This window comes from Esox lucius, chromosome 20 (genome assembly GCF_011004845.1).
Source record: "Esox lucius isolate fEsoLuc1 chromosome 20, fEsoLuc1.pri, whole genome shotgun sequence".
Classification (NCBI taxonomy): domain Eukaryota; kingdom Metazoa; phylum Chordata; class Actinopteri; order Esociformes; family Esocidae; genus Esox; species Esox lucius.
The window spans coordinates 11,840,167-12,092,812 of NC_047588.1; the positions used below are offsets into that span (position 1 = coordinate 11,840,167).

A 252,646-nucleotide genomic window follows, 5' to 3' on the forward strand; every position below is an offset into this window, starting at 1 on the left:
TATTCGAGTCATGTAGTTCAAATGCGTTTTCACCCCATGTAAAAGTCTTCCACATATTCCACAAATTTTGTGATATAGCTTGAACTCGTATTGTTTGGATAGACATGTCCCCGATTATTTTCAGTAATTCCTGTTCATAAAAGGTCCCAACTATCACATCACCATTGTAATATTTTATTCTATATACAGGAGGTACCCGAGGAATGCGTTCAGTTATTGTAAAATATTCATCTGTGTACCCTTTTTCACAGCCTTTTGTAAACGCTCCTCTCATTTTATGCTGTACCATACAGGTTCTTGAGAACTAGTCAACATTTTCTTCACAAATATCAGCAGGCTTCATCTTAATAGACCGATGGTAACTATGGTTGTAACTAAATCTTGAATAACCTCAACATAGCGATGAGTGTTGGCAGCTGTGAGATACCTCCACATTTGTGATTTAATTCCATCCATCCATCATCTTCCGCTTATCTGGGGCCGGGTCGTGGGGGCAGCAGTCTAAGTAGGGATGCCCAGACTTCCCTCTCCCAGACACTTCCTCCAGGTCTTCCGGGGGGACACCGAGGCGTTCCCAGGCCAGCCGGGAGACATAGTCCCTCCAGCGTGTCCTAGGTCTTCCCGAAACAGATGCCCAAGCCACCTCAGCTGACCCCTCTCGATGTGGAGGAGCAGCGGCTCTACTCTGAGCTCCTCCCGGGTGACCGAGCTTCTCACCCTATCTCTAAGGGATAGCCCAGTCACCCTGCGGACAAAGCTCATTTCGGCCGCCTGTATCCGGGATCTTGTCCTTTCGGTCATGACGCAAAGCTCATGACCATAGGTGAGAGTAGGAACGTAGATTGACCTTTCATCGCCACGACAGACCGATACATCGACCGCATTACTGCAGAAGCTGCACCGATCCGTCTGTCAATATCCCGTTCCATCCTTCCCTCACTCGTGAACAAGACCCCTAGATACTTAAACTCTTCCACTTGAGGCAGGCACTCTCCACCAACCTGAAGTGGGCAAGCCACCCTTTTCCGACTGAGGACCATGGCCTCGGATTTGGAGGTACTGATTTTCATCCCCACCACTTCACACTTGAACAAGTCTGACTTACTGCCGGCAATGCGGACCAAGCTCCTACTTTGGTCGTACAGGGACCTGACAGCCCTTAGCAAAGGACCCAGGACACCATATTCCCGAAGCACCCTCCACAGGATGCCACGAGGGACACAGTCGAATGCCTTCTCCAAATCCACAAAACACATGTGGATTGGTTGGGCAAACTCCCATGAACCCTCCATCACCCTGTCGAGGGTATAGAGCTGGTCCAGTGTTCCACGGCCCGGACGAAAACCACACTGTTCCTCCTGAATCCGAGGTTCTACCATCGGCCGTATTCTCCTCTCCAGAACCCTGGCATAGACTTTCCCGGGGAGGCTGAGAAGTGTGATCCCCCTATAGTTGGAACACACCCTCCGGTCCCCCTTCTTAAAAAGAGGGACCACCACCCCGGTCTGCCATCCCAGATATATAAATATATATACACACACACACACAGGGGTTTTCCTGGCTCAAAATTAGGCAAAGATGGTACCCCAACCCTCGCACTCTACCAAAATACTTTATATAATATGTGGCTACAAACTTGAAAAAGACAACTGTTAAATCTGCCTTGTGTAAATTGCATATATAGCCCAATGTTTTTGGTTACAGTAAACACCCTATCTGATTATCAAATTTTCAATCAAATTTATTTATAAAGCCCTTTGTACAACAACAGTTTACAGAGACACCCAGCCTTAAACCCCAAGGAGCAAACAACAGAAGTGTTGAATTTCAGTGGCTAGGAAAAACTCCCTAAGAAGGCCGAATTTTAGGAAGAATCCTAGAGAGGACCCAGGCTCAGAGGGGTGACCAGTCCTCTTCCGGCTGTGCCGGGTGAGATATTAAGAATAATAAATAAATGTATCTGGGCTAAATCCAGAGTCTATTTGATTCTAGACTATGTCAAAAGTATGACCAGGTGGACAAGGTCAGGGACAGCAACGGGCCCCCCAAACCAGGTACTCCGACAGGCAGGAAATCAATCCACCCACATTGCCAGGCATCAACCAAAGGGATACCCACAAACCGCAACCCCCCTGATTATCTTTTCACCAGTCACCTTCATTTGTCTCACAATATCTCTTTAAATAAATCTGTAATTTTAGGCTATACTAGAAGTCACCAGAAAAAATGTATGGGGCTTGGATGTAGTTTGAAGTTATTACGTTTTATTGAAATATTTTGACATGATTGGGTGCAAAAGAAAACTAAGATCCACTTGTATTTCTGACGTTACTCATCTCTGCGATGTCCGGACCGGTGTGGTCCTGTATGCCTGGTTGCCAGATTTCATTGACACTATGTCTAATCTCCCGTACAAAATCATGTTTTACCATACCAACACACAGAGACGGTGCAAGATTTTGGTTTGAGTTTTGAAAGCAGGAAAAACCCTGTGTATATATATAGAATGCCACCCGCCAAAGTGGCTAGTAAGAGTGACTGCGTTACCCGCCACAGCCGAATTACACCCGCATTTGGCGGGTGGGCGGTGCCAATGTCAAGCCCTGGTTGCAACATAATATGCTTCCTTTATGCTACTATATTCAGTACTGCAATTGGTGTTAATGAAATAGGATTCATTGGACCAAAATTGTTTTCCACTCCTCTGTTGTTCGGTGATCCAGTTCCCAGTGTGGCCAATTCTTCTGGTTTTATCTGATCGGAGTGGAACACAGCGGGGTTGTCTGCTGTAATACTGTAGCCCATCCTTGACAATGACTTAGGTTACTCATTTAGCCCATTCTTAATTTCAACTACATGCCTCTTATCTGTCTGCCTACTTTTTATAGCCAAGACAACTTGGTTCACTGTCTTAAGGAGCGATCCCTTTATGTGAACATTGTGGTGTAATAATAATATATCAGTAAAATAATACATTTACATAACATTTTGGGTGTATATTCTTACTTTTTTGGAGGTGAGTATAAATAACAAACTCAGCTGGTCAGATTTTCTTTTGTTTATTTATTTGTGTTTGGAATTGAAGTAGGCTTTGCTTGAGGCAGGATAGACTTGTAAAATAAAAGAGATTGAGCAAACAACATGGTAGAGTTCTAATTGTCATTAAGTACTAAGAGCGCTAATTTGCAGAAGATTGCAGAATTCTGATCTAAATTATTGTGTCAATGGTGTATATATATATATATATATATATATATATATATATATATATATATATATAAATCATCACAATAATAATTATAATCACCACTAAGTAAAGAAAGTACAAATCCGCTTAACAGCAAACTAGCTAAATGACAAAAATAATGTTGGTAAGACATGAAAAACACTTCTCCCTTTTGTTTCCAGGTTTGCAAATAAATAAGAGAACGAACAGTAAGTTTAACTAACCGGATGTCCATTTTGTTGGGTTACATGTTTTGAAACCGAGTGACAAAACAAGGTTGTTTGTAACAGTCATGACCACTGACACAGGCTTGACAACTGACACAGGCTTGACAACTGACACAGGCTTGACCACTGACTTGACACTAATGGCACAAATCTTTGTGTCAGCTTATTTTCATCATCATAGTGCAGGCCAACTAGGTCACATAAATAGAAGATTGTGACTAAATTCAGTGGTTAGTATATCGACATAGAGTGGTCATGACCAGAAACGACAGCCGTTATGGCAGCATTTTGTGAAACTCGTGACACTGTGGTCAGTTGTTACCCAAAATGCATCCAGCTTTAAACCATTGTTGGAATACTGAGCATTTCCGCACGGTGGTGTATTCACACATAATAGTCATGCAGGCTATTTATATACAACATGTATCCCATTGCCATTCATGTGCAGCATATTAATATAATTTTAACATTTAGTAAATGTTATGTAGTTATACCATTAGTTAGAATGGGGATTACATTACATGAGTTCATCAAGTATATTTGAATGACACAACAAGCTGGTTTCAGCTTTAGTTTGATGTCGTTCAAGCATCTGATGCAACCCTTAAGATCAGGCATCGGTTTCACTATTCACAAGCATCGAAAGAACACATTTTGTGAGGTACTGTCTCAGTTGTGATACTTCGACAGAACCACAGTGATCAGTGTCTTCTGATCTTCAGCACTGTTTACATACGTACGTACGCACACACACACACACACACACACACTCACATTGTCTCAACGAGATACACTTTGGCCTGCCATGCACGTGCTGCAGTGGAGTCATATATGCCAGATCAATCAAATAATTGAAGACAAAAAAATACAAAGTCTAAGGCAACAGCACAAACACAACATTCTGCGTTACCCTGGCACATTTCCCCCAAAACACAACGCAGTGTTTATAATCACTAAGGACAGAACAAATCAGGCCACCTCTTGTGATGAAAGCTGAACCTTGTGATGAAAACTTGACAAGCCTATAATAGTATCCACCTTCTCTCTTTTAATGAAATCAAATACATACAAAAGTATCATATCTTCTTCATCAAAACCTATTAAGTCACAGCACACGGGACTTCAGAACTCTGACTGGTAACAGAAATTGCAAGATGAAGATGACTGGTTTGGACTTGTTGTTTATCTAACATTTGTTTAAGACCGGTCAGTGTTGACAACACCAGGATCTGGAGGAGAGAGGAGGTGACTCATTCTCTAGATCCAATGTCAGAAATAATGGCCGCAAAAGAAAATGCACAAAACACACTCCTTTCCCTGACACTTTGACTGGCAGCGGACACAGCGGAGAAGGACCATGACTGGCCAAACTAGGAGGAGGAATCAGTAAGCCGTAAACTAACTGATCGGCAGAGCAGGCTCTAACATTTTGGGGGCCCTAAGCAAAATCAGTCAGTGGCTCTCTAGCCGTTGGAGGCCCCCTTGCGGTCTGGGGGCCATAAGCAACCGTTTATTTTGCTTATGCCTGGAGCCGGCCCTGCTGATCTGAATACATTTCACGGTGAAACAATGGTGAGCGCTGCATTCAGTCTGGTTTAACCAGTCTACGTCTGATTAAGACATGCTACGTAGGCTGACATACAGAGGGGAAGCCCTTGGAAATGTGGTACTGTAACCCAAACATGAAGGCAATGCCACCAATGAATGGTGAGGACATGGATGAGCAACAGAGAATGGAGATGATAGAGCAGGATGTACAACACAGTAGCTAACTTACTTTCCACATTTTGAGGGACATGAAGTCATACCCCAAAAAGTGCTGGGGTAAAAACAGCCCAATTGAGATTATTTGGTAACCCACTTAAACGGTGGAATGAAAACCTAGACAGTTGGCTTGAGTTTGAGTGAATGACATGATATATTTATGTTTATTTGGAATACCTAAACATGGGTTTGTTTAAGTATCAGATGGGTTGAAACATCTGGTGGGTTTTTTTTCAGGGAATGTGGTTTTCACTTTTTCGGGGCACATTCGATAGTATGTTTAAGTGTATACACTGCAATTTCAATTGTCCCATAAATATAATGACAATAAAATGCATTAGGTTAATATTTACATGTACCAACATTGAGATACAATGTTCAAAGCCATGGAATGTGCATAAGCTCTTAGGGAGCTCATACATTTAGTTTCTGTCAAAGCTAAAGGAGTGTCAGTGTCCAATCATTGCATGTGATGACATAAGACCAGATGAACCAGAATTATATTTACTATTATGGATGGTCAAAGTGGGTAAATGAAACAACCCAACTAAGTAACCCAACGCCTGCCAATCAGCATTGTTTAGAGTGAATGCACTGTAATGATTAGTATAAGAGCTGGGAGACAGACAGACAGCTGCTGATAATACAGAGAGCTTTTTACATTGTCCACTGGGCCTTGTTTCGGCCCTGCAAGTAGCTACCAGCAGTCCTGGGTGGTGAGATGTGACTGGGGCTCCCCCTGGAGGCCGGGGGGTTGACAAGGTCAGGGACGGGGGGAGGTGACGTGGGACCTTGGTGAAAAATGGGATGTCTGGGAGAGAGGGGGGAAGATGTTTGAAGAGGGGGCGTACGACGTGAGGCTGCCGCTGTGTCCCGCGGTGACGAGGGGTCAGGGAAGGATGGCGGTTCATTTGGCCTTGATCTCGGAGTAGTCGCTGCGCTCATCGCCTCTGCCCGAGGCCCCCCCATCCCTGGAGCGCCCCCCCAGGAACTCCAGGGCTGCGTAGTTCAGCTCTTGCCTCTCCAGGTCTGCCAAAGAGCCCACAGACTGATAATCCCCCTCTTCTCCCTGTTGGAGGTACGGAAAGAGAAAAAGGCTCATTCAGAAACGACGCCATCCCATCGCAGTGCCACCAATACCACTGACACCTCACAACGTAGAGCGTGTAAAGAATGAACATGAGAGCCTTTGAGGAGAAAGGAGGTTAATGGGTGTTGGCGAGCAGAGGCGCCGGAAAGGGAGATGGGGGCGGTTTAGACTGTTAGCGTCCAGTCAACCATGCTGCAGCGGTAGTGTAGAATAAAGCTAGTGCAGGAGGAGGAAGCGGATCCCAGACAGCAGACGACGGCACGTCAGGGCAGGTTATTTGGTAACACGGTGTGGCCCAGATCCGGTCCCAATGTGAACAAGGCTCAAGGAGGGAGTTTTGGCACTTCTGGCCTCATGGGCAAACACCAGCCTTAGGTTTGTGGCCCTAACAAGTTCCCATAGTCGGTTAGAACATTGCCATTTTGGTTAGAATGTTGTCCGCATTGGTTTTCCAGGTCTGTACCAGATCGCTTTCAACTAAGAGGTCCAAAACATCCGGTGATGAAAGGAAGGAGAACTGATTGGTAACATTGTACATGTGGACCCGTTGTGGGCCGGATGTGGACCCGTTGTGGACCGGATGTGGACCCGTTGTGGGCCGGATGTGGACCCATTGTGGGCCGGATGTGGGCCATACTAATGTTGCTGTCTGGGATGTGGATGGGACCATTGAGACTGAGTTGAGGTTGGGGCATGGCGGTGTTTAGGAACCTTACCGTGCTCTCCTCTAGAATGGAGTTAAACTTTGAGCCCAGAAGCTCTGTCTTAAGCTGTGCAAGAGTTAGGGAAGAAAAAGAGACAGAAGAACGCAGAGAAGCAATGAAGCAGGAGAAAACAGTGGTTGGGAAAGGCTATGGCCGCAGCTACTCCAGTGGTACTGGGATAGGTAGCTCTAGTGGAGCTGGGACTAAAAGACTTGCCCTGTAGTTGGCTGAGGAGGTTTAAAAAAGTATGAAACATCATATATTTGGTTTCATAATTATGATTATATTGATGCCAAGGAACGGACGTTACAAATACAGTACATCAACGAAAAGACGAAGAGATCAATCAAAAGGCCTCTTGACACCGACCGGGCTTCAATATCAGACTCAGCTGTTATTCTGCCGTTTAAGACAGATCTGAGAATGCTTATTATTTATCATTATCATCATTATAGACATCATCATCAACAACATGTCTCACCACTTTCTTCCTCAGATTTTGTTTGTCCTTCTTGACTGCGCTGTAGTACAACGCTGGGTTCTCCAGTTTAGAGACCAGGTCCTGCCCAGGGTTGCCATTCTCTCTGGGGGACGGAGTCACAAGATCAGACTCGGTCTCATGGCCTCTAGCTAACTCAGGGCGACACTCCAAGCCTGGGCATCCATTTTAAAACAAGGGCCTGTTTCCCAACCAGATTAATAATCACCAGGACTAAGGCTCACGGTTGCGCTCTACGTTCTTGGTTGCGGTTATTATTTCATGGGTTTAGTTGCGGTCAAGCTGACACCCTCTCCTGGGGTGTTCTTGATACTTACAGTTTACAGCTTTTGTCTCAATAGGACATATCGCTAATGCTGAAGCTCCTTAGTTAAGTAAGGCTGTATTTTTTGCATAGCAGGTCAAGGATACAAAGCAGTGTGGAAGCAGGGAATTTTGCCTGCAAACTATAGGCTACGGTTAGTCTGGCTCGTTAACAGCACTTTCATCCGGCAGCCATTTTGGATCTTCATCTCCAGGGAGTTCAGAAAAGGGACTAGCAATGGCAAATCAACTGAACTCGTTCTGGCGTTAGCATCACTTATGACCATGGTTCTCACGTCCGTCCGACCATCGATCAATCATTCACTCATTAATACACAGAGGTGTTTTAGAATGGATGGCTAGGCTGAAGTGTTTCCGTAACGTCAATTTAAACAGGAAATGACTGCCTGTGACTCGCGTGGACCCCTGTCACAGTGAATGGAGGATGGATACTCACTTCTTGTTGTTGTGTCCCACGTATCTCACCGCTGCGATGATGAAGGCGATAACAGCTACACCGCCGATGGTGCCAACGATCACTGCCATCATGTACTTCTCTGAAACAGGACATTTACACTGAAGGGGACAACAAGATCTAGCACTAGCAAAGCTTTCGTTCAATTTAGGTGGTTGTAATTTCAAGGCCTAAACCTTCCAAATAGAAAGCCTATATGAATAATAACATTACGATATAAACTGAATGTATTTCTGCTAGTTTATGATCGTCGTCCAAATGTAGGCTCAAGCTAGAGAGCATATGGTTCCCGATGTGGTGTTCTCCTGTACTCACTCTCCTGCTGCAGTTCCAGGTGAACACTCTCGGAGCCATACATGTTGCTTATGCTGCAGTGCACATTGACAGCGCCATTGCCCAGGCGCTCGCCCTTCTCCCGCAGCTTGATCATGCCTGTGGATGTGTGGCCGTCCGTATGTGTGTAGTAGTTGTAACGTCCGTCCGTGTCATTGATGGTGATGTTCTTGTCAGGCAAGAAGAACTCAATGGTAGGCTCGGGGTTGCCCGTAGCGATGCAGACACACTGTACACCCTCCCTCACCACCGTGCACTTGGACTCTTCCAGGAAGACAGGGGCATCTGAAGAATCACAATCACAATATTAACCAATAATGTGACCTGGTGAAATGGTGCCAACCACAGTAGATACAATACAAAACGTGGGCAGGAAGTGATATGTCTTTATGCATAGTGAGGTATGGGTTGGTTTGTATTAGCATACGCTAATGCTATATGCTAATACATGCTAAGACCTATAAAATCAAGCTGCATGCTAACAAAATGTATTAAATATTTCAGCATGCTAATACATGCTACAATACTCTACAGCAGTGTTTCGCAACCCTGCTCCTGGATGTCCCCCTGCCCTGCATATTTTAGATCTCTCCCTGCCCTAACATACCTGATGTAGTTCATGAAGGACTTAATAATGAGCTGATCATTGTAATCAGGTGTGACAGAGCAGGGAGAGATCTAAAGCATGCAGGGCAGGGGGGGCGCCCAGGAGCAGGGTTGAGAAACACAGCTTTACACAATAGTAATGAACGCCATGTCATGTGTTTTCGTAAACATTACAGTACGACCAGTGACCCGCTCACATTCCACGGTGATGTTGAGGGAACTGCTGGCACGACCGTGCTCGTTCTCGGCAAGGCAGCGGTACAGGCCGTCGTCCTGCGGGGTGATCTCCAGCAACTCCAGCACAGAGAGCTGCTCCGCTGTGATGGTGCCCACCAGCTCGCCGTTCTTCAGCCAGGTGAGGGTGGGTGCCGGGCCGCCCTGGGTGCTGCAGTGGAGGGAGACAGAGGAACCCTCAAGGACGGTCAGGGAGCCATTCACCACAGGCTCACGGGGAGGATCTGCAGAGAGAGACCAGAACCAGGTTGGAGAGAGACCAGGGCAGTGATGAGAGGTGGAGGAATATTCAGAGAAAGAGAAACATCATTATCCACCCGGTGGTTTGGTCCTGAATGCTCATTGTCAACTTAGTGCGTTATCCAACGTTTTGTACCAAGAGTGTGACAAATAATTGCTTTTAACTGTTCTAATTGCTTTGGCATCAATAAAGCATCTCAGGGGTTTGTGGTATATCACTAATGTCACGGCTATGGAATGTGTCCAAGCACATATACCTAAAAAACCCAGAGGAGCCTTATAGCATCAGCATAGCGCCAGTGACATTCTACAGGTTATGGGTCAGCTTGGTTCACGTGATGAAATATCCCTTCTTGACAAATCACGCAACCACTCCATGTTGCATTCGGACACTCACAGGAGACGGCCAGGTACATGGAGGTGTTCATGGCACCGTAGCCGTTGTCCCCTACGCAGGTGTAGATGCCCTCTTGGGCTGGTCTCACATCGTCCAGGGAGAGGGAGACGTTGGAGGCTGTGTCCCACAGCAGCTCCTCCTCCCCAAACAGCCAGGAGATCCTAGGTGGAGGGTTGCTGTCCACCTCGCAGTGCAGCGTCACCGAGGTGCCCTCCATCACCTCCGCCGACACGTTCACCCACACGGAGCGAGGGGCGTCTGGGGGAGAGGACAGGGGAAGGGAATCTACTCAGTGTTTCGACATCAGCATCATCATGTATGCTAGGCTAAAATATGTTGTTACTAGGCCAGTCCATGTCATTTCAACCATGCCACCACACCATCAGATTACAAACAGATGTGACTGGAATCATTTAGTTGAAATTTGATTTGATCAGTCAGCAATTACATAATATTCTATATCTGATTTGCACCAAACGTCCTCTGGCAAGTAGACATGAGGAATACAATAAAATGGCAATCAGTTAGCATGATCAGTTCCATATGTTTGGCAAGTGTTACAAAGCTGAAGCTTGGATTATTGCTCATTCAAACATTCAAACGTATTCTCAGCAAAGTTAGGGATGGGGACTTATCTATGTTCAAAGACGTGTCACTGAAAAAAAAAATGTTCAATGTGATTTTGGGCTTTGACCACTAGATGGTGATGTACCCATTGTTAGGTGAAAATTGTGATAATGCCACTGCTCCAAAGAACACAGAACAGACAGCATACTGTCTGCTGGGGCGGGCTTGGACGGGCTTGGTATGGGGTCCCTGGGTGGCACCTCACCATTTATTTGGAATTCTCATGTCCTAATGTGCAATCAATTAGCTTAATTTAACAAAATAATGTTTCATAAACGCCAATGAACTGCAGAAATATCAGACGGAGGGGACTCTTCTTGCACTATTTGAAGTGGAACGGCTGGTACTATTACATTTGCCAGAGTTGGCAGGATTCAGTATTACATATTGGTATAATCCCCTTGGTTACTTAATGGGTCCCCTGTTGTGTCTCAACTACAAGGTTAATGGGTACATGTGATGGTCAGTCAGTCACTTACACTTGATGTCCAAAGAGATGAGTCTTTCATAGACCAGGGTGGTGTTTGGGTAAAACACCCTGCAGCCCAGCAGCTGACCGTTGTGCATGGGCCTGGGGATGAAGGAGAGTGTGTTGGACAGCACGGCCGTGTTGCTCTCTTCCACGTAGTCTGTGGTGTACTCTGGTTCGGGCAAGTAGTCTGTGTACATCCACTGGATCTCCGGGCTGTTTTCTGGACAGTTATCGGGAGCGTAGCAGGTCAACTCCAGATTCTCGTCAGCCACTATCTCCTCAGGGATGTCAATGTTGGGCTGGTCTAAGGAGGACATACTAAGTGTTAATAAAGATTCTCAACATGTTACACGATTAAAAATGCATTTCAAACAAAACCCTACTCCTTAAAGCTCGACTCATTCAACTCGTAACAGCAGCTAGTGCCTTTCCCTTAGCCAGGTCGTAGACCAATCCGTGCTTGACTTATAGAGTCAATTATATGCTGTGCCATTCCCAAAGACGTTGGCAAGACAGACGCAACAGTTATTGGACCAGGCTTGGCCAATCCAGCCCCTCAATGGTTGTTTTACGATTCTAAACGCAGCTTTCCTAAAACAGCCCCTCAGGGTCACCTCAGCAGGCTTACCCAGCACCTTGAGCTCCGAGAAGTCTGGGTAGGTATAGATGTTGGCTCCGCCCAGGTCGGCGCGGAAGTAGTACCTCCCAGAATGCTCAGTGCCGATGTTACTGATGAGCAGGGTACAGTTCTTCTGGTGCAGATCCCCCAGGAGCTTGGTGCGGCCCTTGTAGCTTTCGTGCACAATGTCCGTTCGGGACTTGAACACCACGGGTGGGAAGAGCTGTGGGTAGGGCTGGCCGAAGTACCAGATGCCGTGGATGCCGCGGTACGGCCGGATGCCCGACGGGTACATGAACGTACAGGGGATGACCACGCAGGAGTTAGTCATGGCCGAGATGTCCCGCGGTACCCACACGTTCCACTGGCCACTGACATCTACCAGGGCGGAGAGAGGGAGGAACGATTGGAAATGGAAACCATGAGAAACTGTTCCACAACACATCTAAGGTCCTAAAGGGAAACACGGTGACAAGGTTAACAGGGGGACATTGGGAGTGGTGAGGTGGTAAAGACTCAAGGCCTGCCGAGGAAGCATGTTTCCGTTACCACTGCCACCACTGTGAGGTTGAGAGGGACGGTGGAAAGATGGAAGGCAACCAGCCATCCCACAGGACTGGAAAAGCAGGATAATCTGAGGCCTGTGCCAGCCAGAGACACCCTGTGCCTGTTCTGTTGCCTTTTGTTTGAGTGTTCACACCCATTAAAAACAGGTCAAGGCAGTAAAAACACGGATTCAGCTGCAACGCTTTTCTACAGTAGATCACTGCATTTACTGTGGTGATGGAGACTGATTCCCATTGAACACTGGGATGGGGGAACGTACCTTTGATGATCAGCAGCAGAGGTATTAGCAGCTCCAAACCCCACATGGTCTCCGTAACCGTGGACCAGAGACCTCTGGAACAAAACACACACTGGAATTACCCGGCAAAAACGTCCCTAAGTGACATACATCCTTGTCCCTATGGGCTTCCAATCATAATAACCGATAATGTAAGACAGGTGAATAACCTTTCATTGTAAATTGCGGTGACGAACTGTGTGGCTTAAATGGTTAAATGTTTTGACATATTAGGATGGTACCTGGTCGATTTCAGCAGAACTCAGCTAACATTAACTCTGGTCAAAATGTATGTGAATAGGTTATAGAACGTACTGACAATCACCTTGATTTGCGTAAGGATGAAAAAGTAGAAAATGTCAGACTCCAGAGCTTGGTGGTCGTAGTAGTAGCAGTGTTCACTAGAGGGCGCCCAATCACATCCAGACAGCTCAACAGCCAGCTCCTTAGCTTCTGTAAAAATTCACACAACAAGTGACATCAGCATCAGGCGATGACTTCAGCTCTGCTCCCCGAGATGGACAAAAGGCTGGTGACACATACGGACGCACACACACACACACACACACACACACCACACACACACAGTATTCACACGCACTTCTCAGACGGCACCTGTTTGTGGCCTCCCGCAGTGTGAGAGCTATTATCGTCACCCATTAGGCCATAGACATACGTAAGACATAGAAAGTCACTGTTGGGCTCGGCCCAGAACCATGATCAAACCTTATTCACTACATCACATCGTGCCGTCACCCATCGTTCCTTCATTTGTCAATTGTTCGCCAATTTAGACTCTCTATCAAACGGTTTCCCCCACTTCTTGTCATGCATGATGCAATGGACGGCGCCAACGTGCCCCCCCCCTCCCCCCTACCGGAGCAGCAGGCGGCTGCAGATGGTAGGCCTAAGAGTGGATTGTGTTAAAGATCTCCATGATTAAAACCACCATGCATCAACCATGTCCCCAGATAGGCTATAGGCTGATAAGCTGTGTTCCCACTGAAAATAAGGGCAGATTCAGTTGGTTTCACACAAATCAACATCAACAGGGAGAGGTTATTCCAGGCTGAGGCATGCGCTACGTCACGTTCTCATGCGTACACACACAAACGGCGCGCTCCCTATAGTGTTAGCCAACCGGGTCATACCCCTCACGGAACACACCAGCACACGCACTTGAAATCCATATTAGACAAGGCACGGCACATATGCTGGTGGCCTAAACACTTGGACCCCTTTAAACCAAACCTCTGTATCCTAGCACAATCCTAACTGATGCCAGTGTAAAACATCTTAAACATTGCGTCAAGCTGCGCCATCTGTACTAGACAAAACCCCAAGATGTAATGTATCACCCAGGAGGAACAGAACAGCCAGAAGGCCAAGGCACTGTCACCACCAGCAACAACAAGAGAGCCATTGATTGGCAGACAAATGGCCAGTCCAAAGACCAGCCACACACCACTTGCCTGATACTAGCTTCAGCACCAGGCTCCAGTTCCCTCTTGGTTCCTTTTCTCGGGTTCTACCGGCGCCTGGTTCCCTCGTGGCTCTCCACTGTTAGAAAAATCCCCGGCTGTCCTGTTCTATGGGTTCTGGGACAGGGGGACGGGGAGAGATGAGGGACAGACAGAAAGAGAGTGGGGAAGAGACAGACTTTGAGCTGCAGGCTGTGGTGGGCAGTTCTGAATATGCATTCAGACATTTCTCTGCCTGTTCTTAGGCCCACTCCATGCATTCCTCTGCTCCATCGCCCTTTGCATTATGGTCTGACACGCCTCTCAGTCTCAGACCATAGACCAGGCTACTGACTCTCACAACCAGGTCAAATGGACCAGGCTACTGACTCTCACAACCAGGTCAAATGGACCAGGCTGCTGACTCACAACCAGGTCAAATGGACCGGGCTACTGACTCTCACAACCAGGTCAAATGGACCAGGCTGCTGACTCACAACCAGGTCAAATGGACCGGGCTACTGACTCTCACAACAAGGTCAAATGGACCAGGCTGCTGACTCACATAACCAGGTCAAATGGACAAGGCTACTGACTCTCAACCCAGGTCAAATGGAAAAGACAGAATCAGACAACCTTCAAGCTAGTTCTCCTATATGCAAAAAGAAGCAATTGAGCCCATAATGACCAAGTTGAGTCATATCACTATAGCTGCCATTAACACGTCGGTGAGCACGCCCCGGGTGAATACAGATCCAAAAATTCTTCCTTTTTGAACCATTCTGAATCTACCATCCCCACACTTGGAACCTTCCACTTGTATCCTGTCTCACGACTGACTAAATGTTTTAAAACATGATTTAAAAGACAAAATGCTTAAATGCAATGAAACAAAGAGAGAGAAACCATAAATGGTATTTGAATGATAAGTCTGAGCTGTGATTAAACCTTTAAAACGGTGATATTCTTTCTAGGAGATAAGTATCTATGGTTGTTATAAGTAGTGCTATGGGCATTTGCATACACACACCCCATGTTTTTCCTAGTTGAGGCATGTTCGTGGGAGTCAAATGACGATGGGGTCAAACAGGCAACAAAGAGGACCTCCTACTTTACACATCAGCCCAACAAAGAATACGTTCATCTCACGGCGGTATTAAGGCTCGAGTGGCGTGAGTCACTGTCTCCAAGAGCCTTTAAACCCAGGGCCAAATGATGGCATCCACCCTGTGTGTTTCAAGGGAATCCCTGGACAAACACACTTGAGGAGGGACTGAGTGGGCCAGGGTGGGGCGAGTTAGTACGTTGAGTCAATACCTCCTTCATAGTCTGGAGCCCCAACAAACGAATGTGTAGCATACCACAGCCCCCTACACACACGCACGCACACACACACACACGCGCATGCAGACTGGACACGGCGAGACGACACACCACGCACCGCGGTCCTTTACGTTAACACAGCTGCTATGTGACCTTCCTCCTCCGCCTCCTCTCCAGTCCCACCTCCTCCTCCCCCACCCTCACTGTTCACGCTGTTGATAAAGGCAGCGTGTACGGCAGCATGAACGTCGATGTTCCGTTTCTGACTCATGATTGACTGTGTATTGGAAAAATTACAGCAAATAACTTACTCAGGTATGAGTTCGGCGGGCATAATGTAGTTTGAAACGCAGCCCTCTTCTAAAAACAGCAGCACACATTCAGTATTAGGCTAGGCTAGGAACGTCAGTCCTGGAGAAGCTAGTCTGAAAGGAGTGCTCGCTTTACCTCCTCCAGTAAACACAATGGTCATACCGCTTCTGTATTTTGGCCAAGTGAGCAAAAGACAGACGCGCTATCTTTTGTTGTCAATGTTCATAGTAAAGCACAGTGTCATTTCAATCTTCCTCCTCTACATTCAATGAATCATTTTTTTAGTCAATGAGCAGGGCGTGTTGAACAGTTGACAAACAGGTGTAAACCATGTAGTGTATTTACATGACACTTATACTTGATTCTTTTTACTGCCCTCTGACTCCCCATCACCACAAGATGTGTCCTTAAGGCCCGATACTGGAACATCATTGTGTGTGTATTTGACAGAACTGTAAATTGTAGTATTGCTTGTGGAGATGAGTTGTCAATTCTCCCTGAAAAAATTAGCTGACATGCAACATACCCTCTATTTCCAGACCTCCAGGCCTGTTTAATGTCTTCTGTTCAGTTATTACTCAGAGAGAAAACACATTTCCATGACGTGCATCAGGGCAACAACGTGATTACCACTATCTATACAGATTCAGGAGAACAGAAACAGGTCAAGACACCTTTGGTGTCCATATTAACCTGACCCATGTCGCAGATTTCAAATGATCAACCAATCACAAAAGGCCCAAAAGCATCCCGAGAGAACAAACCAACTCCGCCAAGAACATTAGTATTCTTAGTATCATATACAGTATGTGTGTGAGCGCTCTGCCGTTTTCAGAAGAATAAAGGAAACCCTATATGCGGAACACTGCCCATTGTGTGATGCAGAAACTGGAGGAATTTTCCGGAACAGGCCCTCTCACAGCTTGCATTGCTGTTTGCCTGTGACGCTCGCTGGTCCACAAGCTCTGGCCCCCACCTAAAATACTCCAAGGAGCAGATGGTCTTAAAACACACCCGCTCCCCCATCCCACACACAAGGCACTCCGAGCTCCCAGTTAGAAGCTCTCTTCAGCACCGTAATCATGAATGTCCAAGCTAGACAAGCACACAGTTACAGTCCAACTGACATGTACAGTGTCGGTCCAGAATATATATCTGCATGTATTTGAGGAGGCAGACGAGAGTGTTTGTAGTGTGTGTTTGCGTTCACTAATGTGTGCATCCTCTACCTGGCAGCCATGTGTCTCTGGACCAGTATCCTGAACAGCGCTGCCCAACACACTCCCGGCACAGTGGGCAGATGGTGAGCCACAGGACCCCTCTGTCATTAAAGCGCTCTCTCTTCCGGCCCGCCCAGTAGGTGGCGACAAACAGCAGTCGCCAGCATAGGCTCACAGGCAGGAGGCCAAGCCCACTACTTCAGAGAGTAAAGCCGTTTCCAAGCCCAAACTAGCAACACGTATAGATGAGAGTGGTTCGGTTCCCACTGTGTTCCTCGCTCCTATTAGGTCTTTTACCGAATAATATTGTTTTTCAGAAGGACACTACAGACTGAATTTGGATTTAGAATCTTAATCTGCTGTTGTAGCTGGCTTAATAACTCTGAGTCACTGCGGTTGGACTCTGGCAAAAACAGGAACCCATTTCTGACTGGAAAATCTGTCCTGTGCTTATTGTATGGCTTTTACTAGCCTCCGCTCAGAGAAACACACATTACCACCCCACATTCATTACTCACTTGCCTATTTGACCCTTCCATCACCCACTCAACATAAAAGAATGAAATCAATTATAATATACAGTACATATTCACGTTTTCGGCAAAGGAAAATCAAGACCTGGAAGACCTGGATGAGGAGGAACAATTCCTTACCATTTTCAATACATTTGGATTACTGAAACCTCACACAGACATACTGGCCATTAGACATTCACCGCAGAAAACCACGTCCAGGCGCGACACCGGCAATCCGTCTAAACTCAACCCCAAAACGTTAGTGGCCGAGAAGCTGTTAGCGACCAGGTCAACAAACTCCAATCAGTCTAAGTCAGCCATCAGTGTCGGCCGATAGGACCGCCTGACTCCATCAGACTGGTCGTCCACTGCGGTCACTCACCTGTGAAGGTAGGCCAGTGCTGCCACACGTCTCTCTCTCTCTCCCGGGTTTCTAGCAATAGTGGCGACCAACTTGTCCCTGACAACGCGCACTGCTACACGCTGACCGTCACGCCACCGCTCTCGCTGCCACCAAGAGACCTCTCGCCACGCTCTGTACCATGCCCCATCGACATGGGGGGGGGGGGGGGGGGGGGGGGTAAACTACCACCCCCTCCCCCTTCCATATGGAAATCAGTCTTCTCAGTGTACCAGCATTGTTCTAGACCTTTGCCCCGAGGACCGTCCATTCATAAATCCACACCCCGCTCCGGTCCTAGCCACAATAGACAGCACTGTTCCCAACTCGAACCAACAAGCACGGGTGAAGAGCCCCAAGACCCTCTCCATCTAACACGGCTATTAGTCTAACACCACAACTATCCCAGCATATCGTTTATTTTGGTTTGATGGAGTGGCGAATTCCTGATCGGTAGCGCTTGTTACTGTGCCAAACGGGGATGAGGGACGTTGTGTGGGCCCCGGGGGAAGGGGGAAGCATGAAGATAGATTTTGGAGATAGGAACAATGCCGTCGTACGGAAACATTTCTCATTTTGTGATGAAGACCCACACCCACCTCTCGGAGGCTAACGCCCTTATGTAACACCAGCTACATGACTTGGTGCTGCAACCTGAGCAACATGTCAGAATGCATCGACTACCAACATCTTGTAAACACCTGGATATCAAAAACATTCAAACATTGACTTGAAACCAAATCACCCTGATCTGTTGTTTGAGGGCACAGTGACCGGCCTATACATCCTGACCAAAGGGCAGACTGCACAAACAGATCTGTTGAGGCTATTTACATCACTTTAAGATACACCCAGTAATCACCATATCTTAGTGTGTACTTTTAAGAATGCAATGTCAGCATTTCTTACTGGTTACAACAACGTAGAAAGGGTTGGAGTGTAAAAGATGTTCCTATCCGAAAATGTATGTTCCCACTGGGAGCAGTCTCACGTGGCACCTGGTCCACAGCTGAGGTAACTGGCTGCATTATAAACATATTCAGTGGTGTTTGAGGGCCTGAGGATAAGTCAAAAATACTGTTAGAAACCAAAAACCAACAATTATCATATTTTATCTATCCATATTGTGATAGCCATCTCATGATGTCTCAATATAATATTTTCATATGTCTGACAGTGAGACGCATGCAGTTGAAGGTTGGTCTCTAAAGAAAACAAGCATTAAGTTAGCCAGTTATTTAGAGACTTAAACAATACAAAGGAACTGGACAGCTTATGGATAACATCAGGCCGCACAACCAATAGCAAGGCACAACCTCACAATGCAGTGAAAACACAATGGCATGAGAATCTGCTCCTCTGTCCTGAACCTCCCCAACCAAGACTCCTCCACCCACCCACTCACCCCTCTGCCCGCCCTCCCTCCCACCCCCCACCCCCCGCCGACACAGTAGCCATTGTCTCCCAGGTCCTGCTGGGGCAGGAGAACAGTACAGCTCGAGCCTGACACAACACAACACTGGGAAGTCCATGTGCACATATAATTCTCTTTTAATCACAACAATCCCCTTTTCTCTCGCTCCTCTCTCGCTCCTCTCTCGCTCCGGTCAGATTTTCTCATTCCTGGTGGCATTAGCTTATTCCACCCATCGCCTTACTGGCTTTTAGTCTCGCATTTGTCACCCATTGTTTGTCCATGGCGACACTCAAGTGAATAGCCCACTACCATCGCCAAACAGAGACACACACACGAGCACCATCCTCCTATGCATAGTGTACAGTGAGGGCCAGGCCTGAGAGGAAGGGTGGGACAGAAGAATATACACCAAGAAAGGGTCTGTTGTGTTCCATGTGTCATCGATGGATGCCTCTCCTTTGTTAAGGAATAGAGAGCTGTAAGAACATCGGCACAGGCTGGAGTAAGTAACAGGTTTCAGAACAGTAACAGAGTATCTGAAATGCCTCAGATCAAAAGGGTCCTCTCACTTCTCTAAACAAAATAAATACCACCCACTGACTAACGTTTATTGCAATTTATGTTCGTTTTTGGTTTTAATTAGTATATTTTCTGGAATGTATGCTTTCATTGATAGAGAAAGCAGGGAAAGATAGAGGTTTTACTAAAACAGCCATGGGGGGGGGGGGTTCGAACCCACGCTGCAGCAGTACATATGTACCAGAGACAGGTGCCCAGAATGGAGAAAAACCCTAGACTTCTAAGCCCATTTTTTAAATGTTATAAAAAAAAAAATTATAAACGTACAATAACCTGGTTGCATAAGTGTGCACACCCTTTTATAACTGGGGAGGTGGCTGTGTTCAGAATTAACCAATCACATTCAAACATGTTAAATAGAAATCATTACCTGCCATCATTTAAAGTGACTCTGATTAATCACAAATAAAGATTAGCTGTTATAGTAGGATTTTCCTGACATTTTCTTGCATCTCAGAGCATAAGCCCACCGTGAACCCACAGTGAAGCATGGTGGTTGCAGCATCATGCTTTGGGGCTGTTTCTCTTCAGCTTCTCATAAGCACACATTCAAATCCACAAAAGCATGGCTTCACCAGAAGAAGATTAAAATTTTGTAATGGCCCAGCCAGAGCCCAGACCTGAATCCAACTGAACATCTGTGGGGTGATCTGAAGAGGGCAGTGCACAGAAGATGACCTCGCAATCTGACAGATTTGGAGCGCTTTTGGAAAGAAGAGGGGGCAAATATTGCCTCGTCAAGATGTGCCATGCTAATTAGACTCCTACCCAAAAAGACTGAGTGCTGTAATAAAATCAAAAGTTGCTTCAACAAAGTATTAGTTTAAGGGTGTGCACACTTATGCAACCAGGTTATTGTTTTGTATTTTTCCACCTCAAAGATTTCAGTTTGTTTTTCAATTGAATTGTTCACATTACAGGTCACATTAAAGGTGGAAAAAGTTCTGACATGATTTATCTTTGTCTCATTCTTTTACATCACAAGAACCTGACAGAAGGGTGTGTGGATTTTTTATATCCACTGTATATTCAGAACACAGGTCTGGTAAGGTCCCTTCTGAACCCAGGATTGGCCTGTACATTCAGAACCATCTGGTTTAGGCATGACAGCAAACATAGGATCCTGTCCATGTGGTCCAGCTATTGTTGGGTCCAAATCTGATCACTGGACTGTTGGATGTGACAGTACTGTTCTGTTAGCCGAACAGGGGATTTACTCCCCAATCTGTGACCTACTTGGCCTCATCCCCAACTCTCCCTCTATCTTGTGAATTAGTCAACTTTTGGCTCGAGCTCCAGGTCCTCTCATCCTAATATCAAAAAGCTAAAATGGGTTCATCCTTTCAAGCATTCAAAGAAGTTAGTTTTGTTCACAGTATCCACAAAATATATCTGGTAGATTGACACAAGCATAATTGTTTTTGTTACACTTCTGAATATAGACACATTACAAATAACACCCGTTCACACTACTCAGTGTGAGTCATGATGTCATGAACTTCCACCAGCTATACCAAAATAGCAGATACGTGTTGGTTGTTATCAGCCTGATATGTACACACCATGGATGAGGGAAGGAAAGACTCCTGCCGTCAGAAAGCTGCTGAACCCTTACTGGGTACCAAACCCTGACAGCTTTCACACCTCAGAGTCACCCAAACATACCAACAAACTCTCATCACATCTCCTTCATACACAGCCTAAGCCTGTGTGAGACAGCCAGAACAGAGGCTAAAACACATGAAAGACACCGGGCTAACATAACAAATGTAACGTGTCAACTTTCATGTAAAAACTGCAAGAGCTAATGGTCCCCAAATACAGAGGATTTGATACAGAGGTATGGAAGGCAAATACAATGGAAAGAGCGACAGCTAATCAGCACACCACCAAACCAGTAACACACCACATGAAGCTGATTGCATTAAGGACAATGTTGTTCTTAAGAATTTACAGTGTAGGAAAGTAAGAGTCGTGGTAAATTGCAATTAATGGAGGTTAATTGAAAATCAATGAAATGTAAGTATTAGTTTGGAAGCTTAAGGCTAACATTGCAATGACTCCAGAGAATAGATAGCAGCTCTTACCTTATCAGTGGATCAGCACCCAGTCAGAAGCTTAACTCTAATGCCCAGCAGCAGACAGGAACCAGCTAGTCTTCCACAGGCATCTCCTCCTCCTTCCCTCTCTCCTCTCTCTACTGGTGAAGCAATCCAAGAAAACTAACGAAAAGCCCAAATGCTTAATACATTAGTGAGTGAATTTGCGTTAAATTGCATTTATACTACAAGGACTGAAATCCTAACCAGTGTCCTGTAAGGAGGTTGTAGGGCGGGAATAGCATTAGTTATTAGAGGACTGGCTGTCACTTCTTCCCTTAAGAAACATAAATATAAAGGAACACAAGGTACGTTTGTATTCCATTGACAGAAACATTATATTTGTCTCTCGTGGACATTAGCCTGTATTGTCCAAAGTCAACAGAAGCAGGTTGAGACCGAAGAATCCGGAGAGCTGGAGGTGCTGGTTTATCAGGCAGGTGACAACCCAGCTCAAACACTGGACGATACCAATCCTCATGACTGGACATAACCCGCAACTAACAGTTTGATGTAGGAATATATTTAGAGAGCAGGTGAGAAGAGAGGGCACCATTCACATAACAGTATTACACCACAATCATCTGCTCCATCTACGTGCCGGCAAACATTGAACATGGGTAGTAAAACAAAAGCAAAGGGAAAGGCCTTTAGAGTACAAACTGCAAAAACATGCAGCAATGATCATGTGATCAAAAAGCAGGTACACTTGCAGTCAAATAGTGAGGTTGACTATTGTGTCCTCTGGATGTCACCTCATGAGTAATTGTTGAAAAACAGGGCTCATCCGTAAAAGTCCTCAGTTGCTGATTTCTCTGTATAAATACAGGTAAATAAATGATAATACTAATTTCATGATATCTACTATATGCCAGATTTCTACATTCCACAGAAACAAGACAGTGACATCCAGTGGTACCTCCTAGAAGTCAGGTGGCCTGTTACTCAAATTTCACTTAGTTTCTCATCAATAACATCCGACTTATGACTAAATGAAAGTACAACTTTGTTTTATTGAGGGGGGGACAAAGCAGCATTTAAAAAAAATTTTTATTGTAAAATGTTGTTGTACATCACAGTAAACACAGTTAGAGACAGCAGTTACGACAAGCGTACAATACAACGATGTAGTAAGGCAATATCTTCATAGCTAAAATACACAGCCTATGACTGACGGTGACAAATAATACAGTCAGTTAAAACCACTGTAAAACTTTTAACACAATGATAAACAATATAGCTAACATCACAGCTAATAAAATCTCTTACATTTAAAATGTACAGCATGGAAAGAAATCATTGATATCTCACAGCAAATCATTAAAGTTCAAAGTAATACTTGATTCAGAATCTTAAACCTTGAGCTTACGCTACAGTCACTCACACTTTGACTGTAGGATGACAAGGGTGGAAATTAACAGCTAAAAAGTGAGTGATTGAAAAACATTTTTATTGACTTCAGCAACTGCTATTCTCGAGTAGTTAGTTCTTGGTTAGGTCTTTGCATGTTCAATCACACAAAGCATTATCTCACTGGTAATAAAACTAAAACAGCAATAAGACAAAGGCAACTGCAAAATTCAGAGTAATATCCGTTACCCCGATACATTTCTTTGTACATAACTATTCAGTGTCAAGCTTCGACATCTGAGTGAATGCATTGAATATTAAATCACTGTAGCTGGCAATATCAGTGGTATTTACATAAAGTACTGCTTATTGTGTTTCCGGACACTGGAGTCTTGAACGACTCACACCACCAGACTCTCCCGACTCACGGCTCCATTCTGTCAGAAAACAAAGGGTTGAAACAGAGTGATGAGTTGGCATGCTCATACTATATAATTACTTTAACAATGACAAGCAAGCATACACATGACAAACACATGAATGTCACTATTGCAAAATGGGAGTCTTAAGTAGTATAATTGTGTCAGAAAGCGGTTCTATCAATGAAGCAATCAAGGGGATTTTGCCTTGTATGAAATGAGTCTCTGAATGTCTCCCTGAGGGCCCAGAACCAGAACAAAGCCTGGTGCTGACTAACCTTGCGCAGGTTGCTTTTCTTGGAGGACGACACGCTGTCGTCTTCGCTAATGTAGGGAGGCGGGGGAGGGGGTTGGTGGACATCGTCGTAGCGGCGGTCGGGGTAGGCTGAAGGCGGGGACACGGGGAGCGGTGGGGGTCCACGGGGGCCTCGGCTTCGTTCTGAGCGCTCACTGTCGCTATCCAGACGCTCGCGGCTCCTCGCTCTCTGCTGTTCGCCAAGGCGCTTCTTCTCCATGGCCTCGCGCAGGAAGCTGTCGTCGTAGGCATCCCGCCCACTGCCACGCTCCCGGTCGCGCTCAAGGGCTATCAAATCGTCGCGGCTACGGCTGCGACGGCCCTGGAGCGCACTAACTGGGCTGCCCCCGCGGCGCGGGTCATCGGGGGAGGGGTCACGGCGGCGCCGGTCATCAAAGTCACGGTCGTACCCGCCGCGGCTGCTCAAGTCATCAGAGCTGAGGAGAGGAAATGGAAGCTTTAGCTAATCTTGCCAATCTACCAGATATAAGCCTGCATGTGGTTTCCCGTCAACGCTACAACATACAACCTTTACAACAACTGCACAGTTTCAGGTGGGACAACTTGTTTATCAGGCACACCTACTCTGATTAAGACAGAGTTACAGTGGAATATTAACACAATTAAAATTCTCTAAAAATGATTACACACAAAAACAATTGCCTGATCATTGCTCCCCTTTCCTGATTTTGAATTGCTTCAAAGCATTCAGACTGAAGTTTCTATTTCATTTGGCATTTTATTTGTGAAAGGTCAAACTGAAAAGCTTCATCTAGTCATTTTAAAACATTCATTACTCTAATCTAGAGTAATGAATCCTTTTAACACCAAGCCAAGACATTCTCAAGGACAAAAGTTGGCCTATTGTAAATAAAAAAAAATGTAAAAAATTGCGCTAATACCAAATATAAAGATTATGGCCTCATCTGCATAATTTTTTAAAGAAGCTAAATTCCCATTGGTTAAAGGATCTCCCAGAATGGTCTTGGGTACCGTTTAACCAACTACTACCAGGTCATGGCCCTACCACGCCTCGCCAATATCAACAAGGAGACACCGGCACAAGTTTTAAGACCTTGGAGAATGTGTGCCGGGTGAGCACACCAGAGGAGGGCGTGAGAGGCAGTTGGGGGGGCCAAGCCCCACCCCACCACACCTGCCTCTCAAAGATGGCAATGCAGTCAGATACAAAAGGGACAGAAAGAAGGGAACTGATGTGGTGTTTTAAGTTGTCTCATTCAGACTGCTAACATGCATGTGTGTGTGATCGTCACCTGCCCATCATCAGCTCATCGCCATGTTCACGTTCAGGCACCATTCTTTTTTTGGAGTTTCCAGTGCGTTTGATTGATTTTTGTTATTCCACTTGTTTGCGTTTTCCTTTAATAAAATGGCCTCGGGCCTACGCACTCCCTCCCTGTCCTGCGTCCTTGCGGTGCTCTCGTAACACAGGCTAACCCCCTCACAGGTATGAGTTCACTGTTCAGAATTAGAAGTGTGTGGGAACTGGGTGAACATTGTAAAAAAGACACTTATTGAAATGCCGGCTTTGAATTAATTTAAATGTAGAGCCTGTTTGGTCTGTGATGCTAAATAAAATGTCAAATAGGTTTTTCTGCCAGATTAAGTAGGCCTACAGTCAATTGTCAACTAACCATTCAATCAATGTATTTTATAAAGATCTTTGTACATAATCAGCTGTCACAAAGCACATTTACCATTAGGCAGGAGAGGGGACTCTTAGGCCTCACATCTAGGCCATTGTACTGGGCTCTCTAAATACAGCTCCTGGAAAAATGGAGACCTCACCCAAAACATTCCTTCTCAACTTTTTTGGAAAGGAAAGAAAAAGCGATCTCTTAAATTTTTTTCAAAATGGGTATACATTTTCTTCAAAAACATTTCTCAGTTTCAACATTTGACATATTGTCTTTGTACTATTCAATATAGGGATTAAATGATTTGCACATCATGGCATTCTGTTTTTATTAAAATTTTACACAACATCCCAATTTTTGGGAAACAGGGTTGCATTTAAAAGAATCCCTAACCACCATTTGCAACTGGCAGGAAACTTATTTTTGTGTTGTTGCTAGTAAAGCCTACACCTCAACTGCGTGTTATTGTATCATAATAGTTTATTATATATCATAATGTATTACAGTTTAAGAGATCATGTTAATAAAAAAACCCTATGAAATGCCAAAACACTTATACAATGTGTTATTTTATCTTTTAACATTCTGTAATTGGGAAAAAGATTTAGAAATAATAGAATCCAAGCATAAGCTGACATCTGGCTTATTAAATGCCAGGGCTTTAATTTCAGCCCATCCTCAGTTATATGAAGCATGCCATTTGCTGGGTCATTACATGCTATGCTAGCAAATTCATTAACCAACTTCAGGTGGCTGAGGTAAATAGTGGTACTGGTCACTGTCAATAAAGCATTTCCTTTCTTGGTTTATTTCTCTTGAGGAATTAGCCAGTGTACATTTGTACATTCTGTACTGTATTTCCTTGTATGGCATTGTCATACCGTATGTTATAACAGCTTTATTGATGTGTAACATCGCCATACTGTGTTATTACAGCCTTGTTGATGTGTAACATTTTCATACCGTATGTTATTACAGCCATATTAATGTGTAATATCACCACATGGTGTGTTATTACAACACTAGATCTGTAACATCGTCATAAGGTGTTATTGCACCCTTATTGAAGTGTAACATCATATGGTTTGTTATTACACCTTTATTTATGTTTAACTTTGTCAGGTAGTGTAATTACTCCCTTGTTAATGTGTAACATTGTCATAGAGTGTGTTATTACACCCTTATTGATAATGAAACTAGCTGTTTGAAATAGCCATTTGAGTGTTTTTTTAAGTAGTTTTGCCCATGAGTATATACTGCCACCTAGCGTGGAACCTTGTAATTATTTGCTTGAGTTCATTGCCCATAAACACACACGCATAGTCACACACATATGCTAACCTACAGATATAATAAACACCATGTGGAAAAATAACTGACAGTTAAATAGAACCTTCTGGACTTTCCTTTTAACAGGAAGAACATATGTAGTATTCATATGCCAACCAACTCAAGGACACCGGTTTTACCAACGGTTCATGTGATGGAATTCTGCAGGAAAGTAAACTCTTCACAAAGACAAAAGACGGCCACCTCACCCTCGTCTTCCCCTGCCTCCTCTTTCATCGCGGCGGGGAGGGTAGTCGTCACGGGGGTCCCTGGGGTCCCTGGGGTAACGGTCTCGGTGGGAGATGTCGTCCAGGTTGTCCATGGAGCGGGCGCGTCCCCGGGCCCCCATGTCGCCTCCTCGCCGCGGGTAGTCGTCCCGCCCCCGCTGGCCGTGCGTCGACACGCTGCTGATGGTGCTCATGGCCTCGTCCTGGTCGTACAAGGTGGCGAGGGCCGGGGCCTGAGCACGGCCGACACCGCGGCCCCGGGGGTCATCGTGTAGGGAGCTCACCTCGCTCATCCCCCCATCCACTGAAAGGCAGAGAGGGGGAGAAACGGAAGAGGGGGAGATGCAGAGTTCAGAAAGGACATTGTAGTTAAGGAAGTCAGATGAATGCTACATATGCAAGGAGCAAACACAAGAACCAAACACTGAACTAATGGAGGAGCCTATCGGCAAATCTCAGAGGTCTGCCTGGACATAATGACCTTAAAGGTCAACTGATCTTCCTCTGAGACGGTTGGTGGAGGCAGGCTGTGAACTGGCGTTGTGGAAATCACTAGTACATTGGGGGTGTTTCTGGGTAGGTTTCAGACTCACAGCGGTTGTACTTCCCAGCCACGTCAGCAGGTCGTGTCGGGTCCAGGTTGGCCAGCTCCCGCTCCAAGTAGTAGATGGCCCGCGTGGCGTTACCATCCGGGTCAACCTGGATACGGTAGCCGCTCCGGGCTACAGACGTCGAGAGGTCAACCGTGAGACATTGTGAAAAGCAGGATGGGGCTCTATTCCATTTTAATGAACCACACTTCAAGGGGGCACTGCTCCCCGAAAGGTTAGCCTATTCAACTGAAAAGACGCATTGACCTAGAGACCGCAAACACTCCATTTCACAGAACTGAAATATAATTGAAAAATAATGAGCCAAACTGGACTTTCAGAGTATTTAGTGAATGACACTGAGCCCAACCCTGCTGACAAGATGAAACCTGCTTCCATTTCTGCGCCCTCAGGCTACAGGTCATGTTCTGACTAGTAAAGGTGGTTTTGTAATTATTTTGTAATAATGCTGCTAATCACTCACTGTGGTCTCCGGTGTTGCTCTCCTGGTCATGCAGCAAAGGCACCTGGGAACCGTGGCCAACTGAAAAACACAAGAGGAGCGTCTAAAACTGCATTCTGAAAAGGCGCTTGGTACCTCCGAAACAGAGTATCTAACAACCTTCTGATGGGCACCACTCGACACCCAAACGAGAAACCGTTTGGGGTTCTCTCTAGCGGACCAGTGTGTTGGAAGCGGAGAGAGGCCGTAGTCACCTGAGCTGGCTCCGTCGTACTCCCGGCCGTAGCCGTTGGGGTACTGCTGAGGTCCGCCGGCCCCCTGGGGATAGGGCAGCATGGGCATGCCGGGCTGCTGCTGCATCACTCCTCCGTACGCAGGATGGGCGTACATGCTGGGGGCGTAGACCGTGGGCGCATACTGGCTGGGGATGCCCGACTTCACCGCCTTGCCCGCTTCGTACACTGTGGGATAAGAGGCTGGCGTGAGTGGGGTGCGTGGAGGGGGATGTGGGGGCGGCCCAGACGCAGGGGTACTTACACGCCCGGGGACAACAGCATTTCTCTGGGCAGCAGGGGCATCTGATGTAGCAGCAGCAGGTGTGAGGGCAACACTGGCACCAGCAGACACCAATGAGGATCAGCAGCAGCAGGAAACCCAACACCACCAGCACCACCAACAACCAGTCTGGGAAGACACACACAAAAGGTTCAATGTGGTGGCGCTCGCTAGCTTGATTTCAAATAGGAATGGATTTGAAATAAGGGCTGGTGTCTCTAGCTCGACCGCTTCAATGGTTACTGTTTATAGGTTCATTTATGCTAATTATTTCAATGTGGCACAGTACTTTGTTGCCAAAGGTTTTTAGGATTTTTAAGGGATGACCTGAACTTGTAAAAGGAAGGAGATGAGGTCCTGGTCCACACCTGCGGATTACCTGGTTTGGGGGGACCGTTGCTGTTCCTGTCCTTGTCCACCTGGTCATACTTCTGACCTAGTCTAAAATCAAATATACTCTGGATTTAGCCAAGAGAAATTTATTTATTATTCCAATTGGACTCTTAATATCTCACCCGGCACAGCCAGAAGAGGACTGGTCACCCCTCTGAGCCTGGGTCCTCTCTAGGTTTCTTCCTAAAATTCGACCTTCTTAGGGAGTTTTTCCTAGCCACTGAAATTCAACACTACTGTTGTTTGCTCCTTGGGGTTTAAGGCCGGGTGTCTCTGTAAAGCACTTTGTGACAACTGCTGTTGTAAAAAGCGCTTTATAAATAAATTTTGATTGATTGATTGATTGAAGTTGTTTTTTTGTCTGGAGCTTAGAAGGGCCAATATCTCCTGTTAATAGGTTCATGTATGCTACTTAAGCAAATAAATGATCATTTAAATTATTTAAAATTTTTAAGAATTTGACTTTATGGCATATGGCATATGGCATTTAAAAAATGAAACAACTTCTCCATTGTATTCTCTGGATGACTGTCAGTGTGGTTATTTATTAACCATCATGTATTCATAGCACATGTTAATGCAGGGCTAGGTTGCCCTTGGCCCTATATAAATGGAAAAATCTAATCTGAAATTATGATTACTGTTCAAAAACAACTTGATATTTTGTTATTCGTTATTTTAAAGAGTAGTATGAGAAACAAACAATGATCAAATCTATCAAAAGCACTGAAGAACAGAGCCCTAGTATTGGAAAAAAAATAACTTTGTTTTATAACGTTTAGCTTGGCTAGTCCAAAGAGAAGATCATTAAGTGGGGATAAAATGTGTTTTCATGCAGTCATACAGGAAGTATTAACCAGAGTGTATACCCACAGGACCATTTGTAACCGCATGAAAACCAGTCGGACAGGTTTCTGTTTTTCACACAGTTTCAGTGAGTCAGTGTCAGAGCACAGAGCTGGATAAGGGGAATAAAGAATTGTGTCACACAGTCAACAGCTCCAACTTAGGCTGCCAAATGACTGGAATAGGAAACCAGTGGCCTCATACTGCAACAATGTCACATCCTTTAGGCCTATCAGGTCCACTACATTTTACTGGATGTTTTGAAGAGGGAGTATGAACGCAAAATGTGACTTCATGCAAAATGTACAGTCCAGGTTGTTGTAGGGAATGTACATGTCAGGACTGATGAAACATATCAGTTGAGCACTAACTCTAGATGGGAAGATAATATGTTTTATTATTGTAAATGCAAAGGTTGGACGTGTTGTAATGTTCACAAACACACTAAGTCAAAACCATTTACCAAGTTAAAAAACAAAACTACAAGCGTGTTATGGTCGGTAAGGAACTAATTTGAGTAACAAAACCTGTGTGTCATCATATGTTGAAACCACACTAAACATACTGTATGTTCTCCCATACAAAGTTGCAATGGATTACCAAGATTACCCACACTTGACAGCTTCACTGAGTAGCCTTTAAAAGTTTGTTATGTAAATTTGACACTGGGTATTGTAAAGTAGTATAATAATAATAATATGAAGAACATAATTTAAAAATGCACTCCAAAAGGCTCTTCAAATAATTATTTCAGGATCGATTAAAATTGATTTCTTTCAAGTGTTCTTAAAATAACTTCTGTGTGTCCCCACAGTTTCAAAGTGAAGTGCCCCTAAAAAACTCTCTTTTCAGAGTGCCTAAAACAACCTTTATTATATATGAACAACCAACCTATTATCATGTAGATGTTCAACATATAAATATCTGGGAGTTAGCCAATGACAGAGCACAACAGAACACAGTAGGTGCTTATGTAGAGGAAATGCAGAAATAATTTAATTTTACTTCTACACATTAAGCACACTACTGCTATTGTCCAACTGTTTAATTATATTGTTGAATTGTGCAATGGGCATGAACTCCCACACGGAGCACACTAAACACCTGGGAATGAAAGATGACATTCAACAAACATATTCCCGAATAGAAATGATTAAGGCCATGAAATTCTTAATAACATTGGCTTGCACTAAAAACAAACACACTTATCATAAAAGTACTTTTAGTCTACAGTTAAAAAGTGGAATTTTCTTGCCTATGCCTAATTTATTAGGACAAATGTACTTCTACTTTGATTGAGTCTGTATCTGAATAGGGTTGAGTCATCTCCACTGATTGGCAATATATGACTACCATGAAGGGAAGGCTAATATAACAGACCTAAACATTTTATGAAGGCTACAAGAAAATACAATTCAATAATATAAACATACTAGTATGCACCATCAAAAAGAATAAACAGAACACTACACTGTCTATTAACAATGTCTGGCCAGGTCAAAGAAACCACATGTACTCCAGACATTACCCAACCCTAACCTCAGGATGCAGCATTTAACAGCCAACAAATTGTTTCACCAGCAGGTGTTTTTGTACAAAAGACAAAGACAGAAAGTCAGTGCTTCCAGTGTCATGGACAGGACATTGGTTTTGAGTAGCTGAACCTACGTTTTGATATCTGATCATTTAAATTATCCCAAAAATCATTGAGACTTAATGAAACCGATCAGCAAGAGAAAAGATTCCACTGCCCATTGCGCCAAATGGAATTAAGAGTGTTGTTAAACAAGTGTTGAACGGGTGTGATGAGAGCATCTATATAACGCTAATGTGGTCAAAATAACCACCATTATGACAGGACGTATTCCTGCCCCAGAAGAACCAAAACCACGTTGACGCTGTAGTCCAGAATTTCAAGAAAGCCTTTAAAAAAAAAAAAATCTGTGAGAACCGGGACAAATGTTATTCTACTGAAACCGAACAAAAGACAGACATAAAAACCAAGAAACTAGAGATGTTGCACTAGGGTTGGGCTCTACTCATAAGGGACAAACTGGTAAGTACCTTCCATAACCAGTAAGTCAATCTCAGGCAGGAGGTCAGTGGTATTTGACTTTCTCTCTGTGAAAGAAAGATAAAGCCACAATTACTTAAAATGGCCCACCTATATCTTGTATGACTACACCGATGCCCTATTGAGTCTCCCTCACAACCACTAGTGTCTTTAAAATGGTTCCCGATTCTCTTCAAAACAGAAGTCATGCTTCCAGAAAAACGTCAGGGACAGCAGCTCATTAAAGAGAAATCTGTCTTTTGGGTTGGAGGCTAAACATGTGCCCTGATTTTCAGTGGCCACTAAAGATCCAACGATGGGGAACTCATACTAGTTTAGGGATGTTAACCCTGGTGACCAAGCAAAGATTCAAATCTGGCCAACAAATCATTATGGCCACAAAATCATAAGCAACTACACAACACTCTTTACATGCATGCAATGAATAATGTATGAAAGCCACTCTGGGTGTGAGGGTAAGCAGAAGGTCTAAAGTGTAACTCCAAATTGTGTCTGGATCTCAGAATCCAGAATAACCTCTTCTCACAGCTGTCTACAGTGGGCACATGACAGAGCAATGTCAGCAGAGCTGCACTGGAAGATGTAACTTCCACAACAAATACAAGTTAAAGTTTGGCACAGATTATATTTACAAAGAACCTGCCTATGTTTTCTTTACCCAGAGAATTATATTAATGAAATTCTAAATTAGGTCCAACGCTCTGAAACTTTCAGTTTTTATGACAAATCAGGAAAGTGAGCCACTTCGAAGTGCCTACATGAGGAAATAGTTGCAGTTCTGAGTAACTAAACAGCAACTGTCAACTGATTTTACAATTAACCCAAAGAAAAAATTTATAAAAACACAAACTAACAGTCAGAAGAAAGTCTAGGGCTTGACAACCGCCCATAAACATCACCAGTCTAGAAATCTGTTCGCAATAAATCACCTGAACTTACTAAATTACTATTATTCATAAATACATATATTTGCGGTGAAGTTGCAGAGTACAAGCAATATTTCACAACTATCATAACCTATAGTTAACTTATGCCCCTAGAAAATCTGCTCTTCCAGAATTCTTCCCACGGCTGAACCTAGTTGCCTAGCCTAGTGGAAGAGGTCAGAGGAGGAGGGCTAGATGCATTTCCACTGGGATGTAACACCGTGGTGTGGTCAGTGTTTAACATTCATCTTAGCTCGGCTGTTATTGGGTTTCCATCAGGAGTGTGAAACAAAGGTCCTGAGGTGAGCAGAAACAACAATCCCTGAATCGTCAAGACTGTGTCTTTGTCAGAAGGTGTTTGAGTTCACAGTTAGCCGTTGATATGGAAACGCACCGGTGGACAGAGCCACGAACAAGCGAGCCATGGGTGCAGGCCCAACGAACGAGGAAAGCCTGAGTCTTAAAGCTGGAGTAAACAAACCGACGGGAAACGTGCCATGATCTGAACGGTCTGAGACGGTAACAGCCACTCACCCAACACTATGAGCTCAGTGTAGTCCTCGCTGTTCCCCGTCAGATCTGTAGCGGACACAACCGAGCAGACATACACGCCACTGTCTCCCCACGCCGTCTGGGCAATGTTCAGGTCAGCATCTAAACAACAGGGAGGAGGTTTGAGGAGGGAAGCCTGGGCAGACCGAGGTGCAGCATTGTACAAAAGTTACACGCACACTGAGAAAGACACACACACACACACGTTAACTCACTGAACACCAGACTTACTATTAATGATGCTGACTTTGCGCCCCTGGTATTCTTCGCCAAGGGTGACGGCACTTCCCTGCTTCGAAGCGACAATGCGTATCGTCCGCTGGTTGTCGGAGCACTCGATGTTGGGGTTGTAGTTGGGGTTGTTCTGGGACAAGGCGCTGGTAGCGCTGCTGGGGTTCAGGGCCGCGGCGATGGGGTCCTGGCAGTAGGACTTGTACCTCCAGGTGATGACGGGCGGCTGCGTGGACGACGTCTGGAAGTTGCAGCTGAGCGTGACCGGCTGGAACAGGATGACCACATACCTCTTGACAGGACACTGGACTGAGATGGCCATGGTGGAGCCTGGGGGAAGAACATTCTCATTTCAATGCTACTTATTACATCCTCTTAGGCGCAATAACCATTAAAGGGGCAATGTGTACTATTTTTACTGTACTAATAGCATAAAAACAAGCAAACATGACCAATAGGTCTACACATGTGCAGTTCTGGTTAAGTTCAGGTTTCAAATATTATTTATCTACAAAATCAGAGTGACTGACATATTCCCCATTTGAACTTTTGCGCCAGTCCGTTTTTCAGTTTACAATGACTTGTAATCCCATTATAAACACTTCAGACGGTTGCAGTACAATCCTTCCCTCCCTAAACCACCCTGGATTAGCTAGTAATATTCCGGTCTTGTTTGGTAAGGGGAGATGAGGAGGAGACCGGTTGTGTTATTGTTTAGAGGTAGGATTCTACACAGTGCCCCTTAAATATCAGCACTACAGTAATACAATATCAATCCAAGATGTGTCAGGAAGTGGACCACCCACAATCTGAACCTTTAGCAGGAATCACATCGAGTGGGTGTACTGAGTCACCTGAGACTCAAAACAAATTTCAATTTCAGTAGTGTTGAAACATTAGGGGTAAAATTCTCTGATTGAATACTTTTAAATGAGCTGCCAAATGACTGCTAATATGAATCAAACAGCTGGTTTCTACTGAAACAAGTTACTGATTGATAGTTTCAGACAAAACACACACACACACACACACACACACACACACACACACACACACACACACACACGTTTAAAATGACTGACAAAACTAGTACACCGACATCGACAAAAATAAACCAAACACTCCAATTTGACATCAGATTAATCAAACATGTTTTTCGATATATTCGAATATTAAGCCTATCAAAGGCACTCCCTTTTGAAAAAATGAAGTTGCATTTCCTACCTGTTGCCATTAGGACGATCACGACGAAAGTTAGGAACATTTTCTATCCCTTCTTGAAAGTATTTAGCGGAAACCGTTTTCACAAATTTTAAATCCTTAAACTATTTAAAATATATAATTTTAAACACAACTAAGACATTGGAAAACGTGAATTGTATTGTAGCCTTTTCGGTTTCTTCAACTAGGTAATTCCTCCATTTTGTCTGACGGTGTAAGTCAGCGATGGCACTCGACTCTACAGGTGCGCCCGACAAACGTAGACACAATAAAGATACTTCGAAAAAAAGGGGTACACATTGGACTTGTATATTGCCTATTTTGGTTTTTGCTTATACACCTTTAAGACTCATGAAACACGATATAGAAAAAACATCAAATGTAATCTGTTTCTCGAAATGTATTGAAAGTATATGTATTTTATTGACAATGTACAGATAAAGCTTGACCGGGATCCACCGATTCCACCTCAACCAGAAATGGTATGGTCCAACTCGAAACTTGTTGTTAATTGTTAACCTGGTATGAAAAAAACAAACAATAACTTGTTTCGTTCTGCCATTTCGCTGTAGTATCATTAATCCTGATTGACCATAGATTGTTGATTTCGATTGATTCATTGAGCTCAATACCTGAGGTGATTACCATTGTGAAAGATCATTCATCCTAATTTCTCATCTTCGAGGATATTATATACAGCTCCGGAAAAGATTAAGAGACCACTGCACATTTTTCTTTCTTTTCCAAAAAAGTCGAAAAGGAAGGTTTTGAGTGAGGAACAGAAGGGTTAACATTAACATATGTTTTCTCCAGAGCTGTATGTATACGATAATGTATACGATAATTAATGTGTTTATTAAAGGCTTGGCTGTATTTGTTTGTTGATCTAAACAATTTCTGTTTAACTGTTTACCCTTAATTTAAGTTGAACCAGGCATTTTAACAGGTAAGGCTCAAACTTTGCAGAACTTTTGCTATATAGTGCCCTTTCCCATTGAACTGCGGCGGTCCGTCTGTGCAACCCGCGCCATACACGTCATACTCACTCTGCATATTTTTTATTTTCAGTGCATGCCTCTCAAAAGGACTGCAAGGCGCCCTGCTATGAACAACATTTTGCACCATTGAGTTCAATCAGGGCTGGCTCCAGGAATAAGCAGCATACCCCCAAAAGATTTTGCACTGGAGTACCCCCTCATGTTAATTTCACTAGTAAGTCTATGGTGTCATGAGTGTTTTTAAGTAACACATGTGGACCAAGAACCCCCAGGGGTCCTAGTACCCCTGGTTTGGAACCACTGCTCTAGAACAATGTTAACAAACAAGGATGAGATTTTGGTTTTGCTCTAGGACACCAACAAGTTGATCTGCAAAGGTCAGCACAATACACTGTTGGAAAATGGAAGATCAGGATAAAAATATACATATATACAGGTGCTGGTCATAAAATTAGAATATCATCAAAAAGTTGATTTATTTCTGTAGTTCCATTCAAAAAGTGAAACTTGTATAATGTATAAATTCATTCCACACAGACTGATACATTTCAAGTGTTTATTTATTTTAATATTGACGATTATAACTGACAACTAATGAAAAACCCAAATTCAGTATCACAAAAAATTTGAATATTGTAAAAAGGTTCAATATTGTAGACACCTGGTGCCACACTCTAATCAGCTAATTAACCCAAAACACCTGCAAAGGCCTTTAAATGGTCTCTCAATCTAGTTCTGTAGGCAACACAATCATGGGGAAGACTGTTGACTTGCCAGCTGTCCAAAAGACGACCATTGACATCTTGCACAAAGAGGGCAAGACACAAAAGGTCATAGCTATAGAGGCTGGTTGTTCACAGAGTTCTGTGTCCAAGCACATTAATAGAAAGGCAAAGGGAAGGGAAAGATGTGGTAGAAAAAAGTGTACAAGCAATAGGGATAACTGCACCCTGGAGAGGATTGTGAAACAAAACCCATTCAAAAATGTAGGGGAGATTCACAAAGAGTGGACTGCAGCTGGAGTCAGTGCTTCAAGAACCACCACGCACAGACATATGCAAGAAATGGGTTTCAGCTGTCGCATTCCTTGTGTCAAGCCACTCTTGAACAAGACACAACGTCAGAAGTGTCTTGCCTGGGCTAAAGACTAAAAGGACTGGACTGCTGCTGAGTTATGTTCTCTGATGAAAGTAAATTTAGCATTTCCTTTGGAAATCAAGGTCCCAGAGTCTGGAGGAAGGGAGGAGAAGCACAGAATCCACATTGCTTGAAGTCCAGTGCAAAGTTTCCACAGTCAGTGATGGTTTGGGGTGCCATGTCATCTGCTGGTGTTGGTCCACTGTGTTTTCTGAGGTCCAAGGTCAACGCAGCAGTCTACCAGGAAGTTTTAGAGCACTTCATGCTTCCTGCTGCTGACCAACATTATGGAGATGCAGAATTCATTTTCCAATAGGACCATTGTTTAAGGACCATTGTATCCCTGTTCTTAATTGGCCAGCAAACTTGCCTGACCTTAACCCTATAGAAAATCTATGGGGTATTGTGAAGAGGAAGATGCCAGACCCAACAATGCAGAAGAGATAAAGGCCACTATCAGAGCAACCTGGGCTCTCATAACACCTGAGCAGTGCCACAAACTGATCGACTCCATGCCACGCCGCATTGCTGCAGTAATTCAGGCAAAAGGAGCCCCAACTAAATATTGAGTGCTGTACGTGCTCATACTTTTCATGTTCATACTTTTCAGTTGGCCAACATTTCTAAAAATAAATTTTTTGTATTGGTCTTAATTAATATTCAAATTTTCTGAGATACTGAATTTGGGATTTTCATTAGTTGTCAGTTATAATCATCACAATTAAATGAATATAATATACAAGTTTCACTTTTTTAATGGAATTACTGAAATAAATCAACTTTTTGATGATATTCTAATTTTATGACCAGCACCTGTAGTATATGAACATGTTTTTATGTTATCTTCTGGATACACAGCAAACAAGGAATAACATATTTAGAAATATATTTTGGAAAACATTACATTTTGTAGAATCCCCTTATATGTACAATAACACTAAATGCAATTTCACTGTAATCTCAAACCCTTTTCATTATTTTTAGGGAAAAGGTCTTTCAACTCCATATTAAATTGTTAAATTATCCATGAAAAATATTGTGCAATGACCAATTAGGGTTAACATGCCTGTTAGAGAACCAAACAGATTTTCAACTTACTGACTCATGGATTCGCTCATGGATCGCTATGATACCTGCTGCCCCAACGTTCTGTGTGTGTTCTGGTGAGTTCTGGTGTTTATTATACATATGAGGACCAGTCCCCACAAAGATAGTAAAACCTGACAATTCCATCAGCACAATAATTTTTACTGGTCCCTCAAAGGAAGGCTGGTGTTGAAATTGGGATATATTTTGGGTCTAGGCAGTTTTTGTTTTTGGGTGTAAAGATTAGGTTATTAAGGTTAGCGTTCAGGTAAGGGTTCGGGGAGAGGGAAAACAGGGGGTCGTTATTGTTTTCCCCACCAGTGTAAAAAAAGAAATGTGCATGCATACATGCATAGAGCCTGGACTCAAACCCCATCCCTTATCAATAGTTATGCTGTAGGTATAAGTTTGGGGGGGGGGGGGTTGGATTCTCCAGAGGTTATTTCTTTGAGGCCAGGTATATTGAGATGTGTATGCACAGCACAACAGGTAAATAACCGGTAACATAATTATTACTGTTATATATACATGTGCATAATAATATAATTATCTACAGGAAGTGTGGAGAAATTCATTTAATTTCAGACAGGACACTTCTCTCAAGACATAACATAGTACATGTCAACGCCCGTCTCTAGGTATTTGGCCACATATTCAAGAAAATAGGGTGTGGCTATTGTTTGGATATGCAAGAGGACAGATATATAAACTGGATATAAGTTACACTTTTCAGTCAGAGCTGCTATTTTTGTGCATTCCACGTAGAGGTAAGAACATTTTTTATATTTATTTTTTATTAGGGGAACCTGGTTAACATTTGTGGATGAGTTTTCTTAGTTTAAAAGTGTGAACAATTATTTTCTTAAGCTGTTTGCTTTGTGTGAATAACTTAAGACATTTAACACAGCAGAGTATTGTTTAAAATTTTTCTTCATTATTTAAAAACATATGTCTGGTTCAACACCATTTGCTAACCTCTGTCCTACAGACAATGAAGTCCGAAAGAATACATATATGTCCTCTCTTGACATTGCTATTGACATTTTGTTGAAATCCTGTTCTTGGTTTATCGCTGTAGAGCACTATGTCTGTATTTCGACAATCTGTTCTACAACTCAAAATGAAATATATGTGTCTCTGTATAATAATTTATGCTTGATAACATACATTGAGGATTCTTTTTGATCCCCTGGTGATTTTGTACGTTTGCCCACTGACAAAGAAATTATCAGTCTATAATGGTAGGTGTATTTGAACAGTGAGAGACTGAATAACAACAAAGAATCCAGAAAAACACATGTCAAAAAGTGTATAAATTGATTTGTATTTTAATGAGTGAAATTATTATTTGATCCCCTCTCAATCAGAAAGATTTCTTTCTCCCAGGTGTCTTTTATACAGGTAACAAGCTAAGATTAGGAGCACACTTAAAGGGAGTGCTCCTAATCTCAGTTTGTTACCTGTATAAAAGACACCTGTCCACAGAAGCAATCAATCAATCAGATTCCAAACTCTCCACCATGGCCAAGACCATAGAGCTGTCCAAGGTTGTCAGGGACAAGATTGTAGACCTGCACAAGGCTGGAATGGGCTACAAGACCATCGCCAAGCAGCTTGGTGAGAAGGTGACAACAGTTGGTGCGATTATTCGCAAATGAAAGAACAAAAGAACAAAAGAACTGTCAATCTCCCTCGGTCTGGGGTTCCATGCAAGATCTCACCTTGTGGAGTTGCAATGATCATGAGAACGGTGAGGAATCAGCCCGGAACTACACAGGAGGATCTTGTCAATGATCTCAAAGCAGCTGGGACCAAAGTCACCAAGAAAACAATAGGTAACACACTATGCCTCGAAGGACTGAAATCCTGCAGCGCCCACAAGGTCTCCCTGCTCAAGTAAGCACATGTACAGGCCCGTCTGAAGTTTGCCAATGACCATCTGAATGATTCAGAGGAGAACTGGGTGAAAGTGTTGTGGTCAGATTGGACCCAAATCAAGCTCTTTGGCATCAACTCAACTCGCCGTGTTTAGAGGAGGAGGAATGACCCCAAGAACCCCATCCCCATCGTCAAACATGGAGGTGGAAACATTATGCTATGGGGGTGTTTTACTTCTAAGGGGACAGGACAATTTCACTGAATCAAAGGGACAAATCTTGGGTCAGAACCTCTTTCCCTCAGCCAGGGCATTGAAAATGGGTCATGGATGGGTTTACCAGCATGACATTGACCTAAAAGAACATGGCCAAGGCAACAACTGAGTGGCTCTAGAAGGAGCACATTAAGGTCCTGGAGTGGCGTAGCCAGTCTCCAGACCTTAATCCCATAGGAAATCTGTGGAGGGAGCTGAAGGTTCAAGTTGCCAAACATCAGCCTCGAAACCTTAATGACTTGGAGAACATCTGCAAAGAGGATTGGGACAAAATCCCTCCTGAGATGTGTGCATATGTGGTGGCCAACTACAAGAAACATCTGACCTCTGTGATTGCCAACAAGGGTTTTGCCACCAAGTACTAAGACATGTTTTGCAGAGGGGTCGAATACTTATTTCACTCATTAAAATGCAACTAAATGTATAACATTTTTGACAAATGCATTATTCTAGATTTTTTTGTTGTTATTCTGTCTTTCACCATTCAAATAAACCTAACATAAAAATTATAGGCTGACCATTTCTTTGTCAGTGGGCAAACGTACAAAATCAGCAGGGGATCAAATAATTGTTTCCCTCACTGTATGTACATAAATAAGCTATTGTGCTGTTAGGGATATGGGAATGCTTTAGTTATGGTTGGTTGGTTTGATCCGAAATCCACATGATTTTCATCTCTCCTCCACTAATTTTGGCACCCTTGGTAAAAATAAGCAAAACCGGCTGTGAATTTTTATTTTCTTTGCAGTGTATCCTCTTGGCCTTTCATTCAAGATATTCACAAAAATTAAATATTTAATTGAAGAAAAAAAAGTGCAGTCATTTACATTTATATTTCCCTCCAAAATACATGCCACAATTATTGGCACTCGTAGAAATTCTTAGGACAAAATTTTAACTAACGCATATTCCCATTCATATTTAAAAAAATGTAAGTTCGCCTGGGTGATTATAAAGTTGTGCTCATATTTTCCAAGGATACCAATATTAGTTGAGTACTGTTTCGTCTGCAGAATCTTTGGGTGAAAAGATGCATAGTATTTGCTTAAGTTAGTTTAATTACTCTGTAATGACTGAAACACGCCCTTATCGCCCACTCGATTATTATCTTGTCAATGATTGGATTTTCTCTTTGTAATGTTGAGATAATTAACTAGGGTGTAATTATTGTTAATTACTCCAACACAAGTTTTTTAACAGTCTTATGCCAATGCATTTATTATTATTTGGTTGTTTTTTAGTAATGTTTCTCATTTAAAGTTAGATTTTGATATATGAATTTTGACCCCACTGCTCATTGAATCCATAGATGGCATATTCTACCAGCACTCTTGCTGCTGGCTGCTTCGGGAAGATATACAGGGAGAGGTATAATGACACCTGGGCTGCAATCAAGAAAGTACCACAACATTTAATCAACAGGAATGACTTGGAGAGGGAGTGTCGAGTATACAAGTGAGTAAACAGACATGTGCTAACAATGTGCTACGTGGACAGGAACTCAGAAATGATGATATGATGTAGATTGTAAATACAAAGGATTTTGGTTGTCCTGTATGTCAACTTCATTGTCCTCAAAACAATCTTTCTCCTTGCTTTATTTTACTCTCTCTCTCTCTGACCTGGGACAACAGTAAAGCGGTACATCCTAATATAGTCAAGCTTCTGGGTAATCCAACACTCAAGGACTCAAAGTGGATCATTCCCATGGAGTTCATCTTTGGAGAGGACCTGGAGACAACCATCTTCAAATCACAAAAATCTAAAATACAGGTAGACCTCTTACAAACTCACGTGACAGTGCTGATAAAATGTACATTGTCAAAGCTCCATATCAACAATACATAAAATAAATATATGATTGTATGAAAAATATCTGGTACGTAAGTTACCTATCTATAGACTACAGCATTTTCTATCAGACTTCCTTATAAGTATGTCAGCTAAATTATACAAATGTGATCGAATCCTTTGTTTCCCACAGTTATACAACATGTGTCTGCTGCTGTCAGTGGATCTAACAGCTTTCTGTAAATGAGAATATCTACAGTGTAAAATATATTGTTTTCATATATATTACCCTGGGAATTTTTTTGAGAAGCCTTGTAAATTACAAAAATATACATAACAGAGACCACTGCACCTTTTTCTTTCCTTTCCAATAAAGTCGAAAAGGAAGGTTTTGAGTGAGGAACAGAAGTGTTAAAATTACGAGAACACTGCAATTTGAATGCTTCTGTTCCTCACTCAAAACTTTCCTTTACAACTTTTTTGGAAAGGAAAGAAAAAGGTGCAGTGGTCTCTTAATCTTTTACAGAACTGTATAAATGTGATCAAATCTTTTGTTTCCCACAGTTGACTCCACCTATAAAGGCTACAATCATCACAGGCATGTGTGAAGGACTACTTCACCTACACAGCAAAGACATCGTCCATCAGGACCTCAAACCTGACAACATCATGGTGAGACAGGCATTCAAATAGATTTTCATTAATGACGCAAGACTGAAGCTGGATTTACTGTACGGTAATACCAAGTGTTAGCTCTTATTTGTGCTTATTCCAAGTCGAATTAACTATTTTTAAATCATAGCATGTTTTATATATAGTAACCCCAATATTTACGTGCTTAAAGTATTTGGACAGATTAACATTATTTGAAATAAAGTGATGTTCGCATATTATTTGCATAAAATATCTGCCTGGAGTCTGTGACCCTTGGTATCTTCCCTGGTGATGCTCTGCCAGTGCTCTACCATGACCATTTAAACAAATCACCTGTTTGTTTTGGGGCATTTTTGCTTTCAGTAATATGTTACGTAAGTAAAAGGAATGCTATACTGGATTCGGATCAGGTGATTAACTTGTCCGGTCAAGATCTATCAACGTTTTGGCAATGTGTTTGGCCCATTGCCCTGCTGAATGATGAAGTTGCATCCAATAGGTTTAGAGTCATATGGTTGTACCTGAGCATACAGAATGTTTCTACACACTTCAGAATTCGTTCTATCACAGCTGTCAGCAGTTACAACATAAAATGTCTCGCAAGGTCATACCTCCAAATTGGGACACCTCCTGGCAGGGCAGTTATGCTAGTTAGCAACATGCCAAGAGATCAATGATAACATGAAAGACAATTGATCTGTATTTGCAAAAAACTCAGTGAAGCCATTACATAAAGTTTAGTTAACCAAGCATGGCCTAACTGTGATGTAATTAAACTGAAGATGGAAAAATAAATGATAACAATAGTTTCTCATCTGTCCACAATACCTTTTTCCAGAACTCTGAATGCTCTTCAGGGTGTTTTTAGCCATCCTGTTTTTGAGGCTAACTAGTGTTACAACACACTTTGGTCCAACTTCTGCGGTTCAGCTGGGGGAGACCTCTGCTGTGGATAGTGGCTTATACAGCCACACATCCACACCTACACCCTGGAGATTGGGCTGATCGGTCTGACTGTTTTAGGTTTTCTTCGTAACAGTCAGCATTCTTTGGACAGCCACTACAGCAGAGTTAATTTGTCTCCTAGGTTGTTTGCTATTTCATAGCTCACTGGGGCTTTCTTTCCTCTTTGTTATGTACCAAACTGTTAATTTCCATTTGCCTATTTGTTTGGCTATGTCTACAGTACCTCAGGATGGCCAGTTTGACTTGCAGTGACACTTCTTTGGCCCTTGTTAGACACAAGTAATGAACTCCAAACATATAACCTAGAATTAACAGCACACATGGACAGCTCTCTTGTGCATGCACTAAAAATATAAAAAAACACATCTGCCTCGGCTGTGAAGAGCAATATCCAAAGGCATTTGCCCCCCTTAAATGTGGGCAATACATTTCCTTTAAATAACCTCAAAATAAAGCTGGTATTAACACCATAATTACTGTATTATTTTATCTGAATCCAAAGTGCTGGACTACAGAACCAAAGAACCACTGAATGTAATATCTGTGGTTGAACATTGACATAGTAAATGAATACAAAAGATTTGAAACTATTTTTATACCTCTCTCAAATAATCTCTTCTAGATAGAGCATGGAAGTTACAGAGCTGTGATCATTGATATGGGACTGGCCAAATTCTCCCGCAATGGCCTCAGTTCTGCGGTGGATATGGGCAACGAGGCCTACTCTCCCCCTGAGGTCCTGCAGAGGACAAGCCCACGAGACCAGCGCTCAGATGTGTGGGCAATGGGTAAAATAATTGCTGAACTTTGTGCCAGAGTGCGGCTGCATACCCCGAGTGTCTGTCCAGAAAAGATCCAGGAGACCCTCAGTCATCAAGGCCAACAGTACTGTAACGCTGTCTGTAGGATGGTGCAGAGTGACCCCAGATTACGGGCCACTATGGCTGAGGTCATCCCGGAGATACGAAGGGCAGGTGGGACTGATGGACACACAAGAGGACCTCTGCCAGCACAGCTTCCTCGGCCTGAGGTAAAAGACACATCCCTACATCCACAAGCTCCTGAACACCGATCACCTTCCCCATCACAATTTCACTGTGCAAACTTGCCACATCCCGATGTCAAGACAGTAGTGAGAGCTCCTGTGAGAGCGCCTTCTCCATCTAGATGGGAGCATGCACCCTTGCCAAAGGCCGAGGTCAAGATGACACTGCTGCCGCAAGCTCCCCTACCGCGGCCTCCTTCCCCTTCAAGATTTGAGCTGGCAGCTCCTCCAAAACCAGAGGTCAAGAAATCACCAACTCCCTGTCCCAAGGTACAGCAGGTTAAAGCAGTGGTTCCAGTCATGCCTCAACCCAGTCCAGCTGCCATGAAACAGCTTCTCTACCAAGAGGCATCAAAGGGTTTTCCGTGCCCACTTCCCCAAACGGGCAATGTGAGAATCAGCCGCTATATGGAAACAGATGGGGAGGTGGAGTCTTGGGAGCAGAAGGAGGTGGAGACTAAAGGAGGTAGGATAGTGAAGTATGAAGATATGAGGTTCAACATGTCATGAGAAGGTTATTGGTCATGAAATAGTTGGATTATCCAGACGGTGGTTGACCCTCTCAGTCTCCTTCAGTGGCTAGTGTGACACATTTCTGTAGAGAAGAGATTAGCATATCTGGAAGTTGGGCTACACAATGCAATAGTTTTAATGCCTAGTGAAACAACTGTAAAACTATCAAAAACAAGGATATACTGTATGCTGAAATAAACTGAGATCAGTTATTAACAGAGATTAAATGTATCTTGTCCTGCTGCATTATATGTTCATGCTTCATCACTTTACAGTATTGCTACCATGTCACAAATCATCGAAAAGAACATGAGTATGGGAGTCAAATCATGTTTAAATGTTCTTAGAAACCTTATGTCTTTTGTGAATAAATGCATCTTTGAACAGGTGTACACACATGCATTTGAACTGTTTATATAAGTTGACATGTTTATAATAATCAGTTATAAAAGTCATTTTAAATACAGTTTTGTGGTTATTTCCTGTTACACACAATCTGAGCTTGATGTGTCATGCCCTGTCACCTGTCTGTCCTCAACTCCACACTCCCAGGTGTTCCCGGTTCTCTTAATTATCTGTGTATAACTTGCGCACTGTATGTTCTGTGCCGGTTATGTGCCAGTTTGTCGTGTTTCTGTGCCAAGCATTCTCCTTACCTGTATGTTTTCCAGTTCACTCCCCTGTATGCCAATCTCCTGCCTGCCCCAACTACGATCCAGCCTCCCGTTTGCCTTCCTGGTTTGCCATTACTCCTGGTACCGACCTCTTGCCTGTCCCCAACCAAGATTCTGCTTTTCATCTGTCAGTGCCTTATTACTCCTGACCTGTGTACCGAACCTTTGCCTGCTTCCGACTTCCTCCTGTCTATCGCCAATTAAACTCTGCTGCATCGTATCCACTTCAGGTCATTTGGGTCCAGCTTTACAATAATCAGGCAACAAAGTATGAAACCTGTTTGGTTGTTTCATAACTAATGGGGAGTTGGTAGTAGGTATTTAACTTAAATGACAAAGGACAATGTTATATTGAAAATAAGAAGTAATATCTTGTGTTTCGGCCTAGCCGTGTCTGTTATTTGTTATCAACCTGGGACATGTCAATTACAGTATATTCCTCTGTGCAAGATTCCCCAAAAAAGGATTGTGTTGGAATACCACTTTGGGTTTGTTAGTTGTCAGGAATACTTTTAAACTTTCAGTCTTCACAACCGAGCAGCAATTCAGCTCTGTCTTCCTACCTGAGGCTCAGGGGTAATTTGTGTGTATACTACTTATCTGTGAACAAATATTTGGGCATAGGCGTAATTAATTCATTACTTAATCCATTACTTAATTAATTAATAAACAAACTAACTAACTAATTAGAAAAAAAGCTACTTCGATGGAGCAGGAAACTTTAATTCTGAAAACAGCTCATTCACTTAGCCAGGTGTAGGCCCTCTGCACACTGTGTTTATTATTCTACCTTTCAGGGAGAAATAGAACTGATCTTTCTTCATTGCTTAATGAAGATGTAGTTTGAACAAATCATACACGGACCACCCTTGATTTCACTATTATCCATTCCCCCATATCCTATCACATTTAAAATACACCTATTCTTCTAGCCCAACATTTTTCATTTGTTTTAATCATCTGCATTAATATTTGAAAGCACTTCTTGCCTATAGTTAACAAACGTTTTTTTCTGGTTAATATAGGGAAAACGTGTTTTTTAGTGTTAACAGCTTTCCAGTTAACACTTTGACACCACCTCCTGGATTTTTCTTGAAATGTTCCTCTCTTTTTATTGCACCTACTCCACTAGACGTCTGCAACCTAATTCCAGTTGACTCCAGAAGGATTCCCTCCTCAGTTACTCCCTAAAATCCGCTAAGGCTTCAATGAAGATCTGCCATATAGAAAAAAGATATACTATATAATACAGAGTATTTGCAGAATGTTGAAAGATAGCCTAAGAAGTAACAAAATTGTCCATTTACATACTAAAATGTACTTATTATTACCCTGCCTACTCTCTCTTAAGCTTTTTGAGTCAGAGAAAAGCTGATAGACGTACAATCTACAGAATGAGTCACAGCTCTAGATATTGTTATCATAGTCCTGTCGATACTGATTTGCAGTCTGGCTAGCATCCCAGAAAGCAGATTTGATATTGTTAAGGATGTTTGGAGATGATAAAATATATCAATGGCCAGCTCTAAATCCTGACTGAACCCAAGAGAAAACTTTGACTCAGGCAAGTTAACCATGAGTGCTGAAGAACACCCGCACAGCCACATGCACGTAAAAACTCTCCAACGCAATAGTTTAAAAAATGACAGGGATCAATGAGACGTGCTTCATGGTCATAATTTTATATTTTCCATTTATTTTCCTCTTAATGGGCTTTGCTGAACAGGAATGATTCATCACAAAAACCTCATAATCAAATATAAAACACAAATAATCTCAATAATCTTTGGTGCTAATGTTTTCACACTTTAGTGTACATAATCACACAAAGATTCTAATGCAGGATAAATACTAATATAACTAGGACCATAGCCTATTTCAAATATATTTTCTGCAATAATATAATCACTTAAGTCTAAGACAACAAATTCTTGCTTACCTGAATATTTTTGAGAAAACTGAACTGTATATAAGTGTTGCTATGGCTTCATTTGTAGCCAAGTGCAGTACCCCAAAACTGGTGGATGAAAATGCTACAACAGTATGTTTTCATGTCAGCTCTGCTGTGTCCCGGTGGATACAGAGAAATGCTTACTTACAGAACCTTAGCAGATAGAAGTAAATCAAAAAAGTACAAATGTTAAATAGAAACACAAGACATATGTACAGGTACATAGTAATACGAAGAATAATAGCAATGAATAAATAACAAATTACGAGAACAATACCTTTAGGTCACTTTCACCAGTTTCCAGAAGAAGAGAACGACACATTATGTGAATTCATCTGGTACACATGTGAATTCAGTGTGCAGTCATGTCATTGACAGTGAAGGACTGACTGTGTCATACAACATTTCATTCAGGGAGCTACCCAGAACTGGCATGGGAGCCTATTTCTTTCAATTGACTGCACCTAGCCTATGGAATGCCCTCCTGAACCACCAGAAGTCACCACAGATTAGGCTAATTTAAAACAGGCATAATGAACAGCACTCTACAAATGTAATTAATCATTATTATAGTATTCTCCAAAGAAATGTTTATATCAAAAAAGAAATCAGAATCGTCCGTATACATTGATTCTCTTTTGCACTATAAAATAAATGAAAACCGGCATTTAAGATTCACCAAACACTGGATGCAGTTCTGAGGGAATTGTTACTGGACAAGTTGATGAGTTGATGAGCTCCTCTGTGTCTTCAAGACATTAAGAGAGTAGACCATATCAGACATTTTACAAATCTGGAGCTGGCAATAAAATTACACACCATTTGATTCTAGATAAAAGAACATTACCTGAATTAAACCTAATAATTATTGACCATGATACATTTGATGGCCTACAGTGTGAGTTCATAAAGATGGTAAGTAAAGCCATATATAGTTACAAAGTACAGCAATTAAGTACATAATAAAATTCAGTGTTTCCACTGCTGCTTTTCAAGCAGATATCGAAAGACATAATGTGATTGTGAAAGGTGAAGCATGAGTCTAGGGCATAAATCCAGAGGTTTTATCCGATTGCATAAGGTGCAGCAAAGAATGGAAACACTGACAGATTTGGCCATTTGGACTGAAGTTAATGTGCAACTAAACATTTTCATGTGAATCTCTTAAGAGGCATTCGATAGGGGAGTCATGCTTCCCTCATAAGGCTCAGTGGTCCTGGGGTACCTAACAGAGGACATGTTGTAAGAGTATGGTTTGTTAGCAACATGCATGGCACAGTATGTGTGTGTCTTTTCTAGCTACTAAAATGGGCATACAGTAAACAAGACCAGACATTTTAGAAAAGGACCACTACATGACCAATTAAATTGCCATTTTGCACAAAATGCCCTCTATTGACTGTATTGTAATGTCCATTCCTCAATCCAGTCCACTTTATCACAACCTCTTCATCTATAAGTGCTCTCTTGGAATCTACCTGTAACAGTGTTTCTATGCATTCCAAAGAAAAGGGCGGGGGTTAAGGAAGGGAAAAATCCCAGCAGTTCTCATGTTCAAACATGACAAAGCAGTATAGAAACACACTAAACCGAAAGGCAAAGGTAAGCATGATTTAATAGAACTGTATTTAAAGATTTATTTAATTAACTTCATTATTTACAAGTTTGATGTCCACGTGTACATATTCGATCAACAACTCAAACAACTTTTGCTTTTGTAAAATAGAACTAAGGAAATGGTTCTAAATCTATGATTGTTGTCATTCTAAACGTAATATACACAATATCATATAACATTTAGTTCCTGTGAAGAGTTGAAAGTAAATATTTCTGCTGGATAGAGTAGAATGTAATATTGAGTATATGATATATTTAAGTATCTTAAAATATGCACTCGCAAGCGCTGTGGAATAAAATGTAAATAAGTCAATTGTTTAAGGAACGCTTTGGCACATTGAAAATACCATTGTACCTTAGAAATTCGTTGTTTAAATAGCATGAGTTCTTAATTCATTATTTTTTTATATGTATTTCATAACTTGACATTATTCGGAATGTATAATTGATTTAGATTCATGTAGGCTTCAGAAAGTTTTATGACTATTTCACTTTCTCGACATTTTGTTGGCATTTTGCGGTTTGGTATCTAGAGGCTAATGTATTAATTCCGCATTATTCTGGCAGCAATCTACACTAAGATAAGGTTGGTTCGAAACCCAAGATCGTTTTGTAGTTTTTTTTCTAGTAGCTTTTTTGTTTGATGACTTCACACTAAAAAATGCTGGGTTGTTTAGATGATCCATATTGGTTTACCGGCATTGGGTCGTACTATTGGGTTGCTTTTCAGTATGGGCGGATTTTTTAAACCAATTATGGGTTGTAAATATACCCAGAAAACCAAACATCACCGCTCACGCGCAGTGGCGCAATCCATTACTCAAATGCTGGGTATTTTCATAACTCAGTGTTGGGTCAATATTCCCGTCTCACCGCTTCTTTTTCAATGGACTGGACAGGCAGAGGGAGAAGACGTGGTCACCAAAAACAGGTATAGTTCTATCCTAAATATTTTTATTCAAATGTTAGGTCAATGTTGTTTCAGAAAATTGTTTATTCAACTAATTTAGTTAGCGACCCTATTTAGTTTGCGGTTTGTAGCCCAGATTTGCAAAATCGATAGCTAAACCGCTAAGACTTAGTGTTGTAAAAAGTTCACCAAGTGTTTTTTTTTCATAACCTTAACTAGCTACACTACAGTATAGCTATTAGACTTGCGTAACGCCGGGATAGTTGTCAATATTATTCCCAGTGAACTAACGCTAGTTAGGTCAGGTTATAGCTCCACCATCTCATCTTAATTTAGCTAGCGTTAATACATTTACTGTATACGGGTCGATTTGAACTTCACGGTTTCGTAGCTAGTTAACGTTACTGTCAGTATTTACTTAGACAATGTAGGTCAACATTATGTATACGTAGCTAGCTAGTATTGTAATGTTAATCTGATGTGTACTCTAATACTGTAGGACTCGATGTTCTTTTTCGTACCTGTACAGTACCTGCTGAAAACGTTTGGGCTGTGTGTGTGTGTGTGTGTGTGTGTGTGTGTGTGTGTGTGTGTTTGAGTGAGAGAATTGAATATTGTTGGTCAGTTCTCTAACCTTATGTTTTCTCTCAGAGATTGAGTGTATACTTTGGTAGATGAAACACTCAAAGTTTGGAATCTGGAGTCTCACGTCACTAAATTTTAAGCTAAGATTATCTTTGTCATCCTTTGTCTTTATTGGTGTAATATGCCAAACTGAACTCCAAGATAGCTAATTCACATTGAGTTGAACTGAGATGACAGTGGGTGAACAGGGGTGCCCCACCACATCAAATTGCAACTATCTTCTATTAAATGTAGTGGTCGTAGTTTCGATTGAAATGTCTAGTACTGGCTGCAGTGTTTTACTGTACACCAAGTATAATTTGCAAATTGTAACATATAATTAACTACAGCAGGGGTTCTTAAACCTTTTCAGCCTAGGACCCAAATTAGAAGAAACTGATAAACTGATAAAAAAAATGACTACTATGTGTAGAAATAAGTAAATGTAATTGCCTTTATACCTAACAAATGTGCATTTGCTGCTCATCTCCTTCCTACTCAAAGATTCAGAGAAACCCATGATGCATTGCTTCAACTTTTGTATGAGCAAAGAACATTTCTCACACTAGAATATTATTGAAAAACATATCACTTATAATTGGAATTTATCTCAGCCTTTTGTACAAAAATTGTCAAATGCAATCCTCCTAAATTCTGACAATGCATTCCCAACCTAGCTAGTAGCACATTCCATGGAAAGTAGTTTTCAGAACACTTTGTGTAATAGGAACTGTCTCATATATTCAGGGTTGTAGATTACTTCACTGAAATATTGTATATTTGTCTTTCAGACATGAAAGGTGACTTGCACTGATAGTGTTGCCTCTACTTCTACTGGGATATTCCTGCTCAACAATCTCTAGAGATTACATAGAATGGTCAGAAAAAGAGTATATCTAGTGAGTGGTACTTGGTACAACCAAGGTATGCAGAAGAGCATCTCTGAACGCACAACATGCCGAGCCTTGAAGCAGATGGGCTACAGCAGCAGAAGACCACAAGAAAAAAAGTTGTATACAATGTACTTCTGTTCAATTGTTAGCTTTTAGTTGGAAATTCCAAATTTTATTTTTGAATATGTAGGAAGTGCTTTTTTGTATACATGTCAAGCTGTGATTTGGCAAGAGATAGTGTGTGTGTGTGTGGTCATGTTCCAGTGTTAGTAACTGTTGAAGACTCAGATTGACAAATTATTCACTGTGCTTTTACGGGATAGGGAGGGGATGTGGATGTTTTAGATTTAATGTTGATTTTGTGTAAGAATTACATCAATACATTTGTATTCGTTTACTGACAAATTGTCATCATTGATTGACCATATAGGTAATATTGACAGTAGTCTTTTAACCTTTAAAATGCATTTTTGTTAAATAGAATTTAGGATTTGAAACCACATTAACCCAGCAAGAAACTAAGAAATAACACAAAACTTGGTGGAAATGTCTGTGAATAACAATAACCCAACCAAAGAGAAGAAAATCCTAACCTGCTGGGTCAAAATAATCACATGCATGGTTAAATCAAGTAACCCAGCAGCACTGGGTAGCAGAAACAACCCCAATTGGGTCAATTTTGACCCAGCATTTTTTAGTGTTCAAAGAGGACACCCACATGTTGCACATCTTTTGGATTTTTTATAAACATTCAATAGCTTTTTTGTTGAATGACTTAGAAACCTCAAACTACTTTCAGATTGTTTGGAGGACACCCACGTGTTGCCCAGCATTTGGGTTTAACAAATAAACGTTTATATTTTTTTGTTTTTTTAAGAATTAGATTTGTACATTTTCAAATGTTTCTAAATGTCTATTTGTTTGCTAAATGCAAAGGCTGTGCAACTTGTGGGTGTCCTCTGAACAATTTGAAAGTGGTTTGAGGTTTTTCAAACTTTTTTTGTAAAAACCAAAGGCTGCTCAACATGTTATTTTTTTTCACTGAACAGTCGGAAAGTGGTTTGGGGTTTCTAAGCCACATGGTTAAAAAACTATTAAATACATAACTTTGAGGCATGTAATTTATTGACGGTCCCTAACCATAAGCAGACCGCTGTATACATGGTTCTACACACCGGGTTATGGAGTGGCTAGTCTGGGAAAACAGGACCTGATGTCGGGTTTTGAATAAACGTTGAATATCCAAAATCGATTTTCAAACGAACTTTACCTCGGTCCAATATACACACAATACCCATAATAACAAGGCTAAAACACTTTTTAGACATTTGTGCCGATTTATTGAAAATAATAAAACTAAAATCTCAATATGTACGGTTTAAGTACTATAATCGTTTTTGGCGGCGATCACAACTCTTCTATGTCAATTGTATTTACAAGCAGTAGCAGAAGCGAAAATACCGTGTTAAGCGATAAGTCCAGCTTTTGGGAACTTACAGTCCTGAGCAAATGACTACGTGTGAACACGTATGTGCTCTCTCCCTCAGTAGCGTAGATAATTTAGTCTGTTATAAGAAGCATTATCTTTTTCTGGTGTTTCTTATTTTATGCTTGGTTCTTGGAGAGTAAGTAAGAAAGAGAGAAAAAGTGGCGCTGTCGACAAGGATTCCGGTAGACGTGTAAAAGAGGTCTCAACCGGGACAGACAGACGTCACGAGTGTGTGGGAAAGTGCTGTGTATGAGAGAATGTGTATTAGATGGGAAGTATGGTTTGTGAGGCAGGGAGACTACATGTATCAATTTACAGTGTTTGAAAACAATGGGGAAACATGGTTTTCTAAATGGAAAGGCTATAGTATTTGCTCCACTGGTTTTGTTTGTGGTGCGCTTGCCTACATTATCCTCAGATATTCACAATAGGTTTCAGGCTTTGGTCTGAAACTAATGTGAAGCAGATACAGGAACATAGGTTTAAGGCAAAAGGTCTGAATACTAATGTACATGATCATTTTTTGTTGTTGTTAAATTGGCACACATTTAAAAAAAGCATTTGTCATTATATGGTATTGCAAAAAAATTGATGCAAAAAAGAACTATTAGAAATGTAATCAATAACACAACAAAATGTGGGAAAAGGCGTGTGAATACTTTACAAAGCTAATGTATATAATATTAGATTTTTTGTTTCTCTGAAGAGTACAAAATACCAGTTTGGTAGAACCTTTAATCACTATCATGGCATCGGAATACCATTAATGTTCCTGCTCTGGTAGTCACCAAATAATATGAAAGTACCATGGTTTGGTACACAAAAGGTTAGATTTGTTTGTGAATTTATTTTTGTTGCCTCTGTCCCAACAATCAATCAAATGTCTCAATATCACAATGTTTGATATATTGTCCTTGTAATATTTTCTATTGAGTATAGGGTTTATATGATTTGCACATTTGCATTCTGTTTTAATTTACATTTCACCCTGCATCCCAACTTTTTTGGAAAAGAGGTTGTATATTATACAGAACATATGGGAGACTTTTTACAGTACATGTGAAATACTGTATATTTGTCAGGAAATATCTTTTTTAAACTTTTTTTGTTTATCCGTGCTCTCATTGGTTTTCATTTAAACATTTATTTTGGACCCCCCTGCCCAGTCCCATCTTAAACCCATAGATGGAGTATTCCACTAAGACAGTTGCTGCTGGCTGCTTTGGGAAGATATACAAGGAGAAGTATAATGGCACTTGGGCTGCAATCAAGAAAGTACCACAACACTTAATCAACAGGAAAGACTTGGAGAGAGAGTGTAAAATATATAAGTGAGTATGACAATGTGCTAACGTGGACATGATCTCAGAAAGGGGGTTGATTTTGCTAATGTAGATGGTCAATACAGAGGAGCTTGGTGGTCCTGTACAGTTCTGCTTGAAAGAATGTGCACCCTACAGAGATGGTTGTTATTTTTGTGTAAAATATTAAAAGGGTCTCGTTATCTATTCTCCAATTTGTAATAAGTACATTAAAAATAATGGACAGAAACGAAACATAATATATGTTCAATGTTTAGCTAACACAAGTGGTTTATTTAACAAACTAAATGTGAACACCATTCAACAGCTTGTGGCACCTCCACTGGCAGCGATAACTTGGAGTAAACATCTCCTAAAGCCACTAATCAGTCCCTGACATATTTTTTGCCCCCTCCTCTTAACATAATTAGGCATGTACTGCCTGCTTAAGATCCTACCACAGGTTATCAATTAGATTAAGGTCAGGATTTTGACTTGGCCAGTCCAAAACACAAATCTTCTTTCTCCTGAGCCATTAACCCAAGATGCAGCAGATCTCCAGATGTTATGTTTGGGTTGGCATTTACCTGATATTCTGGAAGGGGGTCCACCACTAGGTTGAATGCTCTCCATTTTTAAAGGGAGCTCAAATCTCACCGATGAGTGATTGAGCTAAAATCATATTGAATGGTGTCCTCTGGGATCTCCTTTCCTGTCAGCATGCTGTGTTTTGCATTCACCTGCATTGGTCACACCAAACTGTTCCTGGCCTCTATTTATTCACTGTAAATGTCTCTATTTTTGTCCTGACCAAACTCTTCCCTAAGGATCCCTCCTTTGATTGGTTCTGCTGGCACTTAATTATTTACCAACCTGATTTAAGTTAAAAACTTGATAAAACCAATGTAGCTTTGGGTTCACTTAATTTTGCACCTGTTCTAGTTCCTTTTCCATTTTGTTTTCCTACTACATTCATGCATTCCTCTAAATCAAAATATGGAATGGGTAAATACAAACCTATTTTATGGTGAACCCTAAAAATATGCACAGGGGTTTTCAAGTAGCACTGTATGTAGACTTGCTTGCTTTCATCCTCTCTCTCTGACCTGGGGCGACAGTAAAGCGGTACATCCTAATATAGTGAAGCTTCTGGGTAATCCAATACTCAAGGACTCAAAGTGGATCATTCCCATGGAATTCATCTTTGGAGAGGAACTGGAGACCACAATCTTCACAACATTCAAATCTAAAATACAGGTATGTTTTTGTACTTACTTCTTCCAAACATGCATGTGACAGTGTTTACAAAATTGCTGGATCAAGAATACGCCCAGGAGATTTTACAGACATTTTATTTTAAAAAGTCTGCTAAGTCAGAGTTAACAATTTAGTGACATTTTTGACCCTAGGATAAAAAGGTTGGGACACTTTGTGGTAAATTACTAAAACATACATTTAAGTGTGATAAAATCCTTTGTTTCCCACAGTTGACTCAATCTATAAAGGCTACCATCATCACAGGCATGTGTGAAGGACTACTTCACCTACACAGCAAAAACATCGTCCATCAGGACCTCAAACCTGACAACATCATGGTGAGACAAGCATTCAAATAAATTTCTTTGTTGTTCCATAATGATGCAATTGAGTAATGATGCAACAATGAAGTAGTATTTAATAAGTTGTTTGGAATATAAGACATTATCACAGTATTAATAGACCACATACAATTATATTTCTCCACCTCTCTCAAATAATCTATTCTAGATAGAGCATGGAAGTTACAGAGCTGTGATCATTGATATGGGACTGGCCAAATTCTCCCGCAATGGCCTCAGTTCTGCGGTGGATATGGGCAACGAGGCCTACTCTCCCCCTGAGGTCCTGCAGAGGACAAGCCCACGAGACCAGCGCTCAGATGTGTGGGCAATGGGAAAAATCATTGCTGAACTTTGTGCCAGAGTGCGGCTGCATACCCCGAGTGTCTGTCCAGAAAAGATCCAGCAGACCCTCAGTCATCAAGGCCAACAGTACTGTAATGCTGTCTGTAGGATGGTGCAGAGTGACCCCAGATTACGGGCCACTATGGCTGAGGTCATCCCGGAGATACGAAGAGCAGGAGATAATGGCGGCAACACCAGGGGACAACAAACGGCAAATATTCAGAAACCCTTTCCTCGCACTGAGGTGAAAGCTCAACCAATGCCTGAGGTCAAGATGCTTGTACGAGCTCCAGTGCGAGCGCCATCTCCATCTAGATGGGAGCGTGCTGCAGCTCCAAACCCTGAGGTCAAGATAACACCAAGTCCTAAAGCTCCTGTACAACGGTCACAGTCTCCATTAGGATTTGAGCACAAAGCCCCACCAAGGCCTGAGATCAAGACGCTAGAACGAGCTCCTGTGCGTGGACCTATGCCGTCTAGATTTGAGCGTGTAGCCTGGCAAAAGACAGAGGTTGAGACTGATGTCCAGACAACAATGGTACCTCTAGCATCTCCAAAAGCTGAGGGTAAGAATAATCAGATTAAGTTGGAGAATATGAGGTTCAACGTCATTGTGATTGGTTTTGACTTGTTTCTGGAGAGGGAAAATTGGAATTGGAATTATTTAGGAAATCCTGGAAAGTAATACACATGTAATTAGATCAGCCCACCTTCCCCACCTGGTGGAGCACAAAAACAACCCAGAATGTATTTTTGATACATATGATGAGTTTGCCTTCACTTCGGTATTGATGAATGAATTAATTAATTTGATAAAAAGATTATGGTAATGGAAAAACTCCTCCCTAAATTAGCATATGTTCACAAAATTAGTTGTCCTGAGAATGTACAGAACTGCCAGGTTCACGGATTAATTACACTTCTTAAACTCCAGTATCCTTCAACACATTGAGTAAAATAGAAATTACATCTAAATCATCAAGCTTTCAACTGGATCCTATTTCAAATACTACTGAAGCAGCTACTTCATCTGCTTGGCCCAGCTACACTATGTTAAACATCATTAATTACTCCCTATTCTCTAGATGGGTACAAAACTCTGTAAAAGTGGCAGTAATATAGATTTTCTTGAAAAAAGACAACTCTTTTGTTGCTTCCCAGCAACTGGCCTTCCTGAAGAAAAGTTATATTTACAAAATACTCCTTTTAGATCCCATCATAGTGTTGAGGCTCCACTTGTAAAGGTGGTAAATTACATTGACAAAGTCTTAATGCCAATTGATCTTCAGCACAATGCTGCCTTCAACATAATTGATCACTACGGTCTTTTAAAGACCCATTTTGGTCACGTGGACTACTGTAGTTCTTGCCTGGCTTAGATTCTATCTGAAAAATTACTTTCTTTTTTGGGACCGTTCTGTGTTACTGTTTTGGATTTTCACTACTATTCAGCTGTGAATTTCAATGAAACAAAGCTCTTGAAAGCCTGTGGTGGGTCATGATTGGCTTTGTAGTAGGCAAACTCATTTTGAATAATAAACCTGACAAGCTATGCAAGTCAAATGAAATTCATTTTTATTTATTTTATTCAAGGAAGTACTCTTGTACCCACATGGGTCGTAGGTTTCTGCCCCTAGGGGTAGGCAATTTGATTCTGCTTGCTCTGGACCAGTCATGTCCTTAATACTGACTTCTATCAACATTGACATTAAGCTAAAATCACCAGCAAAATCCATTTACGGTCATATATTTAAACCCTAACATTGATTGATCCTGCGTTAGATGTTGTTCAATTGGGAATATTCTATTTTGTCTGCTGCCCCTCAATAGGAAAGTAATACAAAAGTAACTGAAAGTAATCAGATCACGTCAGTATACAATTTCTGCTCCATTAGTGCCAGGAGACTATGGTCAGTCTGAGCTATATGCTGAAGTATCCGCTTGGATCTAAGGAATGCTTCCTTTAACTTCTCTGGTGTCCTGTTGGTCCTTAGGAGAACCTGAGTCCTTGGACCACGCCTCGAAACGAACTTGCCGGAAGACCCCTTGCTGTCTCTGTTGCTGATCTGGATTCTTCCTGCGGGCACAGCCAAGCTGTTCCCATTTGTATTTATTGACCTCCTGGACGTCTGAACCTGTAAATACACTGTACTGATGTGAAACGTGGCCTTAAATGGTAATGCACTATTAAAACCTTACAGTCAGCCAGAAGGGGACCGGCCAAGCCTCTCATTCCGGCTCCTCTAGTTTTTGTCCTAGGGTTAGGGCTTTATGAAATACATTTGGTTGAATAAGATGGAAAGACCATATTAAAATGCATAGCATTTACATGCCTCATGAAGGAATACTAGAATCATTGAACATAAAATGTAGGGCTGTGAAAATTAATGCGTTAGTGATTCATTAAAAATGCTTAATGCCGTTAATTCTTTTGTCGCCATTTTTGCCTTCCAATCATCCATAGTTAGTGTTTGACATGGGCGGGAGCGGTAACTTTCTGATTTGCAGCAGTGCAGGTAACGTTATTGACACTTGACTGGTGTTGGAGTTGTACGGAGAGCCTCACATTAACTTTTTTCTATACAACAATGGAGAGTAGCCTGTCATAAATTGTGTTTACTCGCCACATGTTTGTGAATCCTGCCCAATATCACTTTCATACTTGTTCATTAGAACACAGTCTGTGCTGTTCCAAGTTGCTGGAAATTGGAACAGCCATGCCTCCCCTCTCACCCTTTTCTGGTCCTGTGCTAATCCACTTGTTACCTTGCATTTAGCATGGTAAGTTATGCTTATTTTATGTTATTGCTAGCCTAAGCTAAGTATAATGTCATAGCCAGTTGCATTTCCACCAAACTATATTATTATAGCGGAATCATTGCTGTGCAAATTAAATTACAGATTTCTCCTGTTTATTGTTTTGGTTAAACATCTCTCTTGCCTTTGCCTATTTAAGTAACCAAACTTATATTACGTTTAGTTGAATTATGGAATAATAATATAAAAATATACATATTTGGTTGTGGCCAAACACCTTTCAGAATAGCTAATTGTTTCCAGGCCCTCACATGAATGCAAATTCTGCCCGTCATTGTGGTAATTTAAGGGGAGACCTTGTTCTAATGGACCAACTAGGAAAAATACAGCTTATGCAATTTAATTTCAAATCAAGCACAGTCCATACTTCACAATAAAACATATGTATTTAACATAATGTTCTTATGGAGAAATTTAAACAGAAATTTTTATATTTATACAAATTTGAACACTAAAACTGAAACTCTACAACTGCAATGAATCCCAATTAAAGTGGGGAGAACAAGCAGGTTTGGCAGGTTTTCCTACTTACAAAGCATGTACATTATCATTTGTACACTTCAACTGTGAGAGACGGATTCTAAAACAAAAATCCAGAAAATCACATTGTATGATTTTTTTATAATTAATTTGCATTTTATTGCATGGCATAAGTATTTGATCACCTACCAACCAGTAAGAATTCCGTCTCTCACAGACCTGTTAGTTTTTCTTCAAGAAGCCCTCCTGATTTCCACTCATTACCTGTATTTACTGCACCTGTTTGAACTAGTTACCTGTATAAAAGACACCTGTCCACACACTCAATCAAACAGACTCCAATCTCTCCACAATGGCCAAGACCAGAGAGCTGTGTAAGGACATCAGGGATGAAATTTGTTGTGGACATTTCTTTAATAATGTATTCTAACTGATTAGACGACTGACCAACTGTTTAAATGAGAAAAGGAATGTTGGTTGTGCTGTGGGAAAGGAAGTATGATGTGTTGAGGTAAACATGAAGCTCCAGCAGGATGGGGGTGGATGCAGATCAATGGGTTTTAGGACAGGACAGGATAGGAGAAGATACACAACAGGGGGCAGTAAGGATAAGGTGGGGGAAGATAGCATTTGACTTGTGTGATAGAACAAAGGGAATGTGTTTGATTGACATGAGACAGATGGCAGCATCTTACCACACCCCTTTTTCTATGTAATAAATACTGTCGAAATTATGTTTTATTTAGGGACTATTCACTGTTACTTTGTAACCTGCGTACTCTCTCCTTGCAAGTATATTAAAACCGTTTATTGCGCAATTGATTTCTCCTGTCTTACCTACCATTTTCATAGAACTGTTTTGCACTTTAGAAATTGCCATCACAAATTGTAGACCTGCACAAGGCTGGGATGGTCATCATGACAATATGCAAGCAGCTTGGTGAGAAGGCAACAACTGTTGGCGCAATTATTAGAAAATGGTTCAAGATGACGGTCAATCTCCCTCAGTCTGGGGCTCCATGCAAGATCTCACCTCGTTGGGCATCAATGATCATGAGGAAGGTGAGGGATCAGCCCAGAACTACACGGCAGGACCTGGTCAATGACCTGAAGAGAGCTGGGAGCACAGTCTCAAAGAAAACCATTAGTAACACACTATGCCGCCATGCAGCGCACGCAAGGTCCCCCTGCTCAAGCCAGCGCATGTCCTGGCCTGTCTGAAGTTTTCCAATGACCATCTGGATGATCCAGAGGAGGAATGGGAGAAGGTCATGGGGTCTGATGAGACAAAAATAGAGCTTTTTGGTCTAAACTCCACTCACTGTGTTTGGAGGAAGAAGAAGGATGAGTACAACCCCAAGAACACCATCCCAACAGTGAACCATATAGGTGGAAACATAATTCTTTGGGGATGCTTCTCTGCAAAGGGGACAGGACGACTGCACCGTATTGAGGGGAGGATGGATGGGGCCATGTATAGCAAGATCTTGGCCAACAACCTCCTTCCTTCAGTAAGAGCATTGAAGATGGGTCGTGGCTGGGTCTTCCAGTATGACAACAACCCGAAACACACAGCCAGGACAACTATGAGTGGCTCCGTAAGAAGCATCTCAAGGTCCTGGAGTGGCCTAGCCAGTCTCCAGACTTGAACCCAATAGAAAATCTTTGGAGGGAGCTGAAAGTCCGTACTGCCCAGCGACAGCCCCGAAACCTGAAGGTTCTGCAGAAGGTCTGTATGGAGTGGGCCAAAGTCCCTGATGCAGTGTGTGCAAACCTGGTCAAGAATTACAGGACACGTATGATCTCTGTAATTGCAAACAAAGGTTTCTGTGACTTTGGGGAACACAAAATGTAGATATATTGACCGATAGTGCTTGAATATGTGGACCCTTCAACCCATCAAGTGCCCCCTGACTGCTAGGGCTCCACCTCAACCCATACCAGGGCCCTTCCACAACCCAAGCTAGGCCAACTTGGCTCCACCTCAACCCATACTAGGGGCCACTCGGCTCTACCTCAACCCATACCAAACCAGGGCCCCTGGCTCCACCTCAACTCTTACCAGGATTCCTCCACAAATGGTCTTTTTTTAAGGTCCCTCCTCCAAAACCCATACCAGGGTCCCTCCACAATCTATAACCTAAAACAGGGTGTTTGATATTAGATCTATGTAATATTGTGTATTGAACATTATATATACAGTAAATTTATATTAGATATTTGCATGAATCTGAGCCAATAATATATGTTAACTATTATTATTATTGGTGTTTAAAGTAGTTTTTATTTTGTAGGTGTTATAGTAGTTCTATGCTATGATTGTTTTGGATAAAACTTATGACTTAATGTAAATGTATTTTATGTTTTACCATTTTCACTGTTTATATAAAAACACAAAGATATATAATATTCACAACATTTAAGCTACAACAATGCTTCAGATTATTTTGATATGAAAACATTTGTACATTTCCTAACATTTTACTGTAATCAATTAGGAGTGGTCTCTTAAAAAGAGGACAAGGAGCAGTTTTACGTCGGGTGCGCAAACGTTGCTTAACTGTTTGGGAGTGGGGGGGCCTCCAGAGACACTCATGCTCAGGGGCCTCATAGAATGTGGATCCATCCATGATCTTTGTTTAGGCTAACGTGAGTCTTGGTTTTAGAACTAGTTCTGATCAATTGAGACATGCTAGACCGTAAGCAAAAGCAGCGTGTCATTCAGTGAGGCTAGCTTGAAGAAGCTTAACTTACACTTCCAGTCTACTTTTCTTGTTATAGTGTAACTGAGACGAGACAGATGTACCAAAATAATTTAGTCATCCAATATAAATTCTAAAACATTCTCAGTCATCATAAAACAACATAGCTAAATTCCCCCTTCACAGACTGAAAGGTTTGTTATTGTATTTGAAGTTTCTTATAAAAACAGAGACTCATCGTTCCAAAGGTTTTAAATACTTCTAACTTTTCAAATAGGACTACCTGGTTTGCATAACCATACCACCTTGGTATGAAAGTTGACAGGATGTCATTTGAAGTTGTTGTATAGATGTTGTTTTAAGGGGGTTGACACGACAACATTTCATGGTCATTGTTTCAACGATATAGAAAGATGTCATGTCAACATTTATTCATGTCCCTGAAATCAACATTGTAAATCAGCATCAAAATGCTCTTCCTCCCTGCATTAGGATAATGAATTGTAAATGGCCAACTCACAAGGTATTCAAAAATATTTTATTTCACAACTCATTTAAAAGTTATCTTCCATTTTTATTCGAAATAACAATTGCAGCTATCATTTCAATACCAACTTACATTTTTGTTTTACAATTAGGGCAGTTCAAGAGTCAGATTAACATTTATCCTGGACTAAAAATCTAAATCCATGGAGAATTCATATTTTTGGGTCTTTGAAAAGATGTCAAACTTGACATAAATTGAGGTGGAGGAGCCAACACAACTATGAAGTATTATTTCTAAATTGGCACTTTAGCACACTGAATACTTGTATGACTTGTATGAATATTTAATAAGTACACTAAGTGCTAAAATGGACCGATTAATTTCTTTCTTTAGAATACATTTAATACATGATTGGAAACTCTTAATGCATTTGAAAAATATTATATATTTGAAATAACTTGAGTATATTCCAAGTGTGCTAAAATGCCATTTCCAAACCTTTATTATAGTAAACTAAAATATAAAATGTAGCTGGTCAGTTAAACACACTTAAGTATAACTGCTAACCATTTAAATAGTACTGAATAGTACATAAGTGGTACTATAATAATAAACTAAGTATACTGCCCTTTTCACTTAAGAATGGAGGATAATGTCATGAAATAAGATCCCTGCACATTTAGCATCAATGCAATAACAATTAAATATGAAAATATTTTGATCATACGACCATCAGTGCATGAAGATGAACTGATCCTGAGCCTGGAGGTCCTTCTTTTATGAAGTCTTGATTAAAAATGTTAAACAAATGTTCTAAAATCCTTTCATAAATAAGTAGAGTGTACAAGGAAAAAAAATAAGATTGGGGTTGATCCCATGGAAAATGGACAATTCAGAACTCTCCCCTCTGATATATGGGGTTGATCCCATGGAAAATGGACAATTCAGAACTCTCCCCTCTGGTATAAGGTTGAGGTCTATCAGGAACAAAAACTCCTGCCACAAGAACAGTTTCTTCCCTACAGTAGACCACATAAAAATGCCACTGGAGCCAAACTGACTATAGCCCGCTCCCTACATACACACACACATCCATCAACTAGACAAATCTATAACCCCTCCCCAAATACACACACAACCCTCAACTAGACAAATCTATAACCCCTCCCCACATACACATGCAACCCTCAACTGGGCAATTCTTGCATCTTACATATGTTTTAGTAATTTATTAATGTGCAGTCTGTTTTATGCTCAGTCCAACATTCTTATTTGTTTATTTCTTTTGTATAAAATTTCTGCACCAATGGACCAGAACAAACTCCTAGTTTGTTGTGAAACTTACTTGGCAATAAAACTCTGATTCTGTAGATTTTTGCTGAAAATGGCTCCCCAATCGGTCAGCAACAGATGCTTGATGTCAGTACAATACCTGGAGAACAACCAAACTAAATTAGGCTAATAAGTATATTTGCACATTATTAATGCAAACTTGACAAAGTAATGAAACATTTCTCGTAAAAGTTAACCAACATTTGCGTAACATTATTGAATTACATCGAGAAGCATATCAAACGTCAGCTAATTGCCTACTTTTGTACTAGGTACCGCAGTTTGAAAAATTACATAAACTTAGTTAGCTACTACTGTCACAATTGGGAAATGCAGGACGCCAGAAGCAGAGAAAACAGAAAAGATGGCTTCAATGAAAAAATACTAGGGCAGGTGAAAACCAACAAAACAGCAGGAGAATAAGGCAGACAGGCTGGGACACATACAGCTCTGGAAAAAATCGAGACCACTGCAAAATAATTATTTTCTCTGGTTTTACTATTCATAGGTATGTGTTTGAGTTAAATGACAATTTTTGTTTTATTCTATGAACTACAGACAACATTACACCCAAATTCCAAAAAACAATATTGTCATTTAGAGTATTTATTTGTAGAAAATAATAACTGGTCAAAATAACCAAATAAATATGCATTGTTTTCAGACCTCAAATAATGCAAAGAAAACAAATTCATATTCATTTTTCAACAACAAAATACTAATGTTTTAACTCAGGAAGAGTTCAGAAATCAATATTTGGTGGAATAACCCAGATTTGTAATCACAGCTGTCATGCGTCTTGGCATGCTCTCCACCAGTCAAATTGCTGTTGGGTGACTTTATGCCACTCCTGTCACAAAAATTAAAGTAGCTTGGCTTTGTTTGATGGCTTGTGAACATCCATCTTTCCTGGGGTTCAGGTCTGGAGTGTGGGCCATGTAAAATCAACACCTTGATTTTACCTGGCTGAGTGGCATGTCCAGCATTGTCCTGCTAGAAAAAAACTATTCTCAGAGTTGAGGAACTGAAGGTGTTCTTCAACTCTGAGCAAAAGGAACCAGGTGTTCTTCCAGGATAACCTTGTAATTTGCTTGATTCATGTGTCCTTCACAAAGACAAATTTGCCCAATTCCAGCCTTGCTGAAGCCTCCCCAGATCATCACCGATCCTAACCATTAGATGACCAGGTGTTGGGTAAAGCTGAATATTTTACTTGTCCAGAGATGACGACCTTACTCCATCCCTTTACGGTCCAATCCTTATGGTCTTTTGCAAACTTCAGCCAGGCTCTTCTTTGCTTCTCATTGATGAAGGGCTTTTTTCTATCTTTGCATGACTTCAGCCATGCCCCTAGGAGCCTGTTTCGAACCGTCCTCGCCGTGCACTTCACCCCAGTTGCTTTTTGTCATTCTTTTTGTAGGTTACTTGATGTCATCCTACGATTGTTGAGTGATATTCGAATGAGTTGACAGACATCTCGGTCAGGGGACGTTTTCACCCTCTGCCAGTCTGTAACTTTGTTGTCCCCAATGTCTGTTGCTTGACCTTGTTCTGATGAACTGCCGTCTTTGAAATTTTCAGGATGGAAGCAACCCGATGCTCACTTTATCCCTCTGCCAGTAATCCCAGAATTGAATCCTTCTTTTCCTCACTCAAAGCTTTTCTTTTCAACTCTTTTGTCATGCTGAATAGTCATTTTTTTATTCAAGTTACCTTTGAGGTACTACTTGCACTGTTTTTGCCATCCAGCTGGTCCTATTGCAAGAGGATCATGAAGACCACAGCAGTGTTTCTTTCTTACTTTTCCTTGTTCAATTTGATTTGGTTCAGGTAATCACCTAATCAATACCTCATTAAGTAAAATGAGGTGTGACTGTGTTGAAATTTAACAGACACTGGAATGGAATGGCTGCAATACATATAGAGATGTTGATTTAAGAAAAATTGGGAGTGGTCTCTTAATTTTTTCTAGAGCTGTATATGAAACACTCTTAAAGGCAGGCTAAATAAGGAGATAACAAGACACAGGTGAAAACATTCAAGAACAAGGGACGAAAACCACACAGGTTACACTCAGGGACAACGGCAAAAACAAAATGGAACAAAACAGAATCTCACACCTATTACTGTAATGCGTAATTTATATAAGACAAGGAGATTCAAGTAAAATTGCAAGGTGTATGATAGTTGGTAAAACAATTTAAATGACTAATTAAGAAAACATAGTGCTTACTATAATGGCAGGATGCCATTAGCAAACAGCAGAAAGAACACCCAGATGGTGCTTTTGTGGTTGCAGGGGATTTCAATCATTCAAATCTGAAAAAGGTTTTTCCCAAATTCCACCAAAATGTCGCCTGCCCCACCAGAGGAGACAATACACTAGACCATGTGTATACAAACATTCCGGAGGCTTACAAAGCCATACCCCTCCCCCACCTGGGACAGTCAGATCACTGTACCTACTCCCGAAGTATTCACCCCTCATTAAACGTGTGAAACCATCAGTGAGGACAGTCAAAGTGTTGCCAGCAATGTCACCACAGAGAGATCCAACAACTGCTAAAGGCATGCAACGCTGCTTTCAGATCCAACAACTGCTAAAGGCATGCAACGCTGCTTTCAGATCCAACAACTGCTAAAGGCATGCAACGCTGCTTTCAGATCCAACAATGCTGAGGCCTACAGTTCATCCAGGACCAACCTAAAAAGGGGCGTGTGCTCAGAGCATGCACTGGACAGCTGGCCAAGGTCTTTACTGACATTTTCAACTTGTCACTGGCCCAGGCAATTATTCCAACATGCTTCTAGACTGCAACCATTGTGCCAGTGCCAAAGCAGTCATCTGCATCTAACATGAATGAATTCCACTCACACCCCCGTCGCACTCACTCCCATGATCATGAAGTGCTTTGAAGACTAGTCCTGGCCCACCTAAAGTCCTGCCTCCCCCCAACAATGGATCCCTACCAGTTTGCTTAACGGTTGAACAGGTCTACAGCTTCTCCACAGCTTCACACCCTGCCCTGACCCACCCGGACAAAACCAACACCTATATGAGAATGCTGTTCATAGACTTCCGCTCAGCATTCAACATGTTCATCCCCTCCAGGCTGGTCAACATCATGACCTGCAGATCAGCCCCTCTCTCTGCAACTGGACTTCGTACTTCCTAACCAACAGACCCCAGTATGTCAGGTTCGACAACTTCACCTCCTCCACCCTTGGGCTGAAGTCCCGCCTGTCGTCCCAGATCCTCGTGAACTTCTCCCTCTGCACAATCGAGAGCATTTTGAAAAACTGTGCCACAGTGTGGTTTGGCGGATGCTCCGTGGCCGACCACAAGTTCTCAGCTACTGTGGACCTTCAGCACAAGTGGTGTCTGTGCAGGGTGCGCGGCATCATCAGAGACACTTCATGCCCATGCCACAAACTGTTCGCCCTCCTTCCATCAGGCAGGCAGTGCAGGTCTCTTCATTCCCATACCAGCATGCTCAGGAACAGCTTCTTCCCATCTTCTGTAACCCTGCTGAACTCTGTAACCCATCCCAACATACCCACCCACCCACCACTTAGTACTGCCTTTCAGGGACCTTGTTGCACTTCTCCCTTGTACTACTTGTCTACTTCGGGAACCTCATTACTGCTTTCCCTGAATTTCAGTTGCACAAGCCACCTTGCACCTTCAAATGTACATGCACTGCACATTTAGAATTGCCATTGTACTTGCTTTTCTCTTTTTCGGATGTTACATGCACATCTTCCTCGGAACATCATTTCTGCTATCCCAGCGTTACAGACCACCTTACACCTCCAACTTGCTCGACTGCACAGTCAGAATTGCAATTTGTACTTGCATTTGCCTCCTCGCACAACTACTCATTCCCACTTGCACATACATATATTTAGTACTTGTAAATGTATAACTTAATACTTTAATGCCATAATGCCTTCATTGGTTATTTAGAATTGCCATTTTTCACCACTGTATTTGCTTTCATTGCACAATACACTCCACTTGTAACATACACTTTACACAATACTAGTACATTTCCTCCCCTCTTCTATTTGCACTTCTTTTTAGATGCTAACTTCATTTTGTTTTACTGTACTGGTACTGTTCAATGTCAATAAAGTTGAATCTAATCCAAATTCATGTGTACAAAATGTCAGTTGGTGTGCTCGCATCCGCTTGCAAAAATGCCTTTATGCTTTTATCCCAAGTGACTAATCATAAATTGTAAAATCTTTCCTATCGTTTTCCTAAACAGTCAGTCATTAGTGAGCTCCTTTGTGTATCCTGTAGTACATAACCAACAGTACAGTTATCAAATACAGTTCATCTTATAATAAGCAATAATGCAGGATTACTATGTTCTTTCAAATTGTATAATCCACCAACTTGATAACCACTTGTCAGGCTCGAGTGGAAATGAGGAGCAGGAAGACCAAGTCGTACTTGTTCACTGTATTTAATAGTAAGATAAATGGCGTAGCCTGACAATGCTCTTAGCAGGCAAGACAATAACACACAAAAAGACAGGGGAAGCAGAGGGAACATATATACTGGGGGAATTATTAGAATGAGGACTAGGTGTGCTAAACAAGACAACAGGTGAAATGAATTAATGAGATGGGCGGTGGCGTTAAAAGACCGGTGACGTCGACTGCTGGAGCCTGCCTGCTGCAGGGGGAGGAGCGGCAGCAGAGGGCGCAGTCGTCAAACTACTAACCAGGGGCAGCCCTACTTTAATGCTGTGGTGTGTAGTGCCGATAAAACCAACTAAAATCTATTGCTTCACTGATGCTAGGAGCTGTTCATCTCCACGTTCAGCGACCCAGAAACCGCGTCCATTGCATATTACGCTATGCCAATGACGGTACGCTCTTGCGACGTCTCCAGTCTAGTTTTGGTATCAGTTGTTTTCTTGTTTTATTTCTATGGGCACTGTACTGTGACCAGTTTGCTTGACCGGTGATTCTCGTTATTCATGTGTGTTCCATTATATAATTATATCTGGTATCTGAGTGCCACACTGTTTCTATTTATTTCCAACATTTCCAGAGAAAGGGGTGTGACTTAGTAGGTGATGCCAAAGACCGGTAATCACCCAGACAGCTGTATTCACATACGCATCTTAACCTGATACAGCAAGAAAACAGTACGGACTAATCAAAAGTGAATGAGGTAAGGATGATTATAGTATTGTATTTTAATTTTAGTTTAGGTTTTTGACTCCCTTCCTATTTATAAAATGAAAAATGGGTATGCATACTGTTTGTCTAATTAAAATCCTAACTTTATTAATTACACTAATAAAGTTGTGTTATTAATTTTTGCTAACTTTTGCTATTGCTTTTGTGAAATAGAACAAAGGAAATTATGATGTAAATTGTTCATTACCAAATGTGTCTATTTATTTAAAAGCTTTGTCTAAAGGGCAATACACATTGATAGGGAAAAAGAGAATTTTCATATTCTGCATTTTCTTATTCAGTGTCTCATCCTTTTATTCTGATAGTTCAGCAATCCCCTTTTGCTTAGCTGGCATGAGCTATTGTTGTCCTAACAAACATACATATACTTTTTTTCTAAGAGCTTGAAATACCTGTTTGACCACATTTAACTGTGCTGGCTTAAAAACTATCTAAGGAGCCAGGAACGCCTAAGGAAATAGGAACACCTTTAGTCACTATCATGGCATGAAAATACCATAATGTTTCCTGGCATGGTAGTGACCTAAATAACTACCATCCTACAGTCTTTGTTTTTTAGTTTTACAACATTTTAGTTTTAGTAATTTATCCAACGATTGAGCAACATTAAGAAGCAACCATCAGATTAGTTGAAAATGTGAGTCTTCAGATATTTTAGTTCAGCAATTCGATTTGGAAATCCAACTGCCAGCCCTATGATGCTATTACAATAGTAATATTTAAGTGTAGTGCACTACTGTCATACTTCAAAGCTTAAACCATGGTCCAATTCCATCATTTAGATATACTGTACCATGTCTAAAGGAACACCATGGTTATTTTAAGTACAATAACAGTACCATGATTCAGTAGTGCAGTGGAAAAATATTATTTAAATGTAATTAATGTAAACTGTAATTGCTAGTCGCTGTAAAAAATAAAAGATAAAGTAAATTTTCCATGAGGTGTGTGTAAACTGCCATAACAGATTTAAAAACTTGGGGTAAACTGCACTTACCTGTGTTTACCCTCCGTACATCTTTGCATTGTTGTACCATCATTCATCAAGATTAAAACTATGGTACATGATTCCATAAATACCATGATTCAGAAGTACCTTTATTCAACAGTGGCATAACACTATTCACTTTAATTTGTAATAAACAGACACGCCCTTCTCACCCACTCATTTATAACCCTGTCGAAGATTGGTATTTTCTCTTTGATAATGATACAGTTGTACACATAAGTTTGCATACCCTGGCAGAAATGTTGGCATTGATTCTGAAAATGACTGATCATGCAACATGTCTTTTATTTAAGGATAGTGATCATAGCCATTTATTATCACATAGTTGTTTGACTCCTTTTTAAATCATAATGATAACAGAAATCACCCAAATGGCCTTGATCAAAAGTGTACATATCCTTGAATGTTTTGCCTTGTTACAGACACACAAGATGACACGCACTGGTGAAAATGGCAATTAAAGATGAATTTCACACACCTGTGGCTTATTAAATTGCAATTAGTGTCTGTGTATGAATAGTCAATGAGTTTGTTAGCTCTCACGTGGATGCACTGAGCAGGCTACATACTGAGCCATTGGGCGCTGGAAAGAACTGTCGAAAAACTTGCATATCAAGGTAATGGATCTTTATAAAAATGGAAAAGGACATTAAAAGATAACCAAAGCCTTGCAAATGCCAATCAGCACTGTTCAATCACTTATTAAGAAGTGGAAAATTTGGGGATCTCTGGATACCAAGCGAAGGTCATGTAGACCAAGAAATATTTCAGCCAAAACTGCCAGAAGAATTGTTTGGGATACAAAAACCCACAGGTCACCTCAGGAGAAATATAGGCTGCTCTGGGAAAAGACGGTGGGGTTGTTTCAAGGAGCACAATATGACGATACTTGGGCAAAAACTAGCTGCATGGTCGTGTTGCCAGCAAGAAGCCTTTTCTGCGCCAATACCACAAAAATGCCTAGTTGCAATATGCTCGATAACACCTTGAAACGCCTCACAGCTTCTGGCACACTGTAATTTGGAGTGACGAGACCAAAATAGAGCTTTTTGGTCACAACCATAAGCGCTATGTTCGGAGGCCTATAGGCCTATAGTGAACAGAATACCATCCCCACTGTGAAGCATGGTGGTGGCTCACTGATGTTTTGGGGGTGTGTGAGCTTTAAAGGCATGGGGAATCTTGTGAAAATTTATGGCAAGATGAATGCAGCATGTTATCAGAAAATACTGGCAGACAATTTGCATTCTTCTGCACGTAAGCTGCGCATGGGACGCTCTTGGACTATCCAGAACGACAATGACCCTAAGCACAAGGCCAAGTTGACACTCCAGTGGTTACAGCAGAAAAAAGTGAAGGTTCTGGAGTGGCCATCACAGTCTCCTGACCTTAATATCATTGAGACACTCTGGGGAGATCTCAAACATGCGGTTCATGCAAGACAAACAAAGATATTGCATTATCTGGAGGCATTTTGCCAAGACGAATGGGAAGCTATACCACCTGCAAAAATTCAGGGCCTCATAGACAACTATTACAAAAGACAGCACGCTGTCATTGATGCTGTATTAAGAACTAAGGGTATACAGACTTTTGAACAGGGGTAAGTAAAAAAAAATATTTGTTGCTATGTTCTTTTTAATGATTGTACCATTCTGTTATGACCTACAGTTGAAAATGAATAAGAAATAACATGTGTTTTGCCTGCTCAATGTTTTCTTGATAAATGGTACATATATTACCAATTCTCCAAGGGTATGCACACTTTTGAGCACAACTGTATCTTTAAGCAATAAGGCACAAGGCGGTGTGAAATATTGGCAATATACCCATGGCTAAGACCTGTTATAAATGAAACACATCCAAGAGTGCTTGGACTCAGGACTAAGCACTTACCAGTGCTAAATATCACAAACCCCTAAGATACTTTTTTGCTGTTACAAATCGATTACCAATGCAAGTGGAGCAGTAAAATGTGACTGGATGTTATACATGATGTATACGGAGACATAAATCATGGCTGGCTGACTGACAATCAGCATAAAGGATTCAAAGCATCTGGTTTAAAATTATCTTTGTAACATGCAGAAAACTGTGTACTTAAACTGTGTGCCTACTTTAACAATAGTTCTATGATAGTTTTATGCAAAAGTGAATGCTATAAATGTTTTTGCCAATACAGAATACATTTTAAATTGTTCAAATTATAAATGTATGAATTTTTAATGCATGATGACAATTTCTAAATGTATTTGGAATACATATTTAAAAAATCTGAAAACATTTGGCCAATTTTGTAAATTTCACATTCAATATGTACAGTATTTCATTCACATCTATATCTTTCTCTTTATGGATGGTCTCAATGTTTCTGGTAAACAAATGGTAAACAATTATTTTAGACATTGACCCCACTCCTAATTAAACCCATAGATGGCATATTCTACCAGCACTATTGCTGCTGGCTGCTTTGGGAAGATATACAGGGAGAAGTATAATGACACCTGGGCTGCAATCAAGAAAGTACCACAACATTTAATTAACAGGAAAGACTTGGAGAGGGAGTGTCAAGTATACAAGTGAGTAAACAGACATGTGCTAACAATGTGCTACGTGGACAGGAACTCAGAAATTATGATATGATGTAGATCATCAGTACAGAGGAGCTTGGTTGCCCTTAAAACAATATTTCTCCCTGCTTTCTTTCATCCTCTCTCTCTGACTTGGGACAACAGTAAAGCGGTACATCCTAATATAGTCAAGCTTCTGGGTAATCCAACACTCAAGGACTCAAAGTGGATCATTCCCATGGAGTTCATCTTTGGAGAGGAGCTGGAGACCACCATCTTCACATCATCCAAATCTAAAATACAGGTACGTTTTTGCATCCTAGTTCTTCCGCAAAACATGCATGTGACAGTGTTCACAAATGTAAACACGTTGTCACTCTCCATACCAACAACTTCATAACGACAATACTTCCAAATATCTGATAAATATTTATTTTGAGGAGTCTTTCCCAACATTATATACAAAAGGTACTTTTGTTAAGACTGCTAAGTCAGAGGTCCTAATGTAGTGATATCGGTTTTCTTTAAATCAAAAGTCATCGATCTCTGCCGGACTGTGTAAGCGGAGCCGGCCAAGAAGAGGGAAAGTCTCTGACCGACTGACCAACTTCAGTCTCGCTAGCAATTGCTCAATTCTTATGATTATTCCTAGGAAGTTAATAGATACTAGTAAGCCTATTTAACACAATACTCAATGGAGTCTAGCGACTGCTTAATCGTGTAATGCCATGGCGTATAACGACAGAGTCTTTCATATGGAAGACCTACGTTCGAATCAATTGAGAGCGACGACATTTCTTATTTCTGGTAGATTCCACTATTCTCTCGTTTTTTCACTTGATGAAAAGGTTAGTTATCGTCACCTTTATTGATAGTTATTGTATAAATGTAATTCACGAATGAAAGAAAAAAGTATGTTGTTTTGCCATGAAAGAAAAAAATATTTTCCTATGCCATTAAAGGAAATGGCTTTGGCAGACTCGCTAGCAATTGTTCAATTCTTATGACTATTCCAGGAAGTTAGTAGATACCGGTAAAACTTATTACTGGCAAATACGCTTTTAAAACGGCCAGTGGCAAATGCAATACATTGCTGTTATTTGTGGTGGAGGTAAACTTTGTAAGAAACGTCAGTCAGTTTAACTGTATCAATTTAATTCACGAATGGCCAATTAACTATTAAAACTGCCAGTGGCAAAAGAGGGTTTGTTCAGGATAGAAACAAGGGGCTATACTGACCCCCGGCATATAATATACTGTTTTCATATAAAAAAAATTGAGAAGCCTTGTAAATTACTAAAATGTACATCAAATCCTTTGTTTCCCACAGTTGAGTCCACCTATAAAGGCTACCATCATCACAGGCATGTGTGAAGGACTACTTCACCTACACAGCAAAGACATCGTCCATCAGGACCTCAAACCTGACAACATCATGGTGAGACAAGCTTTCAAATAGATTTTGATATTTATTGTTTTGTTGTTGAGGAAAAAAAGACATTATCACAGTATATGAATACTGTGTACATAAATCTCTATTTCTCAACCTCCATCAAATCTATTCTAGGTAGAGCATGAAACACACCGAGCTGTGATCATTGATATGGGACTGGCCAAATTCTTCCGCAATGGCCTCAATTCTGCCATTAATATGGGCAACGAGGCCTACTCTCCCCCTGAGGTCCTGCAGAGGACAAGCCAAAGAGACCAGCGCTCAGATGTGTGGGCAATGGGTAAAATCATTGCTGAACTTTGTGCCAGAGTGCGGCTGCATACCCCGAGTGTCTGTCCAGAAAAGATCCAGCAGACCCTCAGTCATCAAGGCCAAAAGTACTGTAATGCTGTCTGTAGGATGGTGCAGAGTAACCCCAGATTACGGGCCACTATGGCTGAGGTCATCCCGGAGATACGAAGGGCAAACGATAGTGGTGGCAACACCAGGGAACAACAAACGGAAAATATTCAGAAACCCTTTCCTCATAATGAGGTGAAAGATAAATTGCCACGTCCTCAAGCTCCTGTACAACGTACACGAAGGCCTGAGGTCAAGACGATTGTGCGAGCTCCTGTGCGAGCGCCTTCTCCATCTAGATGGGAGCGTGCTGCAGCTTCTCCAAACCCTGATGTTAAAATAACACCAAGTCCTGAAGCTCCTGTACAACGGTCACAGTCTCCATTAGGATTTGAGCACAAAACCCCACCAAGGCCTGATGTCAAGACATTAGTGAGAGCTCCTGTGAGAGCGCCTTCTCCATCTAGATGGGAGCGTGCTGCAGCTTCTCCGAACCCTGATGTTAAAATAACACCAAGTCCTGAAGCTCCTGTACAACGGTCACAGTCTCCATTAGGATTTGAGGACAAAACCCCACCAAGGCCTGATGTCAAGACATTAGTAAGAGCTCCTGTGAGAGCGCCTTCTCCATCTAGATGGGAGCGTGCTGCAGCTTCTCCAAACCCTGATGTTAAAATAACACCAAGTCCTGAAGCTCCTGTACAACGGTCACAGTCTCCATTAGGATTTGAGCACAAAACCCCACCAAGGCCTGATGTCAAGACATTAGTGAGAGCTCCTGTGAGAGCGCCTTCTCCATCTAGATGGGAGCGTGCTGCAGCTTCTCCGAACCCTGATGTTAAAATAACACCAAGTCCTGAAGCTCCTGTACAACGGTCACAGTCTCCATTAGGATTTGAGCACAAAACCCCACCAAGGCCTGATGTCAAGACATTAGTGAGAGCTCCTGTGAGAGCGCCTTCTCCATCTAGATGGGAGTGTGCAGCCTTGCCAAAGGCTGAGGTCAAGATGCAGTTGCTGCCACAAGCTCCTCTACAGCGGTCTCCTTCCCCGTCAAGATTTGAGCTGGCAGCTCTTCCAAAACCTGAGGTCAAGAAATCACCAACTCCCTGTGCCAAGGTACAGCAGGGTAAGGCAGTGGTTCAACGCAGTCCAGCTGTCATGAATCAGCTACTCTACCAAGAGGCATCAAAGGGTTTTCCGTGCCCACTTCCCCAAACGGGCAATGTGAGAATCAGCCGCTATATGCAAACAGATGGGGAGGTGGAGTCTTGGGAGCAGAAGGAGGTGGAGACTAAAGGAGGTAGGATAGTGAAGTATGAAGATATAAAGTACAACAACAAGTCATAAGAACGTTGGTGGTAGTTAAATAGTTGGGACTCTTCCAGATGGTGGTTCACCCATTCACCCACCTTCAGTGGAAACTGTTCATGCATGGAAGGGGAGGATTTTTTTCCGCATTTTTACCACATTTCTTTGCTAATTATTTTATTTTTTTAATTTGTATATATACATGCATTCAACATTTATACAAGGCAAGAGATTGTTTGAATATTTTGTAATAAAATTATTAATAATAAATATCTGGTACATACAATCTGAAATATTTATCTGAAATAAGGTAATGTTTGTGTTGATTGATTTATTTGCACAGTAAGGGAATTTAGAAGTAGTTAACACGCGTCTGGGTTTGTTCCATAAGTGAGAATTGATAGTATTTTGAATGAACCAAAAGAAATATTATTTTCCCAGGCCCAGACAATTACAATAGATTCCTTTGTGCCAGTTTCACAAATAAAATCTTGACCAAAAACTTTGTTAGTGTAGTGTGATAAGAAATGTCTTGGAAAGAAAACAATGGTTGAAGATTGTATCTGGAGACAGGCTGTCTTCACCAGGTCAAATGTGATTTTACTCATGATTCAGACATTTCTGTAGTGGAAATCACTGCATGGGTTCAGGAACACTTCCAAAAACCATTGTCTATGAACACAGATTGTCATTGCATTCACAAATGCCAGTTAAAACTCTACCATGCAAAGAAGGAAGCAGGTATAAACAACTTAAATGGGCCTGAGCTCATTTAAGTTGAAGTGAAGTGGAAAACTGTCCTGTGGTCTGACAAATCAAAATTTGAAATAGATTTTGGGAATCATGGACATTGCGTCCTCCAGATTAAAGAGGAGAGGGACCATCCAGCTTGTTATCAGTGCACAGTTTAAAAGCCTGCATCCGTGATGGTATGGGGGTGCATTAGTGCACATGGCATGGGTGACTTGCACATCTGTGAAGGCACAATTAATGCTGTAAAATATACAGTATAGAGGTTTTGGACCAACATACATTGATCAGCCATAACATTATGACCACAGACAGGTGAAGTGAATAATACTGATTATCTCGTTATCATGGCACCTGTCAGTGGGTGGGATATATTAGGCAGCAAGTGAACATTCTGTCCTCAAAGTTGATGTATTAGAAGCAGGAAAAATGGGCAAGCGCAAGGATCAGAGTGACATTGACAAGGTCCAAATTGTGATGGCTAGACGACTGGGTCAGAGCATCTCCAAAACGGCAGGCCTTGTGGGGTGTTCCCGGTCTGCAGTGGTCAGTACCTATCAAAAGTGGCTCAAGGAAGGAAAAGTGGTGAAGCGGCAACAGGGTCATGGGTGGCCAAGGCTCATTGATGCACGTGGGGAGCAAAGGCTGGTCCATGTGGTCCGATCCAACATACGAGCTACTGTAGCTCAAACTGTTGGAAAAGTGATTGCTGATACAGATAGAAAGGTGTCAGAACACACAGTGCATCGCAGTTTGTTGTGTATGGGGCTGTGTAGCTGCAGACCAGTCAGGGTGCCCATGCTGACCCCTGTCCACTGCCGAAAGTGCCTACAATGGGCATGTGAGCATCAGAACTGGACTACAGAGCAATGGAAGGTGGCCTGGTCTGATAAATCATGTTTCCTTTTATATCACGTGGATGGCCGGGTGTGTGTGTTACCTGGAGAACACACGACACCAGGATGCACTATGGGAAAGAGGAAAGCCGGTGGAGGCAGTGTGATGCTTTGGACAATGTTCTGCTGGGAAACCTTGGGTCCTGCCATTCATGTGGATGTTACTTTGTCAGGTACCACCTACCTGAGCATTGTTGCAGATCATGTGCACCCTTTCATGGCAACAGTATTGCATTTTATGCAGTGTCCCAACTTTTATGTAAATGGAGTTGTAAATTACACAAGCTGTATTTATAGTTTTATTATAAATATACAATAAAACCAAATACTTTGGGAAGGTATTCAGACCAATTATATTTCTCCACATTATGTTGTGTTATTGACTTAATATTAGATTCAATTTATTTTGTTCACTATCAATGGAAACGGAGATATCTGAAGCCCATAACCATCCAGTGTCACGGCTGGCACTCCACCTCGCCGGCTTTCCAGCTGCCATCAACCAAACGTACCCTTCCCACCTGCTGCCCCTGTTCTTCAGTGCCGTCACACACAGCCGGACTGTTTGAAAAAACAACAACGATGTATTTATTTAACATTGAAGTGAAGGACGTCTGCATGTTTTGTGATTCCATAATGCATTCTTAGGATCGACTAAACTGTGACAGTGGGGACGATGTCACATTTCTCTGGCTCTTTAGCCTTGCAAACATGGGAGTGAAAGCTAAGCTTTGTCACTGCTCTTCAGTTAAACTCATTTCAACAGTAGGCCACTAAAAAAACAAATGTTTGGTCTAAATGGAGAATGCTTGATGCAAAAGATGTGTACAACTGTCTTTATATAAAGTTTAATAGACAGAGATAAAAATAACAGTATGCATAGAGAAGACTGACAAGTGACAAATGTAGCAAGTCAGAACAATCTTCTCCAATCTAACCAGACCTGGACTAAAAGCAGATAAGCAATCTATTATTTTAAAACAGGATTTACTAATACTATACAATATCTAATGCATAAAATAAATGTGTCGTGCAGAAAAACCTGAATATTTCGCCCCACACATGGAATCCCATTCAGACTGATTTTAAGTAAAACATTTCAATATTTTAGAAGTTGTCTTTTTATAGTTCTTTATTTATTTTTTATGTCAATCAAATGTATTTATAATCAAATTTATTTATAAAGGCCTTTTTACAACAGCAGTTGTCACAAAGTGCTTTACAGAGACACCTGGCCTTAAACCCCAAGGAGCAAACAACAGTAGTGGTGAATTTCAGTGGCTAGGAAAAACTATGTGTGTCTTATTTACATTTGGTAAGCATCTTAATTGATTTAATAGAGAGAAGTTTACAGAATTCACAGCCACAGGTCCTCTTCCAAATGTTATACTTGAACACTCTTCAACATCACATGAGTTTCAGACCTATAAAACAAAATAGGAGGAAATATTGTGAATAAATCAATATTTTTATTTAATTTGATAGAATGGGCTTTTTCCATACAGTTTAACTGGATAAAGGTAATTACAACCAGGTCTAATAAAAAATCTAAATCTGGGTCGGGGGCATTATTCAAAGGTTTATTGTATTGCAAACATGAATATGTACTGCAAGCTTTCAAACAAGATATTATAATGTGAGGTATTCAAAAGCCACTTCTGTAGCTGTGCACTAAATTATTTCTAACAGGGTACAACCACATTTCGCTAAGGTTTTACCCTGAAAGAACATACTTCATAGATTTCACAACAAGTATACAGTTAGGTCCTGTTTACCAAAATATATTAAAAGTTACAGTTAAATAATGAATATGGACTTAAAGCTTTAATTTGAGGGCATTCACATCCAAATTGGAGGAAGGTTTAGGAATTACAGGTCTTTAATATGAAGCCCCCTCTTTTTGAAAGGACCAAAAAGTAACTGGACATTTGACTCAAAAGCTGATTTCATGGAAAGGTGTGGGCTATTTCTCCATTATTTCTTCATCAATTAAGCAGGTAAAAGGTCTGGAGTTGATTCAAGGTGTGGCATTCGCAAGCTGTTGGAAGCTGTTGCTGTGAACCCACAACATGCACTCAAAGGAGCTCTCAATGCAAGTTAAACAGGCCATCCTTAGGCTGCAAAAAGAAAAAATCCATCAGAGAGATAGCAGGTACATTAGGAGTTGCCAAATCAACAGTTTGGTACATTCTAAGAAAAAAAAGAACGCACTGGTGAGCTCTGCAACACAAAAAGGCCTGGACGTCCATGGAAGAAAATAGTGGTGGATGATCGTAGGATCCTTTCCATGGTAAAGAAAAACCCCTTCACAACATCCAGCCAAGTGAAGAACACTCCAGGAGGTAGGCATATCATTATCCAAGTCTTCTATAAAGAGAATACTTCATAAGAGCAAATACAGAGGGTTTACCAAAAGATGCAACCATTCATAAGCCTCAAGAATAGAAAGGCCAGTTTAGACTGCCAAAAAACATCTAAAAAAGCCAGCCCAGTTCTGGAATAGCGTCATCTGTAAAACACAGTGGAGGCAGTGTGATGGCATGGGCTTGCATGGCTTCCAGTGGCACTGGGTCACTAGTGTTTATTGATGATGTGACAGAAGACAGAAGCAACCGGATTAATTCTGAAGTGTTGAAGTTGTTTGGATGGTGCTTTACTTTACAGATGGACAATGACCCAAAACATACTTAGAAAGCAACCGAGGAGTTTTTCAAGGCAAAAAAATTGAATATTCTGCAAGGGCTGAGTCAATTACCTGATCTCAATCCGATCAAACATGCATTTCACTTGCTGAAGACAAACCTAAGGCAGAAAGACCAACGAACATACAACAACTGAAGACAGCTGCAGTAAAGCCCTGGCAAAGCAAACACATAGGAGGAAACCCAGCGTTTGGTGAGGTCCATGCATTACAGACTTCAAACTCTCATTGCCTGCAAAGGATTCTCGACAAAGTACTAAAAATGAATATTTTATTTATGATTGTGTTGATTTGTCCAATTACATTTAAGTCCCTGAAATAAGGGGACATTGAAAATGTTTGCAATTCCTAATTGTTTCATAACATATTTTTGTTCAACCTCTTGAATTAAAGCTGAAAGTCTGCACTTCCATTGCGCCTTAGTTCTTTCATTTTAAATCCACTGTGGTGGCGTACAAAATTATGAAAATTGTGTCAGTGTCCAAATATTTTCAGACCTAGCTGTATAACTGTACCCCAGTTTATACCTAAATAATAGCCTTCAGAAAGTTGCAGTGCAGTGTTAGGCTTATGCAGTGCAGTGTTAGGCTTATGCAGTGCAGTGTTAGGCTTATGCTTATGTATTAGTATCTGTCATTTAAGCACTTCTGACACAAGTAGTTAAAGCAATTAGTGTTGCAGCTGTGTTTTTTACAAACGTTACATCTAGCTTGTAAGAATGGCCCATTTGTCACTTCTTCGGGGTGGAACAAGGAGGAGCAGGAGAACGGCGTAGTGGTAGTATCGTTTAATTATAAAGTGATAAATGTCGATGAGCGAAGCGTAACACAGCTCTTTGTGATACAGAGACAATAACACACAAAGACAGGGGGAGCAGAGGGAACATATATACTGGGGGGAATGATGAGAATGAGAACCAGGTGCGCTAAACAAGACACAGGTGAAATGCATGATGAGATGGACGGTGGTGTCAGAAGGCCGGTGATGTCGAACGCTGGAGCCTGTCTGCTGCAGGGGGAGGAGAAGCAGCAGAGGGCGCAGTTGTCACACCATTGCTCTCGAGGGAAAATATTGGTGGAGGTAGCTTTAAAACGCAGACACCATGATTTCTGTAAGAAAGATTAGGCTACAACATTAGGCTACAACATCTACTAAAATTACTTATCTTAGGCTAGTGCGACGGCTGTAAAAGTACCAAGAGTATAAATATTTCTGAGTGGTACAATTTTTTTTCAAGACAGAGAGGAATAGGATTTGTTCAGGACAGACAAAAACTATGCTGGCTACATGATTCTCTCATCTTTTCACTTGACAAAAATGTCAGTCATCATCACCTATATTGATAGTTATTGCATCAATGTCATTCAAGAATGGCTAATAAGCTATTAAAACAGTCAGGGGCAAAAGCTATACAGTTCATAGATGCTATTTGTGGTGGAGGTAAACCTTAAACATTTTAGTCAGTTGGACATAATGCTGAATGGTGTCTAGCAATATTTTTAATGTGTGACAAAATGACCTAATGTTGAAATGCTCTTGACAGATGTATAGCTCCATGGTGTAGTGGTTAAAAACACAGCTTATTATGTGGGAGACCTGGTTTGAATCCAGGGAGGGAACGTTCATGTTTCCTGGTTTCTTGTTTATATAGGCCTAGTTAATTTTTTGCTATGCAGGGCGAAGCCCTAGGGGTGTGGCCTCACAGTGGCTGTAGGGGTTTCCCAGCCTCCAGTGATCTTAAAGTAAACAGCAAAAAGGCGACTCCAGGTTGCTGGCCATCTAGGCAGAGTTCTTCCTCTGTACAGTGACTGTGTTCTTTCGCCCATTTAAAAAAAAAATAATATTGTCCAGTCTGAGATGTCTTTTTCTTTGCAACTCTGCCAATAAAGACGGCATCTCAGAGTCGCCTCTTCACTGCTGAAGTTGAGACTTAAAGATGCCATTGCAGTATAAAGGATGTACATAAATAACATTGGAACTTTTAAAAACTGTACATACCATTTATTCCTGTAACACCAGAAGAAAATGCCACAGCAAAGGAGGGCTGATGTGGAGGGAGAAAACATTATTATTTGTTTTTTACTTCACATAAACATTTTCATGTTTTATTTGGCACAAAACAAACGAAAACGCACAACTGGTACATACCAATAACTCCAAGGCTTATACCAAGCACAAGAGAGTATTGTGTGGGGCTGGGATTGGTGGGGAGCACTGGGGAACCACCTGATGGGAACATGATTAGATACCAAAAATTTATATTTTCTACACAAAGTAAGAGATTAATCTCACTCTAGTTTACCTGTAAAAATTATTATCCTCCAAAACCTTCCTTTTTGGATGTTTGTTTGGGGTACAAATATTACCAGCATATCCTGCTCAACTTTCAGATAAATATAACACATTTCTGCATTTTAACAGAGCCTTACCTTTTTCACCAGTATCAGTCTTCACAGTTGGGCAGGCTGTCAATGAAACATTTAATGATTATGTACATTCATTGATAGTAGGGACAGCATTATTTATATTTCAAGATGCCTGCTGGGGGTGACTGATATTTGTCATTTTAAATACTTTTGCAAGTGTATAATGGAAATGTGCTTTTCTTGCATATCTTAACACCTCCTTGGACACTTGCATGGAGTTAGGTAATGGACAGGGTCACCACTTATGCAACTGGAGTTTAGTGCTGAATGTGTCTACTCTTCCAAAAAAACAGTTCCATTTATTATTATATACTGACATATCTTTTGAAAACATATTTTAAGATGTGCCTATATTTTTTTTAACATATACTAATATATGTATTATATGTAATACTTTACAAATCAAAATGAAGATCACTGACTCTACCCAGTCATTTCTTTACTTACAACATGTTTAACAGAAATTGTGGTAAATACATACTGTACAATTTACAAATCGACTCAATAATAAATGTATTTTTCACAGTAATTAATGTAATGCCAAAGGGCCTAGACTGGTGGTTATGTTGGTTTGCTCCCCATTTTAAACTCACTATAATAAGGATATTCTCTGGAAAATAATGTCTTGAAAGTTAATTCCATGATGTGCTGATGAAATGAAGAAATGCTTAATGTACTGCATATTCATATAATTCATTATTTCAACACATAATATTCAACTTTAAAACATATGACATGTATTGTATTATGATATTGTGAGAAGCGCAAGTTATATATTTCATAAACATATTTAGGGCACATATGTAAATATATGTTGAGAAATCCTCTACATATATGACATATACACTGATCAGCCATAACATTATGACCACCTACCTAATATTGTGCAGGTCCCCCTTTTGCTGCCGAAACAGCCCTGACCCGTTGAGGCATGGACTCCACTAGACCTCTGAAGGTGTGCTGTGGTATCTGGCACCAAGACGTTAACAGCAGATCTTTTAAGTCCTGTAAGTAGCGAGGTGGGGCCTCCATGGATTGGACCAGTTTGTCCAGCACATCCCACAGATGCTCAATTGAAAAGAGATCTAGGGAATTTGGAGGCCAAGACAACACCTTGAATTGTCTGCAACAATGCTCAGGTAGGTGGTACGTGTCAAAGTAACATCCACATGAATGGGAGGACCCAAGGTTTCCCAGCAGAACATTATCCAAAGCATCACACTGCCTCTGCCGGCTTGCCTTCCTCCCATAGTTAATCCTGGTGCCATGTGTTCTCCAGGTAAGCGAACCACATGCACCCGGCCATCCACGTGATGTAAAAGGAAAAGTGATTAATTAGACCACTACACCTTATTCCATTGCTTCTTGGTCCAGTTCGGATGCTCACATGCCCCTTGTCGGCACAAACTGCGATGAACTGTGTTCCGACACCTTTCTATCAGTAGCAGCATTAACCTTTTCAGCAATTCAAGCTACAGTGGCTCGTCTGTTGGATCGGACCACACAGGCCAGCCTTCGTCCCCCATGTGCATCAATGAGCCTTGACCACCCATGAACCAGTTGCTGGTTCACCACTTTTCCTTCCTTGGACCACTTTTTGATAGGTACTGACCACTACAGACCAGGGACACCACAAAAGGGCTGCAGTTTTGGAGACGCTCTGACCCAGTTGTCTAGCCATCACAATTTCGCCCTTGTCAACGTTCAGATCCTTACGCTTGCCCATTTTTCCTGCCTCTAACACATCAACTACAAGGACAGAATGTTCACTTGCTGCCTAATATATCCCACCCACTGACAGGTGCCATGATAACTAGATTATCATTGTTATTCACTTCACCTGTCATAATGTTATGGCTGATCAATGTATGTTTTGCATGAGTTTTCCATGTGGGGGCAGCACAAAGTGAAGATATGGCTTGAAGTTTCATTTTGCCATGTGGTCCTGTTTCATAGCTGCAAAAGTTAACCCAAAATGGGTTTAGGTAAGGGTTGTAATGACAAATGCAACCCCTAAAGCGAAAGACAGCAGCTTAAACACACTTCCACCATCCCCATCTGACACTCTACCCTAGCTAACCAAACACCCACTAAGGAATAGGCACTCTTTCTGACCCTAGTGAAGAGTTTGGCTTATACATTTTGCAATGTTCAAATGAACTCTGGTACCTGAACATAAGTCAAATCCTTCTATATTTTGTTAGAACATGGGCTGTCAATGTAACAATATTTTTTTTTTAAACATTGGTTTTGTGATACTGTCTTCCTTTAACTCTAAACTTACCAACAACAGAGGTATTTTTCAGTTGAACACCATTGCTCTCCACCTCAAGCGTCTCAGCATCCTCATTGTAGTGTGGGCAGACGATGATGACAGGTGTGGTATCAAAACGCACAACACAAGTAGTGTGAGAGCAACTTGTGCGGTTACATCTTTCATACAATAGGATGTCATTCAATCCATATATACTCTGCACATCTGCACATTCTTCATCATGGCAGGCTACACAGATTCCTAAAATAACACAAAAAGGATGAATAAACAAATGTAACAATTAGGACCTTTAAAATGAGCACATCTGGAGTGTGACATTTCTGAACATAACTATATGGATTTAACTTCAAACTACAAACTTGTTTCCAAAAGAATTGGGAATCTGTGTTAAATGGAAATAAAAACAGAATGCAAAGATGTGCGAATCATTTAAACCCTATATTCAATCCAGGCCCGGGGTTGGGGCTCGTATGCGAGCGCCTGGTGGCCGGGCCTTCCCCCATGGGGCCCGGCCGGGCTCAGCCCGAACGGGCGACGTGGGGCCGCCCTCCCGAGGGCTCACCACCCACAGGAGGGACCATAAGGGGCCGGTGCGAAGAGGATTGGGCGGCAGTCGAAGGCAGGGGCCTAGACAACCCGATCTCTGGACACGGAAACTGGCTCTAGGGACGTGGAATGTCACCTCGCTGGCGGGGAAGGAGCCTGAGTTGGTGCGTGAGGTTGAGAGGTTCCGATTAGAGGTAATCGGGATCACCTCTACACACGGCTTGGGCTCTCGAACCACACTCCTTGAGAGAGGATGGACTCTTCACCACTCTGGAGTTGCCCATGGTGAGAGGCGGCGGGCTGGTGTGGGTTTGCTCATAGCTCCCCAGCTCTGCCGCCATGTGTTGGAGTTTACCCCGGTGAACGAGAGGGTCGTTTCCCTGCGCCTACGGGTCGGGGATAGGTCTCTCACTGTTGTTTGTGCCTACGGGCCGAACGGCAGTGCAGAGTACCCGACCTTCTTGGAGTCTCTGGGAGGGGTGCTGGAAAGTGCTCCGACTGGGGACTCTATTGTTCTACTGGGGGACTTCAACGCCCACGTGGGCAACGACAGTGACACCTGGAGGGGCGTGATTGGGAGGAACGGCCCCCCGGATCTGAACCCGAGTGGTGTTCAATTATTGGACTTCTGTGCTAGTCACAGTTTGTCCATAACGAACACCATGTTCAAGCATAAGGGTGTCCATCAGTGCACGTGGCACCAGGACACCCTAGGCCGCAGGTCGATGATCGACTTTGTTGTCGTCTCATCTGACCTGTGGCCGTATGTCTTGGACACTCGGGTGAAGAGAGGGGCGGAGCTGTCAACTGATCACCACCTGGTGGTGAGTTGGATCCGATGGCGGGGGAGGAAGCTGGACAGACTCGGCAGGCCCAAGCGTACTGTAAGGGTCTGCTGGGAACGTCTGGCCGAGTCTCCTGTCAGAGAGATCTTTAACTCCCACCTCCGGCAGAGTTTCGACTGGATCCCGAGGGAGGTTGGAGATATTGAGTCCGAGTGGACCATGTTCTCCACCGCCATTGTTGAAGTGGCCGCTCTGAGCTGTGGCCGTAAGGTCTCCGGTGCCTGTCGAGGCGGCAATCTCCGAACCCGGTGGTGGACACCGGAAGTAAGGGATGCCGTCAAGCTGAAGAAGGAGTCCTATCAGGCCTGGTTGGCTTGTGGGACTCCTGAGGCAGCTGACGGGTACCGACAGGCCAAGCGGGCTGCAGCCCGGGTGGTTGTGGAGGCAAAAACTCGGGCCTGGGAGGAGTTCGGTGAGGCCATGGAGAAGGACTATCGCCTGGCCTCGAAGAGATTCTGGCAAACCATCCGGCGCCTCAGGAGAGGCGCCGGATGGTTTCGAGGCCACCTTCCTGGGAAGGTGTTCCGGTCCCGTCCCACCGGGAAGAGACCCCGGGGAAGACCTAGGACACGCTGGAGGGACTATGTCTCCTGGCTGGCCTGGGAACGCCTCGGTGTCCCCCCGGAAGAGCTAGAGGAAGTGTCTGGGGAGAGGGAAGTCTGGGCATCCCTGCTTAGACTGCTGCCCCCGCGACCCGGCCCCGGATAAGCGGAAGAAGATGGATGGATGGATGAATATTGTGAAAAGGTTCAATATTGAAGACACCTGGTGCCACACTCTAATCAGCTAATTAACCCAAAACACCTGCAAAGTCCTTTAAATGGTCTCTCAGTCTAGTTTTGTAGGCAACACAATCATGGGGAAGACTGCTGACTTGACAGCTGTCCAAAAGACGACCATTGACACCTTGCACAAGGAGGGCAAGACACCAAAGGTCCTAGCTAAAGAGGCTGGCTGTTCACAGAGCTCTGTGTCCAAGCACATTAATACAGAGGCGAAGGGAAGGAAAAGATGTAGTAGAAGCAAGTATACAAGCAATAGGGATAACCACACCCTGGAGAGGATTGTGAAACAAAACCCATTCAAAAATGTGGGGGAGATTCACAAAGAGTGGACTGCAGCTGGAGTCAGTGCTTCAAGAACCACCACGCACAGACGTACGCCAGACATGGGTTTCATGGGTGTCAAGCCACTCTTGAACAAGACACAGCGTCAGAAGCATCTCGCCTAGGCTAAAGACAAAAAGGACTGGACTGCTGCAGAGTTCTGTTCTCTGATGAAAGTACATTTTGCATTTCCTTTGGAAATCAAGGTCCCAGTGTCTGGAGGAAGACAGGAGAGGCACAGAATCCACGTTGCTTGAAGTCCAGTGTAAAGTTTCCACAGTCAGTGATGATTTGGGGTGCCATGTCATCTGCTGGTGTTGGTCCACTGTGTTTTCTGAGGTCCAAGGTCAACGTAGCAGTCTACCAGGAAGTTTTAGAGCACTTCATGCTTCCTGCTGCTGACCAACTTTATGGAGATGCAGAATTCATTTTCCAACAGGACCATTGTTTAAGGACCATTGTATCCCTGTTCTTAATTGGCCAGCAAACTCGCCTGACCTTAACCCTATAGAAAATCTATGGGGTATTGTGAAGAGGAAGATGCGATACGCCAGACCCAACAATGCAGAAGAGCTGAAGGCCACTATCAGAGCAACCTGGGCTCTCATAACACCTGAGAAGTGCCACAGACTGATCAACTCCATCCAACGCCACATTGCTGCAGTAATTCAGGCAAAAGGAGCCCCAACTAAGTATTGAGTGCTGTACATGCTCATACTTTTCATGTTCATACTTTTCAGTTGGCCAACATTTCTAAAAATATTTTCTTTGTATTGGTCTTAAGTAATATTCGAATTTTCGGAGATACTGAATTTGGGATTTACATTAGTTGTCAGTTATAATCATGACAATTAAAATATATCAGTCTGTGTGTAATGAGTGAATATAATATACAAGTTTCACTTTTTGAATGGAATTACTGAAATAAATCAACTTTTAGATGATATTCTAATTTTATGACCAGCACCTGTATATGCCCTTTTTGAATTTGATGCCAAAAACCCATTTCAAAAAATCTGGGACAGGGGCCATATAAGACTTGTGTCATAAAAAACAAGAAACCAGGCAAGCCTAGTTCAGCCGGCCCGCAACAGAAAGTGTCGCCCACGTGAAAGGCTGTGTCGTTAACCACTACACCACAGAGCTGTACATTTGCATGACATTGTTGACATTGTGAGCTCTCGTGAAATAATATATTCTGTGCCGGGTTCTCTGAGCTAATCACATTTCTGTGTCCTATTCTATCCAATGTTGTCCTTGGAGATTTCAACATTCACAATGATTCAACAAAATGTTATTTTGCCACTGACTTCCTGAACCTGCTGGACTGTCTTAACCTGACACAAGCATGTCAACGTCCCCACACACAATCGTGGACATACACTTGACCTCATCACTGGAGTCCGGTCATCAGACCTGGATGTAAAGGGTTAGGTGTCACTTTTTCTGTAATTAATCCTGCATTCTAACTCCGCCCTAAGCAGACTAAATTCAGAAAAGTCCCTTGTCAGGACAGCCTGACCTACTAGCTGACTCACAAGTCCACCACTGATAAGATGGCTGACCTGTATAACAGTACCTTAAACATTCTTGCCCCAGTAAAATCACATTAAGTATCATTCCAACTGTCTACCCCAATGGTTTACAGAGGAGCACTTATTCGATTTGTCACTCGTTTGTTCAGCAAATCCCTGAATACTGGGCAGGTAAAACACAGCTCATCCAAAACAGTGCTGCAAGGATCCTGAGACAATCAAATAAATCTGCACACATCACACCTTTCCTTGCTGACCTTCATTGGCTTCCCTAAAATAATTGACTTTAAAACTATCCTTTTAGTCTATAAAGCTATCAGTGTCATGGGACCTTCCAACTTATCTGACCTGCTCTCCCTCTAAGAAACCTCCACACCCTCTATGGTCCAGCAACATCAAACAACTCAATGAACCAAGAACCCGGCACAGAAAATTGGGAGACCGCACCATTTCCTACATTGGACCTCACCTCCGGAACTCCCTTTCAGGCAGTCTCAGGTCTGCACTGACAGTCATCGCTTTTATAGAAGGCTTTAAGACACACCGTAATCAGTTGCCCTACCCTTCCCTTTAATCAAATTATACTGTACAGTATTATATAATAATATGTATTAGTGCATAAGTGCAAATTAAAGCATGAATAAAAAGGGAACAAGCTCACCATTACAGTCTTGGATTAATGCAATGATGAACAACAATTGAAGGAACACTGAAAACACAGGAAATTCTGTTAATATTTTGTTTTCAGTGTAATGACAAAGCACCACAGTTCATTTAAATGTACTGATTCGCACACAAATGGCTGGTGAAGAAAATGACTGACCATCAGAACAAAGATAAACACATACACATCCAATATATCACACACACACATACGGTACTGTGCAAAAGTCTTAGGCATCTGAAGGTTTGGAAAGAAAATAAATGGCTTTAGTTAGACTTTGAGGTGCCGGTGGGCAGCGGTGGTTTTAACTATGCAGCATGGGCAACATGGGCAGCTGTCCGTGGCGGTATCTTACTGGGGGCGGCATGAGGCGCCCAGTAATTACAAAAAAGTTGTAATGGTGACATTTGCATGATCAGTTTTCTATCGCTCGTTTGCACGTCACATAAATGATATCATGTCACTGTGTGTGACTGTTAGTCTCCTACTACGAAATACAAGATGGGAAGGTCTCCCCACTGGAAGCCAGAGGTAGGGGGAGCAGGGGAATCTATCCAAATATCAAACCTCTAACTTTGTAAAGTACTAATACAATTAGTAATAACAGTCACACTACGAAATGCTACCAAATAAACCACAATTCATTCATAATACTGTGAATATACCGTTAGGTCCGGAAATAATTGGACACTGACACAAGTTTTGATATTTTGTCTGTTTACCAAAATATATTCAAGGTAAAGTTAAATAATGAATATGGGCTTAAATATGTGCAGTCTCCCAGGTATAATTTGACGATATTCACATCCAAATTCAAGAAAGAGTTAAGGAATTACAGCTTTTTAATATGTAGTCCCCTCTTTCTCAAGGGACCAAAAGTAATTGAAGAATTTACTCAAAAGCTGTTTCATTCCTTCGTTATTTCTTCATCAGTTAAGCAGGTAAAATGTCTGGGGTTGTTTCCAGGTGTGGCATTTGCATTTGCAAGCTGTTGGTGTGAACCCACAACAAGCAGTCAAAGGAGCTCTCAATGCAAGTGAAACAGGCTATCCTTAAGCTGCAAAAAAAATCTATTAGAGAGATAGCAGGAACATTATGAGTGGCCAAATCAACAGTTTGGTACGTTCTGAGAAAAAAAGAACGCACTGGTGAGCTCTGCAACACAAAAATGCCTGGACGTCCATGGAAGACAACAGTGGTGGATGATCGTAGGATCCTTTCCATGGTAAAGAAAAACCCCTTAACAACATCCAGCCAAGTGAAGAACACTCTCTCTCCAGGGGGTTGGCATATAATTATCAAAGTCTACCATAAAGAGAAGACTTCACAAGAGCAAATACAGATGGTTCAGCACAAGTTGCAAACCATTCATAAGCCACAAGAATAGAAAGGCCAGTTTAGACTGTGCCAATAAATCTAAAAAAGCTAGCCCAGTTCTGGAACAGCATTTTTTGGACAGATGAAACTAAGTTTAACAGAATGATGGGAAGGAAAAAGATATGAAGAATGCATACCACATCATCTGTAAAACACCGTGGAGGCAGTGTGATGGCATGGGCTTGCATGGCTTCCAGTGGCACTGGGTCACTAGTGTTTATTGATGATGTGACAGAAGACAGAAGCAGCTGAATACATTCTGAAGTGTATAGGGATATATTGTCTGCGCCGATTTATGCCAAATTCATCGAAGTTGATTGGACGGCGTTTCACTTTACAGATGGACAATGACCCAAAACATACTGCGAAAGCAACCCAAGAGTTTATTAAGGCAAAGAAGTGGAATATTCTGCAATGGCCGCGTCAATCAGCTGATCTCAACCCAATCGAGCATGCATTTCACTTGCTGAAGACAAAACTTAAGGCAGAAAGACCCACAAACTGTCATTGTACGGTGAGCAGCAGCGCCCCTGTTCCATACACCTTCAGTTCCAATCATCACACGAACGCATCCCGGACTTGTATGTGTTTAGATGTTTCCCCTCTGCTCCCCACAGTGTGGATAATTTTTGTTGTCAGTGGATGTCTTCGTATGTGTTGTTGTTGAATGTAAGTTTCTTTAGAGCTTTGTGTACTGTCTTTTGCTGCTTTAGTCAGCCCTTTTCTTTCATTGTGTTTTTGTGCTCTGTGTTTGTTTATTTAAATAAAAAGAGCTACACCGACTACCTCTGCCTGCAACTTGGTTCCTTGCTCCCGCAACACCGCATTCATTACACGAACATTCAACAACTGAAGACCGCTGCAGTAGGCCTGGCAAAGCAGGCCTGGCAAAGCAGGCCTGGCAAAGCAGGCCTGGCAAAGCAGGCCTGGCAAAGCATCACAAAGGAGGAAACCCAACGTTTGGTGATCTCCATGCATTCCTTCAAGCAGTCATCACCTGCAAAGGATTCTTGACAAAGTATTAAAAATTAAAATTTTCTTTATGATTGTTAATTTGTCTAATTACATTTAGGTCCCTGAAATAAGGGGACTATGAAAATGGTTGCAATTCCTAAACATTTCATAAGATTGTATTTTTTCAACCCCTTGAATTAAAGCTGAACTTCAATTGCATATCGGTTGTTTCATTTCATATCCCTTGTGGTGGCGAACAGAACCAACATTATGAAAATTGTGTGAATGTCCAAATATTTCCAGATCTAACCATTTTATTCTGGTTTGTGCGAAATCATTAAAAATAATATTAAACCAGTCTGCACACCACCAAAGTTAATTGGTTTAGTTTTGACTCTTGGTTGACAGTGCTGGGGGATGGGTAATGTATTGATGCTCAAGTACCAAATTAACACAAATGGATAAGAAAATGCAATCAGGTGCCCTTTATAGGTAAAAGAGGAAAGAAATGGGGAGAAATGCAAAAGATAAAGGATTGCAGCTATGTCATCTCTTTATGAATATAATATGTAAGGAAATAGGCTAGTATAACCAGCGCTTAAGTTGGGATAAAATAAGCACAGCAATGGACAAATCGCACATTTGACTATGTGTTATTTTAAGATATGCCCTAAAAAAGGAATCAGAACCCTGTTTGCCTAAAATTTGAAGTGGCTACCAACCACTTGTGAGAGAATTTCTATCAATTTGCTTATAATCCCACGAATTATGAATATATCATTATGCATGTTTAAGTTTAAGCTTCTAATACACTGCTGCCTAAGAAATGTTACCAATGTGAAGCCCAGACATACCGGCAGCAACCTCCCACTTGACATATTCCACCCACACACAGCTGAACAGTGAGCCGGGCCCTTACCATGAGATGTGCACATGTGTACATGTTGACCCAGGGGTCACCACAGGAAGACTCCCTAATAGGATAAGTTCTGTATATGTCCTGTACACGGACAGTTGCGAACCTGAACATTTACGACGGTTGTGAGTTCATTGGAGGGGCGACCCAAAAATGAACCGTAAGTTTGTCAAGAGTAAGCACATAAAAGCCACGGTCCTGAGCTCAGTAGGGAAGGGGGTGTATCTGCAGAAGGACCTGGCTTTAATGTCTGTCATTCTTGTATGATCTTTCATTAAAGTCGATTGGGTTCACAAGTTTCTGAGTAGAAGTGCTTTTTATTTTAGTCGTTGTGGACTTGGGTTTTCCACGACACACTGAGTATGGCATTAATGTTTGTTAGCCTATGTTGCTTGCTACGATGTTAAACTATGTTCTGTATATTCTGTGTTTTCTGTCTAACTAGCTTACATTGCATAGAATTTCAGTTTCATCATGATAATATGTGTAGCCTGCAGCAAAACGTTTACAACCTAACTAATATATTACTGATTTGATTAACTTTCATTGAGGTGACATCACAAAGGTTTTCTGTGTTTGTATTGACTAGGTCCTGAACTCAGTAAGGGGAATTTCCAATTATCTAGGCTAACTTAGAAGACGTCTATATTATGCTGACATTTTGTATCTTTTGTGATATATTGATTCTTTTGGGGTGTCGTATGCCTAGAATTAGTCAAGGAGGCTATATGGTTCATTTGGTTCCTATTCTGAAAGTTTCATAAATTGTGCATAATGACATGTACAGCTCCGGAAAAAATGTAAAGACCACTGCACCTTTTCCTTTCCTTTCCAAAAAAGTCGAAAAGGAAGGTTTTGAGTGAGGAAGAGAAAGGTTAAAATTAAGAGACCAGCTCAAATTGAACACTTCTGTTCCTTACTCAAAACGTTATTTTTTTGAAAGGAAAGGAAAAGGTGCAGCGGTCTCCAAATGTTTTCTGAAGCTGTATATTTAATTGTGCAACAAATGTATGTAGGTTGTCAGACTCGAATACTGTATTTCAATGTGAATTCGCGGTTTTCGTTTGTGCTTTAGCAGTTGGTTATTTTTCAATCGTTTCTGACATTCTAGGTTTTGTATTCTATGCTTGTTTTGGTTTCATTTGTGTTATTCGATCCACCTGTTCCTCGTTCAGCGCAGCTATTTATTCAGTGGCCAACGTACTCCATTCCTACGAAACACCATAGTACCTGGATTTTCCCGTGTAATAGACTTTAGCGTTCTTGTTCTCGACTTCGCTTAGCCTTTGTGATTTTCTACCTTAGCAGTTTTTTTCCTAGATTTCTTGTTAACGACTGTTTCTGGATTTTTGGCTACATCTCCTGCCTAGCCCTTACTGGAACCTTGTAGCCTATTTCTTCTCTAAATAAATCCACCAACGTTCCGCGTTTGGAACTGCAACCTTCTCCCTGACACTTAATAACAGTGCTTAAGACATTTGCACAGTAATGTACACTACTACTGTACAGTATATAATAACTATAAATGTATAAAATGTTAAGGCAATGCTAGTAAAAAGGAAAGTGAGTCATTACATTTCAAATGCTTTTTCCAAATTCCTCTTCTGTAGAAGCTGGTCTTCTTTCGTTGACAAGGGGATTTTTGACTGAAGGTGTCTTCATCTCTTACATTGGTATCAAGTTTCCATTTTAACATTCTCTTTTTGCATCTTGTTGCACCATCAGTAGTTTTTAGGCTTTCCTTTGGAAACCGGTCTAGGTCCATAACATCGTCAAATGATGGGCGAATAAGGAATGATTCAGCAACCTTTCCAGGGTTGGTCTCTGGTTCAAAGGCAGACATAAATGCTAACCCTGCCATTTCAGAAGATGGTTCCCCTGAAGACTTATAATTGTTCTTCATCACGGTAGACACGCCACCTGGTTCGGTAGGTCTCAAGTGAGTTCCCGGCAATGAGAAATCATCAACGTCACCTTTCGTGTAAACGTGACCAGAGACAACCAGGTGATCCTCCGTTCCATCAGACACTTGCACAGGTAGATTAGCACAGGTTTTAGGCAACAACATTTTCACAGTGCCAGGAAGCTCTCTATCGTATCTAGGGATAGGTCTAACAGAGCTGATGCTTTTGGGTTGAACTGATGTTTTTTCAGGGTAATGCTCATTCCAGACAAGATGATGCATATCTGCTGAAAAGCCATCATACCTGTACAAAACAAAGATATACATATTTAACAGGTGCAAAAATAAGTGAAAGCCAAGTTGCATTCCATAAACCCTCCAAAAAGAGATGTCAGATACTGATTAGTGACTTTCGGATATCTTTACTCCAAGCTTTCACTGCTAACGGAGGTGCCACAAGCTATTGAATAAAAGGGTTTATATACTTTTGCAAACATGAAATCTGTGTGAGTAACTTTCAAGAACAAGGAGTATTTCTGCATCATTTTGCCAGAATGCTTGCCTGTCGCTGGTGTGAGTTCAGTTCACTCTTAAAGCCCCACACATTATCCATTCACTTAATTCAGCTGAACTAAAAAAAAAATGTCATCCGAGTCGGTGAGATGACATGCCATTCTTTTAACTATATACTAAAATGAATTACATAGCCTACAGAAGAATTGCCACATCTGCATCACACTGTAATGCATTTTGCTCCTTCAGTTCCATCCATCGTGAGTAGGCATCTGCACCAATGTTCACTTGTTTTCGAATGGCAGATTTGAATGAAACAGATGAATGAAACAGATTTGCTTTTGTTTAATCTAAAACGTATTTTCTTAGGTACATTCGGAACTAGCGTGTCTCATTACTTGATCCACAAAGTAAGAGTAGTCAGCTTTTTTGATATGTCAAATGCACCACTTCCTGTGTGCAAGAATAGGCCTACATTTTTCCCCCCACTGCGCGTGCTGACCACTTTTTTTCCGTAGCAGCCAGTACATTGCATACAGAGGTTATTCAGATGTGGGCGTTGGACCATCTGATATGGTAGGTATTCATCCACGATCCAGCTTAGTAGAATAGCAATGTGTTAATACAAAAAACTTACGTACCTCAGCATTAAATAAACAATGAAAATATAACAATCAAACTTAATTTGGGATGTCTTGAATTGGAGTTTAGATTGGCCTAATCATTTAATGGGTTTATTTTAATATTCTATTTTAAAAAATCCTTTCACATACTTTCAAGCAGCATGCACTTGCAATCATGAATGACACAGTAAAACCGGTAGACTTACCCACTTTCCTGACCATAGTGTGCTGTTACGTCTGTGGGGCAAACAAAAGGATTCACTAATTTAGATTTGTGAAAATATCAAGATTAACTGGGAAAGATTTAATTCACAGTCAACCTAAAAGACTACAGAGTTTATCAGAATTATTTGCACATTTTCATTAAAGACATAAATGTCGATTCATGTAGATCTGTAATGCTGACTCCAGAAACAGATACAATATAGCTGAACATTATGCGATTATTGGTGAAAATCTACTTGATAAATCTAAACTTGGAATCCATAGGCATAACAGCCTAGCAATCTAAGGAAAAATATTGGATTACAAATCATTTTTAAAGATTCATTACACTGTAAGTCACAAGTTGAGTTGACTCAGCTTTTATGTGGAAACCTGTCACCACAAACCATTTGATACAATAACAGAGACATTGCCACACACATAACTATCAACTCGTGTTTTATTAATTATAATGTTTGTTGTTAGCAACACAGAAATGTTTACTTATAGGATCAGCCCACATCAGTGTGACTAGTTAACAGTAACTTTGTTTCATATGATACTACATTTTTACTACATTTTTACCAACCATATCCTGCATTAACTAGCATGCACAATCCGCATTCATCGAGGAAGAGCTGCAACAGTGCATGCTAATTCAACCTCATAGGAATGCACATTGCTTAATACTATTTTAGTATTATCCAACATAAAATGTTGCTTAAGAATTGACGTAGAACATAGGTCCACATCCAGTTACAAGCCTGATAAACCCGGGCAAAAATGTTAACAAATGTTAAATAAGTTATGACATTTATTTTTGCTCAAACATAAAGATTATATCTACCTAATTACAATTTTGATTTTGTTATGATTCAACTCATTTCGGGTAGGCCTAATCCTATTACCCTGGACTTTATTTAATCATATAAATTATTGGCTATAACTTGTAAAAATGTATTTACTCAAAAACATACAGCTACTGTACTAAAGTGTATAAGTTGTTGCCTTAATTTTATTAAGTACAGTTGTGCTTATGAGTTTCCATACCCTGGCAGAAATTTTGAAAATTGAAAATACTTAAATTTTTTACTAATTTACAATCTGAGTATGTATAACTGATCATGCAAAAAGCCATTTATTATCACTCTTTTTTTAAATCATAATGATAACAGAAATCACCCAAAACTTTATAAAAATGGAAAAGGACATTAAAAGATATCCAAACCCTTGCAAATGCCAGTCAGTACTGTTTACTGAAGTGGCCATCACAGTCTCCTGACCTTAATATCTTCAAGCCACTCTAGGGAGATCTCAAACGTGTGGTTCATGCAAGACCAACAAAGACGTTACATGACCTGGAGGCATTTTGCTAAGATGAATGGGCAGCTATACCACCTGCACGAATTCTATTACAAAAGACTGCATGCTGTCATTAATGCTAAAGGGGGAAATACACAGTATTAAGAACTAAAGGCATGCAGACTTTTGAACAGAGGTCAGTAAAAAAAAAAAGGTGTTGCCATGTTTTGTTTTATGATGGTGCCATTCTGATATGACCTACAGTTGAATGTGAATCCCATAAGAAATAAAATACGTGTTTTGCCTGCTCACCCATGTCTTCTTTACATATGATACATTTGTTACCAATTCTCCAAGGGTATGCAAACTTTTGAGCACAATTGTATATTAAGCTGTAATGAACATTTGTTATATTTCAGCAATTTTTTTGGTTATATATGTTACATTTTACCAATACATTCTCAGAGGTAAAATACCCCTGAGAGCATTTAGCTCCAAACACGATCACCACAACAAACAGGACTGCTATAAAAGAGTATTTACTATTTTTTTTCTCTGAGTAAGTGGAACCTTAAGGCCTTCCAATTGACATATCAAAAATCAATTTAGAGGTTTAACTTCTTCACATCACATGACAATGTTTTCTAGATGACAAAATATAAGATACATTTGTCAAAATCGTTTATGTGGAATTACTTGTCTAATTTCAAATTATTATTCGACAACATTTTCTAGATGAACAAGAAGGTAGCCACAAAGGAATGTGTGAAAATAACGCGTGCCTTCCTTTGGTGGAGAATTACGGGGGAGGGGGCGTTTAACTCCAAACCACCCTACTGCCGGCGCGCAGATACCGTCCACTTAATCTAAAACGTTCTCAGCACCCCCTGATCAAACAGGTTTTTTGCGGCTATGCTGCTCTCCGTGTATTTTTGTGCAAATCACATCTCTTTCTGCCTTAAACAACACTGTTGCCTCAAGATGACAATTTGGGTAGGAGACAGACCGGCTATTTTATTTAATTACAAGTGCGGGTACAGCGTCAGAGACGACAGCTCTCCAAAAAGGAACCGGAGCGCTGGATTATTGTTTTCTTAGTCATGTTTTTCTTACCAATATAGAATAGTAACTTCAGCACGAGGGACGGATACAGTAAATAATTTCAGCATGCACGGCTTACTGAGGCTATATAATACCAAAACACACAGCTCTTAATCAAACTTAAAAGCTTGTACTGAAGTAGTCATTCTTTATCGCTAGTGGTCACATCACTTAAAAAAGCACATATTCTATCGCATTTGCATATGAAGGCAAGAGAGCTGAATTCCCAACAGTAATTAAGTACAGTATTGGGAGGCATCTTACCCAAACTATTTTCGTGGGGGGAGCATTCTCGATGGAGGGCATTGACCCCCAATGCTTCGCCGTGCCACAAAGTCTGACTACAGAATAGCTATATAATAGCTAGTTGCAGTCGAAGCTATCCAACCCAAGTCAATAGAGACTCATGCTCCATTCATTTTATGAATAAGAGGCTAAAATAGCATGAACTCTACGAGCATTAATGACATAAAATCACAAAATGTTATTCAGATGAAGACTTACTTTTTTTCGGCCAAAGCAGAAATCCTTTAACAAACGATAGAAATCCACGAAACATGGTTAACGATTTTGTCCTTACATAACCAGTCGAGGAAATGCTTGTATCACGCGATCTGGATTCCCGTTAGTAAGTCAGGAGGAGGTACAAATATGGGCGGGTGGGCCTGTCAACGTGTTGGCCAGTGTGAGGGGTCCATTCCTCGCACGGCTGGGTCTCACTGCCAGGCAGCACCTGCCAATCTCACAGTATAAAGTTGTGACGGGATTGTTGCTAGACACATGTCACAATTAAAACATGCCTTTCGATGAAAGGCATGTTCGGACATGTTAAATCGGAAAGCAGTCCTTCGAAAACATGACGTTTATTTTCCGTAATAGTTTTTTTGGTGTTGTTGTGAAATGACCACAAATTATTTCACTTCCCCATCTTTACGATTTTTTGCCTATCAATTCCCATACGGAAAATGAATCTATTTTAAATAGATTTTTGAATACATTTGGAAAATGTATTTCCGAACACATTTGGAAAATATATGTCAAAATGTTAGAAATTGGCCGCTTAAATATATTCAAAAAATGTAAGTCTAAATACACTGTAGCAGTTGCCAGGCCGTGTTTAGAGCCTACAAACTTCTGTTTCATGGTTAGGTCCACTAACAATTTCTCCAAAGACAATTATGCCTCTGGAAGGGCAAGTATTGTCTTACCAAGTTTGCTATTAGAATATATTCGTGACCATAAGATGAAATGTGTTTTGGTAAAGGTATCGCCCCCCCACCCTGGGCAATTCTGAAGTTGATGTTGCAAACTGTACAGCGTGCAAGACTGTCATAATTTTTTTACTCTTATAAGACAGGGGTACACTTTCATGTAGTCTTGCGTAAAATGTGTCTTGTATTTGCGTTTTTTAGGGCACTCTCCCTCTGCCATGGCGCTCTTGTTTCTATACTGAACTGACAGTTCGGCCACACTGTCAATTGAAACAGGCCAATCAGGATGCTCTCTGTATTACATGCGCTTCATGAGGCACGCACGCAGACTAGCACACACACACGCAAGGTCTCTCGCTCCCTCTCCCTCTGCCGTGCGCGCGCACAGTACTGTCACATAGTGGGCTGGTCACAAGAGGACTAGAAGGCTCTCTCTGGGTCGAAGCACTGAAAGAAGAATCCTCCACTGCAGTTTACATGTGATTCCAAAGGACTTTATGCTGATCAGTATCTGTACGTAGATGTAGGCCCTTTAATCCTGTGGGTATGGAAAAGTCAGACTGTCTGTTTTATTATATTAACAAATGATAAATGTACAGCTCTGGGTAGAAATCATTTTGGTGCAATGCATTCAATAAACCGGATCACCAGTTGTACACACGATCTCCCCAGTGTTAAGAAATGGACTCAATATTCAGAGGATTTGAATTTTATTACACATTGAACAGGACGTTATTAAAACCAAAAAAGCATAAAGTAGACTCTCAATAGATGTTAGTTTTAACATTTTTAAAATTATACAAAAAGTTCACCCAAAGGTTGTTTAAACATATGACATTTCTTTTTTGTCATAAACAATTAATTAACAGTCTGTAATAACACTGGAGAATTCAAAATTCAATCCCAAGTTTCAAGCCACACCCAAAAAACACCCAGCTGGCTCAGGGTTGTCTGCCAACAGTTAGTATACGTGTCCGTTCTCACTGAAAGAGAAAATAAGTAAATAAATGTAGCAAATACATATTCAATTATTTTTCCCCCACTTCCCTTTGTTACACACAAACACCTTATTTTTACCTATTGCATTTGGCGGCAAAAGTGATCGCAGTAACCGGGATGTGGGTCTTCTGAGTAAACTGCTTCAAGTACACCCCTTTGTCCTGTTCCAACATATCCTGTAAAAGAAAAAGAAAAAACAGAATGATGATTATACTGACCAGTGACCACTAGACTCAGGATGTGGTCTAAGCGTAGTTATGACATCAATACTGAGTGTAATGACTTAGATTCAAATCCATCCAGTGTTAAGATGTTTACCAGGTGTGCAGTTTTTGAAAAGCATTCCACATTCACGACAGGTGTCCACGGTGTACATGGTGTAGAATTATTTTCTTTAGGACTCAGAAAACCTGCTCCATGTAGCGACACCTGTGAAAAACAAATGATCAATCAAAAGTGAACATTTCCATAAGGTTAGTGAAAACACATGTGAGGTACTCAAGAATTGTATACCACAGCACACTTTATTTAAACACTTACTGTCAAGCCACTGAAAATGTGCCCGTCTCCTGAAGGAGTCAGTGGACACAGTGTCCCTGAAGGTGGTACACACAAGAGCCAATCTTAAGTATGCCTTATCTCCTTCCTGTAGTACCACTTCATTTAGGATTTCAGAAAGCACACACGTTGGTAACTGTAAAATACAGGTCAGGCAAAATCAAGCATAGTAAAGACAACACACTGACTGACTACACTATTGCCTGTACAAATGGCAACAATCATAGCATAGCAGAAATATGAAAATTAACAATTATTGGTGAGAACATCTATCATAACGCATTGCCCTGATATTGATATGACTGTACTAAGGGATGTATAAGCATGAGACTCTTGCAGTGACAGGGCAATTAGTGTGCATAAGGTGCTCTATAGTGTGTCATGGTGGTAGTGCAAATAAGTCCAATAGTGCAAGGATAAAGGGAGGTGTTGTGCCATGTTTATTGGCTAATATAGCCAGTAAACAGTGTAAGCAGTAAGTAAACATTACCTCCAATATGATGCACCTGTCATCATTTTCTAATCGAAACCTTTTGAGGAAAATGATATTATATAAAAAAAAAGAAAATGATATTATAAAAAAAACATAAGGTTGTTTTATATATATATAAAACAACCTTACATTTTTTAAAATGAATTAATCAAGACAGGATAGTCCACTGGGTGTCCTCTGCCATCATCATGCTCACCTCATGTTTCCTCTTGCTGACCTTTGGGACCCTGTATATCGGCTGCAGTGAACCTTGGAGCAATGCTCTGGCCTCATTAGTCCAGTATGCAAACCTCTGTCCATGGCTTTTGAGTAAGATATTAGTAAAATAATAAAAAAAGTTAACTAATGTAGAAGCAATGTATTGTAGGAAGTAACATTTAGAGTTGTCTTACCCGTCAATCTGGAACCGTTCCATTAGACTAATGCACCACCATTTTCAGATGCGTGCCATGTCCCTCTAAAAGAAATAGAATATTTAAGTTGAGTAATGTTCATGTTCAGTCACAAATCACTATTTGTCTGCAAACCATTGGCATGTCAATTACAGCAGAGTACAAAAAGTTATAGAGCCATGTTAAATAGTCCCACAAACAGTTCTTTGATGTGTGGTTAATACTGTAGTGCAAAGTACTTTATAGATCATGCTTAGTTAGACTTCTGGAAATTGTAAACAATTAACCAAAGTCAATGTCATGTTAGGGTGGATTTAAGTTCCTCTTATACTTGCTCCTATGTGAGAAGAACAATACTGACCTCAATTAACCAAAATGGAGCCTCTGTGCTCAGGCTGAGTGCATACTGTAAAGTGTAAAAGGCAAAGATCTGTGAGGTTATTACATTTTCAGATAATAGAAAAAACCCAAAAACCTTTAATCAGAGACTACAAAGCAATTTACCATCAACATTAAGATGCCACAAGAATTTACAGTAGTTTGATGAGGGAAACCCTGCAACAATTGGGCAAAGTGTTAAATAAGCAATATAAAAGTTTTTGGGTCAAATCAGAAATATAGACATGTGCATCCAGGTACATAAGTTGTTGGAGAGATGCCCCTCAATGTCTTTGCCAACTTTAGTTGTCCACTGGCCCAGTGCAATTTGATGAGCTAAGTCACGAGGCTTTACTTTCATGCTTATGGAATCCAAATACAAATCATAGTACCCTGTTGCAGACCTGTTGGTTGTGAATTTTGTTATTGGCCAAATCTGGACAATCTGAACCTGCATTTTTGGAGTACTATGAATTCTATAGGATTTCAATACTGAACAAGCCCCAGAACAGGGCTGATTGTTGTCATGTTACGAAACCTAAAGATGGTATGGTAACAACGGTCGCCAAAGCCAAAAATATCATGCGAAGTACCTCACTCAAACTAACACACACACACACACACACACACACACACACACACACACACACACACACACACACACACACACACACACACACACACACACACACACACACACACACACACACACACACACACACACACACACACACACACACACACACACACACACACACACACACACACACAATTTTAGCTAACATTAGCATACTTTTCAGGTTGACGTTAGCAACTATAAGCAATCGTCAACCTGAAATCAATAGCTATCGGTAGTAGCCTAATATTAATTTTAAACAAACCGTAACGGGCTAAATAACTCCATATTGCTATTATCAGTAACTTACCAGGTGCTTCCCGGGAGTTGTTGCCGCCATGACTCAATATGGCAATATGGTCCATCTGCATTTTGTAAACAAACCGTACATGTCTGAAAGTCGGAAGTTGCGTGCTAGCGGGGGCGCGGCGTGAGCGGGCGCGGCGTGAGCAGGGGGCCTGGCGTGAGCGACTGCTGCAAGCTGCAGTTGGACCCTTCTCCAGTGATCACTCGTTCTAAATTCCGGGATATTTTAACTCATTTGCGGGCATCAGGGAGCCGCTATCAATATGCGGGAGACTTCCGGAATTTCCGGGAGACTTGGGATGTCTGCATTTCATATTTTTACTGTCACGGGATCTGAAAAATGTATTTTGAATAAAAATAAAGATAAATGTGTGTATACATTTTTAAATACATTTCAGAATAAAAGGTGAAATACATAAGATACCTGAAATGTATTTTTAATTATTTTAAAATTATTCGACATACAGTGGGGAGAACAAGTATTTGATACACTACCGATTTTGCAGGTTTTCCTACTTACAAAGCATGTAGAGGTCTGCAATTTGTATCATAGGTACACTTAAACTGTGAGAGACGGAATCTAAAAAAAATCCAGAAAATCACATTGTATGATTTTTAAATAATTAATTTGCATTTTATTGCATGACATAAGTATTTGATCACCTACCAACCAGTAAGAATTCCGTCTCTCACAGATCTGTTTTCCTTTAAGAAGCCCTCCTGTTCTCCACTCATTACCTGTATTAACTGCACCTGTTTGAACTCGTTACATGTATAAAAGACACCTGTCCACACATGCAATCAAACAGACTCCAACCTCTCCACAATGGCCAAGACCAGAGAGCTGTGCAAGGACATCAGGGATAATGTTGTAGATCTGCACATGGCTGGGATGGGTTACAGGACAATGGGCAAACAGCTTGGTGAAAAGGCAACAACTGTTGGCGCAATTATTAGAAAATGGAAGAAGTTCAAGATGACGGTCAATATCCCTCCGTCTGGGGCTTCATGCAAAATCTCACCTTGTGGGGCATCAATGATCATGAGGAAGGTGAGGGATCAGCCCAGAACTACATGGCAGGACCTGGTCAATTACCTGAAGAGAGCTGGGACCACAGTCTCAAAGAAAACCATTAGTAACATATTACGCCGTCATGGATTAAAATCCTGCAGCGAACGCAAGGTCCCCCGGTTCAAGCCAGCGCATGTCCAGGCCCGTCTGAAGTTTACCAGTTTACCGGCGGTGGACACCGGAAGTAAGGGATGGCGTCAAGCTGAAGAAGGAGTCCTATCAGGCCTGGTTGGCTTGTGGGACTCCTGAGGCGGCTGACGGGTACAGACAGGCCAAGCGGACTGCAGCCCGGGTGGTTGTGGAGGCAAAAACTCGGGCCTGGGAGGAGTTCGGTGAGGCCATGGAGGACTATCGGCTGGCCTCGAAGAGATTCTGGCAAACCGTCCGGCGCCTCAGGAGAGGGAAACAGTGCCTTACCAATGCTATTTACAGTAGAGGTGGGCAGCTGTTGACCTCAACTGGAGATGTCGTCGGGCGGTGGAAGGAGTACTTCGAGGATCTCCTCAATCCCGCCGTCACATCTTCCATTGAGGAAGCAGAGGATGAGGGCTCAGAGGTGGACTTGTCCATCACCCGGGCTGAAGTCACTGAGGTGGTCAAGAAACTCCTCGGTGGCAAGGCACCAGGGGTGGATGAGATCCACCCTGAGTACCTCAAGTCTCTGGATGTTGTGGGGCTGTCTTGGTTGACACGCCTGTGCAACATCGTGTGGCGGTCGGGGACAGTGCCTCTGGGATGGCAGACCGGGGTGGTGGTCCCTCTTTTTAAGAAGGGGGACCGGAGGGTGTGTTCCAACTATAGGGGGATCACACTTCTCAGCCTCCCCGGGAAAGTCTATGCCAGGGTTCTGGAGAGGAGAATACGGCCGATAGTACAACCTCGGATTCAGGAGGAACAGTGTGGTTTTCGTCCGGGCCGTGGAACACTGGACCAGCTCTATACCCTCTACGGCAGAGGTGTCAAACTGGTTCCGTGGAGGGCCGAGTGTCTGCAGGTTTTCGCTCTCACCTTGTACTTGATTGATTAATTAGGTCACTAATTGGTTAGTTTCAACCCTCACCTGGTTGTTTAGGTCTGAACTGGGAACCAATTTAAAGGAAAAACCAAAAACCTGCATACACTCGGCCCTCCATGGAACTGGTTTGACACCCCTGCTCTACGGGGTGTTGGAGGGTTCATGGGAGTTTGCCCAACCAGTCCACATCTGTTTTGTGGATTTGGAGAAGGCATTCGACTGTGTCCCTCGCGGCGTCCTGTGGAGGGTGCTTCGGGAATATGGGGTCCTGGGTCCTTTGCTAAGGGCTGTCAGGTCCCTATACCACCGAAGCAGGAGCTTGGTCCGCATTGCCGGCTGTAAGTCAGACTTGTTCCCAAGCCGGTTCTGTTCATCAGCTGGAGGAAATGTCTGGGGAGAGGGAAGTCTGGGCATCTCTGCTTAGACTGCTGCCCCCGCGACCCGGCTCCGGATGAAGCGGAAGAAGATGAATGAATGAATGAATGAACAATGTGATTTTCTAGATTATTGGTTTTAGATTCTGTCACTCACAGTTGAAGAGTACCTATGATAAAAATTATAGACAGGCTTTGTAAGTGGGAAAATCAGCAAAATCGGCAATGTATCAAATACTTGTTCTCCCCACTGTATAGTTATCATATACAGTGGGGCAAAAAAGTATTTAGTCAGCCACCAATTGTGCAAGTTCTCCCACTTAAAAAGATGAGAGGCCTGTACCATAGGTACACTTCAACTATGAGAGACCAAAATGAGAAGAAAAAATCCAGAAAATCAAGTGGGTAGGATTTTTAATGAATTTATTGGTGAATTATGGTGGGAAAAGTATTTTTAGTCAATAACAAAAGTTAATCTCAACACTTTTATATACCCTTTGTTGGCAATGATAGAGGTCAAACGTTTTCTGTAAGTCTTCACAAGGTTTTCACACACTGTTGCTGGTATTTTGGCCCATTCCTCCATGCAGATCTCCTCTAGAGCAGTGATGTTTTTTCAACTCCCTCCAAAGATTTTCTATGGGTTTGAGATCTGGTGACTGGCTAGGCCACTCCAGGACCTTGAAATGCTTCTTACGAAGCCACTCCTTCGTTGCCCGGGCGGTGTGTTTGGGATCATTGTCATGCTGAAAGACCCAGCCACGTTTCATCTTCAATGCCCTTGCTGATGGAAGGAGGTTGTCACTCAAAACCTCACGATACACGGCCCCATTCTTTGCCCATTCATTCTTTCAGTCGTCCTGGTCCCTTTGCAGAAAAACAGCCCCAAAGCATGAGGTTTCCACCCCCATGCTTCACAGTAGGAATGGTGTTCTTTGGATGCATTCTTTCTCCTCCAAACATGACGAGTTGAGTTTTTACCAAAAAGTTATATTTTGGTTTCATCTGACCATATGACATTCTCCCAATCCTCTTCTGGACCATCCAAATGCTCTCTAGCAAACCTCAGACGGGCCTGGACATGTACTGGCTTAAGCAGGGGGACATGTCTGGCACTGCAGGATTTGAGTCCCTGGCGGCTTAGTGTGTTACTGATGGTAGCCTTTGTTACTTTGGTCCCAGCTCTCTGCAGGTCATTCACTAGGTCCCCCCGTGTGGTTTTAGGATTTTTGCTCACCGTTCTTGTGATCATTTTGACCCCACGGGGTGAGATCTTGTGTGGAGCCCCGGATCGAGGGAGATTATCAGAGGTCTTGTATGTCTTCTATTTTCTTATAATTGCTCCCACAGTTGATTTCTTCACACAAAGCTGCTTACCTATTGCAGATTCAGTCTTCCCAGCCTGGTGCAGGTTTGTTTCTGGTGTCCTTTGACAGGTCTTGGCCATAGTGGAGTTTGGAGTGTGACTGTTTGAAGTTGTGGACAGGTGTCTTTTATACTGATAACAAGTTCAAACAGGTGCCATTAATACAGGTAATGAGTGGAGGACAGAGGAGCCTCTTAAAAGAAGTTACAGGTCTGTGAGAGCCAGAAATCTTGCTTGTTTGTAGGTGACCAAATACTTATTTTATCGAGGAATTTACCAATGAATTCATAAAAAAATCCTACAATGTAATTTTTACATTTTGTCTCTCATAGTTGAGGTGTACCTATGATGAAAATTACAGGCCTCTCATATTTTTAAGTGGGAGAATTTGCACAATTAAATACTTTTTTGCCCCACTGTATTCTACATAAATTATGCATTGCAAAAATATTTTTATTTTTCATATGGGTTAATTCTATGTACTGCTCATTGCTTGTATCAACTTTCCCTTCACATATTTTCAATTTGTGATGCGAAAGAGGCATGCGGGCAGTGAGGAATTATCATAATGAATATTATCACATTTTATTACTACGTGTAACACCAAGTAGAAATCATGCTCGTTTGTAAGTTGTCAGTTTAGAAGCACCTAGAGTAAAATTGAGCCCTCCAAATCTGTCAGATTGTGAGGACATCTGCGCACAGCCCTCTTCAGATCACCCCACAGATGTTCAATTTGCTTCAGTTCTGGGCTCTGGCTGAGCCATTCCAAAACATTCATCTTCTTCTGGTGAAGCCATGCTTTTGTGGATTTGGGTGTGTGCTTTGGGTTGCTTTTGTGTTGAAAGGTGAACTTCATCTTCAGCTTTCTAACCCTGACTAAGGCCCCGGTTCCAGCTGAAGAAAAACAGCCCCAAAGCATGATGCTGCCACCACGCTTCACTGTGGGTATGGTGTTCTTTGGGTGATGTACAGTGTTGTTTTTGAGCAAAACATACCTTTTGGAATTATGGCCAAAAAGTTCAACCTTGGTTTCATCAGACCAAATTTTCCTACATGCTTTTGGGGGACTTGATGTTTGTTTTTACAAACCTCAGCCAGGCTTGGATGTTTTTCTTTGTAAGAAAAGGCTTCCGTCTTGCCACCCTACCCCATAGCCTATTCATATGAAGAATAAGGGAGATTGTTGTCACATGTAGCACACAGCCAGTACTTGCCAGAAATTCCTGCAGTTCCTTTAATGTTGCTGTAGGCCTCTTGGAAGCCTCCCTGACCAGTTTTCTCCTCATCTTTTCATCAATTTTGGAGGGACATCCAGTTCTTGGTAATGTCTCTGATGTTGATGGTATATCTAATGCTTTGGAAATCCTTTTGTACCCTTCTCCTGACTGATATCTTTCAACAATGAGATTCCTCTGATACTTTGGAAGCTCTCTGCGGACCATGGCTTTTGCTCTGAGATGCAACTAAGAAAATGTCAAGAAAATCCTACAACAGCTGATCTTTATTTGTGATTAATCAGTCACTTTAAATGATGGCAGGTGTGTAATGACTTCTAATTTTGAATGTGATTGGTTAATTCTGAACACAGCCACATCCCCAGTTACAAGAGGGTGTGCACACTTATACAAGCAGGTTATTGTAAGGTTTTCATTTTTCATATTTTCCCCTCGAAGATTTCAGTTTGTTTTTCAATTGAATTGTTCAGATTATATTAAAAGTCACATTAAAAGTGGAAAACGGTCTGACATGATTTATCTTTGTCTCATTATTTTACATCACAAAAACCTGGCATTTTCACAGGGGTGTGTAGACTTTATATCCTCTTCAAAATGACTTACTCTCAGTGGCATGTCCAGGATTGTAGACATGGGATGGCAAAGGGGTGACAGAGAACAACAAGGGGGGCATTTTATTTATAAATAGGACAAAGTTCCATTTGCAGAATTTCTTCTAACTTTTTAACAACATGAATGGCCAAATAATGACATTATTGTACTGGTATCATATTAGCTCTTTAGTTTGTAATACTTTTTCTTTTGGTTAACCAATTAGTCACCTTACAAATTAGCATGTATTTACATAAAATGTATCTCATTATATATTTCAAAAAGAGCACTGGAGTCAAACAATTTGCCTATTCAATACATTATTCAACCTGAAGTTTCCTGGGCCCCTGACAACTATATGACTTTCATGTACTGAAATACAACAGAACAATTGGGATTCAAAAGGTTATTAACCCTCTACACTCCACCATATCAAAATTAAACTGCAGCTAACGGCCATCCCTTTAATTAGACTGTGAAGAATACATGCATGTTTTGGACTGAAAAATTACATTCTTGGAAACACAATGTTCATTTTAATATTATAGAAACCATAGCTTGTCAATATTAGAACATTTAGCTATGTGAAATGCTTAGCCATGTCTGGCATTAACCACATTAACAATGATTGAAACGATACATTGTTAGCAAAAAACACTTTCACATGAATATGAAACAGATTAAAATACATATATATCTAAATGGATACCATACTACTTTTCCTACATCAGACTCACGACTGATTTACTACTCACCTGCATCCAACAAACCAGTCTGAAGAATGAGAAACCGACTCACTTCGTTTGACAGACTCCATGCATGAGCCATTCAGATCAGCAGCGATCCTGGATGCACCTTTGGCTTTTTCTGAAAGTCACTGGCGGGAGGCTGAGTGTGGTAGTGTATTAAGTTCAAATCATATTTTAATCAACAACAATGACGTACAAAAGCACAGGACTTTGTGTAATCATTTTGTTTATTAGTCATCATATAAGGCCACTCTGAACTGTGCAGACGTCATTGAGTCACATTGTCCTTAGTCACATTTTCACTACCCTGCGGTGAACTTTGTCTTCTGACGCCAGCACACCGGACCTTACCCACATCGTAATGGAGAAAGACAGAAGCCAACTGAAGATCACTCATACAGACATGATAATATACCATGATATGATAAACCTGATATGATAAATCTGAAGTGTTAAAAAGCTACATGGTGCATATAGCAGGTGTCTAATAAATCTCTAAATAAACATACACTGTAGCATGCTTCAATTCAATGAAAAGTGAATTCATGTCCTAGTGGTCTCGGTGTGGTTCACTATACATCCAGCTTATTTAACACAGGCATGCATCATCACACTTCCTATGTAGTACAACTGGTAAATAGCCTACATAGCCAACCAGGCTACTGCTCGATCATCAGCTGGCGGGCACGCATACACGCACGCACGCATACAAGCGCGTCTGGAGTGAGTGGAAGGCCCATCCATCCTAATGTCGGCAAAAAAACGCCAGCAGTCCGGTGCTTCCTCTCTAAGCCATCTTTGGTTTCAGCCAAGAAGCCTGGGTCCTCTGTATGAAGCACACAGAGGTTCAATGATCTGGAGTAAACAATCGTATCGGTCAGGGGGCCTAGGCAGTGTGCAATGTGCAGAGAGGAAAGTCACAGGACCATGGAGCGGGGAGGACATGGCACTGTCTGGATTTGAGGAGTCACAGTTTAGCAAACTATTGATGACAAAGAACTGGAACTTTGTGCTAGTGGGGAAATGCAGCTAATGCCAACCCAGCATACCTATATCGATCTCTGCATCAGTGCTTCGGCAGAATGGCTACAGCCAAGGAGTGTCCTCCAACACAGTCATTCTCCAGGCCGTCATGGAGGCCTATTTCATACTTACTCAATATTTATAGTGGTTTCTGGTTCGCTATGAAAAAAGCTCTTGGGTTTCAGTTCTTGTTTTTTTCCCCTTTGTTCTTTACATCTTTCAACAAATCTAGAGATTACTGACTATGGAGAGCACACCAGGACTTGAATTGAATCCCTTGGTTTCAGACACTGAAACAAAATAACTATGGTAACAACCATTAACAACAACAAAAAAACAACAGTGACAAAATGGCAAAGACTTGAATACAACCAGTCCACCTGAAGGCAGTGCATTTGATAATTTCCCCCCATACCTATTCTATTTTAAAAGGCAAAATGCAACCCCACAATAACACAATCTAGATATTAAAGGAGAAGCTTACAGGACCTAACAGACTGATTGTATTAAAACAAGCATGAAATTCATATAAAGGAATCTCTTGTAGAATCACTACCTTTCTTATTTCACACTATAGTTTTCCATGTCAGTACTCAAGAGTAGCAGCTTCACTTCCTATGATATTAGCACTGTAACCTAAAAAATTAAAATCAGAGTTATATATATATACACACACCTATGTATTATCAGTGGCTTAAAAAGTAGATTTATGAAATATATCTCCTAGTCTTGTTATCAGTGGAAAGTAGTATCATTCATTCCCACTGACCTGAAATTTAACTAAAAAGTAAGGTGAAAGTGAAAATAAAATTGAAACAAGATGGGTTTTCTAAGGCAACTGGGTTTTTTTCAGCGACCCTGACGCTGTAGATATATAAAGTATTTTAATCACACTTCTGTCTCTCCTCTACTATAAATTCAGGAGTCAAAGTTAGCGGACCGGCGACATAGTTAGAGAAAATCCAGAATCACACAGCAAGAGTGGAGAATGCTACAGTCTATCAATCAAACAGACAGTGGAAAGTATTGTATCCCCTGTACTACTCCTGGCCTCCTTGGTTTCATACAGCCCATGTTCTCTGTTTCAGGGCCCCGACCAACACCTCAGCCCATAGTCTATCTCCACTGCGGCGCACGTTGGTCTTCAGTTTACGCAACTGATAAAGTTGATGCTGATAATGCTGTACAGGTCACAGGAGGGAACAGAAGAAAAAGGCATGCGTGTATAATGGCCTCTAGTCCACCACAGGGACACACCAAACCTCGCTTTGTTGTAGGCATTGTTAGGAGGTTTTGTTAAAAACTGAAGGCAGACAGAAGGGAGCGCTTTAAGGGCCCCGGGCCCCGTCATGTCCCAGCTCCCCGGCGTGAGTCGGGAGGGTCCGATGGGGGGGGGGGGGGGTTTGAGAGTGGATGCGGGTAAAAGGTGGTCCAATTCAGTGTTTCGTTGGTCGGCCCTGTTGGTTCTGTGGTTGTTCTTCCTGAAGCTTGGCTGGTAGTTTGACGGGGCCTTTGACCACCTGCTTGGCTGGGGCGTTGACAGGCTTCTTGAGGGGTGTCGGCAAGACGTGCAGGCCAGCCTCCGTGCCGATGTGCACCGTGATGTTGGTGTAGAGGGGGAGGTGGTCGCGGGACAGCACATCGTATTCCACTGTGTTCATGCCATCCAGTTTCCACGTCTGCCGTGTCTTCGCCAGCATGTTGAACCTGAGGACAAAGGAAGGGACCGGGGCGTTTACTCAACAGACCTGGAGGAACATTCTAAAAGGAGAGCACAGGGACAATGTGATAGTTTTTAATGTTAATGCACTATGAGTCTATTTGAACATTTAATTCTACTGAATGGACCTCAGGATAACCTAAACCTCCCTCCACACCCATCCTGAACCCCACACCAACCAGAACCAGATCAGACTGATGTGTATCAGCTAAAAAGCTTCTTCCTGTACCTCCTGGGGTTAACATCATTGCCCTTGTCCAGCTTGTGTTTGATCATCTTGTAACGGCCAACCTTCAGCGAAGGACGAGAAATTAACATCCCTCCGAGAGACACTCTGACAACAGGACAAAAAAAAGGGGGGGGGGGGGGGGTCAGGGAAGAATTTATCGGGTTGTAATTGATTAGAAATAATTTGATAATTGGGTGTGTCTTTAAATACTGTAATTTTATAACACCAAACAACAAGAGATGTAGAGCTAAATTCCCAAATGGACCTCAAAAGGTTGAGCCAATGAATTTAAAGCCTAACTTCGCCCAGCTTTGTGTCTCACCTGACTCCGATGTCATCGTCCTCCCCTCCCCAGCCCCAGTAGTTGTTGGGGAAGCCGTTCATCTTCAGGTAGTGCAGTGGAGACAACGCTGACACCCCGCCAAAGTACATCTTGTATGGCAGCCTGGGAGAATGACAGCAGATAAAATGTACAGGATCAAATAAGGAACAGACCTACACTGACATATCTTAAACTGAAAACCCTTGGAATAATTTTTTTTGGGCTTGTTGAAACTCATGCCGGCGCCAATAACCTCAACTAGGGAAAAATAGGCAAGTAAATCAGAAAGACTGACTTGTATCCAAACTTGTCCATGGCGATGGCGGCGTGTTTGGGGTTGCTGTCACACATGTAGGTGTTGCGGTCGTCCTCAGGGATGAGGTCCACGTCATGGAAAAACAGGCAGTCCCAGTCCTCTTCCCTCATGGCCTCTCTGAAGCCCACATTCATTAGCTTGGCCCGGTTAAAAGTGTAGTTACCTGCCTGTAGGGAAGGAGCCATGGTTAAACATGCTTCCAGACTTGGAATTTCATTACTGAGGTAGGATAGTGATTCTACCTAGATTATACACATAACCGACATATACACATCCAGACCAAAAACTTTAGACAGAATTTGTTCTTAAAGTCCTAGGCTGCATCATGGAAACTCCTTGCAAAAAATGATGTAGAAAAATTTAGCATCCTATGGCATTCGTCTCCATTCTTGATTAGGCACTACAACAGATTATCTGCAAAGCCTTCAAGCCTTCTCAATTGACGGATGTGGCCCTCCAGAAGGTTCCGGGAAAAAATGAATTATTTTATTGTATTTTTTGTATAGGTAGCTCTTGCGCCACTACAGACAAAGCTTCTGTTATGCGAAAGATTACACAAGGCTATTTTATTTTAAGGATATCTAAAGCAAGAGATATTTAGCCAGAGAAAACATTTTGACATGTAACATAACCAGTGCCACAGCCACATGATTTAGGCTACGGGTGAAAGTAGACACAAGGTCTTGTTGGTACGTATCATCGACTAGGTTGGTCAGCGCGCAAATTAGTAGCTCCATAATCCCTATTCATTTAGTAGGCTTTGATTGCTGTGGGTGGAGTAATCCTACATATATCATTTTTCATTTCATTTTTTTACCATGCATTTCCCTTTAGGTAGTATTAGACAACTATAATTATCAGATTATCAAACACTCACTTCAAGGCATGTGTCAAAAGACACAAAAACGTTTTGTTCACTCAAGCTGAAAACACACGGAAGGAGTGTGAACTGCGTCATTGCTGCGCAAGTAACTTTGAACTTACAACTCACAACCTTGGCCTTTGTCTACCTACCATCTTCCAAATACAGTATAATTTATTCTGAATACCTTGACTGACCATGGTTTCTTGACTAAAACTTTACATTTTGGTATAAAATACACTTCAGAATTTGCTATAGATCTGACTTTTTTTCCTTGTTATAACGTAGCCAACAGTTTTTCTAGAAATTAGAGTTCCTAAAGTTTAAAAAATCTGTTTCTGCCTGATCAGCTTCAAATAAATGTTTTGCTGTATACACATATTTACGCTTTCACCACATGAAAATAATAAAATATATATTCAAGGTATTAGCCTTATGAACATACAAAATTTGGTAACAGTTTCTTTATAATATATATATATGGTTATTAGGCAGCATGTTATGTGGCTCCAATTTGATTCATGTTTGATGAATGACTTCATGATAGTTTTCATATTTTAAAGACCAGAAAAACATTAATTTATGCTTTTTAAATGTCTATATTGACGTTTGGGCATCGCTGCCTTTTACCAACAATATCCCAGCAGAAGAATAACATACAAATACACTGACTTTAAAAACCTCAGGAGGATTACAGACAATACAGGTCATGAGAATGAAACAGAATGAGAGGATCGCTGAGGTTAAAATCATGATTGGAATTTACTTTTGTGGTGTGAGTATAACAACACCACTGAGCAATGCTGATGAAATGCAAGATGAAAAGATTGCATGGTTACATGAAAGAGAGCATGCTCCTTTAAGTGCTAGTGTAAAGATAATAGGCTTCATTTGAAGTGTTGGTATCAAAATAAAAAGCTTGTTTCAAGTGCTAGTGCAATTTAAAGGGTTTATTTAAAGTGCCAGTTTAAAAATAAAGGGTTTGCTACAAGTGGTTAAGAAGATTAAACTAGGCACATGGCTGTGTGCGTTTGGAACACCAGAGGGCACACTTGATTCAGCCTAAATACTCAAGAAGACAACAAGAACAATAGCCCAATCTTCATAGCACTGCATAGCCAAGTTAGGCCAATGACTAAATACGAGTCTGCGCAATTGTGTATGAACATCTGATAAGAAACTGACATGGTATTTATTCATTCTCAGTCAAAGTTAGTGCAGTCTTGAGAACCTTGAACTCCTTTGATACTGACACTACAACTCAGGACGATAGTACAGTAAGTCATCATGCAAATCCTTGGCTAATTTCTGTATTTCTCTTACAAACAGGCAGGTGCATAGGGAGGGTCTAAACACAACCAGAGAGTACGTAATAACAGGACAAATAGGCATCCAAGTGAAAAACAGAACACCCCTCTCCTTCCAAATGGTTTTGCCTAACTTGAAACTCACCATGCATGTTTAATATGCTGCCTACTGGTTGGTTAACTAATAATTGAAGTGCCTTGGCTAGGTACTACTGCTGCTACATTACATTACATTGATTGCTAGCTAACATAAACTGGTTTACTGGTGAGTGCGTGAACAAATTCTTCCTGCTGCTGTTTTCACCCTCCCTGTTAAACAAAGTCTAAAGTTCATCCCCTAACAAAACAAATGGAAAAACCCAACTAGTTACCCTGAGCTTTAGAGGTGCTAGCTTGGAATGTATTGCTCTGCAGCGATTGTGCATTGCTACAGTAGCTACATTAACTTACATTTGTAATGTTACTACAGTAGGCACAGCTGGCTCACATCCTCTTGGTGGGCAGACACATTTGTATTCAGAAAGGAATATACATGAATCAGTTAATTCTTTCAGCACATGAGGACTGTTCATACTTTCTACAGTCACATTAGAAAACAGAAGATAGGCTAGTATATTGTTTCGGTCAGCTGTTCATAATACGGTATATATATTTGCAAATGTAATCATAAACAAATTTTATTCAAAAAAAGATGCAATTGAGTGTATGTTCAGTGCCCGAAATGTTTTTCTGGATTAAAAGTTTGCCCAAGGTTAAGGTGCTGTGGATTTTTTTTTTTTAGGCCTAAGGCGATTCAATACGGCCCAAATTGATTTAGTGGTTATCAAAACCACATGCACCTGCAGTGCTTTGGACATTCATTGACTGTTGCTTGCTTGATAACTCGTTCTAAGTGTCACAGTTAATAAAAGCCAAAATACACTTGGCATTGCGTTTCTCATTGTAATACAATAAAGGGGCAAATAAGAAAGGAAGCTCAGCTAACTTATTGGTCAGATTCACAGGCACATGGTATATAAAAGGAACACTTATTACTGTTATGCACTAAAATGTTTGTCTGTGTCTTCTGCGGGTGTAAGTATTTATTTTATATATTATTTTAAATAATCCATTTTGGGTTTGGCCCCTGCCCCTCCAGATGTCTGTGCACGGGCCTGCTTACAAATGATGCATCTCTCTACCACTATGACCCTGTCTGTCTCTCACCTGGTGGATGACGTAGATGCCATAGTTCAGCTGCTGTCGCTGAAGGAAAGGGTGAAGGTAGTACAGGAGGAACTTCAGATGGTGTTCCCGGTTTCTGTGGGGAATGATGATGGCGGTGCGGTGTCGCGCCTCACAGTTAGGCGGCCTGTAGCGCCCTCCACGGACTACCAGAGGGTTTTTCCGCTCCACTTCCTTAAGGGTCAAGCCTGAGGGGAAGGTGACATGGATCGGTCCACCTGGTATGAGAGAAGAAACGGCAGGTTGAGATACTTGATTTTCTTCAGCGGAGTTATTCCTTTTGTGCCTTAATTTGAAAGCTTAGCATAAAAGGAAATAGTTCGCCATGCTCTTGAATCAATTTTTTCAAGGGCTTATTTAGACCTTGTAAACAAGGTGGGGGTAATTAAGTAACGAGGAACCGAACCAGCAGCAGCAGAACCAACCGTAGGGAAAGAGTGGAGGACCCTCGCGTAGGCAAATATTTTGGTTTCAACATGCACATTTATTTGAATAAAAAAAACAAAGTAGTTTGACACAGAGCAAACTGAACTTCACTGGAACAAGCACATTTAGCCCTCTAGTAGAATCTAACTAGTCACACACCTGTTGGGTCAACCATCACCAAGTCAGAGTTCAGTTCAAATCACCTCTAAACATCGGTTTCCACTCTACAGAAAAGTAACTAATCTAAAATTACCTGGATTAAAATGAAGTGGAAACCCCATAAAACACAAGTGGCGTGTCTTTGATTAACGAGAGCCTGAACAGATCACTTCCTTCCACCAAGGTTATTAGAGTTTTGCATTTTTTATTAGTTTTTATTTTGTTTTGACTTTTTGTTTTCCAATTCAGTTTAGTTTTAAATCGTTTTTAAAGTGGGTTTGCTAGTATAGTTTATTTTTTGATGATGCTTAGTTTTAGTTGAGTTTTTATTAGTGTTAGTTTTAGTCTTTTTTTGTAATATGGGCTATTTGTCAGGGGCAAGATTCAAAAAGGTCAGAAAAAGTATTGTGTAATAATAACTCAACAAAAACGGTGTTGTTTAGGGAAAAGTGTTATGATATGTATATTTGGAGCAAGGCACAGATTCACAGATGTTAGCACTCAAAACCTGTGATAACCATGATTCATTATACATTTATATGTCTAGCACTAGTTTTGTTATGCATAGATAGAACTCAAAATGCAGATGAAGTTTTTAGCCATCTGATCGCTATTTAGTAGATTTGCTTTAATGTTTTGAAAAAAGTATCTGAAAGGAATAGTTAAAATAATTCCTTCATTAATAATGTTACACAGAAGTTTATTATATCAAATATGGTTCAAGCCTTCACAAAATATACACATTTAACACCCTAGAGGCCTACCAAATTCACACCCCATGGAAATTCCTTTAACGTTAATGTTACCTCTTACAAAATCCACACGCCATACCAAAAATCTAACGTTACACATCTTCTAAACAGAATTCACACTCCATACAAATACCACAGCTGTACAATTTTCACACCTTATTCTAAATTTATACAATAGCCTTCTGCCTACTCATCTGGATTGAAGCAGCAAACATTGTGTAAAAGTAAAAATGACATAACATTATTTCATATTTGAATCACAGCTTATAGTGTTTTGACAACGAAAAGTGCATTTTACCTCAAACTTGCGACTAGTTAACTTTCTAAAGAAGGCGCAATCGCTTCTCGGGTAGACATTAACACACTGACAGAATTATATTCAGAATTTAAAATATTTTTTCGTTTTCGTTAACGATTATAACCTTGCCTTCCACACATCAACATCTCTCACAAACACCAAGAGACCAGTCACTCATTTTATATACCTCTTCCCATCCTATCAACCTCTGAGTTTCTGTCGTGACCATGTTAGCTAGGAACCTACACAATTTTCTTTAGTACACCAATCTAGGTACCTATACGCCTTCAGCCCAGCCAGAATGTTCCAGGGCATGGATTCTACTAGGTGTGGGAAAAGGTTAATAGCAATAGTTTATGGGGATGATATCTAAAAAGGTGTGCATTCTGCCCCGTTGGTTTGTACAATTCTTGCCGTTTTCCTTGGACCTCACTGAACCTGCGGTTTCCCCCCACAGGACTCCCACTGACTCAGTGTTCAACCGTAACGATGGCCCGCTGGACCAGGGCCAGTAAGACATAACGTTGACAATTTCCCCATTTAATATGGTATCGTACAAGGCAAAGCAAATGTAATAATTTATGTTTTCGTGGAAAGAACAGGTTCCATGGGTCGAAAAACAAAAATGGCAAGGGACACGTACTGCCGTTCATATTGTGTGTTCCCAACGAAAGCCGATAAGGCAGGATTTTTCGTTAAGGGAACGAACTACCGAGAACCTGCTCGTATGTCCCGGCAGGATGTTGCGTGTAGGGTCCGAAACGGTTTCTCTCTACTGTAACCCTGCTCAACTGTGACCCAGACACCTCTGTCAACTCTGTGAACCATCACAAACCATACCCCCCCCACATCTCAGGGACCTTGTTGCACTACTCTGACCCTACCTTGCAATGTCTGAAAATTGAGGTTTTCAGTAGTTACAGGTACATGTCTACCTCGGGAACCTCACCGCTGCTATCCCTGTATATCAGCTGCACATGCTACCCTACTCCTTCAATTTGCCTCGACTGTACATCTAGAACGCCATTTGGAATTGCCATTTGTACCCATACAACAATTATCCCACTTGTAACAAACTTTACTTAATACATTTTCTACCCTCCTTTATTTGCCTTAATTGCACATTTAGTATTGCTATTTGCCTTCATTGCACATCTGTACATTCCAATTGTAATATACATATACTTTATACTTGTAAATGTCCTGCCCACTTGTACTGTTCAATGAGTTCAAAGTTGAATGTAATCAAATTGAGGGGGAGTACTTAGGTTATAAGGGAGGATGTTAAGAAAGTATTGTCAAATAATGTTAAAGCTGACAAGAAAGAGACTGGTATAAAGGCATGACGTTATTGCAAAAGTTGATTTATTTCAGTAATTCCATTCAAAAAGTGAAACTTGTATATTAAATTCATTCATTACACACAGACTGATATATTTCAAATGTTTATTTCTTTTAATTGTGATGATTATAACTGACAACTAATGGAAATCCCAAATTCAGTAACTCCAAAAATGTGAATATTACTTAAGACCAATACCAATTTTTTTTTTTAAATGTTAGCCAACTGAAAAACATGAACATGAAAAGTATGAGCATGTACAGCACTCAATACTTAGTTGGGGCTCCTTTTGCCTGAATTACTCCAGCAATGCAGCGTGGCATGGAGTTGATCAGTCTGTGGCACTGCTCAGGTGTTATGAGAGCCCAGGTTGCTCTGATAGTGGCCTTCAGCTCTTCTGCATTGTTGGGTCTGGCGTATCGCATCTTCCTCTTCACAATACCCCATAGATTTTCTATAGGGTTAAGGTCAGGCGAGTTCGCTGGCCAATTAAGAACAGGGATACCATGGTCCTTAAACCAGGTACTGGTAGCTTTGGCACTGTGTGCAGGTGCCAAGTCCTGTTGGAAAATTAATTCTGCATCTCCATAAAAGTTGGTCAGCAGCAGAAAGCATGAAGTGCTCTAAAACTTCCTGGTAGACGGCTGCGTTGACCTTGGACCAACAGGTGAAACCCATGTCTTGCATACGTCTGTGCGTGGTGGTTCTTGAAGCACTGACTCCAGCTGCAGTCCACTCTTTGTGAATCTCCCCCACATTTTTGAATGGGGTTTGTTTCACAATCCTCTCCAGGTTGTGGTTATCCCTATTGCTTGTACACTTTTTTCTACCACATCTTTCCCTTCCCTTCGCCTCTCTATTAATGTGCTTGGACACAGAGCTCTGTGAACAGCCAGCCTCTTTAGCCATGTCCTTTTGTGTCTTGCCCTCCTTGTGCAAGGTGTCAATGGTCGGCTTTTGGACAGCTGTCAAGTCAGCAGTCTTCCCCATGATTGTGTTGCCTACAGAACTAGACTGAGAGACCATTTAAAGGCCTTTGCAAGTGTTTTGGGTAAATTAGCTGATTAGTGTGTGGCACCAGGTGTCTTCAATATTGAACCTTTTCACAATATTCAAATTTTCTGAGATACTGAATTTGGGGTTTTCATTAGTTGTCAGTTATAATCATCACAATTAAAAGAAATAAACACTTGAAATATATCAGTCTGTGTGGAATGAATGTATACATTATGCAAGTTTCACTTTTTGAATGGAATTACTGATATAAATCTACTTTTTGATGATATTCTAATTTTATGACCAGCAACTGTATACGTGACACAAAAAGGCAATTTATTATTTTGGCCGTTAACATTTTTACCAGTCACCTTTGCAGGTGAAACAAAGTTCATTTCAGACACTGGTCGCATGTATTGCAACCAAATGGGCCGTTGACAACTCTGCGGCTGCACCAAAGAACGTCTGCCTTCTCCAAATGAATGAGGTGTCATGTAGCCAAATTTAAAAAACAAATTACGACCGCCTATCATGTTGTGAAGGGGGGAAAAAACATTCACGGACTACATCCATGACATTGCCTGTGAATACGAGTAGAGAAACCACACGTCCATGACATTGCCTGTGAATACGAGTAGAGAAACCACACGTCCATGACATTGCCTGTGAATACGAGTAGAGAAACCACACGTCCATGACATTGCCTGTGAATACGAGTAGAGAAACCACACGTCCATGACATTGTCTGTGAATACGAGTAGAGAAACCACACGTCCATGACATTGTCTGTGAATACGAGTAGAGAAACCACACGTCCATGACATTGCCTGTGAATACGAGTAGAGAAACCACACGTCCATGACATTGCCTGTGAATACGAGTAGAGAAACCACACGTCCATGACATTGCCTGTGAATACGAGTAGAGAAACCACACGTCCATGACATTGCCTGTGAATACGAGTAGAGAAACCACACGTCCATGACATTGCCTGTGAATACAAGTAGAGAAACCACACAGACATGGCTTGTCGACCGCAAGTGTCATGTTAACTACGCCTGCCTCAGCGCTTGCTAGCAGGGGCACACAAGAAGCCAGTCAACCAACTAGTGCAACTACTGTATAGGGCCATTGTTACCATAAACATATAAACTAAATTACTTTATTTTCACACTTATGTCACATCAAATAAGCAAGCATTTTCATGAAATGATAATGATATTTATAGTAGCAAATATTTTGATAACCATTTATAAAAATGAATGTGCGTTGCATATTTACGTCAACAGCAATTGTTTGTATCAGCTCCCATGTCTCATATGAAATGCAAGTCTGCGGTATAAATCAATATTCTGATGATATTAACAGTTGTGCTCATAAGTTTGCACACCCTGGCAGAAATTGTGAAATGTTTGCATTGATTTTGAAAATGTCTCCGATCAAGCAAATAAACTTGTATTTAAGGATACTGATCATATGAAGCCATTTATTATCACATAGTTGTTTGGCTCCTTTTTAAATCATAATGATAACAGAAATCACCTAAATGGCCCTGATCAAAAGTTTACATACCCTTGAAAGTTTTGCCTTATTATAGACTAGGGCTGTCAAAAGTCCTCAAAAATGACGTCCGAATATTCCCTCTAAAAAAAAAAAGATAATATTCTAACTATTCGAACATCTGGTTGCGCATGCACATTTTGTCAATGACGCGCCTAACAGGACAAATTAATACAATTTGTCCTGTTAAATAGACTACCTATACAAGTAGCTAAATTTAAACATATTTGACAACGTATTACCTACACAAAAACAAGTAAATCAAATGATGACCAAGACCGCAGACCTCACGCTCGCTCGCTCAAGCACTTTCTCTCGCCCTCACGCTCTCTGCGCAATAACGGTTTAAAATGAACAACAATAAACACATTTTGAATGCTGATCAAGAGTTTTGTGCAAGCAATATAAGGTCGCGACTATTGTCCCAAATATAGCAGGCTTCATTCAGTGATTGAAACAAATATTAACATAAATTGAAGTTTCACAGTTGTAGAGTATCCAGTAGAAGCAGACGAATATCTTTCAAACTAACCTTTGTTGAGCTGAAATGAAGACAGATTCAGTGAACAATTTCTGTAAAATACGAGATCGTATTCTCAATGAGCCGCCATGACACTGTTGAAATTCTCGAGTAGCCAGACCCACATCACGCGTTCATCCAATCAGCTGCTGGTCAGGGGCGTGGAGCATCAACCATGGCTGTATGACGTCGCGACACCACGCTTCAGTTGTGTCGGACATATGGATCTGTACCGTCAGGCGCGCTAGCGCGCCCACTCACAAAGCAGACAGCCAGACAACCTCTGCTACCGCGAATGTTTTTTCCCACATATTTTAAATTTTTTTTTAATATTAATATTCACCTTCGAAATGTGTTTTTTAAAAACTATTTGAATATATATTCGAATTTAGAATATTAGTTGACAGCCCTATTATAGACACACACATGAAAATGGCAATTAAAGGTGAATTTCCCATACTGGTGGCTTTTTAAATTGCAATTAGTGGGTGTATAAATAGTCAATGAGTCTGTTAGCTCTCATGTGGATGCACTGAGCAGGCTAGATACTGAGCCATGGGGAGCAGAAAATAACTGTCAGAAGACCTGCGTAACAAGGTAAAGGAACTACATAAATATGGAAAAGGATATAAAAAGCCTTGCAAATGTCAGTCACTACTGTTCAATCACTTATTAAGAAGTGGAAAATTTGGGGATCTCTTGATACCAAGCCAAGGTCAGGTAGACCAAGAAAGATTTCAGCCAAAACTGCCAGAGGAATTGTTCGGGATACAAAGAAAAACCCACAGGTAACCTCAGGAGAAATATAGACTGCTCTGGAAGATGATGTGGTTGTTTCAAATAGCACAATACGATGATAATTGAACTTGATAAATGAGCTGCATGGTTGAGTTGCCGGAAAGAAGCCTTCACTGCACCAATGCTACAAAAAAACCTGATTACAATATGGCAACACCTTGACACGCCTCACAGCCTCTGGCACACTGTAATTTGGAGTGACGAGACCAAAATAGGGCTGCATGGTCACAATCATAAGTGCTATGTTTGGAGAGGGGTCAACAAGTCCTATAGTGAACAGAATACCATCCCCACTGTGAAGCATGGTGGTGGCTCACTTACGTTTTGGGGGGTGTGTGAGCTCTTAAGGCACGGGAATCTTGTGAAAATTGATGGCAAGATGAATGCAGCATGTTATCACAAAATACTGGCAGACAATTTGCATTCTTCTGCACGAAAGCTGCGCATTTGATGATCTTGGACTTTACAGAATGACAATGACTTTTGGTCATTGTTTTCTTAAAAAATTACACATTCAGCTCTGGAAAACATTAAGAGAACACTGCCAAAGTATCAGTTTCTCTGGTTTTACTATTCATAGGTATGTGTTTGAGTAAAATGAACTTTTGTTTTATTCTATAAACTACTGACATTACACCCAAATTCCAAATAAAAATAGTAATTTTGAGTATTCATTTGCAGAAAACAACAACTGGTCAAAATGACCAAAAAAAGATGCATTGTTTTCAGACCTCAAATAATGCTAATTCATATTCATTTAGCTCAGCTTTGTTTGATGGCTTGTGAACATCCATCTTTCCAGAGGTTTTCAATGGGGTTCAGGTCTCAAGTTGGGGCTGGCCATGACAGGGTCTTGATCTGGTGGTCCTCCATCCACACCTTGATTGACGTGGCTTGTGGCAGGAAAAAACAATTCTCAGAGTTGGGGAACATTGTCAGAGCAGAAGAAAGCAGCTGTTCTTCCAGGATAACCTTGTACATTGCTTGATTCATGAGTCCTTCACAAAGACAAATCTGCCCGATTCCAGCCTTGATGAAGCCTCCCCAGATCATCACCGATCCTCCACCAAATTTCACAGTGGGTGCGAGACACTGGCTTGTAGGCCTCTCCAGGTTTCCGTCTAACCATTAGACGACCAGGTGTTGGGCAAAGCAGAAAATTTGACTCGCCAGAGAAGATGACCTTTCTCCATTCCTCTACGGCCAAATCCTTATGGTCTTTTGCAAATTTCAGCCAGGCTCTTCTTTGCTTCTCATTGATGAAGGGCTTTTTTCTAGCTTTGCACGACTTCAGCCCTGCCCCTAGGAGCCTGTTTCGAAACAGTCCTTGCCGTGCATTTCAGCCCAGCTGCTGTTTGTCTTTCTTTTTGTAGGTCACTTGATGTCATCCTACGGTTGTTGTGTGACATTCGAATGAGTTGATGGTCATCTCGGTCAGTGGACAGTCGTTTTTGCCCTCTGCCAGTCTGTAACTTTGTTGTCCCCAATGTCTGTTGCTTGACCTTGTTTTTATGAACTGCCGTCTTTGAAATTTTCAGGACGGAAGCAACCTGACGTTCACTGTATCCCTCTGCCAGTAATCCCAGAATTGAACCCTTCTTTTCCTCACTAAAATCTTTTCTTTTCAACTCTTTTCTCATGCTGAATAGTTATTTTTTTATTCAAATTAACTATGAGGTACTAATTGCAATGTTTTTGCCATCCAGCTGGTTCTATTGCAAGAGGATAGTGAATGTCCACAGCAGTGGTTTTTATACTTTTCCTTGTTAAATTAGATTTGGTTAAGGTAATCACCTAATCAGTAACTCATTAAGTAAAATGAGGTGCGCCTGTGTTGGAATTTAACAGACACTGGAATGGAATGGTTGTCATACATGTAGAGATGCTGATTTAAGAAAAGAAAAAATCCAGAGCTGTATATTACCAATTCTCTAAGGGTATGCAAACTTTTGAGCACAACTGTATATACTTTATATCTGTAAAATACAATTATTCAAAAGAAATGCCTTAGTGTCTTAGAGGTCGCTGTTGTGTCATCGTTGACAAAACTGTTGCTAGTCTCTTGTCCATTCAATCAAGTATCAGTATAAACTACCAAGAAAAGGCAGTTAGTCATTTGGAAATCCCCCCCACACCACAAACCACTCCTCCGTAATTCTAGCTGCAAGCATTTCACATGTTTCCTGACAGGTTACTCAAGAAACTGCATGCTGGGTTTATCTTCTGGCTATGTTACCAGGCACCAGTGTGAAGCTACTACCTGTCAACAGAGATGGCTGCGTATTTGCAGACCTTCAGATTCTTAGAAATACACAAGTTCACCAGCTCTCCATCCGTGAACTCACCTATCAGTGGGGACGTCTTGGGGCAGAAGGGCATGTCCTCTCCCCGGCTCTGAGCCTTGGCCAGAAGGGATAGGTTAGCGTAGACGTCGCTGCCCGTGTGGTTCCGTGCATGGGCAGAGCCGGGCGCCGTGGTCTCCTGCTTGCGGAAAATCCGGATGAAGTACGACACTCGCTTGTGGTAGCCTTCCCGGGACAGCAACGCCATTACGACCAGCTGGACGCCCAGTAACATGAACAGGTAGCGCCATTTTGACTGTAGCCATGTCGCCATGGCGAATATGTCACAACGAGGAACTCTGACAGCAGTCCAGCGATTAGCACCGCTCTGTTGGTCCAAGCGGCCTACAATTTGGAGATGCACTGTGACAGAACTACTCTGACACGGGCTGACCTATAAGCCAATAGGTTTCTACTGTAAACAACGGGGAATCATATGGCAAAGTAGAACAGGCAATGGATATGGATGCATGTGGAAATTAGCAAAATCCACACTGAGACACGCTGGAATGTTTCATTCAGAGGTTATTAACAGAATCCTTTTGAAAAGAGTGATGTGAATATCGGTCAAATTTTATAGTAAAAGGACAGTGTGAAAACGAGAAGGCACTTCGGATCTGCTGTTGGAACTCCCAAAACAACTCCGGTAAAAAATTATCCAGCAAAAAAAAAGCTCACTTTGTCTATTTCAACCTCTTGTCCCACCACAAATGGAGATGTGGAGATCTCCAAAGTCTGCTGGTGAACCTCAGGTTCATGAACGGCGTGTTGTGGCAATGCCAGGCCAACATGGTTCTGCTAGAATCCCATCAGTGTCCTGACTACAGCTCATCAGTCTCCAGTAAAACAGCTGACCGGGTGTTACTGTGTTGCCTTCTGTTCTCCAGCTCCCCGCACAAACAGCAGCCAGAGACAACAAAGGGAACAGCCGTGTAGGCCCGGTTCCGGTACAGAGGACTATGGTTGGGCTAGCCCGCTGACAGGCTGGTGAAAGAGGTTGGGAGTGGACTGTGGGTGGGGGGGTTTCAGTTGGAGTGTTCAGGGGCTGGCCGTGTGTTTGTGTTAAGGGCGAGGAGGACGGGGGGGACACAAGGGTGAGGCCCGACAGAGACCAGCGCTATTGTCCCATTCTGACACACGCTCAGAGCTGACCGACACTTTGAGAGGTGGGGTCCACCGGCCGGAACAAACAGGGACTTGGACCAATCAGGCTCTGAAAGACAAAAGAGGGGGATGGGTGGTTAACAAGTTGCTATGATAGAAATCTGATCTGCTGTTTACCACACAGATGACGCACTGAAACAAACAGCAGGTCATTTTTGTTTAGCTAAACAGCCCGGTAAGATAGCTAGATACAGAGAGGTAGAGAGGGGACAGACTGCCAGTGGGCAGCGACCGAGAACCAGAATGAAATGCGAGCCATGACAGTAACGAAGCTGTGCACCGAACCCCTGTTGAAATAAGCTCCTCAGACCTCTGCCCTTAAACCAGGTTTAGGACTGTGGCTCATTAAACACTGCTGCGACTTAGTGTTCACATTACCCCCCGCCCCACCAGCAGTTGGAGAGTCCCTGACAGATCTGCACTCACAGATCAATTAGTGGTCAAACTGGTCATTAAAGCTGCCCGCCTCAGACTAATTCCATCCTAATCTCCAACAGAGAGCCCGGATGCCAGCTGCACGAGAGGCAGATGCAACAGCGAACATGGGCATCAATGAACCAGTGCCAGTGCGGTTGAGGCGTTACGGAGCGGGAGACCGTGACAAACGCACAGAGACCTTTGGTTTTGACCATTTCCTTCTGGACAGCGTGTACATATCCCCTCTCATGACACCAGAGCTGTGTTGAGCAGCACCAACCCTTACCAGCCACTGAACACTACCCGACAGCCTGCTGCCGTCAGTCCTACAGCTTCCACTGCAGTCTTATTAGAGCTGGGATGATGAGCCCAATATTAAATGGACACCAGCCATTTTCACCCCCAGGGGATCTGCTAGTATCATTCATTACATCAACAAGCCTATACTAGAGAAACATTCCGACTGAACGTTCAGGACACATGCTATAGCGGGTTTTCGTTCATGGGTTGATTAGCAGTCGTTTTGGGGTGCATATTAATATAATAAACATATAGATCGATTTATCACCATCACACACTTTTAGGCCTGTGATGGTGATGTATTAAGTCTTCTTGGTATTCACATGAATACAAATGATTAAATAAGGTGTGTCCCGTCAAGTACTGGCCAGGCCTGTCGAGCGTCTTGAGGCCATTCTGGGACTTGACATGGAATGCAGTGTACTGTGTAGCTGCTTGATGAAAACAAGCAGGAGAACTTGGCATACAGAGCCAGGGTGCATTTCTGAGCCAAAGTGCTTTTCTGAGCCAGGGTGAATTTTAGCACACAAAGACCCTGCGACATGGTTTTGACTGTCCTGCTCCTCAGGCAGGGATGTCTCCCAACATGAAACATAGCGGAAGGCAAACAAGGGAGTGAGGATGTGGACGGAAAGAAGGGGAGAAGAGAATAAAGGGAGGTGTGAGGTGGGTAAGAAGTGGTAAAGAAACCAAAACAACAAACTAGGACCATGCCAGGCAAGATGGCAGGATGTTTTTTTGACCTGATCATTAAGGGGAACTCAAAAAGTGATCACAATAGACAATTGTTATTTCATCCCTTGTTACATTGACACAGGGAGGATCATTACATTTGTGGGAATAGTCTTTAAGTACGCCAGGCTGGTGTTGTAGTGTCCAGGCATCCCCGGAGTATCGTCATTTTAAAGTCAAACAGTCAGAACCGGCATGAATAGCTCATGTAGGTCTGACGAAGCCAAAACAAACATGGCCCATTCAGTGTTCTTCCACCCGCCACCCTCCTCCTCCTCCTCCTCTCAGACTGAGCAGCACACCCGCTTCAGTCTGACTGACGGCAGATAACAGCCCAGAAATAGACCGACGCTTTTCTACCTGAGGCCATCAATATTCCATGTCCTACACCGAACCCACGCCCGCAACCACTCGGATACGAGGATGAGGAGGGTGGCCAGCCAGCCAGGGGGCAAAGATAGGGAGAGAAACCGATAGAGTACTGAAGAGAGGAAAATCTTCAGATGCCCATCTCTCCTTTATTTAACTACTCAGGACTTCAGGTTCCAGCAAGCAGGAAGGAAGGCGGAACGTACAGAAGCAGGAACAGGAGACCCACAGGGACACACACAGTCCAGGGAAGACAAGCAGGTCGGGCAGACAGCCAGAGCAACAGACTACTGGCAAATGCCTCCAACATCACTGGTCTTCTGCTGCTGCATAATCTCCCGTCCTCCCTTCAGGCCTTGAGTGCCTCTGCTTCACTCCCACTCCTCCTACCGCCCCCTCCTTCCATACTAAAGCCGAAAAATCTGATGTGCCGCCACCATTCCTTCACTTTAATGACAGTTAATGGAGGCTCCAAAACACAGATTGATGGGAAAATCTGACCTCGGAACTCTGCACCCGAACAACGAGATCTGTAGCCTATAGATTTGCCTGCCAGAAAAACACGGCCAGCCAAAACCAAAGACGGGCAGAGCCACAGAAGCAGAAGAGCATGGAGGAAGAGGGAATTATCCAGCAACGCACTTGAAAACATCTGGTGCGCATCTGTCCCAGAGGAGAGGAGCAGCGGAGCAGCGGAGCAGAGTCGGCTGAGCAGGAGGGAGGGGGGGGGCAGAGAGAGCAAGCATGAGAGAGCCAGGTGACGGGCCTCGCCCTACAGCAGAGATAGCCAGTTTATACCTCACACACTTCGGTTCCTACTGCTCTTCTGTTCAACCTGATGGTTAATGTCACCCAACTGGTGCACCAGGTCTGAATCAGTCACTGATGAACAGGGGAACAATGAAAAGGCACAATGGAACACTGGTTTCGGAATCCAGAGTGGGTGTGTGCCACCTGTCAATCCAAGTCTAAACCCCTACAACTCCAGTGACCCCAGATACTGGAGAGATGCCTGCTTAGACAGACTGATGAAAGCATAATGAATCAAGCCGTCCATCAGCTCATGGGCTCTCCAGCTTAAACCTTCTCTGTAGACCTCTGCTGTCTGCCAACCTGCTCTGACAGGGCTTTGGCGCTTCTGAGAAAACAGATATAAAACCTTCTCTTAGTTCTGGGCTATACATTGACAATTGGTCACACTGAGGCAGTCTAACTACTTTAACCATAGACCAACAAACCCATGTGAATAAGAAAACAACCATATTTGGACTGCTTTAATGGGGGAGCCTTCCATAAAAAAGTAGAAAGGAGGAATGCATTTTCCAACTGTCTTCAGTGAGATGCCGAAACGAAATCATGCATTACCTAACATGAAACATAGTGTTCCATAACAAAGCTAACGGACATGAATGGCCCATACTGGTCCAGACTTAAGCAAAAATTAGCTGATGTCATAGCCACTGCATTGTCAAGCAAGTGTCATTATCTCATTATTTACCTATTAGCACAGATCAAATTACTTCTTGTCCTCCTTCCCTGAACAAACCCGTTCTGCCTCTGTATAGCCAATACAAAATGTATATGAACCAAGTTAATAAAAAACACATGATGAAAAGTGAAGATGGCCAACCCACTACAAAGCTATTTTCAAAATGATACAACTGAAAATGTCTGACCAGTATGGCCATTGCAATGATTTAGGCAGTGCAATCATTAACTTGGTGGTAAAGAGTTAGCACATTAACGAGAGAGTGATAAAACATTACGGTGGTAAAAAGTTAGCATATTAACGAGAAAGCGGGTGCTTTCGTCCTAGCAACACTACGGCGATTCGTTATCAGCAGGTACATGGCTGTTCAGCTGCTCCTCTCAGGGGTAACAGCCCATTGGGGTCGGCTGACAGAGAAAGAAGCAGGCCTACACCTCCTGTTGCTGAGGGGGTAGAGTTTCCATAGCGAACAGGTTTATCGTCAAGGAGCGAGCGCCCACACAGACACATCCCTCCGGGACAGGCCTCATTGCCACATGTACGACAAGCCACACTGCTCTGTGGCTGTCCATAGGGACAACCAGAAAAACAGGATTACACAACATGGATGGTCACACTGACGCAAAATGACAGGTAGAGGTGTTACCACCGTCACAATTATTCTGTGCCTGGACAAAAACAATTACAATTATAAGCTTGCCTCGTCGACGTGAGCAAATAAAAAATTAGCAATTGGGAAGGTTCAGCTTGCAATCTGGTTACTGAAATGAAACACACAGCAAAAAAAAATGCAAGTCACTAAAAACATATTCAGTTGAGTAAAAAACCCAGCCAGCAATGCACTATAGAAAAAAAAATTATGAATGACATTTATATTGTCAAATGAACTCAACAAATAAAATAAAAAATCCCATCACTGAAATCCATTTCCCAGAATGCTTTACCAGTCATTGCAGAATATAACATGTCTGAAAAGAAACTTGGATATCAAAATGTCCCCCAACATATTGAGCCTTTGAATTAAATGTTTTTTTACTTTGACCATGATTGATTTTGTATATGCTTTCTCCAATGGTAAAGCAGTCTGGGTTACAGACTTGCCTTCGGTTACAGGAAAAAGTTGGTCGGAAACAGGAAAACTTGAAGGCTGGAATTTACTTTGGAGGGATAGGATAGCCTTCTGTGAAAGAGGAACGATTCAATGACACAGATTCCCCAGAGCGCAGAGACAAGAACAGTTTTTAGTGAATAGAAGATAGCTTTTGGCTGTTCAGCAAATGTCTGCATTGATATGGCCAGGCTCTTATTCTGTGAATACTTTGGAGTTCTATAGGCTATAGTACAGTCCCCTCCACTGGTCAAATGTTAGAGTCCGTATTTCATCATCCTGACAGCTTTTGTGGACAGGCCTTTGTGACTGGGACCTTTTATTTTTCTACCTTCGGTAACTATTTGAACAAAGTGCACAGTCGGGTGGAAGGTTTACTCAGCTTAAATGATGTTTGCCTGAAGCAAACTGATTCCAGGACAGATACACTATTGTAGACACTCCAAAGATATAAAACTGCAGTGGTTGGTGGAAAAATGGGTAAAAACAAGACAAGTTCAAAAGATTTTGGTTAGTTTGTACACATCTTTAGCTACACACCTGTCTAATCTGTTTACTGGGGGGCTGTTGAGTGGAGTGAAATAGTACTCAACAGCATTAATAGTGATCTAGCTACTGTAAACAGGATGTTTCTGAGCCTTTATAATACAAGCCTTCCATACTTGGAATACGAATGTCTGCGTGTCACCATAGATACAACACAATCCTGTAGCCTTCTGACAAACACCCACAGCCGCTGTCATGATGGTGCTCAAACAATGGTTGTATTAGACAACTGATGAGTCCTGTTAGATTCTGTAACTACGAGCATTGTTATGCAACCAAATACGTTTAATATTTCTGGCTTAACATGGTTTGACTCGGAGATCAATGTCTACTATTACCGTTGAAGCTGTTCAAATACATTTAAAACAGATAACTAACAATAGAATTGGCTAGCACGCTACAGTTGCTGGGGCAGAGAAGTATGTTGTGTAACAAACTCTGCCAAAGTAGAGATTTACGTAAAAACTGATAGCAAAACTACGGACCCCATTAGTTGTCGTTTGGTTTGTTTAATAGTATAGTCACGTTTGCTACTGTCGGGATCTTACGATTGTCTAACTTATTTCACATTCTACTTTCTGAAAAGGCACGAAGCTAACCCAGGATAATAGCATTAGCTAGCTAGCTGAAAAAAATTTACTGTGACCAGCTTACCAATAACCATACAAAATGTTGTTTTCCATTTCAGTCCTCTTTTTCGCAAGTAGCATAATCGTTCATATTCTTGTTGATACCAAAGACATTACTGCTAATATAACTTTCACAATTCGACTGTTGTTGCTCCAGGGTTGCGTTTCAAAGTTAAAATGCAGCTTCTTCGGTTACTTCACATGATGGAGTACTAGCTACAGGAAGTGATGTACTCAAATGTTCGTTTGGTGTGGCTTGCTGTACTGATTCACAATCTGTGTACTCAAAGAACGGAGAGCGGATACTATTTTCGAGGGGTAGACAGTACAACACATTTACTGCTTATTTATATATAGTCAATACGATGTAATAATAGGATGACATTGTGTACCCAATGACACAAACACTTTACTGTATAGTCAACGTTCATTCATACGCTCTGAAGTAAAACATAGTTGACTAAGAAATTACATTAGATTATAAGACGCGTAATTAAGTTTAGGTTTATTTAATCATATGTACGATTGGATACCCAACTGAAACCCGAGCTACGTTTTCTGGATGTTGTGTTCTAGAATCATTATCCCAGTTAAAAATCAAGTATAAACAGACAGCTGTCAAACACAAAGTACTGGCATTTTGCCAAACATCGTGAAGGTAATTACTTGTTTTTTTTCTACTTCCAATATCTAACATTAATGAATGCTGTATCAATTACTTTTCAGTGATCCCTTTAATAACGCAGATATTTGATACTTTAATATTCTGATACTTGATGTTAGGCGTTTTCTCACCCAGAAAGTCCTAAATCGGTCAGAAGACAAGCCACTACAAACATCTGCTAATCTTGGCCACCACTTGCTAAAAAGCCAAAATAAGGGATAAGGCTTTGTGTATGTTCCATTTTGTAATCACCATAGTTAAAGCAACATGAAATATGGAGATGATTTTAGGTGTTTTATTATGCTCACGTGTTTTGCCAAAAAAACTAATATCTTTTTTCAACTTACCATTTTGGGATGGATGCGTAGTACATGGTTTGTATGCACATTATATAAGTAAAATCACTATCATACCTCAGTTACCATGATTATCCTAATTTGAATGGTTTTAATGACAAGACCCTTTTTCCAACAATTTTCTAGCATCAAGTTGTAAAATGATGTAACCCACAAGTCACTTAAATGCTGGCATATTTAGTGATCATATCTCAGATACATTTCCATCTGGTTTTCCCAAGTGTTCTTCAGAATGTCCCTGCCACCTCACCACCTACCTTTGTTCCACCCCTGGAAGATCCAGCCCACCCTGGATGCCATGGTATCAGCACTGTGGCAATGTCTCTGCCCTGGTCAAAACATAGTATCAAACCATGACCTTGGACCAATCTTCGGCAATCTTTGGCATCCGGAGTTTGCAACCATGCCCCTCTATACTAACTACTTCGACCCGGTCACTGACCACCTGCCAAAGAAATTCCCATTGGCACATAAGTGGGTATAATTCCAACATATGTTCTATAAGGGGTCTTTTGTTTTGTAAACCACTATCATCCTTTATTACTCTCTCTCTCCCTCATGAGATGTTCAGTTAGTCATTTTCCCCCTTGTGGTCTAAGGCTGAACTACAACCTGAAGCTGAAGTGCTTCAACTCCTGGGCAGACGTGGACAGAGAGAGGGAAAGAGGGAAAAAGAGAAAATGCCACGTCCCCTCTTATGGAGGACCTCGAATCAGTGGTGCCTGTCTGTCTCGACTTACTAGGAACGGAGACTCAAGCGAGAGTAGAGGAACCCCCACCAACAGTCAGTTTATCTATCAGATGTATGGCTACCACTGCAGATAAACCTGGATGGTAGCTAGTGTGGGTCTTGTTCTGTCATTTGTTCAGAAGCCAATACATATGAGGGGGAAAAAATAAGACTACAAACTTTTTCATGTTTGTGGAAAATGTTTTTATTTTTAGACTACTGTTTTATCAGTGAGTACAGTACAGATACAAACTCTGCTGTAATAATAGCTACGGTCAAGTAAAACATAAGAACCTGCAGAGAGCCCATTAAAAAACACATCTTCACCATGTGTGCATGTGTGTTTAAGGTTGGAATCACAGCCCATGATTTGACAATAGGCCTTAAGAAAAAAATCCAAAGGTCAATGTTAGTCAGGGGCTTGGAAACCACAAATGAACATTGTAGTTGACAGAGCCACACATTTTAATATGAATGTATTTTCTTTTCTTAGGGAGGGGGTGGGTACATTCTACTTGTAGAATTCATGCTCCTGCTCGTCCTTCTTAATAACAGTTTTGTAGGCCTTCTCAAAGTCCTTGGCCAAGACGATGTACCTATTCTCACGGACAGCCAGCATTCCAGCCTGAGAGAGAAAGAGAGTGATGCAGAGAATTATAAGCACAAAAACAATAAGTAACTTACGCTAGTTACATTTCAGCCGGTCAGAGTTGCAATCTGAGGGGTACGGATAGCAGTGTTGTCGTCCCTGGAATGTTTTTTTAAACAATGCTCTTGTAGTGTTTGAATGACAAGTTGTGTGAATAGTGATAAGCAATAGCTAATAAGGGCCTGCTAGAGAACAGGCAAGGCAGTTCAATGGCCTCGTGCATCCCTCAGAATGTAGGCTCTAAGGCAGGAGCCTTGACCATTACAGCTCTGACATTCACAAGCAATGTTATTCCTTTCTAAATGCATTGGCTACATAATTAAACTGTCTACAGTATAGTGGGTGCGACAGTGTGACAAAGTTAATAAAGCTTCTTATTAGATTAGATTAAACTTCCTTGTCATTGAACAAGTACATCTAACATACCATCTAACCAGAAGAGCAAATAGAAGATGGCAGAAAATGTACAAATATTAAGTATATGTATATTACAAGTGAAATGTATAGTTGTGCAATGAAGGCAAATGCAGTACAAATGGCAGTACTAAATGCGCAAATAAGGCAAACAGAGGCAAATGCTCATTCTAGTGATGTTAATCCAATCACACCAATATGTTTTAGGGAGAAGACGTGGTATCCAGAATCATCAAGACCAGAATATTGTCCTGTGACAACCCCCCGTGCCACATCTTACAGGGGTGTACCGCTACATTGGCAAGATCCACTACCAGAGAGACGATTGTGGGAGAGACTCAGTCAAGTTAGGATTTTGAGCTGCGTATTACATACCTCTACGAGGTAGCGGTTACCAAACATAGACAACATGGGTTCAAACATCTGTAGCTGGTCATTCATATTGAGTATGGAAATGATAATTTCCCAAAAGCCCAGGGGACACTTACCTCCTGGCAGATAGAGTTGATGTCGGCTCCTGAGATCTTGTCTGGTCTAGCAACATCTGTAGTACGGTTAAGGACAACATACACTCATTTCACAGCTAAACTCAGTTTGTAGGACATGCAGCTTGCAATGCCATGGATGTGTGTTTGTGCACCAGTGCGGACTCACCAGTGCGGACTCACCAGTGCGGACTCACCAGTGCGGACTCACCAGTGCGGACTCACCAGTGCGGACTCACCAGTGCGGACTCACCAGTGCGGACTCACCAGTGCGGACTCACCAGTGCGGACTCACCAGTGCGGACTCACCAGTGCGGACTCACCAGTGCGGACTCACCAGTGCGGACTCACCAGTGTCACTCGCTGCGGTATTCGCTCTGAATTAATGCATCCGCCAAAAATCTCTTCTTTTTTTTTAAAATGACACCACAACATGTTTATTTCTTAATAAACGCATCAACATATAGCAAAGTGCTTTAACGTTCACCATCACGCCTTGATTGACATGAGATTTGTTCCAGATCAGAGTGTCATTCAAGACGGTAAATATTTGATGGAAACATAAATCCCAGTGAATAAACCAGACAGAAGAAGACATGCTCCTCCACTTATTTCTAATGAAAGACAGGAATGCCTGCTGAAGTCAGTCTGGATCCAACCCCAGAGGACACAAGGATACAGTCCTCCAGGTCCACCTCCTCAGACAGGTTCATCTTGCTGGTGATGGTGGAGAAGACCAGGCGTTTCTGCCGACGGTCGGGGAGGGGAAACTCAATCTTCCTGTCCAGGCGGCCCGGACGCAAGAGGGCTGGGTCCAGTGTGTCTGCCCTGTTGGTGGCCATGATCACCTGACGAGGGAAGAAACACCTGGGTCAGATAGAGGCAGGAGGTCGCATGAAAAAGCCGTAGCTGAAAGCTATAAAAATGTATTAGTGAATCGCTATATTGTAAAGTGAGACTTACATTTGTGACATTCTCAATATGCAGCCACACAGGTTGGCTGCAATAACGGCACTACAATTCACCATCAGCCTGGGTGATGGACTATATTGCTCTCCCAGTTAGCTCACCTTGACATTGACAGTCTGGTCAAAGCCATCCATTTGGTTAAGAAGCTCCAGCAGAATCCTCTGCACCTCTCTGTCGGCTGTTTCAGAAAGGAAGAAGAATGTAATGTAAAACCACTGCCATCAAGGTGTCATTCAAATACTCCAAAGAAAACATCAAGACACGGACATAATCAAGCCAAGTCTCTATTGTGGACATGATATTGTGGACTGATATGATATCCTCGTTCCTCCTCAGGCTTTCAGACTTGACAGTGAATGTTCTGATCACTTTTGATACCATTTACCAGTCACTGTCTTTTGATTTTGGTTAATAAAGTACTGAGAGATTAAAACAAAGGGATTAAAACAAGCATGTTAGAAATGTTAATCTGCTGGAGATCTGTTGCGGCTTGGAGTTAAATCAAAATGTGTTTTATTCATGTTTTTAACAACTGCGCTTGTTGTTCACCCGGAAAGTCACAGGTGAGACAAATCACTCGGTGGTACTAGTGAAGGCTAGTTCTCCCCCATTGCTCTAGATAAGCTGACAGGCGAGGGACCATTACAGTGTTGGGTACTTATGACTCAATCTGGCCAAGGATAAACCACAGCAATGTTTTCACAGCACCTCGGGAGCCCCGACCAAACATATTCGTGCTTAGTTGATTTGATGTCTGATTGATGTATGTGAGCACGTGTTGATATGACGAGATCACAGGTTGAGACAGGAATGTAAATCGGCCCGGTTTTGCTGGTCTTTATCAGGTTTTGTCTGAAACCACATGCAATGCTAGCAATTATTTACCAGTCCATATAGTCTCCTACCTCCAGTCTGTGCATCAAAACGCTTGGTAGCGATAGCATCGATTTCATCAATGAAGATGATGGCGGGGGCGTTCTCCTTGGCCAGCCGGAAGACATCACGTACCATGCGAGGACCCTCACCCAGATACTTCTGCACAAACTCCGAGCCTACCACGCGGATGAATGCCGCTGAGAAAGAGAGGGACCAAAATCTCAGAATATTGACATGGTAGCATGACCACACTATGTTGAATTTTTATACATCCAATAAATACATCTATTATTTAAAATGTCAACGGTCTTTTCAAAACATTTGCCAATACAAAATTATCCATACCTCTTGGAGAATTTTGAGGTATGGCTATGTAAGACTAATTAGTAAGTGAGACAGTAAAAATATATAGCTATAGCCTCATCATGTTAGCTTGCGTGCATCCATTAGATAATGGTTAACATGGTGAATGGTATACCTGTAGTATGATGAGCCACAGCTTTGGCCAGCATGGTCTTTCCACAGCCAGGGGGACCATACATCAGAACCCCCCTAGGTGGGTCAATACCAATCTGTTTGTAGAGCTCAAAGTGTGTGAGTGGCAGCTCCACTGCTTCCCTCACTTCCTGCTTTTGGATATCCATCCCTCCAATGTCCGCATACATCACATCTGGCTTTTGGTCTACAAGAGATACAGGGAAATGAAGAAAACACAAGAGAAATGGGAGAAGGGCTGCACTACAAGTGAAAAGGTTTTCATTAAGTGGAATCTATACCTCTGGTGCTCTCTATCCCATAATACTAATGTAAAGCAGTGTGTGTGTACCTGATGTGAGCATCATGATGCTGCTGTCAGCCTCTGGGGGCAGCACATCCACTAGGGCATTGCTGTGCTTGTGCAGGGCCACCGACGCATTGGGCTTTAGCAGCTCTCTGTCGATGGTGCTCAGGATACGCACATAGTAGTTAGAGCCTGAGTCAAGGGGAAGACAGAGAGAAGGACAGAGACCAAAAAAATGAGGACAGAAGAGGTAGAGGGAAAAAGGTGGTACAGGGAAAGAGTGGGAGATCACACAAGGAGATTTGGGGACATTCATTAATCCTAAGAAACCTTTATTCACTAAGCACATTAAGACAGAGAATTTGTTTACAAAATTAAAAAGACATTTAAACAAAGAAAGCAGCATTCACTAAACCAATACATACATAAAGTAACATTAGGCACTAGTGCTACTAGCGTTTCATTATATATCGGCCTGCAGTTGCTTTAAATGTGGTTTATTTCAGACTGATTGTCCTTATGTCTGAATCGGCGTTCAATATGGTCCACTCATTTTAATAATAAAATGTTTGGTTTTTTACTCAAATCATGTGTCCTACTGTTTTATTGTTATATATCAGTTGCAGTTTTATTGATGTGTAATACCTTTTTGCTACATTTATATTCAGGCAATGTATATTGTACAATTCAGAAGGGGAGAATGTGTATGTAATATAATTTATACATTTTCCATTGATTACACTTTGTTGTGTATTTTATTAAATTATATAGAATGCATTATTTAAATTATTTCATGATTGAGTTCATATTTGTTGATATTAGCAGCATCTTCAGGAACAACATTTTAATTTATGCCAGGGTAAATAGGTACAGAAATGACAAAACATCAGTATCAACATTAGTTGACTGTGTGAAATGAACTTTGCCCAATAGTTCTCATCAGTGTATCCCTAGGTGTTCCAGTGCAAAATATGGCAGCATATAAGAGGAGAGGGAATGGTCAGGAGCAACAACTCAAAAAGCATGAGTGCAAACACATTACCTGTGGTGGACCCAACAATGGCTGTGTTCTGATCCACAGCTTCCAGGAACTGCCCAATGACTAGTGGGATACTCTGTATCCTTTTCACCTCCTCCTGGGCGTGGAGGAACTCCTTCTTTAAGTTCTTCTGTTCATCTTTGATATACTCCTCCTGCACCTCCAAAAACTCCAGCTCCTGCTGCAGTTTCTACAAGTGTTGGGAGAGGGGTCATGAAGGGGTTATATAACAGTTAACAGCTTCACTTGCAATTGAAGACATATTACTGACCTGGCTCTTTTTGAGTCATTCTGTCGAGTGAAATGAAAATGCGGAGTATGTTTTATGTTGTGTCACAACTGAACTAATCACTTAATCGATAACAGACACACAGAAGATGTTCTCAGTACATACCTTGTATCTGCTGTAAAGATCTTCAAGATCCTCTGGTTCTGGGGCCAGGAAAGAAAGCCCTGTCTGGGGTCGTGAGCTCAACATTGCAGGCACCTCGTCCTATGTAGACATGAGAACAATAAAGTTGTGAGCCATTGTCCGATATTTACCATCAGTAGGTTGCTAGCTACGTTCAAACCTTTCCGTACTTAGCTCCCTGAGTGACTAGATGGATAATATTATTATTATTTATTATTATTAAAATAAATAAAACATGACATGAGGGAGATTTGGAGATCAGTTAATGACTGTTTGTTCCAGTTTGATTATCTTAATGTACAGCGACGCGTTTACTTCGAGCAAAAATAATTCCAGTAAGGCCGTAAATGACAACTACGTCCAATTAGTTAACGCGTTAAGTACATTGTCAGGATAGTGACATTAGCTATCATCTTTTGTCACTACTAGCTAGTAACGTTTTCAATCCAGTTGTAGCTAAGTAACATTAGCTACCATTAGCTTGTGTACCTTCTAGACACCACTAAAGTATTGTACTAGTACTGCTTATCTGGTTCCCCATACATATCATTAGTGCTAACAATAATTGTGCATTAACATTAATAATTAGCTAAAGAAACTACCGTTAATTAGTTACGTATCCATGTATCAACAAACAAACCTTAATAGCTAGTTAAAATTGCTTTTCCAAAAAAGCCAGTTTGCATGTTAGCTAGCTAACGTTAGGTTGCTTTCTTACCAATGCTAACTAGCAAGTTAGCTTGCATGACAGAGCATTTAGAGTGAATGAATTGACTGGTTTACTTGGGAATCCAAAATGTATTAAATATATTTAAAGAACGCAATAGATTAAAGACAGTACGTACTAAATTGTCTATATATTTCAAAGTCTAGTATATACATACACAACGGTCAAACAACGTTAAAATTGACACGGTCAGAATGAATCATACCTGAATTTTTTCAACAGTTACTCCAATATCCTCCATGTTGAATTCCCTTTCATGTGACGTACTACGTTCTACGTGAACATCTAAATAATTGTGAATATTTCAAGGGTAATGTAGTTTTTGTGCAAAAATGCAGTCCTCACGGTACTGTTAAGTAGGCTAATGATTTCTCATTTGTAAAAACATTTTTAGGGTTTTGTGATCGATGTGATTGCAAATTTGGGTTCAGTCCCATACAGTTCTGTCTGCACATCATGTTTAAATATTTCATTGAAAAGGTAGAGAAATTATAATTTCAGGAGTAAATGGTATTCATTCATTTTTTTAACCAGGTCATGTAATGTATTTAGAATGTCATTTCACCCTGGGGGACCCTTGTGTTTGTAACATATTTGAGTGATTTCTCAGTCAGTGAGTTATGTTACACACAAAACTGGCCAGAATGAGTACTAAACAACACACTCAAGTACATCGGAACATGTACTGAAGAAGCGAAATATGAATAATTTTTTTTCATCTCGCAATTTTAAATCAGTCTAACTACATAACTCATTTTGTGTGTAGTCACGGTTGTCTTTGTTTGGAGTCACTGGATTTCTGTAAGTAATGGTCCTATATCCAGATGTACTGACAATGTGTCAACTCTGCAGGGGCAGTGGATCCTGTTTGTCTAAGTCTCTCAGTTTTTGGACACAATATTATTTGAGCTAAATTCCAACCACCTGTTTTGAAAGGTAACCCAATTAAAGAAATCACACCAAAAATAAATGTCACTATTTAACAATAAAAAAAAAAACAGAAATGTAATTTCCTTATGCTGAAAGATTCTCATAGAGGTCTTTAAGAACCTCATCATATCTAAAGGCTTCAAGTGATATAAAGGCCACTCTTGACACAGGCAGTGTAGAGGTGCATGAGTCAACTGTCAGAGAGCCACTGTAGAAACAGGACCAACATGGTCAGGAGATCAGAAAAGAAAAAGTCTAAAACAATGTGCTCTGGACAGTTGAGTCAAAAGTAGAGTTGTTTGGCTGCAATGCCAGATGACATTTTGTCCAAAAAAAACAAAACACATACCAACTGTAAAGCATGGAGGCAGTAGCATTATGGTTTGGGGCTGCTTTGCATCCTGTGAGCCTGGGTGGTGTTATGTAAATTCTGAACTAAGGTGCATTTCAGAAATGTCTGCTTTTCTATTGCCTGGTATGTAACTATTTTCTTTGATTGTGAGACACATGTCTGTATAAATATCAGAGCATCACTAGGTACTCTGACCATGTTCCTGTGCTTAAACCAAGAAGGTAATCTGTCCATTGTTCCTTAGTAATGTAGGAGAGGGGGATCTGGTACTTGTCTTTGGGGCATCATTGACTGGTATCAGCAGATTATAAGGTTAGTCATTAATCTGCGCATCTGTACAACTCATCAAAACACAACACTGTTGAATCAGTATCATAAAGAAGAGAAGGCAAAAATTCCCAGTCAGTGTTAGAGACTGATTGTCAGTTACAAGAAAAGGCTATATGAAGTTATTTCAGCAAAAAACACTAATTATTGAAGATAAGCGTGGACTTATTTGTTTTAATAAAATGGCATTACCATTTATTTTCAGTGCATGAATGGATTAATGAGCTTTATGTTCTGTCTGACTAGTTCATGCAACAATATGTCTCAAGACCACACTTTTTTAGTCATGATGTGTTTTAACATGCACTTCTTTGAGCCTGTGATTGAGTTCCTGAAAGATAGCATGTAGGAACACATATAGGACAGTTTTATTGTTATACTTTATACCTGTACTATTTTACTTGGAGGGGAACAGGATCTTCTGCTTTAGTCCAATCACCTGAAAGAAAAACTGCACATCCTGCTCACTCTACTTGGCACACAAAACATCTGAGTGAATGGAAAGAGTCAAACTTCCCACCACTTCTGTCAAAACACTCACTGCGTCATTTGTGTTAGAATATATTTGCAGTTGCCTTGTTCATTGCGGTTACTTGATTTCCACCATTAGGTCTTCCAATCAGAGCATTTCATTGGGCATTAAGTTCTATATCATAACAAATGAGACATCCTGCAGTATGACAGTCACAATTTCCATCTGCAATGAGTCACTGGCATATCTCCAACACACATATTAGGATTCTGCATAGTGAAGATAGTTCGGTGAACTACATTTTTGTAATTTCTGATTTCAAAAGCAATGACAAACTTGAAATTACCTTTTAATGTTAGAGCATTCATGTTCATATAGAGTTCTTTAAAAAAAAATTTGGTCCTTCTTTTAAAAAAAATGTTGGTCCTTCTGGAGAGAGATGGATGTAGGATGAAGGACTTTAGTCAGAAAGGGTATTTTTCAACTCTCAACTCCAGACTTATACAGTATAATGTCCTTCATAAAATGTATTTGAAGCCCGGTATGCTTACAGTTTTTCTCGATTGCTTACAAGCTTCGGTCAATACTGATTTAGAACTATGTTTAGAACAATTTATTTTCTATTTTTTGGTGTATTGTTTTCTGACTGCTTGATAGTGTATATCCTTTTGATCACTTTGTTTATGATTTGAGAGCAGTGTTTGATTTTGAACACAGGTAAAACAGTTTTGAGGCGAAGGTTTCATTTTACGAGAGGAGTCAGAGGTTTTGTAAATAGTGCTTGAGGATGAGGTTTTGTTTAATGTTTTCAGAAAATGGTGCAAGGTTTCAGAAATTGTGTTTTAGCAATTGAGAAACTGTAATATTGAGACAATAAGCATAATGTTAATCTTTTTGTTCTATACTCCCAACCTTTGGATTTGATACTAAACAGTTACTATGAGGTAAAAGTCTAGGTTATCAACTTTAGAAATGACAACATATTTTATACATAATCCACCCTATTTACACATATTCCCTGAAATAATACCTGAAAATATATACCTTCACCTCATAGTAATTATTTGATTTCAATTCATTTTTTTTCAATTCTGTTATGTATCATAAAGTGGCATCCAGTGTGCAAATTCATGTTCATTTTGGATATACTTGATTTATTGTCTGATATCTGTTTAATGTCACAAAGTTACACATTGCATAATTACAGTGAAAATATCAGTTAACTTATTTGCACTAACAGGTAGGTGTTTCCTATAAAGATCTGTACATTTACTAACCGATACAGGAAGTTATACTGCTACGTGTTTTTCTCACTTCAGTTCCAGCTAACTAGAAAACAACATGCTGTTGAAAGTTGACAGTCTTTGCTATCCTTAAATCAAAAAAAGGATTATGCAGAACATTATCAATATTGTTTTCCTTATTGTTGCAGGTGAGTCTTTTCAACCTCATCGTATGATTGTTATTGAATTTAAAATATTATGGCAATTTGCAGTAATGTTTGAAATATGTCTAGTTACTTTCTAGGACTCCTTCATCAGGAAGTTCAGACTGTGTATTTAGAATAAACAGTCTGTCAGAAGTACAAAATAATATCTATTAATACCTTAGTAATTGTTCATTTGAGTGACAGGTCTGTAGGAGGCTAAACATATAATATTAATTTCTCAGGAACTTGGGCCCAGATTGCTATCCAGAGACCTGCAGAGATTGTATATAAATTGTCTCAGAATGCCACCTTCCCCTGTGAGTTCATACACACCCCAGTCCAGCAGGTGGAAAAGAATCCAATAATTTACTGGCACAATATGTTTCAGAGCAATATGACTAGGCTCTGGCCAACATCAGGGTTACATTACAAGGATCGTGTGGAGGTTCTGGACAGTGACCTCAACTCACGAAACAGATCTCTCCTACTTAAGAATGTCCAGTGGGAGGACAGCGAAGGGAAGTACGAGTGTAAGCTTTCTTATAGGGCCGGTGGACATAGTGCCAGGACGAAAGGGAATGGCACCAAGCTGCTGATATATGGTAATGGGACCATTTTTATTTTTCAGTTTTTCAATTTCTCACTTTTGTCCCATTTTTTACTTTCTGTCTGCCTGTATGTATATTCCAGATTCGTTAAGTTTTCATCCAGTGAATAACACACTTCTGTGTGCTGTGAATGTATCCTGGGACCCACGGTTTGTGTTGTCCGTCCGGCACAAGGGATCTAAAGCGTCCCTTGTCCGAAGCGCCACTGGTCCTTTTCAACTCATCACGCCGTTGTCTATAAGCCTCCCACTGGAGAAGAACAAGGACTATGAGTGTCAGCTCAACCTGAGCTCCACCGTTCTACTGAATCAGACCTTCAAACAACCAGTGGAGACATCAGGTAACACCTTCTAATTACATGCTCAGACCACCCACTGCTCAAAGTGTCTACAATACTATATTAACACTGTAACATGCTGAAGCACACTGAATGTTGTACAGAAGAATACTATACATAGTGTAGCTCTCACTCTGTAATACACGCGACCCCCTGACTTTTCCTCTTCGTTGTGTTTCTGGAGCAGAGAAGGAGCTTCCTGAACCAGTGTTTCTGTTCGTGGCTATCCTCCTAGTCCCCATCACTGTATTCCTGGCTCTGCTCATAGCAGTGCTTAAAAAAGTCTGACAGGAGAGAGCCAGACTGATGACTCAGCTGGCTTTAGTTTACCAAAACACACGGGAGGACGGCCTGTAATAACGGCTGAAATGGAGTGCGTAGAAATGGAATCAACTCATGAAAATACAATTAATTCCGTTCCAGCTAATACTATGAGCCCATTCTACTTGATGAAAGTGGCAGCACATTATCCTGAAACACGCTGACTTCAGGAATGGATGTTTTATTATATTTTTTTTTATATTAACATTACTTATATTAACATTAGTCTGGGCCTCAATTTTTCCACTCACTCTTTTTTTTAGTAATTCAAAAAAATCTACAGTACAGTATTTACAATTCTATATTATTATCTTGTATGTTCTGCACACATGGCGACACTGCAAAATAAACTACAAAGAACCATGATTGTGTAATGAAACATTGAGGAATGCACCTAAGCTGAAATGTTTGCATTTGATTAGAAAACCTGTGTGTAATAATAGACAGAGTGTGCTTAAAACACAAGGAAACAGAATGTGCTTAAAATAAGGAAACACCAGAAGTGTTTCTGGTGTATATGAAATATAAATAATTTCATATATTTTGTATATTTTGATTTTGCCCTGTACAGCACTTTGGTCAACTACAGTTGTTTTAAATGTGCTTTATAAATAAAGTTGACATTGACATTGAGAAGTGATTCTTCAAAGTCTATTTTTAATTAAACACAAAACAACAATTAAATAAAGTAGAGTTTACAAAAAATACTATAGTTTTACAGTATAGTGAAATAATAACTGAAATAAAATGAAAAAAATTAACATACAAGTACAAAAATAATATATTTGAGATAGTAAGTGCTATAGCACTTGTTTTTGTTTGGTGTGAATGAATACAGGATGTCTTGATACAAAACACTTTGTTTTAACAGTTTAAGTTAACAATAGTTTTAAAAACAAGCATGACCATTTTGACTACAACCCTAACTCATATCAGATAATATGCAAATGTTCTTATGCAATAAAGAGAAAGAATGAAGGGGGTTCAGGTCAGGCGAGTTGGCTGGCCAATCAAGCATAGTAATACCATAGGCATGGGCAAACCAGTTACCAGTTGTTTTGGCACTGTGGGCAGGTGCCAAGTCTGCTGGAAAAGGAAATCAACACCTCCATAAAGCTTGTCTGCAGATGGAAGCATGGAGTGCTCTAAAATGTCCTGGTAGATGGCTGCATTGCCTCTGGACCCAAATCATCACTGATTGTGGAAACTTAACACTGGACTTCAAGCACCTTGGAATCTGTGCCAAAAAAAGAACTGTTCCATGATGTTTTGAGATGCACCTGTATTTCTAAATCATGTTTTTTTTTATTGTACTAGTACAACATTGTTGTTTTTAATTCAACTAGTTCCTCTAAAGATTTCTTCCATCAAAAGCATTTTTACTGTTGTCTGTGGTACTTGTAAGAATTAGTGTTCATCTCCATCATACAGGTATGGGATCTAGCCCCTCTGGTGGTCATGTTTGCTTAGTGACAAATATTCCCACTAACAGGCAACAGTGATAAAAACAGTATGTTCCGGAAGGTTCAATCAGGCTAACATGTTTCTTCAAAGGTACCCATACAGATGGAGAGTTTAGTTGACCCTCCTTGCTTTGAAAACATGGCCTAGCTACGAGGCCTAAGGACACAAGCACCAATCCAAATACTAAGTAAACAACCAGCCAGTCGAGAGACGGTGCAGCTGCCAATGTATTAAGGAGATTTTGGAGTAACATCTGTGACTTGCTGTAGTACTACTGGGATAACACAAAGCTGAGTACTAGGAACGAGCGCTTAGTTCCCTTAAAACCCAGCACAAAACTTTTACTTTTTTTTGTTACATTACCAATAGACCTTGTTTTACAGGATTCTGTTTCAATAAATGTGTGTTTATTGATTTCTAATCATTCGCAATGTGTTTTAAATTCTCAAAGAAAATTATTAATGAATCTGTAAAGCAAAATTCTATCCTCACACCATGTAGATTAACCAGCTCAATGTTAGGGTAATACTTTTAGAAGTGTAATCCTCATGCAAAAATGACAAATCTGTGAAATATGAGAATTTTAGTATTAGAATATGATTGCCTTGCTGGGTCGCACTCTAGCTTTTCCTTGTGGAAACTTGGGCACCTGTGAGCTCAATTCAGGTGGAAGGTCGGAGAGTGCATTCCTTCTGGCACGTAAGGATTTTAGCGTTGACTTGCTGGTAAGAGCCAGAACGGCATGCGATGTGCATGTATCTCCATCTTCGCCCTGCGATAAAGCAGGGCCTGCATTATGAATGGGATATCACGATAGTCAGGAGAAAAAAGAAACGGAACCAGGCAAGCCTAGGTCGGCCAGCCCATGATTAGAAGGAATGCATGTTGTTGCTCTCGCTAGATTCAAACCAGTGTCTCTCATATGACAGGCTGTATCTTTTACCACAACGCCACAAGCCAATATGTGTGTAGTGTTGTGCATTGTAAACCTATTGAAACTAGTTCCCTACATTATAACATCCAAACCAACAACTGGTAAACAGGGTTGATGCCCTGTTATATTATATTATATATACACTCACCTAAAGGATTATTAGGAACACCATACTAATACTGTGTTTGACCCCCTTTCAGCTTCAGAACTGCCTTAATTCTACGTGGCATTGATTCAACAAGGTGCTGAAAGCATTCTTTAGAAATGTTGGACCATATTGATAGGATAGAATCTTGCAGTTGATGGAGATTTGTGGGATGCACATCCAGGGCACGAAGCTCCCGTTCCACCACATCCCAAAGATGCTCTATTGGGTTGAGATCTGGTGACTGTGGGGGCCATTTCAGTACAGTGAACTCATTGTCATGTTCAAGAAACCAATTTGAAATGATTCGAGCTTTGTGACATGGTGCATTATCCTGCTGGAAGTAGCCATCAGAGGAGGGGTACATGGTGGTCATAAAGGGATGGACATGGTCAGAAACAATGCTCAGGTAGGCCGTGGCATTTAAACAATGCCCAATTGGCACTAAGGGGCCTAAAGTGTGCCAAGAAAACATCCCCCACACCATTACACCACCACCACCAGCCTGCACAGGGGTAACAAGGCATGATGGATCCATGTTCTCAAATTCTGACTCTACCATCTGAATGTCTCAACAGAAATCGAGACTCATCAGACCAGGCAACATTTTTCCAGTCTTCAACTGTCCAATTTTGTTGAGCTTGTGCAAATTGTAGCCTCTTTTTCCTATTTGTAGTGGAGATGAGTGATACCCGATGGGGTCTTCTTCTGTTGTAGCCCATCCGCCTCAAGGTTATGCGTGTTGTGGCTTCACAAATGCTTTGCTGCATACCTCGCTTGTAACAAGTGGTTATTTCAGTCAAAGTTGCTCTTCTATCAGCTTGAATCAGTCAGCCCATTCTCCTCTGACCTCTAGCATCAACAAGGCATTTTCGCCCACAGGACTGCCGCATACTGGATGTTTTTCCCTTTTCACACCATTCTTTGTAAACCCTAGAAATGGTTGTGCGTAAAAATCCCAGTAACTGAGCAGATTGTGAAATACTCAGACCGGCCCGTCTGGCACCAACAACCATGCCATGCTCAAAACTGCTTAAATCACCTTTCTTTCCCATTCTGACATTCAGTTTGGAGTTCAGGAGATTGTCTTGACCAGGACCACACCCCTAAATGCATTGAAGCAACTGCCATGTGATTGGTTGATTAGATAATTGCATTCATGAGAAATTGAACAGGTGTTCCTAATAATCCTTTAGGTGAGTGTATTTATGTTGTGACAACACCACTCACTGTTGCTAGTTTACAGGTTCCTCACTGGAGCAGTGGGTAGTGCACCTATCTGGGATGTGGAAGGTTGCTGGTTAAAAACAAGGTTTTCTTATTTTTTTTCTCCATTCCATCTCTAACGTTATTTTACTGAACGTAATACATCTTACGATATCCCCTGGCTAAAATGTTCTTAAAATAGTCTGCGTAATCCTTCTGAGACCAGGTTGCAACGGCACATACTACCTCATCATAAAATTGCATCTCGACATTAGATCATTTTGTCAACCATTAACATCATGCAAAGTTTGAATATTTAACTAGACACCATTAAGTATTGTGTTAAACTGACTAACATTTCTTAATAAGTTTACTTCCACCACAAATAGTATCTATGAACTGTATGGCTTTTGCCACTGGCCGTTTTAACAGCGTATTAGCCAGTAATAGGCTTACTAGTATCTACTTATTACTAGGAATAGTCATAATTGAGCAATTGCTAGAGACTGAAGATGAACTTTACACTGCCAAAGCTATTTCATTTCATGGCACAACAAAGTTTGTTTTTCTTTCATTCGTGAATGACACTGATACAATAACTATCAATATATGTGAAAATAAAGTGAGAAGACTAGAGAATCGTGGAAACCCATCCTCCTTTACTGCGCAAGGGGTTGTGAAGTATGCAAATCCATCAGAAATAGTCGCAATATAACAGTAAACAGTTTTATTTTAGGAGTACTATATAACGTATTAACCAAATCTTGAAGCCAGCAAGGTTTTTGTCTATCCTGAACAAATGCTAATGCATAATTTGTTTTGAAGAATTTACCAATTCGCCAATGCAATTCGGTTCCCAAATTTAGCTGCCATTTTTGTGCTTCAGTACCTGAGCTGAGCGGTAGAGGGCAGAATTGTAATGACGTTTCGCCATCTAAGGTACGATCTGTACAACAGAACAAGTTGGTAAACTGGTCTGATCTACATACAGACAGAGCCCAGATGGAACTAATGTACCATAAGCAAACATAATATTCCGGACCATTTATTTTGTATTACTCCAATATCCAATGAAACACGGGGGCAATATTGAGAGATATGTGTTTGGATTTCTTTTCAAAGAACTCTTTGGAAACACGTTTTCTTGGGATAAAATCCTCGTTGCCATAACAACATTATTCACATACCTCAATCCCACAGCTGTAATTCATCACTCCTCTCCACACACCAGTAGCGCCCTTTCCCAAACTCTCTCAGCGCTACCCGTCCCAGGGAGTGACATACAGAATAAATGGGTTAAAGCAGCTTTTCGAAGACTACATCATATCGCAGCGGCATTCGTTTTCCCACGTCGTCAACCTTACGGTCATATTTTTCAAGCGGAAATTGAATAGCTCGTTGGTGTGCAGTGCAAACGAAGTTGCCTGGATGTTTGCGTTTTATTGATACAGTTCTATATCACACTCAACCCCGGAGGCTGACCTACAAGCGCCGAATTGCCTTGGAGTCAATGGTCGACCGAGAATCCTCTGGACGCAGGAAACGGAAAAGGTTATAGAATAATCTAAAGAGGATAGAAACATTAGGGAGAGGAAATGTAGCCATACTGCCCCTAAAAATACTGCCTAAAAATGTATGCATTCGCTTTTAACAGGTATTTTGATATAATTTTCAAAGTATTTAATTGTGTATTTTTATTATATTAATCTATATATGTGAACCTAGTTAAGTAGAAAATATACCAGCACTGCTATATAAAGAGCTGAAAAGTCGTCTATTTCACCGATAGGCCATAGTTCACTGTAATTTATTACAATGTTTTTTTAGTCACATTGGTTGTGTAAAGAATGACCTTTTATTCTGGCCTCTAGGATACCATGCACATGTTTTTGGCAAATAGCATCAGTCCGACCATATGGCTTAACCTTCAAAAGCATCTGGGCTCGGCTAATGTACTAATGTATTACCAGCAGGACATTTAATCAAAATGAATAGTTAACCGTCTAAATACTATGCAGTTTAATATTTAATAATATAACTTATTGCTCTCACCAACCCTTACTTCCATTTGCCCAAAGAGGGTGTGTTGTTTAGATAATTCAATATTCATGTAGGGTATTATATAAGCAACGATTTCGATTAGTTAAGTCAGCGACAAGAATTAGAAAGTGATAATGTTGGCCCGTTTTACACTATTGCATAAGAAAGGTTGATACAAGAGAATCCATTATTTTCATTCATATTGTTAACCTAGGATAATTCTGCTTGTTAAGGTCAGAATAAATAGCACAAGTATTCTAAGGATTTCTAGCGTGACATCCATATTCATATATATTTGTCTAAGATGGAATGCATCACATCACTAAACCTTATCTATTACATTGCATGACTTTCTGAGCCAAAACAATTTAAGTGTCCCAAGAAAAGAGAACCACAGAGAACCATTGATCATAGAACCGGCTAGATTGTAAACACCCAAAGTCACATGACTAAGTAACAAGTTCCACTTATTCTCCTCATAAACAGTTATAAATAGTTTAACCAACAACGGGGTTACTGAAACCTGAGGCGTAGGTCATAATACCTCCACTGGTAACTGAATACGCTGCATGAAGACTGTGGATGGACAGGCTCCAGCACCCCCCCCCCCCCCCCCCCACACACACACACACAGAGACACTCGCACGGACAACGTGGACGCCCCCTTAATGTCTAGCATCGGCTGAAGAGGAGGGACAGAAAGAGAGTACTGTCTCTCAGACAGCCTCCAGCCCTGTCCTGCCTCAGAGCTCCTCTTCCAAACTGGTTGGGACGCTACTTGCTCCTGAGTTCTTTTCATCTCATCCTCACCTGATTGGGAGAGTGAACACCTCCCGAAGAGCTTCCTGAAGAGCTTCCTGCTGTGGGAGCTTGTTCACTTGGAGTAGCTGCTAGGAGCCAGAGACCTTAAGTTCTGCTTAGTGTTTTCTTGTCTGTGGTGTTGTGAGTAGAATGTGTATGTTTATATGAGTGTTTGAGGTGTGTGCGTGTGCGTGTACGTGAGTGTGTGTTGGCATCAGTGAGAGCCATCTTCCCTTCGCCAGGATGTTACTGATCCCGTGGATGCTCTGGGCTATGCAAGGTGAGTCCAAATTTTCTGTTCTCTACAGAGGCCGTTAAGCAGGTTTGATTTGCTATTGGATCAGAATTGTCACACTGACCAGGGTTCGAGTGTAGAAAGGAGTGGGACTGTGTTGCATTTTATCCTTACTTGGCTACTCACATTTATTGTTGTTGTTATCACACAGATTGTATAACAGAGATCAATTTTGTTGAATGAGCTGCACATTGTGAAACCTAAGCCCACCCACTGCTACTAAGGAAGCACAGTCATCATGTGCTTCCTCATACTGGGAACCCAGTGTGTCATGAACTTGATGTGGACTACTCTGTGTGTTTTTCTGTGTGTGTGTGTTTCCTCTTTCTCTGTGTGTGCGTGTGCTTTTCATCTCTGTGTGTGTGCTTTCTTCCTCTGTGTGTGTGTGTGTTCTTTTTCTCTGTGTGTGTGTGTGTGTGGTTTTCCTCTGTGTGTGTTTGTGTGTGTGGTTTTCCTCTGTGTGTGTGTGTGGATGTGTGTACTATATGGTCTTGTTCATGCTTCTGTAGGTGTGTATACTTGATGCGTATGCATGTCTCTGTCAATTTGCAAGTGTGCTCGCTAAAAGACCAAAGCAGCTGTTTGTGTGTTCTGACTGAATAGCGTGGAGATAAGGCCCTGTGTTGGAGCTAAAGGAAGGGTTTAGTGGCAGTGGAATCATCTAGAACAGTGTGGATTACCACTAGCACTCACTGTACCCTCCCACGCACCTAGCATCGTGGAACACAGATTCAACTGTGCCAAGAGGTGTGCTTCACTGTACAATCACTCAGCATATACATGACTATGAAAGTACAGATAACCTGAACCAATATTACATTCTAAATGGTCCTTACAGGGAGTTATATACCTCCTACGGCTCATTAGCGGAGAGGAACGCAACTGTCCGCGCCTAAACACACAGGCAGGAAAACGTATGGTGGAGTTAGCACTAACTGACAAGTACAACAAAGTAGTACAAGTTTTACCATTAGTAAAAGCAATGTCCCATGGGGATTTTATTTCGGCAACATATAGAAATAAACAACAACAAGGGGAAAACACGACAGAGAGAGGCTTACCATTCAGGGTTTAGGAGAACGGCCGGATGAGTGCTGTCAAAGAAGATCAAGGTCCCTGGTCTTCTCTACACCTCTGCCTTGCCTATCATGAGCTAAACCCTGCATAACTAACCCTACTGCTACAATAAACAAAGGGACAGCCATTCGCTTCTAACCTAGTGTATATAACAGCAGGTTATCTACGGGAGTATGTAATCCCTAGGGTGTCTTACCGTGTCTTAATGTACAAACACTAATACAACCTGTATACAACCTGTAAACAACCCTGTTCCCCTTAACTACCAATCGTTGCTTACCACTACACACCCTCCCTGTCTGTTACAACAGCCCTCACCCAATTGTCTGTTACAACAGCCCTCATCCCACAGTAATGTTACAACAGCCCTCACCACACTGTCTGTTACAACAGCCCTCACCACACAGTCATGTAACAACAGCCCTCCCCCCACCAACTGTTACAACTACCCTCACCACACTGTCTGTTACAACAGCCCTCACCACACAGTCATGTTACAACAGCCCTCACCCCACTGTCTGTTACAAAAGCCCTCACCCCACCATCTGTTACAACTACCCTCACCCCACTGTCTGTTACAGCTACCCTCACCCCACCGTCTGTTACAACAGCCCTCACCCCACCATCTGTTACAACTACCCTCACCCCACTGTCTGTTACAGCTACCCTCACCCCACCGTCTGTTACAACAGCCCACACCCCACTGTCATGTTACAACAGCCCTCACCCCACTGTCTGTTACAAAAGCCCTCACCCCACCATCTGTTACAACTACCCTCACCCCACTGTCTGTTACAGCTACCCTCACCCCACCGTCTGTTACAACAGCCCTCACCCCACCATCTGTTACAACTACCCTCACCCCACTGTCTGTTACAGCTACCCTCACCCCACCGTCTGTTACAACAGCCCACACCCCACTGTCATGTTACAACAGCCCTCACCCCACTGTCTGTTACAAAAGCCCTCACCCCACCATCTGTTACAACTACCCTCACCCCACTGTCTGTTACAGCTACCCTCACCCCACCGTCTGTTACAACAGCCCACACCCCACTGTCATGTTACAACAGTTCTCACCCCACTGTCTGTTACAACAGCCCTCACCCCACTGTCATGTTACAACAGCCCTCACCACACCGTCTGTTACAACAGCCCACACCCCACCAACTGTTACAACTACCCTCACCCCACTGTCTGTTACAACAGCTCTCATCCCACTGTCTGTTACAACAGGCCTCACGCCACAGTCATGTTACAACAGCCCTCACCACACTGTCTGTTATAACAGCAATCACCCCACAGTCATGTTACAACAGCCTTCACCCCACAGTCATGTTACAACAGCCCTCACCCCACCATCTGTTACAACTACCCTCACCCCACCATCTGTTACAACTACCCTCACCTCACTGTCTGTTACAACAGCCCTCACCACACTGTCTTTTACAACAGCCCTCACCCCACCATCTGTTACAACTACCCTCACCCCACCATCTGTTACAACTACCCTCACCCCACTGTCTGTTACAACAGCCCTCACCCCACTGTCTGTTACAACAGCCCTCACCACACTGTCTGTTACATCAGCACTCACCCCACCATCTGTTACAACAGCCCTCACCCCATTGTCTGTTACAACAGTTCTCCCCCCACTGTCTGTTACAACAGCCCTCACCCCACCATCTGTTACAACAGCCCTCACCCCACTGTCTGTTATAACAGCCCACACCCCACCAACTGTTACAACTACCCTCACCCCACTGTCTGTTACAACAGCTCTCACCCCACTGTCTGTTATAACAGTTTGAGAAAGAGAGATGTTGTGGTGGAGGTAAGAGCGTTATGCAACAACATTTGTGTAACTGGTAAATAAACCAGCCTGTCTTTCTGCTGGAATGGCCGGGCAAGCAAGGGCAGCCTAAAGAGATAAGAGTCTGGCGGGCTACTCACATCTGGACTCATTCAGGGAGACAAGATAAGTAAGGACAGAAAGACAAACGGACAGTCAGGGGGTGAGGAAAACAGAATAGAATCTTCAAAGAAAATTGGTTCACATATAGATCAGTGTTAGACAAGAAGATACGAATGAGACAACACAACCAAAATAATTCCAATCTCACATCCCCTTATAACATGTAAATGGTCTTCTACATAATGCAACTAAATCAATTGAGACATTTATCCTTGATCCTGAACAGACTCAAAAACTGTAGACTGCCAACTGGGCCAACACTAATGGTTACAGGATGTGGTTGCTATTGATGTGATACTAGTATCTTCCTATGTATCCACAAGCACTTTGGAGATAACATCATTTCAGTAGCTGCAATGATCAAAATCCTGTCAATGTCTAATGTTCCGTGTGCCATATAAAACTAGTGTTGTATGTTAAAAAGGTTAGTCGAGTCATCATCCATTCCACTGTGTCAAGAACCAGGGAAACTATTAAAAAAAGCCTTTTGCTAAATGATGTCAAATCAGGATGGCTAGAACAAGTAGAGCACTGTAAATGGAAATGTGTTTTGGTTCAGACTTCATGGAGGGGCTCTGAATAGATTCCAAATGCACTGATATATTCTGAAACATTACTTTATCCACTAACGGAGCTTGATGATGTTATTGCATAGTTCATGTTCACATGAGTACTTAATTTAAATCCACAAATAATATTCCATCAGAAAAGAGATTCAAACATTGCAAAGGTTCATGACATCATGTTATGGACTGCTGTTATGGACAGCATATCTGTCCATAACAGCTGAGCCTCTGGCAGAACCTTCAGGATTATGATTTAGAAAAGTTCAACAAGGCTGTCCATAAATGTTGATAAAATTCCAGATGAAACCTTCTGTTCCCAGGTTCTGACTGTATACTGTCCTGGAAATGAACCTCCAAGCTACATTTGTAGCCCAGGTAGTCTAACCATGACATAAGAGGACCCTGTCTGAAGAATGTAGCAGTGCACTTCCCTCCCTCTCGTCATGTATCCTCCCTGACCCAAATAAATAGAGTACGTCCTCTGATCACTCACTGTTTGGCCGTGCTCAGCAAGGCTTTCACTAAAACAGCTGACCTCCTCATTAGTCAGGAGAGACACAGGGAGGGAGGGAGGGAGGGAGGGAGGGAGGGAGGGAGGGAGGGAGGGAGGGAGGGAGGGAGGGAGGGAGGGAGGGAGGGAGGGAGGGAGGGAGGGAGGGAGGGAGGGAGGGAGAGTGGAAAGCAGGGAGGGTGGGATGATGGAAGGAAGAGTGAGGATAATTAGCACTATCCTCCCTCCTCATGGGTCTCCCAATACATTGACTGTACGTGTGTGTGTGTGTGTGTGTGTGTGTTTGTGTAAGAGAGAGCAGAAGCTGAACAAGGGCAGACAAGGACAAATGATCATTAGTGGGTTTGGCATTAATCAGGTCAGTCCTGGTAACAGAAGAATTTAACTGACAGAGTCATATTATTTGTTCATGTTTTACAGTTTAGTGGGACCAAAAAGGTAACAAATGATTTGCTTTTCTTTATGGACAGACATAGGACATAGGACAGACATCTGTCCTAGCCTCGAAACCATGCAGAAACATAAAACTGTTCAGCTTTGGTCCGCAACTCAATGTACCAATGATATGATTCCTTCCCTGGAGATTGAGGAACCGATAGAGCCCAAAGCCAGCAGGCCATTTCTAAGACATCCCAGAATGACTGAGGTTCAAATACAATCACTTCACTAGTTGACAAGAGCAACCCTGGTCTTGTGCTAACAATTCTTAGAGCGAACGGATGAGCCAAACGATACGCGTCACATGTTTGTTCCTATGGAAAGCTCCTTTCTTAGCATGTGTGCAGCATGTTTGCTAGCTCCTGTTCTCCTGTCTTAGCTACCATTTTCATAGAACTGTTTTGCACTTTAGAAATTGCCATCACACTCCCTAGGTTCTGCGTGGCCATGTGTGTTTGCGTGTGTGTGTGTTTGCGTGTGTGTGTGTGTGTGTGTGTGTCTGCATCGCAGCCAACTGTGCATCTCCGCTGTGCCCTGCTGGAATCTGGTCATGCAAACTGATATGATCTTCTTCCCTTTTTTGTTTCTTTCTTTCTCTCTTAGTTTTTTTATCCTCCTCTAAAGCCAGAATCCCTCTATTCCATTGTGTTACTGTCTCTTTCTATTTATTCTGTTAGGTTAGCTCAGAGTTCATCCTCCATCATCCTCATGTACTCTGGCTCTAATTCCCATCCGTTGATTTAACCAACATCTGCCTGAAAGAACTGGCAAATAGACAGACAGTCTTATTCTGGGATGTAACTGTATATCTCATCATTTTGTATTGTTGAATTTCAACTGAGGGCAAGTGGAGAATTGATATCAACTGTTAATCCCCCCCACACTGCCTCACCTCCTAATCTAATCCGCACTTTTTGGAGTATTCGTTGCATAAGGGAATAACTGCCCTTACGTCCACAGATTAAGAGTGGATTTGGATATTGCATGCTATGTCTGTCAGATTACCGGGAATGATGGTTGAGTTTGCAGAAGATTGATGGTGGGGCTGATGACTGTGCACTTTGTTTGAATGATTCAACATACTCTGACTGTTCGTCTCCTGTCCCCTGTTCATCTCCTGTCCCCTGTTCAACTCCTGTCTCCTGTTCATCTCCTGTCCCATGTTCATCTTCTGTCTCCTGTTCATCTCCTGTCCCCTGTTCATCTCCTGTCCCCTGTTCAACTCCTGTCTCCTGTTCGTCTCCTGTCCCCTGTTCAACTCCTGTCTCCTGTTCGTCTCCTGTCCCCTGTTCAACTCCTGTCTCCTGTTCATCTTCTGTCTCCTGTTCATCTTCTGTCTCCTGTTCATCTCCTGACCACTGTCTCTGCTTTTATCCGCTGGCAGCAGCATCCAGCCCTCTCCAATGTCACCCCGCTCCGCTTCTCTTTTAATAAACGTTTATTAGTTCTCTTTCTACAAGTTTGAGTGTCTGGATTGACAGTCTTCTCTTCTGCTCCATCTCTCCGTGTTCTCACTTTTTCTCTCTGAATTTCTCTCTACTTTTCTTTCTCTGTTTATACTTCCCGATGTGATGAAACTGTTGTGATGTCTTGCTTTTATTCTTTGTTAGAAATGTCTGTGTTCCTGTAAAAAGGCTGTTAACTCTCTCTTTCCCTCCCTCCCTTCCACCTTTCTCTGTCTACAGAGAGACAGCATTCTCCCTCCCTGCCTTCAGCTGTTTCAGTGTTCTGGGTTCTCATATTTCGATCAGTGAGTTGTGTTGAAAAAAGGGAAGTGTTGCACAGGTTTTCAGTCAGGTAGTGAAGGATTATGGGTCAATAGTGAAATTCAACCAAACTATGTATCGGTGTATTTGCATCTGACAGCCTTTACAATGTGTTTCCTATCGCCCTTACCACATTACCTTTGAAAGAAAAAGCACTGCCAGAGGTCAAAGTTGAAAATAGCTCAAGCTCAAGGGGTTGACAGGGCTGCTGATGCAGATGCCAGGATTTCCAGGTGTGTTGATCTCCGGTGATCTTGCATATGCAACATGATAGCATATATAGGCTAAGTGTATGCGTCTATATATGGAAGTACTTCATTAATACAGTAATATACCTGGCAGACTGGCTTCAAGGAGACAATCTGTTTATTTCCCCTCAATTTCTCATAGTTATCCAATCAATAATGTAAACTGAAAGCAAAAACATAAACAGATATGTATATATATTGAAATAATGAGTGGAAATAAAGAAAAATGAAACAAAGGAGCTAAATAAAAAATAGTTTTTAAAAAGCATGTTATAAACAACATGAGCTGGCATGCAACACAAATTGATCACGATCATTATCATATAATCTACCCGTTCAATTGATGCATTGCTTCAAGTACTGAATCTCTGGCCTTGCGTCCATTGGGGTCTCCAAATACAGATCGTCCCATATCATGACTCTTAGGCCCGCTTCAGATCCGTACGCTCACCAGTACTGTGAGGCCCGCTTCAGATCCGTACGCTCACAAGTACTATGAGGCCCGCTTCAGATCCGTACGCTCACCAGTACTGTGAGGCCTGCTTCAGATCCGTACGCTCACCAGTACTATGAGGCCCGCTTCAGATCCGTAAGCTCACCAGTACTGTGAGGCCCGCTTTCTACTGAACAAGCTTATAGAGATGGTTCAGCTGCATGGATGTGATCACTAAGGGGATGGCATTGGCTTGTCTGACACCTCTAACTGTGTCGTACCCCCCACAGCGTCTCTGTGCCACGGAGCGTGTGTTGAGGTGGACTCTGACACAGACGCTGTGGTCAATGAAGGTTTTAAGCTGGGCTGTATCTCCTGTAAGATGAGGGGCGAGGTGCCTGCCACAGCCACCGTCAGCTGGTACTTCATGGCCCGGGGAGAGAGCGAGTTCTTCCGCGTGAGTAGCTCTACGAGTCTGACGGCCCACGGTGACAGAACCCAGATGTGTCCCAATGATCTGTTCTTTCTTCCAAAATGTGCATTGACCTTTTGACCTTGGCAAGATATTTTGCGCTCGTGCTAGCACATGACTGCACTGATAGTTTTTTTTTGTTCTCATTTGGATGACATACCCAAGAGAAAACAGACATCGCTGAGACACTGGGGAATTTCTGCACCACTAACCAATGCACTTGCACGCGGACATACATGAGGAGTGGACACTTCCTGTATTCCCTCTCCCTTCGTTTGACCCCGTGGGCCGACCCCATGGGGAGTCAGTGAGGCAGGTTGACCTGCATGTTGCATAAGCAACCACGGTTGGCTCTTTCAGTTTCGATCCTTTAGGATTACATAATGAGGTTTCATAACGAACTTGGGAATGTGAGAGCACCACTGAACACATTGGCTACCACCTTATCGCACCATTAAGGGGTTGTACAGCGAAACGTGTTGATGGGGTAATTGTGAAAATCCAGCAAAAAGATAAAGCCCATTAATCAAAACCAGAGATCAGGTGTATACTGTGTTCAGTATGAACCTCTTCTCGGTTAATTATAGTGAGATAGTAGTTCCTTTTCTTGAGAAACAGGAGATATTAGTGCTATGCTCTCATCAACAGGAAGAATTACACAGTCAAGAATTTGTGAACAAAGGCCCTTTTCCTCAGCTGTAAACGTACGCAAACGTACCCATTCCCCTAAACATCAACACAGGCCAAACATTAGCCATGTAGCGTCTCCAGCACATTACAGCACGAATGAGCAGAGATCTCATTAGCCTTACATTATTTCTGAACAGTTAATGCACCAGGAAGGGGCTCATTCAGACACCGAATAAAGGCGTTTCTTGTTTGGGCAAAAGTCCATCCCGAATCCCCTCTCCTTAGTAACCAGAAACCGATGAGGAGTCGAGGAGATGTCAGTTTGTTGATGGGTGAGCAGAGAGAGAGCGGTTTAACCCCTTGATACTCAGAGGTCACATGTCAGAAGGTCCTTCAGAACCAGTTTAGACAAGGTGTTTTTTAGAATGAAACCTGACCTGTCCTGAATATGTTGTGTGGTTGTGGAGAGGATCCCCACTGGGGTTACATAAAACATGTTTTTATAATCTACTGCAAGTGGCATTGGATGAAAGTGTTTAAGCTTAAAGGCATGTATTAAATAATGTTACTTTATTGTCCAAAAACGAATATAGACATAAACGTCTGCTTGCTCTGTTCTTTAGCGCCCTCTTCTGTACCATTGGTTCTACTATAAGATACTCATCCCCTCTCCATCAATCCGTCCACAACAATAATCAACATGCTCAAATTATTTTTTATATTCAAATCATAATAGAATCTGTATTCAAATCATAATAAAATCTATATTCAAATCAAAATAGAATCTGTATTCAAATCATAATAGAATCAATCTGCTTAGCCCAGAGATTCCTTCTTAAATCAAGCATAGCATTGATACTTTAAATAACTAATGCACTGTTTGCATTCGCTGCTGTAATTACCTCTAATATCTTAATAGATCTGCACAAGATGGGAAAAAAAAAATTGCCCACCAAAAAAAAAGTTTGCATACCCTTGGAGAATTGGTAATATACACTCACCTAAAGGATTATTAGGAACACCATACTAATACTGTGTTTGACCCCCTTTCGCCTTCAGAACTGCCTTAATTCTATGCATTGATTCAACAAGGTGCTGAAAGCCTTCTTTAGAAATGTTGGTCCATATTGATAGGATAGCATCTTGCAGTTGATGGAGATTTGTGGGATGCACATCCAGGACACGAAGCTCCTGTTCCACCACATCCCAAAGATGCTCTATTGGGTTGAGATCTGGTGACTGTGGGGGCCATTTCAGTACAGTGAACTCATTGTCATGTTCAAGAAACCAATTTGAAATGATTCGAGCTTTGTGACATGGTGCATTATCCTGCTGGAAGTAGCCATCAGAGGATGGGTACATGGTGGTCCTAAAGGAATGGACATGGTCAGAAACAATGCTCAGGTAGGCCGTGGCATTTAAACAATGCCCAATTGGCACTAAGGGGCCTAAAGTGTGCCAAGAAAACATCCCCCACACCATTACACCACCACCACGAGCCTGCACAGTGGTAACGAGGCATGATGGATCCATGTTCTCATTCTGTTTACACCAAATTCTGACTCTACCATCTGAATGTCTCAACAGAAATCGAGACTCATCAGACCAGGCAACATTCTTCCAGTGTTCAACTGTCCAATTTTGGTGAGCTCGTGCAAATTGTAGCCTCTTTTTCCAATTTGTAGTGGATATGAGTGGTACCCAGTGGGGTCTTCTGCTGTTGTAACCCATCCGCCTCAAGGTTGTGCGTGTTGTGGCTTCACAAATGCTTTGCTGCATACCTCGGTTGTAACGAGTGGTTATTTCAGTCAAAGTTGCTCTTCTATCAGCTTGAATCAGTCGGCCCATTCTCCTCTGACCTCTAGCATCAACAAGGCCTTATCGCCCACAGGACTGCCGCATACTGGATTTTTTTCAGTAACTGAGCAGATTGTGAAATACTCAGACCGGCCCGTCTAGCACCAACAACCATGCCACGCTCAAAATTGCTTAAATCACCTTTCTTTCCCATTCTGACATTCAGTTTGGAGTTCAGGAGATTGTCTTGACCAGGACCACACCCCTAAATGAATTGAAGCAACTGCCATGTGATTGGTTGATTAGATAATTGCATTAATGAGAAATTTAACAGGTGTCATCATGTCAACAAAGAAAATAATGAACTGACCCCTGTTCAAAAGTCTGCATACCCTTAGTTCTTAATACTGTGTATTGCTCCCTTTAGTTGGCACCAAGGTGTTTCTGGAAAACCGTCCGCCATCTCAGGAGGGGAAAACGGGGAACTATCCAAGCTGTGTTCAGTAAGAATGGAACACTGTTGATCTCAACTGAGGAGGTAATTGGGCGATGGAAGGAACACTTTGAGGAACTCCGAAATCCCACTAACACGCCCTCTATAGTGGAGGCAAAGCTGGAGGCTGATGGGGAAGCATTGTCAATCTCCATGGCAGAAGTCACTGAGGAAGTCAAACAAATCCACAGTGGCAAAGCTCCGGGGATTGATGAGATCCGTCCAGAAATGTTGAAAGCTTTGGGTGTGGAGGGGATGTCTTGGTTGACACGCCTCTTCAACATTGCGTGGAAGTCGGGGAAAGTGCCTAAGGAGTGGCGGACCGGGGTGGTGGTTCCCCTGTTCAAAAAGGGGGACCAGAGGGTGTGTGCCAATTACAGGGGTATCACATTTCTCAGCCTCCCTGGGAAAGTCTACTCAAAGGTACTGGAAAGGAGGGTTCGGCAGATAGTCGAACCTCAGATTGAAGAGGAACAATGCGGATTCCGTCCTGGTCGCGGAACAACCGACCAGCTCTTTACTCTTGCAAGGATCCTGGAGGGGGCTGGGAATATGCCCATCCAGTCTACATGTGTTTTGTGGATTTGGAGAAGGTGTATGACCGGGTCCCCCGGGAGATACAGTGGGAGGTGCTGCGGGAGTATGGGGTGAGGAGGTCCCTTTTGAGGGCTATCCAATCCCTGTATGTCCAAAGTGAGAGCTGTGTTCGGGTTCTTGGTAGTAAATCGGACTCGTTCCAGGTGGGGGTTGGCGCTTTGTCACCAATCCTGTTTGTAACTTTTATGGACAGGATATCGAGGCGTAGTCGGGGTGGGGAGGGGTTGCAGTTCGGTGGGCTGGGGATCTCATCGCTGCTTTTTGCGGATGATGTGGTCCTGATGGCATCATCGGTCTGTGACCTTCAGCACTCACTGGACCGGTTCACAGTAGAGTGCGAAGTGGTTGAGATGAGGATTAGCACCTCTAAATCTGAGGCCATGGTTCTCAGCAGGAACCTGATGGAGTGCCTCCTCCGGTTAGGGAATGAGGCGTCACCCCAAGTAAAGGAGTTCAAGTATCTCGGGGTCTTGTTTGCGAGTGAGGGGACAATGGAGCGGGAGATTGGCCGGAGAATCGGAGCAGTGGGGGCACTATTGCATTCGTTTTACCGCACTGTTGTGACGAAAAGAGAGCTGAGCTCATTTTTGTTCAAGTATCATCGTATTGTGCTCCTTGAAACAACCACACCGTCTTTTTCCAGAGCAGCCTGTATTTCTCCTGAGGTATACTGTGGGTTTTTCTTTGTATCCCGAACAATTCTTCGGGCAGTTTTGGGTGAAATCTTTCTTGGTCTACCTGACCTTGGCTTGATATCAAAGAGGTCCCTGAATGTTCCACTTCTTAATAAGTGATTGACCAGGACTGACTGGCATTTGCAAGGCTTTGGATATCTTTTTATATCCTTTTCCATCTTTATAATGTTCCATTACCTTGTTACACAGGTCTTTTGACAGTTCTTTTCTGCTCCCCATGACTCAGTATCTAGCCTGCTCAGTGCATCCACGTGAGAGCTTACAAACTCATTGACTAGTTAAACACAGACACTAATTGGAATTTAAAAAGCTTCAGGTGTGGGAAATTCACATTTAATTGCCATTTTCACCTGTGTGTGTTACCTTGTGTGTCTTTAACAAGGAAAAACATTCAAGGGTATGTAAACTTTTGATCAGGGCCATTTGGTGATTTCTGTTATCATTATGATTTAAAAAGGAGCCAAACAACTATGTGATAAAGAATGGCTTTATATGATCACTATCCTGAAATAAAAGACAGTTCTTTTGCATTTTCAAAATCAATGCCAAGATTTCACATTTTCTGCCAGGGTTTGCAAACTTAAGAGCACAACTGTAGAATGGCAGTAGCCTCCTATAGCATGACTCAAATCATATCGCCAACCAAAAGGCCTTCATCCAGATTGATACGGCCTATTATTCAGTGGCTAAACAGAGCATATTCCTTTGGATTAATTCAGGATCATAGGTCTTACTGCCCTCCCAATGTGTTCTGAAATAGATCTACAGCTACGAGGAGGAGGTGGGCGTCATCGAAGACGAGCGCTTCTACGACCGTCTGGACTGGAATGGCAGCAAAAAGACCACAGACCTGCAGGACGGCTCCATCTACATCCTGAACGTGACATGGAACGACACTGGCACCTACCGCTGCTTCTTCAACCGCATCCTCACGTTCCCCTCTTACGAGTTCACCACCAACGCCACCAAGATCGTCCACCTCAACGTGGTGCCGCGACGTAAGGCTTGGGGTCGGGGGTCAGACCCACACACACAAACACACATTTTAAACATATTTCCATGGGGGCTTACTTACACGTAACCTGGGGAAGGGGATAGTGGGGGAGGGGCCGTGGGAGGAAGAGTAGGGAACAATGAAGAGAGAAAGGCGGGTCTGGCTCAGTCACTCGATGTGAGTAATGTACAGCACGTGGGAATTAAGATATCCGTTTAGGTTCAGAGTGGAATGGCTCATGTCAGATTGGACAACAGTGTCATATTTCCAAATGAACATCAGCATGAAGGAGGTCCGACAGAAGGACGAACAGGAAACATCACCTCACCTAAGAAGACCGTTTGTGAGCGATGTGTGTTTGTAGCGGTGCTGTCGCAGAAGCCGTCATTAGTTCTCCCAGCTCCCAGTCCAAAGGCTCAGACCAATGGCATGTCCGTGATGGTCCCACTGAAACGGTATGAACAGATACAGGACACACATGATAACAAGTCTATTCTACTGCTTTAAGGGACTTCTATTTTGGAGGATGGATGTTTCTCCTCAAAAGAGCAAAAGGTCAAAGTCTTCCAAGTGCTCAAAAGCTTTAATAACCCAGAGTTCTTTTTTAAAGCTTCTATAAAGATTAATTTAGTGTATGTTACATGTTGGGTTTAGCAGTCCGGTCACCCTCTGATTAAGGTCACAGTTTAGTTGCTGTGCTTCATGTGATGTCCATTCCAGTATGCACAGAACCAGTAGGTCAATCTCCATGTTGAAGTGTTCAATTTAAGGTTCATGATCCAGTCGGAGTGATCCCAACTGGGTCTTTGAGACAAATTAGCCATTAACCAATAGGTTCATAAGGGAACAGGCAATTAATTTGGAAGCCCCATCCATTTCATTACATACCTAAAGTCAGTCGCTTTCCATGACGATTTGCAGGTTGGAACCTGATTTCTCTAACCATCTCTGTGAATTTGATTTTGAAAGCTGTACTACTGAAACACTGAAATATCATGGATGAGTAAGGGTAATTGTTTTATAAACATAAAACACTTTAAGAAAATGTTCTGTAAAGTAGCTTCTAGTTGTTCGATAGTAAGCCAAAGGTTAAAATACAGCACAGGTTTCTCTACCCCTCTCTTTCTTCCCCTCTCCAGTGACCAGGGGAATGGCATCCATCTTGTCTGAGGCAATGATGTATGTGTCAATCATTGGGCTGCAGTTATGGCTTCTTGTTGAGATGATCTACTGCTATAGGAAGATATCAGCTCAAGGCGAGGAAGCACTTAGAGAGAGCGCGTAAGTGGATACACTCCAATCCAGCATTAGCTGTCTAATAAAAACCCTGAAATAAACTTAACATGCACACGCACTCATACAAAATCTCTTTCTGTCATAATATGTTGGTCTTCAATCATCTTTTTACCTTATTCAATATTATGTATTTCCTTTTACTAGCTAAACATTTCCTAGCTAACCGTGCTACATTTCACTGTTTGTATCTTCCTCTCTATCCCGACTCTTCATCACCACCTTTCCACACCTGTCGTCCTCATTTCTTTCTCTCTCAGGGCGGAGTACTTGGCTATAGCTTCGGACAGTAAAGATAACTGTGCCATGGTGGCTGTAGCAGAATAGCACTGGTAGGTTTCTACCACTACTGCTACTATTGCTCCTGCTAACACTATTACTACAAGCACTACTACTGCCACTGATACAACTAGTATTCTGAATGAGCTGCAGCTGTTTTACAGTCTTTTGGGGAGTCCAGTTAAGAGGCCATTACAGTAGTCAACCCTTCTAGAGATAAAAGCATGGATGACCTTCTCTTGGTCATTTTGGGACACCAAGCCTTTGATTCTGGCTATATTTTTTAGATGATAGAATGCTGTATTGGTGACCGCTTTTTGACTGTTGAATGTGAGGTCTGAGTCTATCAGAACACCAAGATTATGCACTTGATCCCTGGTTTTAAGGGCCAGAGAATCTTTACTAATACTTGTTCTTTAATTTTTGTTGTCAAACACAATAATCTCAGTTTTATTTTGGTTTAATTGTAGACAATTTTGGTTCATCCAGGTATTTATGTGCTCTATGCAGTGACACAGAGAGTCTATTGAGCTGTTGTTATATGGTTCGATAGCCATATATATTTGAGTATCATCTGCATAGCTGTGGTAGTTAATGTTGTTCTGTAGAATTTGGATTGAATAGAGATTGAACAGAAGCGGTCCGAGAACTGATCCCTGTGGAACTCCGCATGTCATAGGCACCCTATCAGATTCATGATTACCAATGGTGACAAAGTAACACCGGCCATTTAGATAAGATGTGAACCAATCAAGGACTGTCCCAGAGAGTCCTACACAATTTTCCACCCTATGTATAAATGTTCTATGATCTACAGTGTCAATGCTGCACTGAGATCTAACAGAACCAGAACTGCTTTTATCAGAATCAGTATTCAGCCGTATATCATTTAAAACTTTAATCAGGGCCGTTTCAGTACTGTGGTGAGGTCGGAAGCCTGACTGAAATTTGTCTAAGAGTCCACTTTAGGTTACCCTGTTGTGCTGTGTTAGCATTAGCATTTGTTGATTCACCTACCGGATAGGACCCACAGTCCAACCGGAGGAGTGCTCTGGGACCCACAGTCCAACCGGAGGAGTGCTCTGGAACCCACAGTCCAACCGGAGGAGTGCTCTGGGACCCACAGTCCAACTGGAGGAGTGCTCTGGTGTCTAAATCTTCTAAGCGGTTGATCCATTCCTCCAACAGCTGTCTTAGCTCCTCCACCATAAAATATAAAATACAAAATAACTATGCTGAGGTCCTGATCAGCAGAGTGGCAGCTGGAATCATCAGGTGTCGTTTGGATCTGCAACACAACCAGAAGGACTTTAGACAGGCACAGCAACAAGTCTTTCAAGCCTTGTACTCCAGAGGTGTGGGACAAGACCTAATGTCCTCCTAAGTTTAAACAAAGTCGGAGACAAGGAAAATGTAGAGAGTGTATTCCTTAGATTTTCAATGGAGGAGAACTAACCCTACTCACCCCTGGCACATTCATATAGCAGTGTAAAACCTTGGAGCAGAGACGGGGGTCCAGTGACAATGTGGACCTACCTGGATGAGACCACGGACCGGGCCCAACTGGCAGGAAGTAAATCCACCCAACAATCAACCGCAGCCACCCTACTACTACTGCTGTGAACTTCTTTATACTCTATTGTTCATTGTCTGTTCTTCCCATCACTCAGCTTGTTCTCTCTAACGTTACCGTCTGTCACAAGGCACTAGTGTATTGGCTTTTGTCTCAAATGGCACCTTATTCCCTATAAAGACCATTTTATTTTGACCAGGGCTTATAGGGCTCAGGTCAACAGCACTGAACTGTTTGTCATAGGGTGGTAGTTTGGGAGCAACTTGCACATTTTCACACTAAGTTTTATTATTATTATTTCAGGTCCAACAATGGCTCCAAACAAAACCAACAAATTGCTTTTGAAGCCTCACATTCACCTGTTCAGCAATTCTCCACTTCACCCCTTCTACCAGACTACTATTATGATACCTTACCATCTCAACCTAACCCTTCCAGGAGGTTAAGCAGACAAGAGCTGAAGAACATTCCATCAAAGACATGAAGGACCTTGGAAGAACATGACAGGGCTAGATGTCTTTTTCCTTTCCAAACAGTGTCTGAATGAGAAGTGACACAGCAAATTAAAAGGAATGATCTGTGGTTATATGCAAAATCTAGCATAGATTTCTACATAATATCGAAATACAATGATGTATGTGTACTTAATTATGCAATCCAAATCTTATATAATCTTATATAAAATATTTTTGCATTGTAATTAATTAGTTTGTACATAATATTGTACATTATATCTCTCTGTTTAGTGATCCCTCCTAATTACTAACGTCTCATAGTCTTTTTCATGATTTTAAAGATGATTAGTAAATTAAGGCATTCAAATAGGTAACACCACCTAGATTAAATATTTAGTTATTTTGTTTACTGGCATGAAACCTACAACACATTCTTGTTACCATGTATCTCTGCACTGCCATTGACTGGACCAGCAGGAGGCTCAGTGTCTAAACAGAAAAAGGACAACACCTGTTTTAAAGTGGTTATTAGACATTTGGCTTTACTACTTTCTGCTCATCGAGTCTCACAGACATCACATTTTTAACTGGAACTGCTGGTTGTAATTTAAACATGTACAGTACGATTGTAAGGGTTTCTTATATAAATGTAAGGCAATCTACATGGTCCATATTCACAAACCTATAAATATCCACCATGTATCCTTGTAGTTGCACTCTGTAAAACATGATGACCATCATATCTGTTGAAGATGAAGCAGGGCCTCCTTGTTATGGAAACTCCATATTTCAATATTTATTGCAATATTTCCACATGTCAATAATGCTTCATTTGATATATTTTATATACGCTATTTACAAAAATCAAGGGCTTGGGATTTTAACTATTAATTTATTGCCATGGGCAACTGTAGCACAATTTGTCCAGTGTGCCTAGCAGGAAACTTCTGACTTGAAAGGGGTTAGAGTAGATGCTACTAGTGGTATAGACATGTGAGTTATGTAAGGGCAAAATCTATACTTTATGCAGTTTTGGCTTAATGTAGTGAGCTGCTTCTGAAATACTTACATGCCTTGAATCGTTGGCAGTTCATTCTGAATTGTACCTCTAGGGGGCAGTATGATACTGCCTTATGTGGGATTCCATTTTGGATCTATGAAGTGATGTACTTTTTTGTATAATATGGCTGGTATCTGGATCACGCCAGCTGTCTGAATTTTCTGCATTTGAATAAGGACTATTGAAAAGTAAAAAGATAGGTTGGATATGGTTTCTATTGCACAATACTGCCCCAAATGGATTTTATTTTCAATTATATATACATTATCTCACAAAAGTGAGTACACCCCTCACATTTATGTAAATATTTTATTATATCTGATCATGTGACAACACTGAAGAAATGACACTTTGCTACAATGTAAAGTAGTGAGTATACAGCTTGTATAACAGTGTATATTTCTTGTACCCTCAAAAGAATACAACACAGCCATTAATGTCTAAACCGCTGTCAACAAAAGTGAGAATGTCCAAATTGGGCCCAAAGTGTCAATATTTTGTAAGGCCACCATCATTTTCCAGCACTGCCTTAACCCTCTTTATAATTGTTTATATATATATATATATATATATATATAAAGTTATGAAGATTCATGCCAAATAAAACAGAATTATATATTAATTCCCTTTAAAAAAACCTTGTGTAAGATGATTTGGTCACATTAGCATATTAACCTTTCACACTTTCTAATCCTTGACCTGAAGTGAAATTATCCAGTTTCTACTGCATGTGTAGATGTATATATGTTTGTCAAAAAGATAAGATCCAAACTTTGTCAGGTGCATGAAATAAAAATCTACCTTGGGCTGGATTTGTTTCATTTTTATATACTCCCACCCCAAATTTCATGATACATTTCTGATTACCACCCTAATTCATCACAGCAAGTCCAAAAAACTCAAAGGTTTATTTATTTGTGCCTTTCAAACCACATCCAAGGTTTTGCTGGTTGTTATCACACTGCATGCTAAACCAGGAGTTTTACACCAGAAACCTCAGGAAGGAACAGTTTCCAGCCTTACACCTGAATTGCACTCAAAAGGTGCCCATGCCACCTCAGGGAGTTGCTAAGAGCATGATGAGACAAGGTAACCAAATTAAATTACTAACCCCACAATCCTGGCCAGTTTCTCAGCACTCAATGGGACCTCTGGGCTAATCTGGTTAATCTGATTCAAACAGGTCTCACACTGACAAAGCTAACTGATGTAGTGACTACTGCTTCCCCCAGGGATGCCGACGGGCATTGGTGCAGAATCGCTTTCTGACGGATGAGTAATTGCAAAATGCTATAATAGTTTTTTTTTTTTTACTGAAAAGAATCCTACATAATGGAGCTTAAAAATATTCTAATGTAACCAGTAATTGTGTCTAACTACAGTACTGTAGCTATCTGGCTAAAACATTGCCACCATGCAACCAAAACTAGGAGCACAGAAATAGAAGGACAAATCTAAAAGAGAACATCCAAATATGTGTAGCAGTTCAGTAATGGCTGATTGGGACTGAGTAGGTTAAGAATTGAAAAGATGTGACAATTAATTAACTGTGTTTAAAACAAAGGGATTGGAATGTGGCCTAGTTATGAATTAAAGCATTAAACAATAAAATATTTATGACTTTTGGACAGTCATTTAATTACTAATTCATTTATTTTTTGGCCCGTGGTTTGGGTCCTAAATGTTAAATTCTGTCCCGGGCCCTGTCATTCCTGTTGGTGTCCCTGACTTCACCTTTCAGTGCTGGAGAATGTTGAGAACTTTCCTGTCCGTCACACACACTGGCATGCAGTCACATGTTTGGTTGTTATGGTGCTTTGACCTTATCGAGTACCAGACTGGAAACCAGTGACAGCATGCCACAATGACGCCAAATGATCAGGGAATTCACAGGCTCACTGGGAGTCAAAAGGATCACATGGTAATGTCATAGATTACTGTAGACCCTGATTGGCTAGTCAAAATGACCAGAAACCTTCCTTCCAGTCATTAAAAAGAAAACTTCACTGGAAATTAACAGATCTTCAAACCTTCAGTTAACTAAATGTATGGAAATACTTTTGTTGATCAGTAGAATATTTAAGTAACCAGTATAGGGAATGTCAGCAGATAATGTAGAGAACCAGTATGGAGAGTGTTTTATACAGTGCCTTCAAAAATATTCAGACCCTTTCACTTGCACGACATTGTGTTTTCAAAAATGTTTTGCCATAAATCTACACACAGTACCCTGTGATGACAAAGCAAAAACTAATTTTTAGAACTTTGTGAAGTTGAAAGTTCCCAGGATCACAGTGGGCTCCATCATTGTGAAATGGAAAATGTTCAGAACCATCAATAATTCCCAAGAGCTGGACATCCAGCCAAACTAAGTAACCGGACAAAGTCCTTTGGTAAGGGAGGTAACCAAGAACCCAAGGAGGGGATTTACAAGGAAGAATGGGAGAAACTGCTAACCAAGGTGTGTAAAGCGGGTAGAGGCATATCTAAAAAGCTGTGATCACTGCCAATGTTGCTTTGTACAATGTACTTTCTATGGTCCCCATAATAACGTATATCAGATATCTAAATTTCTTCATTATTTCAAATTGTCACATACTGAATAAAAAAACTTTTTAATGTCATTAGGCGTTAGTGTGTAGATGATGACAAACAAATACATTAGCAATAATAAATGAAGTGCACAACACAAAACGATGTGGAGAAAGTAAAGGTGTCTGAATATTTCCCAAAGGCACTCTGATGTCCTCTAAAACAGAGGTGCTGCAGCTAACAGTTTCTCCTCGCCCACTGACAGTACACCTGGCCCCACTCTGGACACACCGTCCTCTGCTTCTCAACACCTGAGGTGACCGCTTGACAACCTTCCAGCCATCTGAGCCCCATCGGGGCTGTAGCTCTGTACAACTTTTACAGGTCAAAGCAATGTCCTGAATCAAATGAAGATTAGCATATGCAAAAACGAGACAAACAGTGTTTCTTATTTTTGAGTTTTTCATTTCTCTCCTCGGCATTGTGTTTAATCAAATATTTTACAGTACATTCCCCCATAACCTAGACCCCCCTCCCTCTCATCATCCATTCTCCCTGACCACAATAAATAGAGTACGTCCTTTGATCACTCACTGTTTGGCCGTGCCCAGCAAGGCTTCCACTAAAACAGCTGACCTCCTCATTAAGCAGGAGAGACACAGAGGGAGGGAGACGGAGGGAGGGAGGGAGGGAGGGACAGAAACAGGGACCACAACAAGGAAAAAGAGAAAGACAACAACAGGATGGAAAGGGAAATCATTTAGAAAAAAAGCCTTTTGATTGACAGATAGAGACAGAGGGGAACAGAAAAGAGGGAAAGAGCAGAAACCTTTTGACAAAGAAAAAACTATAAAATAAAGACAAAGGAAAATCAATAAAAGATCAATTTGAAAAACAATACTGCAATAGTTTCCCCTTATCTTCATCCGGGCCTAGAATTCTGGTTGGTCCTTTTTAAGTCCAGCACAGTTTCAACTACAAAAGTTACTAGTTAATTGCATCTATGTTTAATCTGGTCTAGACACTGTGACCTAAATAACACCCCATTCACCATGTAGGGCACTATTTTCCACCAGAACAGCTCACTGCAAAAGGAACAGGGTTTCATTTAGGACGTAGCAGGGCTACAGGGTCCAGTCTGTAACTCTGAAACAGTTCAAGTCCCATCCAATAACAATTACAATCTGACCAGGTGTCAAAACAAAACAATAAAAATGATAATACCAAACATTAAACATTGAGGATGTAACATTGAGGATTTTCTTACTAACACATAGTGTACATATTTCTATACGGTCTTGTCCAACTCTAGATTTCCTTTTCTTGCTTGTCTTGTTTTACCCTAAACACAATTTAATATAATACTATTCACACATTCAAAAGTACTATATTCACAAGTAGCATTATTGCTATGACCAGTATCATTGAAATATTTACTGTGTAGCTCTGTGTTGGTCCGTGCTGAAGTAGAAACAGAGCACAAAACAAACAGGGGAAAAACAACACTGGCAAATCGAAGTCGTCTTAAATAAATACTGGAACGGTCTGACAACACACAACAACATTCGCTTGCTCTCAAATTCTCCAAACAACCCAGTCACACCTAATGATAAAAACGAGCTAGGAGGGGATTTATGAGTCAGAGTAGGAGTGTTTTTGTATTTTTCATGTCTTAAAAAAAAAAAACTGAGTCTTGTTAGGAAATGATCCCCCTCCTAGCAGAGGACAGACTGTCAGGAAATCATTAAGATGGGCGCTGCTGATCCCAGATGAACGCAGAGAGGATGAAAAAAAATAACTGGATGACAGAAGGTATCCTGTTTATCAGCTTTTCTCTCTCTGGTAATGGGTCCCATTTTCCCCAGAGGAACAGGGGGGACTGAGCAGACCCCCTCTGTGGGACCCATCAACACAAGAGGCAGCATTTAGAGGCAGGGCAGGGCCGTATCTGTATCCCAGGGATGGGAGATCTCTCAATTCCCTGAATCTGAGACACTTAAGAGTCCATGTCCTTGCTGAGATGATCATCCGAGAATTCGCTCTACTTCAGTCCGTTTCAAATGCCTCCAGGCTGAGCCAGTCCGTTTCAAATGCCTCCAGGCTGAGCCAGTCCGTTTCAAATGCCTCCAGGCTGAGCCTTGTCCATTTGAAATGCCTTCAGGCTGAGCCTGTCCATTTGAAATGCCTTCAGGCTGAGCCTGTCCATTTGAAATGCCTTCAGGCTGAGCCTGTCCATTTGAAATGCCTTCAGGCTGAGCCTGTCCATTTGAAATGCCTTCAGGCTGAGCCTGTCCATTTGAAATGCCTTCAGGCGAGGCCTGTCCATTTGAAATGCCTTCAGGCGAGGCCTGTCCATTTGAACTATGTTTAGATTGATTCTGTCCATTTGAAGTGCAGCTTCATGTTAAAATGCAGTAAAGGGCTGTCCATTGGAACATGTCTTTTGGATTGTAAGGTGGGGGGATTGTTCTGAGACAGCATGGCAGGTGTAGCGTAGATGGAACTAACCGACCCTTAACACACCCTTAACCTCGACTCAGTTTTATGTATGACCTTTATTGCTGTAGTCTTGTACAGAATTGTCTGGATGTGAGAGGTGGTGCTCACTACATTGTTACCCATTATAGGGTGCTCAGACTAAGATGTGGGGGGGGGGGGGGGGGGTTCTGGGTAGTGTAGTCCCCCCGACAGGTATCTCCTACCCATGCATCTCCTCTGCCCGTCTGTTTTGGGTTGAGAGGTGGAGGTGGAGCCTGGGATCAGAGAGATAGAAGTCCTCTGATTGGCCCAACAGGACCTTTCCCAACCTGGCCCCTTGTCCTCTCCCATGAGGTCTACGGTCTCCTACTGTTCCTCTGGGGTGGGGGGCTAGTGTACGATGGAGGCTGGACAGGTGTCCCGAGGGGGGCTCAGTGCTCATTGAGTGACTCTGAAGGGGAATCAGAGGGGGGATCCTTCTGGACTTCTGGAGTGACTATTCCTCGATGGAGCTTTTCCAGCGATTGTTTCATCTGAGGGAGCGAGGGGAGAAGAATAGGGATGTTAGTTGCAGTCAACTGGATGACTGAATTATCCAAATGTACTATATCAACCATGATCAAATGTCAGTAGGTTTATTATCCTTGAGGGGATTTTCAGTTCCCACCATGTCAGTAGCGCACACACACGCACACACCTGATCTAGCAAAGTGACTGAGGACTGGAGGATGTGTTGCCATTTGCCCAGCTGGGCCTGGTGGAATTGTCTCTGGAGCTGAAGGACCTGGGCCCACTCGCCTGCTGTCTGGGGCAGAGGACTAGCGGGAGACAGAGAGGGCGGGAAGTGAGAGGAAGGAAGTGAGAGAAGGAAGTGAGAGAGTTGATAGAACATGCTAGAAAAACATCTTCGCTAACAGTGAATGTATAATCCCAGAACAAAACAGAACAGGCACAATCAAGAGTGCCGTTTAGCTTTACGTGTCGTCAAATCTAGTTGCATTTCAGCCAACATAAATGGGTGGGTACTATGGGCCTTCACAGATCCACCAGGGGTCATACTCATTCCACCAGTAGACACATGCTGGGTTTTAATACAATACCAAGAGTCTGGTTATCTTTGAAACATCAGCATTTTTAAAAACCCAGCCAAGTCTGCACCTGCATGTTCAGAATGCAACCCAACTTGTTTTTTCCAACAGTTAATTTGTCTACTGAGAAAGGCTCAAACCAGACAGACAGGTGTCCCGCACACAGCCAATTCATAGAAAGAAAAGTTTGCCCACCAACAGCCTATCGACCAAATAATCCACCAGTTGACAACATGGGTTCAGTCCCAGTATTAATGACTATTCTGTAGAGAGATAGTCTGGCTGGTTCAGCCCTAGTAGTAGTGACTATCCTGTAGAGAGATAGTCAGGCTGTTCAGCCCTAGTAGTAGTGACTATCCTGTAGAGAGAGAGTCAGGCTGATTCAGCCCTAGTAGTAGTGACTATCCTGTAGAGAGAGAGTCTGGCTGGTTCAGCCCTAGTAGTAGTGACTATCCTGTAGAGAGAGAGTCTGGCTGGTTCAGCCCTAGTAGTAGTGACTATCCTGTAGAGAGAGAGTCTGGCTGGTTCAGCCCTAGTAGTAGTGACTATCCTGTAGAGAGATAGTCAGGCTGTTCAGCCCTAGTAGTAGTGACTATCCTGTAGAGAGATAGTCAGGCTGTTCAGCCCTAGTAGTAGTGACTATCCTGTAGAGAGAGAGTCTGGCTGGTTCAGCCCTAGTAGTAGTGACTATCCTGTAGAGAGAGAGTCAGGCTGATTCAGCCCTAGTAGTAGTGACTATCCTGTAGAGAGAGAGTCTGGCTGATTCAGCCCTAGTAGTAGTGACTATCCTGTAGAGAGAGAGTCTGGCTGATTCAGCCCTAGTAGTAGTGACTATCCTGTAGAGAGAGAGTCTGGCTGGTTCAGCCCTAGTAGTAGTGACTATCCTGTAGAGAGAGAGTCTGGCTGGTTCAGCCCTAGTAGTAGTGACTATCCTGTAGAGAGAGAGTCTGGCTGGTTCAGCCCTAGTAGTAGTGACTATCCTGTAGAGAGATAGTCAGGCTGTTCAGCCCTAGTAGTAGTGACTATCCTGTAGAGATAGTCAGGCTGATTCAGCCCTAGTAGTAGTGACTATCCTGTAGAGAGAGAGTCTGGCTGGTTCAGCCCTAGTAGTAGTGACTATCCTGTAGAGAGATAGTCAGGCTGTTCAGCCCTAGTAGTAGTGACTATCCTGTAGAGAGAGAGTCTGGCTGGTTCAGCCCTAGTAGTAGTGACTATCCTGTAGAGAGATAGTCAGGCTGTTCAGCCCTAGTAGTAGTGACTATCCTGTAGAGATAGTCAGGCTGGTTCAGCCCTAGTAGTAGTGACTATCCTGTAGAGAGAGAGTCTGGCTGGTTCAACCCTAGTAGTAGTGACTATCCTGTAGAGAGATAGTCAGGCTGGTTCAGCCCTAGTAGTAGTGACTATCCTGTAGAGAGAGAGTCTGGCTGGTTCAGCCCTAGTAGTAGTGACTATCCTGTAGAGAGAGAGTCTGGCTGGTTCAGCCCTAGTAGTAGTGACTATCCTGTAGAGAGAGAGTCTGGCTGGTTCAGCCCTAGTAGTAGTGACTATCCTGTAGAGAGAGAGTCAGGCTGTTCAGCCCTAGTAGTAGTGACTATCCTGTAGAGAGAGAGTCTGGCTGGTTCAGCCCTAGTAGTAGTGACTATCCTGTAGAGAGAGAGTCAGGTTGGTTCAGCCCTAGTACTAATGACTATCCTGTAGAGTTAGTGTAGTTGGTCCGTTACCTGTCAGAGAGGGAGTAGGAGTGCCACGTCTCCAGCGTGTGCGCAGCTCTCTCCAGAGAATACAGCTTGTAGAATAACAGCATGTTGAGAGCCACCAACACTACCAGACTACAATGGAGAGCGAGAGAGAGGACAGGAAGAGGGTGTAAGAGACAAAACATGAGAGAAAGAGGTCCCATATAAGACAAACATGTAAAATAAAAAATGAGGCAGACTTGGTTATGAATAAAAAGACGACATTCAGGAATGAACACCAGCTTAAGGAATTAAACAAATGTTCAAGCAACATGGTAAACTTCAACGACAAAGAAAAGTAATTTAACAAGACAGTCATGCGGTGTGACATCCTGTCATACAGTACCTCACACAGATCCTACGATCACATGAAGCCAATGAGAAGAGAGGCAGAAAGAGAGGCAGAAAAAGAGGCAGTCGGAGGCTGTTAGTGCGGAGATGTGATATTCCCAACTCCCCTTGGAAAATATAGCCGGCAAAATTTAAATTTACCATCACTTCCTTTATTTTATCAGCAAAAAGACAGCATTTGTGGTCCAACAAGAACGTGTGCACACAAACAGCAAAAAAAAAGTTCTGAACTCACATGAAGCTGACTATGAGCAGTATGGTGGAGATGCTGCTGCCTCCTCCACGTGACCGCTCTCCGTGTTTGTACTGGCCGCCTGGTCAATGGGGAAAGGGCAGGGGTGTTAAAACAGCAGCCTGGGCGCACTTCCAAATCACACCATTTGGTGGCAGTATATCATGGAAAGAGTAGATAAAGCACCAACAACCCACTGGGTTGTATAACACCACTACTGCCGCCACAAAGGGTTTCCAAAAAAGAAAGAAAAAATATGATTTTCTCATTGGACAGGATTAGTTCCAACCCCTTCCTTTCAGACTGTTTTCTTCAGTTCTGCGCTAAGTAAGCCGGACCCGGAAACCTCCCTGTTAACTCACCCGCGTCTCTCCGCTCCCTCTCCTCTCCCATCCCTCGGTCGCCTCGCTCTCCCACTCCCGCGCCGCCTCCCTCTCTCTCCCGGTCCATCTGGCGCCGGGAGCAGGTGCGTTTGCGTCGGCGCAGGGCCGGGGGCGTCTTAGCCGCGTCTCCTCCCACTGCGTCCCCGGAGGTCACCACCGACACCTCGGACTGGAGGAGGGTCTCCAGCTTACAAACTTCACTCTCTGACCAGTGGAGGCGCAGGGAGACGTGGGACGGGAGGGGACACGGGGAGGGGACACGGGGAGGGGACACGGGGAGGGGACACGGGGAGGGGACACGGGGAGGGGACACGGGGAGGGGACACGGGGAGGGGACACGGGGAGGGGACACGGGGAGGGGCAGAAAGAACAAATGAAGCGATAAGACAACAAACAGCTGTAACACAAGCGAAATGTCTGCGTTTACACGGGTAGCGCGGTTCTGATGGTTTTCACACTGAATGCTCTCTTGGCCAATCAGATGAGCTCAGACAAAGACAACGTGAAGAGCATCTCACCCATGTGTCGGTAGTACTCCTCAATGCCACTCCAGGTGTTCTTCTCGATCAGGGCTTTGACCAGACTCCACGGCTGCTTCCGGTAGCAGATGTTTGAGGACACCCTGCGGACAGAGACCCATCCGGCGTCACGTTAGAAGCCGAGCCGCGGTGACCGTTAACCCGGCGAAGACCCGCCGTGCTCCCAGCTACCACGCCAACATTGCTGAACTATATAGCACATCTTATATAATAGCATTATATTCCATCTCAAGGGATCACGGCGTCCGCGTCAGAAGCTGTTATAACGCACAGCGATCCGCCCCCGAGTTAATGCCACGCCACCCGGTTCCAAATGACACTCCCGGTCGGCCGCATGCTGACGACATGCCGTTGCCGTTAGAGCACGCTTGGGCTCCATATGCAACGCACAGCTTTACAAAACACAGCTCGTTCAAAGGGTCCTGCCACAGTCCCTCGGCACAGGATGTGGAGGCAGGGCTGTTCTGGAAGCCTTTTTTGGAGGGGGGGGGGTCGTCGGCGTCTCCCGAAGCAGGGCACTTACCTGAGTCTGCTCTTGTGCTTGCTGATGGAAGTGAGGCAGTAGCGGTGAACAGTGTAGAAATAGTCCTGGTAGGGGATCCCAGAGGTGATGACCTCAGAGTCCACTACGTAACACTCGCCTGGAGCACTGTTTTTATACAGCGTCTGGACGGACCAAGGGAAGGAAAAGAGCCAACAGAAAAACCAGGGCTGAGTGTCACTTGTTTAAAGTGGAGTGCAACAATATAGACTCCCACTCGTGGAGGTTCTGCTCGGTGACCTAGAATTCACTGTGGGGAACGAGCTATTCAGACCCGTGCCTGGAGGCCCAGAGAAGCCTGCTGTCAGTTTAAAATCACAGGACAGCCTCCTAGTAAAGCCTGGGAATCCAGAATAAACTGAATTATTCTACGTCAAACCAGTCTCTCTCCCGCGGTCCCGTTCATTCCCGTCCAGACTTTACCAGGAGCCCCTCGGATGATTTAAAGTGACACCAGCCTCCGCTGACATCATCCAAACCCTTTTTTTTTTTTAAGCCGGCAGCGCGGCGACCAGATGACTGACCTGTGTCTCCACCACGGGGGCGGTCTTGGGGCCCAGGGGATTGTTGATGGCGATGGTGTAACTTAGGACACGGGTGGTGTTGCCACTAGGGCTGTTGTCTTTCTGCCACTCACCAACGGACAGGTCTGACAGGGAGCGTGGAGGAGGAACAGAGAGGGGGGGGCGTGAGAGATAGACGGCCGATTAGAGGAACCACAATGGACAGAGAACGTGAGAGAGGTTGAGCCCTCCGGAGGGGAAAATGAACCAGACCAATTAAAGGCACACAATGTCCCTAAAGCTGGCAGGGGCATCAACCAGGGAGGCCCCTGATCCAACCAACCGTACAGCTACGCATCTTGGCCCCAGGCAGCAACCATGAAATGACTACTTTAATGTGCTGGGTTAAGACTGATGCAAATTCAGAGCCCCGGTAATGTCTCAAGACAAAAAACAAGCCAGGTGTAGAAGACAAGGGGCAGACAGAGTGAAAGAAAAAGAGGCAAGCCATTAAAAAAAAAAAAAACACTAAGACTCATACACAAAGGAGAGAGGGGGGGAGGCATTTGCAAGGGGGAGAGCGAGGGAGAAACAGAGGTGGAGAGCGAGGGAGAGAGTGAGAAAGAGAGATGGGGAGGAAAGAGAAACACAGAGAGAGAGTGGGTGGTTAACACAGGGTTTACAAACCCAGAGCAGTAGTCATTAGCACTCCAATACACTGCTATCTGAAAGGAAGCTGTGGACCTAGCTCTTACTAGTACCCATGTACCCACAGGCTGAGAGCCATTCAGCACAGCAAGAGGATAATAATACACGTGTTAACCCATATTAGGAGTTAGTCTAGTCTTACTTGTTTAAAATATCTGGACGTTTTAGTCATGTTCAGTAATTTCAATAATGATTTAGTCTAGTTACTGTCAAAATTGTGAAAACAGAGAGACATTCCTGTCAGAAAAAGACCCATATATTCGAGTGAAATCAAAGGTATTGCCAAATTAACCTATAGAAACAACGCCAACAAGCGTTGCAAAAAAACACCACATCGTTCGCTAATACCTTGTATTTTGAGAGTCGTTCTCTAATCTGATTCCCCTATCAGGCCGACTGCTTTCTACTACGCTGTGCCATTTTGTGTAAAATACTGAAAAAAAGTATTTAATTATGAGGGTCCTTAGCCTTAAACATCATCATGCAGGAAATCCCAGGGTTCAACTAAACACAGGACAGTTGACCAATGATTCTTTCAAGCGAACCTTTACGGAAATAAATACCTGATTCTAAACATAATACAAATTTTAATGAATAATTAGTTTCACAATTGTTAGAAGAAAAAAAGAATTGAACTGAAAGGGACATTTCTTGTCTTTGAGAATGTGGATCTACATGAATAACATGTACATAACATTGATTTAGTTATAGATCATTACTGTTATGTCCTTAACAGTGTGGAAATATCTCTGGGTCTTGTGTGAACAATCTGCCAACATAGGATTTAAGTGGCTGAGTTTTCTGCCAGTCAAACAAATAATTTTGAGGTCCCAATTGCGTCCCATAGTAGGAATGACCAAATAGGCTACAAATATTTTCACATTACCTGATAGAACTATGGGCTTTTAATGGCCACAGAGGATAAACAGCACAGCTTCACTCAAAACTCAAAAGTAGTGGACCTTAAGCCAGGGATTTTGCCTATATTTGGTATAATTAGATAATAACAAAGAAGCTGATCGCACTGAAAAACTCTTTCCAAAATCGTTTGTAAAGACTAAAGTCACAGAAATAATTGGCTCATCATTTTAATTCACACCAATTGCCACTGAAAAATAAGCGTTAAACCAATATGTGTCACTATTCTGTTGCAGAAATGAGCCCTGTAACATACAAGACTACAGCAGCACAACCTCCTGACCAACGACACAGCCAGGTGGAGGAGGCCACGAACGTCTCACTTAGGAACCCTCCCACTCCTGGACAGTAAACATACACCCCAAATAGGCCACTACACGGCCAAAAGAAGCGCGCACAATGTAGGGAATAGTGTGTCATTTAGCAGGAAGGTCAGACGGGACTGGCCGACTGGAGGAGGGACAGATGTCACATGCCGTTGCATCGTAGGCCGTTCATGTTACCAGGCAGATTATCAGTGTTTGGCACTACAACCAGCTGAAAAGGTACATCAAGGAAAGAAGGACAACCGAATGAACTGAAGGAGACAACTAGAAGGCTGCCAACGGCGACTAGATTTGAAAGAGTTTCCTGTGTGTGTGGGCGCGCGCACGTGTGCGCGCACGTCAGCATGTGCGTTTCCTGTGTCTATGCTTATGTACCCACCTGTGAAGTGGCGCTGGGAGAAGAGGTGCTGAATGAAGTGTGTGTCGGCCGAAAAGAGCAGGTCGTGCAGCTTGTCCACACTCATGCGCACCGCCATGTTGATGTGCAGCCGGCCAGCCAGGTCCGCACAGAACGACTCCACCTCGCCTGGGGGAGAGGACACGGTTAACCACCGTACCCCCGCTTAGCAGAGACAGCCAACACAGAAAGCATCCAGGAAGGTCACTAAACGGGATACACCGAAGGGTTGACCAGATAAGCCTGGACACAATGGATCCGAGGTGAATTATAGGAAAGCATACAAGGGTCAAAACTCAATAATGGGGAATAATGTGCTGACGGCTCACGAGTGCTGGTGAAACACGGTTTCACTTTAGAACGAACACCCGCAGGGTTAAGACCTGAATGGGGGTCAAAAGAACTGTGTTGTCAGGGCTGTACTTCAACACTTGCTTATGTGGTTTTCGCCTGTCACTGGTAAGTGAACAAGTGCTAAAGTACAGGCATGAAAATATGGTTAAGGCTGTTGCTTGAGGCTGAGAGAGACAGTGTGGCAATAACGCAGTATTTCGTAACCACCAATGTCCTGCATGCCCATTCCTGCTATGGTTGCAAGGTCCCTACCCCCTCCCCACAATGTAAAGATGCATATTTTTACCTGGTTATCCACTACCCACAGATAACAATAGTTAAGCAATATTTTTAATTGTAAATAATGAATGGCACTGTACACCATGTGAGAATACATAATAAGAATAACACTACTACATTTGTCATTGCTGAATATTGAGGAAATCACTTTTTTGAAGTGCTGGCAAAATAGAGCACAGCCATCCATTTAGCCTGCTATACATATCAATGGAACATTCTTGGCAAACTTATTTACAGTTGGGCTTTTTAAGTCTAGCTAATGTGTTGTGACTTTCCACTTCCTCTAGTGGTGAAATATAGCCCACGAAGAGAACAATTCATCTTGCACCAAAAAAAATAACATCCAATCACCGTTTATCCTTTTCCTACATGTGACTCATAGGCATCACGCTTTCCTCCGAAATCATTTAAACATTGTGTGTTCCTCTGAATTGGGAGACAAAAAGGGAGAACTCATCATGAATATGGATCCTTAGCGCCTCCTCTAGGTGGAGGACAGCCTGCATATGTACTAGATTTTCTGTAGATTCATAATGATGGACTTTCACTGAATCACACAGAACTTTCCATCACATTACAGGCCCGGCTGTCCTATTTAATCTGAAAGATAAATGGCGTAAACGGCTAATCAAGTCCTGATTGTGGTGTCAAACACTGCCCCAGTTCACATCACTGCAATGTCATAACGACCCCTGAGCCAGAGCGCTCCATTACAGCCACCAAGAAACACAGAACATTCTAGACTTGTCTACTAGTTACCTAAACTACATACTGTGTATTATAGGTTATTAAAACCTAATATTTAGTCAAAACTAATGTTGTAAGGAACAAGTGTCAACATTCGCCATTAATTAATTCAGGTAAAGCGAATCAGGTTATTTGATTATCAGCTGATGTAAAACACATCAGTCTGAAAGAAAGTTATTGTTTCCTCAACAGTTTGGAGGAAATAACATTAGCGCAAACATCGCCTGACATGTAAAGCATGGCTAGTCTAATGTTGCAGGCTAAATACCTACAGTTTAAAAGGCCAGTATGATTCTAGTCAGGATATTGGTGTATTTACAATGGGAATTTAACATTCCACTTCCTGTACTAAAGTGTCAAGGTTGACACATGGCAACCAAGACAATTTCCATAGGGAGAGAATCTTATGACAATAGGAAGCTAGGTACTACTGGACTACTGTCAAACTACTAGTGTGATATCAGTAGTAGTAATACAGTAGTCTAAAATGTCTATCTGAGCATCCGCAGTCATCTGAGAAAGATGAAAGGGTAAGCAAAGCAGAAATCTTTGTCTTTCGTGACAGTGGCAATGAAGGTACAGAGGAGACAAAACCACATAAAAAAAAAAAAAAACTCTTCTCACCTCTGTCCACAACCCTGACTGAACTGTTTTCAAGCCCTCACCTGGACTACCTTTCAGGATTGCGTACATCTGAACGCATTCTCAAGACACTGTGCTCGGGCGGCCCCCGTGAACTCACCCTCTTCCTGTGTGTCTGACGAGTTGCTGGGGTCGGTGGGCAGCTCGTCGTCGTTGGTGAGCTGGTCCAATGAGAGGTTCCCTAGGCTGGTGGCAGACGGGGGCATGGCATGATTGGCCGACTCCAGCAGGCCGTCGCCGCCCTCCTCCACATTCTAGGAAATGGCATGCGAAGGGCGAGAGGGTAGTTAAAATCCACGGTGCGTTCATTAAGGCAGCAGTCACACCACCCTCACATGACTGAGGCACCCTGGCAGACGACGAAATGCCTCCACGCCTCCTTGGTCAGACACAACAACACTAGTTCATTTAGACACAACATGGGCTACGTCCCACAGGGCACCCCATTCCCTTTGTAGAGCACTACTTTTAACCAGGGCCTCCATAGGGAACAGGGCACCCCATTCCCTTTCTAGTGCACTACTTTTAACCAAGGCCTCCATAGGGAACAGGGCACCCCATTCCCTTTCTAGTGCACTACTTTTAACCAGGGCCTCCATAAGAAACAGGGCGCCCCATTCCCTTTGTAGTGCACTACTTTTAACCAGGGCCTCCATAGGGAACAGGGCACCCCATTCCCTTTGTAGAGCACTACTTTTAACCAGGGCCTCCATAGGGAACAGGGCACCCCATTCCCTTTGTAGAGCACTACTTTTAACCAGGGCCTCCATAGGGAACAGGGCACCCCATTCCCTTTGTAGAGCACTACTTTTAACCAGGGCCTCCATAGGGAACAGGGCACCCCATTCCCTTTCTAGTGCACTACTTTTAACCAAGGCCTCCATAAGAAACAGGGCGCCCCATTCCCTTTGTAGTGCACTACTTTTAACCAGGGCCTCCATAGGGAACAGGGCGCCAACCCAAATGCAGTCTGAGAGTTTTATCTGAGATGGAAGTTTACAGCCAACAAACAACTTATTCGTTGGTTCAGGTCTGACTGGGCGGCATTTATCGTTACAAATGAAATAAAACTAAAAAACATTAAACATCTTTTAAATACAAAAAGTTTGAACTGTCTTTCAAGTTCAACACCCCCCTTTCCTTCAGATGCATCTGGTTGTAGGGCACAAAACAAAAGGAAACAGACCAGACGGAACGATTGGTAATGTCAGCAGAGGGGAACTAAATGGTCTCCGGGTTCCCTGCTGCACAACGTTTCCAATTGTCCCTGACACGGTTAACGCCCATCGCCCCCTGGCCCAAAATAGGCGGGACTCACAAAAGAGGTGGCTGCCGAGGCCGACAAGGAGGCGGTGTGTGTGTGCGCGGAGTGTGTGGTGGATGGCAGCGAGCTCTGGGAACTGGGCGGGCTGGGATCCGGGGGCTCCAGAGAGACGCTCCCGGGGATGTCTATCGGGAGACACGTGGCAGTGGAGGGGGGCGAGGAGCCGGAGGGCAGGGGACCGCTGGGGAACAAGGCTGCCAGAGAGGAGGGGGACGAGCTGCCCAGAGAGGCTATGGCCCCCAAAGAGCTGAGGTCCAACAGGTCAGAGACAGAGACTGACTCATCCACTGGCCTGAGATGGAGAAATAAAAAGCAGTATGATTAACTATCCACAATCACAGCAGAGTGGCTTTTAATTGAATGGATCAATAATCACTTAGGGAAGAGGCCGGAGATAATGGACATCAGCTGTCTTTAATACACAACGGCTGCAGAAAACACACAACATTGTAAACTCACAGCAGGCCGTTAATGTGCTCGGAGGTGGGGGAGACGTAGTCATCGTCCTCGCTGGTCAAACCCAGCTCGGTGCCGTAACACTGATGCACTATGTGCCACAGCTCCTTCGGGGACAAGGGCTGACAGGAAACACACACATTCACATTAGAACCGCCGAGCCTTTCAGACCGACCGTATCAGCCAGAGCAGAATGCAGTTTGTCGTCATTAGCTTAAACGTTCCTCTTAGCATACACATTCTCCTCCACAGCATCACCTTCCAGCCAGAGCATCAGTCCATCTACTGGGTCGTCATTCAAATATATAGAATAGTCGAAAATAATAAGAATTGGTTTGTTTTAGATGAAAAAAATACAAGAATGTGTTTGCAAAAAATAATGTTATTTCTAAGAACACAGGCTATAGTATTTTCATTGGTTTAATAGGCAAATTAAACAATTCAATTATTCATAGACCTAAAGCACGGTTGCTTGAGAAACACAAACATTTCAAAGAATGAATAACAGACTACAGACTGTTCATAGAAATCAAATTGATACATCCAAGGATTAGTGGCAGCTCCAAGTAATACCATTGCAGTGTAATATGCAATGAATTTCATTTGTGAATTTGATTAGCAGAGTAAAGGGATGATCAAATTGCAGCAGCCTACACTGTCACGGTGCCTCCCAGGATCACGCCTCACTTCGGGGAAGCTGGACTACATTCTCCCTGTCGCCGGCCAATTAGTCACCACCGTCCATTCTTCTGGCTGATAGCACCACATTCACCAAACACCCCAGACTCTCCTCTCATTACACACACCAGTTCCTCGTCACATCACCCTGGACCTCCCCTCATTACACACACCAGTTCCTCGTCACATCACCCTGGACCTCCTCTCATTACACACACCAGTTCCTCATCACATCACCCTGGACCTCCTCTCATTACACACACCAGTTCCTCGTCACATCACCCTGGACCTCCTCTCATTACACACACCAGTTCCTCGTCACATCACCCTGGACCTCCCCTCATTACACACACCAGTTCCTCATCACATCACCCTGGATCTCCCCTCATTACACACACCAGATCCTCATTACACACACCAGATCCTCATTACACACACCAGTTCCTCATTACACACACCAGTTCCTCATCACATCACCCTGGACCTCCCCTCATTACACACACCAGATCCTCACTACTACAGCCTAGAACTGCCCTGGTGTTTGTTGGGGTCTTTGTGGAGTATTGTCTGATAGTTATCCGTGTGTGTTCATTGTTTTTCTCGCCTAGTGTGCTTGTTCTTTTTGATCAGTTCTAGCCATTTCCGCCTTCATTGTGTGTATCAGGTATTACGCTTTTCAGTTTAGTAAACCCGTTTCACCGTTCAATCCTGCGCCTGGGCTCCTTGCTGACCCCACCGTGACATACATGAATAACAACATTTCAAATTGATTAGCAGAGTAAAAGGATGATCAAAGGATAGCTTACAGTAGTGTCTTGCAGTGACATTACCTTTCGTGAATAATTATTTAGCGTAATACATTTGTAGAATCTTAATCTTCAGTAAAATAAGCAGATAAAATCCTAAGAGAGATGATAGGATGTGTGTGATTTTGTTTCTCACTACTAAGATAAACAGTGAAGTGTGCTAAACCGTAAACGCTGGATAAGCTGGGTGTTACGTTACATTTGAGTCCTCCTATTCTGTTCTATAACAGACATGAACGCTCCCCTGACACATGGAAGGAATAGCGGGAGAGTTCGATGGGAAAGGACTACCTTGTCCATCAGTGCATTCTGCCACAGTCTGAAGATCATCATGTAGCTTCGATCCCTTGCCCCAAAAGATGTGAAGAAGTGCTGGAAGGAGAAAAAAAATTCATAGTGTGAATACACAGTATGACTGCTGGTGGACATTGCTTTTTATTTACCTCTGGTTTGTCATAACCTATGAGAGAAACGATGATTCTAAGAGAGCAATAGTCTATGGAAGGTATGGTCTAGAGCAACAGGTACCCCACCCCCACACACACACACACACACGTTGTCCTTGCTCTACTGGAAAACGTGGCCTGCTTGTCAGGGAAGAATCTCACCTTATCGTGGTCAGTGCTGATCTGAATGGCATTGGGTATGAGCTTGGCAGTCTTCTCCTTGGTCAGTGTGGTGACATCTTTCAGCAGGATGGTGATCTGAGGGACAGGAGAGAGAGCGGCTGAGAGGACGCAGAGCGGCAGGAAGGGGGGCGGGGGACGACACAGAGCGGCGGGGGGGGGGGGGGGGGGGGGAGGTTGGGGGGGGCAGAGCGGAGTTTTACTTACAGTGGTTTCCCAGCGGAAGATATTGCTGTAGAAACAGAGCCAGTTCTCAGAAAGATAGAGTCGTCCCTGGAGTAAGATGTCCTTCTGTAGCGCACAGGAGTAGTCTGGGTAGGATGAGGAACAGGAGAAACATCAGGTTGACAGGGCCAGACACAGAATGGGCAGAGACAGAATGGGCAGAGACAGAATGGGCAGAGACAGAATGGGCAGAGACAGAATGGGCCAGACAGAATGGGCCAGACAGAATGGGCCAGACAGAATGGGCCTGTTCACTGTGTCATTTATCAGTGATGGAGGGTTTTAATATGAGTGCTTGCATATCTGGCCAACGGAAAATACATCATAAAATATATCATAACAAGAAACCAGGCACGCCTAGTTCAGCCGGCCCGCAATAGAAAATGTTGCCCCCTTGACATTCGAACTCGGGTCGCCCATGTGAAAGGCTGAGTCATTACCCACTACACCACAGTGCTGTAGTTTCTGAGTGTCAGTATACGGAATAATTCACAATGCATACTTCGCTTTGCCTGCAAGGACCTATAGTTCACGAGTCCGCTTCTCTAACCACAACGCTATTTAACAAGGGGTAGTCAGTCACTCAGTCAGTAAGAGGCATTCGCTAACCTGTATTTTCTACATATAATATCAACATAGTTTTAATCAGGCCAAACCAAGGAAGTGAAAAGTACATTCTAGTCAGTTATCTGAACAACAGCTTGCATAGCAATGCCTGAAACGGGTGGAAACATGCAACACTTTGGCTCTGACCAAGCACACAGACAAGATATTGTTGATAGGTAGCCTATTAAAGCAATAAGTAACCTACTAAATTGCATCGCTTCAGCATCACACCAGTCTCTTAACCAGCCCACTTTGAGGACCAATATCCTAGAGCAAAGGTTCTCAAACCACTGAAGCCCTATACTAGCTCACCTGAACCTTGACATTTAGTAGGTCAGTTGATTCCGGTACAATGGCGTTGGAATACATTCAACACAGAATGGCTAGGCGTCCCCATCACATTTGTGAACCACTGACCTCCAGAATGAAGAAGTCCACTTATGTAAGTGCATATTTGAGGTGTAATTTTGACTACTCGACTACACAATTCTTTGTAGAACAAGACAACAAAGATATCAACAAGACAATTAGAAAGGGTCTGCACAAAGAGCATAGATTTCTGGTATTTTTTGGTGTAATTACCTCTATATTGTAGGTTAGTCACCACATACATTTTGGGAGGCTTTTTAACCAAACAATCGACTAATGAGGTCAGCCCTAAGTATGCAATATACAGTTTAAAGAAGTAGGAGGTTAGCCAGAATCAGCGACACACACAGCATTTCTCAGTATTCCCTACCCACTATGAGACGTTCCGTGTCAGGCAGCTTCTTGAACAGTTTACGGAAATCCTCATTGCGCTGTTTATAAGTGGGACTGAGAACCTGAGAGAGGGAGAAAGACAAAGAAATAAAAAGAAGAGATTACTAACTTCTTCTCCATGTTTCATCAGTCTATTATGTAGCAGAGCCAGAAATGTGTCGATGAACATTACGTCAAACTAATCTTTAGGTAAAACAGACAGACTTTGGCTAGGTAAATGATAATCACAGTATGCAATTGTGAAGTTAAAACAGTAAACACAGAAATAGTTAAATGAGAGGGTGCAACTGAAGGGAAACCACTGAGTATTGATAGGCCTTATGTCACTGAAGTGCCATTTCATACTGTTCTGTGTAATCCAACCAGGAAACCACTTAGATGCCATCAGCAGACTGAAACGCACTAGACTGTGTGAAACGAAGCATGTGTGTTTATTAAAGTGTACTTACATTGTACCAGCTCTGCATTTTCTGCCAGGGAAAAACAGAACACAACATAATCATTGATGAACAATGCCTCTACGTTTTCGTATGACACAACAGTAGAACTGCCCCCCCCCCCCCCCCGGACATTTTAAATGAAATATTTAGACAGCAATTGACTCCTGAAAAAGGACTTGTAGATGTCTCATGGTTTTACTTGAGCTATATGGCACCGGTCCTGCGTGCGCTGCATCGAACCAGACGACGTTACACTTGCCGTCCTGATGTCCGTTTTGCCCGATCCTTCAGAACCAAAATTATGTGCAGGTACAATACCAGCCAAATGTTAGGACACCGTAACCCATTCAAGTGAATGGGTTTATCCAAATCTTTGACTGGTACTGTAGGTAGAGTTTTAAAAAAAGGTATCTGCAGTCTGATTTCCTGCCTCTAGAATCTTTGTGCTGACCAGATCATTGATGGTCTCACGAAAGTAAACTACCAGCTGCAATGACGCAGCTGTACGGCAAATACTTGAAGGCTAAGGTGGTTATCATCACAGACTCTAGCTTAGGACTATACCCATTTGAAAACACTGCTTTTAAATTCATGTAATACAGAAAAAAGGGCAGAGTAACTATTGAAAAAACAAACAGATCAAGAAGTTCTGTTAATTTCCCAAACTTGCTGTGCGTGTCAATCGTCAAAGTGACTGATGCATAATGTATGGCTTACCAATACAAGGCCTTACATAATGTATCCATCAGTACACAGTCAACTGACTCGGTCTAACCCTCCCTGAGGCAGTCTGCCACAGCCGTGATCCCGTGGGTTCACATCTGTCCTCACCTCTCCATTATGCGCCAATGTGTTCGGCGGGGCACAACACAGCAGAACCTTCTAGTACACAGAACACAAATGCCTCTCTGACACACAAAGGACGGATGTCGGCTGGGTTCGAGACGACTCCATCCGCAGCGATGCCCAGCTCGACAAGGTCCCTGACCGCGGCCCAGGCGTACGGTCAACCAGGCGGAAGGACAGAGCAGCGCAGCCACTCCGCCGGTCCGTGGCGGCCCACCCTCGGGGCAAGGGGGCGACCTTACCTTGGCGTTTCGGCTGAAGTGGCGCGAGGCGATGGGGTAGGCAGAGGCAGCGGAGGAGGAGGGCAGGGGGCTGTCCGAACCGCCCCGCTCCCCGGGGCGTTCCACCGAGCCGCCCTCTGCATCGCTGGTCCTGCCGCCCCCCCCACCCCCCAAGACCCGGCGCCGCAGGGATGGGGAACTGCCTGGGGTGCTGCGCGGGGAGTTACTGGCGGTGCTGGAAAGAGACGGGGGAAAGAGAGGGGTTGTTAGTGGTCAGCAAGGGGGTGTGATCCCAATCAGGATTGGCACCAAGTTACCCACAGGCAGCCCTCCTGCGCCAGCGAGGACGGAAGCACACCGGAACGACTTTAGAAACGCTAACCTTCACTTTCCCACTGACGTCGCTTGGACTAGCCCAACGTGTCAGTTTATACGCGGTCATCCTAACTCAGGCTTTAGGCCTGGTAGGAGATATATAGTGGAACACAATGTCAAAAGCTCTGCTTAGAAATACACATGTAGGTGTTGCTTATGAATCAAACTTAACGCCAAAGCACTTCAGCAATAACCGATAGGACTATGGGATAAGGGACACTTTTTTTATTCTATAGAGTTTTCCCCCATTGAGAGCATTTTTTTTTTTTCAACATTTCTTATGCCTTCAAATCCACACTGTATATAACTTCTAGCAAACATCACGACCTCAGAGACAAGGTCGAATTTATAATGCCGCCATATGTCAATCTCAATGTTAAGAGTTAGATCATGGTCATGGCCCGGTGAAAATGGCTGTATTGATGCCAAAACAAAACTTGCCATGATTGCACGCTTGTTCTTCTTTCACAGTTTGGTGGAAACTGACAACCAACTTCTATTTTCACTCTCAGAATCATGCTGTACTAACTACAAACACTCTCAGACTCTTCCAACAGAAAGATGTTGTCTTATGACACACACACGGGAGAACATGAGTCGGGCATACAAGACCAATCACACAAACATCTCCAAGACAGGGTGACAAGGAATATTCCATTTATCAGATAGCAAATCGGTTCTGGTGCCAGACACACTAGTAGCAAAATCTTTAGAGTGCCTGTAATACTCACAGCGCAGTGGTTCGATAAACCGTGAGCTCATCTGATTGTTTTGTTAATTATTCTCAAAGAATACCTATTAACCTACACAGGCGCTGAGTAATCACAACGGGATATGCAGCCGCAAGCATTTACAGTACACCTCAACGGCAGCAGTTTGCCCAGTTTGTCGTGTTCAGTCATTTAGGATTTCCATTGCCATTTCCCTCTTCCTGTACAATCTATCGCCCTCTTTTTTCCACAGTTCTTTTCTTCCAGTGTTGTTTCAAACCATACCCTCTCCTTGTATAAGTCTCACCCTCTTCCTTGTATTGGCCCTGTCTTCCAACTCTTGGCTCTCATTCCTGCCAAAATGTGTTCAAACCCCACTGGTCAGACTCACAGTTGTCCGGGAGACCACCAGAGAAGGGGGGGGGGGGGGGTTAGGATAAATATCGTCATCTCCAGGGTAACAACTCTTGTGAAATAAATAACCCACTAATTATAGGTAATTGTGAATTATTTAAATAAAAATGGCCCAATACTTAGGGCGTGCGCTGATAAGGGTGCGCATTTAGGAAGTCTAAACTTTATTCAAGTGCAGAACAGTAAGGTGAGGATTCGGGGACATTAGCGATTATATTCAGCACACAGTACACTAGCCTAATTACACTAGCCCACGTACAACCGGCCTACCTACCTACACTAATAAGCTTGTTGTTGAGTGCACGTCACTCGGAAAGTGTGACCGAGCAGGACACTATTCAAGAGTGTGTTCTATTCTGTCAGCGTGTTTACAAACTAGCCAAATCCCACCAAGAGCAATGCCGAAATGCAAATGACTGTCAATCCGCTACCACCATACTGCACAGATTTTATCTAGCGCGTTTTTAGAACATTACTTTCATCCAACAGCATACAAATTAAAATCTAACCCACAATGGACGCTACCACTAACAGCGCATGTCAGGCAAAATAATATAAACAACGACCGTAGTGGTTACAATGCGACTCCCGTGAACTCGTACCGACAACGGGAAATAGGAGTAATACCTGCATAACGACTAACGAATACTGTTGTAAATTAATCAGATAGCTGACTACCGAATCGGGTCCATGCCCAAGAAGTCATTCAAATTAAACGACGCTTCTCCTATCATATTTATAATAAACATTGTTCGCTAGCCCACCTCATTCTAGACAATAACTGACTGCCCTCAAATCGCCGACCCTCCCAGATTCCCACCTACAGTGATACGACAGTAGCGCCAATTACTTAATGAAAGCTGCAGCATACCTTTCGAGAATATCTAAGAAACGAACGTCGGATTCCGAGGGCAGTATCCTATTACGTGAATAATAGTGCCACAAGTCACTTACTCGAACATGTCATGAGGTGCTTCCAATTTGGACGTTAGGTCCACACGCTGCTTAACTGTGTGAGTATCAATATGGCACCGGTCCTGCGTGCACTGCGCCGAGCCAGCCGACGCTACACTTGCCGTCCTGATGTCCGTTTTGCCGGATCTAAAAACGCACAGGGGCCCCTGAATGGAAAAGCGCCATTCATCTGCGACCCGTTTCACATCATCATCGACATCCTTCCATCGCAGCCAGGCAGCCAGCCCACCTCGGCTCCGCTCCTATTCCGTGTATGGGACCCGATGACAACCAAGCGTTGCAACCATAAGTAATCCGTACGTAACTCACAGGAAGCAGACAGAAGAGGGAGACGGCAGGGGGAGGGGCGGAGGCGGCACTAGAAAGAGGCCATGCACGAATGTACAGAAGCAGTAACTGGGAGAACTCCATAACATTTAGTAAATTACGTTTTTAAAATGTATTTGGCGTTGTATCATATCAATATTGGAGACACTGGTTAAGGTTATGAATGAGGATTAAATTCACAGATACATTTGAGACAATTATAGTTAAGGTCTAACAGTGGAATAATTCAATAACGACAGACCGTTTGCTAACACTGCTTATTTGACTCAATGTAATTTATCCAGATCTAAACAGTGCAGTGTCCACCTTGCCAAAATCCACCCAATCCTTTAACCCTCAATCACACTGTCCATCTCTGGATTAGAGCTAGAGTACATAATGTTGTTCAGATCCCCCACCCCCTCCCTCTAATCTGTTTTTCTGAGGTCCAGGAGTGGCTGCTCTAATCTTTTCAGTTCATATGGCAGGGGGTGACGGAGGCAAAGAAAAAAACAGAAAGAAAATAGTGAGGGGGCAAGAAAGATGGGATTCTAAAACTCAGATTTCTGGCCCAAATGCATTTAAAACAAAATCACTTATTACCGAAGCCTGGCATGGCAGATAGTCAATGGAAGGAGATCAATGGTCTTTGGGCTAATTATCCAATTGGTGTTTTAGGCATGTGCACAGCAAATTTAGGTGAGGACAAGCTCCAAACTCTCTAGCAGAAAGAAATGTTAGGGTGGCGGCGCCCTTCTGCTGAGTGGGAGAGTGGAGCCAAAATGCAGTCAACAAGTCCATTTTAATCTATACACAATTTATGAAGTGGGACAAACACCTCAGACACAGGATACAGAGACACAAAGACAGGTTGGTCCAGTAGAGAGAATTGATTTGCAGGGTGGTGACAGTGGATTATCAACTGAGATTGTGGCCAGAGGTGAATGGGGGTCGAAACCATAGAATTAGAACTAGAATTAGTAATTTAATAGGATCTCTATGGTGCGAGTGCCAATTGGTATTTAGGAGTCTGCCAAGCAGGTCAAGTCTAAACAGACCGGGAGAACAACAGTAGTATCAGCCAGTAGTCTTCCATTCACCTCGGTTAGCCTAAAACAAATCTAGAGCCAATATTTATCAACCTGTACACAAAACACAGCCTAGGGGAAAGGAACACAGGAAGAAGCTACTGTACATGTGAGGATTTCAGATAGTCAGCAAGCATTCGTTCAACACTGACAGACCTGGAGAAAAGATCCACCCTCCCCCAACTATTTACATCCAAGTCATTTAGCAGATGTTCTTATCCAAGGCATTGCTATATCCAGCTACTCAGGACACATTATAAGCCTCATCCTCAGCTAATGTATTGAGACAGACTACTAGGAAATGTGTCACGTTTGTCATTTATTAGGATCAGCTAAACTGTCAAAGGAAATGAAATTGTTACGATGTAATAGATCTTGATTTATTGACTGATGTTGATACCTGAAAGTTGAAACTAGGTTACATGTTGGAAGAAATCCTCATCACTTAGACTATTGCTCCAGTGCTACTGCTAAGGACGTTCTGCCGACAGTGTTTTGTAAGAGCTTGGGAAAACATGCTGTATCATATCACAAAAGTGCTGACAGAGCACAAGTGCTTCTAAACCATAAGGAATACAACTCAGATTCATAACACAGAACATATCTGGCCTCAACCAACAAAGCTTAGTAGATAGTCAAAAGGCCTGCTAAACTCTCCAAGGTTTATTCCAATGAAAATGCTTACCTAAGCAGAACAAAGATAATATCTAGCCTAACTACCAAGAGAATGACTGGTGTGAATACACAATCTTGTAGGAACATGCCTCACACAACATATCTAGCATTTCTGTACATCAGACCGCTTGACACTCAAGATGGAAAATCAGCCCAGTTACCACCCAGAATATCCAAATGCATTGAAAGTCATTCAGAGCCAATGAAAATCCTCTGTTTCAAACACCGTAGCCATTTGAGGTCATTCGACTAACTGTGATTAACCCATTGTTGTTAGTTCCCATTTGGATGTTCAACCGTGAATGATTACATTCTACACTGTTATTTCATGAGACAACAAAAACAATGATAACCAGAGGTATCAAATGAGCTGGGTAATGTTTAAGGAAGGACTGTGCATTCTCGTAATGATGAGAATAGGCTAAAGGACAAGGGCCTGGTTGTTGAACATGTTGGTGGTGTGGCAGCGGGCAGGGACAGTTGGTACAATTTGGCACTGTACAGAATCTTTTACTGAAACTGTACACATTTATCATTGGAGAAAAGAAAACATGCCATTTATAAATATTTACAAAAATAGTGTGTGTGTGTGTGTGTGTGTGTGTGTGTGTGTGTCTTTATTATTATGTTGTATCGCAAATGTTTTATCCTGCAACATTTTAAATATATATTTTTATATAATAGGTCAATCATATTTTCTAGTTGTAGTTTCAGATATCTATGTTTCAATTGAAATAATTTTCTATCCATCAAACAAAAATGCTTAGGGCCCTATACATTTCTTTTGGGTCAAAATCACACTGGTAATAAAAAAGTGAATAAAACAATTAAATTGGAGTTTCTAACTCCTTTTAATCACATCAGGCAATATCCGAAGTCTGGAGAAAAACACATTTAAACACCTTATATATGCATGTAGACACCTTTCAATTCAAGTGCACACCAGCAAACGACGATGGGAGATTGTCTTGGCGTTGTCTCTGTGGTGCACATTTCACTACTGAGACAGATAATCATGAAATAGTTCAGCCAGGTTGTAGCATACTTGGTAATTAATAATTTTTTGTTAAAGCATTTTAATCTATGAGAAAGTTTTTTTTAATCCGTAATATTATAACCACTAAAAGCTACACAAATTGACTGACAAAGATGCACACAGAAAATAAAATCACTTATGCTTTTTGCATTTTTATTTACTATGATATAACAAATGTCAAATTAGGGGAAAGGGGTTTCCACTAAATGCAATACATTCAGTTAACCTCCTAATAATAAAAAAAAATATATATATATTTAATTTCTGGATTTGTCTGATCCCGAAGGGCTCGGTTCATAGACCATGGTGCTTGTAATTGAAGGATTCTGGGTGTGATTCCCAAGGCACCAGTTAGTTGCGTGTTATTTATCGTAGTCTGATCACGTCACCTGCGTGCAATTTATCTGAAAATCACAACCAGGGACGTCAGGAACTGGTGGAAAGTAATTTAGTTTAACATGCTAGTTAGACAAGTATGTAGCTGTATTAATAAGCGGACCAACCTCATAGGGGAAGCATTCTGCAGTGTTTGAGAAGTCAGAGAATTGGATTGTTTCTGTCTCTTATCTGTCCACTCTGAGCGGCTGCCTTATGCTTACCGAGGCCCATGTAAAAAACAAAAACCATAGTTAATAAAATTGGTTGGTAAATGAAAAGGACAAGGGCACAGCTGTTCATGTGGAGCAGATAGAGGAACACCCTCTGCCTCGCCTGGCAGGCCCTTTGACAGGCCCACAGAGCACACTGCAGGCTCTGCAGCATCACCCATTGGACAGAGGTGACATCATCAGACAAAGCAGGGGTTCCTATTGGCTGGCGGTGATGTCATGCATTCTAAGCAGGATAAGCGGAGCACAAACCCCTCCTCCCTGCTTCTTGTGACTAACCAAGCTGTGTTCTCAGCTGCTATAGACAGACCTCTCGTTTTCTTTCAGCTTTATTTCGCTTTTAACAATTTCCTCTTCAGATTTTATGAAAATAAATGTACTTGAATTGTGTAAAGGATTCACAGCACGAACTCACTCTGTAACTAAATGCTACATCTGCACTAATCTTTTAAATATGTTTTTATGAAATGTTCAGTGGAAATTATTAAACAGTCATTGTGCATAGAGTTGGCTCTGAAATACATTTTTTGGAATACATTTGAAAGTGGAAATTCATTTTGTCTGTCTACAATCTTTCAAGCCTTCTCATTGATTTTGTGTTCTCTCAATTTTGAAAAGGGAATAGAAAGCAAGGTAGTAACTCAATATTGTGATTGGCAGCTGGTTCTCTGAGACGTCAACCGAGACTGATGCACCTGATCTCACGTCACTGCCTGAGTCTGACCAAATCAAACTGTAGCATAACCCAGGTTGGACCTCACCAGGATTTTAACAGTATAATCTGCCTATGCCGTTTTTGGGCTTACCCAATAAGCCCTGTCCGCTGTGCCCTTTCTAAATAGTTGGCTTGTGGTGTCCCATTACTCAAAACACCACTGTAATCTCTAACTGCACTGACATTTCGCATATCAGTGACCCTGTTCTCTGTCATACAAGACGTCACAACCAGCAGCCTCCTACTAGTCTGATGTAATATCTAGGAATAATCTATGATTAGTAAACTAGTCTATGGTTAAATATATCAAGTCCCTTGGGTTACAGTTCACTACTGTAACTCTGTACACGACGAGGCCTAAAACCAAAGTGCAGTAGCTAACAGATAGATAATGTAGCCCATCTCTAGATGATGGGCCTTGGAGTCTGCACAGCTGCTCACTAATGCCTTGGCAGCCCTAAAGAAGAGAGGGAGCAGAGAACTGACCTGCAGCTGTCCCAATCAGACTCCTTTCCGAGCAGACCCCTGAGAGACCAGCGTGAGCGCCGGCCAGGAGACGAGCTACGCGACCGGGAGACGCGAGACGACGGGGGCAGTAGGAGATCCAGGGTGGGGCCAAGGACCTCGTCCTCCTCGTGGGGTGCCAGGCGAGGCGAGTGGCCTCTCTGAGGAGCAGAGCTCCCTGTCACCCGCTCCGCTCCCTCCTCCTCAGTTCCATCCCACCGGGGTTTGGGAGAGTCCTTGTGTTCTTCGTCACTCCTCTTCTTGGTCCGGGCCTTGGTCCGCTGGGGGCGGTGGTGGCGCCGAGGAGGCCTGGGACTGGGGGAGCGGGACCAGGCCTCGGTGTCTGAGGACGGGGGGAGGATGTTCAGTGTGGGGATGTGTTGGGCTGTTGAGCCTTTTGGTCCGGTGTTTGACGCCGACATAGTCCTCATTCTAAGAGCTCCTTCAGACCAACGGCTTCACTTCCAAATGCCAGATGAAGGCTTGCTGTGGTGAAACAAACGATGCTGACAACAAGCCAGGAAGTTGCATTCCTGCTAGCGGTCATGCTGAGACAGGAAGTTAGTGTGACGTCACAAATCGCATTTTCTGCCAGATCGATCGTATGTTGCAAGCCTAACAACTGTGAACATACCTCAGGTTTCCGGTGACTTCCGGACAATATTGTAAGAAAGATCCATTCATGGAAGACAGGTTTTATTTTCTGTGGTAGTGCATAAATAACATGGCTGCGCTAGGTGACAGCTATTTCTGTTAAAGCCGGTCAATAATGTTGGAGCTGGAAGCCAGGGGTGGGGCCCTCGTCTGATGCAGTCTTCTCCCTCAAACCTTCTGCTTAATAAACACTTCACTTCACGCAGTGAGGGGCGTGTTAACTGCCTTGTCCGTGGTCAGTGGTTTTGTTTATCACGGTCATCCTCCTCCGCACCTCTCCCTCTGTCCAATGTCTCTCTCTCCGTTGATATGGCTGATCTCCCTCCTCCTTTGGACCAAGTTCATAGAGCTGGCCGTTTCATAATCAGCCGGACCATTGCAACAGTTCAACTTGCAGTGGTAGAGATAACGATCTACGTCCGGCTGAAACAGGGGGCTGAGGGAAAGAGAGACTATGGTATTGGCTGGTCTAATTCTCTCTTAATAAACACAGGAAGAAAAAAAAGAGTTTTACATTTTGTAAACTCAATTTTCTGGACAAAACCTGACCCCAGTTACAATACTTTGAAACATGATGTTTATTTGTATTGGTTTAGCTATTCTCAAATGGTATCAGGAAGTACAGTATTACATGACAGAGACCGCTTGAATTATTGATTGTTAGAGACAGCTCAATGGGCAATATATATTAACTGTCCAATATAAGTGGTTTTGGATTGCTTTTTATGCATTATTTGGTTGGAAATTGTTGAGGCAGATTTGGAAGGTTTGCTTCCTTATGGTATTAAGTCAGTAAAATCTTAGGCCACACTACCCAAATGCTGATAATCAAAGCAAATACTAAAAATTAAATTTGTATGTAAAATTATTATTTATGCCACCTGAAAGACCAGGACAAACAACCAAAATGCCTCCTCTCATTCAAATATAAAAGGTCCACTTCAACAAGCACTTCAAAAAATCTCCTCTCCTTGAAATATAAAAGGTCCACTTCAACTTCCGACATCAACATTCCCTTCTTCCTTTCTAAAGTTCAAAGGAATAGACAACCATCTTAGGCTCAGATCACAGGCCACTAGAGATCGACAATATTATTTGCTATGGCTGCAGATCCATCATTTGTTCGTAGTTATTCTTCATATACACACTTAACACACTAAACTCTTTGTCATATGACAAGTTACTTAATTGAAAGTAAAATAAAGTGTTCTATAACATTCTGACCGGTACAATTAATAAAACTGGCAAAAAACTAGCCTTCTGCTATTTGACATATTCCTGAGTGACAGAACTCTACTTTGAACAGCTGGTCTGTTTTCCTACTCCATGTAAGCTGTTAAATGTTCGAATATGTGATTGTTAAGGTTCTTATTTTGTCCGTTTTATCTCAGACGCTCAAAAATATGATGCGAAATAGTGAGCCACATTGGGATATTACGTAGATCAAATCAGATAAGCCTGGGAAAACATGAAAGGAGGGGGTAATTCAGCAACAGAAGAGAGGACAGGGAAGACGAGCTTCAACTAGCTTAAAACGTAAAGAGCGTACTGAGAAAAAATACATTGCCACAAAGTGATCTGCACATGCGCAGAAGCTTATTTAGCGAAAGATACGAATCCAAGAAATGACGGATCAATCGTAAATTTTTATACTCGGGCCCTACAGCGTGTTTCCTTAGCTGTTTGAACAAGGTCAATCTTGGCATGCTCCTGTTTGCTCAGAGCAATCCATGCCATTATAATCATTGTATTGTTACCTTCTCACTCTGCTTCACACAGCCATTTGTAAACTTGCAATAAAACACCGCAGAGATAAAGATGGACTCTAAACAATGCAAATCTGAGAAGACATCCCAAAATGTCCACATAAGTGCAACATTACTGTACCCTGGATCCAGTCCAAACTGTATGACATTAATGTCTGTGTAAAATAGGATCCTGACTACAGTATGGATCATAATTCAGGCTTGCCGAAAGGTTATCGTTTGGTTGAATGCTGCAAGTACACCACGTCAACTTCTCCACAAACAAGTTAGAAAGTTCATGGTTAACAACCAATACATTTAAAGTCAAGAAGCATAACATATACTATACTATTCACGCCATCTTAATTCGATTAATTTGGTCGTTACGTTAACTAGCTAGTTACAACACACATTCGTTATTATCCAAACGAATCTAATAAAGTATACAGAAAGCATCTCAGACGAAGTTGCCGACAACACAAACAAACGTTATCGTCTTTACGTTACATTAAACTTCAAGGTCCTAACGTACCTCCCGTTTGATGAATTTCCCCCATTTCGATTATCTTGCTCAGCTTCAAAAACAAGCCGAGCCACGGTGCGAGGCGTGATATTAAAATCCACTTTTTCACAGGATCCCATCAGCAGCATCCTTTTAAAAAAGTAAATCCCTCCACTCCTGCTGCCAACAATACAGCTCGCACTTGCAAAACTGTATTTGACAAACTACCAAGGTAGCAAACGTCAGCTACCTGGCTATACACACTAAGCTAGCAACTGGTGGTACATGGCTAGCAGCGGTCAACCTTATTGTTCATTCCGACATTTGTCTAGGTAGCTAACTACTTGTACTAAAAGCTTGCTAACTGACATCACCCTTAGCTAGCTAGGTTCGCTATGCTAACGTCGTCGTCATCTAACTAGCTAGGTACCGGCTAACTAACGTAACGGTTTGCAGTGTCGTCTGCTTTGCTGATCTGACTTAGACGTTAGCAGCCTTGCTAACGCTAGCTACCTTGTTTGCCGGTATGTATTGACACGTGTCTATCTTGTCCTAAACATCGATAATACATGTTTGAGTCTACCACTTCTTGGCTAAATAACTTATACGATCGAACCGAAAAACGGAATCACAACAGAACTTTAAAAAAAAAAAAAAAAACTTAATGCAGCCGGCGCAAACCACTATATCGTGTATCGAAATAATATAGAGTCGTATATTTCCTCACTACTTCCCACAATTAATACCACATTCAACACACATCGAATACATCTACATATTTGCTATTGAAATGTTACAAAATAATACATTTGTACATTAAACGTAAGAAACGACCTAATATCTGCTAAGAGTTACCCCTAAAAGTATGGTATAGTCTGGTCTGGTGATTAGAACGCCTAAGAATAAATAACGGGTTCTGGTAATCACTTGTTGACGAATCGAAGGAAGCAAGAACGGTGGGTTTAAAACGGCAATACTTTTCAGTTAAATGTGTAATGATCAACACAAAAAAATCTAGAATATCAGTGACGTGGATAGCGACAACAAATATATATTGTTAATGCCTTTCAGTTAGTGACTTAATACCAAGGGAGCTGTTTAAGCAATGTACAATAATTATAATAAAGACAGTCATTTTCTTATTGCGCAATCTTGTGATCACAATGTAGACTGTACTATCGGAATAATGACATAAACCATGCTTGGGCTTTTACAAAAAGAATAAGAACGACTAAATACAAAAGTAAAAGCAACCATTACAATATTGAAATTATTATTAATCATATTTCATATCATAGATTATTTTATTAGTCATGCTCTCACCTTTATATGGTAGGTCAAACAGGCCTACCATTGTTATGACATGTACGGTTTATGTGTATGCTATCTTCTCCTGGCTTCTTTGTGCTGATTAATTTCAGGCACAGATAATATCATATCCACAGTCCCACTCTTTTCTGGGTGATGACCAGGGCACCTTGTTATGGTAGAAAACTGAAAGTAAAAGGAAATATTGACAAAGTACGAGGTATTAATCTTTTAGTTTCAAAATGGACAAGAAAATAAATTGCTAACAGTAAGCGTTTTTAAAAAGCTTACGTCTAGCAAATTCGGGTACAGTAGGGGTTACTATGAAAATGCAATGGCTGGTTGGTCAAGGTTTGAGTGGGGCATCTCTAGACTCGCGCAAAGACAGGGCAGTGTTCATACAAGTGACAACATTTACACCAGAAAAAACGTTAACTCTAGAGCAGCCAGGCGGCTCGTCTTCATTTGGCATGTGCCCACTGTGAGTATAGCCTATATACATCCATACCTTAATTTTTGTGCTTGTAAAATGTGCTCCTCTAACAGGTTTTCTTCGAGCTTCGGTTTTACTATACACAATGATCCAGGAGAAGTAAATTGGCCAACAGCTAGTTACAGCAATCAAAATTCCCGCGATGGTTTAGAGAATTACATCCTCTTATAAATTCTGGGAGAGGTCCAGTTCCATGTGCCAACGACTCAACAAGGATGCGACTTAATGCAGCCGGCGCAGGTTACGGATAGTTGTGTTGCTGAACGCGTTCCTTCGCTGAATAGGGACCTAGAAACTTGATCGTGTCTAAAAATAATGTGACCGGTGTGTGTGTGGTTTTAAATAGGGGAAGGGGTGTGCATTTACTACATACGTTGTAAAAGCAAAACAACCAAGGGACGCCCCTTTACATCCCCAGAAACCAGTGTACCACATTACATATAACACTGCGTTATGTCAATATTTTCTTGGAAAGTTTTCCCCCTATATTGTCAACCCTCAAGTTGAAGTGTGTCACAATACGAATGTCCTTGCATCCAAAACATAGTAGAAATAACATACAGTCCCTGACAGATTAGCTGTTGATTGCTTGTAGCTATCAAATTGAACATTGTAAAGCTAATGGCACCGCTGAGAATTAATAAAATAAAACATTTAAATCTGATAACGTGTTTGATAGACATTTGAAGGACAAGGAAGGTGACAGATGCTGTGTTAATAGACCCTGAGGCTGTATGCTCTTTGGGTCTTTTCGTCATGATGTCCTTCAGTCAATGTCTATTTTGTTGACCCATACCTTACACTGCAATAGCCTTGTCTTTCCAAGTTATTTGACATTGAGCGTCATATGATCCTGATAACAGATAGGGCCTCTGGTGACACGATCTGTTACATTTCGCTCACAACCTTGTATATGCACCAGGCGGATTGTCGAAAAAAATCTACTGGGCACATGTAAATTATCAGAAATTGAAAAGAATAAAATACAATAACTAACTTTAATATTAACATTCTTGACACCAAAATGAAATTTTGGCAATGGCTACTTGTTGTTGGAATTGCGTTATATGTTATTTACCTAAAACTTCACCAACCTTTCGTGACGCTCTGACATGCAATTCGTGTTGTGTAGTGACAAGCAAATACAACTACCAAAGGATTTGCATGCCTCGTTACATCGTGGGTGGATCATGACCCAAAGAGAATGTAGGCCTAGATGTTCTGATACAATGACTCGGAAAAATATTTACATACAGCGTTGTTCATCACATTTGTCCTTTCTACACGTTATACAGACTTTTGAACACGCGTTATGCGTGTTTGTAATGCATATAATTTGCAAAACATTTTTACATATTTCACAAAATGTAGCCTACTGCTTGTCACATTTTCTTTTAAACACTTTGTTTATAATTTTCTCTTTATTTCAGAGTTTAAACTATCTGTGAAAATTATATGTATTTTGGCTTTTTTATAGGAGTCTATCTTCAATTCTCATAAACCTAATTGGATTTTCGCAGGGAATCTTACAGGATGGTTACAAATCATAGAAAAACTTTGTAGCCAATATAGCTGTGACCAAAATAGGGACCATGGCAAAGAATGAACCCAGACTTATCATGAAACAACATATTAATCAAATAGGAAACTCTTTATTTCAAAACAAATATAAATTTAATAAATTCAGTGATAAAACAGTATTCGTATTCTTGCCTCAATGGTTAGGATTACACGGAATCGTAGGTATAATTTCTTTAGAAGGTCTAACCTTATGTATGCATTTCGAATTCAACTCAAATTTCGCTTTAATATCGGTGAACTAAAACTGTTAAACATTCAATACAGGCAGGGATTCACACGGTCTAAAAATAGCGTTGGAAAATAGGAACGGACATGCGGTTGAGTGTAGTGTGAAAACTGCGTCGGTTTGTTTTATTAGCGTAAATAAGTCATAACCTCCAACTAATTCATTGCTCTTACAGTAACGTCGATACCTTTTTTATCGAATGAAAATATCAAACCAGCTGTCACCTGTGTGTTATCCCTGAGTGGGATTTAGACGTTGCCAGAAGGAAATAGTAAATAACAATGACGTTGTTAAGAAAATAGAAATATCTCCGTTTCAGTCACAGAAGAAACTCGTGGAAGGTAAACAAAAACCATTGGATTTTATTGTTTAATCGCAGGCAAAAGGTCTAAACTTTTTAAAGAAAAAAAATGATATGCCTACAAGAATTAATGTCATCATTCCTGGTTTTCATTCTTTGTGGTAAGTTTTCTCACATTTAATAACAAAATTTCAGTAGCCTAGAACTTGGTAACAAAAATATCAAATATTCTGCCTAAAATTACAATAAGGTTTTGGCCTAATGCAGGTTTTGACCTAATAGTGTAGCCTACACTTTTTTTAGACTACACAATTGCATTATGCTTTGTTATTATCTTATACAATATTATACTGTATCACCAAATATGGTTTGTTATTTGGCCTTACGACTGCCTCTTTATAAAATATAATCTTCATTAGATTGCTACTTCCTTGCACTTCCCTTTTTGAACCCTAATTGCACTGTTCCTGTACTCTGACCTTGGATCCATGATTCCCTTGTTACCCAAGTGTCCCATTGTCATGGGGGCTGTGCCGAGGTGGATTCCATGACTGAGGCAGTGGCCGGGGAGAGCTTCCTACTGGGCTGTATCTCCTGTAAGAGAAGAGAAGAGGTCCCCGCCCACGCCACTGTGGACTGGCACTTCAAACCTACTGGAGAGGACGAGTATGTCCATGTGAGTAGGGATTATACTGACTGGCTCTTGCAACATTTGTCTCCAAGCATGCCTTCAATCTGCCAATCCTGGTTGGCTAAACCAATTGAACTATTGCAAAACTTCACAGTATTTCCACTGAACTAGATACAGCGGGGAGAACAAGTATTTGATACACTGCCGATTTTGCAGGTTTTCCCACTTACAAAGCATGTAGAAGTCTGTATCATAGGTACTCTTCAACTGTGAGTGATGGAATCTAACAAAAAAATCCAGAAAATCACATTGTATGATTTGTAAGTAATTAATTTGCATTTGTTGCATGACATAAGTATTTGATACATCAGAAAAGCAAAACTTAATACTTGGTACAGAAACCTTTGTTTGCAATTACAGAGATCATACGTTTCCTGTAGCTCTTGACTAGGTTATGCACACACTGCAGCAGGGATTCTGGCCCACTCCTCCATACAGACCTTCTCCAGATCCTTCAGGTTTCGGGGCTGTCGCTGGGCAATACAGACTTTCAACTCCCTCCAAAGATTTTCTATTGGATTCAGGTCTGGAAACTGGCTAGGTCACTCCAGGACCTTGAGATGCTTCTTACGGAGCCACTCCTTAGTTGCCCTGGCTGTGTGTTTCTGGTCGTTGTCATGCTGGAAGACCCAGCCACGACCCATCTTCAATGCTCTTACTGAGGGAAGGAGGTTGTTGGTCAAGATCTCGCGATACATGGCCCCATCCATCCTCCCCTCAATACAGTGCAGTCGTCCTGTCCCCTTTGCAGAAAAGCATCCCCAAAGAATGATGTTTCCACCTCCATGCTTCATGGTTGGGATGGTGTTCTTGGGGTTGTACTCATCCTTCTTCTTCCTCCAAACACAGCGAGTGGAGTTTAGACCAAAAAGCTAGATTTTTGTCTCATCAGACCACATGACCTTCTCCCATTCCTCCTCTGGATCATCCAGATGGTCATTGGCAAACCTCAGACGGGCCTGGACATGCGCTAGCTTGAGCAGGGGGACCTTGCATGCGCTGCAGGATTTTAATCCATGGCGTAGTGTGTTACTAAAGGTTTTCTTTGAGACTGTGCTCCCAGCTCTCTTCAGGTCATTGACCAGGTCCTGCCGTGTAGTACTGGGCTGATCCATCACCTTCCTCATGATCACTGATGCCCCACGAGGTGAGATCTTGCATGGAGCCCCAGACCGAGAGAGATTGACCGTCATATTGAACTTCTTCCATTTTCTAATAATTGCGCCAACAGTTGTTGCCATCTCACCAAGCTGCTTGCCTATTGTTCTGTAGCACATCCCAGCCTTGTGCAGGTCTACAATTTTATCCCTGATGTCCTTACACAGCTCTCTGGTCTTGGCCATTGTGGAAAGTTTGGAGTCTGTTTGATTGAGTGTGTGGACAGGTGTCTTTCATACAGGTAACAAGTTCAAACAGGTGCAATTACTACAGGTAATGAGTAGAGAATAGGAGGGCTTCTTAAAGAAAAACTAACAGGCCTGTGAGAGCCGAAATTCTTACTGGTTGGTAGGTGATCAAATACTTATGTCATGCAATAAAATGCAAATTAATCTCTCACAGTTGAAGTGTACCTATAATAAAAAATTACAGACTTCTACATGCTTTGTAAGTAGGAAAACCTGCTAAATCGGCAGTGTATCAAATACTTGTTCTCCCCACTGTACACACAAGTAGAAAGGCTAAACCTTCTGGTAGAAGCATGAAAATGAACTGACATCCATTTGTTCAGTTTTGTTAAATTCATTACATAAATAATTAAGGGATTATTATAGACACGCTGCACTCTTCTACTTTCCATTTAGATCTTTCACTATGACCACCCACACTTGGAAATTCTCAATGAGCACTTTTTTGACCGGCTAGAGTGGCAAGGAACAATGGGGACTCAGGATGTACAGACCGGAGCAGTCTTCATTCACAATGTCACCTTTAACGACACAGGCACCTACCGCTGCACTTTCCAGCGCACCCTCTCCCTCCCCAAGGATAACGAATACATCACAGTGGAAAAGGAGGTGGAGCTTATTGTGGTGGCTGAAGGTAAATTAGAGGCTCATTTGGTTTTTAAATATCTCACCGTCTTTAATGGCTTTGTTTATTGAACTCAGTCTTGAAATTAATCTATTTTTTCTGTTCCTGTGACTATGCTGTTTGTATATTTGGACTATTTTGTAACTTGTTCCCAGAATGATATCACATGTCACATACAGTGGATATAAAAAGTCTACACACCCCTATGAAAATGGCAGGTTTTTGGGATGTAAAAGAATGAGACAAAGATTAATCATGACAGAACTTTTTCCACTTTTAATGTGACTTATAATGTGAACAATTCAATTTAAAAACAAACTGAAATCTTCCAGGGGAAAAATGAAAAATAAAACCCTTACAATAACCTGGTTGCATAAATGTGCACACCCTCTTATAAATGGGGGTGTGGCTGTGTTCAGAATTAACCAATCACATTCAAACTCATATTAAATAAAAGTCATTACACACCTGCCATCATTTAAAGTGACTCTGATTAATCAAAAATAAAGTTCAGCTGTTGTTGTAGGATTTTCCTGACATTTTCTTAGTTGCATCTCAGAGCAAAAGCCATGGTTTGCAGAGAGCATCCAAAGCATCAGAGGGATCTCATTGTTGAAAGATATCAGTCAGGCGAAAGGTACAAAATAATTTCCAAAGCATTAGATATGCCGTGGAACACAGTGAAGACAGTCATCATCAAGTGGAGAAAATCTGGCACAACAGGGCCATTACCAAGAACTGGACGTCCCTCCAAAATTGAAGAAAAGACAAGAAGAAAACTGGTTTCCAAGAGGCCTACAGAAACATTAAAGGACCTGCAGGTATTTCTGGCAAGTACTGGCTGTGTGCTACATGTGACAGCAATCTCCCATATTCTTCATATGAATGGGCAATGGGGTAGAGTGGCAAGACGGAAGCCATTTTGACACAAAACCTTCAGGCATCCATTAAAAGGATGAAGATGAAGTTCACCTTTCAGCACGACAACGACCCAAAGCACACATCCAAATCCACAAAAGCATGGCTTCACCAGAAGAAGATTAATGTTTTGGAATGGGCCAGCCAGAGACCAGACCTGAATCCAAAACATCTGTGGGGTAATCTGAAGAGGGCTGTGCACAGGAGATGTCCTCGCAATCTGACAGATTTGGAGCACTTTTGCAAAGACGAGTGGAAAATATTGCCACATCAAGATGTGACATGCTAATAGACTCTTACCCAAAAAGTACTGTAATAAAATCAAAAGGATCTTCTACAAAGTATTAGTGTATTGTGAGTTTTTTATTTTTCCCCCTCAAAGACTTTGTTTTCCAATTGAATTGTTCACATTATAGGTCTCATTAAAGGTGGAAAAAGTTCTGACATGATTTTTATTTGTCTCATTCTTTTACATCACAAGAACATGGCGTGTGTATACTTTTTATGTCCACTGTACATGTGATAGAGATAAATGCGCTAATACTTTTAAATGCCCACAATTCTTTTTGCTTCTTTCTGATCCTTATCCGTTTGAAATGGAGGCCCATGAAGTTGCTATCTAAAAGTATTCATTAACCTTGAACTCAACATTCTGTCTGTCGAAGTGAAATTAATTTGTGGATAAGATCTCAGCAGTGCAACTTCCTCTACTCCTCCTAGCCAATCGAGAGATGCTGTCGGTGGTGTCAGAGATAATGATGTACGTGCTGATTGTAGTACTGCAACTGTGGATGTTTGTGGTGCTAATCTACTGCTACCGGAAGATCTGGGCAGAGCATGAGGCTCGGGATGCCCGCAAAGCCCTTAAGGCCCAGAAGAAGGCCCTACTAAATGAGTGAGAGCCAGTATATAGTCTGTCTGTCCATGTTACTTTATACTATGGAGTTGTTTTCATTTGTGAATTGAAATATACCTATTGTATATGCTCTCCATTTGCTCTGATGACTCTCCATTTACTAAGTCATTATCATTTCTACCTCATCAACACTTGTCATTTAATTCCTTGCCATTAACTCATTGAATCTTCTGACATTTCCAGACCATTGCACTTAAAGGACAAATGTGATGGAGTACTTATGGAGTAATATGCCATTTTTGTGAGTTTGTTTAGAAATCCTCTCACATGATATAAATGTTATTTTATATACTTGATTTTCAGCAGATATGAGTGTAGACAGCTAATTGTGAATAACTTTGAGTCATCATGAGTTAAATTACTTTCCCTATTATTAACTTAGGACACATGTTACAAAAATCATTTTTGTTTTGTTTTGCATTGTTTTTTTCAAAACAACTTGCTTCATTTTTTTTGTCTTACAGGTAAACAAAGCTGAAGAACTCTACTGTCACAAGGAAACATTACCACTGCAATACTATGCTAATACATCTTAGAATTATGTAGGAATAAATGCTGTTTACAAAGTACTTTAATTCAGTTGCAGCAAAGTGATCTCAGCACGCTGACGTTCCATTTTGCTACAAAGATGCAACAGAGTGTGTGCTTGAAAGACATGATGGTTATTCCCGGCTAAGTTGCAGTTGGCGTGAACAGCCTCATTAGGAATGATCAGCGTATAGTTTGGCTAAGCATGTCGTGGTATGTTCAAGGTCATGAAATGATCTAGTGATCTAGACCTAGCCTCGATGTTCACTGCAGTGGGTTACTTGGTAGAGTTTCAACTGTCATGAATGGAGCAAGACAAAATAAAACCAAATGGCTAGACTATTTCAGGCCTTTTTCTTTTGAGTATGACAGCGGATCTGACTTTGTATTAAACATTTACAACAGAGCCAGTATTTCTCTGAAACACAACAATCAATTCACAGTACATTAATCAGTTTTTTGTAGGATTACACTAAACATTTTTAGTGAACAATATTTCATCAGAATATTACGAGTATCCAAAGAACTCCTTTTTTTTTTATCATGCAGAGTACTGACAATACAATGTACTATGTTGTATCTTTTCTTTCAAAAGCAGAATGTTCTGCCAAATGCAGAGGCCCTGGAGGTTAGCCTTGAAAGATAACACACAGGAAGAGCAGTGGGATAGCTAGAAGGACATTTGGAGGTGATTTGTGATTTGCTCCTGTAATATAATCTTGTCTGAGTAGCCCAGTGGTGTGGCCACTTCCCTCTTGTCTGAATGCAGCTTTGTTCTCCAGCTACAGTCAAGCCCAAACAAAACTAAACATCAATCAAGACTGACTAGTCAAGGTCAATCACAACCAAACATCAACCCAGACTGACCAGTCAAGCTCAACCACAACCAAACATTAACCTTGACTGACTAGTCGAGCTCAATCAAAACCAAACATTAACCTTGACTGACTAGTCGAGCTCAAATACAACCAAACATTAACCTTGACTGACTAGTCGAGCTCAACCACAACCAAACATTAACCTTGACTGACTAGTCGAGCTCAGTCAAAACCATCAGAAATTAACACAAGCAGATCATACTGACCAAAAGCTGACCATATAGATGTACCTGACCAAAATCATCAGACATGAACACAAGCTGATCATACTGACATGCCTGACCACTTGAATGCATGTCGACCAGGTGACCGTAGCTAAGGCGACCACTATAAGTGAGTTATAACCACACAGGTTGTGAAATGACTGTAACTGAACCAAAATATAATATCCAGCTGTTTACAAAAAGTAAACCAAAAAGCACCTTGACCTCTGACATATAATCTGTCTCATTAAACCTGTTGACATGAATTAGCTTTCTCGGTTTCTGTCACAGAGAGAGGTTTGTGTCTTACACAGAGAGGGAGAGAGAGACAGAGAGAGAGAGATGGGGGCTGGCTTGGAGTGTAAGTGTATGTGGAACCAGATTACCATGCAGTTCATACCCCAATGGGATCTGGAAACATCAAGCCAGTACTCTATGTTAGTGCTAACCATCAACTCCAACCAGTGCCATTGCCATTACCAACAGCTTTTCAGAAGGTATTTCAGTTTTACATTTCTCCATATTTGTCTAAGATTGCAAATTTGTCTTGGACAAGTAACACTTTTTTTAATATAGGTCAGTAAACTCAGAAGTCAGAATACTTAAGAGCCACAAGAGCTACCACTTTTCATTCAGGGAATGTTCAGAGAGGTTGGGCCCATTACTGGGTGTCTCTACATGTTTAAATATTTGTGCTGTCAGTGTTCCGTCTTCTAAATGGCTTGTTTTTGTGTGTTCTTGACTGGAATGACCCAAGGTCTCAATCATCAGTCGACTGAAAGTCCCTCCTACGACCAGCAGAGGTCAGCAATGCTGCACTTGAACGGGACAGAGCTGCAGTCTCTCTTGCTCTCCTTCGTTCAGCATTGTCTGAATGGCTCAGGTTCAAAGGACCCAGGACTCCCTGGGAACTACACTGCCTATCAGCCCATGCTCCCCACGAGTGGAGCTACACCTAAGGCCCAGCCCCAAGCACAGGGAATGGTTTATATTCTACTGATGGTAGGTATGTTCAGTTTCTTCACGTTTGGCATTATGCTCAGCTACATCCGATCCAAGAAGCTGGAGAGTTCCCATGACCCTTATCACCAATACATCGCTCACGACTGGACCAAAGGACTCACGCTCCCACGGGCTGTTACACAGGCATTGAACGGCGCAAATGCCAGCAGTGGAGACAGTGGGAAGGTCCCGATGGTCATCTGCAACCCTGCTGCACAGGAACAGCTCCCAGGATAGATTGGTATTGATAATGAGCAGGTGTCCTAGCATATCCTGCTCACTCATAATACATATTTCTTTCTCATGAGGACTATTGTAATGTGACCATTGGCTACATTTACAGCAAACCCAAAAGTGAAGGTGCTGGAGGCAGCTTAGGAAACAAGAAAATGTTTTGTGTAAAAATGTTCTGTGATAGTATGTCAAGCTTTTGATGAGTAAAGATTAGAGTCCAGCTGACTGACAGCTTCCCTCTGCCTGCAATTTAAAGAGTATTAATGCTTTCCCCATATTTGAATGCTTTCCCCATATTTGAGTTCAGAGCATTTATTTGTAATCAATTTAATTTGAGTAATGGTAGAATCACCTATAAAAATTGATTATCTAATGTATTTTTGTATTTGGGTTATTATAGTCCGTGGTTAGGATTTAGATAATTGATTTCCTATACTATTTAAGCATGTTGTTTTACATAAACACCATGACCAGGCTTTTTGGGCAATAGCCATGAAGGACTATAGGTCAACCCCAATTTATTTTTTATTGTGCTAATGATGTAAATACAATGTCAAGTTCATAGAACCATAGTTGTGTCTACACTCAAATCTCAGTGTCATTCAACCATTATAATAAATGTACAGCAGTTGCCATGTCTGTTAACTAAAGGGGCCCCCTACTTAACATTTGATATATTTCCAATACCAAAAAAGAAAGTTCCACTCCCAAAAACCCAGCAATGGACAGATCCATTTTATTTTTTATATTTCATGATTCATATGTTTTCTTCATCCATTTATTCAGAATACAGTCTTAAAAATATCTACCATGAGGCAAAACTGTTTTATCTTATTCAAGCAAGACAAAAGTGGGGTTTAGCAGGCTAAAATGACGGCTTACTGATTCGGCAACCCAAATCAAACTGATTAGAACTTGCTCATAAAAAGTACATAAACTACAGAATCCTCACGCAGGTTAAACCCTTTAGTAAAAATACTTGATCGAATTAAATCTGCTGTTGGTCACCGATACCTTCGTTGCACCGCGTTGCAGTGACACTGGTCTTGGTGTTGTGGCAGTAACTGTCATTAACTGGCGCTGTCTCAGGCAGTAGTGATCAGAGTTCCACAGCATTTTGAGAAGAGAACTCACTTCTTTTCCTGTTCCACTGTGAACCCAAAAAGTGTTGAAAATGTAAATAATAAACAGCGGGAATGTCAGGATTTCAAAACTTGGGGAAATTATTCACCATGTGAATATACTAGACATTAGGATGTAATAACATATTTTATGATCCATGCTTTACTCAAAGATATTTACACACCCAGCTATTGTATACAGTAGGCTATGAATAAAATGTATCATGGAGGACACAATAGAATGGAAAAAGTAGTGTAATGTTGAAATTACCAAGGGGGTGCTTTGTCTATTCAAAATATACTTCCTAAACAGTCTTTGAAGAAAATAGCTTGTATCACAATTTGCCAAGGGTCACAGGCCAGGAATATCTCATACACTCAAGAAAATGTTTTATTTATTTGCTCATCCATTCCTGGTGTATGCAGAAGATAAGCCTTTGGAGTTCACTTGGTCTTGTAAGATCGATAACAAATAGGTTCTCCCAGATAGAACACAACATATGTTTTAATGCTAAGATTATGAAGTGCTAAAAAAGAGGATATCCTGAAACATTACACATTACAGCACACCTCAACAGTTACAACACTGCATCATGATGTACCAGCCAGTTCCAAGCCCTAAATGATATATATTGCACTTTTAAGTTCTATATGTATTGAGATTCTATACTAAGATTTGATTAAGATTTTATGTTCTAAACATGTCTGCATTATTTAATAAATCAATATATTTCGACCAATCAAAAATAAAAGGGCTGAAAGCTATTTTGCCTGGAAACCCCGAAGAATAAGCAATGAAGGAACAAATGCAGTCAAGTAGTGCAATATATGATATTGGCAAATGTAATATCACAATATGTAACAATGCATTTCTTTACCACCACTGCTAATTAACCCTTTAAACGCCACACTGCAATGTATCCTCAGGATAACGTGTGATGTCACGGCTCATTTTATTGCATCGTTTATTTTAGCCAACTGAGAACCCGTGCTATCAATCCAAGCTGGCCAGAGCCTTTTGATGTTTTAGTTTCCTCTCTCTTCTCTCTCTCTCTTTCCCTTTCTCTTCTCTGCTCCTCCCACTCCCTTTCTCTTTCCCTCTTCCTCTCCCGTCTTCCCTGGAGGGCTGCTTTCCCGGCGCGGGCGATCTCGCGCTCCAAACTGAAGTGGACCATTTGCATGCTCAGCATGGGCGCGATCAGGTTGAAGTTGTCCACCGTCTTATTGAGCTTCTTCAGGTCCTCCCCCGCCTCCCCGCACAGCCTCTGCCACTGAGCGTGCTCCCTGGGAGTCGACGGGTCTGAGAGCCTCGCCCGACCCTGCTCCAGCTTCTCCCTGACCTTTGCTATGTCCTCCCTGATGTCGCGCTGCATTACGATCCAGGGCGGCTGGTAGCCGTTGTCGATGAGGATGCGGTTGAGGTTGTGGGTCATGGGGTCGGCATACGGATTGTGCTCAAACTTGTTGATGGGCTTTCCGGCGCCGCTCAGGTTGCGGAAGTCCCCCCGGGACATGGACTCCTGAATGAGATCTTCAACCAGCCTCTCCACCGCCTGCGTCAGCTTGATCTGACGGCTTCGCTGCCGGACAGCGCCCTCCTCGGCTGCCGCGACGGTCTGGTGCTCCTTCTGCCGGTAGTCCAGCGCCTTCTCCACCGCCCGGTCCACGCGGAACTGGCGGTACTGTCGCTCGCGCTGGCTGGGAGTCCCCAAGCCCACACCCTCATAGCTCAGGTAGTGGCGGTGCTGAGGAGCCGCGCCTCTCATCTTCTCATCCTCGTCTTCCTCCGCCGATCCCCCGCGGCTCTGAAGCCGGGACTGGTGCACCAGCACGGCGCGGTAGGCCTCCTCTACCCGTGCGAACAGCGCCTGGTCCGCCGTGGCCGCTCCTGTGTCTGGATGGTAGAGCTTGGCCATGCGTAGGTAGGCCTCTTTCACCTGTGCTGGGCTGCTCTCGCCCTCATCCGGAAGCTGGAGCTGGAGCAGCTGGTAGCTCTCCCGAAGGCTACGGCTCACCCTGGGGCCGGAACTCAGCGCGCGCAGAAGGAAGGGAGCGAGGGGGAGCATTGCGCGGCCATGACAGAAATCGCCATGTTGAATCAGCAACAGCTTCATGACGCAACTCATCTGCTGGTGGCTTGCAGTGGCACAAACCTGCCGAACAGTTGTGACAAATTATGCAATTTTCTTAAGTGAATGGCCGACATTCCACTCTGTACTGTGTCACTGCTAAGCAACAGTTGGAGTGGCATGAGGAGAAACTTATACCAAGACTAGTATAGTGATGAAAGTTCAACTCCTTTCTGACTCAGATCATTTAGAGTGGTTTGGTGAAATGAACAAATCTTTCAAATCAGTTAATTCAGCCTGTAATACCCAGACCGTGTAGGAACCTTTACCAGCAAATGATAAACTTAATGCTAGAAAGAATCATGATTCTACAAGCAAATTTGCTCATGTCATTTATCAGGCATTCTTTTCAGCCCAATGCTAAAGATTTCACAATAGCCTACAGTAATTTTTAACTTCCTCACAGTACCTGATAAATGACACAATACCACGGCAAAAAAAGTGTAATACATCATTAGTGTATTTTCTTTAATTTAATAATTCCATGGAACATGGATCAGACAACATTCTGGCACTTTTTTTGAGGGAAAAACTGTGGACATTACCATAGACTTACATTGCAATTTGACCCATTTTCATTTATTCTGGCAAAACAGTTAAAAGTTGCATGTCATTATTTTGTCAGCTGCCCTTGATCATTATCGTTATTTAGATAAGTTTAGATTGATCGGTGCATCATCTTGCCCCTTCAGTCTCAACCTGCCACCTGGAACAACGACTCAAAACATTTAGCCAGAGAATCCTCGTACAGACATCTACCATACACCTTGACAGAAAGATAGTACGTTCAATATACAGACGGGTGAATAAGTGTAGGAACATTCCGAATTCCACGGCTTTCAAATTGTGGTTGAAAGAGCACATTCGATGACCGTGATACTCATGCATTAACGCATTACGTAAGGAAAAACAGAAGAGGAACTCTTGTTGCTGACTGAGAATGTCTTTGCAGGATGTGATCAGTCTGTGGAGAACTACACAGAGAGGGATATTATAATAGGGTTGAGGTGCATCAACCCCTCATTACAAAGACAAGGGCACATTTGAGAGTTCAGTGGTGCTTCTTGAAGATTAAGCGTGTGCATGTATGCTGTACACCAAGAGAACGGTACAGGCCTGAATTTTTGACCCCTGAAGTAAGTGTGGGGGTCTGGAGGCCCTGATATGCTGTTGGGGGCCTTTTCCTGGCATGGTTTGGGTCCACTTGTCCCCTTAGAGGGCAGGGGCACTGCACATCACAACAAAGTTATCCTATAGTGAAATATTTATTTTCTTTCCAGGATGACAGTGCCACATCCACAGGACACAAGGGGTCACTGAGTGGTTTGATGAGTATAAAAATGATGTAAATCATATTTAAAGGCCTTCGCTGTCGTCAGATCTCAATCCAATTAGGCACTTTGGAAGATTCTGGACTGACGTGTTGGACAGCGCTCTACACCAAAATCATGAAAACACCAAATGAGGGAATATCTTGGAAGAATGGACTCATAGAATCTACGCCAAGGGGCAGTGAAGCTTTTCTTGCGGCTTGTGGTGCCCTAACATCTTACTGAGACACTATGTTGGTCTTTTCCTCCAATTTGTAACCCACCTGTTTATTGTTAACATGTTCTGGTGTTACAATATTTTAAAAACTTTATTGATCAGTGTTATGCTTGATTAGCCTAATGTAAATCCTGATGCAATAATTTTAGCTAGCAAGCTTGTATGAGTAGGTGTTTTCTTTTATGGTGGTCTATGTGACACATTGTAACATTATCTAGTGTGCCTTAATGTCAGTACAAAGGCCTTGTTTTAATAGTTTAATCTTACATTAATTCAAACTGTACAATAAACACAAACAATAAACCACTAATATTTTAACCTAAATGTTAAGTCCCCCCTGTAGAGAGTACTTTGAGCTGTTCTGAACCATAAAGTTAACCTATTACAAAGAGCTCTCGGTGTGACGTGGGACGTAAGGCTCTGCCCCTCGGGTGAAACGCCGTGTTTAAGCGCTGCTGTGACAGCTGTCAGCCGTTCAAACCAACTAACATTGAACGATTCACTAAAACAAATGAATCAAGAAACAACGTAGTGTTTGTGGACCGCGTATCGCTGGTGGTGATCCTTAATGCTAGATTAAACTTCTGTCACAGGCATTAAATATAGCTCGCTCACTATCAGACATGTAATCAGTGAATACTGGTCTTAGTAAAGGACGCAGTAGCTATACAATAAACAACGTAACTGTCAACTTAATATTTTTTACCAGATAGAAGCAAAATTACAAGCTAGAGCTAATTCATTACAGTATCCACGGCTGACAACGTTTTAGACAGGTAAACAAAATAGCTAACAAGAAAGTAAATGAACCAACCATATGCGAATATAGTCGTCCACATTCGTTTCGGTGTTATATCACACTAGCTAGGCAGCACATTATAAAGAAGCTGATGTCGAACATGCTTGTTGATGACACTCCCTGTTGAATGTAGGGATTTGTAGTTTATATATACACTGAACAAAATTACAAACGCAACACTTTTGTTTTTGCCCCCATTTATCATCAGCTGAACTCAAAGATCTATAAGACTTTCTCTATGTACACAAAAGGCCTATTTCTCTTATTGATCAGAAATCTGTGTTAGTGAGCACTTCTTTCCCGAGATAATCCATCCACCTCACAGGTGTGGGATATCAAGATGCTGATTAGACAGCATGATTATTGCACAGGTGTACCGTTTTCACTGTATCAATTATATAATTAGTGTTGCAAACTTCCGGGAACAAATAGAAATGTAGATGTCTACACACTCGTTTTGTTCTAGTATTTCAATAACCTGAATTACTGGTTCCTGTTTGCCCTTTAGCATTTTCACATGGTTCAGCATTTTTCACAACGCCTGAGTAATGCCCATATTAATAATGCTGTCATTCCATGTAGCCTACACTTAAATGCGAAGGGACCGTCTTAAAAGTTAATTCGGCAGAAATCATTGTTTCGCCATTTTCTTTCTTGCGCCTACATTCTTTCTCCACATTTCTAATTAAAAATGTGTTATTATTTGTTTATACAAAAATATATATATAAAACACAAATATGCTAAGCCTAAATCATTATAAAGATGATGATATTATCTAAGAGACATATTTGCTCTAAATCAATATATTTTTTGGTCACTGGCCTTCCTTTTACCCCATTATTATTGCTGTTTTCCTTCTACTTTTATTTCTCATTCTAAACTGAATTTTTCTAATAGCTCAAAACCCATATCAGCCAGAGATGTACAGAAAAGTTTGCTATGTTCCTCTACCTGTCCTTACAAAGATACACCTCTAATTTCCCCCATTATTTATATTCATTTTTGTAAAATGTTTTACCTTATTACAACTCTAAAATATAGATGCATTTTACATGCATAAGTTCCTATCCAGGTGACATGTGCCTCTATAAACAATTGTATATCCATCTATCCAATACCTTTTTAATAGCTCATTATCCATATGAGATGGAGATCTACAAAGAAGTGTGGTGTGTTCCGGTACCTATCCTCTCAAAGGCATACCTACACTCACCTAAATGATTATTAGGAACACCATACTAATACTGTGTTTCAATTTCTCATTAATGCAATTATCTAATCAACCAATCACATGGGAGTTGCTTCAATGCATTTACGTGTGTGGTCCTGGTCAAGACAATCTCCTGAACTCCAAACTGAATGGGAAAGAAAGGTGATTTAAGCATTTTTGAGCATGGCATGGTTGTTGGTGCCAGACGGGCCGGTCTGAGTATTTCACAATCTGCTCAGTTACTGGGATTTTCACGCACAACCATTTCTAGGGTTTACAAAGAATGGTGTGAAAAGGGAAAAACATCCAGTATGCGGCAGTCCTGTGGGCGAAAATGCCTTGTTGATGCTAGAGGTCAGAGGAGAATGGGCTGACTGATTCAAGCTGATAGAAGAGCAACTTTGACTGAAATAACCACTTGTTACAAGCGAGGTATGCAGCAAAGCATTTGTGAAGCCACAACACGCATAACCTTGAGGCGGATGGGCTACAACAGCAGAAGAACCCATCGGGTACCACTCATCTCCACTACAAATAGGAAAAAGAGGCTACAATTTGCACGAGCTCACCAAAATTGGACAGTTGAAGACTGGAAAAATGTTGCCTGGTCTGATGAGTCTCGATTTCTGTTGAGACATTCAGATGGTAGAGTCAGAATTTGGCATAAACAGAATGAGAACATGGATCCATCATGCCTTGTTACCACTGTTACCACTGTGTGAGTAGTTAGTGTAGGGTATATTGTGTCAGAATGGTGATTTATGGCCCTGGGGGGCGGGACTTCCATATTGATGTGACAGGTGGGCGGGACATCCGTTTGTAGGGTGGGACTTCCTGTATGACGTATGCTAGGGTGGGACTTCCGGTATGACGTATGTTAGGGTGGGACTTCCTGTATGACGTATGTTAGGGTGGGACTTCCGGTATGACGTATGTTAGGGTGGGACTTCAGGAGTGACGTATAGTGTTTGATGTTTTACAACGTCTGATGAGCAAACCAGACTAGTGTTATAACAGATGGGTTATGTTTGATGATTAACAAATGGGGCTTAGGGTTCCGGAATGTTAAATTCACAGGCAGTAAATAAGTGTTGTGTCAGGGGTAAGTTGTTTGGTGTACAGCAAATGGTGTTCGACAAATATAAAACCCTGGTGTTTTATCTTCTGACAAGTGTTGCAACAGCTGGCATACAAACGGTGTTTGTTAACCTTTCATGTTTTATGGGTTGACTGGCGTGGTATGTGTATTTCAACCACGCCGACATCGGGGTTGGTCATTCAGTCTTGCCTGAGCGAACTTACCTACACATTACATAACATGGAGGATTGTGCTGCTATCAATGTTTTGGGTGAAACACCGGTGAAAGCTAACAGCTTAAACGCAGCTCAGCGATTTGGTAAGAAATTGCAAATGGACCGCAGAGATGTAATCAACATGCCACCCCCGAAGAAACCGATGCAGAGTTTAACCCGAATCCATCAATTACACCCGGATATGGTGGCACAGGAGTGGAAATTGGACGATGGTCGGATCGGGGGATACATCTTCAACCCTGAGCAACCGGAGGTGGCATTTTATAAATTACCCGAAGGCCATGTGTTTAAGGCTGGTGTGACTGATCAGATTTTAATGCCAGTTTATGGGCCACCTTTCGAAAAGTGTTTTATTTGGGGCCAAAACAAGGCCCACATAATACAGTAGATGTACTGTTTAAAGTTGTCGAGGGCTGAAAGAGTATGACTCTGTCAGATTGGAGTTATTTCCGGAAAATATCGGCGTTAGTTTGTGACTGCGGACTGATAGACTGACCTAAGACCCCGAAGCCCCGCCTTAAGCCAACACCTTCATCAGCACAGCATAAAAACCGACAGACCGCCGGTGACATTCAAGCAGTCGGAAGAATACGAAACATGTCTCAAGATTACAACCAAGCGGTGATTGAAGACCCCAAGGCTGAGGACTGGCTGTGTGACGCCTGGGATGACAACGCTGAAGCCTTCTACGGAACCCCCGACCCAGACAGCTCGATTCCACCGGCATACCCAACAAGAAACTACCATTGGATTGACAGGGTTGGTGATCAACTAGGTCCTCTTAACCTGTCATACCTTTCAAATGCTAACAAGAGTTATCACAAAATGGACAAACAACTTGCACCAAAAATTTTAAAGATCATCAAAGCAACAATGGGTATGATTCTGGAAAACGTTGTTGGGGCTATTCTACACAAAGCATGCATCGGATGCGAAGTGGACCACCCGAGCCAGACAAGACATTCATGTCTCGAACCGCCTGAGTATTTTTTTGATGCCCATTATGATGACATTGTGGCGACAGTTTTAACACCGCGACTGAAACATGTGTTGGTCAAGGCTTTGAATGCATCTGGTTTTCACACACCGATGACTGATGTTCACGAGGCCGCTGAGAACTTTCTGCACGAGCTCAAGTTGGAGCCGAACATCACACAGAGACTGAGTGAGAACAGGGATGAATACATGGACAAATTTAATGAGGATGTTGTATGCGACGCAGCAGGGTCATGGTGTGATGAAAGCAAAGAGTCTGTTGTCTAAGGCCAGGGTAGCTTCAGTTCTCATGTTAACATGTATATAAACAAAGACTATGAGAAATCTGAATGTTTGTGTAACTTTTCTGAATATATTGGTTGTGTAATTTCGAAAACTCAAATAAAACATTGCTAAACATGTATTAATTCTCATTATTGCTCGAACACTCTACGATGTCTGAACAGGTTATGAAAAGTATTTACTACGACCTGGCAAACCCTGGTGCTTTTGTGGGTAGAGAGGGTTTGAAAAGAGCATACTTGGAAAAAACCGGGGGGATCCTCAAAAATGGTGAGGCCGATGACTGGCTGCTCGCCCAGGATACATACACGCTACACAGGCCTGTAGCTATACATTTTAAAAGAAATAGAGTTATTGTTCATGATATAAATTCACAATTTCAGCTGGATTTGGTTGACATGAGTGCTTACAGTGTGGAAAACGATAACATTAAATTTATGTTAACATGCATAGATGTGTTAAGCAAATACGCATGGATTCGCGTGCTGAGAAATAAAAGCGCTATAGAGGTAAAGCGAGCATTTGAAGACATATTAAAAGAAGGAAGAACACCACAAAAAGTCCAAACGGACAAGGGGAAGGAGTTTTTTAATTCACATTTTGAAATGTTGATGAAGAAGTACAACATAAAACATTTTGCTACAGGAAATTATGTCAAAGCGAGTATCGTTGAGAGGTTTAATAAAACAATTAAATCACGAATGTCGAGGTATCTGACAGCAGCCAACACTCACCGCTATGTTGAGGTTATTCAAGATTTAGTTTGTGGGTACAACCATAGCTACCATCGGTCTATTAAGATGAAGCCTGCTGACGTTTGTGAAGAAAATGTTAGATTAGTTCTCAAGAACCTGTATGGCACAACATTAACGAGAAATGGTAATCAAAGCTACAAGTTCCAGGTTGGGGATACTGTGAGACTCTCAAAGCTGAGAGGTGCGTTTACAAAAGGCTATGAAAAAGGGTACACAGATGAATATTTTACAATAACAGAATGCATTCCTCGGGTACCTCCTGTATATAGAATAAAAGATTACGATGGTGATGTGATAGTTGGGACCTTTTATGAACAGGAATTGCTGAAAATAATCGTGGCCAAGGATAAAACTTTTAAAGTGGAAGCAGTTTTGAATGAGAAAGTACAGAAAGGGAGGAAAATGTGTCTTGTGAAGTGGCTTGGTTGGCCTGAGAAATTCAACAGCTGGATACCATCGGAACAAGTGGTTGACCTAGAAACTGGATAAAACTCCAGGGTTTACAGGATCACGTCATTTACATTGACTGCGATCAGCATGGGTGACGGTGGCTTCTACATAACGCTGCCCAGTAACTCATCGAGACATGTCTATCCAAGCAACACAAGTTCGTGCTATACCAATAAATTTGCCAAAGGTATAGATTTGAAAGGCGATTGGGAAGTATCTTTGATAGAGTTCCAATACCCGCATACGTGGAATACTTTTACACGGGGCGAAAACGCATTTGAACTACATGACTTGAAAAACGACAAAACTTGGAAATATGCACTCGACACCGGTTATTACAGCAGCATATTAAAACTAGTGATAGAGCTCAACAGTCATATAAAAACACATGGTTTATCGGTGGGGTACGATGAATTTAAAAATAGAGTGTTTCTAAAAGGTGAACCACAGTTTAGTATGAAATTTAGCGCAAAACTGGAACAGATATTGGGGTTAAAACCAGGCGAGCGGTGGCCCGCCACATGGTACGGAACATACCCCACAGATATTCTGGCGGGGTTTAACACCCTATACATCTACACAGATATAATTATCAATGTGTTGGTGACAGTCATGTCCCACTGCTGCGAACTGTACATATTACAGGGAGAAAGAATGAAGTTGTCACAGTGACGTACGACAAGCCACACTACGTACCTCTTAGTAAGAGACAATTTGATGAGATCTGTATTGAAGTAAAATCTGATCAAAACCAGCTGGTTTCATTTGTAGTGGGGAAGGTGATTGCAAAATTACACTTCAGACCCGTCAAACAATCTTTTAGAGTTTAAGATGCAGCCGCAGAAGCTCTATGATGATCCTCAAAGGTATGTTGAATACTACACAACACAGGCCGGTAACGGTTTACCAGGGTATCATGGTAGAACTTCAATGTATGGGGCTGGTCTAGGGGGCCTTTTCCAAGGGCTTTTCCGGATGGCAATACCTTTGTTGAAGCGCGGGTTCTCCATAGCAAAACCACATCTGAAGAGTGCGGCTAGGAATATAGTCGGCGATGTTGTCAACAGTGTTATGTCACGACAAACAAAACAGCAGGATGGTTCTGGATTAATGGTTATGTCTCGAGGTGTTAGAAAGAGACCACCTGGTAGGCGGAGCCTACCCAAGAGTAAAAAACACAAGAATGAGACAAAAACAAGAGCCAAGGTTAAAAGAGGACATACACCCCGGAGGACACTCAAAGGGAACACGACAAATCTGATTAAGAATATATTTTAGAGAGATGGCACTCCTACACCGTATGTCTGGTGAATGTATGAAGACAGAGTTGGATTTATTCACAGTTCCATTCACACAGACATCTATCGAGAAAAATACATACATTGAAATACCGACCCTATCAGCAATATCAGACGCAGCCCCTCTGGAGTTATTTATTGCTGGGAATGGCGAAGACTACGTTGATCTAAACAATACTTTGCTGTACCTACGTGTAAAAGTCACTATACCGGACGGAACCAATATTGATGCCGGAGCCCGTGTTGGGGTTATCAACTATCCGATAGCCACCCTATTTTCACAAGTGGATGTCTCCTTGGGTGATCGTTTAATTAGCCAGAGTAGCAACACATACCCCTACAGAGCCGTTATAGAGAGCATTCTGAATTATGGATGTGATACATTAAAGACACAGTTTTCAGCAGGGTTGTTTTACAAGGATGCCGCAGGTCACATGGATGTTACGGACCCTGCAGGCGAGAACGATGGACTTACGAAAAGGGCAGCCTATTCGGCGGATAGCACAACATTTGAAATGATCGGCCCTGTTCATAGCGATATCTTCTTTCAAGAGAAACGTATGTTAAACGGCGTTGACATAAAGGTTAGGATGGTGCGCGGTAAAGATGAGTTCTGCCTTATGGGGGTCGGGAATGTGCGTTATCGTTTGCATATACTATCAGCATCACTATTTGTCAAGAAAGTGTCTGTTTCGCCAGCCGTGAAACTTGGACACGCTCAAGCGCTACTCTCAACCAATGCCAAGTACCCAATTGAAAGAGTGTGTATGAAGACATTTAGTTTACCGGCTGGGGTCGTGTTTGCAACCAGGAAAACCTATTTTTAGGACCTCTACCAAAATGTATTGTAATCGGATTGGTGGACAATGACAGTTTTACTGGAAGTTACACAAAGAATCCATTTAATTTCAAACATTATAATTTGGAGTTTAAGGCTATGTATGTGGATGGTCAGCAATTTCCTAGCAAACCATTCCAACCAAATTACACAACAGGGTCAGCAGTGCGTGAATTTTACCAATTGGCCTTAGCTTCAGGAAAACAACTAAAGGACCAAGCCTTGGCTATTGACAGGTCGTACTTCTTACACGGCTATGCCCTTTATGCATTCAACTGCGCGCCAGACGAGGAATGTGGTCAGCACATATCCTTGATCAAGTCAGGGAATGTACGACTTGAGATGAGGTTCAGACAACCACTACCCCACACAATTAATTTAGTTGTTTATTCAATCTTTGACTCCATTATCGAAGTGTCAAACCGGCGACAAGTCATGGTTGACTACTATTAGGAGAACTGTGTGGAAATGAATACCGCAGAGTTGACCAGTGTGGTGAACCAATTTTCATCTAGGACCCATTTCTATGGTGTGCTGGCAAGTGACCAACTACCTAGGGTGCCTGTCCGAGATGTTGCATCAATGATGATTGTTAATACACACCCAAGCAATCAACCTGGGGAGCACTGGCTGGCTATTTACATAACGGATGATGGCATTGGAAGGTTTTATGACAGTTTTGGAAACCCCCCGGATTTTACATATTTTCTCAAGTCAATCAAGGCCTTTCTGAAAACCTGTGAGAATGTGGAATACAGTTCAAAACAAGTACAGGACCTGGTTTCAACCACGTGTGGACAGCATTGTTTGTTCTTTCTCTTTCTAATGACAAAAGGTCTGAGTTATAAAGATTTTATGTCTTTTTATGCTGATGATTTACGAGAAAATGATGCCCTAGTCTCAAAGTTTGTAGCTAAGATGTACCAGAGTAAGCGTGATAAGCAAATGTTTAATTGCATACAACATGCTCAATCTTGTGAAACGTTTAATTTGTGCCATGGTTGTTGAAGAAATAGAAAAGCCAATCACGTGTATGTCAAATTTATTATTCAAAAATAAAAACAAAAATAAAAACCACATCAATGTTTACATATTTTTCATACAACATTTATTCAAGATAAAACAAACATACAATGTATCACAAATAAAATAAAAACACATTAAAATGGAAGCCATTTTGCAGGGTCCGTGGTATGAGGTTCAAAGAAAGCTTTGGTTGTTTGAAAACCAGTTGCTGGTGGTGTGGCTAAATCATCCATTGTGTCACCAGACTTTTGTTTATACAAATTGATTTTACGTCTTACATGCGCATTTGGAATAGTTGTAAAAGGCATGTTGAGACATGCCATGGCCTCTAAAAACACACCCCACCCCAACGGTCTTCTATCGTCAGCAATTTTATTGGTAGCTGTCACACTTTTAACAAGATCCAATAGGTGTGAGCCTTTGATTATCTCTCCTTTGAAAACAAATTCACCATTTGAATTCCATGAAGTCAAATCTTTAGACCTGTGCATTCTATTAAGAATATATTCAACATTCTTTCTACGCTTCACAGGCACATTATCCAAAATTTCATCAACAAGGTCAACATTTCGGTCAACAGTTTGCTTATTCTCAGTCACGTTTACTACAGCAGACCCGGTCTCAGACCCAGGTAGACTTAAAGTCAGGGTGTTTGTATCAAGCTCCCCCTGGCACACAACAGTCAAAAATCTTTGTAAAATGGCAGAGTATCTTTTAGCTTTCTCATGTAAATCCATATCAGGCTTCAACAGTATATTGCGAATCGATGAGTCCAAATCGTTCTCAACAGATTGTCTTACATCGGTGCTAGTCGTTTTGGATTCTCGCAGTTTTTCCAACTGATGTTGTGGCACCAGAAACATTTTCTGAGCATGCTCCATGTTGTTTAACCCTGTCTCGATGCAATTAGACTGGTTAAGAATGGAACTGCAACGCTTAGTAACGGCAGTAGAAAACCTCCAGATTGGTTGATGGTTTTTCTTTTCCGTGCAACTGAAGTGTTCTTTCTAGACATGTATATCATTTTGGCTTTTTGTCTCTTTACTTTTCGGAGCTGCGACTCGGTTAAGGGTATATTACCGTGCCTTAGATTAAGCGCGACAGGCCAATCCCCTGAAAATAACCCTGTTCTCAGACGGTAGTCTTCTGGTGTTGTAGCTTTAAAGTCAATAAGTAAATAACCAAAAGGCGGATGTGTTGCATCTTTAAAACTCTCCATGAAGAATCGAGAAAGACCGGGGTATATCTGTCTGCCTAAAATACTAATCTGCTGATTGTCGCGGGGGGTTTTTAAACAAGATGAGGTAGTTTGTGTTCAAGTTAATAGTTCTACTAGATTTGCCTTTAACAAACATGTTTTGGACGAGGTAAATTGCACTCAGGTTACGGTGGTGTGAATATTGTGTGAAAACTCTCTCCATCTCCAAACTCTCTGATGCACTTTTCATTAAATCGTCAATAATTAAAAGGTTATTTTTCTGAATCGGTAGCAGATTGTCATCACACAGCGATGTTGGTAGACCTTCTATGAAATGTATCTCCCTTACTTTCAACAGTTCGTCATACAGCGGTTGCCAACATGAATAAACCCAGACGATATTTTGAATTTCTTTGGAGAATACAACCTCTGCATTATCCAACAACATCTTCACAAAATATGTTTAACCAGAGTTACTGGGGCCACTAATGACACGGGCGAACGGGTGTTGTAGTCGCGGGTCAAAACCGCTATCCATCCTAGACTGTGGTTTAGTACCCATAAGGCCTTGTGCTGTAATCAGGGAGCAGTACACGCTTGTTGTACACAACTCTGAAACGCTTAGACACTACTCGGTTTTTCAACGTGAATGTTCTTTTATCTCTAGCAATTGTGTCTGCATTAGCAAGGACATGATCATCATCACTGCCCTCACCCCGTACAAAGTTGTCAACCAGTCGTGTCAGCGTCTCCAAATTAACAATGGTTGTGTTGTAGCTGTTGAGTGTAATGCCTTTTGCTTTGAGACAGGTCAGACCTTTAACGGTTTTGTAACCATATGTCTTTGGCCCACCACTAACAAATTGAGCTATGCTGTCACCATCCGGTAACTCATCGGTCAAGTCACCCAAGAACGGGCCCAGTGGGGGGACCCAATCCCCATGGCGTGTGACAAAGATCACGGAATCAGTGTCTGTGTAGAGTACACGTCTATCCAACTTTTCCAAGAGTGAATACAACTCGAGTCTAGCATAAGCTGTGGTGAACGCGGCAATAAATATGTTGCCGTTACGTGGTTTGATTGGTGTCTGTTTTGTGTAACGCCACTGTACCATCGCAACAGTGTCTGAAATGAACGAGAAATAACCAACATCTATTTCACTGGAAAAAAGGTAGTGGCTAAACTCCTCCGGATCTGTAATTAACATTGTGTTCATAAGGTTAGTCCGCTCACCCATCTTACCCCAAAGACTATTCATTGCCAATTTAGCTAAAGATCGCCTAGCACTGTTTACAACAATGTTTTCCTTGTCAAGCTGCACACCCTCCTTTTCATGATATTCACGGATATACCGGTCTTTAGCCTCATCGTCAACCACAGATGGTGGGAAGCCACTAGCTTCCTGCTTGTGCTTCAGGAATGTTCTCATGTAATCTGCAAAAAGATCATCTGATGTCCTGGTGAAATCCCAGATTTCAAATATTTCCACAATGCGATAACCTTTCTCAACAGCTTTAACCAGCTCAATAGAAACCCAGGTACCGGTTAAAGATCTTTCTGAATCAGTATGTGAACAATCAGTTACCTGGTTTTCAGACTCTGCACATAATCTACACAATGGAAAGAACAGCTTACCGCCAACCCTGTGTGGTAAAACGGGGTGATAAAGGCCTTTCGGTGGACACACTGTAGCCTTAACAATACCAAAGTAAGTGTCTAGGGGTTTGAAATCTCGAAAGATTATGTCTGGATGCCCAATCGGATAAGTCTTTGTCTTGTTGCAGAATGGGTAAAGACTACAGACATCGTTATACTGAATAGTCTCCCCTTCTCGAGCCGTAAACTTCAGATGAATCGCATTAGTACGACCACCAAAAAGAGCATCCCGAGGGTCAAGGCGCTCTGGAGAACCAAAGGTCTTCAAGAAAGCTTTGACATCTGCGGATGTGTTTTTAAGCCGGTTCCACTCACACTCCCATATGTATTGAACATGTACGTTGTGTTGTTCTTTCAAAGCCTCTAGCTTTGTCAACCATTGCTGGTGCATCAACCCATACTGAATCTTTGTCATTGGATTGATGCTGGTTGAACAATGACACTTTGGGTGACCGTGCCAGAAACAACCTAGAAATTCATAGACCGTGCTAAAACCATCCCATTCAGCATAACCATCAACGTAGTAGGGACCGATTTTCACTTCACCCCTGTTCAGGGCGTGCTGTATTGATATATTCTTATCAGAGGCCACATATTCAAGCCACTGTATTGAGCTGTTTGAGAATGTCTTCTGACAACGGTTGTAGTTGTCTGAGGGGACCAATGCAATGGTGTCCTTGGTGAGGAATCTGTTGCAAAAGACTTTCATGCAAGCCAAAGCAATCGTAATTGACCGGAATGGGTCAACACCGCCACACTCCAGGAACTCAAGTCTGTAGCGCATACAACCCTCTCTCAAGATGACCACATCGTTCACGCAGTAAGCCTTTATTTCATCCTGCATGACAAAGGGGTCTGCGGAAACAGTTGCATACCATTGCAAAAACTCATCTTTTTCTTTAGCCATCATGGTATTCACGCCATAGTAATGCGGTTCCGGATGGGGGCCAACATAGTTCTCATTCTCCTTGATGTTAAATTTGTAAGGAAAGTAGCCTTTTTTCTAATCCTTAAAACCCATAGCACGTGGCAAGGCTGACAGCTTCATAGGTAGAAAGCAATGACTATCAATGTTTCTCTAAATGAATGTGCTGTCTGTAAAAATCATGAGCTTGCTACCATTAGCAATAAGTGTCGTGCCAATACCATTGTTAGCAAGGTACTGCATCAAGATGTAACCATCGAGACCTTTAGAGTTGTGTGCTATAAATGTGTAGTCATTATATTTCGGTTGCCTAAACTTTTGAAAAAAAGCAGTGACACAACCATCTCCGGCTGAACACCACGTCTTGTTATCAAAGCTTATTGCACACACAAAATTTGCTGTGTGTACACCATTCACCGGATTGGCAATAGTCTCAAAATCATAAAATATGTAGCGCTCACTGGGGTCCTCGGGCTTGGAGGGTTTTATAAAACACTGATGATTCATTTCAAAAGCCAGATCCACATTACAATTGGGGCACATGTTAGCAATGCACCGGTGTGCTTTATAGTTGGTAATACTGACATTGTAATAGCGACCACAATCGACACAGTATTTCTTCTGGTCACACCTACTAACCCAACGATCCACACTTTTGTGGTGCTTCAAACGTTTATGCTGGCTATAACAAAAATCTGAATAACATATCCTTTTACAGTCAGGGCACTGCTTTGTGTTACGGGGTTGGGTATGACAATCTTCATGAAGACAGACACTACAGCTATGTTTACAACCATGATCACCACGTGTGTTGAAACCGGTATAGCACCAGTCACAAAAATAAGACACACTCAGAAAACCCTTCAGATTCATGATACCGTAGAAATGGTTATCGTGTAAGTACATAAAGACAGTTCTAGGGTGGGTTTCCTTGCTGTTTTGAAACTTGGTAAAGTGACCATCCCGTGTTCGGTGAAAGACAATTTTACACCCTGTCATTTCTTCAAACCGAACAATATCTGTGAATGACACATTCATCTAACGCTAAACCAGCCCCCTTATGTAGCTCACGACCACTAACCAGGGCCTCGGGATATGTGTACTGCGGGTTCAACATACCCATCAAACAAACAGAAAAACACGTAGAATCATTATTCACAGCCACATATAAATGTCTTCTTTTTTTATTGATAATCTGATCTATCAACAATGTTTGAGCTTTACGTCGTGGGGCACCACCCTCACGGTTTTTGACAATTTGTACCACCAGTTCTAGTGATTCATCAATCATAAGCTCCGTATTACTCTGCATAACACTTTCAAGTAAATTACCAAACGTGCGTTCATTATATTCAGCCGCTCTCATGGTCACATGTACGGGATCTATCAGAGATTCACCAATCAACTCAATCTGCAGACGATCACCGGGCCCTTGTACAAAGTCTGAGGATCTAACAATCAAAGTATCCAAGCCTGCCATAATACTTGTGTAGAATGTGCCAAAATCACCAACTTCACCAGTATTTTGTAAATTTATAAACTGTCGTAATTCAACATTGTCAAACGCATTACGCTGTATAACTCTAACATCGCCATCACTGCACTGAGTTTGCATCAGAGAGCTCGAAGGAGTGTCAACTAGATCGTGTGAAAAATGGGGGCTACTAAGCTCGGTTAACAAGCCTTGTATCTGAGGATTATTGTGCGCATCACTGTGTAACAAAGTAGCGGTTGGTTCATTTGTATTTTGGGGTATGGTCGATTGATTATTTGTAAAGGTTGTTGGCTGTTCCGTGTCTGGACTGTCGTTAGCATTATCTTTCGCCATTTCTCTGGTTTAACGTGTAAATAATCCACTTTTCAGATTTAAATATTCTAACTCAAACATACATTTACATACAGCGCAGTTTTGAAGAGTTGGCTGTATTACCTTCAGCTTTCAAGCCTGAAAGAAAACAAAAATCCCCTCACGCTGTGAAGCCACAAGGAAGGGTGTCCGTAACTGACCCCATTGTGGTAATGTACTTTGTATCATCACCCGGCTGTCCTCAATCTGTTGGAATATAGAATGTTGTACCAAGGGTCAGTATGCATAGTCATAATTGTTAATAACACTTTAGAACAAGACTAAAAATTTATGTAAATAATTAAACTTACACAAAGTATCTGCTCAGGTTGTGTAAGATCACAGTCTGACCACCCAGTCCAACTGACGCAGATGCCGGTCACTTGAACTAAATACAAATAGGATTAACAAGCGTATACAGGTAATTAAAGCTGATTAACAATAATGTCAAAAGTCTACTTACCAAGATTTGGAGGTCCAAAAATGTGTTTACCAAACACGGTCGGTGTTCAAATCCGCTCAACCTAAACCGGAGATTTAAACAGGCAATATGAAAGACAGCTAAAAATGAATGGATTGCGCAATCGTAAAATTGATTTACAAATTCTTAAAAAGTTGCATCACAATTCAAATAAATTACTTCAAATAAAATAACTTGTACTTACAACAGAAACGATATACTCCACGCTTGAAACACCAGCTGTCTTTTGCGGATGCTGCGGGGTTTAATTAATGTCTTCACATCGCAGCCGGGGCTCCTCCAGCAAGTCACGCCTCTTAACTTTGTCATTGGTTACATGTCATCGTTCTTCACGTTAGATTCAAATTGTGTTAGAACTATACATGCTGCAATGATACAAATTCAGGATAAAACTTAACTATTTAGTTCTGATTTTTGTAGCCACTTGGCAACCAAATATATTGCTATATCACGTCTGGTAGAACAGCCGTTCTCGTTAATTTTCGCGGCTCATCCGTGACACACGTCATATAATTGTATATATTAACGATAAACTCATCTACTTACATATAAACACTTGCTATTGTCACCATATCGATATTATTCAGTTCAACATTTAACAAACACAGGACCATAATGCAGCAATACAAAATCAGATTTCACGAGTTGTTCATTAAGAGAATGCAGCACATCTTCACCCGGAAGTGACAGCATAACCCCATACTAACACAAATACTATAGTATTTTTTTTTAACCAACGTTTGCCTATTATTAAACATTTCTACCAATGTGTAGAAAACAATCTTGCGTTGATCTCTATTGTACAATTTCAAAAGACGCCTTTACGAATGTTTTAATTACCTGAAATAACCTATCCTTACCTGTCAACGATTCCCCGTTGTTCATGCAAATTTATACGCGACCTTGCTGGTAACTTTGTAACGTTTTGCCATATAATGCAACTTAGAAGTTAATGCTGACTTAACAATTTTTATTACAAAACTCAACATTGCTCATACATACACTTGTTTTTATTTATAACAATATTTTTTTTAAAAACAACCACGACACAATCTACCTTTGCGAAATGTGTGGTTGGCCCTGGGCCATGGATGCTCCTTCAAAATAAAAGCATTGCTCATGCGACGTTAACTTGCTGTAATGCTGTGTTGGATTACAATCCGTGAGACACGGGATGGTTTCTAACCTGCATATACTACAGTTTGTATTAGTGGTTATTTTGGGACCATTACTACTGGGCAGATATAACCTTGAAGCCCATCTCTTGTTAAAATGAATATTGGGCTGAAAACTATCCGAACTCGTAAGTCCCGTCCCATCCCCTTCTTTATATCTTACAGAAAAAAACCCGTCTCTCACATGTAACTCTGTGTTTGTGGAAAAACACCACATTGCAAAACATGGAAGTTTACATCTGTACCACAAGGCATTGGAACCCTGGCCCCCTTTTGTTTAACACCAAACAACTTACCGCTGACACAACACTTATTTACTGCCTGGGAATTTAACATTCTGGAACCCTAAACCCCATTTGTTAATCATCAAACATAGCCCACCTGTTATAACACTAGTCTGGTTTGCTCATCAGGCGTTGTAAAACATCAAACACTGACACATCAATGTAATCATAAATCACAAAGTCACCGGACATGCATAGGTCACTCCTGAAGTCCCACCCTAACATACGTCATACCGGAAGTCCCACCCTAACATACGTCATAACGGAAGTCCCACCCTACAAACCGGATGTCCCGCCCACCTGTCACATAAATCACCATTCTGACACAATATACCCTACACTAACTACTTGTGTGGTGGTGGTGGTGTAATGGTGTGGGGGATGTTTTCTTGGCACACTTTGGGCCCCTTAGTGCCAATTGGGCATCGTTTAAATGCCTACCTGAGCATTGTTTCTGACCATGTCCATCTCTTTGGGACCACCATGTACCCATCCTCTGATGGCTACTTCCAGCAGGATAGTCACAAAGCTCGAATAATTTCAAATTGGTTTCTTGAACATGACAATGAGTTCACTGTACTGAAATGGCCCCCACAGTCACCAGATCTCAACCCAATAGAGCATCTTTGGGATGTGGTGGAACGGGAGCTTCGTGCCCTGGATGTGCATCCCACAAATCTCCATCAACTGCAAGATGCTATCCTATCAATATGGGCCAACATTTCTAAAGAATGCTTTCAGCACCTTGTTGAATCAATGCCACGTAGAATTAAGGCAGTTCTGAAGGCGAAAGAGGGTCAAACACAGTATTAGTATGGTGTTCCTAATAATCCTTTAGGTGAGTGTATATTTGACATGTCAATTCTCTGTATTTTATATAAAAAATATATGTATCAATACAACTCTATTACCAAATATAGCTAACTTTTAATATAACAATATAACAATAATTTCCTATCAAGAAGACATGTACCTCTGAAACCACATTTATTTTGGTCACTGACCTTCCTCCAGAGTACAGTCCATGGATTTGCCATTTTAAATTACGTTAATTTTAACAGCTTTTGTCCTTCTGTCATGGCTCCAGCATCTTGAGCCTGTTTTGCGCAAGACTTATCATGACACCTTCTCTACCACTATTTTTAAAAGCTCATTATCCATATTTGTTACAAATCGACAAACTCATGTGGTGTGTTCCTTTACATTTCCTCTTAAAAGTATACCTCTTATTTTTTCTGTATAGAATTTGCTAACTAAAAATGTGTTAACTCAATTACCTAATTCACATGAACTATTTTAATGGCTTCCAATCCAGATGACATGGACCACTAAAACCACTTGCATTTTGTTCACTGACATTCCTTGTCAAGGGTACATCCCTTAGATTTGTCATTTTCAATTTTGATGCACCCTGGCTGAAGTCACAGAGGTAGTCAAGAAACTCCTCGGTGGCAAGGCACCGGGGGTGGATGAGATCCGCCCTGATTACCTCAAGTCTCTGGATGTTGTGGGGCTGTCTTGGTTGACACGCCTGTGCAACATCGCGTGGCAGTTGGGGACAGTGCCTCTGGGATGGTAGACCGGGGTGGTGGTCCCTCTTTTTAAGAAGGGGGACCGGAGGGTGTGTTCCAACTATAGGGGGATCACACAAGGTCCTGGCTTGAAGGGGCCAACACGACAACATAATCCGCAAAGAGCAGAGACAAAATTGTGTGGGTGGCTGGGCGATCCCTTAGAGATAGGGTGAAAAGCTTGGTCACCCGGGAGGAGCTCAGAGTAGAGCCTCTGCTCCTCCACATCGAGAGGGGTCAGCTGAGGTGGCTTGGGCATCTGTTTCGGATGCCTCCGGAATGCCTTCCCTGGGGGAGATCTAGCACATGCTGGAGGGACTATGTCTCCCGGCTGGCCTGGGAACGCCTCGGTGTCCCCCCGGAAGAGCTGGTGGAAGTGTCTGGGGAGAGGGAAGTCTGGGCATCTCTGCTTAGACTGCTGCCCCCGCGACCCGGCCCCGGATAAGCGGAAGAAAATGATGATGATGATGATGAATTTCGGTGCATTTACAGGAATTTATCTTTCTAAACATCTTTTTTAAATAGCTCACTATTCATAGCACACAGAGCAATGTGTCTGAGACGAACAGGCACATGTAAACGGGAAAGGGTCACATACAGCACTTTCAGTGTCCGTTGGTTAATAAGGTTACCTTTTTCTGTCAGTCCTGTTGAAGTAAAGGTTGCTAATCCATATGTCCAAGTATGTGAAAAAGTAAGCTTCTTTCTTTCCAGGGGGTGTGAACTTCCTTATTAACATGACTGTATGACAACCTTTTATTTTTTCCACTAATTTAAAGTGATTTTCTCGAAATGTCCCTCATATGTTGATGAGTATGAATTGTGAGTTTACAATACCAGCCTGTTTCAACTTGACTCACATTCTAATCCAACATTCTGTGATCTAATCTGGTAACCCAGTCTTCTCCTACTTGAAACATGCAGAAAGAAATATAATTTTTTCTTCAGCAATCATCAGTCTACACACAATATCCCATAAGGACCAAGCAAAAACCATTTGCAGATGTATCATATTTACATTTACACTGCGTGCACAATTATTAGGCAAGTGAGTATTCTGATCGTATCATTATTTCTATGCACATTTTCCAACTCCAAACCATTTAAACTTGAATGCCCATTGGATTGAACCATTTTCAGGTGATATGTATTTGTGTAATGAGGAAGGGTGTGGTGAAAGTGAATTACACATTATATCAAGGTGTGCATAATTATTTGGCAGCTTCAAGAAATACCTGAGGTATTTTAAGGTTTTATGGACAGATGAAATGAGAGTGACTCTTGATGAACCAGATGGATGGGCCCGTGGCTGGATCGACAAGGCACCACTTCGAGTCAGGCACCAGTAATGTGGAGGAGGGGTACTGGTATGGGCTGCCATCATTAAGGAAGTTGGCCCTTTTTGGGTTGAACTCAACTCCCATGCCTACTGACAGTTTCTGGAAGATATTTTCAGTGGTACAGGAAGTATTCCTCAGCATTCAAGAAGGCCATGATCTTTATGCAGGACAATGCTCCATCACATGCATCCAAGTACTCCACTGTTGGCTATCAAGCAAGGGCCTCAAAGATTCCCAAATAATGACCTGGCCCCCTTCCTCACCTGACTTAAATCCTATTGAGAATTTGTGGGCCCTTCTCAAACGTGAGATTTACAGTCAGGGTGACAATACACCTCTTTGAACCACATTTGATAGGCCCTGGTTGCTGCTCCAGCGAAAGTTGATTGTGAACAGTTTAAGAACCTGACAGACTCCATGGATGGAAGGCTCATGGCAGATATTAAAAAGAGAGGTGGCTATATTGGTCACTGAATATTTTTGAAAACACACACATTTTAATTAATTGTCATTTTATGTTACTTATTTGTAACACTTACTTAAAAAATTGTGAATAAACAAGTGAGTTGGAAGAAATTATTTTTGTAAGTTAGTTGCCTAATAATTGTGCACACCATTTGTTGCATAATAATTGTGCACACTTCTATATCCGCCTGAGAAAGATCAAAACTCACTCTTTCTTTGTTAAACATTCAGGTTTGAGGTTGAATTATATTTTGGATTGACATTAAGCATTATCCTCCCTTAGGGATAGGGTGAGAAGCCCAGCCATCCGTGAGGAACTCGGAGTAGAGCTGCTGCTCCTTTGCGTCGAAAGGAGCCAATTGAGGTGGTTTGGGCATCTGGTAAGGATGCCCCCAGGACGTCTCCCTAGGGACCTCAGGGTAGGCCCAGGACTAGGTGCAGAGATTATATTTCGACACTGTTCTGGGAACGCCTCGGGATCCCCCATTCAGAGCTGGCAAATGTGGCTCGGGAAAGGGAAGTTTGGTGTCCCCTGCTGGAGCTGCTGCCCCCGCGACCCGATACGGATAAGTGGATGAAGATGAGAAGATGAGAGAGATTAAGCATTGTGATTGTTCAACAATAAAATCAATCTTGAGAAATATGATGTGTCTAATAATCGTGCACGCAGTGTAGTATTAAGACATTTTCACTCAGTACTTTGTTGAAGCATGTTGGCAGCGATTATAACCTCAAGGAATCCTTAAGTATCACGCTACAAGCTTGGCACACCTGTATTTGGGCACTTTCTCTCATTCTACACTGCAGATCCTCTCAAGCTGTCAGGTTGGATGAGAAACATGCTGCACAGCCTTTTCAGGTCTCTCCACAGATGTTTGATCACATTGAAGTTCAGGCTCTAGCTGAGTCACTCAAGGACATTCACAGACGTTCTCAAACTACATTGCTCAGTTTGACTGGGTGACAGGTGTGTGCCTTTCCAAATCCTGTCCAATCAATTTAATTTACCAAAGGTGAAATCCAATCAAGTTGTAGAAACATCTCAAGGAGGATCAAAGGACACAGGATGCCCCTGAGCTCAATTTCAAATGTCATGGCAAAAGGTCTGGATACTTATGTAAATACTATATTTCTGTTTTGAGTTTTCTTTTAAATTTTCAGAAATTCTGAAAACTTGTTTTTGTTTGTTTTTATGGGGTATTGTGTGTAATAAATTGATGTGAAAAATAATCTATTTAATCAATTTTAGACAAGGCTGTAATGAAAAAAAATATGGGAAAAGTGATGGAGTCTGAATACTTTCGGAATGCACTATATGTCCCAATGTAAGATGGAGGCAACAGGAGAGAACAGCGCAGAGAGAACAGAGGACATAAAATAAATAAAAGAAAACGGCCTAGAACTAAACAGAATTAAAGAGCTAGGACAGAAACAATAAAACACAGAACCAAAACAGAACTACATGACATTATTGGGGTAGAACCAAAACAAAGACCCAGGATACAATGGGGGGAAAGGAACTTAAATAGGGTCTGTGGGCAAAATAGGTGTGGGCAATAATCAAAGAAAACAGGTGATCGTGAGGGAGAAGGGCATTGGATTTACTGGCACGGTTGTGATGAAGTGAGGAAGAGAGGGCGTTGGATTAACTGGCACGGCTGTGATGAAGTGAGGAAGAGAGGGCGTTTGATTAACTGGCACGGCTGTGATGAAGTGAGGGAGAGGGGCGTTGGATTAACTGGCACGGCTGTGATGAAGTGAGGGAGAGGGGCGTTGGATTCACTGGCACGGTTGGCTGCTGCCATGCCAGAATGTGACACTGTATAACACTAGTATGTCATTTTCTAAATTGTGCCTTTGTTGTGCTTCTTTTGTGGTGGGGATTGCTGGCTGGGGGGTACTTTTATTTTATTTTGCTTTGCTCATATCTTCCTATTCTGTTTCTATTTCAGTTGTTAAACCTCTTCAGTTCTTGGTTGAAATTATTTTACTGCCTATGTGTGTATAATTCCTTATCCTATACATCCTATATGCCTGCCTGTCTGACTCGTGGTTTTGTATTGGAGGTGTAAAGGTCATGTGAAGAGTATAAAATACGTTTGTGTCTTTATTGTTCCTGTTACTCTTTGGCTATCAGACTATTAAAATAGATTTACAGAATACATTATATTAGTACTCTGCTATGCCTTTGGCCAGGTTGTCATTGCAACTGAGAATTTATTCTTTGTGGGTTTACATAAAGGTGAAATAAATAAATGAAATTGAAGTTTTAAAAGCCAATTATTATTGTTATTATTATTGTTTTCAGATTATGCATTTCCAGAACTAGTTTGTTGACTATTCCTGGGATTATTGTTATGAACTGTGATTTAGTTCTTCAGACTTTTATCAGACAATTAATTCACCTGACATTTTTCTTGTTTTATAAAGTGTCAAATGACAAATCAGCAGTGGAATAGCAATGCGTCACTAAAATAGCCACAGCTTGTTCAAAACAAAACATTATTTTTGTTTCAAATATTTTTTATGACACAAAAACTGAAAGCAGATGGGGAATCGTTTAGACATTAGGTTTACATATTTATTCTTGTTTTGTTGACAGAAAAGCAGAGATTTGTTCATTCCTCAGGATACACAAGACAATGTCATCAGCACCACTTTGTTTTAGTATTGGTGAGTCTAAAACAGCTTCAAATCCTCAACAGTTATATGGCAAAAAGGAAAAATAAAGGTTATAAAAATTATTTGCCATTAATTGCAGAATTTAGATACAATGATTCTGTCCAATTTAACAATAGAAAAGAGAATGGGTTTTTACACCTCATTTTTCTCCCTTTAGGTCACTAATAAGGTATGGTTCGTGCTCTGTCAGAATCTCTAAAAATATATCTTTGCCACTGACACCAAATCCTTTCACAGGTCCTTCATAGAGCTCTCTCATCCTTTTCTGGCTGGTTCTTTCAGACCTCACATCACTGTAGGCACTTTGTTGGATGACTTTCCTCTGCAGTAGACTATCCAGGATGGGGTCCACCTGGGACACTCGTTCGATCAGATCCTTCCGATACAAGTCCACAAAGTGTTGGCCTGAAAAAAATGCAATGCATAGTTGTACCATAGTGTCGATAGTGTTGCCTAACTTGGGTGTGTGTTTATTTAGGAACACGGGCAGGATTTGTAACTTTTTTATAATAGGTTGTAAAAGAGGCAAACTGTTTCTGAGAAGTAGCCTTGTTATCAACTTTTTTATAGTTTTGCATGGTATTCACTTGGAAAAGAATTAAGCAAAATTCTCTTCAACGCAAACAAAGCTATCTGTCCGATGTACGTGATGATATAATCATCAATTACATAAAAGTTGATAGTGTTTCTTGCTCATGGCTAAAAGGGATGCAGCAAATGTCAGAGTGACATCACACTCTCACAACTTGGAGCTCAACGCCGTAAAGACAAGAGGAGATGATGGTGGACTTCGGGAGAAGTATATTTTTAGTATCAGTGCTGTGATACCTAACCTTAACCAAATCTTAACCTAAACTTTTTTGTTTAATAACCCTACACCAAACTTTTAACCCTGACCATAACCCCAGTACTGTGATACCTAACTGTAACTGTAATTTTAACTGTAACATTGAAATGCCTTTCTTACATATTGTTTGCGACCTTGGTAAGGCCATTACTGGTCCATCTAAATCCATAGTCCCTGTATGGAGCAGTGGGTAGGACGTCTGTCTGCAGAGCTGACCGTTGCCAGTTCAGAAGATGGCTTGGATGTTTTGTGTAAATTTGTAATATATGATACGTTTTAGTAACGTTTGCAACAAATTATACGTTTTAATAGCGTTTGTAACATATGTTATGTTTTAGATCATTCATAATGTATTATACGTTTTGCTAGAGCATTGTAATGTAACCAAACTTAACATACCAAATCGGGTGACATAGATTTACGTATAATAGTTACGTGGAGACCAGGGTGCTTAGTATGCAGTTTGAGCATCTGACCAGTAACCGAAAAGTTGCTAGATTAAATCCCAGTGTTTTATAGACAAGTTAACATGCACTGAGAAAATTTTAAATCTTCCATTTATAATAGGCTAATAATAGAGAGACTCAATAGCGGTGCCCATGCTTTTAGATGGCATTGTTACACAAATACACTGATGGGAGCTTGTTCCATTTCTATGATGCTGTGGTTGGAGGGCAAATGATAATGAGTGACTTAGAATGTTGCGTTTGTTTATCATGCTATAATACTTCAGTAATAATATTAATAACAACAGCTTACCTGGGTCTCCAGGGACAGATGGACCAGGTGATTTATTGCGGGCTGTAAAACAGTTACATAAATTGAATAATTATAAATTAGGCCTAAAGATAAATCAACATTAGCAAGCAATAGAAATGTCGGTAATAACAAAGTATGTTTCAGTTGTAAATGGAAATTTAGTAGGCTATGCTACTATTTGACGTGCTTCAGTAAGTGAGGAATAGTTTTTCCTCAAACGCTCAGAAAAAAAGACAGTGAGAACACGATTACCCAGCTTTGAAAAAAAGTTTTATGTAGGGTGGTCCAAAGATGGCCACTTCCTTTTGTGTCAGTAAGACTTTTGCAATGTGGGTTCGATTCTTGCCTACTGTCTCGCTCACTTACTGTCCTCTATCAATAAAGCATAACATACACATCAATTTTAATGAAGCAACATTTAAATGTCTTGCCTGGAACGAAAATGCCCCCCTTATCAATGTGTACCCCTCGATTGCATTTCCTCAATAGGTCCGATAAGTCCGGGTAGAGGCGTCCTCTACTGCTCAGATAATGAAGCACATTTGTACAGATGGGCAAAAAGAATGCACTCACAAAGTGAAAGTAAAATAGTCAACTTCCTTATATTTTTGCCTAGGTGAAATATGTCACTGCAACTTATTTAAGAGTAAACAAAATATAATAATCTACTACTAATAATCAACTTTTAAATGAATAATCGGCCTAACGTTTTAAACTGCTAAAGCATTTGTAATCTTTCCAAAGTTATTTAATGTTCAACCGACGTGCATCAACGGGTTGAATCAGTTTTTAACTTTTTCGACTTACACTTCTGAAAATCCATCAATTCTTCTGCAGATTCTTTGTCACCAATTGCTTCCAAGACCTCTATAGCCACATCCAAAGCCCCGTTTTCAGTGTAGGTACGGATCAAAATAAGAACCAAGTCATCAGCGTCCGCTTTCTCAACCTTGCCAAAACGAATTACTGGCCCCTGGTCCCTCTTGCAATCACAGAGTTTACGTCTGAATCTCTTCAAACCAGCCTCTCCTAAACCATCGAGCACATTAATTATTGCATCGCTGACCGTTTTCGACATCGTTTATACCAAACTCTAATGTAGGCTAGATGTATGCTCGTTTTTTTTTATTGACCGACGTGTCTTCTCTATAGGCAATATCCAACTGACTTATCCCAGTGCTGTAAACCTAGCTACCCACCCACTTACCTACCCACCCACAGTACAGGGGGAGGTCCATCAGCGCACTCAAACAAAAACAATGGTTAATGCAGAGGTTCCCAAACTAGGTGTCGCAACCCCCAGGTGGGGTCACCTGATATGAAAATGGGGTCGGGGGAAAAGGTTTTAAAATTTACTCTCATAGCCTCAAATGAAAAAATTATGATTATATAACTTTTCTTCACATTGTTGGGGTCGTGAGAATTTTTTGAAATCGAAATGGGGTCGTCAGCCAAATAATTTGGGAACCCCTGGGTTAATGGATAAACAATTTTATGTAGACTTGATAGACAAATAGAAAATGAAATACTCATGCTTTTTTAATGTATGTACAGTTTATTTACAAATACCATGTACAAAATCACACATTATACAGAACAGAACAAGGATTTTCCCTCTTCTTTTTATTTTTACAGAAATAAAAGGAGGTAGATATGTACTTATAACCTGGTCCTCAAACTCAGAGTAAATTTGTGTATCTTTATGCCATACACCAAAAACAAACGAAAAGGCTACTATTGTAGGCCTATAACTTTGTCATCAACAAGTGTAACACCAGGGACTCGTTCTTTAGCCAAATGTCAAACGTTGCAGGTAGAAATGTCTTAAACAAAGCTGAAGTGATTCCTTTTCGAAGAGTCATATATCCAGTATACTACATATCAAAGAGGCATGTGTGATCTAACCAACATATTTCTATAATATAAACATTCCAATAACTACTGACTGTACTGCAGTACAATACCCAGCAACACATCATGGAGGCAGTTCAGGAGGGTGCAACTGTTCAGACCATCCAATGGGAATACTGTCTTTCATTAATAGGGAATCTGGTCAGCCCTGTTTCATTTCTATTTGGAGTATTTTCTAAACCTTTCACCTCAACTGAATACAACCCTGTAAAATCTGTCAAAAATGTGTATACATGCCTATCAAGCTCAAATGAGAGGTTTGAAAGCCAATGGCAATGCTTGGGAAGGGCTTTACTGACCTAACAGTAACGTGGTTTGGCCGTAACAAATTTAAGAGCCAATAGCACCAATAAGAAACAGCTGGCCACTCCCCCCTACTGTGAGGCCCATGCTTCACTGGACTCTGGAGAGGATACAGCCGTCCCCTGGTCTTGCCAGGAAGACTCTGCACCCAAGGGTAAAATGTTCAGGCTGGCCAGAACCTCCTGGGCCGTCTTTCCCAGCATCCCCTGCACATCGCAGACAAAGCGATAGACGTAGCGCTTGCCTGCCGTTTTGTGAATAATGTTCTTGTGGTAGTAGTAGCGAAGCCCACGGCTCAGCTTCTCGTAGTTCATCTTGGGCTTGTTCTTACACTGGCCCCAGCGTTTGGCCACCTGGAACCAGAACATAAAAGGGCGTGATCAGTTAAGAGTCACCAAATATGACATCTAACTCAGTAGCCCATTCTAGTGTTTGGGCTGTAGGACTCTCCATTCCTAAGGTAGAGAATCTCACCTCTGCCGGGTCGGACATCTTGAACTCCCAACCGTCTCCTGTCCAGCAGATAAAGGTCCGGCAGGCAGAGTCTAGGAGCAGCTCTAGTAAGAACTGCCATAATTGGATGGGACCTGAACCTGGACAGAGTAAAGCCACATCATGAGACTCCGGATCTTCATTTAAAAGACGTTCTTATCCAGAGCGATTTACAGTAACAACTGCAAATATACATTTCCAAGGGACTACAAAAGGACGCTGAAGAGCACCTGCACATTCCCAGTCCAATTGACACACACTTCCCATGATCAGGCATAACTTCATGTAATTATGAAAACAAGAGACCAGCCTCACCTGGATAGGCAGACATTCCCACAGCGTGTCCTCTGTCTCTCTCTGTTCTCTGGGTGTGCGTGCTTTTGCGTTTGGCCACACGGGGGCAGAACAGCTCTGAGGGCAGCTGTGATCCAGGGGTTGAGGAACAAGATGGAGGGTGGTGAGGAGGAGGAGGCAGGGGGGTGCCGGCCCCGTAGCTAGGAGAGGGGTAGTCTGGCCAGTAGGAGGCAGACCTCCTCTGTGCCTCTGAGTTGTACAGCTGTTCACCTGAATGCCGGGTGTAGCTTTGCTCAGCTTCACCTGTGGAAGACAACAAGTTGGATGTTGCAGATATGATACAGTCATGACCTATGGGTTTATAGATGTAGTTTTAGAAGCATAAATAAACAAATAAAGCTAGTAATGGCAAACAGCTTGAAAATGGAAAACATGAATCATCATACAGCCTACAGGTAACCAACCAAACACATTTCTAAAAACAATTTGGCATAAATTCATGATTCTGTTCACTGTGATTTTCTTTTGCATTACGCCTCAAATGTGTTAGGGTTTATTACCAAGGTGGTCCATGGTGACAGTGCTGGGGGTCCTTGTGCAACCTGTCCCTTTTCCAGGGAGGAAGGAGTTGCTCGGGCTGGCTTCCTCCATGGCTGGGCTGAACTGTCCACTCTGGGCTGGGGCACACAGGGGCACGAGGCTGTGATATGTCTGGGTGCACTCTTGGAACCCTGCTTGAGACTGTTCCAAAGTCAGTCCATCTAAGAATGGTTAGAGAGAAATATTATGAATAATAATGATAACAATTTTATTAATACGTATTACTACAACAGATGTGGCTTATAGAAATATTCTCAAAATGACAGAAACATGGATTAGAGAGTAGGGCACTGATGCTCACCACTTGGGTATGACGCCCAACAGTTGAACTCTGGGTAAGAATCAAGATTGAACAGCACAGCATCACTGGAGGTCACTAACACAAAAAAAATATGTTTTGTTATACTTGAGCATACGAAGTATATAAGTATATAAAATGTAATATTGGGATTCAAATGTAACATTTCATAATTCTCATCTCATCTTTCTGAATAGTACACTTGGCTTCATTGTTTTAAACATTTAACCTGTGTGAGCTGTATATTTTTGCTTCAAAATAGATTTTTTTCTTTGACTCTGAGATGACAATGATTTAGCCCACTGCAGTAAATGCTAAAATGAAATACAGTAGGCTACATGGAACAGTGGACGTTTGTCAACAGTCTCTGACTGGGCTGGTTACGGATTTTCCCAGATTGGTCATTAGGTTGGTCTAATAAAAATGTATGTTTAGTTTCTATGTGGGTTACCTTTGTTTTCATAAAGTTGTGGATTCTTCTGAGGCTCTCCAAAACTCTCTGGATACTGATGCCCCGGTCCTTTACTGTCTAACAGAAAAGACAGGTCTTCACCACTGTAGTCTGGAGGCGACAGCAACACAAGGATGAGAATGAATCCAAAATGTAATAGTCTATAACAGTACTCTAAATGGACTGAGCCAAGGTAAGAATGTGATAGTCTGAAACAGTTCTCTAAATGGACTGAGCCAAGGTAAGAATGTGATAGGTCCCCGTACGACCGAAGCAGGAGCTTGGTCCGCATTGCCGGCAGTAAGTCAGACTTGTTCCCTGTGCATGTTGGACTCCGGCAGGGCTGCCCTTTGTCGCCGGTTCTGTTCGTAATTTTTATGGACAGAATTTCTAGGCGCAGCCAGGGGCCGGAGGGTGTCAGGTTTGGGGACCACACGATTTTGTCTCTGCTCTTTGCGGATGATGTTGTCGTGTTGGCCCCTTCAAACCAGGACCTTCAGCATGCACTGGGACGGTTTGCAGCCGAGTGTGAAGCGGTGGGGATGAGAATCAGTACCTCCAAATCCGAGGCCATGGTCCTCAGTCGGAAAAGGGTGGCTTGCCCACTCCATGTAAATGGGAAAGGGTCCCATACAGCACTTTCAGTGTCCGTTGGTTAATAAGGTTACCTTTTTCTGTCAGTCCTGTTGAAGTAAAGGTTGCTAATCCATATGTCCAAGTATGTGAAAAAGTAAGCTTCTTTCTTTCCAGGGGGTGTGAACTTCCTTATTAACATGACTGTATGACAACCTTTTATTTTTTCCATTAAAGTGGATTTTCTCGAAATGTCCCTCATATGTTGATGAGTATGAATTGTGAGTTTACAATACCAGCCTGTTTCAACTTGACTCACATTCTAATCCAACATTCTGTGATCTAATCTGGTAACCCAGTCTTCTCCTACTTGAAACATGCAGAAAGAAATATAATTTTTTCTTCAGCAATCATCAGTCTACACACAATATCCCATAAGGACCAAGCAAAAACCATTTGCAGATGTATCATATTTACATTTACACTGCGTGCACAATTATTAGGCAAGTGAGTATTCTGATCGTATCATTATTTCTATGCACATTTTCCAACTCCAAACCATTTAAACTTGAATGCCCATTGGATTGAACCATTTTCAGGTGATATGTATTTGTGTAATGAGGAAGGGTGTGGTGAAAGTGAATTACACATTATATCAAGGTGTGCATAATTATTTGGCAGCTTCAAGAAATACCTGAGGTATTTTAAGGTTTTATGGACAGATGAAATGAGAGTGACTCTTGATGAACCAGATGGATGGGCCCGTGGCTGGATCGACAAGGCACCACTTCGAGTCAGGCACCAGTAATGTGGAGGAGGGGTACTGGTATGGGCTGCCATCATTAAGGAAGTTGGCCCTTTTTGGGTTGAACTCAACTCCCATGCCTACTGACAGTTTCTGGAAGATATTTTCAGTGGTACAGGAAGTATTCCTCAGCATTCAAGAAGGCCATGATCTTTATGCAGGACAATGCTCCATCACATGCATCCAAGTACTCCACTGTTGGCTATCAAGCAAGGGCCTCAAAGATTCCCAAATAATGACCTGGCCCCCTTCCTCACCTGACTTAAATCCTATTGAGAATTTGTGGGCCCTTCTCAAACGTGAGATTTACAGTCAGGGTGACAATACACCTCTTTGAACCACATTTGATAGGCCCTGGTTGCTGCTCCAGCAAAAGTTGATTGTGAACAGTTTAAGAAACTGACAGACTCCATGGATGGAAGGCTCATGGCAGATATTAAAAAGAGAGGTGGCTATATTGGTCACTGAATATTTTTGATATTTTTGAAAACACACACATTTTAATTAATTGTAATTTTGTGTTACTTATTTGTTATACTTACTTAAAAAATTGTGAATAAACAAGTGAGTTGGAAGAAATTATTTTTGTAAGTTAGTTGCCTAATAATTGTGCACACCAATTGTTGCATAATAATTGTGCACACTTCTATATCCGCCTGAGAAAGATCAAAACTCACTCTTCCTTTGTTAAACATTCAGGTTTGAGGTTGAATTATATTTTGGATTGACATTAATAATTATCCTCCCATCTCGGAGTTTTAGACAAGGCTGTAATGAAAAAAAATATGGGAAAAGTGATGGAGTCTGAATACTTTCGGAATGCACTATATGTCCCAATGTAAGATGGAGGCAGCAGGAGAGAACAGCGCAGAGAGAACAGAGGACATTAAATAAATAAAAGAAAACGGCCTAGAACTAAACAGAATTAAAGAGCTAGGACAGAAACAATAAAACACAGAACCAAAACAGAACTACATGACATTATTGGGGTAGAACCAAAACAAAGACCCAGGATACAATGGGGGGAAAGGAACTTAAATAGGGTCTGTGGGCAAAATAGGTGTGGGCAATAATCAAAGAAAACAGGTGATCGTGAGGGAGAAGGGCATTGGATTTACTGGCACGGTTGTGATGAAGTGAGGAAGAGAGGGCGTTGGATTAACTGGCACGGCTGTGATGAAGTGAGGAAGAGAGGGCGTTTGATTAACTGGCACGGCTGTGATGAAGTGAGGGAGAGGGGCGTTGGATTAACTGGCACGGCTGTGATGAAGTGAGGGAGAGGGGCGTTGGATTCACTGGCACGGTTGGCTGCTGCCATGCCAGAATGTGACACTGTATAACACTAGTATGTCATTTTCTAAATTGTGCCTTTGTTGTGCTTCTTTTGTGGTGGGGATTGCTGGCTGGGGGGTACTTTTATTTTATTTTGCTTTGCTCATATCTTCCTATTCTGTTTCTATTTCAGTTGTTAAACCTCTTCAGTTCTTGGTTGAAATTATTTTACTGCCTATGTGTGTATAATTCCTTATCCTATACATCCTATATGCCTGCCTGTCTGACTCGTGGTTTTGTATTGGAGGTGTAAAGGTCATGTGAAGAGTATAAAATACGTTTGTGTCTTTATTGTTCCTGTTACTCTTTGGCTATCAGACTATTAAAATAGATTTACAGAATACATTATATTAGTACTCTGCTATGCCTTTGGCCAGGTTGTCATTGCAACTGAGAATTTATTCTTTGTGGGTTTACATAAAGGTGAAATAAATAAATGAAATTGAAGTTGTAAAAGCCAATTATTATTGTTATTATTATTGTTTTCAGATTATGCATTTCCAGAACTAGTTTGTTGACTATTCCTGGGATTATTGTTATGAACTGTGATTTAGTTCTTCAGACTTTTATCAGACAATTAATTCACCTGACATTTTTCTTGTTTTATAAAGTGTCAAATGACAAATCAGCAGTGGAATAGCAATGCGTCACTAAAATAGCCACAGCTTGTTCAAAACAAAACATTATTTTTGTTTCAAATATTTTTTATGACACAAAAACTGAAAGCAGATTGGGAATCGTTTAGACATTAGGTTTACATATTTATTCTTGTTTTGTTGACAGAAAAGCAGAGATTTGTTCATTCCTCAGGATACACAAGACAATGTCATCAGCACCACTTTGTTTTAGTATTGGTGAGTCTAAAACAGCTTCAAATCCTCAACAGTTATATGGCAAAAAGGAAAAATAAAGGTTATAAAAATTATTTGCCATTAATTGCAGAATTTAGATACAATGATTCTGTCCAATTTAACAATAGAAAAGAGAATGGGTTTTTACACCTCATTTCCCTTTAGGTCACTAATAAGGTATGGTTCGTGCTCTGTCAGGATCTCTAAGAATATATCTTTGCCACTGACACCAAATCCTTTCACAGGTCCTTCATAGAGCTCTCTCATCCTTTTCTGGCTGGTTCTTTCAGACCTCACATCACTGTAGGCACTTTGTTGGATGACTTTCCTCTGCAGTAGACTATCCAGGATGGGGTCCACCTGGGACACTCGTTAGATCAGATCCTTCCGATACAAGTCCACAAAGTGTTGGCCTGAAAAAAATGCAATGCATAGTTGTACCATAGTGTTGAAAGTGTTGCCTAACTTGGGTGTGTGTTTATTTAGGAACACTGGCAAGATGTGTCACTTTTTTATAATAGGATGTAAAAGATGCAAACTGTTTCTGAGAAGTAGCCTTGTTATTTGGTTGTCAACTTTTTTATAGTTTTGCATGGTATTCACTTGGAAAAGAATTAAGCAAAATTCTCTTCAATGCAAACAAAGCTATCTGTCCAATGTACGTGATGATATAATCATCAATTACATAAAAGTTGATAGTGTTTCTTGCTCATGGCTAAAAGGGATGCAGCAAATGTCAGAGTGACATCACACTCTCACAACTTGGAGCTAAACGGCCTAAAGACAAGAGGAGATGATGGTGGACTTCGGGAGAAGTATATTTTTAGTATCAGTGCTGTGATACCTAACCTTAACCAAATCTTAACCTAAACTTTTTTGTTTCATAACCCTACACCAAACTTTTAACCATAACCCCAGTACTATGATACCTAATGTTAACTGTAACAAATGCCTTTCTTACATATTGTTTGCGACCTTGGTAAGGCCATTACTGGTCCATCTAAATCCATAGTCCCTGTATGGAGCAGTGGGTAGGACGTCTGTCTGCAGAGCTGACCGTTGCCAGTTCAGAAGATGGCTTGGATGTTTTGTGTAAATTTGTAATATATGATATGTTTTAGTAATGTTTGCAACAAATTATACATTTTAATAGCGTTTGTAACATATGTTACGTTTTAGATCATTCGTAATGTATTATACGTTTTGCTAGAGCATTGTAATGTAACCAAACTTAACATACCAAATCGGGTGACATAGATTTACGTATAATAGTTACGTGGTCCTATGAGACCAGGGTGCTTAGTATGCAGTTTGAGCATCTGACCAGTAACCGAAAAGTTGCTAGATTGAATCCCAGTGTTTTATAGACAAGTTAACATGCACTGAGAAAATTTAAAATCTTCCATTTATAATAGGCTAATAATAGAGAGAGACTCAATAGCGTTGCCCGTGCTTTTAGATGGCATTGTTACACAAATACACTGATGGGAACTTGTTCCATTTCTATGATGCTGTGGTTGGAGGGCAAATGACAATGAGTGACTTAGAATGTTGCGTTTGTTTATCATGCTATAATACTTCAGTAATAATAATAATAACAACAGCTTACCTGGGTCTCCAGGGACAGATGGACCAGGTGATTTATTGCGGGCTGTAAAACAGGCGTAATTATATAAATTGAATAATTATAAATTAGGCCTAAAGATAAATCAACATTAGCAAGCAATAGAAATGTCGGTAATA

General features: G+C 41.9%; 15 protein-coding genes and 1 long non-coding RNA gene across 50 annotated transcripts; 6 read left to right on the plus strand and 10 right to left on the minus strand.

The window, feature by feature from the left end:
• Positions 1 to 4,478: 4,478 nt before the first annotated feature.
• On the minus strand, positions 4,479 to 22,060 carry mag (myelin associated glycoprotein). 6 transcript variants are annotated; one of them, XM_010905335.5, is made up of 12 exons: positions 17,873 to 18,021; positions 12,986 to 13,113; positions 12,643 to 12,716; positions 11,826 to 12,194; positions 11,205 to 11,501; positions 10,099 to 10,356; positions 9,425 to 9,685; positions 8,604 to 8,906; positions 8,271 to 8,370; positions 7,493 to 7,595; positions 7,024 to 7,077; positions 4,479 to 6,286 (listed from the first exon to the last, which is right to left on the minus strand). In XM_010905335.5, the coding sequence occupies exons 3-12, from the start codon at positions 12,686 to 12,688 to the stop codon at positions 6,125 to 6,127; spliced, it is 1,953 nt and encodes a 650-aa protein (XP_010903637.1). In that variant the 5' UTR covers positions 12,689 to 12,716; positions 12,986 to 13,113; positions 17,873 to 18,021; the 3' UTR covers positions 4,479 to 6,124. The 6 variants fall into 6 exon arrangements, with proteins under 6 accessions (XP_010903637.1, XP_034144723.1, XP_012986618.1 ...); XM_034288832.1 differs by lacking the exon at positions 17,873 to 18,021 and adding an exon at positions 21,974 to 22,060 and having other exon boundaries at positions 6,125 to 6,286; XM_013131164.4 differs by having other exon boundaries at positions 6,125 to 6,286; positions 12,976 to 13,113.
• A 957-nt stretch (positions 22,061 to 23,017) lies between these two features.
• On the minus strand, positions 23,018 to 35,350 carry lsr (lipolysis stimulated lipoprotein receptor). Of its 2 annotated transcripts, XM_020040674.3 has the most exons (11): positions 35,118 to 35,350; positions 33,894 to 34,223; positions 33,645 to 33,764; positions 32,175 to 32,231; positions 28,854 to 29,000; positions 28,571 to 28,777; positions 28,338 to 28,397; positions 27,857 to 27,985; positions 27,246 to 27,567; positions 24,033 to 24,486; positions 23,018 to 23,772 (listed from the first exon to the last, which is right to left on the minus strand). In XM_020040674.3, the coding sequence occupies exons 1-11, from the start codon at positions 35,155 to 35,157 to the stop codon at positions 23,737 to 23,739; spliced, it is 1,902 nt and encodes a 633-aa protein (XP_019896233.2). In that variant the 5' UTR covers positions 35,158 to 35,350; the 3' UTR covers positions 23,018 to 23,736. The 2 variants fall into 2 exon arrangements, with proteins under 2 accessions (XP_019896233.2, XP_010903641.2); XM_010905339.4 differs by lacking the exon at positions 32,175 to 32,231.
• Positions 35,351 to 38,995: 3,645 nt separating this feature from the next.
• zmp:0000000881 (aurora kinase) lies at positions 38,996 to 45,922 on the plus strand. The gene is made up of 5 exons (XM_010905340.5): positions 38,996 to 39,102; positions 41,797 to 41,942; positions 42,122 to 42,260; positions 42,843 to 42,950; positions 44,521 to 45,922. Exons 2-5 carry the CDS (start codon positions 41,797 to 41,799, stop codon positions 45,451 to 45,453), a joined length of 1,326 nt encoding a protein of 441 aa, XP_010903642.2. The 5' UTR covers positions 38,996 to 39,102; the 3' UTR covers positions 45,454 to 45,922.
• A 3,676-nt stretch (positions 45,923 to 49,598) lies between these two features.
• Positions 49,599 to 60,238, plus strand: LOC105031104 (aurora kinase-like). Of its 4 annotated transcripts, none has more exons than XM_020040680.3 (7): positions 50,084 to 50,629; positions 52,024 to 52,253; positions 54,781 to 54,945; positions 56,034 to 56,172; positions 56,403 to 56,510; positions 56,683 to 57,424; positions 58,853 to 60,238. In XM_020040680.3, the coding sequence occupies exons 3-7, from the start codon at positions 54,800 to 54,802 to the stop codon at positions 58,921 to 58,923; spliced, it is 1,206 nt and encodes a 401-aa protein (XP_019896239.2). In that variant the 5' UTR covers positions 50,084 to 50,629; positions 52,024 to 52,253; positions 54,781 to 54,799; the 3' UTR covers positions 58,924 to 60,238. The 4 variants fall into 4 exon arrangements, with proteins under 4 accessions (XP_010903645.2, XP_019896239.2, XP_010903644.2 ...); XM_010905342.5 differs by having other exon boundaries at positions 52,024 to 52,032; XM_010905343.5 differs by lacking the exons at positions 50,084 to 50,629; positions 52,024 to 52,253 and adding an exon at positions 49,599 to 49,683.
• An 8,787-nt stretch (positions 60,239 to 69,025) lies between these two features.
• LOC106023721 (serine/threonine-protein kinase svkA-like) lies at positions 69,026 to 76,863 on the plus strand. 4 transcript variants are annotated; one of them, XM_029115508.2, is made up of 7 exons: positions 69,026 to 69,556; positions 69,742 to 69,864; positions 73,336 to 73,481; positions 73,638 to 73,776; positions 74,803 to 74,910; positions 75,040 to 76,067; positions 76,236 to 76,863. In XM_029115508.2, the coding sequence occupies exons 3-7, from the start codon at positions 73,336 to 73,338 to the stop codon at positions 76,612 to 76,614; spliced, it is 1,800 nt and encodes a 599-aa protein (XP_028971341.1). In that variant the 5' UTR covers positions 69,026 to 69,556; positions 69,742 to 69,864; the 3' UTR covers positions 76,615 to 76,863. The 4 variants fall into 4 exon arrangements, with proteins under 4 accessions (XP_028971341.1, XP_028971338.1, XP_028971339.1 ...); XM_029115505.2 differs by having other exon boundaries at positions 69,027 to 69,556; positions 75,040 to 76,861; XM_029115506.2 differs by having other exon boundaries at positions 69,027 to 69,436; positions 75,040 to 76,861.
• Positions 76,864 to 79,441: 2,578 nt separating this feature from the next.
• Positions 79,442 to 110,738, minus strand: LOC105031105. 8 transcript variants are annotated; one of them, XM_034288964.1, is made up of 10 exons: positions 99,717 to 101,083; positions 96,812 to 96,842; positions 96,458 to 96,581; positions 95,142 to 95,773; positions 90,317 to 90,364; positions 85,633 to 85,863; positions 83,352 to 83,387; positions 83,071 to 83,148; positions 82,921 to 82,966; positions 79,442 to 79,645 (listed from the first exon to the last, which is right to left on the minus strand). In XM_034288964.1, coding segments are annotated over exons 3-10 (1,113 nt in total). In that variant the 5' UTR covers positions 96,460 to 96,581; positions 96,812 to 96,842; positions 99,717 to 101,083; the 3' UTR covers positions 79,442 to 79,605. The 8 variants fall into 8 exon arrangements, 6 of the variants coding, with proteins under 6 accessions (XP_034144855.1, XP_034144853.1, XP_034144857.1 ...); XM_034288962.1 differs by lacking the exon at positions 96,458 to 96,581; XR_004574915.1 differs by lacking the exons at positions 79,442 to 79,645; positions 90,317 to 90,364 and adding an exon at positions 81,896 to 82,031.
• On the minus strand, positions 101,117 to 110,554 carry LOC117593505. 5 transcript variants are annotated; one of them, XR_004574919.1, is made up of 9 exons: positions 109,834 to 110,554; positions 104,170 to 104,498; positions 102,866 to 103,420; positions 102,670 to 102,775; positions 102,471 to 102,510; positions 101,963 to 102,116; positions 101,741 to 101,851; positions 101,501 to 101,598; positions 101,117 to 101,406 (listed from the first exon to the last, which is right to left on the minus strand). It is a non-coding gene; the product is annotated as an uncharacterized LOC117593505 (long non-coding RNA). The 5 variants fall into 5 exon arrangements; XR_004574920.1 differs by lacking the exons at positions 104,170 to 104,498; positions 109,834 to 110,554 and having other exon boundaries at positions 102,866 to 102,930; positions 103,227 to 103,271; positions 103,370 to 103,865; XR_004574918.1 differs by lacking the exons at positions 104,170 to 104,498; positions 109,834 to 110,554 and having other exon boundaries at positions 102,866 to 103,271; positions 103,370 to 103,865.
• Positions 110,739 to 110,785: 47 nt separating the features above from the next.
• si:dkey-199f5.8 (beta-1,4-galactosyltransferase 3) lies at positions 110,786 to 133,715 on the minus strand. The gene is made up of 7 exons (XM_029115938.2): positions 133,546 to 133,715; positions 126,770 to 127,979; positions 117,556 to 117,791; positions 114,160 to 114,347; positions 113,865 to 113,987; positions 113,543 to 113,647; positions 110,786 to 113,300 (listed from the first exon to the last, which is right to left on the minus strand). Exons 2-7 carry the CDS (start codon positions 127,038 to 127,040, stop codon positions 113,030 to 113,032), a joined length of 1,194 nt encoding a protein of 397 aa, XP_028971771.1. The 5' UTR covers positions 127,041 to 127,979; positions 133,546 to 133,715; the 3' UTR covers positions 110,786 to 113,029.
• Positions 133,716 to 135,450: 1,735 nt separating this feature from the next.
• psmc4 (proteasome 26S subunit, ATPase 4) lies at positions 135,451 to 151,373 on the minus strand. 4 transcript variants are annotated; one of them, XM_034288960.1, is made up of 10 exons: positions 151,335 to 151,373; positions 140,878 to 140,976; positions 140,487 to 140,673; positions 139,490 to 139,636; positions 139,142 to 139,345; positions 138,693 to 138,860; positions 137,889 to 137,965; positions 137,498 to 137,666; positions 136,822 to 136,877; positions 135,451 to 135,895 (listed from the first exon to the last, which is right to left on the minus strand). In XM_034288960.1, the coding sequence occupies exons 1-10, from the start codon at positions 151,356 to 151,358 to the stop codon at positions 135,782 to 135,784; spliced, it is 1,245 nt and encodes a 414-aa protein (XP_034144851.1). In that variant the 5' UTR covers positions 151,359 to 151,373; the 3' UTR covers positions 135,451 to 135,781. The 4 variants fall into 4 exon arrangements, with proteins under 4 accessions (XP_034144851.1, XP_010903654.1, XP_034144852.1 ...); XM_010905352.3 differs by lacking the exon at positions 151,335 to 151,373 and adding an exon at positions 141,828 to 141,912; XM_034288961.1 differs by lacking the exon at positions 151,335 to 151,373 and adding an exon at positions 141,780 to 141,805.
• Positions 145,008 to 146,961, plus strand: LOC105031109. Its single transcript, XM_010905355.4, has 4 exons — positions 145,008 to 145,135; positions 145,375 to 145,734; positions 145,823 to 146,080; positions 146,265 to 146,961. Exons 1-4 carry the CDS (start codon positions 145,096 to 145,098, stop codon positions 146,363 to 146,365), a joined length of 759 nt encoding a protein of 252 aa, XP_010903657.1. The 5' UTR covers positions 145,008 to 145,095; the 3' UTR covers positions 146,366 to 146,961.
• Positions 151,374 to 151,475: 102 nt separating the features above from the next.
• Positions 151,476 to 170,841, plus strand: scn1ba (sodium channel, voltage-gated, type I, beta a). Of its 2 annotated transcripts, XM_010905358.3 has the most exons (6): positions 151,476 to 153,268; positions 160,588 to 160,754; positions 165,742 to 165,979; positions 167,115 to 167,256; positions 167,529 to 167,600; positions 169,424 to 169,536. In XM_010905358.3, exons 1-5 carry the CDS (start codon positions 153,232 to 153,234, stop codon positions 167,593 to 167,595), a joined length of 651 nt encoding a protein of 216 aa, XP_010903660.1. In that variant the 5' UTR covers positions 151,476 to 153,231; the 3' UTR covers positions 167,596 to 167,600; positions 169,424 to 169,536. The 2 variants fall into 2 exon arrangements, with proteins under 2 accessions (XP_010903660.1, XP_010903658.1); XM_010905356.4 differs by lacking the exon at positions 167,529 to 167,600 and having other exon boundaries at positions 169,424 to 170,841.
• Positions 170,842 to 173,233: 2,392 nt separating this feature from the next.
• gramd1a (GRAM domain containing 1A) lies at positions 173,234 to 204,594 on the minus strand. Of its 5 annotated transcripts, XM_010905362.5 has the most exons (22): positions 204,503 to 204,594; positions 204,010 to 204,180; positions 199,768 to 200,875; positions 192,401 to 192,614; positions 191,322 to 191,342; positions 190,850 to 190,934; positions 189,487 to 189,590; positions 189,262 to 189,357; positions 188,945 to 189,025; positions 187,173 to 187,291; positions 186,708 to 187,005; positions 185,490 to 185,643; positions 183,350 to 183,496; positions 181,040 to 181,164; positions 180,498 to 180,640; positions 179,954 to 180,057; positions 179,415 to 179,639; positions 179,056 to 179,134; positions 178,816 to 178,827; positions 178,455 to 178,562; positions 176,343 to 176,463; positions 173,234 to 176,178 (listed from the first exon to the last, which is right to left on the minus strand). In XM_010905362.5, the coding sequence occupies exons 3-22, from the start codon at positions 200,214 to 200,216 to the stop codon at positions 176,077 to 176,079; spliced, it is 2,787 nt and encodes a 928-aa protein (XP_010903664.2). In that variant the 5' UTR covers positions 200,217 to 200,875; positions 204,010 to 204,180; positions 204,503 to 204,594; the 3' UTR covers positions 173,234 to 176,076. The 5 variants fall into 5 exon arrangements, with proteins under 5 accessions (XP_010903664.2, XP_010903666.2, XP_010903665.2 ...); XM_010905364.5 differs by lacking the exon at positions 178,816 to 178,827; XM_010905363.5 differs by lacking the exons at positions 204,010 to 204,180; positions 204,503 to 204,594 and adding an exon at positions 202,717 to 202,831.
• Positions 203,580 to 212,021, plus strand: si:ch211-225p5.8 (uncharacterized protein LOC555567 homolog). Of its 3 annotated transcripts, none has more exons than XM_010905361.3 (6): positions 203,580 to 203,642; positions 207,105 to 207,271; positions 209,089 to 209,326; positions 210,956 to 211,130; positions 211,335 to 211,392; positions 211,616 to 212,021. In XM_010905361.3, the coding sequence occupies exons 2-5, from the start codon at positions 207,143 to 207,145 to the stop codon at positions 211,378 to 211,380; spliced, it is 588 nt and encodes a 195-aa protein (XP_010903663.1). In that variant the 5' UTR covers positions 203,580 to 203,642; positions 207,105 to 207,142; the 3' UTR covers positions 211,381 to 211,392; positions 211,616 to 212,021. The 3 variants fall into 3 exon arrangements, with proteins under 3 accessions (XP_010903663.1, XP_010903661.1, XP_010903662.1); XM_010905359.4 differs by lacking the exon at positions 203,580 to 203,642 and adding an exon at positions 206,002 to 206,756; XM_010905360.4 differs by lacking the exons at positions 203,580 to 203,642; positions 211,335 to 211,392 and adding an exon at positions 206,003 to 206,756.
• A 2,601-nt stretch (positions 212,022 to 214,622) lies between these two features.
• On the minus strand, positions 214,623 to 219,727 carry dnajc28 (DnaJ (Hsp40) homolog, subfamily C, member 28). 2 transcript variants are annotated; one of them, XR_002195730.3, is made up of 2 exons: positions 219,609 to 219,727; positions 214,623 to 215,146 (listed from the first exon to the last, which is right to left on the minus strand). XR_002195730.3 is itself a non-coding variant. In XM_020041107.2 (2 exons), the coding sequence occupies exons 1-2, from the start codon at positions 219,609 to 219,611 to the stop codon at positions 216,083 to 216,085; spliced, it is 1,191 nt and encodes a 396-aa protein (XP_019896666.1). In that variant the 5' UTR covers positions 219,612 to 219,713; the 3' UTR covers positions 215,486 to 216,082. The 2 variants fall into 2 exon arrangements, 1 of the variants encoding a protein (XP_019896666.1); XM_020041107.2 differs by lacking the exon at positions 214,623 to 215,146 and adding an exon at positions 215,486 to 217,270 and having other exon boundaries at positions 219,609 to 219,713.
• Positions 219,728 to 241,350: 21,623 nt separating this feature from the next.
• Positions 241,351 to 244,158, minus strand: pycard (PYD and CARD domain containing). The gene is given in 3 exon segments (NM_001311025.1): positions 241,351 to 241,792; positions 242,994 to 243,035; positions 243,801 to 244,158. Coding segments are annotated over 3 exon segments (579 nt in total). The 5' UTR covers positions 244,072 to 244,158; the 3' UTR covers positions 241,351 to 241,526.
• Positions 244,159 to 244,661: 503 nt separating this feature from the next.
• On the minus strand, positions 244,662 to 248,798 carry LOC114829758 (protein C-ets-2-like). The gene is made up of 7 exons (XM_034288716.1): positions 248,704 to 248,798; positions 247,343 to 247,551; positions 246,895 to 246,969; positions 246,554 to 246,754; positions 246,015 to 246,296; positions 245,682 to 245,800; positions 244,662 to 245,560 (listed from the first exon to the last, which is right to left on the minus strand). The coding sequence occupies exons 1-7, from the start codon at positions 248,796 to 248,798 to the stop codon at positions 245,279 to 245,281; spliced, it is 1,263 nt and encodes a 420-aa protein (XP_034144607.1). The 3' UTR covers positions 244,662 to 245,278.
• Between the last annotated feature and the right edge of the window lie 3,848 nt (positions 248,799 to 252,646).

Excerpts from the sequence above, each read along its gene's own strand:
- mag (XM_010905335.5), bottom strand. The coding sequence starts at position 12,688 with ATGTGGGGTTTGGAGCTGCTAATACCTCTGCTGCTGATCATCAAAG. Across the intron at positions 11,502-11,825 it reads CTCGGAGCTCAAGGTGCTGG|ACCAGCCCAACATTGACATC; the intron begins GTAAGCCTGCTG and ends TGTCCTCCTTAG. Across the intron at positions 9,686-10,098 it reads CATGTACCTGGCCGTCTCCT|ATCCTCCCCGTGAGCCTGTG; the intron begins GTGAGTGTCCGA and ends CTCTCTCTGCAG.
- lsr (XM_020040674.3), bottom strand. The coding sequence starts at position 35,157 with ATGTTCCTAACTTTCGTCGTGATCGTCCTAATGGCAACAG. Across the intron at positions 32,232-33,644 it reads CACTGAGCTCATAGTGTTGG|AGAGAAAGTCAAATACCACT; the intron begins GTGAGTGGCTGT and ends TTTCTTTCACAG. Across the intron at positions 29,001-32,174 it reads TGACTTACTGGTTATGGAAG|ACTGGTTGTTGGTGGTGCTG; the intron begins GTACTTACCAGT and ends GTGTCTTCCCAG.
- zmp:0000000881 (XM_010905340.5), top strand. The coding sequence starts at position 41,797 with ATGGCATATTCTACCAGCACTCTTGCTGCTGGCTGCTTCGGGAAGATA. Across the intron at positions 41,943-42,121 it reads AGGGAGTGTCGAGTATACAA|TAAAGCGGTACATCCTAATA; the intron begins GTGAGTAAACAG and ends CTGGGACAACAG. Across the intron at positions 42,951-44,520 it reads TCAAACCTGACAACATCATG|ATAGAGCATGGAAGTTACAG; the intron begins GTGAGACAGGCA and ends AATCTCTTCTAG.
- LOC105031104 (XM_010905343.5), top strand. The coding sequence starts at position 54,800 with ATGGAGTATTCCACTAAGACAGTTGCTGCTGGCTGCTTTGGGAAGATA. Across the intron at positions 56,173-56,402 it reads CATTCAAATCTAAAATACAG|TTGACTCAATCTATAAAGGC; the intron begins GTATGTTTTTGT and ends TGTTTCCCACAG. Across the intron at positions 57,425-58,852 it reads AGCATCTCCAAAAGCTGAGG|GAGAACCTGAGTCCTTGGAC; the intron begins GTAAGAATAATC and ends GTTGGTCCTTAG.
- LOC106023721 (XM_029115505.2), top strand. The coding sequence starts at position 73,336 with ATGGCATATTCTACCAGCACTATTGCTGCTGGCTGCTTTGGGAAGATA. Across the intron at positions 73,482-73,637 it reads AGGGAGTGTCAAGTATACAA|TAAAGCGGTACATCCTAATA; the intron begins GTGAGTAAACAG and ends TTGGGACAACAG. Across the intron at positions 74,911-75,039 it reads TCAAACCTGACAACATCATG|GTAGAGCATGAAACACACCG; the intron begins GTGAGACAAGCT and ends AATCTATTCTAG.
- LOC105031105 (XM_034288962.1), bottom strand. The coding sequence starts at position 99,771 with ATGTTTCGTGGATTTCTATCGTTTGTTAAAGGATTTCTGCTTTGGCCG. Across the intron at positions 90,365-95,141 it reads TTGGAAAAAGCATTTGAAAT|TGTTCCTTCAATTGTTGTTC; the intron begins GTAATGACTCAC and ends CTGTGTTTTCAG. Across the intron at positions 82,967-83,070 it reads TATAAGCCTTGGAGTTATTG|CCCTCCTTTGCTGTGGCATT; the intron begins GTATGTACCAGT and ends CCTCCACATCAG.
- si:dkey-199f5.8 (XM_029115938.2), bottom strand. The coding sequence starts at position 127,040 with ATGGCGACATGGCTACAGTCAAAATGGCGCTACCTGTTCATGTTACTG. Across the intron at positions 117,792-126,769 it reads CAAGACGTCCCCACTGATAG|GTGGACCGATCCATGTCACC; the intron begins GTGAGTTCACGG and ends CTCTCATACCAG. Across the intron at positions 114,348-117,555 it reads GCATCTACGTCATCCACCAG|GCAGGTAACTACACTTTTAA; the intron begins GTGAGAGACAGA and ends CCTTCCCTACAG.
- psmc4 (XM_010905352.3), bottom strand. The coding sequence starts at position 141,863 with ATGGAGGATATTGGAGTAACTGTTGAAAAAATTCAG. Across the intron at positions 140,674-140,877 it reads ATCTTTACAGCAGATACAAG|AAACTGCAGCAGGAGCTGGA; the intron begins GTATGTACTGAG and ends CAACACTTGTAG. Across the intron at positions 139,346-139,489 it reads CATCATGATGCTCACATCAG|ACCAAAAGCCAGATGTGATG; the intron begins GTACACACACAC and ends TATCTCTTGTAG.
- LOC105031109 (XM_010905355.4), top strand. The coding sequence starts at position 145,096 with ATGCAGAACATTATCAATATTGTTTTCCTTATTGTTGCAG. Across the intron at positions 145,735-145,822 it reads CACCAAGCTGCTGATATATG|ATTCGTTAAGTTTTCATCCA; the intron begins GTAATGGGACCA and ends TGTATATTCCAG. Across the intron at positions 146,081-146,264 it reads ACAACCAGTGGAGACATCAG|AGAAGGAGCTTCCTGAACCA; the intron begins GTAACACCTTCT and ends TTTCTGGAGCAG.
- scn1ba (XM_010905356.4), top strand. The coding sequence starts at position 153,232 with ATGTTACTGATCCCGTGGATGCTCTGGGCTATGCAAG. Across the intron at positions 153,269-160,587 it reads GATGCTCTGGGCTATGCAAG|CGTCTCTGTGCCACGGAGCG; the intron begins GTGAGTCCAAAT and ends TACCCCCCACAG. Across the intron at positions 160,755-165,741 it reads GAGAGAGCGAGTTCTTCCGC|ATCTACAGCTACGAGGAGGA; the intron begins GTGAGTAGCTCT and ends GTTCTGAAATAG.
- gramd1a (XM_010905362.5), bottom strand. The coding sequence starts at position 200,216 with ATGAGGACTATGTCGGCGTCAAACACCGGACCAAAAGGCTCAACAGCC. Across the intron at positions 187,292-188,944 it reads AGAATGCACTGATGGACAAG|CCCTTGTCCCCGAAGGAGCT; the intron begins GTAGTCCTTTCC and ends GTTTCCTGTCAG. Across the intron at positions 187,006-187,172 it reads GAGCACATTAACGGCCTGCT|GCCAGTGGATGAGTCAGTCT; the intron begins GTGAGTTTACAA and ends TCTCCATCTCAG.
- si:ch211-225p5.8 (XM_010905359.4), top strand. The coding sequence starts at position 206,705 with ATGATATGCCTACAAGAATTAATGTCATCATTCCTGGTTTTCATTCTT. Across the intron at positions 206,757-207,104 it reads CCTGGTTTTCATTCTTTGTG|TGTCCCATTGTCATGGGGGC; the intron begins GTAAGTTTTCTC and ends TTGTTACCCAAG. Across the intron at positions 209,327-210,955 it reads GCTTATTGTGGTGGCTGAAG|CCAATCGAGAGATGCTGTCG; the intron begins GTAAATTAGAGG and ends TACTCCTCCTAG.
- LOC114829758 (XM_034288716.1), bottom strand. The coding sequence starts at position 248,798 with ATGGGAGTTGAGTTCAACCCAAAAAGGGCCAACTTCCTTAATGATGGC. Across the intron at positions 247,552-248,703 it reads TTACTGGTGCCTGACTCGAA|ACTATCACATTCTTACCTTG; the intron begins GTGGTGCCTTGT and ends GAACTGTTTCAG. Across the intron at positions 245,561-245,681 it reads AGATGTCCGACCCGGCAGAG|GTGGCCAAACGCTGGGGCCA; the intron begins GTGAGATTCTCT and ends TTCTGGTTCCAG.